This window comes from Tursiops truncatus, chromosome 18 (genome assembly GCF_011762595.2).
Source record: "Tursiops truncatus isolate mTurTru1 chromosome 18, mTurTru1.mat.Y, whole genome shotgun sequence".
NCBI classification, from domain to species: Eukaryota; Metazoa; Chordata; class Mammalia; order Artiodactyla; family Delphinidae; genus Tursiops; species Tursiops truncatus.
Genome location: NC_047051.1, coordinates 15252428 through 15540785, shown reverse-complemented (window position 1 = coordinate 15540785; position 288358 = coordinate 15252428). Strand labels below are relative to the sequence as shown.

Below are 288358 nucleotides of genomic sequence, written 5' to 3'. Positions count from 1 at the left end.
CAGGGATTGAATCCGGGCCCTTGGCAGTGAAAGCGCGGAGTCCGAACCACTAGACTGCCAGGGAATTCCCAACGATTTATTTTAATAAAAATCCCACTATGGTTTTCTTGTATTTAACCAAATAAAAATATTTTTAAATATACAATAAAAGTAGTTTGCCATTTAGAAATGAATATGCTATAACTTTTTATAGTGTAATCATTACATCAGATTTTCATTCACTTTTTCAGAATATTCATATGTTAACATTAAAAGATTTCATTATATTACCAACAATCCTTTGAAGCCAGGCTGACATGGTACAATGGAACCCATATTCTTAACAATACAACTTCTAGATGAAAAATATTTATACTAATATACTCTCAAAACATGTTATATACCATGTATCAAACTAAGCCCCAGTAAAGCTGTTTATTGAAGTATTTTCCTTAGTCAACTCATTCCGATAATATTTAATACACAACTTTCCATTAAAAAGGCAGGAAGTATTTTAAGAGACTATGCTAAACTGTAGAAGGAAAAAGACTAAGAATAGGTGCTCCTGAAAACCAGAAATGCAGGCTTCATTCTTCAGATGATCTAGAAATACAAAAGAAATCCATCTGCCTTCTAAAATTTCAATACAAAAAATAAAAATTTTAAATGTCTAGTAGAAAGTATGATAAATAATACAATTTTGAAATTCTTCTAAACATGGAAGTGTTATTCCTTGATATTTTATAAACTTATATCTATTTTACTCCCTAAAAACATCTCAGGCAGCCACATCTCACTAAGCAGCATCATGGATACAGAAATGAGTCATTTCTAACTAGTGTGTCAGGTAATCACAGACAGCAATGCTTCTATTTTAACACATACAAATTTTATGAGAAAAGTTGCTTCCAAACCTTGAGGGAAACTTATGTAAGTCGGTCTCTTACCATATCTTCAGGAAACAACTTCCCTTTCTGATGTTTAATCTTCTGCATCAGGTCCCCTCCATCACAATACTCCATCACAATATACAGATGTCCTTCAGCTAAAACAAATGTAAGACTCTTTAAGAAAGGCCCAGGGACTTCCCTGGTGGTCCAGTGGTTAAGAATCCTCCTTCCAATGCAGGGGACGGGGGTTTGATCCCTGGTCGGGGAACTAAGATCCCACATGCCGCAGGGCAACTAAGCCTGCGTGCCACAACTAGAGAGAAGCCCACACACCGCGAGGAAGAGCCCACGTGCCGTAATGAAAGATCCTGCATGGCTTAACAAAGATCCCGACAGCCACAACTAAGACCCGACACAGCCAAATAAATTTAAAAAACCAAAAAACAAAGCCTCAGTGGCCATGAATCAAATTCAGAAATGCATGTATTGGGGGAAATTCATATTTACCTTCAAATGATTCCTTAAAGGCAACAATATTGGGGTGTTTCATTTTGGCTAACAGAACAGCCTCCTTCCTAGAATTCTGTGTGTCAGAGAAAAACTAGAAGGAAGTTTAAATAAGCGTAAATGTAATACTTCATAATAAAACTGATAGTAAAATGATATTATAGTAGTTTGTAAGGTATTTCAATGCTAGACACAATTTCATAGCACTGTACTCTGACCAATTGAGTTTATCAAACTCCACGAGAAAACATGTGCAGATTTCTCAACTATGGCTATATGCATGCTTAAGCTGACCTCTTATATCTTTACAAGTATAGAATGTAAACGACTCTTATCATCAGCCTAAGTATAACCTGACTTGGAGAGCCAGTATGCCATCAACAATAGGAGCTCCTTAAAGAAAAACTAGGGCTTTCATGTTTTTACTGTCTGCATCACTTTATCAGCCCACTGGTTCAGATGAAAAATATATATACTCGTGTATTACAGCAGCATGGATGGGCAAAGACCATATGCAAAATAAGTTTCCAAAACTGTTTGTCCCCTAACTTACTCTATGAGGATAAAATCCTGAATGACTTATAATTAAGAAACTGCAACTGATTATGTACTAGCCCAAGGGGGCTCAGACCAGCAGCATCACCACCGGCTGGGAACTTGTTAAAAATGCAAATTCACAGGCTCACCAGGAACTACACAACCAGAAACTCAGGGGTTAAGGCTCAGCAATCTGGTTTAACAAGCTCTCCAGGTGATTCTGATGCCCACTAAACGAGGTCAAGATTGCAGTGGGAAAAAAAATACTCTGAGAATTTTATTAAAATGTATTTTTTTTTTAGTTGATCAAAACATTATTAGGCAGCCTCCATGGTATGGCTTCTTTCACCTGACAACTATGTTACATCGTGACAAATACAGTTTGACCTTGAACAAGGTTAGAGGCATTGACTGCACGGGGTTGAAATTCCAAGTACAACTCATAGCTGGCCCTCCATGTATGGAGGAAGCCCTCCATTTCCTCGGTTCTGCACCCACAGATTCAACCAACTTCAGATCGCACGGCACTGTAGTATTTACTATTGAAAAAATCTACGTGGACCCACAGCAGTCAAACCTGTGTTGTTCAAGGGTCAACTGTACAGATAAATCAGCACTTTCCTCATCTTACAGGGAAATAAAACCTATACGCTAATCCACAGAATAGGTTCCCTGATACCAAAGGTCAGCATTTTAGGTCTCAGCTCTTCACTGTATGTTGATGTTCCTTTTTTCATTAATATGGCACCCGAGTTGCATTTGGGCAGCTTCCCTACACCCTTAAGTATGCAAAATTGGAAATTATTACAAATTATTCACATTGAGATAAACAGCAATCACCACCCAAACCTTGATTATTTTTGATAATTACAATATCCTAAGAACCACCTAAGATATATCAAGACCTTGTAAAGCTAATGAATAAACCCATTAAATCTTTTGCACAAAGGAGCAATTCCATGTTAAATTTCAAGAACTTGTTTTCCTATACAAATTACATGTACACTTTCAACATGAGCTAATTGCTTTAGCAGTGACCTTGGGAAGCCTTATTTCTTTCATGGCAAACATCTGATTACTGCTCTCCTGCTGAACCAAAAGGGCTCTGCCAAAGGAGCCCTCCCCAATCACTCTCAGGACTGTGTAACTGTCCATGCTGGGCACCGCACAGGGGCTCCACTCCCGCAGTCACCACCGGCTCTCCCAACCTAGATTCAAAAACAGAAACAACGGAGAATTACTGCAACGCAGAAACAGAGACACAGACGTAGAGAACAAACATATGGACACCAAGGGGGGAAGGGGGAGGTGGGATGAATTGGGAGATTGGGATTGACATATACTACACTACTATGTATAAAATAAATAACTAATGAGAACATGCTGTATAGCACAGGGAACTCTACTTAGTGCTCTGTGTGACTTAAATGGGAAGAAAATCCAAAAAAAGAGGGGATATATGTATACATATAGTTGATTCACTTTGCTGTACAGCAGAAACTAACACAACACTGCAAAGCAACTATACCCCAATTAAAAAAAAAAAAAAGATTCGCCCACAAAAAAAAAACCTGAGAATTAAATTTACTTTCAAAAGGCAGAATTAATTCAAAGTAGCTCTAATCACCATGATAGGATGACTTATTCCTTTATTCATTCAACAGGTGGACACAGAGCATGCGTGCCAGGTTTTATAATCCTGAACAAATCTCTCAACATTCAGCCCCAGTCATCATGCACACTCCAAAGCAGATGGGACCGCAGGCCTCAACAAATGCAGGGTGGCGAGTCTTACAGGGAGGGTCATGCTGGTCCTCGGCAGAGGTATCCTGGGGAGTTAGGAAGATGATATTTAGGCTGAAGCCTGAAGGATAAATGGAAGATATCTAGGCAAAGAGGAGGGACATGATGGAGGCAGAGGGAATTGCATAGTTAAGAGCAAAAGAGATTGTTTCAGGTCAAGGACTTGAAAGAGGACTGTAAGGCTAGTAAGGCAGACTGGGTCTTGTCTCAAGGTCACTGTAAGCAAAGTTCAGGTTGCTGGATTTTATCCTGGGGTAATTCACAGGCTGTCTCTGAAGGGTTTTAACCAAGAGAGCAAATTTACAGCTTAGAAAAATTGCTCATGCTGGCTGCAGAGCAAGGGACCAGACAGGGGAAAGGGGAGAAGGGACGGAGCAGGACTCCTACCACAGAAAAGGCAGGAAAATGATGACACAATGGAATAGGGGGGTGGCAAGGGGGATGAAGACAACGGGAAGGAACATGTAGAAAGAACTGGCAAGATTTTTGGTTACAGATTTATGGGGGACAAGTAGGGAGAAGGGAACAAGGTAGACTCAGGTTTCTGGTGTATATTGGGCAAATACTGATACCTTTCCCTGAGAAAAAGGAAAGGCATGGCGGTTGTGTGCCTGGTGTTTTTGGTTTGATTTTTCTGGCGGTGACAGTGGGGTGGGTGGGGAAAGGCGTGGGGAAGGGAGACATGTGCTCCTTTGGGGACATGCTGAGTTGGAGGTGCCTGGGAGGAAGAAGACATGTTAAGCAGAGTCCTTGAACTTCAGTCTCCCTTTTATATTTCCTGGATGAAGCAGCTCGCTGGATCTCTTAATACATCAGAAAGAATGAATATAAAGTTCCTAACACTTTACCTGGTACATAGGGGGCCCTGAATAAACGGCAGCTATTATTATTATTAAACCTTAGAAAGGTGATGCTTTTTTTTTCATTACAGAAAAAACACTGGAATGAGTTTGATTTTCACAAAACTTACTTGTACTGTTTTATTTTCATAAAAATCACACCACAAAGATTTATGAGGTCCAGAGAGCATGGCGGGTAAAGCAAAAATTACAAACCAAAACCTACAGTTCTAGCGACCATTTGCACTCCTGTTTACCTAGACTCACCAGGAAACTCTAGAATTTCTCCATGTAACCAAATCAGATGCATGGTCTTCAGAAACAATTCTTTTCAAGGACAGTAAGGTCTTCCTGGATATGACGTGAAAGAAAAAAGTTCTTTGACGCTATTTTAACTGACCCCTGGCATGACACGATTTGACAAGAAGACCTAGTTTTCCCATATTTTTATTCTTTTTTACTTCGGGTATTTATTCTGTGAGCGGACAGTAAGTGATAAGCAAGAACAACCACTGACTTTTCTTAGCTGAAAATCACATTTGGTCCTTTCCGTCCACGTTTTCCCCTGTTACTCATTACACACCTAAGCTCATTAAAAAACCTGTATATGCTCTGAATATGACAAAAGCGTCGCTTCGCAGGCCTATTCCGATCAAAAGCTAATAAAGTGATGTGCAAATATAAATGTAGTATGCAGCTTAGAAAGTGAGCGCGGTGACCGCACCTCGGGGGAGATCCGATCCTCACTCCCGGAAAAGCCGCTCCGCCTCGCATCCCTGCCCGCGTTACCCACGCGACCCCCAGGCCCGGGTCCGCGAGCGCCGGAGCGCTGGTCCCGCTCGCCCCCACCCCGCGTGGGCGCCGCCGGCCCAGTGCCCAGCGCCTACCCGTCCCCGCCCTCGTTCCCGCGGAGGGTGCCTGCCCGGGCGGCCGCCTCACCTGCTTCCCAGAGGTCCTGAGCCGGGCGCGTTTCCGGGGGGCGGGTCGGCGGGTCGTCTCTCGGATTGCCGGCGAAGGCAGCTTCCGGGTCGAGCGGGAGGCGCTAGGGGTAGCCGGGCTTACGAAGTGCGCGTTTTCAAAGTGGTGTTCCACGTCGCTCCAGAACAATGCCAATAATATTGAGGGAAAGTATCCTTCGCGGAACGTAAGTTCTGTCACCAGTTTAAGCTAACAGCCCATGTAGATAAGTTTCATGGGCACAGCACTCAGCTTACCAATTGTGTGAACTTTGACAAGCGTGGAGGGCAGATTAATGGTCCCCCAAAGATGGCCACACCTATCCATTATTATAGATAACATATACAAGTTACGAGGGGCTAAGCACTCTTTTAAGTGAGCTTAGCATGTAAAGTGCATAGAATAGGACTAAAGTGTTAGCTATTAACTCATTTAATCTTCAAAACAACCCTAAAGGTAGGTACAATTATTATCCCTGAGGCACAGAGAGGTTAAGTTCTTTGCCTTAGGTCCCACAGCTAATAAGTGGTAGAAGTAGAATTAGAACCCAGGCAGTTTGGCTCCAGAGTCTGACCCTTAACCACTACGCTGCAATGATGTCAGAGACACTGCAGTGGTAAACAGTCTGAAAAGCTGACCCAATTACAAGGTCTGAAGAGAGCCTATCGGATTTAGCAACAGAAGGTCATGGGTAACCTTGAAGAAAGTATATCAGTGATGTGATGTGGGAGAATCCAGATTGCAGTAGCTGAGGGGAGATGGTCAGAAGAATCAAGGAGTTCAGGATATTTTCAAGACACTTAGCCTTGAAGAGAAGGAGAAAGGGTGATAACCATGGGTAGAGGGAAGCACAAGATTATTTATGAGAGTATTTTATTAATGGGGAAATTGTAGCTATATGTTGAGGGATAATAAACCAGTGGAAGGAAAGAGAGGCTGAAAGTGCTAGCGGGAGGGGGGCCAGGAAGGTCTAGTTGATCCAAGTAATGTGTTTTTATTTTTTATTTTATTTTATTTTTTGGCTGTAGCTTGCAGGATCTTAGTTTCCCGGACCAGGATTTGAACCTGGGCCCTCTGCAGTGAAAGCGCAGAGTCCTAACCACTGGACCGCCAGGGAATTCTCCAGGAAGGTCTAGCTGAGATGAAAGGATGGTGGCTTTTAGAGCCCAGGAAGAGAATTAGCCTTAGACTAGATGAGGAACAGACAGATTTGCTTCTGAGACCAGAAGAGGAAATACAGATGTGGATGGATGTAGATAATATTAAAGAAGGAGAAGGAATCTTGAAAGCCTCAGTTTTCTCTGTGAAATAGAAAATTAAGTCATGTATAGCATATGGAAATCTTGAAGAGAAAGTTTTTTTTTTTAAATCGAGATTTTTATATTATTTATTAGTTCTATACAGTAAAATTCTGAGTAGTGAAGTTTTGATTGTTGTTTTCAGAATACCAGAAGAAGCTTATGTGGGCAAAGGTGATCAAGCAGCTCAGAGGTGATTCTAATGCATAATTGTGTAGTCATCTCTAGGAGTAAGAAATTTGGATTAATCCAAAATTGGGATTATGTAGATAACAGAAGTACACTAGGACAAGGGAGTTAAGGGTGCTGATACAAGGATGATTGACGTGACACACCTCGGTGTCTAGACCGAATATCCCTGTGAAGGAAGTGAAGTCTAGAAGGGCACCATCCATTATGTAGGTACTAGACACGTGTGGCTACTGAGCTCATGAAAACTGGCTGCTGGTGCAAACAGAAATGTGCTGTAAATGTAAAATACATTTCAAATAAAATCAGGGGGTGATGGCTGGCCGAAGAGCCCTCCCCACTTGCTGGGAACAGGGCAAGGATCCTTGCCAGCCCATTTTACTCAGCATTCTACTGGAGATTTTAACAGCTCAATAAGACAATAGAAAGAAATAAAAGGCATAAATATTAGAATGAAAGAAATAATATTGTCATTGTTCACAAATAAGATGATATCTGTGAAAAATCTACAAACCTTAGAGTTAATGAATTTGGCAAGATTACTAGATGAAAGATTAATGCTCAAAATTTAATTGCATTCATTTATCTATTTGAAAAAAGTAAAATACCAAAAACAAGAGTAAAATATCCCATTAATCATTTTGTATATTGATTACCGCTGACTTGATTTTTTATTTTTTTGGCCACGCTGCTCAGCTTGCAGGGTCTTAGTTCCCCAACCAAGGATCAAACCCGCACCCTTGGCAGTGAAAGTGCGGAGTCCTAACCACTGGATCGCCAGGGAATTCTGAACTCATGTTTTTGAATAAAACATTGTGAACTTGAATCATACCACTTTCTTTTAACTTTTTAAAAATACTAGAATATTTTAAGTTACGTATGTAACTTGCAATATATTTCTATTTCTAGTGCTGGCCTAGAGGGTCTCGATGATGAGCTAGAGGTCTGAATGAAGTCAAAGAACCACCATGGAGGGAGCAAGGGAGACAGCTGGTGGGAGAGGAGTTGTGAAGAAAACAGGACCGTAGTCTCAAGATTTCAGAGGTGGCCGCAGTTCTTTGCAAGCCAAAGTCCGTGTTGCCGCCTAGGAATCAGTTGCTGAAGTGCGGGGCACAGTTCATTGGAATGAGAGGTGAGGTCATCAGATGGCATTAACAGGGAGACAGGAGCGGGTAATCTAGTTCAGGGTTTCTCCCCTCAGCCCTGTTGACAGTTTGGGCTGGATAATTCTTTGTTATGGGGGTGAGGGTGTGGCTGCTTGCCTTGTGCTTTGTAGGTTGTTTAGCGGTTATCTCTGGCCTCTGCCCACCAGATGCCAGCAGTACCCCCTGACCTCGGTTGTAACAAACTGTCTCCAGATATTGAAAATGTCCCAGGATGGGAGGTGGGAGTGGAGTGGCGAGAAATGGCACAAAATAGCCCCTGATTGAGAAACACCAATCTAGTTGGATGCTCTGAACCTCAAAAGAAGGTGGAAAAGTAATGGTCTTTTTTTTTTCTTCCAGTTTTATTGAGATATAATTGACATACAGCACAGTTTAAGGTGTACAGCATCATGATTTGACTTACATACCTTATGAAGTAATGACCACAATAAGTTTAGTGATTGTCCATCATCTCATACAGATGCAAAATAAAAGAAAAAATGTTTTTTCCTCGTGATGAGCTTTCATATAAACATACAGCACTGTTTATACATTCTATTTATCATGTTGTATGTTACATCCCTAGTACTTATTTATCTTATAACTGGAAGTTTGTACTTTTTGACCACCTCCATCCAATTCCCCCTCCCGCCCCGCCCCTCTGGTAACCGCAAATCTGATCTTTTTCTATAGGTTGGTTGGTTTGTTCGTTGAAGTACAATTGACCTACAACACTATGTTAATTCCTGGTGCACAACATACTAATTTGATACTTCTATACATTTCAAAATGATCACCACCGTAAGTCTAGGAAAAGTAATGGGCTTTAGTAATAACATAGTAGGCATTTGCAGACAGCACCTCTAGCTTTGCAGAGTATGGTGTACAATGAACAAGTAAGAGCTGATTAGAGTCTAGTTTCCATCCTGATAAGCCATGTAGATACAACAGATATTTTCAAAATATTAAACAGATATGATGCCCAATGACCTTTGAATCTCAAAGTTAATTTTCCTGAGTTCCTAATGAGATAATAGCTTCAAACTCCAGGCCCTATTGATACAGAAAAAAAGATTGTCTTAATTTTATAAATAAGAGACAGAGTCTCTTCATCCTTTTTTTTTTAAAATATATTTATTTATTTTATTTTTGGCTGCGTTGGGTCTTCATTGCTGCACACGGGCTTTCTCTAGTTGCGGCGAGCGGGGGCTACTCTGCTGCAGTGTGCGGGCTTCTCATTGCGGTGGCTTCTCTTGTTGTGGAGCACAGGCTCTAGGCGCGTGGGCTTTAGTAGTTGTGGCATGCAGGCTCAGTAGTTGTGGCGCACGGGCTTAGTTGCTCCGCAGCATGTGGGATTTTCCCGGGCCAGGGCTTGAACCCTTGTCCCCTGCTTTAGCAAGTGGATTCTTAACCACTGCACCACCAGGGAAGCCCTACTCAGTGTTTTTGAGGTTCATCTATGTTGCTATGTTTATCAGTAGTTTGTTCCATTTTCTTAACGTCTGTTTTCTTTTGCTTAATTTCCATTGAGTGGATATAGCATACGATGTTTTCTCATTCACCAGTTGATGGGCTTTTGTGTTGTTTCCAGTTTTGGGCTCATATAAGACTATTACGAACATCTTAGGGTACAATCTTTGCCTGGGCATGTTTTCATTTCTCCTTGATACTTAGGGATGGAATTGCTGGGTCTCACCCTTACATTTTATATTTTTAACAATTAAATGCCTACTAGATGGTGAGAGTAAACATGAATTTCTGTATCCTGCACCCAAACATGACGAGTTTGTTAGCAAGGTAATTAGCTTCAGTTCTATTTTTTTTTTTCTCCTTGACACCTCTCCTGTTGATTGGAGTATTTTCATTTTATATGATGTTTTGTAATCTACAATTATGTGTATTTCACTGTTTTTATTGACTTGGTGTGCTTAATGATTCTTTAAATCTTAGATTTACTTTTTATTTCACTGGAATAAAACCCCTAGGGATACTTTCAGACAAGATCATGAGCGGTAAACTGAATCTTTGCATGTTTGAAAATGCCCTCAAACTTGAATTATAGCTTGGGCATAGAATTCTAGCTTCAGAGTACATTTTCTCAGAATTTTGAAGATCTCAGGTGTGGTAACGGGTCTGGCTTCTGAACGTCTCACACTTATTCCCACGGAGGTGGGACTCGTCCTGCTGCTAAATTCTATGAGCTCTGCCAACCCTTCGGTGTTAAAAAATTTCTTTATAAAAGAAGCCCTCCCTGTCCTAAGGAGAAAATGTATTTCACATTTCCTTCTAATATACTTACTTAAATTTAACCATTTATTCTACCGGAATTAATTTTTGCAAGTGGTATAGAGATTGAAATTTCTTGCTCTCAAAATGGATAGGTAACTGACTCACAGCTTCTTTTCTCTATTTTGAAATGTAAATTTTACTATTTACTAACCTCCCATGTAGTCTTAATTAATGTATTGATCCATGTCAATGAAGAGTTCCTATGACTTAAAAATGACTTGCAGAACCATACATAAAGTATGGTATTTATATCCAACAAAGCAAAAACAAAATCCACACATACACGTGTTTATATGTATTTATATCTGTGTATAAGATATCTGCAAGAAAATAGAAAGGAGCACAGAGAAGAAGGGGCAGAAGCATCTCCAAGAGTCACTTCTGTTTTCTTTGGGGCCCAACAGTCAGTTTTCTCATTTGTGTTATCAAGGGTGGTTGTATTCAAAAACAATTTTATCCCCAAACCACCCTTTTTGTTATTGTTTATCTTAATCTGTGTTGCAAAAGTACATGGGGTGATGAAAATACTCTAAAGTTAGACTGTGGTGATGGTTAAACAACTCTGAATATACTAAAACCCACTGAATTGTACACTATAAAAGGGTGCATTTTACGGTATGTGAATTAGCTCAGTAACACTTTTTTAAAAAAGGAGAAAACGTATATTTAAACAATCTTTAAAATTCAAGTCCTGGGTGGAGTCCGAACCTGGAAGGGCCTGGCCTGGAGTGCCTTGCGCTGCTCTGGAGACTCTCCCTGCCCGGCCGCTCCAAACGCCTCTCCCGCCTTGGCTGCCCCACCTTGTCTGGGGGCCAAAAGCTCCAGCTTGACCTGTTTCACTGCTTGTCTAAAATGCACATACTGGTGGGGACCGGAAAACCACATTCTGGTGAAGATGCTGCCTGCCTGTGGGACGCTAAATAATTTCAGTTCCTGCCGAATTCAAAACTCACTGAGGCCACAACTTCGGATAGTTTAGGGGGGGCGGCTGGGACGAGTCCTGTGTGAGGGATGTAGAGGCTGCCTGGGGTTGCTGGAGCAGTTAAGAGAGTCTTAAAATAAAACCAACATTTTAAAATTTAAAAAAAAGAAAAGAAAAGAAAAGAGAAAACCCCAGGCAGGAGCCCCTGCTTTTCTCTGGGTAGTTACTTCACTGTTCTCTCTGGTGATCTTTGCTCCCCAACCTTCGAACGGTCACCCAATGCCTATTTACATTTTCCAGGTCCAACTACATAGGAAAGACTGACTCTCAGTCCTGATTCCAAACACCTGTGGAAAGGATTCTGACAGTCCAGCTTCAGTCAGGTGCCCATTCTGGCCATTCAACAGGGGGGACAGGCAGATAAAAATGATACAAAATGACCAAAACGGATTATCTCCACTTCACCCTTCAGAAACAGGAGATTCAACTAAGTAGCTTCTCCACAGTCATGTAACTTTTAAGAGAAGGTAGGAGCAGAACTTTTGAATGTAGGTCCGTTGGACTTCAAGGCTCATGCACCGTCCATCACATTCTTGGAGATATTTAGCTTGGAACAAACCTAGGTCAGACATGTGCTAACTGTTCTCAAGCATCTGGAAAGGAGTTACAACTAGTCAATAAGTGTTAGAACTATGATGATTTAGATAGATTTTCCCTCAGTTGAAGAGGAAAAAAAAAAAACAACACTGTATGAAACCTGTCCAAACAGAACAGTTTATCTCAAGCTCTCTTTCACTGAGATATTTCAAGCTATGTTATATGGCCTAATGAAACATATGGTATGGATATTACAAAGCTGAGAGTATATGCCAGCTTGAAGTTTATCTCAAAATGGCATATTTTGCATCATTCATACAAAGGATGAAAAAAAACTAAAGAATTAGTTTTTTAATTTTTAGGTAAGTAGATTGATAATTTTTCAAAAGGAAATACACCATTAAGCACACACTTATTTTAAGTGTTGAAAAACCTAAAGTCCAATCCCACTATAATGTATTTCAAAGGCAAGGTTCAAATTTATTCACCCTGGTTAAATTGCATTTTATATTTGTTGAAAGAAATGTCATTGCAATATCGTTATATAGCTGTTTTCATTTATTGTATACATATTAGGTACACAGCTTAAAAGGAATAAAAATCCTACTCTCTAGAACATAAGACAATAAATAGAACAAAGACTGGCACTATTATACAAATGGAATTAATGAACATAAATAAGAATAAGTATGTGATTTTCAACCACATTCATATTACACAGTTTTAAAACTATCTAACCTTTTACAATGACTAAATCCTTACTTGAAACTGTAGAGTTGGTGAAGGATGTATGCTATTTAAGTATTAGTTCAGAGACTTACAAAACAATTTTACTGGTGGTATTTATGTGTGGGGAGCAGAGACCTACTTACTGTGTATGACTATAATGTTTTAGGAGACATGATGTTTTTATATTACAAGGAAGAAATCAATTTTAAGTATTAGTTATTTTAGAAATACTACCTAAACTAGGATGACATTTATGAAATATTATATATTCCTTCTCTAACTGCCTTCTATTAGTCTATAAACTATAACAAAAGAAGTGATGGAAGTTAAAATTTTTAACATTTTGGATAGTCAAGTTAGAAAAGGAACTAAGGAAAGGAACTCAGATTTAAAGTTCTGAATGCCCACTAGGTTTGGCACATTTTCTTTCTTCCAACAAAGTATCTTCTCTTAGAAATGGAGTATTTAGTTAACTAACCCTCTCGGGGACCTCGGCTACAAGAAAAAAGAGGCCAAGAGACCACAGATGCAGACTCACTGGCATTGCTGGAGAGTGACAGTGAAGAACCAGGGGCAGAGTCCCAGGGACACAGGAGACCACAGCAGTCTGGGCTACTAGAATTGGGTGAGAAAGCAAGCTAAATCTTGTCTTCACAAAATTTACCTGTCTTAGAGGAAAAGTCAGTCTATTGAGATCGACAAGGTAGGATTAGCTTTCCGATGCACAGGAGGCAACACCTGCTATAGAGTGGACATTAGTGGGAGCGCTGACTGCCGTGAATACTTAGGTACTTGGCGACTCTTGACCTAAGGGACATGAAAAGCCACAACAAACCAACCAACCAAACACCCTCGAAATAATACAACCTCCTTTCTGAGCTTCACTTCTCTTCTGTCGTGTCAGTCTCCGAGTACAAGCGGCACAAGGCTGCATTGGGGCGGCACACAAAAGCGTCAGTTTCACTTCCCAACTCTGTTAACTGCTCCAGTGAAGACACACAGGGAAAATGGTCTTTTAACATATCTGGCAATTTTGAAGTCTTCTCTTGAAGACGTCGAGATCGTCTAACTGGTGTGAGAAACTTGAGCTCTTTAAATGCAGAATTTGTTTCGTCAAACTGCATCTTCTTTTTCACACTAAAAAAAACACAAAATTATTCCCAGAGTTAAAAAACACGTTAAATTTTCACTTCACACTTTTATGCTATTTATCATACTATAACTTGTATGTTACAACCATGTCACTGCTTGTCCTACAGAAAGAGGTCCTGCAATAAGTAAGGAACTTATTCATTTCCCTGTTGTTACAACTTGTACACAGTAGATACTTGAATATCTATAGAATTGGCTAATCGCTCAATTCCAAAACCCACTGCTATTAATAATACAGAGATAAAAGTAAAAATGACGTAGAAGTTTTTCTTTTTTAAAATGGCAATATTTAGGGAAAAGCAAAGCAAATACAGTATTTAAAGGGTGAAATGTTCCAATCACATTTTGTTTCAAACCTTTCTATTAACAAATAGTTCTAATCGGAAGCTCTCTTAAACATTTTAAAATACCACATGCATGATCCTAAGCATAAAAACAAATCAGAGAACATTACACTTTAAAAGTTTACCTTTGCAAGTATGGAGTAGTAGACACATTATATTTAATTAAGCAACCCGCCCTAGTTTCTGTATTGGGGGTTTTAACATCACTGGTTGGGTCTTTTGTTTTGTCATCTTGCTCTTTTTCACAACCTTGAAATACCACATTTCTAGGATGCTTATTTTCTATTTCCGGTTTTTCTGACCCCAGATTAACACTTGTATCGTCAGTGGTGGCTTCTTGGATTTGTTCCTTGGTCGCACAAGCCTCCTCAATATTTTCTCCTATAGAAACAGATTTATAGATTAAGCTTCTGGTCAAATTTAAAGAACAAAATCAGAAGACAAAGTTATTTACAGTTGGCCAGATTTTCAAAATAAAAGAACCAAACAGCCATCTCCTAACCATTAGTTTTTCTAAGCAAATACTGCTAACAATTATTTAACAAATATTTACTATCTCCTATGTGTCAGGGATTATAGATACAAATATAAGAAGGAAATCATCCCCATCCTTTAAAAAGTTCACATTCTGTGGAACAGACATGCTTTAAAATAATTATAAAATGAGGAAAACGCTTGAATTGAGGTAAAAACAAAAGGTTATGGGAACCCATAAAAAGAAATAACTGAGTTTGCTTGAGGGACAGGGAGATGGCAAGGGAAGGCTTCACAAATGACATTTAGGCAGGGTCTTGAAAAATGAGTACAAGACGAAGACAATTTCGATATGAAGCTTAAAAGAAAATGATCCATTAAGACAATATTAAAGGGCCAGTGTGCTTAGAACATAGGGTAAGGAGCAAGGTGCAAATGTGGGAAGGAGGTGATGAGTTCAGACAGGTAGGAAGTTTTAGTTAAAAAAATTCACTGGAGGGTTTCCATGGTGGCGCCGTGGTTGAGAGTCCGCCTGCCGATGCGGGGGACACGGGTTCGTGCCCTGGTCTGGGAAGATCCCACATGCCGCGGAGCGGCTGGGCCCGTAAGCCATGGCCGCTGAGCCTGCGTGTCCGGAGCCTGTGCTCTGCAACGGGAGAGGCCACAGCAGTGAGAGGCCCGCGTACCACAAAAAAAAAAAAAAAAAAAAAAAAAAATTCACTGGAGAGACAGATATAATTAGATTTGGTCACCATACAGAACGGTTTAGAATGGCAGGGAATGATTTGTGGGACTTCCCTGGTGGTCCAGCAGTTAAGACTACGTGCTTCCACTGCAGGGGCACGGGTTTGATCCCTAGTCGGGGAACTAAGATCCCATATGCTGTGCAGCACAACCAAAAAAAAAAGGTAATGATCTGTGATGGTAAGAAGACAAAGCTGTTACCACAGTCTGAGCAAGGTGGTAGAGGTGGACAGTGGGAAGGAAGGGCCCAAGTTTAGTGTTATTCCTGAGTCAGCACTTAACAAATTAACACATATGAAGGTCTGAATGAGTGTGGATGTGTGCATTCCTTCTAAAATTTCTTGCTTCAGAGTCTTTAATGACAAAGGAGGATTTTTTCTTTTTTTTTTCTTTTTTGGGAGGAAGAGATGCTGGTATGAGGAAGCAGCGAGGGAAGACAAGGCATTCCAAATAAAACATGTTAGATGTGAAATACTTGTGAGACATCCTGGTAAATCCACTGAGCTGAAAAGACCTCTAGATTTGATTATTAGGAAATTATTAGGTTTTTTCCTTTTTTTAAATTGATAGAGATTTTTACTAAGTGATGATTTTAGTTACATGATAAAGTGAATGTGGTTTAGTGAGGATAAGTTGAAGTAAGGAGAGAGGGAATATCGATTCATTAATTCAACAAATATTTTTGCAGTAGTACTGGGGCTGCAGTGGCGAGGAAGATCAGACCCAGTCCTTGACAACAGAGTTTAGAGCTTGAAAGACAAGACAAAGAAGCAATCAAGTGCATAAAATACTGCACAGAGAAAACCAGCGAGCACAAAACAGGGCATTTCATCTAGGTGGGTTGAGAGGAAAGGTGGACATCAGGGAAGGCTACCTCAAGGAAGTGACAGGTGAACTGTGGTACGAATTAGGTTAAAAGTAGAAGACTGGCTTGGAGAGACCCAGAGGCAAGACAGAGAGTACAGCTCCTTCTAGGAAATAAAAAAAAAAGTAAAGAAAGCAATCAGGGATGTGTAGGAGAGGGAGTGACAAGAGAGGCTGGGATCAGGAATCTAAGCAGATACGTGATGGGGCATTTTGGTTGCAGTCTTGAGAACAGATTGGAGCCAGAGTAGAGAAGCAGGAACCTAAGTAAGGAAACCATTGTTGTAGTCCACGTAAGAGCTGTCAGTGATCGTGACTATAGTAATGAGAGTAAGGATGGAGAGAAGTGGATGGATTTTAAGAGATGCCTAGGAAGTTAAACTGAATTTGATTGGCTAGGAAACAGGGGTGGGAAAGTGGGAAAAGAGGGAAGGAGTGAAATATAACCCCAAGATTTCTGGCTTGGAGAACTCGACAGTGTCGGTCACTGAGATAGGGAACCAAACTAAGGAAAAGGTTTGGGGAAAAGTGATGTAGTCAAGTTTGGATTTCTGGGATTAAGGGATCTGAGAGATACCAAAGTGGTGCTTCTCTCTCTTATTATTTGTCTTATACTTCCCAAAGATGTTTTCTTGCTGTTTACAAATAATTTTAATTTGTAAAATGGATTTTATACCTAGAATTTATAATTATATATTTCGAAAGCCAAGAGTTTATCGATAGCACTTCTTTTTGCATCTAAAGATAAATATTCTACCAGCTGGAAAGATTCCACTAACTAGTATGATTCTATTAAGGAAAAAAAAGGTAGAATAACTGAACCAGGTTTAAATACTGGTTTTCTCTTTTTAAATATCTTTAGAGCCAGTGAGAATTATGAGGAAGAAGGTTCTATAAAATTCTTATTTCTACTTTGCTGTCTTTAGCACAAAGACACAGGATTAGGTTATACTTTAAAAAAAATTTTTTTTAATTGAGGTATAAATGACATACAACATTATATTAGTTTCAAGTGTACAACATGATTTGATATTTGTATGTATCATGAAATGATGACCAGAACATATTGTGAAATGAAACCATCTCTCCCCATACATAGTTACACACATTTTTTTTCTTGTGATGAGGACTTTTAAGATCTACTCTCTCAGCAACTTTCAAATATGCAATACAGTGTTATTATCTACAGTCACCATGCTGTACTTTGTATGCCCAGGACTTATTTATTTTATAACTGGTAATTTGTATCTTTTGACGCCCTTTACCCATTTCAATGGGTTAGGCTATTCTTAAACCTTTCTGCTCCTTTGGTTTGTGGTATACTAGTCTTTCCTGGTTTTTCCTCCTGTCTCCCTGACCATTCCCTCTTAAGCTCCTTTATTAAATATAGCCAGTAAGATCAGAGCATATACATCTGTATGTTCCACTGGGGCATAATAACAGCAAACATAAACAGAAATATTCTCTGTTGAACCAAAACGTCTTAAAGATCATCTAGTCAAACTGCCTCATTTTTAAGACAGGAAATTAAGGCCTAGAAAGGTAAGGTAACTTTCACAGACACATGATAACAAATTTGGGTTTCAAACCAGACCTCCTAATTAAAAATTATTTATACTACATAAAGCCAAAGAATTTCAGAGGTATGTCAACAGAAGTATGAGGAAAGAAACAACTTAAATATTTAAAAAGTTTAAAAAGATAAAAGAAAAATAATTCAGCAAAGAAATTTAATCAAATCACAATTCACTTGAAGAAAACAAAAGAAACTAACTTACCAAATTTAACTTTTTCTTGACTCTTCATTGTAAGAATGTCAACAATTGCATGTCGCATCTCTTCAATAGGCTTAATTTTTTTTTAATGAAGAAAGCAGACCCATATAAGTTTTATATTCTCAGACATTAACTAAGGTTGTCCAAGTTGAAAGTATTAAAACCAGTGATTAAATTTCATATTTTATAACAAAGCAATGATTCTTGGACCATTTTTCTCAGAACACTTATTTTGCCACTCCAATTAAAAATATGACTGTCTTTTCCAATAAAAATGAACTTAAGGGACAGAATTTCATCAGTTTAAAAAATTTCCCCATAATTTTTCTTCAGCCTATGGTAAATATTACTGCTTACCTGATAGGGACAAAATGAATGAACAAATAGCAAATTAAGACTATTAATATCTATCAAAGAGCTGATTATATTAAGTTTCTCTAAATTTATATTAGTTTATTCCTTTTCCCCTACATCCAAGTCCATGGTTATATTTTTGTTTCACGTGCTATTAAATGCATTTCTGAAGAGTTCAAGGTTGATCAGCCTAACATTTCATTTATTCAAAAATTCAACAGTTTGGGGCTTCCCTGGTGGTGCAGTGGTTGAGAGTCCGCCTGCTGATGCAAGGGACACAGGTTCGTGCCCCAGTCCGGGAAGATCCCACATGCCGCGGAGCGGCTGGGCCCGTGAGCCATGGCCACCGAGCCTGCGCGTCCAAAGCCTATGCTCCGCAACGGGAGAGGCCACAACAGTGAGAGGCCCGCGTACCGCCAAAAAAAAAAAAAAAAAATTCAACAGTTTAGTAAAGCATCCATTATATGTCACATATTATAAGTACTTACTATGTTCCTTTGAACCACGATGCCTGCTAATGCAATATATTCAAAATATTATATGAAAGAGAAGCTCAGGCTCATATTCTTAATTCTAGAACTTAGTCCTGAACTACTCACCCATCTGGCTTTTAATTTTCTTGGCTAATTTTGATCCCTGTTTTCCAATTTCTGCTCTGGTCTCACATCTTTCTCTTTACACTACTGCTTTCTCTGTGAACACCTGGCTCTAGTTTTGCATCCTAGCTATACTGTCACAAGCTGCTGTAAGTAACGTCCCTTCTGGTTCAATGTAGTAGGGACCTAACATTCTCTTCCAGGTGAGATTCGGTGAAATACAATTACCCTTCAGCAAAGTGTTTTACACATAATAGCCATAGAGAGAATATCTGCTGAATATTTGATTTTTGATTCAGATGAAAGATCAAATAGCATTTGCTGGTTTTGCTGATACTAAAGGATATAGACCTTTCTTAAGAAAAGGCTAAAAAAGTTTTTAAAAAAACTCTCTTTGTAAACAATTTCCAAGAATGCGTTTCTGAGAAACTTGGTCAGAAGGAAATACATTTTAGGAATATCTGACCGTAAAGACAACAAAACCAATCAAATGTCAATCAAATGTCATTGATTCACAAATCAAACCAATCAAAATGTCAAACCAATCAAATCAAAAAAACCTCAAGATACCATTTTTTTCTATACCCAGGGTTTTTCTGGTAGCAGCACACAAGGAAGAGGTGACAGGTATAATATCAAACCACTATGGTGGTAATAATGTCAGAGATATTAGTTTATTGCCATTTTCTGGACCAAACATATGGCATATAAATGTGAGTCCATAAAGATATACTCCTAAAGTGAAAGAATTCTCTCACAAAGCCATCAGAACTTACTAACATTTTAAAAGTTAATTTAATTCCATTTGCTTTCTAGTCAATAAATACATTTTAATATTGAAAATTCAGTTTCCCAGTAGATTTCTCAACTAGAGAATGTGCAAAACGACATGCTGTGCTAAAATATTTCTCACAGCACGTTTCATGAAATACACATTTCAGCTTATATCCATTTTCTAAGGTCTGATTATCCCTAGTACATGAGCAAGTTTTAGAAGGTTGAGAAACAGCCTTTATAATATGCAATCCTTGTGGCCTTTAAACGTTCATCACTGCCACATATATAACCACAATCTTATCAAGTTATGCGGTGATGTGTTCCAAAATAATTCTGAATTATTTACACTGTAATAATAAAGACCAGTAAGTTTTAATCTCACCTGAGCTCCTGCCAGAATGGCCTTCTCATAGATTGCGATAACATTTTCAATAGGACTCGTAAGTGGTTCAACACGTGCAAGGCATATCCAATATTTAACAAGTTTTTTGGCATCTGGAATATTTTTAATCAGGTCATTTAGTGTAACCAATACTTCTTCTTTTGGACATCCCTAAAATAGCAAGAAATAAAGTGAGTGATGTCATTTAGCCTACAAACTATGAACAATTAAGTAAACTTACTGTAATCAAGGTCAGTGATGATAAAGAGGTAAAAGGTTGGTAGAAAATTATTCATAAAATATTCACCATTATACTCCTTACTCCAGACTTGTTCTGAATGGCTAGCAAGAAGCATATCAGTCAAAAGTCAGAGAGAGAAGAAAAAAGAAATACTAGTTGAGAAAAATATTAGTAAAAAAATGACTAAAACTCTACTTGATCTTGATGTTTATCCTCTTTATATTATGAGATTCTATTTGTTAATACTTTATTTAGAATTTTTGCATCTACTAAATGCTTATGAGAATAGCTTGCAAGTTTCTTCTTCAATTATCTTTGTCAAAAAGTTTTGATAGTAAGATTAAAATGAATCTGTAATGGTTTACGTAATTAAGAGCTATATATAGTTAAGTAGCAGGGCAGAAAAATTCCATAGTATCAATAAAAACCCCAGCAGAGCAGAAATAAGAGAATCAGTTTCCCTGACTATAATTTCCACTGGTTGTCAGAACCACAAAAAGTTGAAAGATGCTCATGAAGACTAGAGAAAAGTTTGAAATCACACTCTATATGTTCAGTCTTGCTATGGATCTTAGATACTAGTGAGTGACGGGGAGATCAGCTCGATGCTTTGTGACCACCTAGAGGGGTGGGATAGAGAGGGTGGGAGGGAGGCTCAAGAAGGAGGGGATATGGGGATATGTGTGTGCGTATAGCTGATTCACTTTGTTGTACGGCAGAAACTAACACACCATTGTGAAGCAATTATACTCCAATAAAGATGTATAAAGAAAATTCACAACTATAAGTGACAGTTAAACAATATATTAAGATGATTCTTATACATATTAAAATATACGTGTGTGTGTGTGTATATATATATATTTTTTTTTTTTTCGGTACGCGGGCCTCTCACTGTTGTGGCCTCTCCCGTTGCGGAGCACAGGCTCCGGACACACAGGCTCAGCGGCCATGGCTCACGGGCCCAGCCGCTCCGCGGCATGTGGGATCTTCCTGGACCGGGGCACCAACTCATGTCCCCTACATCGGCAGGCGGACTCTCAACCACTGCGCCACCAGGGAAGCCCTACACGTATATATTTTTTTAAAAATTAGGAGAAGTCAGGAAATAAAATAAAAACACTCTGAAGTTGATTACCATACACATAGGAATTCTGGTCCAAATCGTAAAATTCTACAGTTCAAGGCCATGATGATATTGGTTTAGATTAATGGGATTTTGCTTGCAACTATTTTAGTTAAATTTAATCTGTGATAATAATTTGTGTTGCTAGTCTTTGATAAAGTATGGGAATAAGTTGAAAAAAAATTGTAAATATATTGAATGAATGTAAAAACAAAAGTATCAGAGTGAATATCCACCCCCCAGCCCACTCTATGGTAACATCTTAGAGGAATACAATATTTACAACTCAACTGAAAAAAATCTAAGTATCCATTTGATATATTTATATGAACTCAGTGAGAATGTAGTCCATTTAAGGCTAAAGAGAAACCATCTCACAATTAACAGTAAGTCTCCATAACACTGCTGACACATTAATTGGTCAAAAAAGAGTGACAGTATAATTTAATGAGATAATGTTGATGAAGGTTAATTTGCAAACTATAAACTACTACACAAATAAAGAAAAAGACTCTACCTCATTAATCAGGTTTAGGCATTCAGAAAATGTCTTGTTTACTTTTTCAGTAAACACTCGCTGTTCGTCTTCTTCTGCCATGGTAGTCCAGAAGGATCCAACTGGCTTTTCATTTTGTGCTTCGGGCTCAGGCTGGGTAACCACTGAGCTCGGAGGCCTTTTCATTACTCTTCCTTTGCCAGCTTTCCACTCACTCAGACGAGCCCTACAGTTAGAAGCAGCATATAAACATTACTGTGATACTGATAACAGATTTCTGTCAAATACAGTGAAAGTTAAAAAAATATTTCAGGTCTTTAAGTAATTCTACACTGGTGGCATATACATAGTTCACCAGCTTGAAGAAAAAGAAATACAGAACCTATCAATGTTAATGATATGCTCACAAAGACCCCAGGAATGCATTTTTAAATGGAGAGGTTATAAAATATTTCTCAATTTTATTAAGTATTTTAACTTAGATTACATAAAACAACCTAATTAAACACACTCAAGCACAATAACTTAGGACATACTGTTCCACGATATAAATTTGCTTAAATTGATCTGCACATGACTGAAGAGAATCCATGTACAAAAAGCTCTAATACATTCAAGGAAATGATAAGCCAAATTCACAAATGGTACCCTACTAAAAATGAAGCTAACAAAACCACATCTACTTACTTTCTCTCCTCCGCAGTTTCTCTGGGCTGAGTCCATCTACTATCAATAGCTGCTTTCACCATGGTATGTCTGCGCTGGTCAATGCTTTTTGACTTTTCTATCAGTTTAGTATTAGAAGACGAAGCAGGCCTGGCTACCATTTCAGATGTCATGCTTCTTGATAGTGTCTTATTTCTTTTTATGTCCTGAGAAGAACTGGTTTTGATAATAGATGAAACCGTATTTAACTGTAATAATTCTTTCTCTCGAGGCCCTTTCCTAACTGTAACACTGGCAGACGTCCTACTGATGTCTTGTTTCATGGTGTTCTGGTTATTACTGTGGTGACTTCTAATAGAAGGTCGCACAAGTTGACTGCTCTGAGATGTAGTGCTCACAAATTTAGTGGCAGTCGTCATATGTGAGGCTCTATCACTTTTCACTGTTACACTGCTGGCGTGTACAGGCTGAGACTTTGTGGCTTTCGAGACAGTAGCTGAAAGTTTCTTCGTTGCTGCAGAACTCTCATCTTTGACTTGTAGAGGTTTTCTAAAGGAATTAATCTTAGACTGAACAATTTGGCCACGATAAGATCCAAGCACAGGTTTCTTGGGCATGTTCGCATCTTGCTTTGGTTTTTCTGTAGTCATTTGTTTCTTTTTACTGTTGTTTTTAAGGTGAAATGCTTGGCTTAACGTCATATGTTGACTTTGGGGGTCATCTTTAATTGGTAACAATGGCAGAGTTTGATTATTATCCTCAAAATTAGGTGTATCAACTGCTGTAGTTGAATTGGTTAATTCATTACAAGGTTTTAAAGGAATACAGTTTTTTTCCATTGTTATACTATTCTTGATCCCAGTAGGTCTACCGACATTCTCTTTATCAGTCTAGAAGAGTTAAAGACAAATTAGTTAAAGACAAATCTTTCAGAAAGAGTTTAGGAAAAAACCTTCTTTAGGAATGAGGGGAAAGGGAACATTTAGGAGGGCTATTCCATATCTTACCATTTTTGCCTTAAGTTCCAGAACTTTTGTCTCTTCTTGGATCTGGCCTTCAGATATCCTCACTCTCTGGTCTCTATCACTTAAAAAAAAAAAAAAAAAGTCCATACCAAGGAAGTTTCCTTTTCTGGGGGAGGTATGGGAGGATATAACAATTATCTGACTTTGCTGTTTTAAACTGAGGCAAGAACTGAGCTTTGTCCTAAGCAAAACTCTTCTTTATTATAGGGTGATTTAATAGTGTAAACAAGACGGCTGAGGAATTTAAAAGTATTTTCTTACAAGCCTTAATACCCTCCCCCCACAATCTCATTCTAAACCATTCTCTAGTCATTCAAACAAGTCTTCAAAAATCTTTATTAAGCAACATTTTCTTTGGTTAGTTTTAAGTACTTAGTACCAGACTTACATTGAAAAAAAATTTTTATAAATAGTTCTCCCAAAAGAAATTCAAAAATTTCCACACACACTCACAACTTAATTTATTAATCATGTGGATTTTAGTTTCTAAATAGCATTGCATTTAGAATATGTGTATATACAAAGCAAAAGCTTCTTCAAGAATTAAACTTAAACTCCCTTTTTATAGATATAGGCTAGTACAGGCTACAGTATATAGGTTAGTACAGGCTGTGAGAATCTCTTAGCAAGTGATTTTGTATTCCAACGAAGGGAAAAAAAAGGGTCAGTTGGATATGCCTTGGATTCTAAGGCAGATTTCAAGTTCAGAGACGTAAAAATGTGAACAAAATGTACATTTTAGAGTCAGCAAAATTTGATTTCTGTATAGTTGAGTTTAGAATGTTCTTTTCTTCCCATTGTGTATAAGAGTACTCTAAACCCCACGACCCAGTTGGATTCCTTATTTAAATAAGTAGTTGAGAGTCACTGTCTTATGTGAATTAATGTTCTCTTTGCTTTCTCTCTAGTAATCTCATTCCACCCCAAGGTTTTAAAGAAATACCATCTACACACCGACAACTCCCAAGTTTATATCTGTAGTCCCATTCTCACCCCTGAACTTCAGACACATCGCTATTTGGCATCTCCACTTAGATGTCTTATTGCTGCCTCAGACTTAACATAGTCAGAACAGAACTCCCCATTCTCCCACTCCTCCCTCAGGCTTCCCATCTCAATATATGGTATCGCTATCCACTCAGTTATTCAAATCAAAAGTCTAGGATCATCTTTTGTCTTAAACAAAAAATTGGGATTTGTGAAAGAAAATGTTTATTCTAAAGAAAAGCAACTAATTAATGTAGAGTAAAAAAATTAAAAAATAATTTTTATTTGGAAACAATGCCAAACTTATATAAAGTTGCAAAATTATAAATAATTCAAACTCTTTATCCAGATTTGCCTATTGTTAACATTTTATCCCATTTGCATTATCATTTGCACTCTTTCTGAACATGTCTATGTGTGGAGTATACACAACTTTTTATCTGAACCTTTCAAGTTAAGTTACATACATGATGCCTCTTTACCCTTAAATACTTAAATGTTTATTTCCTAAAAATAGGAATTTTCTTACATAACCACAGAACAGTTATCAAATTCATAAATTTACCTTAACCATTTTAATCTATTGTTCATAGTTGAAAACGGACCTGATAATGTCCTTTATAGCATTTCCCTTTCCACTATTAAATACAGTATAAGGGTCAGGTATTGAATTTAGTTGTCATATCTCTTTAGCCTCCTTTACCCTGGAAAATTAAGGATCATCTTCAACTCTATTTTTTCTTTTACATCCCATATCTAATCCATCACCAAGTCCTGCCAGCTCTATCTCCTAAACATAGCAGAATCTGAGTATTTTCCACCCTGGAGAAGGGTATGAAGCATTCATCAAAACAAAATATATCAATAAGTAGAGTACCTAATATAAAGAAATACAAATTAAAATACTGGATTAAATAAAATGTATTAAAATTCATTTCATCTTTAAAAACAAAACTTTAAAAATGGGGCTACTAGAAAATTTTAAATTACATGTGTGGCTCACATTACATCTTTACTGGATAGCTCTGATATAATTTGACAGATGTGAAGTGAAAAAAATTTGACTCACCTGGATAATATCTGATTTTCCTGTTTGTATGCAAAAAAAATTTTTCTTTTTAACAGATGCTCCTTGAGTTTTTGTCTTCTTTGCTCTAAATAACAAATGAGCTACAGGTCAACATCAGCTGCAATAACAACATCAAATAAAATACTGACTAAACGAAGATTTAACTTCGAAAAATGTTCTGCTTGAGATTACATCTTATGTATAACAGAAAATTTCCCAGTTCAGTACTGCCTTTGAGAAATAATCACATTTTGAAATGACTGTTACTATAACTGGTCCCCATAACTACTCTGTACAAGAATCACATTCTCTACTGTCTGAAAGTGAAAAGTCTGGAGAACATCATTTTCAACAGCTCCTGAAAGCCAAGTTTTAAGAAGCTAAATGGTAGAGACACCAGACTCCAAGTTCTAATTTACCAGAATTGGGTGCGAATTTCTTTCCTGTTTTCCCACGTGTAGGACAAGAAATATCTATTATTTCTGAAGACGCAGCTAACCCTAGATTTCTATAAAGTCGAAGGCGACATGTGTTAAATCTGAAGCATCAGTTGAACACTTCCGTCCCTCCAGAAATTAACTCCCGACTCAGGAGGCGGGAGCGCCCTGCGCAGGCGCAGTCAGCTTCCAGCACTGACGCGGCCTCGCTTCCGCGGGCCCGGGTCCCCAACGCGGGTCCCTGCCGGAGCCCCGCACACTCCCCCGACCCCACCCCACCCCACCCCCCGGCTAAACGGATCCTCTCATCGAAGCCCGTCGCCGCCGCCAGTGGGTCGCGACCGCACGCGACGCGTTCAACCCGCACACTAACACCACGGAGCGGGTACCACTCCGATTGTCCATTTCACAAACCCTGTCCAGACTTCTCGCACAACTGAACTGGGCGGAAACTGGTCTGCGAACCCAAGGCCCTGATGGCCGTGCCCGAGCCATCCCCCCGCGGCCGCGGCGGCCGCTCCCGGCACCGCGGCCCTCACCTCTGAACGCGGACTGGGCCCTCTGACTCGGGGGCAGCTGCAGGTCCTGGGGCACGGCTGGGGTGCTCATCGCAGCTCCGGGCAGGGGGACGCGTCTCGAGCTCGACCGCCACAGTCTCCGTCAAGCCGGAGCGGCCGCACACTGCCCCACTACTCCTTGGGCTCGGCCTTAGACTGCGCGACCGCCGCCTCCGCCCATTAGTGCCCGGCGTGAATTGAATGGGCCAATGGGCGAAGAGGGGCGGGGGGGCCTGCTCTGTGTCTGCAGGGGCGGGGCTTGAGACCGCCTAGTTCAGTTAGGACCTCTCGGGACTGAATCCGTAGGTTTTCAAACATCAACAGCGCTCTTGTCTTGGACTTGGCAACTTGGGAGGAGTCGGAGCGAAGTCCCTGTAGCAGATAGCTCTCGTCTTTAGACGCTCACAGTGCATTGAGGAAGGCAGAGGAGAAAAGTGCTGTTTGGAGTGTTCAGTGAGGAGGAGGATTATAAGCACCCACTACTGTACCTAGAGCATGTGTATTTCCTTTTCACAAATATTACTTCATTGCGGCATCACAGCTCTGAAGTGGGACGTTATCATCTCCTGTTTCACAGATAAGGTGACAGGCTCAGAAGTTATTTGTCCACGTTTGCACAGATTGAAAAGAGGAACTGAAATTAGGGTCTACTTCCCTCTGTACTACCCAATTACCAGATGAGAAAAAGAGAGGAAGAGAAAGGGCTAAAATGGGGATAGACCTTTCTTTTATAATCCTGTGAAGGTAAATTCAGCATCTGTTGTATTCATTTTGTGTGTTTGTACGTTTAAGTGGGCTGCCATAATCTTTCAGTCCTCATCTAAAAATATTACCTTCATAAAACCTGCACAAACACCCAATGGATAAGACAGAATGAAATAACAGAGCTAGATGGTTTTGTGGGTGGTGCAGGGGAAGAGAGGGAGAGTTCTGGGCTGTGCCTTTCTGCTTTTAAGCACAGGGGTCATACCATTTCTCGGTCTTGCTTGATCACTGAAGCTAGGTTTAGCTGGACTGTTTCAGCCAGGTTTTAAACATGGAGGCAGAGATGATAAGCTGCAACTTCTATCTTCCCTGCCCATGTGTGAGGGCCTCCACAGATGGCTCTCAACTGTGGTCAGTGTTTCCCATCCTTCCCTGCTTTTTCCGTCAGCATTTTATGCTAGCATCTTGCTAAATTAGTTTGGGAAGTTAATTTGGGATATTCTGTAGTTTTCTTTTCTTGATAAAACGTCTCATTTTTAGTGTAACTTTGCCTACACTTAAGGCTAACTCTGGGAGGACCAACAGCCAAACAGCACCCATCACCATCCCTAAGACATCACTGCTGTTTAGATACTACTGTGAATATTATTATTTACTAAAGTTTCATCAGACAGGTTGGGTAACCAGGGATTCCCATTAAGTAACGGAGAACAGTTTAACAAAATAGAACAGGTAAAAAGTGACTCAAGCGACTTCCCTGGTGGTGCAATAGTTAAGAATCCTCCTGCCAGTGCTGGGGACACAGGTTCAATCCCTGGTCCGGGAAGATCCCACATGCCATGGAGCAACTAAGCCCATGTGCCACAACTACTGAGCCCTCGTGCCACAGCTACTGAAGGCCATGCACCTAGAGACCGTGGTCTGCAACAAGAGAAGCCACCACAATGAGAAGCCCGCGCACGGCAACTGAAGAATAGCCCCTGCTCGCTGCAACTAGAGAAAGCCCGTGAGCAGAAACAAAGACCCAAATGCAGCCCAAAATAAATAAATAAATAAATAAATTACAGAACAGATAAATCCATAGAGACATAACACAGTTTGTGGGCTGCCAGGGACTAGGGTTAGAGGGGAATGGGGAGAGACCACTTAACAGGTAGGGGGCTTTACTTTGGAATGATGGAAATGTTTTGGAACTAAGTGGAGGTGATGCTTGTACAGCACTGTGAATGTATTAATGCCACTGACTGAACTGTTCACTTAATTTTACGATATGTGAATTTCAGTATCTTTAAAAGTGGGAGTGGGGCTTCCCTGGTGGCGCAGTGGTTGAGAGTCCGCCTGCTGATGCAGGGGACGCGGGTTCGTGCCCCGGTCCGGGAAGATCCCACATGCCGCGGAGCGGCTGGGCCCGTGAGCCATGGCCGCTGAGCCTGCGTGTCCGGAGCCTGTGCTCCTTAACGGGAGAGGCCACAACAGTGAGAGGCCCGTGTACCTCAAAAAAAAAAAAAAAGTGGGAGTGGTTAAAAAAAAGAAAGCGACTAAAATGAAACTGTGGAAGATCTCAGTAGGCTGAGATGGTGAGGTTTTCCAACTTGGTAATTCTGCTCTAATCTCCAGACTCACCCATTCCAAGACGGGTATCGTTTAAAGACACTTTAAAAATATCATTGTCCCACAATTGTTGGAGAGAAGGCAGATCGTTTTCTAAAAGATCCAAAGAGAAGACTTCCTTCCATTACAGGTCTCTGCCAACCACAGCCGACCACGGAACTGCAGCCACCTGGGGTATTGACGATCAGCTTCAGTTGTTCGTCCTGTGGTCATGTGAAACAGGGAGAGCGCCTGTGAGAGGAAAGTGTGGGATCGTCCAAGGAATAGAAGGAAGATAAGGACAGAGTGATGACACAAAGTCCAGGGAGGAGGGAGCCTCAAGAAAGAGGGAATGGTCCAGGGTTGACCACTGAAGAGGTTTAGTAGGATTGGGACTGGAAGGAAATGTTGGGTTCAGAAGCTAGGAAGTTCTGGCAAAACATTCTGTGCAAAAGTACAAAACGTGGAAAGAAATAAATCCTAAATAAATGGAGAGATATAATATGCTTATGGATCAGAAGATCCTGTATTATGAGGTACATTCTCTCCAAGTTGATCTGTTCATTCCCTTCTCAGTCAGAATCCTAGAAGATATTTCTATAGAAATTGACAATTGGATTCTAAAATTCAGATGGAAATGCATAGGATCTGGAGAGGCAAACAATTTTGAAACAAAAAGTTGGAGGACTTACACTACCTGATTTCAAGATATATTATAAAGCCACAGTAGTCAAGACAGTGTACTGCTGGTGTAAGGAAAGACAAAAAAAAAAAAAAATCACTGGAATACAATAGAGATTCCAGAAATATATTCAATCCTCTGTGGTCAATTGATTTTCTACAAAGTTTCTAAGACAACCTGATGGATGAGAGGAATGATCTTTCCAGCAAATTGTGCTGGGACGTCTGGATATCCACATACAAAATATTAACCGTGACCGACCCTTACCTCACCTCTTGAACAAAAAAACCCTCACAAAACAAACCAAAGTAAACCTCAAAATAGAACTAGACCTAAACGAAAGAACCCAAACTATAAAACTTCTAGAAGAAAACACAGGAGAAAATCTTAGCGATTTCTTAAACAGGAGACAACATGAACTAAAAAAGAAACAATACACTGGATTTCATTAAAGAACTTTTTGCTCTTCAAAAGACTCTTTAGAAAACTACAAAGTAAGCTACAGAGTCAAAGAAAATATTTGCAAAACATTTGCGTAAAGGACTTTTATCTAGAATACTAAGAACTCTGACAAAATTATTTAAATGTGCCAGAAAATTGCACTTCACAAAGAAGATATAGGAACTGAAGACAAGCACATGGAAAGATGCCTAACATCACTGGTCATCAGGAAGATGCAGGGACTTCCCTGCTAGTCCAGTGGTTAAGACTCAACCCTTCTAACGCAGCGGGTGCTAAGATCCCACGTGCCAGGCTGCACGGCCAAAAAATTAAAAAAAAAAAAAAAAGGATGCAATTAAAATCACAATGAGGGAGTTCCCTGGTGGCCTAGTGGTTAGGATTCCGGGCTTTCAACTGCTGTGGTCTGGGTTCAATCTCTGCTCATAATGAAATACCACTCACTATGCAGCCACTAAAATGATGAATTACCAAGGTTTGGCGAGGAACCAGAACTCTCCTACACTACTGGTACTAATACAAAAAGGGTATAGCTACTGAAGAAGACAGTTGGGCAGTTTCTCATAAAGTTTGACATGCATTTACCATATGATCCAGCAATTACTGTCCTTGGGTATTTGCCCAAGAGAAAGGAAAACAAATGTACACGAATGTTTATAGCAGTTTCGTTCATAATAGACCTAAGCAGAAAATAACTCAAATCTCCATCAATGGATGAATGGTTAAACCAGTTGTGACTTAGCCATATAATCGACTGCTACTTGGCAATCAAAGGGAACGAAATACTGATAAACACAGCAACATGGATAAAATGGAAAAACTCGATTTTTTTCCCTCCTAAGCGGGGAAAAACACAGTCCTTCTCTACTGCGTTTCTTTCCAGTGTGTATCCTTTACTTCTACACGAAACATTTCATTCCTGACATTTCTGCTCACCAAATATTTGGAGATTCCCTCCCACCGCCAATAAGCACTTCCCTGTGACACCAGCTGGGTGTCCTATAAGTTAACTCAATTCTTAACACTACAGAGTTAGTGTCAGCTCCTACAGGTTAAAGGCCCGGTCCCACAAGACCGCCCCCAACCCCTACACTTCAGATGCCAGTCACAAGCCCAGGTTATCACCTGTGCTTCTGATGGACCGACTAGAGATTGCAGGTTCCGGTGACCCCCCTCCTTGGGTTCAATTAATTTACTAGGGTGGCTCACAGAACTTAGAGAAACACTAACTTACATTTACCAGTTTATTAAAAGATGTGATAAAGGATACCGATGAACAGCCATAGGGTGATGAAGATGAAGTGAAGAAGTGATCCACAGGGTGGAGTATGCGAGGGAACCAAGCACAGGGGCTTCTGTCCTCGTGGAGTTGAGGTACGTCACCCTCCTGGTGTGGATGTGCTCACCAGCCTGGAAGCTCTCCAAATCTCCTATTAGTGGGATTTTGTGGAGGCTTCTTCACGGAGTCATGAGCAATTATTAACACTTTTTCTAGCCCCTCTCCCTTCTCTAGAGAACTGGGGGTGTTATGGACCCAGGCCCTTGGACTCTTTAATCAATAGAAATTAACGAGGCCAGATGAGAAATTCAGGTGAGCTTTCATTGGGACTGTGCTGCAGCATGAGGGAGAGAAAACAAGAAACAGATACACTTGTTCGCTCCCCAAAGGGGCGCGTGCTGGTTCCTTAAATAGAGTGAGGGTAGGGGTGGATCAGTGTGGTGGGCACGAGGCATAGCTTAGGTGGTCTGCCCACCCCCTTCGTGTGCTGTGTGCAAGGATCACGCCCAGTACCCTGCTTTTGCTCTCGGCACCTCGGAAATGGCGGCTGGTTTGTGGCCTTTTTGTATCTTATTGTTCACAATTGCCCCAACTGGGGCATGCATGCCGTTATTTTAGTTTCTTTATATTCTGTTGCTGGAAGAGACATTTGTCCAGGTGCAGGTGGAAGTTCAAGCCCACTGGTAAAGGGTACCAGGTCCCAGCCTATCTTAGGGGTGGGGATGGGGGCTGAAAATTCCAAGCTTCTAATCATGACTTGGTTGTTCCGGTGACCAGCCCCCACCCAGGAGCCCTCCAGGAGCCCACCCAGAGTTGCCTCATTAGAGCATGAGATACTCCTAGTACTCTCATCACTAAGGAATTTACAAGCATTTCAGGAGTTCTGTGCCAGGAACTGGGGGCAGAGGCCAATATATATTTTCTATCTCACAGTGGATGCATCTCAAAAACATGGCATTACATTTAAGAAGCCAGATACAAAGGACCACAGACCTTATGATTTCATTCACATGAAATTCTAGAAAAGGCAAAACAATAGTGATAGAAAGCAGATCAGTGGTTCTTAGAGGACACAAAGTGGGGGCGGGGGGGGGGAAGGTTGAATACAAAGGGCCCAGGGAGGGCTTCCTGGTGGTGCAGTGGTTGAAAGTCCACCTGCTGATGCAGGGGACACGGGTTCGTGCCCTGGTCCGGGAAGATCCCACATGCCGCGGAGCGGCTGGGCCCGTGAGCCATGGCCGCTGAGCCTGCGTGTCCGGAGCCTGTGCTCCGCAACAGGAGAGGCCACAACAGTGAGAGGCCCGCGTACCGCAAAAAACCCCCAAAAAACTGGTAAATTATTTTATTTTATTTATCTTTTATACAGCAGGTTCTTATTAGTTACCTGTTTTATACATATTAGTGTATATATGTCAATCCCAATCTCCCAATTCATCCCACCACCACCACACCACACCCGGTTCTTCCCTTGGTGTTCACATGTTTGTCCTCTACATCTGTGTCTCTATTTCTTCTTTGCAAACCGGTTCATCTGTACCATTTTTCTAGATTCCATATATGCATTAATATACGATATTTATTTTTCTCTTTCTGACTTACTTCACTCTGTATAACAGTCTGTAGATCCATCCATGTCTCTACAAATGACCCAATTTCATTCCTTTTTATGGCTGAGTAATATTCCATTGTATATATGTACCACATCTTCTTTATCCATTTGTCTGTCAATGGGCATTTATGCTGCTTCCATGACCTGGCTATTGTAAACAGTGCTGTGATGAACATTGGGGTGCATGTGTCTTTTTGAATTATGGTTTTCTCTGGGTATATGCCCAGTAGTGGAATTGCTGGGTCATATGGTAATTCTATGTTTAGCTTTTTAAGGAACCTCCATACTGTTTTCCATAGTGGTTGTATCAATTTACTTTCCCACCAACAGTGCAAGAGGGTTCCCTTTTCTCCACACCCTCTCCAGCATTTGTTTGTAGATTTTCTGATGGTGCCCATTCTAACTGGTGTGAGGTGATACCTCATTGTAGTTTTGATTTGCATTTCTCTAATGATTAGTGATGTTGACCAGCTTTTCATGTACTTATTGGCCATCTGTATGTCTTCTTTGGAGAAATGTCTATTGAGGTCTTCTGCCCATTTTTGGATTGGGTTGTTTGTTTTTTTAATATTGAGCTGCATGAGCTGTTTATATATTTTGGAGATTAATCCTTTGTCTGTTGATTCATTTGCAAATATTTTCTCCCATTCTGAGGGTTGTCTTTTCGTCTTGTTTATAGTTTCCTTTGCTGTGCAAAAGCTTTTAAGTTTCATCAGGTCCCATTTGTTTATTTTTGTTTTTATATCCATCACTCTAGGAGGTGGATCAAAAAAGATCTTGCTGTGATTTATGTCAGAGTGTTCTTTCTATGTTTTCCTCTAAGAGTTTTATGGTGTCTGGTCTTACATTTAGGTCTTTAATCCATTTTGATTTTATTTTTGTGTATGGTATTAGGGAGTGTTCTAATTTCATTCTTTTACATGTAGCTGTCCAGTTTTCCCAGCACCACTTATTGAAGAGACTACCTTTTCTCCATTGTATATCCTTGCCTTTGTCATAGATTAGATGACCATAGGTGAGTGGGTTTATCTCTGGGCTTTCTATCCTGTTCCATTGATCTATATTTCTGTTTTTGTGCCAGTACCATATTGTGTTGATTACTGTAGCTTTGTAGTATAGTCTGAAGTCAGGGAGTTTGATTCCTCCAGCTCCATTTTTTGCCCTCAGGACTGCTTTGGGTATTCGGGGTCTTTCGTGTCTCCATACAAAATTTAAGATTTTTTGTTCTAGCTTTGTAAAAAATGCCACTGGTAATTTGATAGGGATTGCATTGAATCTGTAGATTGCTTTGGGTAGTACAGTCATTTTTACAGTATTGATTCTTCCAATCCAAGAACATGGTATATCTCTCCATCTGTTTGTGTCATCTTTGATTTCTTTCATCAGTGTCTTATAGTTTTCTGAGTACAGGTCTTTTACCTCCTTAGTAAAAACTGGTAAGTTTTATTGCACATAAATTATACCTAAATAAATAAAAGAACCCCAAAGAGAGAAAGGGAAGAAGGAAGGAAATTGTGCTCAACTGTGTTTTTGGACAAGATTCTCAATGTGTCAAGTATTTGCCTATTCCTAAGTTGTTGTTTTTTTGTTTTGTTTTGTTTTGTTTTTTAATTAGGGATAGATGTTGCATTGCATCAAATGTCTTTTACTATTTCTTTGATGATCATTTAATTTTCTTCTGTGATCTATCAGTGGGTTAAATTTTGATAATAGACTTCCTAATATTGAATTGTATTTGTCCTCCTTGGATAAACTGCACTTAGATTGTGTTTTTCTGGCTTCACAAAAGGAATTTGGAAACTTTGCTTTTTATGTGCTCTGGAAAACTTAAGTGCTAAAATAATTATTTGTTCTGTCAAGATGTAAAAGAATTCACCTGTGAAACTGTTTGATCCAGAAGTGTTTTCTGCTTTTGTTTTTTTGAGACTCTTTGATAACTTTCTCAATTTTGGGTTTTAACAATCCTTTTATGGGGTTAATTTGAATGTTCAGAGTCTCCAAACACCCTCTGCAATCAAGTTTTCATATTCATTTGCACAGGGCTTTGCAAAACATCTTTTATGAGAGTCACAGACATTCAATCTGAGTTTGTATCAATTCCAGGGTCCCCAGTAAGTGACCATGCAGCCAGTGATTGCACACAGCCTGGGAAGGAATCCATGAATTTCAGAGGCAGTCCTTTCCCATCTTGGAATTTCCAAGTAGGATAAAGCATTTTACTGTATTGAGTCAAAATGTTATCTTCCTGAAACTCAGATCATAGAATTTATCACTGGGAAGGGCATCAAGAAATGATCTGGGCTAGATAAGGTTTATATACTAAGATGCTCTACATCACTTTTTTTTTTTTAATGACAGAAGTTTATTTTTATAAATAAAAAACCAAAGGAGCTCCAGGTTGCTAAGCTTGATTGAAAGGTCTTAGTTTTTGCCAATTGGAGAAGCAGGCACGAACCTGAGAAAAGGAGAAAAAAATCTTAGCATTTGTCTAACTCTAGGGTTATGTTGCCTTAACTGTATTCAGAGTGAAGGAAATTACAAGAAAATCATTGTTATTGTTCTCAATCCCCAAACTCCCCAGATAAAACTTATATCAGAGGGTATTTTGTTTAATTAGTCTCACTTCATAGTTACCAAGATGAGCAATTTCTAATGTTCACTTTTTCTTCTTTCAGAAAACCAGAAGGTTACAGGGGAAAAGTCTATTGCCATTTCAGTATAGAGGATCTTTTAGATTCGGTTTATCACAGATGGTTTTCTCTGAAAGAGCTACAGAAGATAAAGGAATTTTAAAGTAAGATGCAGGGATTGTGGCACATCAGGGCCTTGATATCCCCAGGCTGCAGTCATTGATGCAGGATGCTCTGTGGCCAGTGTCTGAGCAACTGTTTGAAGATGTTCATTATCCTGCAAGCTTTGAAAGTATCTTTTCAACATTGAGTCTGGGGTGTGCTACTCGTTTTTGACCCACTCAGATACAACAACCATACTATTATTACTTATTTTTTCGCCTTTTAAGAAACGCACATTACTCCTGTTCTATTAAGGCCCAATGAAAAGCATTTTCTTCAACTAGTAGCTCCGATGTCAACAAAAACAAAGAGCAGGCAAGGCACTGCATCCTTCTTTCTTTCTTTCTTTCTTTTTTTATGTGGCTGTGGGATCTTCGTTCCCTTACCAGGGATTGAACCCATGCGCCCTGCAGTGGAAGTGTGAAGTCCTAACCACTGGACCGCCAGGGAATTCCCTGTTTTGATTTTTATTTAACATTTAAAACAATTGAAGTACAATTGACATATAACATTATATTAGTTTCAGATGTACAATATAATGATTTGATATTTGTGTATATTGCAAAATGATCACCACAAGAAGTCTAGTGAATATCAGTCACCATACACAGTTACAAATTTTTTTTCATGGGATGAGAACTTTTAAGATTTACTCTCTTAGCAGCTTTCAAATATGAAATATAATATTATTAATTATAGTCACCATGCTGTCCCCATGACATTTATTTTATAATTGGAAGTTTGTATTTTTTGACCCCCTTCACCCATTTTGCACACCCTCAACCCCCCACCTCTGGCAACCACCAGTCTGTCGTCTCTATGTTTTGGGGGAGTTCCATATGTAAATGAGATCATACAGTGTTTGTCTTTCTCTGACTTATTTCGCTTATGTAATCCCTTCAAGGTCCATCCACATTGTTGCAAATGGCAAGATTTCATTCTTTTTACAGCTGTATAATATTCCACTGTATGTGTGTATTATATGCCACATTTTCTTTACCTATTCATCTATTGATGGACACGGAGGTTGTTTCCATCTTGGCTGTTGTAAACAATGCTGCGACAAACATGGGGGTGCAGGTATCTTTTTGAATTAGTGTCTTCACTTTTTCCAGATAAATACCTGGAACAAAATTGTTGGATCATATAATAGTTCTACCTTTAATTTTTTGAAGACTCTCCATACTGTTTTCCATAGTGGTGGCAGCAATTTACATTCCTGCCAATAGTGCACAAGAGTTCCCTTTTCTCCATGTCCTTGCCAACACTTGTTATTTGTTGTCTTTTTGATAGTAGCCATTCTGACAAGTGTGAGATGGTATCTCACTATGGTTTTGATTTGCATTGCTCTGATGATTAGTGATGGTGAGGCTCTTTTGTTGTTTTTAATTGAAGTATAGTTGATTTACAATGTTGTATTAGTTTCTGGTGTACAGCAAAGTGGTTCAGTTATACAGATACATGGATATATATATATATATATATTTCACATTCTTTTCCATTATAGGTTATTATAAGATATTAAATAAAGTTCCCTGTGCTATACAGTACGACCTTATTGGTTGTTTTTTTTTTAATAAATTTATTTATTTATTTTTGGCTGCACTGGGTCTTCGTTGCTGCGTGGGCTTTCTCTAGTTGCGGCGAGCAAGGGCTACTCTTTGTTGCGGTGCGTGGGCTTCTCATTGCAGTGGCTTCTCTTGTTGCGGAGCATAGGCTCTAGGAATGCAGGCTTCAGTAATTGCAGCACACAGGCTCAGTAGTTGTGGCTCACGGGCTCTAGAGCGCAGGCTCAGTAGCTGTGGTGCATGGGCTTAGTTGCTCTGCGGCATGTGGGATCTTGCCAGACCAGGGCTCGAACCCATGTCCCTGCATTGGCAGGCAGATTCTTAACCACTGTGCAACCAGGGAAGCCCTGTTTTATATATATATACACATATAAAACGGTTTGAATCTGTTAATCCCAAACTCCTGATTTATCCCCTCACACCCGGCCCCCGCTTTCCCCTTTGGTAACCTTAAGTTTGTTTTCTATGCCTTAAGTTTGTTTCTGTGTTGTAAATAAGTTCCTTTGTATCATATTTTAGATTCCACATATAAGTGATATCATATGGTATTTGTCTTTCTCTTTCTGACTTACTTCACTTACTATGATAATCTCTAGGTCCATCCATGTTGCTGCAAATGGCATTATTTCATTCTTTTTTATGGCTGAGTAATATTCCATTGTATATATGTACCATGTCTTCTTTATCCATTTCTCTGTCGATGGACATTTAGGTTGCTTCCATGTCCTGGCTATTGTAAACAGTGCTGCAATGAACATTGGGGTGCATGTATCTTTTCGAATTAGAGTTTTCTAGGGATATATGCCCAGGAGTGGGATTGCTAGATTATGTGGTAGCTCTATTTTCAGTGTTTTAAGGAACCTCCATACTGTTTTCCATAGTGGCTGCACCAATTTACATTCCCACCAACTGTGTAGGAGGGTTCCCTTTTCTCCACACTCTCTCCAACATTTATTATTTGTAGACTTTTTAATGATGGCCATTCTGACTGGTGTGAAATGATACCTCATTGTAGTTTTTTATTTTATTATTTTTTAAAATTAAATTTATTTATTTATTTTTGGCTGCACTGGGTCTTCGTTGCTGCACGCGGGCTTTCTCTATTTGTGGCGAGCAGGGGCTACTCTTCACTGCGGTGCGCAGGCTTCTCATTGCAATGGCTTCTCTTGTTGTGGAGCACAGACTCTAGGCATGCAGGCTTCAGTAGTTGTGGCTTGTGGGTTCAGTAGTTGTGGCTTGCGGGCTCTACAGCGCAGGCTCAGTAGTTGTGGCGCACAGGCTTAGTTGCTCCGCTGCATGTGGGATCTTCTCAGACCAGGGCTCGAACCCGTGTCCCCTGCATTGGCAGGCGGCTTCTTAACCACTGTGCCACCAGGGAAGTCCCTTAAATGAAAATGATTTTAATGTGAAAAACAGAAGGATACAAAATAGTACTTACATACTGATTGAAGCTGTGTGAAAACAATTCAGGTCATGAATATTCATCTGGAAAAAAAAGTTATCATTTACAGCCTTTAATGAACATGGCAGCATGCTGGGCACTGACAAGAAAACGGCACAAATACGCAGATATAAAGCACAATAAGAAAGTCCAAGCTGCGGTTTGGGCTCCCTCAAAGTCCGTTGTAAACTCTGTGTTTGTTTCTGAGCTGGACAAAGGATGGGGTGGATGTCCCCACCGGGCCCTTGGCGGAAGGAACGCCAGGGGGCGCGCCAAGCACGTCACCACGTACCCCGGCGACCCCGGGGTAGCGCGCGTTCCCCAGAGCGCCCGGGCAGGACCGCTACCTCCCTGCCGGCCTCCACCCCGCCCACCGCCAGGGGGCGCAGCAGGCTGCCCGGCACTCGGCTCGCCGCCGGGAGCGCCAGCGCGGGCGAGCGGCGGAGGCCGGCCTGGGGGCGGCCATGGACCGCTTCGTGTGGACCAGCGGCCTCCTGGAGATCAACGAGACCCTGGTGATCCAGCAGCGAGGAGTGCGCATCTACGACGGCGAGGAGAAGGTAGGGCGGCGGCCGGCCTGGCCTTGCTCCCGGACCCGGACTCGCGGGCCCGGCCTCGCCGCTCGGCGCCGCCCCCGCAGTCCACGCCGGCCCAGCGCCCGGCTCCGGCCCGACTTGGGAACGGCTCCGGGCGGGCGCGCCGGGCGGAGGCCCCTTTCCCACCCGGGGTGAGACCCCTTCGGGAGGCACGGCGGGCGCGGGCCGGGAACCCTGATTCCTCGCCCCGATCGCGGCGGGCGGGCGACGGGCAGGCCGGTTCCGCCTTTGTCCGGAGGCCGCCGGGTCCTGCGCTCCGAACCGGGCGTGACTTCGGGCGCTGGGACCTGGGGGAGCCCGAGGGACTAGGCGGTCCCGGCCGGAGCGGGAGGGGGGGTGGCTTTAAAAGGATTTCCGAAAAGAGGAGTTAGCCTCTCCTGGGACTCCTTGGCTGTAGGCTCTGTGTTTTGTTTGTTTTTTCTTTAGGAGTGACAGTAGAAAGGCGGTTTGATTGTTTTGTCGAGTGGTGGAGTAGGCCATGCCCGGTAATCCAAGCGTAAACCTTAGGAGGTGTGTTTGCAAATTGAAAGGAGAAATATTGCCAGTATTTCACAGAAATATTAACGTTCACTGGAGACTTCCGTCAGACTACAAACTATCATCCTGTTCTGGATGAAATGTATAAACTGGAATTAAAAAAAATTAAAAAACCCATTTACTCACTAGCATTTGTGGTTTCCAGAAGTTTTCACTTGCTACTTCTCCTTCCTTGGAGTTTCCTTAGAGAAACTTCCTCCTGTACTTTCGCAAACGTTGCTGGACCCAGAGCTCTTTCTGTCTGTGCTTTACAGAAGCTTGAGGCTTCCTTCCTTCTAGGGGGTGGAGGGCAGGGGTTAGTTACACAGCCATCGGAGGTACCGGGGGCCCAGGGGCTCTCCCTACTGGAGGGCATTTTTCCATATTTCCATTATTGAGTAAAGATCTTTTTTTCTTAAATAATTTGCTTGGCCTTAACTCTGTTTACTGCTTCAGTACTTTTATTAACTTGATCTCAAATTGGGTTTGCATGTTTTGGTTGGAGTGACAAGCTCAATGTTTTTGTTTTTGTAAACCGAGGTTACACCTTTGGAACTGGGGAGAATGGGAAGCTTAATCAACCTGCCCCCCCTCGGGGGCTTGGAGCTTGGCAGCACCCTCAGGTCCGAATATGGGTATTGACAGATGGGTCTTCAAAGTCTCCTCCAAAGCCACTCCCTGCTGGCCGTCTAGCTTTTGCCGATCCCCACACTCTGTTGTTCTATGGAATTGCAATATGCAAATTAGGGACATGTTGGCTGCACAAAACATAACTGTGGTATTTTTTTTTTTTAATAAATTTATTTATTTATTTTTGGCTGCATTGGGTCCTCGTTGCTGCGCACGGGCTTTCTCTAGTTGTGGTGAGCGGGGGCTACTCTTCGTTGCGTTGCGCAGGCTTCTCATTGCAGTGGCTTCTCTTGTTGTGGAGCACGACTCTAGGCATGTCAGGATCAGTAGTTGTGGCACGTGGGCCCAGTAGTTGTGGCTGGCGGGCTCTAGAATGCAGGCTCAGTAGTTGTGGCGCACCGGCTTAGCTGCTCCGTGGCATGTGGGATCTTCCCAGACCAGGGCTCGAACCCGTGTCCCCTGCATTGGCAGGCGGACTCTCAACCACTGCGCCACCAGGGAAGTCCTTATGGTATCTTTAAAACAATAAAAAGATCAAACGATTAGCACCCATATATGAAAAACCATTGCTGAACCAGCAAATTCTAGTTTTTCTTTTATTTATTTTTGCTTCTTATTTTAGCAGATATATAGGTATCAGAGGATTGAGAAAAAAGTCATGGGAAATACTTAGTCGAGACCCTTTGATCTCATCAAGAATTCTTTCTTTTATAACTTTATTTATTGAAGTATAGTTGATTTACAGTGTTGTGTTAGTATCAGGTGTACTGAAAAGTGGTTCAGTTGTACAGATGTATCTATTCTTTTTCAGATTCTTTTCCATTATAGGTTATTACAAGATACTGAATATAGTTCCCTGTGCTATACAGTAGGTCCTTGTTGTTAGTCAAGAATTCTTAACTGTTCTGCAAGCTGGGGGTGGTGCGGGAGGGCTATGGGTGTCTTGAAACCTAAGCGAAGCTCTAAGGCCTGCTCACCACTGTGGTCCCTGGGCTGGATCTACTCAGTCACTTGCTGAGCTGTCCCTAGTGTGGCTGAGGGCCAGACTGATTCCTGGGGGAAGTCTTGCATCCTGGCTTTCTCCCTCTGCTGGAAGGCGTCCAGACCTCGCGTGGTCTGAGGACTCCAGGAAACTGCACTCATCAACCTCCGGATCTGAGCAGGTGCCCTTTCAGAATCTCTCACTAGCTCCCGTGGTCTCAGTGCTGCAGTGCAGACTGCACAGCCTTCTCAGCTTTGCACCCAACATGTTCCCCAGTAGGTGCAGGGCTAAGACCAGTGGACTCTCCCTACTCGTCCTTTGTATCTTCTGGCTCACTGTGGGTGTGAAATACATTAAAACAAAGAAACACACAAAACCTTGAATAAGCAGCGCACCTGCTACGTGCCAGGAGCTTTACATAATTTAATCCTCTCAATGGGCATGTGAGGTGAGTATTTTACTGAATGAGAAAAGAACTCTCAGAGGCAACAGTGACTTGCCCTAAGATCCACTGAGTTAGTTCAGAAGAGCTGGGAGTTAAATCTCTATTGATCAGACTCCCAAAGACTGTGCTTTGTTCACACTGCTGGAGCGCTTCAAAAATACAGCAGTCGGGGCTTCCCTGGTGGCGCAGTGGTTGAGAGTCCACCTGCTGATGCAGGGGACACGGGTTCGTGCCCCGGTCCGGGAAGATCCCACGTGCCGTGGAGTGGCTGGGCCCGTGAGCCATGGCCGCTGAGCCTGCGCGTCCGGAGCCTGTGCTCCAAAATGGGAGAGGGCACAGCAGTGAGAGGCCCACGTACTGCAAACAAACAAACAAACAAAAAAAACAGCAGTCACCAGTGCCAGACCCTTTCCGTAGTGTAATATGTATGTTCTACGTATGTTTATGGAACATCCTCTGAAGATGAGTACACTGAGACCCTCAGTACGTGGTTGAGAAAACTGTGACCTGTCCAAGGTCACACAGTTAGTAATGGGTGGAGCCAGACCATTGCTCTTTCCACTGCTCAGGTGCCTCTTACTTGTTTATACAGGCAAAGTTTTCATGGGCCCCTTATGACCGGATAATATGTTGTTTTCCTAAGCAGTGTGGACAGGTCATTTGTTTCAATTCACAGAAGCGTCTGTAGCCTCAGCTAATTTAAAAAGTAATGTAAGAAGGTTAGTGGTGTGTAAAGTGGCAAGTTGCCAGCTTATACTAGAAGATTTAGAAAATGTGTATTTTCTTTCAGCTTTTAGGAATTTACCCTTGGGAAATAATCAGAGATGCATAAAAATATAATGAACGAGGATGTGCATCTCAGCAGTATTATATATATATTATTTATTATTATGTAGTATAGGGAAAAATTGGAAGCAATCTGAATGTCCACCATAGGAATTGGTTAATTAAATATGACATGCCCTAATCAGCATGAGGCGTGGCTAACCATAGGCTGCTAAGTGAGAAAAAGCAAGTTATAAAACTATAAATATCTTGGTCTCATTTTATTTTAAGATTATATCCACACACCCTGGCTGGTCTGATTACAAATGATTTCATTTTCTGTTTTAGACTTTAAAAAAATGTTTTCCAGATTTTCAACAGCATATTACTTTTATAACAGAGAAATGTGAACTCAAAACAAAACAGTAAGAGCTTATTCAGCGAATGCCTAAGTTATTTTAACTATTGACTCTTAAGTAGTTGAAATTATTCTAGCTCTGAGTGGTAGAAGCAAAGCAGCCTAAACTTGTCTGTCCCGTTGAGCTCATAATCCCTTGGAATCCCTGAAGGGAACAATTACACAGTGTCTTCACTGGGAGCAGCAATGCTTTACGTGTGCACATTGTTCATCAACATGGTGATGGAACGTCCTCTGGCTTCAGCTTTAAACTCACATCCTTATGCTTGGATTTCGGTCAGATAATCAGTTTCGGTCAGATAACGTGCAGTTTCCTAATCAGTTTCCTAATATTATGTAGTTATGCTGTGTAATGTATCAGGTACTCTCAAGTTGATAAAAGCATTTGCTTCTGGAAAAGTGAAATCTTACTCATTGGCAAAAAAGAGATTTTTTTTTTTGTGGTACGCGGGCCTCTCACCGTTGTGGCTTCTCCCGCCGCAGAGCACAGGCTCCGGACGCGCAGGCTCAGCGGCCATGGCTCACGCGCCCAGCCGCTTCGCGGCATGTGGGATCTTCCCGGACCAGGGCACGAACCCGAGTCCCCTGCATCGGCAGGTGGACTCTCAACCACTGCGCCACCAGGGAAGCCCAAAATAGAGATTTTTTAAATGCTTAAACTCAATTATTTGGTTTTGCGTATGCAACATTAACCAAAACATTTGTAGCCAGGCCGCATTAAATGCCAGGAATGTGAATGTGTTACTTCAGATGCAGAGGAAAGTGTGGAACTCCGAAGTCTTTTCTCTGAGGTGCTGAAGTACTTGGTGGAAATCTCTTACAGAGTGTCTTCGACCAGATGGTTCAGCAGTTTTCTTCCCATTAAAGCTTATTAACCATATTATTTAAACTTACTAATATTAAGATATTAGTAATACAGTCAGACGTTTCTCTTAGAAAATAATATTTTAAAACTCATGTTAAAAAGTATTGGTTATGTTATTATAAAGGACTTTTTTGACAGAGTGTTTCTGCTTATGTTCAATTTAACAAAAAATAATTTATATACATTTCAGAGTTGCATGGAGTTATATATGCCTGTAACAGATTTCTTTATCTTTTTTTATTAGACAAGTAATAAAGTTGTTATATATGGGTAAACCAAAAGAAGAAACTTGAAATAATCAGTAATCCTTTACCCGTAAACAATTACCTTTGGCACATCCTGTGTGTGTGATTGTGCAGGTACGTGTGTGTGTGTGTGTGTAACCGTGCTGTGTACACTGCTTTTTTCTATATTAATATTATGAGTATCTTGTAATATATTGTCAAGTGCATACATAATTGCGTTTATGAATATTTTTACTTAAGAATGATACATAATAATGTTCTAATTGGTTATTCACTTGCTACCCATTTTTAACCACATTATTTTATTTTTTAAAATGTAAAATTTTTTTAAAAATTTATTTATTTAAGTTATTTATTTTGGGCTGTGTTGGGTCTTTGTTGCTGCACACAGGCTTTCTCTAGTTGCAGAGATCGGGGGCTACTCTTCGTTGCAGTGCGTGGGCTTCTCATTGTGGTGGCTTCTCTTGTGGAGCACGGGTTCTAGGCACACCGGCTCAGTAGTTGTGGCCCACGGGCTCTAGAGCGCAGGCTCAGTAGTTGTGGCATATGGGCTCAGTAGTTGTGGTGCACGGGCTTGGTTGCTCCGCAGCATGTGGGATCTTCCCGGACCAGGGCTCAAACCCATGTCCCCTGCATTGGCAGGCGGATTCTTAACCACTGCGCCACCAGGGAAGCCCTAACCACATTATTTTAAACTCAGAAGGATTATTATTTGTAATAACCTGGACCCTCACTAAGATGCTTTCCTTTGAGTTTCTGTTTTATATTATAACTTTTGAAATAACTAGTTACTCCTCAAAAGGATAGAAGCATGTCCTGCCTTATGGCAAATTCGACTTTCTAGTAACTAAAGTGAATAGAAACTTCCAATATATTTCTTGATTTTGACAAATGAAGGGGTTTGACTTGTCAGTCTTTTGGGTTCCAACTCTAAAATTTGCTTATCTATATAACTTCCAGTGCATAATAACAAATTATGAGGATTAAAGGTTTGGTCCTAAAGACCTAGCTGGCATTTTTGTGATTGTATTATAGTTAAAAAACATTTTTACATTTATAATTTGCCTAAGTGACACAATCCCCTGATAAAAATTCAAAAACCACGAAAAGTTAAGTCTTCCTCCCATCCTAGTCTCTCTGTCACCCACTTCCCCCTCAGAAGTCACCAGTGCTTCATTCTGGAGTCATACGCATGTGTCATACGCAGGTGTTTGCGTAAAATATATTGTTTTTTCCTTTTTAAAGTATAAACTTGTAATATACTATGCATACAGAGTTCTGAAACTTGCTTTTTTCACTTAATCTATGTGGGGAATTTACCATATTTCATTAAGTCTAAGTGCACATTTTCTACCCCCCCACGCCCCTGGAAGCAGGATGAATCTTCAATTCATGGCATCTTAGATGTTATCAAATACATAAAGAGTCTCCTGATTCTTTTTAATGACTGAGTTGTCATTCCTTGTGTGGATGTACATTTCCCTGTTGATGGACATTTAAATTGTTTCCTATCTTTCGCTTTTAAAAAACAACAATGAATAACCTAGTAGCATATCGTTGTCCACATGTGTGAATTTGTCTTTGGGATAAATTCCTAGAAGGGCATTGATTGGATCAAAGGATTTGTGTGTTTATATTTTTGATAGATGATAATACATTGCCCTCCATAGCACTTGTCCCTCCAGTGATGTGTGCAAATGCTTATTTGTCCAACACGTCACCAGCACAATGTTATCAAACTTTTGGGCCCTTGCCAATCTCATGGATAAAAGGGGTATCTTGATGTTGTCTTAATTTGCCTCTTTGTTATCATCAGTGACGTTGGGCATCAATTAATGTGTTTAAGAGTCATTTGTAGTTCCTTTCCTGTGAACTTTCTGTTAACAGTCTTTGCCCATTTATCTAATGGATTATAGGCTATTTCCTTATTGATTTGTAAGAGTACTTTATATATTAAGGAGACATATACATTTGTCTCTGATGTGAGTTACAATTATTTTTCCCAGTCTGCCATCTTTGCCCTTGGTGGTTTTTGCCATGAAGAATTTGTGTGCATGCGTGTGTGTGTGTGGAGGGGAATCGATCAATCTTTTCCTCTAATGCTAATGGGTTTAATGTTTTTCTTAGAAAGACTTTCTCCACTCTGAAGTGATTTAAAATTTTTTCTTGTAATTTTTTTCTAGTTCTTTCATACATTTTTAACTCAAATATTTGATCTATCCAGAATTTATTTTGGTACAATGTGTTAAGTATAATCTTACTTTGTTCCCGCCTGCCCCCAATGGGCAACCCAGGTGTCCCAGTGCCATTGATTGAGTCTCCATCCACACCTATTTTGCATCTGTTTGTGTTTTTTTCTGGATGTTCTTATTATTTAAAAATAATTTAAAAATTTGTATGAGGGCTTCCCTGGTGGCGCAGTGGTTGAGATTCTGCCTGCTGATGCAGGGGACACGGGTTCGTGCCCCGGTCCGGGAAGATCCCACATGCTGCGGAGCGGCTGGGCCCGTGAGCCATGGCTGCTGAGCCTGCTCGTCCGGATCCTGTGCTCTGCAGCAGGAGGGGCCACAATAGTGAGGCCCATGTACCACAAAAAAAAAAAAAAAAAATTTATGAGTGTTATACAGAAATTCAATCTGATGGTAAAAATTCACTCAATAGTGAGGTGTATAGTTTTGAAAAAGGGCCCTTTGCTTCTTTTTCACCCATTCCCTCACACTTTTTCTGAGATAACCATCGTTAACAGATCATTGAGTATCCCATTTAGACCTTTTTCTACTACTTATATGTGTATATGTGTATATATACACACATCTCTTTATCTATTTATAGATCTATTCACATGTAGTTTGAGGGATATGGAGTTTATATCTATCTGATTACATTATATGCAATATGCTGTCAATTGCTTTCTTCCCTACTAACCCTATGTCTTCGAGTTCCGTGATAGTTCATGTAGCTCTACCCCACTATTCCTTTTAACCCCTGCATGGATTTCATAGTATGAATGTATCACACTTGATTTAACCACTTCCCTATTGTTACATAGCTAGGTTGTTTGCAATTTTTTCCTAATTTTTATTTATTTATTTATGGCTGTGTTGGGTCTTCGTTTCTGTGCGAGGGCTTTCTCTAGTTGCAGCAAGCGGGGGCCACTCTTCATTGCGGTGCTCGGGCCTCTCACTATCGCGGCCTCTCTTGCTGCGGAGCACAGGATCCAGACGCACAGGCTCAGTAGTTGTGGCTCACGGGCTTCGTTGTTCCGCGGCATGTGGGATCTTCCCAGACCAGGGCTCGAACCCGTGTCCCCCTGCATTGACAGACAGATTCTCAACCACTGCACCACCAGGGAGGCCCAATTTTTTCCTAATTTTAGCAAGGCTTATGAAGTGTGTAGCATTGCTTCTCTTTAACTTGTGATAAATCTAATTCTAAAATGTTTATTTATGTGATTGACTTACTATCGTGCAATTCATGGGGAAGAAAATCTGGACCACATTGAGTGACAGGTTATTAATATTTTGTGATGATCTTGTTTTTCTAGATAAAATTTGATGCTGGGACCCTCCTTCTTAGTACGCACCGTCTAATTTGGAGAGATCAGAAAAATCATGTAAGATCAAGTTTTTTGCTTCTATTCTAGGTTTTATGTCACTGATTTTTTTTCTTTCTTTCTGGCAAAACTATAAATACATGTGATAAATTTTTGTTTGCAGATGTCAGAAGAGTGTGTTCCATATGGTCTCTCTGAATGGGGCACAGATAGAGGAATTAGGGTCTGGTCCCTCATTCAACCCTAGCACAGTCTGCAGCTACTGTACAGAGAATCCTGGCAGCTCCTGGTTTTTAAGCACTAATCAGATTCTCCCTCACACTCAAGTGTCCCCATCAGTCAGGGGTCCTGAAAACAACCCGTTTGGAGGTCTGCTGAGAAGTGCAGGCTTCTACCTAGATACTGAGATGAACTGCCTCTCAGTCACTCAGCAAAGGAGAAACCCCACCCCGTTTTTGCATTTCTAGGAAGAGAGGACTCAGTGATATGTATAGACCTGATATCTTTATTCCAAAGAGCGTTACCTTGAATGTGTGTGTGTGTTTGTGTGTATTTGTGTGTAAATCTCTGTGTTGCCAGTAAAAGAAGCAATCTTTTCTATGTTATTTTTTAAATTGCTGGCTGCCTACCCCATGAAATTTTAATTCCACAGGTAAACTATATACTGTACTGTGGCTCTTTGCATGTCACTAACCGCTGCAAACTCTGACTCTTTTTGCCCCCGAAGAACCAATTTTTCCCCCTCAGTGGTGATATTGGCCTGGTTGGTGACGAATGCCTTAGAACTGGTAATGTTGCCTAATTCTTTTTAAAGAAATAGAGATTCAAGAAAGAAATCTTTTCTGGAGGGGTAGGCGTCCTTAAACCATATGTTTATAAATTAAGTTAATCTTAGTATAAGTTTTTTGATTATCATGTAAAGGAGCTAATATCAAAGCCCTTAGACCTATTATTAATAATAATTAATAATAAAGGGAAGCCACGTTAGTATTTTCTGTTAAAAATTAATTGTGGGTGGGTGAGTGAAATATAGAAAATTATAAAGAGGAAAAATCAGCTCTATAACACACTCTTTAAAGTCGTTTTGATTTACCTGCTTTATTTTCTGTTTTCCATATAAGAATATATTATATGTAAACAATTTTCATATAAATACTACTGTTTAAAAGATATAGCTCCTGTAAAAACAAAGGTAGTGACAGGTGCTTTTAAACCTCTTATGTTCTTCCATGCCGCAAAATGCTACCACAGTATTGTCTTCATTCAGTTTTTCCTTAAGTTTATTTAAGGAATAAAATAACATTATTATTTTCTATTGTTATAATTACTAAGGACCTTAAAGGTATGTGGCACCCCATTAAATCTATAAAACAAGGATTTCTGACGAGTCTTACAGATCGTGTTTTCTTTTGATTCCCTCCCAGGAATGCTGCATGGCCATTCCTCTTTCCCAAATCGTGTTCATTGAAGAACAGGCAGCTGGAATTGGGAAAAGGTAAGGTCTGTATATTACAGTCTTTATGCACAAAATCGTTTCCAGTCAAGCTGTCCTTGTTAACTTGGTTGAGTCATTGCTCAGTCAGTCATGGCCGTGACTGTGTGTGTGCAAGTGAATCAGATGATTGTGTTTGTTGGTCAGAGCTCCCCTAAGAAGGTATCGTCCTGGGGGAGGAAGGAAGTAGGTGAGGGAGATTAAGAAGCACAAACTTCCAGTTACAAAGTAAATGCGTCATGAGTATGAAAGGCACAGTGTGGGGAATATGGTTAGTTACTAAGTAATAGCTTTGTATGGTGACATAGCATACCTAGACTTATCATGGGATCATTTTGAAATGTATAGAAATATAGAATTACTGTGTTGTGTAACAGAAACTAACAGTATTGGAGGTCAGTTATACTTCAAAAAGAAACAACCAAAGTCATGGAAAAAGAGATGGGGTTTGTGGTTGCCAGAGGTGGGGTGTGGGGGGCAGGGAAAATTGGAGGAAGGTGGTCAAAAGGCACAAACGTTCAGTAATAAGTTAAATAAGCAATAGGGATATGATGTATTGAAGACAACATGATAAATGTAATTAACACCGCTGTACGTTATCTATGATAGTTATCAAGAGAGTAAATCCTAAGAGTTCCCATCACAAGGAAGAAAAATTTTTTTTCTATTTCTTTAATTTTGTATTGGATGTTCACTAAATTTACTCTGGTAATCATTTCATGATGTGTGTAAGTCAAATCATTATGCTCTACACTTTAAACTCATACAGTGCCATATGTCAATTATATCTCAAAACTGGGGAAAAATATGTTTTAAAAAAAAGAAGGTAGGGCTTTCCTGGTGGCGCAGTGGTTGAGAGTCCGCCTGCCGATGCAGGGGACGCGGGTTCGTGCCCCGGTCCAGGAAGATCCCACATGCCGCGGAGCGGCTGGGCCCGTGAGCCATGGCCGCTGAGCCTGCGCGTCCAGAGCCTGTGCTCCGCAATGGGAGAAAAAAAAAAAAAATGAAGGTATTATCCTACTTTAAACTCATTGATAAATGGAAGTCATTCTTTTTTTTTTTTTTAACATCTTTATTGGGGTATAATTGCTTTACAATGGTGTGTTAGTTTCTGCTTTATAACAAAGTGAATCAGTTATACATATACATATGTTCCCATACCTCTTCCCTCTTGAGTCTCCCTCCCTCCCACCCTCCCTATCCCACCCCTCCAGGTGGTCACAAAGCACTGAGGCGATATCCCTGTGCCATGCGGCTGCTTCCCACTAGCTATCTACCTTACGTTTGTTAGTGTATATAGGAAGTCATTCTTAAAGCAACAATCAAGTACTAAAGTTGCTGTAATATCCTCAGGTCATAATAAATAAGTGTGGGCGGGCTGTCACTGTATATATTTCCACAGACATTTGCTTTTTTTTGCGGGGGGGCATGCCGTGCGGCTTGTGGGAACTTAGTCCCCCAACCAGGGATTGAACCCAGGCCCTCAGTAGTGGAAGCACAGAGTCCTAACCACTGGACCACCAGGGAAGTCCCCAGTCATTTGCTTTTCTGTGTCTGTGTATGTATCATTCAGTACCTGAAATCATAAATGACCCATCTGAGAAAAATACTTGACTTGCCTCCTATTTGTAGTTGACCATAAAGTTTCTCAACTTCGACTTTTTCAGATATCAGTGTTGAACAGAGTATCACAAGAGTTATTGTCCAAACAGGGACATTTCTTTGAGTAATAAGGGACACTGCTTATAATTAGATCAGGCAAGCATAAAACTGGACTGTCCCAGGTAGACCAGGAGATGTGCTCACCTTGGTTTAAAGCCACAGGTTAAAACGTTTCTGTTTATTCAAGTATATAAAACATTTTCGCTTTATACTTTACACGCATGTGATTGAGGGCAACTTATGAACAAATATTGCTGATAAGGAATTTGTTTCCATGTGGGCTTATCTTCAGCTTTAATGTAGTTAGATCCTTCAGTAGAAGTGAAACAAATGTTAAACTTCCCTGGAAATGCAGTGCATCCTTAATTATAATGTTGTAGCTAGCATAAAAGATGGCTTATTTGACATAAAAGAAACTAACCAATATTTTGAAGAGATTAACAAGGCATAGATTTTTAGAGTAGGCTATTTCTCCGATTTATATTTTCCACCTTGTCACTTTTCTCCATCTTATTGAGTTTTTTCTCTTTTTTTGGTATGATCGACAATACAATATTATATCAGTTTCAGGTGTACAACATAGTGATACCTAGTATTCGTATATACTGCTTTATATATTGCTTTCCTTATTAAGTTCTACAAACTTGGGCTTCCCTGGTGGCACAGTGGTTAAGAATCTGCCTGCCAATGCAGGGGACATGGGTTTGAGCCCTGGTCTGGGAAGATCCCACATACCATGGAGCAACTAAGCCCGTGTGCCACAACTACTGAAGTCCGCGCGCCTAGACCCTGTGCTCTGCAACAAGAGAAGCCACCGCAATGAGAAGCCCAGGCACCGCAACGAAGAGTAGCCCCCGCTCGCCACAACTAGAGAAAGCCCGTGCGCAGCAATGAAGACCCAATGCAACCAAAAATAATAATAATAATTAATTTTTAAAAATCATATTAAAAAATGACCATTTAAATTAAAAAAAAAAGTTCTACAAACTTTAAGGTGTTCCAGATCATTTGACTTTTTCTCTGCTGTGTTCCAAGGAAAACTAAACTCTATAACAAAAATAGTTAAATATTTACCTTCACATTAGTGTCTATTTTTAAACATCTCCAGTGAGGAGGAATTCGATAATATGCCAGATTGACTTTTCTCAAATATTCTCTTTAGCTCCCAGCTACTCCTCTCAAATAATTACCATATCTCATTGAGTCAAAAATGTATGTGCATTTTCACCTTTTAACATCTCTGTACCCAAGATGCTTCTTTGAATTGGTGGATCTTAAACTTGGTGAAATGTGGTAATTGAATCACCCAAGAAGTGAATATATGAAAAAATTAGCATGGATCTTTTTATTCTGACTTTGGGATGTTTACACTTAATTTTGTATCATCTTTTAGCTTTTCATTGGGTTTCCTTTGACAAATTCTGATAGTTAGGGCTCAGGTTTTTTAGTTTTAAAGAGTGTATGATGCTTTTGCTTAGTCACCTGATCCTTATTGTCATAGGTTTATTGTTTACCTGACAGTTCATTTCACACAGTCCCGTGCTTCTGCTTACACAGTTTTATTTGCTTACCTCACTTAAAGATGTTCATCACAAAGGAACCAATGAAGAGTCCGTAAAAAAAAAAAAAAAAAAGAGTCCGTACAAGCCTGGCTCCAGTTCACTAACCAAAGCATTTGTTACATCAAGGAGGCCCCAGATGTGGTGTTTCAATTTTAGGGTGATATTTAGGCAACTATATGGGCCTAAACAAAGTAATATTGAGTGATAGGTGTATCTATAATGTGGTCATAAAGAAAAAGCTCTAAGCTAGGTATGCAAGATACTTTGAGTTTTTAGTTTTGCTAATATTTATAGAAGATTCTTTATTGAGCTGGTTGGGAAAAAAAGACTTATAAAACTCAGCAAATATAATAGTATTTTGATGGCATAGAAGATACTAGTAGTCATAAAGATCATGGTAGTTTGTGATCCTGGAACAACAACATTTTGAGAATTGTTTTTACTGTGGGATATCTCTCTAGATCATGCTGCTGACTGAGCGGCGTTTTCCAAAAATGACACTGTAGAATGTTGGTTTTGGATGGAGTTTTAGTAAAATGTCAGCTGGCCAGTTTTACACAGATAAGTTTTCACATTTTGTTTTCAAATGAGTAAGGTTGTATGCTTTGGCAGAAATTATAGGCCCCCTGGTAGCCTTTGGGGATGACTCTGTAGATGGAAAACCTAATCATAAACCAATATCATAAACCACCCCAAATTCTACAAATTTATTTTAAACTTACTTCCTAAAACCACATTTTTATTTAGTCTTTGGCGCTAGTAATTTGAATTTTTTGGTTCACAGCTTACAGATTTTAAGTAGAGATATTTTTGAAAGGTTCATTAATACTGAATTGATACAGACCTTAAAAGGATTCCTTTCAGGATGTTGTTTGTTTCTACACGAATTTTAAGTGATCTGAAATATATTAAAAGTTATGAAAATAGAATTAGTGATTTTTAAAAAACAATTAAATACATTACATTTGCTCTTTCTTTAGTGCCAAAATAGTGGTTCATCTTCACCCAGCTCCTCCTAACAAAGAACCTGGCCCATTCCAGAGTAGTAAGAACTCCTACATCAAGCTGTCCTTCAAAGAACATGGCCAGATTGAGGTAAGTTTCTTTATGAATACAGTCAGACTAGAAATGTGTACTCATATGTATTTTTGTTGTTGTTTGTTAACAGGATGGCAGGCAATATTGTTCAGCATACCAGTTTTCACCATATTTTTACAATAAAATTTTTATGATATCTTAAGCCTTATCAGTGGAGAATACAAAGTTTAGGTTTCAGTGGGAACGGGAGGCAGGAGGATGTAGTCACAGGAAAGAGTGGAGGCTGGAAACAGGCTAAGTCACCACGCTAGGTAGGCTACTAGTTAAGTGTTCAATGTTATCGTTTGGATAAAAGGACAGAGTATAATGCAGTGACATGTTTAACTGCCTCAGCATCTGAAAGTTCACCAGCCTTACATCAGGCAGTCTATCTTTATTAACTCCATACAAATCTAATCGCTTAAGTTCTTATTCCATAGTATCATGGTTTATATGTTCTGATTAATAAGTTGCTATGTAAGTATTCTTTAGACATTTATAAGTGTGTGTTTATCTCCCCATCGAGATCATAAATTATGTTCTTTTTCTCTGTAGCACCTGACCCAGTGTTCCTTGCACAGCAGGCACTGAGCAAATTTAAGTGACTAACTGAAGTCATTCTCACTGTAGCTGAAAAATAGAGCTGATTTTTTTTTTTATGAGCGTAGGCATGTTTTGGCCCTAATATCTGGCCTCACATTTTAACTAGACAAATTATTCTCAGCTTCCTTCATGGATAACGGTTGTGTATTTTTCTTGGCACTGTGTCTGTTTCGCTACAGATTGAAAACAATCCACACATGCAGGATTGTTTAAAGTAAGTCTACTTACTTCATTGTCACTCATCTCTTTGTTGAGAATAGTTCACTTTATGTAGAAGGTCAGTTCCTTCTTTTTTTTCCCCCTTTGTGCTTTCTGAAGTTGACCCAAGGAAAGAACTTCCTTTGATTTCCTTTGATGTCTCTGAGAATTCTAGGCTTGTTGCAAATGACCAAACAGACTTCCAACTAAAGAAATGTTAAGTAATGATTTGTACTAGGATGTCACAGGCTGACTGACTCACTTAAAGTGTATGCGTGTGCATAACAGTTTTACAGGCGTTTATCAGAGGAAATGACACAGAGAAGATGGGAGAATATGCCAGTTTCCCAGTCGTTGCAAGCAAATAGAGGATCCCAGGTATTTTTTCAGCTGTTTCCTAATCCAGTATTTTCAGCTCTGTACTTGCATCTTCGTTAAGGGAAAAGAGTTCTATGATTATAGAACTTGCCAGAAACAAAATAATGATATTCTGATTAAAAACTGATTTTCAGAGAACTTAATTTAGTGCTCTATAGATGGTAGACACTTAGTAATAATACATGACTACTTACCAGGGTAATTTCAGGGTGGCAGAAGTTAGATTCCCCTTCTGCATTCTGTTCTTTATAATTAGTGTGGCATCTGAGAGAACAGACAGTACCACTGGGTGACATTTTCCAAGCCAGTCTAATTAACCACCAACGTGGACAGACACTCAAATGTATAAAAGTAGCTTGTATAATAACTGTCAAGTACCAGAATTTTACCTATAATTTTTTGCACTTTTGAGACCATATTGAATATCTGATACCTATATAATAGCTTGCCAAAGAACAAAAATGAAATTTAATTTATATCTAAAATACAGAGTAAAATATACCATCTCTTGTTATGTTCAGTTTTTCTGTATAATGATTTGAAGGTCATTATGTATGGCAATAAACGGACAAATATTTTGAAAGGAAACTGAATGTAACTGTGTGCTGTTTTCTTGGGTTCTTTGTGGGTCCTCTCCCACCACTGAAAACACAATATAGTGGGTTACAAAAGATTGTGTCCTTCCTATTTTGGACGTTTTATTTTCTACTTTTGTTTTTCAGCCAGGAAGAATAAGGGCTGTAGGAATTGTAGGTATTGAAAGGAAACTGGAAGAAAAAAGAAAAGAAACTGACAAAAACATTTCTGAGGTAATTCTTACACAAGTTCCGGTCAGCTGTCTTTTCCAGCCATCTTTCTTATTCTTTTGGATACAGCTGTGAGTAACTCCATTCTGTGTATTGGAATATATTTAGTTTGCCTGGAGCCACACAGTCTCTTATTCCATTTAAGGAGTCTACTTCAGGTTGGCATAATTTAGCCCAAATGTGTTTTAAAAATCTTCTCCAGAAAGGAATTAAAAAGAAATGCAAATTTGTTTTCTGTGAGGTTAGAAAACGTCATGAATTATTGTGTATAAATTTTAAAGTCTAGATGGGATTGACTGGAGGGTCCTCCTAATGAATTCAAGGTCCTATGTATAATTATTTTGGATGTTTGGTTAACTTAGTTGAGGGGAAAAGGCTGTTCTGTGGCCCTTGACTCTGGCCGGACACTACACAGTTTTATGCTGATGACCACTTGGGGACCAGGCACAGGGGTAGTAAGAATGGCTCAAATCAGCTTATCACTTCTCCTAGGAGAGCACCCCTGAGCTTGTACTTTACAGTGTTTCTGAAACCTCATCCTATATGAGGAAATTCAAATGAAGGGGAAAGAACTCTAGTTAAGGGGCTTCCCTGGTGGTGCAGTGGTGAGAGTCCACCTGCCAATGCTGGGGACATGGGTTCGAGCCCTAGTCTGGGAAGATCCCACATGCCATGGAGCAACTGGGCCCGTGAGCCACAACTACTGAGCCTGTGCATCTGGAGCCTGTGCTCCGCAACGGGAGAGGCCGCAACAGTGAGAGGCCCGCGCACCGCGATGAAGAGTGGCCCCCGCTCGCTGCAACTAGAGAAAGCCCGCGCACAGCAGCGAAGACCCAACACAGCCAAATAAATAAATAAATAAATAAAATTAATAAAAAAAGTAGAAAAGAACTCTAGTTAAGAAAATGAATTATACATTAGATTTTGGCAGTTAGTTAATACATCTAAACATATCAGTTTTCCCATGTTTATATGGAAATGGTCTTGGATTTTTATGAAATGATTTTATGAACTAAAGTAATTTTTTAGTTCTTATAATAGTTTGTAAGTAAAATTCCATTGATTAGTGCTGCTCATAGAATTTCCAAGATTTATCTCAATCAAATAAGTCTAAACTGCAAATAGGTACTGAATACCTGTATTAGTCAAGGTTCTCCAGAGAAACAGAACAAATAGGGGATGTATTCTTCTGGATACAGCTGTGGGTATCTTTTGGATATCTATATGTGGATATCGATACATAGGTATAGATATGCTGATATCTTCATCTCTCTCTATATAGATACAGGTATCTGTGTATCTATATTGTCCTATATACACACAATGAGATTTATTATAAAGAAGTGCCTCGTGTGATTGTGGGAAGCTGCCAGCTGGTGACCCAGGAAAGCTGGTGATAGAATTGCTAACCGGAGTGTGAAGGCCTAAGAACCAGGAGCCCTGGTGGTGTTAAGTCCCGGTCCAAGGGTGGGGTAAGACTGATGTCTTAGCTCGTCAGTCAGGCAGAGAACTTTCTGTTCCATTAGGCTCTCCAGAGGGCAATTCAGGAGGGCGATCTGAATGTAACCGTTCAGCTCATCCTGCAGATTCGGATGCTAACCTCATGTGGAAACAGCCTCACACACCCACTCAGAATAACGCTTAAGCAGACACCTGGGCACCCCCCGATCTAGTCAGGTTGACACATAAAGTTAACCATCATAATAGCCATATCTGGGCCCACTAACTGAATATGGATTCTTGTTGAGGGGCCAAGGGCATTTGACCTATTAAGTGCTGTGGTCTAGGTTTTGCTGAGGGCATGTTTATGGTAAAGTTGTGTGTGTTCCTTGGTCATCTGTATTTCCTGCACATTAGCAGCTGGATCCAGAGGCTTGTTCAGACTTGTGTTTGAGCCCTTTGTTGAGACTAGAGGTGACACTGCGTTCCTTCATCACGTCTCTTTTTATCATGTTAGCGGCTGTCAATGTTCAGTGCATAGATCTTTGGGTCACTGGTGGTTGCAAATGGTGGTACTCTGTGATTTATTTTTCACTTATTTGTTGGGACACTTTTTAAAGAGATGCTTCCATTCATTACTGTTTGGCTACTCAGTGATACGGCTCCTATAAGGAATGCAGAACATGTGCCGTTTCCTTTATTATCAGGATGATAAATTGGTTCCTCATCATCCTCCCGAGGTGACTAATTAGGTTTTTTCACGTATTATTATGAATTCATACATTTTAACATATTTGATGATTTCAGTCAGTTGCAATTATTATCCTAGTTAAAGCTCAAATTGTCCCATCTTTGGCCAGTGGGAGCCTCTTCAGGTTGGCTCCTGAGTGTTTTTTTTTTCTTTTTTTTTGCGGTACGCGGGCCTCTCACCGTTGCGGCCTCTCCCGTTGCGGAGCACAGGCTCCGGACGCGCAGGCTTAGCGGCCATGGCTCACGGGCCCAGCCGCTCCGCGGCATGTGGGATCCTCCCGGACCGGGGCACAAACCCGTGTCCCCTGCATCGGCAGGCAGATTCCCAACCACTGCACCACCAGGGAAGCCCTCCTGAGTGGTTTTGATGTGACCTGGTGGACTCTGAGAGCTTCCTTACTGCCTGGTGTTATCAGAAGTTCCAGGACCATCTTGTATATTTCCTGCTCCGGATCTGGAATCAACCATTATCTGAGAAGCTCTGGTTTCTTTTAGTGGGAAATGGTATTCCATGACCACAATCTGCCTGCTAGGAATTTTCATCCCTCTTGGGTTGATCTTTATTTCTAGGACTTTTCAGTGGAAAGAGCTAGGATTTTTTTTTTTTTTTTCTAATAAAGGTGCCTCATGAGGTCACACTGTTGCTTCCTATTCAAATTCGGGACTACACTAGCGAATAATGACTAAAACAGTTAAAAAGGATTTTTTTGTATATGTTCTCCCCTTTCTTCCCACGTGTAGAACATAGGTGTGCTGTATCTACACTATCTGAGCGTTCAGCCACCATGTACCCTCTTCCCCTCTAGCTGTCATTTAGTCTCATTTGTACAAGTAACTGTGTGTAATACCACCAGTCTTTACGTTCACCTCCCTCTATTCATTTTGGCTGGAGCTCATCCTCTCGTAGATGTTTCAGAAAGTGCTCATGGGAACAATATTCCCTGAGCTCTGGCATCTTGGTATTCCTTACACAGGAAGGTCAGTTTGGCTGGATTTGTAATCCCTGGCTCACATTTTCTTTCCTGAGTGCCTTCCACATGTGACTTTCAGTTTTTTGTCTGGCATGAAGTGTTGCTGCCAGAGTGATGACAACCTAATTTTCTCCCTTCTCTAAAGTCACTTGCTGTTTTTCCTAGATACCCAAAGGATTTTGTTTTTTTTTAAATAAAGCTTTGTATAATAATTTTTCTAGACTGTCTATGTGTTAGTCATTCTGGATTGTTATTCTCAGGTACGCAGTATGCTTTCAGTATTTGGTTTCAGACATGTTTTCTTTTACTTTCAGGGAAGTTTTTCTCTAAATTTCAATAATTGCTTAGATTTTTTTTTTCTTCTGAGACTCCTATTAGCTGTATGTTGCAGCTTTACGGCCTGTCTTCACTCTTTGTGACTTTCTTTCAAACCCTTTTTATCTTTTCCTTCGTTTCTTTTTTATTTTAGAAAAATTTCCTTCTTCATCTGTTGTTTCTCTTAAGATATTATCTGTTGTGTTTATTCCTCTTGTGTTTGTCTAGTATAGTCTTTCTTTCAGAAATGATTGAAAAAATTCTTTCCTGAGTCCTGTCACCTCATTTCTGATTTATATTGCCCTTTCACAGATTCTCTCATTAACACCTATTAGCTCATTTTGAAATAAAAGGTAAACTTTTGATGTGATCTATGAACATGTCCTTCTGGCGTGCTTTCATTACCTATAATGTTATTCTGCTCTTGATATTCTTTTTTCTTATAATAACTTTGTGTGGGATTTGACCTTGATACTTGCTCTTGCTAATTTTCGTGTGAAATTGGTTCTCTTGAAGTTCCAGAGGAAGGCCTAGCTCAGGGCGGCTCTTCGCATTCCACAAGCTCACTCTTCTGCTGTGCGCATGCAGCGTGGAAAAGGGAGGTGGCTTGCTGTCTGTGATTTCCTGACCCCGTCCCCATCCCCTGTTTTCAGCTGGACCTTGTCCCCTTCCTCTGTTATCTCTACCTTGCTCAGTTGCTGATTCCTGTCTCAGTAGTTTCTCCCCAGCGTTGGCTCCTGTCCTGGAAGGGAAGCCAGGAGGTTCACTTTCAAGGGCTGTTTACAGGCCCTTCCTGAGGACCCCTTGTACCCACTTCCTATTGAAGTGGGCAAAGCCCTACCCGTTTTAGTTACTGTCCTCAAGTTGGCCCGTCTGCCTTCGAGGGACTCCTGTGGGCTCTTTCAGGGGCTCTTCTTCTCAGACCTATCAGTTGCCCTGTTGCCTCCCTTTTCTTTTTCCTGCCTCAGTGCTGATATCATGCAGGTCTTGTGGCTCTTGCTGGTTTGTCCCCACTTGCTTGTACCTTGGGGTTTTTGTGGATATCTTATCACTTAGTATTTTAGTATATGCTGCCTGTGGGGTTTTGGTCTTGAGATCTAGTTGCCCCATTTTTATGTCGGGATTTGGAGAGATTCAAAACCTATGCTGCCATAGCCACCACCTTCCCAGAATCCTCTATTCCCATAGAATTCCAGCATCTTAGCCTTAGAGGGGTTCTAACTATCCAGAAGAGGAATCATCTCAGGGCTTGTGACTAGATACGGAACCAGGGTTATGAGAACTCAGGTTTTCTGATTTGCAGATGAGTGTGGTCTGCTACATCACGGCCGCTCACTGCCACCCAGAAGGTGCTCTCACTGCCCTCCTTCAGTGACTTTTGTAGTCATCCTTCTGTGTGACACTTCTGGAGATGGCATGGAGCAGTGAGCTAATTTTGCATTATTAGTGTTTCTTTTTCTGAGAATGTTGCCACACTAACTTGGTGTTCAAAATAACGTTTTTCATAATTTATGAAATGTTATTCTGTTTCAGTGTAATTTTCATGGAGTTGCATAGGTCAAAGGAGCGTACACAAGCATTGGGCTCTCGTGCAGGTCACTGATTTATTCAGCAGATGGTCCTTGCTCTCTGTGTGAGCCCTGCATCAGATGTTTTGGGTTTGTTGTAGTGCGCCAGACAGACAGGCAAGTAGGCGCGCTCTACTGTGAGAAATGCCATGTTAGGAGAAAATCGTGGCTGCAACAGGAACACAAAGCATGGCCCCTGACTTCTAATGGGGTCAGGGAGGGCTTGTGAGCAGAAGTAACGGAAGTCAGGGCCTGAAAGTTGAGCAGGCACTAGCAGATGACCAGCAGGGATAAGAGGATCCAGGTAGAGGGAATGGAATATGCAAAGTACAGAATGAAGAATATTGAAACAGAAAATTCAAGAATGTATTAACAGTTACCGAAGCTAATCACCAAAGTAATGACTGAAAGTCAGTAAGAAAAAAATGCTATAAATTGGCTTAGGAGAGTATCCCATGGTTTTAAAGCAGATGCCGTTTTCTTTCAAACGTGGAGTGGAAATTTGACTATGAATGAGGTAGAGGGATAGAAGGTTCTATAAACTGGCAGATAAAATAATAGGATGGGCACATGCGTCTGTTTTGCATTTGTACATATATTGCTTTAATTTTTTTTGTGGGTAGTTTTTTGTTTGTTTGTTTTTTGTTTGTTTGTTTTTGCGGTACGCGGGCCTCTCACTGTTGTGGCCTCTCCCGTTGTGGAGCACAGGCTCCGGACGCGCAGGCTCAGCGGCCATGGCTCACGGGCCCAGCCGCTCTGCGGCATGTGGGATCTTCCCGGACCGGGGCACGAACCCATGTCCCCTGCATCGGCAGGCGGACTCTCAACCACTGCGCCACCAGGGAAGCCCTGTGGGTAGTTTCTCCCCCATTTTTTGGATAGTTGGCTAATACCAAATTTTAGAATAATAGAAGTAGAAGTGAGGAAGCTTTTGTTTGTGTTTTATAATTACTTAAAATGTTTTATAGGTACTTCTCCCAAGGTACTAAAATACTTGTATTTATTGTCTGTGAACTATAAGCAGTGAGGGCTAATTTATGTATTCTGTGTAGACTATTATTTTTAGCAAACTTCTTCTATGAAAATATAATATAGTAAATAAAGTGATTTGCCATATAAAAATTTAAAAGTGTTGCCTTACTAGTTTTCTTTACACGTAGGTAGAAGAAATCTAGTAACAGTTTGTACATGCAAAGTAAAAATCTAAGCATGTAAAGTGTCTGCGTTTTAGTTTTGAAAACGAGGTTGGTGTGTGATTTGCCCTCCATTTTAATGTTAGAATTGCCTTAGTTTCAGAGCTGGTGCCCAGAGTTTCCCACAAAAGGCTTCCTGCATCTGCTGGCTGTTGCTGATAAGAATCCAGTGTTTAAGCCTTTTGTTTATCTAAGGAAATTCCTGTTAGGTGTGTTCCCCTTTGTTTTCGGTAGTAGCCCAGTGAGTCGGCCATAAGAATTGTACACAACACTCTATTCTTTTAGCAAAATCCTTTTGCAGATGGGGGATACTTTCCTGTATGGAATTAAGATGGGCAGCAGCCCGTCAGAACCTGTTAACCGCTGTTCTGTATGGATTGAAAGAGTTTTCAATTAATGATAAGCTGCTTAATTGGTTTTTAAAAATAACATCTGTGGATATCAGGTGATATTCTGCACTGGAAGTATATTTTTGGTAATTTGAAATACATGAATTATAAATATGTCTAAGTTTGAAGAGGCCTTTGAAGTGGATATTCATTGTAGTAAATTGAACAACTGATGGGTTTTATTTAGATATGTTTTGGTGGTATGTTTTTCTTTCGTGATAGCCACTCTAGTCAAGGCTACGAGTTTAATCTGTGTAATATTCAGAGGCTGAGGTTTATGGTTTCAGTTAAATCACACCTGCTATTAAAGCCAAAAGGGTTGGGCCCAAAGAAGTATTCCTGCAGCTGCATGTTACCATTTTCATCCAGGAAAGCTTTACAACACCTTTGATTCTTGAGCTCCTGTCTAGAAATGGTTTTGGGAAAAACCAGTGACAAATTTTCTTACTTGTGTCAAAGAACAGTAAATAATATCTTCTGAACTATTACTTATGTCATCTTTTGGTTGTTTAATCAATAACTGTTTCCTCTTTGAAAATTTGAAAAATTGTTTTTTGCAGTTTGTTTTGGAAATTTGATGGTTTATTCCTAGAATAAGGTAGATTTAGCACTTGTATAAATATTCGTATAAATAAATTGATATTTGTAAGAAAATTTCATACATTTTTATCATAGGGGAGAAGACAGAGTGCTTCATTGCTTTAAAACATCTAAATTCTTTAGACAGATTCCAATAAAAGCTCATTTCTCATTTTAGGCCTTCGAAGACCTCAGCAAGCTGATGGTCAAGGTATATGTCATTTACATCTATTAAATTCATACCAATTATGAGACACTTTTGAAAATACATTTTGTTAGCAGACACTTTGGGGACATTATTTCTTTTCAGTCTTTTACTGTTCTCTTGACAGGCTAAGGAAATGGTGGAGTTATCAAAATCCATTGCTAATAAGATTAAAGACAAGCAAGGTGACATCACAGAAGATGAGGTAAATAGATTGCTTTTTTAAGGCATTAGAAACTAGATTACACAAATAATGCATGGACGTTTTGGTGGTTTACCAGCTTGCTTTCTTAATGTAGTGTTTGATTTCTTTTAGGACTTGAAGATATATGAAAGTACTAAAGAAAAAATCAACCATAAAAACTTTGTTAGTTCTAGCAGGATTAAAGGATATTTCAGTACCTTTTCCTGGAGTGTAGAAAACAGAGGTATTGAAATGTGTAAGAAGTGATTGTTTTAGACATATCCATAATTTTGATATGTTTTATTTAAATTTGTGTACAGTCTGGTCACAGCCATTTTCCTTTCGAAGTTTTTGGTTGTATCACTTGGTTGGCATTAAACAGAGCATAGTTGTCATCTAAGTCTCCTCTGCCACCAAAATTGGGGGGAAAATGGAGTATAAGATACTAAGACAGGAGAAGGAAGAATAATAATTAGATTTATGCAGGGAAGTACTAGAAATCCACTCTTACATAGTTCACAGCATAGAAACACAGTAGAAGAGATGGGTAGATATAGAAACAATGGAGTAGAACTGAATGTCTGATGGAAGGATTTTATACGTTGGGTGGGGAGACTTATTCTGCATAGTCTTTTTGTGCATTTTCTCCTCTCATTATAGACCATCAGGTTTAAATCCTATTTGCTGAGCATGGGAATAGCTAACCCGGTTACCAGGGAGACCTACGGCTCGGGTACACAGTACCACATGCAGCTGGCCAAACAGCTGGCTGGAATATTGCAGGCACCTTTGGAGGTAAAAACGAAACCTAAACGGTCTCTTTAAATTGTGTTCAATTATTTCTGTGCCATCAGAAATCTTAAGAGCATAACTCCGTTCACGATATGGTTACTATTCAACCAACATGTTATTTTTCCTTTTGGTAATATTAAACTAGTTCATTGATTCTTTGTCAGTAATTTTCTAAATTGTTTTTAATTTCCATTTCAGATATCTAAATCTATTTGATGTAATTATTTCTTATCTCTTGTTTTCAAAAGGAAATATATAATCTGTATATATTTTCATATATTGTGTACTATTAATAATTTCCTAATACAGTTTCATCTTCTAGTCATTATTCAGGCAATCAAAGCTTTATTAAAACATTTGTATTAAGAAATATTTCAAACATATGACAAAATAGAATAGTGTAATGAATCCCTATGTGCCCATCATCCAGCTTCTTCTGTAAGCCAGCCTCCACTTAAAATTGTTTTAAAGGAAATCCCAGACATCACGTCACTTTATCTGTAAACATTTCAGTATGTGATTATAGTGATAAAGACACCTTTAAATGTAATTATAATCCCCTTTCACATGTAAAAGTTAAAAAATAATTTTTTAATATTATCAGATACCTAGCTAGTGTTCACATTTTCTCTTATAGTTGATTTGTTCAAACCAGGATACATTGCAAATGTTTGATTTCTCTCTCAAGTGTTTTTGTTTTTTTAAATCCTATGGGTTTTCCCTTCTCCCATATAATAAATCTCCCATACAGTAAATTTTCATTTACTGAAGAAACTAGTAGTTTGTCTTATAGAGTGTCTCAGAGTATGGATTTTGCTAATTTGTAAGTCACCATGCCTCCCTGTCCTATGTAGTCCCTGTAAACTGGTAGTTATATCTAGAAGTTCTTTCTTTTTTTTTTTTTCTGACAAGAATATCTTATAGAGGGTGTTGAGCATTTCCATCAGGAGGTACATAATATCTGACTGTCTTTTTTTTGTGATGTTAACAGCCACTGACAATCATTATCTAGATTTGTTACTTCATTAGGGGTTGATAATAATGGTGATATTATTATTTAATTCTATAATTTATTCAGTTATTAGCTGGAATAACTTAAAGCATTTAAATACACTTTTTGAAGGGACTTCCCTGGTGGCGCAGTGGTTAAGAATTCACCTACTAATGCAGGGGACACAGGTTGGAGCCCTGGTCTGGGAAGATCCCACATGCCGCAGAGCGGCTGGGCCCGTGAGCCTATGGCCGCTGAGCCTGCGCGTCCGGAGCCTGTGCTCCGCAACGGGAGAGGCCACAACAGTGAGAGGCCCGCGTTACGCAAAAAAAAAAAAAAAAAAGATAAATAAATAACTTTATAAAAATAAATAAATACACTGAAACATGGTGTACAACCCCTTTTCATTTAAGTAAATGTTAAAATGTTAAAAGTAATAATGACAGTAAAGTCCAAATATGGAATTTGAAGTGCCTCGTGGTATCTGAATTGGTTCCCTGTGTGTAAATATAGTTTTCAAAAGCTTCTTAAGAGATTTTATGATTTCTGATTTCACTCTGATTATGATTTCTGTTAAGAAATGCTAACTGGTCCTAATTATAATGCTTTTTATTTTATATTTTAACAGGAACGAGGGGGAATAATGTCACTCACAGAGGTGTACTGTTTAGTAAACCGAGCTCGAGGAATGGAAGTAAGAATAGAATATTTAGATATTCTTTTAGCTAAATATAGACTTGATACAATACAAATTCCCCTACAGTGAATACAATTTGAGGAAGGGTTGTGAATATCAAAACTATTTTGAGAAGCAGTGTGGCGCAGTGAAAAGAATACTGCCCTGGGATCTAGGAGATAAATTCTGTTCCTGGTTTTGCTGAATGCCCTTGAGTAGCTTCCTTAACCTCTCTGGAGCTCAGGGGTTTTTTTACCTTTAAAATAGGGTTTGCGGCTTCCCTGGTGGCACAGTGGTTGGGGGTCCGCCTGCCGATGCGGGGGGCGTGGGTTCATGCCCCGGTCCGGGAGGATCCCGCGTGCCGCGGAGCGGCTGGACCCGTGGGCCGTGGCCACTGGGATTGCGCGTCCGGAGCCTGTGCTCCGCGGTGGGAGGGGCTGCAGTGGTCAGGGACCCGCGTACAGCAAAAAAAAAAATAAAATAAAATAGGGTTTGGACCGAATGATACCTTAAAGCTCTGAGAGTCTGTGTTTGTATTGTGATGAACAAGATTGTGCCTGATGCCCTTTCTCTGTGATAGTTAACTGTTTTGAGTGAACCTGGTTGGACTCAGGTTGCCTGTAGGTAATACAGAAAGAAAGCCGCCCTGCCTCTTTGGCTCAGAATCAGCAGTGGCTATACTTCAGCTCTCACTGCCTGTTCAACACCCAGCTAGCTGTCTTTGGCCTCCAAGGGTCTGTCTGTGCACTCTCTGTGCCCTTGAAGTAGAACACAGTTTTGTGGTGTCAGCAGTCACCTCCACGCAGACAACTCACACACATCTCTCCAGCGCTCACCCCGGTCTCACGGGTTAAGCCTCTGTTCTGCATTTTTATTTTAACAGTCATCATAACCGCCACCAGAGGATACTTACCATCACTCTGCACGTGTTATCCATTTATCCTCCCAGTAACTCAGTGAGGTAGCTACGTTTACTGTCCCCATTTAGGGGATGATTAGGGGATGAGGACATTAAGGCTTAGAAAGATTAAGTAACTTGACCACAGCTGCACTTGGAGACAGTGTTTTAAACAGGGACTGGGACCCAGGCTGGGCTGGCTCCAGAACCATTCTGTGTGACTGACACCTGTGCTGGTCACCACCACGCAGGACCGATTCTTCAAGCCCACGTGGTCTGGAAGGGTAGCCTCTACCTAGTTACATGTGATGACTGTGAACTTGAAATGTAGTTAGTCCAAATTGAGATGTGCTGTAAGCATAAATTACACACGGGATTTAGAAGACTTCGTGCAGAATAAAGAAGTGTTAATCAGCTCATTAATGATTTTTTATATCAATTATATGGTGAACTTTTGCATCTATTAGGTTGAATAAAATATATGTATTAAAATGAATTTCGCCTGTTTATTTTCTTTTAATGTGGCTACTAGAAGATTTTAAATTACGTACATGACTTGTATTATATTTCTATGGATAGTACTGCTTTAATGAAAAGAAGTCTTTTGCTTCTTTGTTAATCCTATTTGCCTTGTAGTGACTAAGCCACCTAAAATCCTTGATACATGATAATTTTACAATATCCTCTTCTGTTTTAGTGGTTGTTATAATTATATAGCATCACTCTATTAATTTGCAGTGTAAACTGGTAAACTGGATTTTTTTTCCCCACCAGTTGCTCTCACCAGAAGATTTAGTGAATGCATGCAAGATGCTGGAAGAGCTGAAATTACCTCTCAGGTAAAAGAACCTCTGCAGGAAGTTTGCCAACTATAGGCACGATTCCACCCTGAGTAGACAGGACAGCCCTGCAGGTCTGCCATCCTGCATGGTGAACCAGTATATATATTGCCCCTCTTGAAGTTTATATCACACATGGGCAGAATTCACCTGGCACCACGGACACCTCTGTCAACCCGGCTTCCATCCTTATCAGGGCTGTGCGGGGCCTCAGGGGCTGGTAGTCGGCCTCTTGCCGCTGGGGCAGGAGGTGAGAACGTGGGCTCCTCCCATGCGGTCACAGTGACCAGTCCCTCTGCCCTTAACAAAAAGTAGACAGGCATAGTTTATTTAGCATGTAGATTATAGTTCAGAACTTCATTAACTGTTTGTTCATGAGCTTTTTAATTAGGCCTTAGTTACCCGTGGTCATTGTATTTCAAATGTTCTTTTGTGTTAAAATTGCCCTCAGTCCTGGCATAAATGAAAGTAAAAAATATTTGCACTTCCTCAGGGGCCCGAGATCCCAGATATTCACGGCTTTGTCCTCCCGTCTGTGATTTTTAGGCTACGTGTGTTTGACAGCGGCGTCATGGTAATTGAACTTCAGTCCCACAAGGAGGAGGAAACAGTGGCCTCAGCCTTGGAGACGGTATGGGGACCCGGTTTCCTCCCTCCGTTGTTAGACCTTGCCACAGAAGACCCCAATGCTTAGCAACTTGAGAAACAGGATTTCCTTTTAAATTCAACTTTTACTGACAAGTAATATTCACAGACCCAATTGAAAATGGTTTCTCATTAACTACGAATAACTGTTCATCACATTTATACTTTGAAAGCGCCTTGAAACTTGCCAACACTCATAACATCTTGTGAGTAAGGGGAGTTAGAATGAGTGAGGTGCTTGCTCTCTTTCTGTTTGAAACTCAGTCTTGAAAATATGTTTTGAACTTTGTAAATCAGTGTTACCCATGATTGAAGTTTTTCTTTCAGTATTACCCACATAATAAGCTGCATTACCCTACAAATTGTTTTGTGAAAGAATTGCTTCAAAATATACGGAAAGCAAGTGTAGTTTAGATGGGTTTTACTGGGCAAACTGCTATTACTCGTTAGGATCCTTGAAATATTATCGCCTCATAGCTTCTGTGGTGAGCCTGTATAATTTGAATAACTCGCAGTTATTATACTTCTTATTTTAAACTCGATGAAAGTCCCAAGGCTATAGATACTTCTATCACATATTTAAAACTAATCCTATGTATAACGGTCCTTCAGTGGCGCATGTACTATGCACTCAGTTAGAATTTGTTATATGTTCCTTTTCAGACTGTGGAATAGTTCTTTTTAGGCATTAGTATAGTGCCTTTATTATATTATATAGGGTTTCATGATGTTTTAGCCTTCACCGTGTTTGTTCTGGGTTCTTCAACTTTTGTAGACTTAAGCATTAGTGAAGAAGATTTAGTTCTAGAGTGAACAGTCTTTGGAGTTTAGTAGAAAATTCAGTAAATTATTTCCCAAGTATACTGGTAGATAGTACCCCCAGGTTAGTACCTAGGTGGCCTAAATGATCACATTTTTTCCTGCTGTGTGTTTCTGTTAGGTTTCAGAAAAGGGATCTTTAACATCAGAAGAGTTTGCTAAGCTTGTGGGAATGTCTGTCCTCCTGGCTAAAGAAAGGTAAGCAAGGGCTTTGCTCGTCACTTACAACTATCATTGTGTTTCTGAATGGGTGGATGATGGTGTTTTTATCCCTTGACTCCTAGGTTGCTTCTTGCCGAGAAGATGGGCCATCTTTGCCGAGATGACTCAGTGGAAGGCTTGCGGTTTTACCCAAATTTATTTATGACACAGAGCTAAGAGTTTTGTATTTGAAATAACTTGTTACCGGGATACTTGCATCATGTAGAGGTTGTATGACATTGAGCTAAGGGTAAACCCTGATAAACCGAGAATTTACTGGAACTTCACAGTGTAATATAAAACCCTTTTAATTTCTCCCTAAATATTATGATCCAGGAAGTTTCTTTAGGATAAATATAGGAAAATATAGAAAGATGAATGCCAATATGAATTTGAAATCATGCTACAGTTGTATAGAAACCCTTTGAGTTTAACTTGAAATATGGTGGATTTTAACTTGATCTTCAAATCTGACCATTTTTGAAAGAAGAGAATTTAGTTCATGGGGGAAGAAAGAGAGAAGTTGCATGTTTGGACAGGTTAGATCATTATTTTGGTGTGACTGAAATTCACCTGAATTATAAATGAAGTTTTTCTCTGCATTTAGTGTGCACATTTTGGGGGTTTTTCATGAAACAGTTTATACCTACAGTGTAGTTTAAGAACCTGATGACATTGGAGCAGAATATCCAACTGCAGGATATCATCTGAGGCTCTTCCTAAGGGCTTTTAGAAGCAGCCATAGGCATGTCTTCAGCAGACCAAATAAAGCACCTTAAAAAAAAGAGAGAATTTTATTTGACTTACGTCTACATAGTCTGACGAGTTTCTTTTCTTTTTTTTTAAGTGATGATTTCATGGCTGGCATTTAAAGAATGCAACTATGTCATTTTGTTTCAAAAATGCTGTAGATTTTGAAAGTGAATGAACGAGCTGTATAGACATGCCTAGAGATATGGTTACAGATTTGGAAAGTAGACGGTTCAGGATTTCCCTAGGATTGTTGTGTGGGTAGAGGGACTGGCAGGACCTTTAACTCACTTTACAGGAACCTTGGTGCTCTTGTACCTCAAAGCCAAGGATGGAAAATACAGAGTGGGAACATAATATGTCTCCTTTTCCTTCCCTAAAGAAGGAGTTTCAGTGCTGAATTTTTAAAATCTTTCTATCATATTCTAGCAATATTTTTTTCCTTTACCCCACACATTCTAAGTTGTGTGGAGAAACTGTCTCACTAAAAAGTATTACTGAGATAACAAAAACAGGCTAATATATTGAATCTAGATTGCTTGAGTTTTCCAGTGGACTGCCTGACTTTGTTACTGCTACGTAGCGTACGGTATGTTGGCATTACCTCAAACTCAGGGACCCCAAAGGGACAGAAGGAGAACCCCTTTCTAAGACTGAATTGGCAGTGGAAGGTAGTGATGGGTTTTGGCCAAGCATCTAGAAGGGATAGTATCTGTACTGAGAGAACCTTTAAGACCGGGAGGTGGGGATACCCAAGCTCAGACCCTGGGACCCCTGAGATGTCCTCGCTGAGAGAGGTGGAAGGCCAGTGCTGGGGCCTCTGCAAATGCCCTTTGGGGAAGGTCCAGGGATCCTCAGCTGCGAACCCAGGGAATCCCTGCCAGTGCAGCCAGAGTCAGTCCCTGATCCCTGTCACTGCTCTGCATCCTCCAGTGTCACGGGAATGTTGTGGCCGACGCATCCCGCCTTAGTCTTTGTTTTCCGAACGTGTCACTGATTCCACGTTGTGATGACAGATCCCTTAATTCCCCCATCGCTCAGCCTCAGGTTTCTTTGGGGGGAAATTCAGTGTCTGGCTACCTAAGCCTTTCGGGCCATTGTTACGGTTGTTTGTATATCACTCCTCTCTCTGGGATGCACTCACTCTCACACTGCCCTGGCAAACTTGTATGCATACACACACACACACACACACACACACACACACACACACACACGATATCTCATACACGCGATATCTCATCTGCCTAAGGCTTTTTAAAACTACACAGATGAATAATCTGTTTCACTAGTTGGAATGAGTTGCAACTAAGATTGTTTGAGCTACTGGGTCTGGCTCTAATGGTCTGAATTCATTACAGCAAACTCCTATAATTCAGAATATTTATTTACACTAGTGTGACAACACATGAACAAAAATGGAGCAGTCTGAATTGTATAAAGTGAACTAAAGAGGAAGAAAAGTGACATGGATATATTTTGCAAATGTCACATTAGTTAAAAAACAGGTATGAACGATTTTATTGTTTTAAAGTGGGCATTCTTCAGTTTCCAGACCTCTATATGTATATTTTTATCCTTTTTTTTTTCTGTGTTTTTGCCAAATAAGGTGTCATTTTGGTCCTTTGTTGGTAGGGGTTATGTTTAAATACAACCAATCAGGCCCTAAGTGCAAAAAAGTTCTGTCTTGGTGCTTATCACTATTATAATATTATTTTTGCTTTTCTAACTTTGCTCTTAGGAGCATAAATCTGTTTGTAGCTTTATGGTAATAGAATATTTCTAGCCACATACTGTCAAAAATTTTTTTACACTGTACAAGTGAAGAATGTTTTCAGGGTTAAATGATTGGTATTAATATATACCAGTCATTTTGCAATTATCGCAAAATTTAAAAACGAGTTTTTCTAAACTTGGTGTTCTTTTTAAATACTCTTTGGAAAATATATGAAAATGATAACCCTTTAGTCAGAATAAGCCCATGTGTTAAGATTTTTTCTTTTAGATTTTATAATCAAGAGTTCATTATAAACATTTATGACCTCAAGCTCCTACTAGTTTAGTTGTTTTAAAAGAATGGGAAATGGCTCACAAACATTTTATTTTTAATTCTTGATGTGAATTCCACTGTCGACTGACTGTGTGTATCTGTGTGCGTGTACTGTCTCTTCTTCCCTGTTACCAGACTAAGCCGACCAGCATTTATCATGTCATCATTCTCATGCTCAAATACTTAAAATGGTTCTCCTTTGCCCGAGAGTCTCAGAGTTTCCACTGTGGTACGACAGAGTCACAGCTCAGAAGGTGGGTGGGTTTTAAGGGCTGTGCTGTGGATGGAATCGAGCATGCTCAAAATGATCCTTGAAAATCTATATAATCTTACAATTCGAATGCCTGGAGGGTGATACATGGGTATGAATATTTATGAATATAGTAAGTAAAATATATAACAAAAACTACATATCAACAGTAGACTTTTGTAGTACCAATAATTAAAACTATTTAAATGTTTCTTTTTTTCACTTTGCTGATAGGTATGGTTGCATTTATGTAAACGTATTGCTAATCCCATCCCTTATGATAGATCGTAAGTGTAAGCTCCACAGGGGCAGAGATTTTTATCTGTTTTGTTCATGGATGTGTCCTCAGAGCCTAGAGCGAGGCCTGGCACACGGTAAGCATTCAATAAATGTCTACCGAATGAATGACCTCCAACGTGTATGCCTATTTATCATTTGGCTTCACTTTACCCTGCTTTATCTCCCATTCAATTCAATACAAAGAAACGTTTTTGAATACCTGTCGACTTTGTGTGAGGAACAGGGCCACTGGGGGATACAGAAGTGAATAAGATGTGGCCCCTGCCTTTAAGAGGATGGCCTTGTTGGGAAATAGACACATAGCAACCTTAGTTGATGATGAGACGAAGTGTGTGCCGTGGAGGGGGCACAGGTACCATGCTTGGAGGACGGAGGAAGAGGTCTTCAGTTCTGACGGAGGAGGGTCTGGGAAGGCCTCATGGGAGAGGAGAAGCTGGTGCACTAGTTTCACAAGAACCCAGAGATGGTCAGGGGCAGGCATTGGGTCAGAGAGCAACAGGAGGTCTGTCCCTTCCTGCACCTGGGGCACATTGTCCTTGTCCAGACTTCCCTTTGTTATTTCCTCCCATCCACCCACCCCCACCCCCAATAATCAAAACCAAACTTTGCTCAATCCCACCTGTTCTGGAAAAATCTGTTTCCAGTACACAACTCTGCTATTCCTAAACTCCATTAAGAGTTATTGTCTCTCCCATATACTTGACTGTCTTTTGCCATGTTCTCTAATTGTTATCTTAATGCCGTAAGAAAACAAGAGAAATTGGGTTTCTTTAAGTTCAAGGAATATCATATAACACTTCTTTGGACTTCCCACTGGCCTAGGTCAGTGATTGTACATGGTAGATTCCTAGTTAAGCATTAACTAAATCGAGTGGTTTTTGAATTATAATGTGTCATGAGTTGAGTCTGAAACCTAAGTCTGTATCCTTTACCCTCTTCCCTAAAGGCTTTCTTATCCAGACTTGTCCGGGCTCAGCCTGTCTGAGATACACTGTCTTAACTCAGATTCCATGCATGGGCCATATCCATGATGTGGGAAGCACTCCAGAAAAGTCAGGTTAACACACATGTAAGATCTTGTTATCACAGTGTGAAAACTGAGTCATTCGTGTTCCTCCCTGTGTTCCGATAATCACGAGTCAGTTAAAGCTTGTCTCTCAGAGTATTATCTAGGGGGAAAAACATTTCCCCATTTATTTAAAGGGTGTATTGATATAGTGAATACATTTTACACAATTTGCAAAAGATCCTTAGACCAGTCGCTCACTCAGAAAAAGAACTCAAGATATCTTGTCAGCCAGCTTGTTTTAGTTCAATACAGCCAAGACAGTACCACTGTTCTTTTGAAAGCTTTTTTCTTCACATCTATGTTGCCTTCTTTTATTTTATTTAAAAATATTTTTTAAACATCTTTATTGGAGTATAATTGCGTTACATTGTTGTGTTAGTTACTGCTGTATAACAAAGTGAATCAGCTATACATATACATATATCCCCATATCCCCCTCCCTCTTGCGTCTCCCTCCCACCCCTCTAGGTGGACACAAAGCACAGAGCTGATCTCTCTGTGCTATGCAGCTGCTTCCCACTAGCCATCTATTTTACATTTGGTCGCGTGTATATATGTCAGTGCCACTCTCTCACTTCATCTCCGCTTACGCTTCCCCCTCCCCATGTCCTCAAGTCCATTCTCTACATCTGCGTCTTTATTCCTGTCCTGCCCTTAGGTTCTTCAGAACCACTTTTATTTATTATTTTTTTTAAAGAAGATGTTGGGGGTAGGAGTTTATTAATTAATTTATTTTTACTGTGTTGGGTCTTCGTTTCTGTGTGAGGGCTTTCTCTAGTTGTGGAAAGCGGGGGGCACTCTTCATCGCGGTGCGCGGGCCTCTCACTATCGCGGCCTCTCTTGTTGCGGAGCACAGGCTCCAGACGCACAGGCTCAGTAGTTGTGGCTCACGGGCCTAGTTGCTCCGTGGTATGTGGGATCTTCCCAGACCAGGGCTCGAACCCGTGTCCCCTGCATTAGCAGGCAAACTCTCAACCACTGCGCCACCAGGGAAGCCCCACTTTTATTTTTTTTTAGATTCTATATATATGTGTTAGCATACGGTATTTGTTTTTCTCTTTCTGACTTCACTCTGTGTGACAGACTCTAGGTCCATCCACCTCACTACAACTCAATTTCGTTTCTTTTTATGGCCGAGTAATATTCCATTGTATATATGTGCCACATCTTCTTTATCCATTCATCTGTCGATGGACACTTAGGTTGCTTCCATGTCCGGGCTATTGTAAATAGTGCTGCAATGATTATTGTGGTACATGACTCTTTTTGAGTTATGGTTTTCTCAGGGTGTATGCCCAGTAGTGGGATTGCTGGGTCGTATGGTAGTTCTATTTGTAGGTTTTTAAGGGACCTCCATACTGTTCTCCATAGTGGCTGTACCAATTCACATTCCCACCAACAGTGCAAGAGTGTTTTGCCTTCTTTTAGAAAGGATTAAACTACCTTAACTGTCCAGTAAACAGTAATACAGTTTGGCAAGTATTCTAATTAAAGCAATAATGACCAAGCATCTCAATAAAGCTCTTATTTAAAAAATGACCAAGCACATTGATCTGTGCATTTGCACCTGGATTTAGGCACTTGCACTTGGGTTTCTAGGAAGAGTGTGTGCCTGAAAGATCAACGCTGAGCAAGTTGCTTTCTATATGTTTCACTCAGTCACCACAAAACTTCAATATAACTATTATTAGATGCCTTTGACAGTGGAGGAAAGGAGGGATTAAGTAATTGCCCAAGGTTACAGAGGCAGGGCTGGACTTAATCTCAGCTGTGTCTAACTCCCACTCTTAAAATGAGCTTTTGCTTTCAAAACCAAAAATGGCAGGGCCTCTAATTCAAAAAGAATTCTAACTTGAGTAATAGATGTTGGACTAGATAATTCTGACCGTGAAATTGGATGATGACCTTTGCCAACTAAAAATTGTCACTTGCCACCTGTCTCTACAACGATTAGGTCACTAGCCCCGGCAGTCACTGACCTTCAACATACCCTGAAAGGAGTTCAGGGTGGAGATCAGGAACGAGGCACTCTGTGCCCTGGAAAAAACTGGCAGAACAGGCATCAGATAGTTAGATATTTTCAGGAGAAGATTTTATGAGCCCAGTTGCTTGCATCTTATATCCAGAAAAGCACTAAAATCATTAACAGAGACATCTGTGGCTGGTGACGAGCAGCATCCTTCCTGTGACTAGCAGCAGGCCTCTGCCAAAATGTGTGCTCGGTTGCAGCATCCCCCCTTCACACAAATCACACATACACTGACCTCCCATCCCCCCTTCACACAAATCACACATACACTGACCTCCCACCAGAGCACTTCTTCAGGGCTATCTGAGAGGTGTATCCTGGGCTTTAGTCCTCATTTTGCTCCAAATAAAACTTAACTCACAACTCTAACGTTGTGTACTCTTTTCAGTCCACACCTTAAAGCCTTTTTTGAAACTTTGGCTGGATTTAATTAGTACTGCTAGCATTATTTGACAAGATGGGTACTTTGCAAATTTGGTACCTCTGGTAAACTCTGATAGCTCTGATAATTGAATACTTGTGCTACTTTTAAAAGATTAATAGATTCAAGGACCTGCAAACGATCTACTTCTAAGAGTTAAAAACTGAGGTGAAATTTACAAGCAGTGAAATACACAGATCTTAAGTTGGATGTTTTGACAAATGCGTAATAAATCCATGTGATTCACACCCCAACCGATAGAATGTATCTATCGTCTTCCAAAGTTTCCTGGGGCCTCTTTCCAATCACCTGCTCCTCAGGGGCCACCAAATCTGTGCTACGATTTCTGTTCCCACACATTGGTATGTTAATGGTAAACTGTATTGCACTTTGCAGCCTATTCAAAAACAAGCACGGCTGCTAAGGTGGAACTCTATTCTCTCGTATTCTTTTAAAAACACAACTTTAACACTTCTGGATTAGAGTTTTAAAACTATGTTACATTAAATAACCACTTCTGGCTCCTGAGAAAGAAAAACGAAGATGCACTTTACCTGAACTGTTCTCTTTTGAACCTCTTCAGTGACATTCGGGAAACAAAGTTTACAGCCCACCTGTTATACCACTTCCATGCCTGACTTGTGGTCCCCCAGAAGACAATGACACGGGGGCGGAGGGGGGAGAAGTGATGGATCGGAAATGCCGGGAGAATGCCGGGTCGCCCTTAAACCCGGCTCCCGCCTGCGGGCGGTGGGTGTGCGCGGCTGGCACCCGCGTCCCCTCCCCGCGGGCCCTCCCCGGCCGCGCGTTTCCTGCCGGGTTTCCCGTCCAGTAGCGGGCCAGCCGGGCGCGGGCAGGGAAGGATGCGCTGCCCAGAGCGGGCGGGGCGGCCCTCGCAGGCTCCCGGAGCACCCCCCACCCCCGCCCGCCGGGTGCCGCCCTCCTCGCGCCGTCGGGGGCGGACCCGGGCGGGGCTGCGGGAGCGGCGCGCGGGGGCCGGGGGCGCAGTCCCGGGACGCGGGATGCTCGGTACGCTGCCTCATCGCGGCCCAGGCCACTCGCCTACCTCGCCACCTCGCCCGCCGGTCCCAGAGGTAAGAAGAGCGTTCCGGAAGCAACCCGGCGGGAGCTCCCGCCGCGGGGTCCCCGGCGGCTCCCGGGACCCTTCCGCCCCACCCTCCCCGCCGCCGGAAAGCACTGGTGGACGGGACCGTTCTCTCCACGCACCCGGTCCCCTTCCCTCGCTCCTTGGTGCTCAGCCCCCAGGGACACGCGTTAAAAAGTGTCGTCTCCGCATCTCTGAGTCCCGACTTCAACCTGAACTCGGCGCTCTCCTGGCGCAGGTGTGGCCGAGTGTCTGAGGCTGACCGTAGATTGATGGGTGTTGAGTCCGAATAGTTGGAACCCTTGAAGAACAGCTTCTGGGAGACTCTGCGTTTCAGAACAGGTTTGCTTCTTTCCATAAAGAAATCCTTACTGGGATGCAAGCAGTATGAGATATGTGCCTTGCAAAACGGTCCTCATTTTAAGAGATGTTGTGCTGGGGGACACCGGCAGCCTTAGATTTCCAAGCGTAAACTTGACTCGCAGGCCTGGCGAAAGCTGAGTAGATGTGGGGAGTGCACAGCTGAGTAGATGTGGGGAAGCAGCATCCAGCCCGTGGGACCAGGCGTATATTCGCCGATTGGCCCGAATATATAAATACAGCCCGTTTACACGAGCCGTTTTGGAATTAGCGATTTCCTCCTAATAAATACTACTATTAGATATACACTCGAGCATGTGCATGTTTGTCAGAACGGACAAGATCACTTTGCTTCTTTTTGTTTTTCCTTTTATTCTTTCATAAATCATTGGTCCCATGGTGTTTAGCATAATTCAGTTTCTTTTTCTGTAGCTCTGAAGACACTATAGGGGATACAGAAGCGTGTATCTTAGCTGATTTCAGCAAAAACATGGGATCTGAGCTTAGCGTGGTGCCCTTAGCCACTGAGAATATTCACAACTTCCTCCTACCCTCTAGCTGATACATTTAGAATTTGTCTATAAACGTTTATGGGTGTGAATGCTATATGGAAGTTTTAAAAAATGTGTATAAAGTATACCTAAGTTCCTATTTTCTCAAAATGATTCTCAAGCTAAACATTGTAAGTAGCCAGTTGTGGTATTGGGAACACATGTTGGAAGAAAATAAGCAAGGTTTAAAAAAAATTAAAGAAGCATGCTGTTTTCTTTAAAACAACAACAGAAACGTAGTGATTTTTTACCCGGCATTCCATTCCATTCTGGGATGCTCTGTTAACATCTTCAAATTAGTGGTTGAGCTAGTGAAAAAAAAATCAGCATTAATTTTCAAAAGCTTGAGAGCATTAAAAAAAAAATCCATATTATGTAAACCATACTATGGCTTATAAAATAAAGCAGCCTGTTTTCAGGTAGCCTGGATTATCTTGTAATTCCATTTCCATCCAGCTCTAAATATAGATTATGACACTATTCTGTTTTACTAGTCTTTTTCATAAGAAAGAAAATGTGTTATAAACACAAAATCAGTTGTGATTAAGAACTTCTTTAAAAAATGGTTGTCATGGGGAAGCAAGCAATTTGGGAGAAGCCAGTACAACTTTTGGGGGCCAGGGATAGCTTGTTTCTCCTTACTTCAATTACTGAGTAGCAGTGACTAAAAGGAAGCATTTTAATTGCCCTAAGTGCCCACACTTGCCTGGGGGATACGATGATGCTCACCTGCTGTCTTTGGTCAGGTTTCCCAATTCATATTCAAGGAAACGATTGGGTCAAATCCATGCCTAATTCCAACAAAACTGAATTTTCTTTTTTTTTTTTGTTGGGGAGGGTGGGAGCCTTAATCATCTGCATGATTACACTTCCTATCTCTGCTTCTCTTTGAGGAAGTACAGCATTTCCTTTGCTCAACCAACTCCTACAGAAAGAAAGCTAATAGAGACACACCAATTTCCTTTCCATTGAATTTTTGATTATTTCAGTCAGTCCTCTTAATTCCCTTAATTTCTGTCTTATCCGAAGGGATGTGACGTACGTATATTTGGAATATAATGTACTTATTAAAAACAGATTAACTGCATAATGGAGGGGAATGTAAACATTAAGAAAATATATATTTGTTTTATGTTTAGTACCCCATAGTTTCCTAGACTCAAGTTTCCTAAGACTCAAGTATGAAAAATACTGGCTCTTAAATGCCCTGCATCTTATTCTGTTGTCTAATAGTCTGTTTATATCAAAATAAGTGCCTCTTCCCACAAATCATTCTGAACCACAGGCCATCAAGGCCTTCCCTGCCCTCCTAGGTGGTCTGGGAAGATTGCTCATGAAATCAGCCATCTCCTGATGGCATGCCAGCCAGCAGCAACAAGTACTGGAAGGGTGACAAAGATGATAGCTGTTACTTGTTTTCTCTTTAGAGTGCCCTGACCAAGGGAAGTCTGGACCACCTGGAGTTCACATTTAATTGCAATAATCTGGGTATATATTTTTTTAAAGGTTTGATAGTTTTGATATAGCTCCTAGGCATTCAGAAATGAAGCAATCCAGAGAACACACCAACTGTGCAAGAAGGACAGTGTTCATAAACCCATTTGTGGAAGCAAGGCAGGTCTACACAGCACGATGCAAAACGAAAGTTTGGCAAAATTTTAGTCAGTCGATTAACTGGCGTATTAACTATGCCAAGCACATAAATATGTGAAGATATAATATTATCCAGGTTGGCAAGGAGCTTTGATGAAATTAAGCAGAGAACAACCAACTCTCCACTTAAGGATGTGCTAGAAAGGTAAGAGATGCAGTGTTTTGCAGATAGTCTTGGTGTTGGGCAGACCTGAAAGTTCTTAGCAGGTGAGCTATAATGGAAGGAAAGGACATGTAAATTACAGATCATTTCCCTGGGGGAACAGTAACGGCTTTGCTGTTTTCTTTTCAGTATTAACTAGGCAGTTTGACTTCTTAGAATGGTTTTGTCATTTCAGGATTACTATTTTATGAATCAAACTGAACAGAGCCAACGTCTTTTTGAAGTTCTAATTGCAGGTGTTTTTGAAGAAAAATTCACCATTTGGATGTGAGGAAGGACATGAGGAGACCAAAGACCTGGGATTTTGCTGATCAGAATGAAACAAATGTTGAAAGACTTTTCAAATCTATTGTTGGTGGTGCTCTGTGACTACGGTGAGTGTTGCGTGTACTTATGCTGTGGGTACCAATGAAGAAACATAAATGGAGGGTTTGTAAATGCATGGATGTCGATGCCCCTACATGAAGGAGGTAGGGCAGGGACTACACTGCAGTGCCTTTTAAACTGTGATTCTTGCAACCCTGGGTTCTCTTAAGGTTCTGCGTTATTATTTCAAATTTCACTTTAAATACACTCATTTCACAAATTGGAGACAAGCATGTTGCCCTCAGTTCTCTTTGATTGATTTCCTAGTATTTCAGTATTATATGTTTAAACTTCACTCACACACACAGGAAGTGATGTTTTATATATTGGGGTTCTACATGAGATTTCACTTGACAAGAGAGTTTGCTGCTGGAATACCTTTGGAACAAATCTGAATTTCAATCCTTGCCAGTTGTGTGCCTTTGTCTAGTTTCTGAATCTCTTTTTGTACCAGCAGCAATATTGAGAGGGTTGTTATGATGATAAGATAAACTCAAGAATGTGAAATACCTGAATGTCTGAGCACATAGTAGATGCTTAACGTTAGTTTTCTTCATTCATCTTGATTCAACTAAAAATTCATTTCTCAGAGAGTTTTATGCAGCTACTGAACCAGTAGATTCAACCATATAATACCCACCAGTTTTCTTTTGATGATTTCCAAGTATTTCAGACATCTAAGCAGTTGGTGGTATGAGAGTGGAAACTGTTTTCAGATTGATGAAGAAATTATTATTCAAGAGACAGAGAATCCTGGCTCATGTAATATCGGTTGGATGGACCAGAGTGTGTACTGTTACTTTTGTCCAGTGAGTCTCCTCCCTCAGTCTTTTATTTTTTAAAAGTTTATTTAAACAAGAAGACACTTGACTTGCAGAAAACCAATCTGGGATCATTTCTTTTAAAGTCCTTTATCCCTACTTAAAAATAGGTTGCTCTATATGTAACAGCCTCATTCAAAAAATTATAAAAGCTTGCTTTGTTTCATAATGATAAAGACATCAAAAATTTCCATTTAAAGAGTCTGCAAGGACATTTGTTATTGTTGAGAGCAGGTTATCTTACTGCAATATAAAAATAAAAGTTGATTGAGCATAAAATAGAGCATACAAGTTGAGTACAAAGGCTACTACTGGAAAAGGAGGTATTTTCATAGACCTGGATTTTTTTTTTCTTCTCCATTTGACTTTGATCAAAATATACCATTACCAGTTAGTGTTTTTGCTTTTTTAAAGCAACATGCTTATATTGAGACACCAGTTCCTTTAAATACAATAAAGGAATTTGGGGAGAGAGGAAATGAAAGAATGGAGAAAACTGTACTGTAGTAGTCAGGATGTGGTACAACCAAATTGTAGTTTTCTAAATGAGAGTGTATTCTTGCCTGTAAAAGCAAGAGTTTGAGAGTAAAGCAGCAAGTTCCCTCTTCAGTACACACCTCCTTTCTGCTGCTGTTGGAACCCATCCGTTGCGTCTGTTTCCTCGGTTTCCAAAGGGCCATGTGTGTCTCTTTCATCGACAGGCTGCCCGTCAAATCAGAATCTGATCTGCCTCATCGTTGTCCCTGTCACTGACAATTCATTAGTTAACTAAGTGCGGTGTGCCTCTCTTAAAATGCATCACAGAACCATTCTGCCCCATCAGATTCAAATGAATATGAGCTTTGTTCTCGGTCCTTTGTTCTCAGCAGTCCTTCCTGGGCTGCTGTGAGTACTGGAAGCTCTTCAGCCACCTGTTCACAAAAAAGTATCAGGTCCACTCTGAACTAGCACACAAGCTGCACCGAAAGCAGCCGCCTTTGGATGAGTTGTCTCCATCCAAAAGGGAGTGTCCCTCAATTTCTGTACTGACTAAAATGGAAAAAAAAAAAAAAAAACAACTTTATCCTATTAAGGTTTTCAAGCAAGTGCTGATTAAGCATTCAGGTCTATCCAAGTTTTATATATTTTATTTCACCTCATGTTAAATAAGAAATGGGTGAAGTGCTGAGCTAATTAAAACAAACCTTTATGTGCCAGTATTTTCATGTGCTGATTCTAATAATCATTTTTTATATCTTTGAATAGTCTATTTTTAAAAATCTTTATTGGAGTATAGTTGATTTACAACGTTGTATTGGTTTCTGCTGTCCATCAAAGTGAATCATCGAATAATCACTGACTGAGTATATTTAAAGACTACCAGCCCAGACAGCATATTGTCCTTTGGACATATATGATATGTACACATTATTATTATTATTATATTAATATAATATTATGTTATATTATCATGTATATATAAGAAGACTCATAAATTCATACTTACACATGTTGTTTTTCAAACCAAAGGGCACTGCAGTTCCTTAAATCTAGAATGTTTCTTACCCTAGTCACAGGCCAGCTGATTGTTGCATTGCCAAACTCTGTCTCCTTTGATATGTATTTGGATAGGGTTCAAAATAGAAACAGGGATTCTTGTGTGTCTGTGCTCTTCCCACTCTTTACTTCAGCTGCTCTGATGGGTCTCTTTTTAAAAAAAGATAGAATTGATCCTAACAGAGTGACACTTGTGGGCCAGTAGTCATCTGTCCTATCTAGGCCAATAGCAGTTACTGTAATGTCAGTAAAATTGCTAAGGACAAGCTTAGCTATTCCATAAATGTTCACTCTATCCCTTGAATAACCCATGCAGGATAGAATGTCAACATTTCTTATTCATCTAAAAATTTCTGCCTTATACAAAGGAAAGGCACTGTTTCCTTTACTGGTGAAAATGCTCAAGCACTTGTCTTGAATGTCAGAAAACAGTAACTTAGAAGTTCAGTTGATCGTTGGACAACACAGGGTTTAAGTTAAGGTTAAAGGCTCTGATCTTCTGCACAGGTATAATCTATAGTCGGCCCTGTGTATCTGCTGTTCCTCTATATCTGCTGTGTGTATCTGCGGATTCAACCAACCACAGATCGTCTAGTAGTGTAGTACTTACTACTGAAAAAATTTGTGTGTGTGTAAGTGAGCCTGTGCAGTTGAAGCCCATGTTGTTCAAGGGTCAACTGTATATTTAGGGTCTCCCATTTTAAGTAATCTAGAGCAGTGCGTGTTGTATCATTTAAATCAGGCTTTCTCTCATTTCACTGTAAATCCATTTTCCCCAAATACCTAAACACTTCAATATGCCTAAAATGAGAAGAGTCAAGTGTTGGATTTTTATGAGACTGGTCAGTTGTTACTCTTGCTTATTAGGTTTTCATCACTGATGTATTACCTTATTGACTGTTGTGAATTCAGAGTATTTACCACTAATTCATTATTTTCAACAAAACCATGAAAAATGGAGATGAAGGAACAGAGCCACTTTAGAATGGAGGCAGCTCAGGACCCAGCTCCCAGAGTCAGCACTCAGCAGCATTTTGCATCATCCTCGGCTCAGTTCAAACTTCTCTCGTGTCTGAAATGCTGTTTCCATCGATGTCACCAATAGTGCTGCTCAGATATTCCCTTTAAAAACCTACTCTGACCATTTCCTTTCAGTTCTTGGAGAAGCTGAATATCTCCTTCTGGGGGAACCGGGCCATGTAGCACTAAGCAACAGGACAGTGTCTGTGGATTTCCAGTATTTGGATGGCGCCAATGGGACGCTGAGGAATGTCTCTGTCCTGCTGTTGGAGGCCAACACCAATCAGACTGTTACCACCAAATACCTCCTGACCAACCAGTCCCAGGGGACCCTCGAGTTTGAGTGCTTCTACTTCAAGGAGGCCGGCGACTACCGGTTCACGATGACTCCGGAAGCCACAGACAGCAGCCCTCCGGTCCCCTGGTGGGAGAGGAGCGCCTTTCTGAAGGTGGAATGGCCTGTCTTTCATGTTGACCTGAACAGGACATCCAAGGCAGCTGAAGGCACCTTCCAGGTGGGCCTTTTTACCAGTCAGCCGCTGTGCCTGTTCCCCGTGGACAAGCCCGGCATCTTGGTGGATGTCACCTTCACCAACAGCCTTCCGGAGGCAAGGATGAGTCAGGGCCAGCCGCTGGAGATAAGGGCTAGCAAGAGGGCAGAACTCGCTCAAGGCCAGTGGGTTGAGTTTGGCTGTGCACCTGTGGGGCCGGAAGCCTATGTCACCGTGGTGCTGAAGCTGCTCGGCGGGGACTCGGTCATTACGTCCACAGGCCCCATTGACCTGGCCCAGAAGTTTGGATATGCACTGGTGATGAAGCCAGAGCTCACCTGTGAGTCCGGGGTGGAGGTGAGGGTGCTGCCCCCGCCATGCATCTTTGTCCAAGGGGTGATCGCTGTCTTCAGGGAGGCCCCCAGACGCCCTGGGGAAAGGACCATCCGGTTGGCTGAAAACAGTCTGACCTTGGGAGAAAGGAGAACAGTATTCAACTGCACTTTGTTTGACGTGGGGAGGCATAAATACTGCTTTGACTTTGGCGTCTCAAGCAGAAGCCAGTTTTCTGCAAAGGAGAAGGAGTGCATGCTAATTCAGAGAAATATAGGTTGGTATTGAGATTTTAAAGCACATTTTTTTAAATCAAATTGGCGCCTTCATGCAATCAAATTATTATTTTGAATTTAGGTGAACTTGATTTTCTATGAACGGTACCATCATTTTTATGGTTCACTCCCCATAATGTCCCAAATGGCATTAGCATCCTTATCTGAAAAATGAAGAGTACTGGTTAGCATACCGAGCGCACTCCTAACTAACTGCTCCAGGTCTTAGTTTCCCCATCAGTAAAGTGGGGATGATAAGAGTATCTACCTCAGAGAGTTGTAAGAATTGAGTGAAATTAATGTATACAGTTCTTAGCACAGTGCCTCAGGTAAGAAACAGTGATAAACGTCAGCTATTATTACATTGTATTTTATTTGTTTGTTAATTTAATTTTTATTTTATATTGGAGTATAGTTGATTTACAATACTGTGTTAGTTTCAGGTATACAGCAAAATGAGTCAGTTAGACATATATATATATATATATATATCTCCATTCTTTTTTCAGATTCTTTTCACGTATAGGTTATTACAGAATATTGAGTAGAGTTCCCTGTGCTATACAGTAGGTCCTTGTTGATTATCTATTTTATATATAGTAGTAGGTATATGTTAATACCAAACTCCTAATTTATTCTTCTCCCACCCCGACCTTTCCCCTTTGGTAACCTTAAGTTGGTTTTCGAAGTCTGTGAATCTGTTTCTGTTTTGTAAATAAGTTCATTTGTATTATTTTTTAGATTCCACATATAAAATGATATCATATGATATTTGTCTTTCTCTGCCTGACTTACTTCACTTAGTGTGATCATCTCTAGGTCCATCCATGTTGCTGCGAATGGCATTATTTCATTCTTTTTTGTGGCTGGGTAATATTCCATTGTATATATGTACCACATCTTCTTTATCCATTCCTCTGTCGATGGACGTTTAGGTTGCTTCCATGTCTTGGCTACTGTAAATAGTGCTGTCATGAACATTGGGGTGCATGTATCTTTTCGAATTATGGTTTTCTCTGGATATATGCCCAGGAATGGGATTGCTGGATCATATAGTAGCTCTGTTTTTAGTTTTTTAAGAAGCTTCCATACTGTTCTCCATAGTGGTTGTACCAATTTACATTCCCACCAACAGTGCAAGAGGGGTCCCTTTTCTCCACACCCTCTCAGCATTTATTGTTTGTAGACTTTTTGATGATGGCCATTCTGACTGGTGTGAGGTGATAACTCATTGTAGTTTTGATTTGCTGTTCTCTAATAACTAGTGATGTTGAGCATCTTTTCATGTGCTTTTTGGCCATCTGTATGTCTTCTTTGGAAAATTTCTATTTAGATCTTCTGCCCAGTTTTTATTGATTTGTTTGTGTGTTTTGATATTGAGCTGTATGAGCTGTTTGTACAGTTTGGAGTTGGTCGCTTTGTTTGCAAATATTTTCTCCCATTCTGTGGGTTGTTTATTCGTTTTGTTTATGGTTTCCTTTGCTGTGCGAAAGCTTTTAAGTTTAATTCGGTCCCTTTTGTTTATTTTTGTTTTTATTTTCATTACTCTAGGAGGTGGATCCAAAAGGATATCGCTACGATTTATGTCAAAGAGTGTTCTACCTATGCTTTCCTCTAAGAATTTTATAGTATTCAGCCTTACATTTAAGTCTTTAATCCATTTTGAGTTTATTTTTGTGTATGGTGTTAGAGAATGTTCTAATTTCATTCTTTTGCATGTATTTAAAAATTCTGTTATTACATCATATGGCAAGTCCATGGCAGGTATGATCAGAATTCAAAGCTAAATCCCAAATTGTACTTAGTAGCTTTTCACTTCCTCTAGAACGTCCTCAAGCATGTCTCTTTTCTCTTACCTCCTTCATTTTAAGAACGAAGCCTCTTTAGTGAGAGTTCAAAGCAAGATTTCTAAAAACTTCTTTTTTTTTTTTTTTTGAGGTACGCGGGCCTCCCACTGCTGTGGCCTCTCCCGCTGCGGAGCACAGGCTCCGGACGCGCAGGCGCAGCGGCCATGGCTCACGGGCCCAGCCGCTCCGCGGCATGTGGGATCCTCCCGGACCGGGGCACGAACCCGTGTCCCCTGCATCGGCAGGCGGACTCCCAACCACTGCGCCACCAGGGAAGACCCTAAAAACTTCTTTAAATTTTGAATTCTCTGCATAACGCCCTCCCTAATCACAAAGAAGTGGGGTTATTACAATTCCATCCATGCCCCAGGCTCCTCTTTGCGTTTCTTTCCCTTTTCCTGGGTGCGAGCCTGGCCCTGGCAAGAGGTTAATCTGGCAGGGATTGTCCAGATCGTTTACACGTGCTCTTATTTCCGTCCCCGCTAATCCTGTGCTCCCTGACGGCCCCAGCCTCTGAGCAGCCTCAGTGCCCCACGTGTTTCTTGCTCCAAATTCACTCACTCCTCCTTAGAAGTCCCTTTCCTTTGACTCTCTCCCCACCCACTGGCCACTTCCCTGCTTGCACTTACCTCTGCCTCCAGCCTAGATTCCGTGGCCCATCCCCTTAATCACTCTCCGACCAATACCCTAAACACCTCTGCCCCCTGTCCTTCTGATTGCACCCAGCCACCCCCCGGCTCTGCGTGAATCCAGCCATCTGCCGGCCGCCCTCGGCACCCGGGCAGGCCGGGCCTCCACCCTTCCCTGGGCCCACCGTGCTGCCCACCATGCTACTCACTGTGCTCCTACCCTGCACAGCAGCTCTTGCGGCCCTCTTCTGCTCTCCTCCGACCTCACCCGCGCCCCTGCCTAACTCTCTGAGCTGACTTGCTCCTGCCACACAGAGCAGCGGGAAGCCATCAGGTGCGAGCTCCCTCACCCTCCCACCAAAATATCCGTAAGCCTGCAGGCAGCCATCCCACAATCTCCGCCTCCTTTGCTGTCCCCAGGGAAGCAGTGTCATTCCTCCAGTACAAGGTCAACCCTCCCCTCCACTGGGGGTCCCAGCCCCTCTGCTCTATCAGGAACCTTCTGTTAATCATTATTCCCCTATCTCCTCCGCCTCTAACTGTCCCTTCTTTTCTGGTTCATTCCCATCAACTTCGAAATGTACTTAATTGTCTCATCTAAACACGAAACAAAGTCACCCCTCATCGCCTGGTTCTCCCCCAGAGCACAACCTGTTTCTCTCGTCTTCCTTTTATAGCCCCGGTTCTTGAAAAACCCACCTGTACTTTGGGGTTTATTTCCTCACCCCCATTCACTTTTCAACCCACTCCAAACCCGTACCCCTCCCCTGCAAATGCTCTCACTAAAGCAGCCAGCGAATGACTTCCAGGTCCCAAACTCTGGGGATGCTTTCCAGTCCGTATCTTCGTTGACCTTGATTCTGTGACATTACACTTGCCTTGTTTACCTCCTACCTCCCTGGCTGTTCCTTCCAGGTCTCCTTTGCCGGCTGGTTCCATGACCCCATCGCATCCCTTAAGGCTTGGACTTCTGCATCCTATACTAGAACCTCAGCATTTTTCACTCTTCACACACTCGCTAGGTGATTACTGTCCTGATGCTGGTGACTCCATGCTGGTATCTCTCCCCCACATCCAAGTGCTGAATAGCTGTCACCCCCCAGATGTCTCCCAGGCACCTCAAAAGCAGCATACCTGGAACTGGACTCATCATCTCACCCCCTAAACCTGCTCCTCAGTACAGGACTCTACCTCGTCTCATTGTTCAAACCCCAGACCCAGGAGGCTTCCTCTTCTTCACTTCCTATGAATAAATCACTAGGTCCTATGGATTTTGTCTCTTTAAAAAGTCTGTGTCTCAATCTCTGCACGTTTCTCCATTTCCACTGATACCGCATGGTTCCCTCCCTCCGTCCATTTCATTCTCTCAAGGCAAGCCAGAGAGGGACTGTTGAAAATTCAGGTCAGCTGAGGCTATTCCCTTGCTGAAAACTTATCAGTCACCTCACTTGACATGTCACTCTTATGAGGATGGGCATCCACAGATGGGCTGGAGACTGGGCAACCCTCCTCCCACCTTCACTTGGTTAACATTAACCCGTCCCCCAAGTCTCCTGGATGACTCTTCCTCAACCCCAGACTAGGTAAACTCCCCACTGTACGCTGGCCCAGCATCCTTAGTTCCTCTTTCATGGCATTTATCACTTCTGTCATTGCTTGTTCAGGGTCTTTCTCCCCACGTTTCTTCCCTCCCCCACCATGCCCCCAGATTGGAGAAGCTCATTTGGCGACAGAAGCTGACTTGGGCTGCCAGGAAGCTATTTATGATCCTTATTTGGCCCGCTTTGTACACCTGCCACATTAATAGATACTCAGTACATGTTTATTAAAGTGAAAATTGCACTCTGATGTCTCAGCTAGGTATCAGTAGAAAAACAATTATGTTAAACTAATCATTCAAGATATGCTTGCCATTTCAAAAAGAATTTATTGCTTAGAGGGAAAAAAAATTCTAATTGACTGAATTTAGTGGAAACAAACCAAGGGGAGTAAAGGAATTCGGGCCACGTGATGAAAGACCTTGGGAGCAGGAGGTCTTTGTGTTGGTTCTCCCTGGGAAGGGGCAGAACAGGGAGTGATGCTCTGTGTCTAGGCTGAGGGTGCTCAGGGCTCCCTGTGGGGCTGCAGCAACTAGACATGACCAGGCAGTAGGGCTGGAAGCAGTACCTCGAGGGGCTAAGCATTCCTGGAGACCCCAGATTCTCTGTGTGGCCGCCCAACAGGGACTCTGGTTAATCAGTGAAATTGATGCCAGTGGTGGGAAACTCAGTGCCTTTGTGTTTTTAGTATAAAAGTTTATAACTAAATCGAGTTCTTTTCATTTTCCATTAAAATTGACAGCTCTGACCAGTAAAGACTGGTTTTTTTTTGCCAAATGGCATCATTCAGGAACCCCATTGAACCTACCATGAGGTGTGACCCACCGACTCACAATGAATTTCTCATTAGTTCCTTTTGGAAGGGGAATAAAGGGTTTGATATGTTTGTCTCTTTTTCCAAATATGTCTTAGGACCTTAAAACTGTAAATACTGATTTACAGCAAAAAGATGTCAAACATGATTATTTGTGACCTTCATTTATCCTACTTAGTATGAATGTCCATGTGTTTGTCTGCAGAAGCGTTAATGTGTGTGATTATGGGATGCTGCTAGGGGAGTGTTAGTAATATCTGGCACAGGTGCTGTAATAACATGCAAAAGTCTAAATTGAGAAATTCTAAATTCTGAACTCATCTGCCCCAAGGTTGTCAGATAAGGGATAATGGACCCTGCATCTCAATGCAAAATATGTATTTAGGGCAAAGTTGAGAATTAATGATAGAGGGTATAAATTCATAGTCACATAATTTTTTTTACTTAGTTTTTTTGACAAGTAAAAATTGTATATATTTAACACACAGTTTTCTTGATAATTTAAATTTGTTGGCCATCTTCTTGTTTCTCTGATTAGATGGTCTTGGTTTTCCTTCACAAGGTGACTGAACAAGAGCTTTTTACCAAGAAGAGGAGTACCGTCATCCTGTCATTTGCTTCTTATTTGCAGGTGCTTAATTATTGTATCATCTTTAATTCTTTGCCAGAATCTTTTTTTTTTTTTTTTTTTTTTTTTTTTGCGGTATGCGGGCCTCTCACTGCTGTGGCCTCTCCCATTGCGGAGCACAGGCTCCGGACGCGCAGGCTCAGCGGCCATGGCTCACGGGCCCAGCCACTCCGCGGCATGTGGGATCTTCCCAGACCGGGGCACGAACCCATGTCCCCTGCATCTGCAGGCGGACTCTCAACCACTGCGCCACCAGGGAAGCCCTGCCAGAATCTTTATAAGTCATTTGTCCACCTAATTCACCTAAAACTAGAGAATATAATTTAATATAAACAGGCCCTTATACTGTATGTGAATTTCTGACATAATAACATTTGTATAGTGATTACTTTGCACCAAGAACTGCTCTCAGTGCTTTATGAATATTAACCCATTTAATCCTTATAATAACCCTATGAGTTAGGCTTATTGTATTGTCAGTTTGAGAGGTGAAGAAATGAGGCACAGAAAAAGGGTAAGTAATTTTTCCAAGGTTGGTGGCTTACCCACTACTGGTGGTTAGACTGGCTTGAGCATTTGCTATTCCCACTCTTCCATGCTGGCTCCCATATAATCATCTATCAATCTAGATATTAAACAATATGAAACTTTTAGATCAAAAAGCTCCAGTATTTTCCTCCTCATCTCATGGGTTCACCTTGTGCTTCCCACCCCTCCTGAAAGACATGTAACCCACTTTGGAGCCCGCTGGCCCAGGCATAAGCATGGTTGGTCTAATATGAATGAGCCTGTGCGGGGCACAGAAAACCTGGACTGCTTATCCAGGTGCCTTTGTTCCCACTGTGGCTTTTGGCTACTTACTCATGTCTATAGAATTTTCTTTCTTTTTTTGTATATTTTATAATAACTTTATTTTTTTAATAGAATTTTCTTCTAAGGACGTTTTGTTTAGTTACTTTAGTCTCTTGAGTGAAATATCTTGCAGGTGTGAATATTTCATACTCTGTATTCCTTCAAATATTCTTGGGAGTGGAAACAAATCTCCCTTTTCTTGTTGCAGACACATTTTGCTCATTCAGAATTAATATCCTCTAGAGTGGCCTGAAAGGCATTTATCCTGGTCAAACAGGTTTGTTAACGCAGTGGGAGGGCATGTATGGACATCTAAACAGGACAAAACAAAACAGCCTTTCATTCATGAAGTAAGGCTACTGTTTAGAATAATGTCATCTTATTCTTCATTTGTAACATGTGAACTATAGCTGGCCAATGAGTTCCTGTTTTGCCAAGTATTTTCCTCCGTGTTATTAACAGAAATCTTCAGGGAACAAATAGAGGTATTTAAGGCATTTTAAAAATTTTGGCTGATTAAGTCTGTTTATTGCTTTATTTGAGTGATTTCCCTTGTTTTCTGTTTGATTAATTTGGTTTAGCAGTAAAAGAACCTAAAACTTAGTTTAAATGTTTATTTTTTAAATTGTTGATGATCCTGCCAGCCATAATTTTACTTTCAAAGGAAAAAAACACATTTCAAAGTGAGATTTTTGACATTAAGATTCATGCTTTCATCAAAACTTTGATTTTTTTTGTTTCCTGGTGCCCACTAATGGAATTTTTGTTTTTAGTTTGACAAATGACTTTATGTATTTAAATAATGTCTACGTAAAGTAAAAGAAGAGTTAAGAAAGAATAAAAAAAGGATTCTCAGCTTCTGTAATTCGACCTCTTGTGGTCTTAAATATGAGCACAAGAGAAGGATAAACTACGTATTGACTTTTCAATTTAGATTTCACAGTGGTGGAATTACCAGTAGATTTTTCAAAAACGAAATCACAATACTTTAGCTCAGAGAGACTTACTATGAGATTCCCACAGCTTTGCAAGCACGGGGAGCTCAGTGTCTGAACAGCTCTGAAGCTCGAGGACAAAGCTGCCTTGTTGTTCTGCCATTTGAGGAGCCACAGAGTGATCTGGGAGGCACAGAACCAACATTGTGTTCAGCTGGACCTCTGGGTGGAACATAATTACCACACCTCAGCTGATGTTGGTCCAGGACACTGGTTTGTAATGCTCCCACCCTTGTGACAATCCGAGACTTTTAATTGCTCTAAAGAAGTCATGTGCCATGACTCATTCCAAAGATTGCACCACTTGGCTCACCTGAGAATGTAACTGCCCTGCACGTTTTCCGTATGTTTTTGTAGTGCTTTGTATACCCTTGACTGCATTGTGAGTTTTTGTCCATAACGATGAAGAGAGACTTTTAGGCAGAGGATATCTTGTGCCTGGTGTGGGCATGACCTGATAGGTCTTGGGATTGGATGGGTGCTCACAGAGAAGGGACTTAGGGTAATTATTTGTAGGGAATTATTCAATTATTCTCTCTGGCAATGATTACTTATATGCTTGGAAGAGATGTTTGCATTTGTCAATCAATAATGACTGTTCTGGGAATGTTTCGTAGTATGTATTTTGAAGCTCTGGTGTTAGTCGCATATCCCTATTTATGGTTGTTAAGGCTGCTGGCTGAATTGACCCTTTGGTCATTATGTAACATCCCTCTTTATCTCTGGTAATACTCCTTGTTCTGCAGTCTGCTTTGTCTGATATTAACAGTACAATTCCAATTCGTTTCTCCCATTCTTTGAATGATTGTTATACATTTTACTTTATATATGTTATAAACACATAATACATTGCTACTGTTTTGGTTTTTTTTTTGCGGTATGCGGGCCTCTCACTGCTGTGGCCTCCCCTGCTGCGGAGCACAGGCTCCGGACGCGCAGGCCCCGGACGCACGGGCCCAGTGTCCATGGCCCACAGGCCCAGCCGCTCCACGGCATGCAGGATCCTCCCGGACTGGGGCACGAACCCACGTCCCCTGCATTGGCAGGCGGACCCCCAACCACTGCGCCACCAGGGAAGCCCCATTGCTACTGTTTTGCTTTAGATCATCAATTATATTTTAGAGCATTTAAAAATAAGAAGAAGTAAATTTTATCTTTACCTCTATAAATGCTAATTCTAGCACACTTCATTCCTTTATATTGATGCAGGTTTGCCTGGTATCACATTCCTTCTGCTTGAAGAATTTTCTTGGAACATTTTTTATAGTGAAGGTCTGTTGGTAGAATTAATTAATTCTATTAATTTTCATTCATCTGAAAAAGTCTTTACTTTTCCTTCATTTTTGAAAGATACTTTCACTGGATATGGAATTTGGGGTTGGTGATTTTTTTCTCCAGTACTCTAGAGATGTCAGTCCATTATCTCTGGCTTGCATGATGAGAAGTGTGCTATAATTCAGATTTTTATTCTTCTGTATGTGATGTAATTCCACCTTGCCCCCTCTCTCCCTCCACAGCCTTCAAAGTTTTCTATTTGTTTTTAGTTTTTAGCAGTTTGTAGTGTGTTTAACTTTTTTGTTTGTTTGCTTTTTTGTGTTTATACTGCGTCATGTTTTCTGAGTATCTTGGATGTAGTTTGGTGTCTTTCATTAATTTTGGAGAATTCTTGGACATTAGTCTCTTTTTCTTCTGGGATTCTAGTCATATGTATGACAGACTATTTGATATTGTCCCACAACTCTTGGGTATTCTGTTCTGTTTTATTCACTCTTCTTTTTTTCTCTCTCTCTCTTTGTGTCTCAGTTTGAGTGATTTCTGTCGATCTATATTCAGTTTCACTGTTTCTTTCCTCAGCTATGTTGAGTCTGTTGATGAGCCCCTAGAAAGCATTCTTCATCTCTGTTGCCATGCTGTTAATTTCTAGCATTCCGATGAACTCTTTTTAGTTTACAGTTCTCTGATGAAACTTTCTATCTGTTCATGCATCTTATTCACATTTTCCACGAAAACGTTAACATATTAATCATAGTTAATATCTCTCTCTGATAATTCCAATATCTGGGTCACATCTGAGTCTAGTTATCTTAATTACTTGGATATTTTATTGTTTTTTTCTTGTTTCTTTGTATGTCTCATAATTTTTGGTTGAAAGTTGGACATTTTCTTAGAACAGTAGACACTGATAAATAGCATTTATGCCTGGAAATTGGCATACCCTATTTATGCTAGGACTTCAGTGTGGAGATTGGGTCAATATAATAAGGAATTGAGCTGTGTTTGAGTTTTTGCTGTTGCTATGGCTATCCTCAGTGCACGATCGAGTTCAAAATTTTCTACTGTTGCTTTGTGTTTAGGGTAGGAATTGGGTTGCCAGAGGGTTTTCTCCATACCTCTGTTGCACCCTCAACTTTAGGCTTGAGCCTGCACGTCAGAAAGGCTTTTCCTTGTCACTCTTGCCTCTCCCCCAGCAGTGGACTCTTGTTATTTGATACTTGGTAATTGCTAGCCTGGAGCAGGGTGGGTGTTAGGTGATGGGAGTGGAAGAACATCTTCTTGTTCTGGTTCAGCCTTAGTCTTAGGCAAGTGCTCTGCCTCTGAGTCTCAAGGATGGGGCTTTGTAATGACCCTGCCCCTTGCCGGTGGTAGAAGCTGTCTATAAGTGTGGGCCCAGGGTCTTTCCTCCCCCTCTCTAGGGGTGAAAGATTTTCTTCTTTTTCCATTCCTGGGCAGCACTAGGTTTCAGCTGCTGCTCTTACAGTGACAGGGTTTTCTGTCCTGTCCGCAGTGGTTGGGCTTTTGTTGATGGAGCAGATGGGGAGGAGGGTCTGGGTGAGGTTTGTGTCTTTTCCACGAAGCTTCTCCTCCCCTCCTTGGCCTCCACCATGAGGGAGGCTCTCCCTGGTCTTCTGCCTGCCCTCGGTCCTCCTTGTGAAGATCTGGAGAAGAAGATGTGGAGAAGAGCCTGCAAGTGGGTACAAATTCCCAGTTGGGTAGTGCGACTCCCAGGGGTTCTGTATTCTCATGCTAGCCCACACCAGGCTTCTGGCGGTTCATTATATTTTTAGATGATTTCTCTCCAGCTTGTATGAGGCCTGGCATCTGCCCCAGCAAGCAGTGTTTGCATCCTGGCTTTCCTTGGAGGAGTCTGTCTTTCCTTCGAATTCAGGCCATTTGGTTGTCCTGTGACCTTAGCTCTCTGAAGAGTTCTAGGAAGGTTGATATTTTGTAGGTTATACAGCTTTCCTTGGTTGTAGGGGGAGCAGCAACATTCCAGCTTTCCTCTTCTGTGGGAATGTGCTTCTTTACTGACTTTTCAAAGCCTGAGATTTGAGTTTTGCTGCTTCGTTTGGGTGCCGTTAAATTCTGATTCTCAAGTGAGCTAGCATTAAAAGCCTGGCCGATGTCCTTGCAGAAACTTGGGGACTGTGGCAGCCGTGGAGCCAGTGTAGTGCCACGTGTGGGGACGGTGTCAGAGAGCGTCGCCGCCTGTGCCTGCCCTCCTCCCCCTCCCGACCTGGCTGCCCTGGAATGTCCTCGGAGAGCTCCCCATGTTCCCTGGAGGACTGTACGGGTAGGTATCCGTCCTCCTTCGCAAGCCTCTTCCCAGAGGGACTGTCGAACCCAGCCCTGCCTGACAGTCGCCAGTCTGAGTTCAGGAGTGGCCTCGACGCTCTGTCGCTGCTGCTGCTGGCTGTACAGACTCTGTGCCCTTCAGTGTGTCTGCGACTGGGGGTGTCTTGCCAGGGAGATGACAGGAGACTTAACACCGTCGAAGATGCGGAAATGACAAGGACATGGGTGTAAATGAAAGATTCAGACGTACGGAATCATGTTTAGAAATACAAAACATGGGAGGGATGATGATTTCTTCCCGATATTTGTTGTTTTTGTTTCTCCCTCCTTTACTTCCCCCCCCGCCCCCAGAAATTGTGGGAAAACATTAAAAAAAGAGTTTTTCACCTCCTCATCTCCGAGAAACCCCAGGGAACCAAAATGGGGCAAGGCACCCTATCTTATCCCCTGAAGGGCTCTGTGTTTATTCCTTCCCCCCCCGCCCCCGCCCAGGAGGAGAAGGTGGGGAAGTTCATCTTGCCATCACTTGGGGGCTGGCCCCTCCTTCATCCTCTGAGCATCTTGAAATGACCCCCACTAGTAGGTGCTCAGTGAGTATTTGATGTGGGTGGTCTATGGTGTGGTGCTCAGGTCACTCAGTTGGGTTTGCTGCAGCTTACGGAGCTGAATCCCATTCATTTGCCACAGGTTACAGTAAAAAAAAGAATCCTTGCTGTTCCCACACACCATCGCCCCTTCTGAGACACAGCCAGCTCCCCATTTAGCCTTTGCTGTGGTCCTGGCCCTTAGGTGAAGTCCTTCTTTCCAGTCCCGACTCCTTCCACTCTCCAATTCCACGTTGAAGACCATCCCTGGTTCCTTGTCCCTTTGGGATCTGGAGAAGTGTTTTTCTGTGTTTGGTCTCAGAGCACCTTGTAGCCAAGACCACTGGCACCTGGCAACACCTTGACCAGCATCCCCACCTGTGACCTAACAAAATTCTTGCTGTCTCCTCTTTCCAGCCAGTGCTGTAGGCCTTGTTCTCTTTATTCCAGCATCCTGAGGACATTCTCTCTCTGTGATTTTCCTATTACAACCTCAGACCCAGGCTCTTCTCCCAGCCCCCAGCCTACTGTCTTCTTTCATCAGCCCTGAGCCCCACCCTGAATCTTCTTTCTCCAGTTATATCTCACACTGTCTTCTGAGGCTCTCTTCTCTGTCTGTCCCTTTCTTTACAAGTCCCCTTACTCTCCACAGCTCCTTCCTTGTGCATAACTTCTTCCTCTCGGTTCTGGGATGGCGTGTTGTATTAAGATATTTCATCTAGAGTTCTGTAATACTCAAATGAATTAAAAATCAACTGCCCCTGGCTTTTACTGCACTTTTAGAAGGGACAACAGTATCAACCATTTATTACATTATCTCACTCAAAGCTCACAATAACTCTACAAGGCAAGGATTCTTTTTTTTTTTTTTTTTTTTTTTTGCGGTACGCGGGCCTCTCACTGTTGTGGCCTCTCCCGTTGCGGAGCACAGGCTCCAGACGCGCAGGCTCAGCGGCCATGGATCACGGGCCCAGCCGCTCCGCGGCATGTGGGATCTTCCCGGACCGGGGCACAAACCTATGTCCCCTGCATCAGCAGGCGGACTCTCAAACCACTGCGCCACCAGGGAAGCCCATGGCAAGGATTCTTATGCTGGGCTCCGATCTTGACAGCTTGCTGCTGCCCGGCATTTTTTCTAAGTGCCTTGCACGTATGAAGTCAGTACATCGTTATCTACACATACAGGTGAGGACTTTGCAGCAGAGAGAGAGGGTGAGTCACCTGCCCAAGACCATAAAGCTAGAAAGCAGGGAACTAGATCTGACCTCATGCTAAGCCACCTATCGTGAATACTTTGCCTCTACGTACAGGCCAGTCTAGCTTTCTACAACCATCCTGGAATTAGCAACCAGATTTTGAGGCTGTGTGGTATTATTTCACATTCTGGCATCTTAATCTCTTTAATCCTGGGTGGGAACTGGAAATGTGTACATTATGAATTAGCAGAGAGGGTAAGTGCTACAGGCACCCCTACTTCTACTATAAGTGGTCCTCAGAAAAAAATAAATGCTTGTGTGGATAAAAATGATCATTTCTTCCAACTGTTCTCTTTTTCCAGTTCAGCCTGTTTTCCACTCCTTGGAAATGTAAAGATCTGTTTGCAGGCTGCCTAGCGTCAGGAAGTCTCCTTCACTTCAAGGAAAAGAGGGAAGACAAGATGAGGCAGAGATGGGTGAGGTCAGCAGCTTTGGGGCTTTTCTCCAGCTGCGGTTTTGAAGGGTTCCAGAGAGTCAAGTGTAACAGCTGAGAGGTCCACGTGTACATTTGCAATGCTGCTACCCACTGACGGAGCAGCCACTGCAGACGAAGACATGATCAGTCAGGGAACGAGTCTTTCATCATTCAACTATTTTCACTTGGTTGAGAGTCTAGAGTTTTGCTTGGCTTTGAAAGGATGTTTTTATGCCAAGGTCTGAGTGCAGTAATCCTACGTTCATTTGGTCTATCTTGTTCACCACGAAGATGGGAGGATCCAGTTGCCATTGCGCCCACGTTCCATCTGATGGGGTGTTGGTCATTTTGCTATCACCTTTTCAATAATGAATCTATTCATGAATATAACATTAATTGAGTACCAACTCTATGCCGGTTATTGACTGGGGTTGGGAGTATAGAGATAAGCCATGTCTCTGGAAGGGGCTTATGATACAGCAGCTCAGCAGACACCCAAGCAGGCGTAGCATACAGTGCAGTAGAAAGGTATCCACAGCTTGCTATGGAAGCTTGTGACAGTCCATGCTGGGAACACCTCTGTTCCTGGAGGAGGTGATATTTGAGCTGAAGATTGAGAGCTGAATAGGCATCACCTGGTGAACTAGGCGAGAAAGGGAATTTTAGCAAATGGAGCAATGGATGAAAGCTTGGAAGACGATGGCGTATTATGAAACCCAGGGAACCTGGCAAGAGTTTGATGTGGCAGCAGGATAGAGTGTCAGGAGGGAGTGAGGGAAGTGAGGCTGGACAGGGGACTTCCCTGGCGGTCCAGTGGTTAGGACTTTGCACTCTCACTGCCGAGGGCCTGGGTTCAATCCCTGGTCGGGGAACTAAGATCCCACAAGCCGCACAGCGTGGCCAAAAGAAAAAAAAAAAGGCACAAAATGAGACTGAACAGGTAGGCGGGGGCCAGATCCCGAGGGCCCTTGAAGACTGGACCTGTGTTGTGGAGGGATCTCTTGCCTGTCGCGTGGAGTACAAATCAGAAGGGCCGGGAGTGGCAGCAGTGAGGGCTGTTGAGAGGTTTTCAGTGACCCAGGGGGAGAAGGGAGCACTGGCAGTGGGGATGCAGAGGAGAGAAGGATTCAGCGACTCTGGATGTGGCGAGTGTGGAGAGGGGAGTGTCGCGGGTGGGACCTAGGATTTTAGCACCGGCAGCTGCAGGACAGAGCGCCATTCCCGTGAGATCAGATGTATCAGAGGAGGTGCAGGTTCCGCGGGAAGATGATGAGTCCTGGACGTGTGGAGGTGGAAGTGTCGGTGGGACGTCGATGGAGAGAGCAGAGCTAGTGGAACCAGAATGGGATCTAGCTCTCCTGGCTCCAAAGTGCATGTTCTTCTCTCCGAATTAGAGAATTGTTGAAACCAAGAAGAGAAACAATCACAGGAAGGGCCGGACAGTAGCCGATGCTGCAAAGCTCAAGGAATAGCAGGACGGAACTCCTTTGCATTTGGCTCCTCGATAGGAGCTGCTTCACTGGAAGCCTGGGGGCAGGGTGCAGGAGCCAGAGGTGACGAGGAGTCAGCACATGTGGACCCTTCTTTCTGTACGTTCCGCTGGGAAGACAAGGAGCGAGATATGGCTGTGGCATTAGTGAGAGGGTTCTAGAAAGATCTTTGTAAAATGCAAAGAGCTTGAACATGTTTCTGTGGAGCTGCACGGAGGAGAAGCTGGAGATAATAGGTACAGAGGGATGATCCCCCTGGAGAAGGGTGGCCTAGAGAGCACCTGGTGGACTCGTCTTTATGGGAAGGCACTTCTCCTACTAATTCCCTAGAGAAAGAGGGAAGTGGAGATGTGGCTGCTGCTGAGTTTATGGGGGAGGAGAGGATGGCAGAAGAAGCTGGGGTGTACTTGCTTGATAGCTTCTAACGTTTGTGATCTAGCAGACGGCTGAGGAAGAGGATTAGTGGTAAAACTTTGAAGCACTGTTGTAGGGGACGGAAGAGAGAGTTGCTTAGGAACCCGCGGAAGGATTTGTGGGCAGTCAAGTTTGGGCGCCATCAGTATGCAAAGGTTCTGGCCTGCATGGGTGCATTATTTTCTCCACCAGGGCTCAGGGGCCTGGGTGCAGCAGCAGATAATCCACGTGTCTGGATTTTTCTAGGAACAGACTTTTGCTTCTGAGCAGGGAAAGGGATACAGCTCAGTGTTAGAGGTCAGAGAGTTGAGATGATTGGCAGTAGAAGGATTGAAGTGATGGATCCTGGGTGTAGGGAGAGAAGTGAGGGCAGAAGGTGGCTGGCGGATGGAGAGAAAATGGAGGGGTTGGAGAATCAGATGTTGCGGCGAGGTTGAGTAACCGTTGTATGAACAATGAGTGAGCGAGAGGGGAGGATACAGCCGGAAGGTGGGCTGTGAAGCTTTAAGGTTTCAGAACAGGAGCAGCTGCAGACAATGGGAAGGTATGGCAGCTTGGAAGGACAATGAATGGTCCCAGCTGTGGGATGGTGAGGAAGACTGGACCCAGGTGCTAGTAACTGACGGCTGCCCTGAGGTGGGGAGATGACAGAGTTGAGGGGTAGAGGGTAGAGGGTGGTCTGGGTGGATGGCGTGGGCGTCAGAAGATTAGAACTTCTACACGGAGGTAAAAAGTTGGCTGAGATGGCAGCCAGGAATGAGGAGGCTGCGGAACATGCCCCGCTTCTGGTTCTGCTTCTGATAAAGCTTCACCCAAGAGTGAGCCGGGGAGGCTGTGCCCTGAGGGATGGCCTGTCCTCAGTCAGGCAAGGAGACACACAGTGTTTTGTGGAAAGTTTCTGCATCGTGAGGAGTTTGGTTCTAGGTGTCCTATAGGGTGCGGTGGAAAGGGGAAAGGGGAGCAGTGGGAGGATGGAGATGCGGCACAGAACTGGTGAGGATAAGACTATGGGAGGAAGAGATAGAGGACATGTGACTGGAAGGGCTTGAATGGCGAACAGTGACCAAGGAGGAAAGAGAGGTGAGGCCTGGTTGCGTTGGGTGGTCTCGGGTTCCCGGGTACTACAGGCTGAGGCCCCAGGTGGCGTCTGAGTCTTGGTGAAACATTTTGATGACTGTGAGACACACCAGTTTGAGAGAGCAGGGAAGAAGGAAAATCAATGCCACATAGAAGGTAGGAAGGGGAGTGAACAGCTGAGAAAACAAGAGTGAGAGAGCAGAGGCTTCAACACTTAGGAAAGGCAGTTCCTGGACACTGGGAGGGAAAAGTGAGCTGTAGTATATTGCTGGAAGACTTCTTTTCACCTATTAATTTCTCTTGAGATGTGCAAATTGAGCTACAACCTGCCTAAACTGTTTTGCATCCCAAGTGTTACACTTGGCAGAAATTTTCAGAGGTGCATCTCAAAGGTACATTTAATTATAGATATCCCACGTTTACCTTAAGTGAAAAACCTTGATTTTTACCTTGAAACGTTCCTCATGAGGCTTCTTTGTAGAAAACTGGGGACAAGTGTCCGCAAGAGCCGGTGAGCCACCTTGACTGTGGCTCATCTGCTCACCTCGCTTCTACCAGTGTCTGTTTTTCAGCTTGGCTTAAAAGCCTGCCTGCAGAAATATATGTAAGACCAGAAATCCCAGTCCTTGTTTATTTTCCTTCCTTCTTTAATTGCTACATAATTAGAGCGAGCCACTCAGAGACCTTAGACCCAGGCAGAGAAAACGATACTAGAGAATGCATTCGTTCTTCCTTTTTTTTTTTTTTTTTTTTTGTAGCTTTCCAGCCATCCAGTCCGTCTCCTTTCCAGCCCCAGACTCCCGTGAAGTCCAACAACATCGTGACGGTCACTGGGATATCCCTGTGCTTGTTCATCATCGTGGCCACTGTGCTCATCACGCTGTGGCGGAAGCTGGGCCGCGCCCCCAAGTGCAGCACCCCAGTCCACCACAACTCCCTGCACGCGCCCGGCTGCCGGAAGAACTCAGACGAGGAGAACATCTGCGAGCTGAGCGAGCCCCGCGGCAGCTTCTCAGATGCTGGCGACGGGCCGGCGGGGAGCCCCGCGGGCCAGGGCATCCCTCTGACGTACCGGCGGAGCGTGCCGGCGCCCCCCGATGACGAGACCTCGGGCAGCGAGAGCTTCCAGTCCAACGCCCAGAAGATCATCCCACCCCTGTTCAGCTACCGCCTGGCCCAGCAGCAGTTGAAGGAGATGAAGAAGAAAGGCCTGACGGAGACCACCAAGGTGTACCACGTGTCCCAGAGCCCCCTGACGGACACCGCCATCGACGCCGCCGTCACCGCACCCCCGGGAGGCTCCGAGAGCCCCGAAGAAGCCGCGGCCGGCAAGTTCCGCCTCAAATCCCCGTTCCTGGAGCAGCCGCCCGCGGTCGGCGCCGGGGACAGGCCCCCCTCCCGGCTGGACCACCCGCTCTCGCCGGCCAGCTGCGCCGTCAGCCCCAGCCAGAGCCTCCTCCGCAAGTCGCAGATGAGGAGCCACCCCCGGGGGTCCCATTTCCGGAGGACGGCAAGTTTCCACGAGGCCAGGCAGGCCCGACCGTTCCGGGAGCGGAGCCTGTCCACCCTGACCCCCCGGCAAGCCCCCGCCTACAGCTCCAGGAGCCGGACGTGGGACCAGGCGGGAGAGCGAGTCCGGCCCCCGAGTCGAGGCACTGCCCTGTTTCCGGAGAAACGGGACCACTGTCCAGGGGCAGGTGGAAGCAGTGGCCCGTTAAGCCCTTTCCCTAAACCCCACACCCTGGGGCAGCCCACGAGGAAACCAGACCTGGGGGATCGCCAGGCAGGGTTCGTGGCGGGAGGTGAGAGAACGGAGCCTCACCGGGCTCGGAGGGGACCGTCCCCCAGTCACAGGAATGTCTCAAGGAAGCGGCCTTCCTCCCCGGCCCCCAGAGATAGCTACCAGAGGGTCAGTCCTCTGAGCCCTTCTCAGTGTCGGAAAGACAAGTGTCAGAGCTTCCCCGCCCACCCGGAGTTCGCCTACTACGACAACACATCCTTCGGCCTCACTGAGGCGGAGCAGGGGATGCTGGACCTCCCGGGATATTTTGGGTCAAACGAAGAGGATGAAACCACGAGTACGCTGAGTGTGGAGAAGCTGGTCATCTAGACCGAGATCAGCCTGAGACTTCACACAACAGGGGCCCTTTGCCCACCTCAGGGTATCAGCTGCTCGCATTGTTTTGTGGACTGTTTTGTGTAACTATTTGTACAGCAGGACAGGATGTGGGGAGGTGGTAACTGACACCGGTGTCCGCATGTGTTTTAATTCATAAGGAAGAAGTTATTTATCCCTAGCTTTTCCCTTCGTTATCCTGTTTCTATTGGCTTATTACTGCTAACTCTGATAATAAAAATTTAAACGAGTGAAATAGGGCTTGGTCTCTCATGTGAATATGAAAACTGACAAGATGCAACTTGCCAGGTTCCAACTTGGAACAAACCTGAGAGTTTCAACAGGAAGAAGGGCTGGAACAAAGTAAGCTCGCCAATACAACCTGGAACTGTAATTTATTAAGTTTTAAATCCTTCAGAATTTGACTCCTGCGCGGGCAGTATTGAACAGGTTTTATATTTGCTTGATTAAGTCAATTATGGCTATTCCTAGGTTACCTAGAATTGGTGATACCACAAGATATTCCAGAAGAACTTTCAGGCCAGAGTTGGGGGATATCTTACTGTTTTTTACGCAAGAAAGAGTGCTGGGGACTCGACACAGACTTTATGTGAGTTAGTTCTGCTTTGGAGAAAGAATATAAGAAGCTGATCGTTCAGGTAGTGAGTCCAATGAAGACCTGTCCATCATTGTTCTGAGCAAAAAGTAAACATTTTGGAAAGGAAGGTGTTGTCTCCCAGGAGAGCATCAGCTGGAACCCGGGCAGTGGGTGCCGCCTGGCATCAGGATGCTGACTATGTGCTCCTGGACCAAGCTGCAGCCAGGACCCCAGGAGTGTCATTCTGAAACTGGTGTGTGTATTTTTTTTTTTTTTTTAATAGAGGACGTTTACTATTTCTTTGCTGGTCAAACAGAACACAGATGGGGAATACACAGGGGAGGGGTGCCTTGTAAAGGGATGTATGTGGCAGTTTCTTGGGAAATAGTCCAAGGAGTCTTCTCAGCAACGGGACTTGGGCTGGTGTGTCATAAGCATCCAACACACCCAGTCCTTGGCCTTAAGTTGGGTTCCCCCCCATAGGCGGTCTGTGGAGAGTCTCACTTTTTTCCCAGCTCCTTTGCTGGAATCCACACTCCCAGTGTGATGGGGAGCTTGGTCCTAGAGAGGGGTCTGGAGAGCCCTCAGGAAACAGCCCAGGGTTGGTAAGAGGGCTCCTGTGCCCACTGCCCAAGGGGACGAGAACCCTGCGGGGTGCTAAAGGCTGCCCACCTCTCCTCTGCCCTCTTTCCTTCCCCCAGGCTGGGCAAGAGAAGAGGAGGGATGAGTAGGGTCCCCAGCCTCTACTGAGTCCCAGGGGGCCTCAGGGTGGGGTGGAGGAAGGGTGGAGAGTGAGGGTCTTGGCCATCAACAGACACTATAAACTTTGGTTTAAAACAATACCTTAAGTGGAGGCAGGGCTTCCAGCCTGGGGCCGGAAGTATCATAATATCATGTTATTTAGAAAGTATGTGAATTAATCTCAAGTATATGGAAAACAGGTAGGCTGGATTATGATTTTACAGCTTAAGCTTTTGTAATTGGAAGAAAGAGGGAAGTAGAGAAAAGAAGTCTTTTGAAAGTATTTATTTATTGGCTGCGCCGGGTCTTCGTTGCCACAGGCAGGACCTTTAGTTGTGGCATGCGAACTCTTAGTTGTGGCATGTGGGATCTAGTTCCCTGACCAGGGATCGAACCTGGGCCCCCTGCATTGGGAGGGTGGAGTCTTAGCCACTGGACCACCAGGGAAGTCCTGAGAAAAGAAGTCTTTTAGAAATTTAGAATCACTTAATGTTTTCTGATTCAATCTGCCTACCACATTTTACAGATAAAGAATTCGAGGCTTGGGAAGGAAACTAACTCCTGCCGGGTTGGACGGACATGGACTCATATTTTAATTCTAACTGCCATACTGTTTGCACTCTGCCCTCACAGCCTTTTTGAGTCTTCTCCCAACAGCAGAAACTTCCTGAGAAAGCTGGCCCTTTTTGCAGTGAGAGGGCATAGAGAGATGCCTTTACTAGCTTTTCCCAAAGGAAGGAAGCTTTCTGCCACCTGATGTGAGAACTGGTCTTGCAGCTTGCTTTATTTGGAAGTGAGGGCTACACAAAAGAACCTAGAGGTCAGGTTCCGTCATTGGAAGTCTGTCATCAGGTATCATGTGGGCACTCTGCAATCTGGTATACTTCCTTTCAGACCTTGAACTTGACACCTTATCTGCATACACTTGAGTAGCTGCACTTTCTTTTTGTTCACCATGACCTCTCTTAGCTGCCACACCCACCCTGCCTTTTAGACTGTGTTTTCTTTCTTCCTTCTAGAATTTATCAGGATGTCAGCCTGCTGGCGAGGTTTCAGGGACCATTGGAGAGAGTGGAATTAGATGGGGAAAAAAATCACAAATAAAATAATGCAGATACTGTACTTTAAAATTTTTCTTTTATATTTGTTGCATTACCACTTCATTTGTTCCATTATTATTGAAAACTAACATGTATTTCCTTTTGGAAATGCTTTAATAATAGCTATCTACCTTTCAGGAACTGGAGGAATTGATTATTCAAAGGTTTCTGACAACTGATGGAAAGAAGAGGAAATCAGATGTTTTAATCTCCCTTTTCTTTATTTGTCCTACTAGAAAGCTGTGTTCTCGTTCCAAGTTCACAGGCTTGTGTGCCAACCTTTGACAGAAGGTATGCGTGCTTGGTCCAGACCTCACAATGAATTTCCAAAAAATTGTTTTTATCAGACTGAGACAAAAACAGCTATGGGGAAGGTGAAAATTAGAGAAAAACAGTATGAACAGAAAGATCTTCTGTTAAATTACGTTCTTCCCCTGTATATCATGCATTTAACTTAATATCACGGTGAATTAATACCAGCATATAATATGTTCACCATCTGCCTAGCCCGGTTTTCTGTGGGTCAATCTCTGCATTTCAAAGTTAAGCGAATTTGGCCTCTGTCTCTGAGAAAAAGGAAAGTGGGTGCTTCGGCATTGTCTTTGGTGGTTAAGTGGTTAACTTCCTTAGAAATAATCTCCTATTCCTCACGAGCATGTCCCTAGGTCCTAGCCCCAGTGGCTGCCATTACGTAGGCGCTCGATAAAGATTTGTTGACTAAATGACCGGCTATTCAAAAACCCTCAAACTATATTTGTGGTTGAACCAGAACAATTCTGTGTAACACTTTAAATCTTAAACCATTGAGAATGAGATGTGTTCCTGCGAGATACTGTGGGGTTTTTAATTTCTAGAAGTATCCAAAAATGAAGAAATCCTTATCTTTTGGGGATAATACCCTCCCTGGCTAAAGATGAAGGTATCTCTAGAGCCTTTCGCAGTGTCTGTACACAGTAGTTAACAAATACTGCATGTATATGAGAGAGTGGCTTCCATGTGGGTTGGGTACCCTGTCTTCCTAGCAAGTCTTCTATTCACCCCCCTGCCCGGAGTCTACCCCACCTCGTTGGGTCAGTTGCTCTCCAGGTGTGACTTCTAAAGCGGATTTATTTCATAGAGCCGAGAGCCGAGAGCCGTCGGTGTGCCACGCCCTTGCCACAATTGCACAAATGATGACTAGCCCTTCCTACCAGTGTTCTCTCCTCAAGCTCTGTTCCACTCCAACCTGACCCACAAAATATAAAACTGCTGTTTTACAACTTTGATGAGTTCTCACTTGATTCTAGATATGTAACTTGTAAAATGGTATTGCACAGTTTATTCTGGGCAGTTTCTGAGTCATTTTTATACACAGAGGACAGCATATTGTAAGTGCGTCGTATTATGTAAGGGCTTGTTTCTCCAGGTCATACCAGCTGAGTCATGGTTTGGAAAATAAGAAGTATTTGGCATAGTCAAAAGCATATAAGTTTAATCCTGGCCCTTCCCGTTCTAGCTGTGTGATCTTAGGCAAGTCACTTAATCACATGAGCCTCTGTTTTTCAAGTGTAAAATGGGCATAATCATCCCTATCCTTGCTACTGAAGGTTCAAGGTGGGGACTTGAGTAAGAGAGAACAAGAGACTAAGCAATTTCAATGGATTTCTGGAAGACTAAGCACATGGAAGAACACTGAGTGGGAGAAGCTATAGCCCAGGATGTGCTTGGAGGGTCTTGCAGAAGACAGGGGAGCCTCCCTCTGTGCTAGAAACTTGCTGAGGCTGGGGACTCGGAAGAGTTATCGGAATGACTAGAAGATGGAAGATAGTGAAGATCTCTATACAAAATGGTCATCCTCCGTCCCTGTTCCTCAACTCTGGTGCCAGGAACCCCCAGCAACTAGATGTTCAATCACAGAGAAAACCAAAACCAACCAACCGATGACCAGAGGGGACTTTTATAAAGAGAGTGAAGGATCTTTCTGAGAAAACTTGGGCAGCTGCAGCTGTTGGTACCGTGGCACAAAGTCATCTACATTCCGGCATTTGAGAGGCCTCAGCACAACGATCAGATCTCTGACTATTCACCCTAAATTGAAGCCTGCCAATCAGCAAGTTCCACATACGTGCTAAGAGTCCGAGTCAGCCTTTCTCCTATCTCATTCTTAAGAAGAGCCTGACAACTGGAGTCACCAAACATTTGAGAAAAACCTACAGTATGACAAAGAAAGGTAAACAGAGAAGAAGCGACTGCAGAAGAAACATAATTCAGGGAATATAAGAAGAGCCAAATAAAAATCCTACAAAATGAGTTACTTATCACTAGAGAGATGTGAAATGATATTACTGTTAAACAAGAACATGGTGCTACAAAAAGGAAGAGTCAGAAAATGGGAAGGAACTCTTGGAAATGATATTCAACAGATAGATCAATAGATGAGTGAAACAAGTTTGGCAAGTGTTAACAGTTGTTGAAGTCTGGTGGTGGATATGTAAGTGTTCCTGTACTATTCTTCCAACTTTTCTGAATACTGGAAATTTTCATTAATAAATTTTTGAAAAAACAAAATAAAAAAGATAACAGTTTGACATAAAATTCACTGAAGAAGTGAATCCTGCTTTTGACACTTAGTAGCTGCATGACAGCAGTGATGCCAAGAGACGGTTCTTGGGGAGGGAATGGGCACTGGGGGAGACTTGATTCTATGCAGATCCTCCATGGAGCTACCACCTGTGCCACCCAGAAGCAGAAGGGCAGCATGCTTTAGCGCAAACCTCCTAAACACTACATTTTGTCTCCGAAGGCCCCCCCACCAAAAGCTATGTGACCCGGGTGAACTACTTAATTTATCCATGGACCTAGTTTCGAGTAGATCTGAAGGATGAAGAGGAAAGAGGAGTTTAGGATGACTTCCAGAATTCTGGCTGGAGTGACACCTCAGGAAGAGGAGGCGTAGGCATTCCTGGGGGGTTGGGAGGTACTTCAGGCCAAAGGACTCAAAGAATGACCTTCTCTGTAGAAGCAGTGTGGAGGCTCAGAGTCATCTAATTTTAACAACATGGGATTTCTGCTTGTATCCCAAGCTGATGGAGAGGAACGAAGCAATTATGTCTGTTCTTTCAAATGTTCTATAATGAGCATATATTGCTCTATTTGTAAATAGAGATTATTGTTAAAGCCTTCCTATGGTGTAAAGCTCAGAAACAGCAAAAACTGCTACAGGAGGTTGTATATTATGAGCTATATTTTTAATTGAGCATTTATATGGTTGTGTGCTAAAATTAAGCTTTTAAGTGCATGCATTTGAACCGATAAACTCAGTTTATGTCAGTTGATGTTTAACAGCAAGATGCAGCTTGATGTGTTTTGCCAGCAGTTGAGGGAGAAACTGACAACAGCTATAACCACAGGATGGGACATCCAACCCCGGCAGCGAAGGTGGCATCCGGAGTAGAGGTGAGTAGTGAAGGACCATTCTCGCAGCTGGAGTGCTGCTGAAACAATAGACAGGGCAGCTGGGGGTGGGAGCCATTCAGGATCCCCAAGGAAGGAAAAAGTCTAGGGTGCGGGAGGTTGGAGGTCCGGTACTAACACCAGGAACGAATCCTACTAATAACAGTACAAGATGGCTCACCGATTACATTTCTGGGTATTAGTAATCGATTATCCCTGACCTTCACCATAACCTTGTATGATTGTTAGGTTTGGTTTGGTTTTGTCAGAGTTAAAAAAAAAAAAAAAAAAAAAGGCAAATAGTACAGGAGGATTTACAAAAAGAAGCAATGGTTCCTTGCTCTTTATTCCCCGGCCTCAGTCCCACTTTGCAAGGCAACCACTGTTAGCTTCCCAGCTTTAACTCTGCTGCTGATGCCCTCCAACTGTGTAAATACGGTGGATGTGCTGTTTTATGACATTACTTATTGACTCTTGCAATGACAGATATTCATTTTACTTAATATCACCCCCGCACACACAGTAGTTACATCACTATTTTTATCTTACTCACTTTTGCAGGTTTAATTTCCTTCAACTTTTGTTTTTAGTTCTCCCAAACACAGACAGCATCTCTTGGCTTTCCATTTTGTGAGAGGAGGGTATTTGAGCTCCTACGTCTCCTGGACTCCCCACCTCTGCTTCCACCTCCAGACTTTTCATCAAGCTGTACTCAGATTTCCATGGCTGAGAACATTTACATTCCATTCTGTAACCACAGTTAAGTCTTCTACAGCTTGTCCCTAGGTGAGAGTCTGTTAGAGTCTAATAGACAGCATTAACGCAAACTTTCCTTCACAGCAGAGACAAGAAGTGTGTTTCCTTCTCTGTAGTCAGTGTCACAACCCCGTTGCTGCTCAATTGCTCAGAATCGTGGTTAGTTGGATTTTTTTCCTTTTCCTAGCGTTTTCTTCTTTTTTAAATTTTTTTAAAAAACATTAATTTAATTTATTTTTTGGCTGCATTGGGTCTTTGTTGCTCTGTGCTGACTTTCTCTAGTTGTGGCGAGCGGGGGCTACTCTGCGTTGGGGTGTGCTTGCTTCTCACTGCCGTGGCTTCTCTTTGTTGCGGAGCACGGGCTCTAGGCACGCGGGCTTCAGTAATTGTGGCTCACGGGCTCAGTAGTTGTGGCTCACGGGCTCTAGAGCTCAGGCTCAGCAGCTGCGGCACACGGGCTTAGTAGCTCCGCGGCATGTGGGATCTTCCCGGACCGGGGATCGAACCTGCATCCCCTGCATTGGCAGGCGGATTCTTAACCACTGCACCACCAGAGAAGTCCCTTAGGCATCTTCTCATATGCTTGTCCTTCCAGTGTTTCTTTATGCCAACATTATTTATTACACATATTTTTATTTCCCTCATTCCTTACACAAAATATAAAGGTTTTAGTATCTTAACGCGCTTAACTTTAAATGTGTGTCTCTCTACTTTTAAAATCTGCAAATAAAGCTCATAATAACCAACTACATATAAACTTAAGAAATTGCTGATTCTAAATGTTAAATGTTGGATACATATTTTTAAATAAAATAAATAAAGTCATGAGACTTTATTCCCACTTTCCCTCCCTGCCAACCATAAATATATAGCCACCTGAGAGAATTTACAAGCCTGTACTCTCACAGTACTTCACTCATAAACCAGTTTTGCATTAATCTCATTGCTCTGTAGTTATTCATATGCTTTTTTTAAAGATTTTTTTTCTTTGACGTGGACTTTTTTTTAAAGTCTTTATTGAATTTGTTACAATATTGCTTCTGTTTTATGTTTTGGTTTTTTGCCGATAAGGCATGTGGGATCTTAGCTCCCTGACCAGGGATCGAACCAGCACCCCCTGCATTGGAAGACAAAGTCTTAACCACTGGACCACCAGGGAAGTCCCATTTATCATATGCTTTTGTTCCCAATAGTGTGTGAGAGCTGGGAGCAGGGATCGTATATACTATTCTTCCGTGTCTCAAGCAGCACTTGTAGGGGAAGGTTCATTGTCTCTGGAATCTTGGCTCTGCCATCCCCCAGCTTGTGTGGTACATCACTGCTGTGGACTTCAGTTTTCTCATCCATAAAGGAAGGAGAATCTCTTCTTGCTGGACTGTTGATGATATTGAGTGAGTTGATGTGAGTGAAGGGCCCAGTGTGTGGTCCAGCTATCATCCGAGCTTTCAGTGTCCCTTGGCCACCATTTGACTTGTCCCTAGATTCAACTTCCATTTCCATTTCTGACATCAGCTCTTTTGATAGATTTTACATATTTATTTCTTTATTTTCTTGTCCCAACCAGTCAAAACCCATCATGATATCCCTGTGCTCTCTCTATTGAAAGTAGGTGTTCTTGCTTTTTAATTCACAGCAAAAATGGCATGAATGGAGGGAGATGGGAACACCCGGTTTCACAACTCCAGGGCACAACGCTCCCACAGTCTTCTGAACCATGTCTTCTGGAGTTGTGCAGCCTCGCAGCCCTACTTCCTGGCCTCCAATCTATAAAACTATCTGTTTTCAAACCCTTCTTAGTCTACTTTTTCCCTGTCCCTTCTACCTGTGCTAAGGACCACATCCCTTCGCTGATTGCGTCAGGCTCTGTGGAGGAGTTATTTCTCCATTTCCTTCTCTTTCATCAGCTCTTTTCTCTTCTTCTCCTCCCCCCACACCCCATTCACTCTTCAGTTCATTGCAGTCTGGCTTTTACCTCCACTAAACTGAAACTGACTCCGGTAAAAATCACTCTAATTTCAAGGCCTTTGCCCTTGCTCACCGAAACTTTTTAATCACGCTATTTTACATTGCATCCCAGCAACTCTGCTGTGAAAACCAATTTATAAGCTTTACCGTTCTAAAATCGCCTTTGTATTTTATGTTTTTATAGGGCAATTACAATTCTGTTTATCCATTTTGTAGCTACTAGAGTCACAGGTGGTCATTTTAGACCGCAGACTCCAGAAGGGCAAAAAGCCCTGTAACCCTCAGCGTGTGGTTGAACAGAGTATCCGGTGCTTCGTATATGCTGACTGAGGTGATCTAAGCGGACTTCAGAACAACTTTCAAGCAAGCTCAGAAATGGCAGATTAGAAGCAGATTTGCTGTGATTTTACTTATAAATAACAAGAAGTTTTGCTCCTGGTAAACGGAAGGTGCCGGTTCCTCTAAAGGAATAAGAAAGAAAACTGATGACATGACTTCCTAAATCTAAATCCTTTGAGTAAAATCAGGAAATAGGAAAACCCGTTTAGATGCCTGTGTGATGTGTGGTTATGCTCAGAGTAGGCTGTCTACAAATGCCTGTTGGATGAGTCCAGCTACCCTGCTGGATACAACTTTAATGAGCTCCCAGGAGCAGCTAGCCACATCCCTTAATAATGTCTTGCGGCTGACAGCTGCAAGACCTGCATGGTGGTAGCATCCTTGTTAGACAATGGAAGAGGAGAAAGGCCAATCCTGAGTAAACATTGAGGAATTTAGTACGAGAAGTTTAGCAAAGAACTGTATAAAACTGCAAATAAGACTAAGTATCAGTTAATGCAAACTTCATATTGTTAGGTATACCAATTAAAAAAGCAAAAACAAGAGCTGTCTGCTTGCCTAAGGGTTGCCTTTAGCCAACAGGTGAGTTTTGGACAAAATGTTTTTGGGGGTTTTTTTAGGTGTTTATTTTTTTATTTCTTTTTTTTTTTCCTTTATTGGAGTATAATTGCTTTACAATGCTGTGTTAGTTTCTGCTGTATCACAAAGTGAATCAGCTATATGTATACATATATCCCCATATCCCCTCCCTCTTGCGTCTCCCTCCCACCCTCCCTATCCCACCCCTCTAGGTGGTCACAAAGCACAGAGCTGATCTCCCTGTGCTATGCAGCTGTTTCCCACTAGCTAAATATTTTACATTTGGTAGTGTATATATGTCCATGCCACTCTCTCACTTCGTCCCAGCTAACCCTTTGGACAAAATGTTTGAATTAGAATCTTTTGTTCATGATGCCGATACAAGCCAGTTTTCCACCGTTGCTAACACTCCCAATTCATCTTACTTCACTCATTTACATAATGCATGAGACTCCTGACGGCAGGCACCCCAGGCTCACAGGAAGCAGAAACCAGAGAGAGACATTTAGGGGTCAAACTGGCCTAAAATTAGAATTTAGTCTTCAAAATTGGTTTAGCCAAGCTTTCAGAACTTACGGGCATTGTTTCTTTACCTAATTTCTCTTAAGAGCTTTGTGGAGTGCTACCACTTGTGGAAACACTTTGAAAAGAAGGGCTTGTTACAAGTAATTTCCCAGAGGATCTTACAGATACGCATTTTTTCCAATAATCAAGAAGCACTTATTGTGTGCGTTCCACGTAGCAGCCTCGATGCATAGATGTATGACGTCTCGTTGAATTTGCATGGCCATGGGAGGCTCAGAGAGTAAAGCCTTGCTCAAGGGTACCCAGCCGTCACCTGGCCAGGAACAGTCCCCTGAACCCAATACCATGTCCTTTCCATGGGCCCCAAAGGCAATACATGATTTCCTATCATTTTGGGGTGCTGAAAAGAATAGTAATTTTATAATCTAGAAACGATCGGCCTGAAGGTAGATCGGGTGCAAGATTAGAATAAAATAAAAATCTCTAATGTTTTTGGGTGCCTACTGTGTGCTGGCATTATTTTAAGTGCTCACATGTATGAATTCAATTAATGCATCAACTCTATAAGGCATTATCCCATTTCACAGAGGAAGAAAGTGAGGTACAAAGAAGATAAATAACTTGTTTGCCCAAGAGTACAAGCAGTCAGTGAACTGCTAAGCCAGCAGTCCAACTCCAGGGTTCATATATATACATACATGAAACCATGTTGTAGCTATTTCTCTTTTATTTAAGGGGCAGGGGTGAGGGTGGTGAGAGACAGCAAATTAAGCACTAGTCTGTATTCAAAATCCAATGAAACATTTCTGATATAAAAATGATTTGTCTCTATTGATACGTTGATTGACATTCAGCGTTTTATTACTATGGCATCCTGTGATATAAATGTACACTTTCTTTGGTGAGTTCTAGAACTATAACATATCGTTGGAAGCTAATTACATGGATACATCTAAACAATTTTCTTGTTTTCCTAATTGTTTATTGTTATTAGGAAAATAAGGGGGAAAAAATGTGGGATGAGTAGCTCTCAGCAGTGGAAGAGCTACAGCTCTCCTCCCACGAAGTCACCATCTGCTTCTGTCTGCCCATTGCTGAGTCCAGATGTTCCTAACCTAGCACAATTCCTACAGTGAAGGTTTTCCAACTGAAACTTCTTTGTTCAAGAAAATCAAGGCAGAGCAATATTTTATGGAGGTTGGACTTTGGCTGTTTTGAGCCACATGTTATTAAAACACAATTCTCCTGATGCATTTGTGCTGTGTTCCCAATCAGTAATGTGATCCCTCATTCATTATATTGAACTTTGGTTTTTGCATGACAAAAAAATTTAAATTTCAAGTCTGAGTTATTACAGGAAAGATTTCTTCTAAAATATGAGAGGTAGCAGGAACTTGCTATGGGTTCCTTGCTCACAGCTGTAAAAAATAACGTTGTGACCAAGATGTTTGCTCGAACTAACTTTTTAAAAACCAATTGATTCTGACGATTCATAAGGTGATATTCATGAATAATGATTGTTTGAAAATTATATGAATCAAAAGCGGAAAGTCCTTAGTAATTTTAACTTAATTTCCATATATTTAAAATCTGGTTTAAGACTAAAGGAAGCTTTTGAAGAAGAAAAAAGATGTCCCAGATCCCTAACACCATTTTTCATTTTGGAGTGTTCCTATCCAGCCTATAACATCAGTGAGTGATTAGTGGATAAACTACAGGATATATTTATTGTGCTAGGATGACCCATCCAAAGTTCTATCACTAAGTTTAAGTTTTATGACCCATCCCATAAGACACAACTTAAGTGAAAGAGGAAGATTTTTATCCCATTTAAAAACAATTTTAAAGTAAAAATTTACTTTCATGGAATTGGGTTGTTTTCTAGCATTCGAGAGGGTGTGGTGACTATAAAAACAGCTGCTTGTTGACTGTAAGTAGAAGTTATACGGGCTTTGGCAAATCAGAAAGTCTGAGAGTATTAAAAAAGCGAAGCTGGTAAAAACTAGCAGCAGCAGGATGAGGGAATGTTGATTGAGTTTGGGGTGGGCTAGAAGCCCTCCTGAGGCAGTATCTCTGGCAGTGATGGGCCAGTGGCAGGAGATGAGAACAGAGGCCAGGAAGGAGGGACTAGGCCAAGTTGGAATGATCTAGGCCTTGAAATCAACATGTGGAATTACATTTCTACAAAGAAGTAGCTGCAAGCCCTTATACTATTTATGCTTAGAGTTCCAGGATTTTAAAGAAATAATTGGCCAATGTTTTTACCAGAAGTCGGGACCACTGTTTGTATATCTAAATATTAGAGCTAAATGGGTGTGATGTGGCCATTTAAGGGTGAAGTGCAAAGAGGCTAGTCTGCTTGGCATTTGCTGCAGGAACCACTGTGTGTAATCTAACGCAGCTAATATTTGTTGGGAACTTGCTACGTGTGAGGCACTGGTGAAGGCACTTACCTGTATTAAATAATTTTATCTTTACACCAACTTTGTGAGCTACATGTCTCCAGACAAGGACCCTGAGACCCAAGGAGGTTTAAGAACTTGCCCAGAGTCACACTGAGAAAATGTGGCGTCAAGATCGTACTCTGGCCATTTTCTCCAGAGCTCTCACTATTAACCAGTGTTAGATCTGCCTCTCTTTTTATTTTTTGAATGTTATTTTTTTTATACAGCATGTTCTTATTAGTTATCTATTTTATACATATTAGTGCATATATGTCAATCTCAATCTCTCAATTCATCTCACCACCACCCGCTCCCCCTCCACCACTTTCCCCCCCTTGGTGTCCATGTGTTTGTTCTCTACATCTGTGTCTCTCTTTCTGCCTTGCAAACTGGTTCATCTGTACCATTTTTCTAGGTTCCACATATATGCGTTAATATACGATATTTGCTTTTCTCTTTGTGACTTACTTCACTCTGTATGACAGTCTCTAGGTCCACGCACGTCTCTACAAATGACCCAATTTCGTTCCTTTTTATGGCTGAGTAATATTCCATTGTAAGCATGTACCACATCTTCTTTATCCATTTGTCTGTCGATGGGCGTTTAGGTTGCTTCCATGACCTGGCTATTATAAATAATGCTGCAGTGAACATTGGGATGTATGTGTCTTTTTGAATTATGGTTTCTCTACATATATGCCCAGTAGGGGGATTGCTGGGTCATATGGTAATTCTATTTTTAGTTTTTTAAGGAACCTCCATACTGTTCTCCATAGTGGCTCTATCAATTTACATTCCCACCAACAGTGCAAGAGGGTTCCTTTTTCTCCACACCCTCTCCAGCATTTGTTGTTTGTAGATTTTCTGATGATGCCCATTCTAACCAGTGTGAGGTGATACCTCATTGTAGTTTTGATTTGCATTTCTCTAATGATTAGTGATGTTGAGCATCCTTTCATGTGTTTGTTGGCAATCTGTATGTCTTCTTTGGAGAAATGTCTGTTTAGATCTTCTGCCCATTTTTGGATTGGGGTGTTTGCTTTTTTGATATTGAGCTGCATGAGCTGCTTGTATATTTTGGCGATTAATCCTTCGTCAGTTGCTTTGTTTGCAAATATTTTCTCCCATTCTGAGGGTTATCTTTTCGTCTTGTTTATAGTTTCCTTTGCTGTGCAAAAGCTTTTAAGTTTCATTAGGTCCCATTTGTTTATTTTTGTTTTTATTTCCATTACTCGAGGAGGTGGATCAAAAAAGACCTTGCTGTGATTCATGTCAAAGAGTGTTCTTCCTATGTTTTTCTCTAAGTGTTATATAGTGTCCAGTCTTATATTTAGGTCTTTAATCCATTTTGAGTTTATTTTTGTGTATGGTGTTAGGAAGTGTTCTAATTTCATTCTTTTACATGTAGCCGTCCAGTTTTTCCAGCACCACTTATTGAAAAGGCTGTCTTTTCTCCATTGTATATTCTTGCCTCCTTTGTCATAGATTAGTTGACCATCTATGTGTGTGGGTTTGTCTCTGGGCTTTCTATCCTGTTCCACTGATCTGTATTTCTGTTTTTCTGCCAGTACCATATTGTCTTGTTTACTGTAGCTTTGTAGCATAGTCTGAAGTCAGGGAGTTTGATTCCTCCAGCTCCGTTTTTTCCCCTCAAGATTGCTTTGGCTATTCGGGGTCTTTAGTGTCTCCATACAAATATTAAGATTTTTTTTTGTTCTAGTTCTCTAAAAAAAAATGCCACTGGTAATTTGATAGGGATTGCATTGAATCTGTAGATTGCTTTGGATAGTATAGTCATTTTGACAGTATTGATTCTTGCCATCCAAGAACATGGTATATCTCTCCATCTGTTTGTGTCATCTTTGATTTCTTTCATCAGTGTCTTATAGTTTTCTGAGTACAGGTATTTTACCTCCTTAGGTAGGTTTATTCCTAGGTATTTTATTCTTTTTGTTGCAATGGTGAATGGGATTGTTTCCTTAATTTCTCTTTCTGATCTTTCGTTGTTAGTGTACAGGATTGCAAGAGATTTCTGTGCATTGATTTTGTATCCTGATACTTTACCAAATTCATTGATTAGCTCTTGTAGTTTCCTGGTGGCATCTTTAGGATTATCTATGTATAGTATCACGTCATCTGCAAACAGTGACAGTTTTACTTCTTCTTTTCCAATTTGTATTCCTTTTATTTATCTTTCTTCTCTGATTGCCATGGCTAGGACTTCCAAAACTATGTTGAATAATAGTGGTGAGAGTGGACATCCTTGTCTTGTTCCTGATATTAGTGGAAATGCTTTCAGTTTTTCACCATTGAGAATGATGTTTGCTGTGGGCTTGTCATATATGGCCTTTATTATGTTGAGATAGGTTCCCTCTGTGCCAAATCTCTGGAGAGTTTTTATCATAAATGGGTGTTGAATTTTGTTGGAAGCTTTTTCTGCATCTACTGAGATGATCATATGGTTTTTATTCTTCAATTTGTTAGTATGGTGTATCACATTGATTGATTTGCGTATATTGAAGAATCCTTGCATCCCTGGGATAAATCCCACTTGATCATGGTGTATGATCCTTTTAATGTGTTGTTGGATTCTGTTTGCTAGTATTTTGTTGAGGATTTTTGCATCTGTGTTCATCAGTGATATTGGTGTGTAATTTTCTTTTTGTAGTATCTTTGTCTGGTTTTTTTTTTTTTTTTTTTTTTTTGCGGTACGCGGGCCTCTCACTGTTGTGGCCTCTCCCCTTGCGGAGCACAGGCTCCAGACGCAGGCTCAGCGACCATGGCTCACGGGTGCAGCCGCTCCGCAGCATGTGGGATCTTCCCGGACTGGGGCACGAACCCGTGTCCCCTGCATCGGCAGGCAGACTCTCAACCACTGCGCCACCAAGGAAGCCCCTTTGTCTGGTTTTGGTATCAGGGTGATGGTGGCCTCGTAGAATTAGTTTCGGAGTGTTCCTTCCTCTGCAATTTTTTGGAGGAGTTTGAGAAGGATGGGTGTTAGGTCTCTTCTAAATGTTTGATAGAATTCACCTGTGAAGCTGTCCGGTCCTTGGCTTTTTTTGTTGGAAGATTTTTAATCACAGTTTCAATTTCATTGCTTGTGATTGGTCTGTTCATATTTTCTATTTCTTCCTGGTTCAGTCTTGGAAGGTTGTATCTTTCTAAGAATTTTCCATTTCTTCCAGGTTGTTCATTTTATTGGCGTAGAGTCGCTTGTAGTAGTCTCTTAGGATGCTTTGTGTTTCTGTGGTGTCCGTTGTAACTTCTCCTTTTTCATTTCTAATTTTATTGATTTGAGTCCTCTCTCTCTTTTTCTTGATGAGTCTGGCTAAAAGTTCATCAATTTTGTTTATCTTCTTAAAGAACCAGCTTTTAATTGTATTGATCTTTGCTATTGTTTTCTTTGTTTCTATTTCATTTATTTCTGCTCTGATCTTTATGATTTCTTTCCTTCTACTAACTTCAGGTTTTGTTTTTTCTTTTTTTCTCTAGTTCCTTTAGGTGTAAGGTTAGATTCTTTATTTGAGATTTTTCTTATTTCTTGAGGTAGGATTGTATTGCTATAAACTTCCCTCTTAGAACTGCGTTTGCTGCATCCCATAGGTTTGGATTGTCGTGTTTTTGTTGTCATTTGTCTCTAGGTATTTTTTGATTTCCTCTTTGAGTTCTTCAGTGATCTCTTGGTTATTTAGTAACATATTGTTTAGACTCCATGTGTTTGTGTTTTTTTTGTTGTTTTCCCTGTAATTTATTTCTAATCTCATAGTGTTGTGGTCGGAAAAGATGCTTGATAGGATTTCAGTTTACTTAAATTTACTGAGGCTTGATTTGTGACCCAAGCTGTGATCTATCCTGGAGAATGTTCCATGTGCTCTTGAGAATAAAGTGTAATCTGCTGTTTTTGGATGGAATGTCCTATAAATGTCAATTAAATCTATCTGGTCTATTGTGTCATTGAAAGCTTGTGTTTCCTTATTAATTTTCTGTCTGGATGATCTGTCCATTGGTGTGAGGTGATAAAGTCCCCCACTATTATTGTGTTACTGTCGATTTCCTCTTTTATAACTGTTAGCAGTTGCCTTATGTATTTAGGTGCTCCTATGTTGGGTGCATATATATTTATAATTGTTATATCTTCTTCTTAGATTGATCCCTTGATCATCATGTAGTGTCCTTCTTTGTCTCTTGTAACATTCTTTAAAGTCTATTTTATCTGATGTGAGTATTGCTACTCTAGCTTTCTTCTGATTTCCTTTTGCATGGAATATCTACTTCCATCCCCTCACTTTCAGTCTGTATGTGTCCCTGGGTCTAAAGTTGATCTCTTGTAGACAGCATATATATGGATCTTCTTTTTGTATCCATTCAGCGAGACTGTGTCTTTTGGTTGGAGCATTTAATCCATTCACACTTAAGGTAATTATTGATGTATGTTCCTATCACCATTTTCTTAATTGTTTTGGATTTGTTTTTGTAGGTCCTTTTCTTCTCTTGTTTTTCCCACCTAGAGAAGTTCCTTTAGCATTTGTTGTAGAGCTGGTTTGGTGGTGCTGAATTCTCTTAGCTTTTGCTTATCTGTAAAGCTTTTGATTTCTCCATCAAATCTGAATGAGATCCTTGCTGGGCAGAGTAATCTTGGTTGTAGGTTTTTTCCTTTCATCACTTTAAATATATCGTGCCACTCCCTTCTGGCTTGTAGAGTTTCTGCTGAGAAATCAGCTGTTAACCTTATGGGAGTTCCCTTATATGTTATTTGTCATTTTTCCCTTGTTGCTTTTAATAACTTTTCTTTGTCCTTAATTTTTGTCAATTTAATTACTATGTGTCTCAGCGTCTTTCTCCTTGGGTTTATGCTGCCTGGGACTCTCTGCGCTTCCTGGACTTGGGTGGCTATTTCCTTTTCCATGTTAGGGAAGTTTTCGACTATAATCTCTTCAAATATTTTTTCGGGTCCTTTCTCTCTCTCTTCTCCTTCTGGGACCCCTATAATGCTAATCTTGGTGCATTTAATGTTGTCCCAGAGGTCTCTTAGACTGTCTTCGTTTCTTTTCATTCTCTTTTCTTTATTCTGTTCTGCGACAGTGAGTTCCACCATTCTGTCTTCCAGGTCACTTATCTGTTCTTCTGCTTCAGTTATTCTGCTATTGATTCCTTCTAGTATATTTTTCATTTCAGTTATTGTGTTGTTCATCTCTGTTTGTTTGTTCTTTAATTCTTCTAGATCTTTGTTAAACATTTCTTGCATCTTCTCAATCTTTGCCTCCATTCTTTTTCCAAGGTCCTGGATCATATTCACTAACACTATTCTGAATTCTTTTTCTGGAAGGTTGCCTATCTCCACTTCATTTAGTTGTTTTTCTGGGGTTTTATCTTGTTACTTCATCTGGTACATAGTCCTCTGCCTTTTCATTTTGTCTGTCTTTCTGTGAATGTGGTTTTCATTCCACAGGCTGTAGGATTGTAGTTCTTCTTGCTTCTGCTGTCTGCCCTCTGGTGGATGAGGCTATCTAAGAGGCTTGTGCAAACTTCCTTATGGGAGGGACTGGTGGTGAGTAGAGCTGGGAGTTGCTCTGGTGCTTAGAGCTCAGTAAAACTTTACTCTGCTTGTCTGCTGATGGGTGGGGCTGAGTTCCCTCCCTGTTGACTATTTGGCCTGAGGCGATCCAGCACTGGAGGCCACAGGCTCTTTGGTGGGGCTAATGGTGGGCTCCAGGAGGGCTCATGCCAAGGAGTACTTCCCAGAACTTCTGCTGCCAGTGTCCTTATCCCCATGGTGAGCCACAGCCACCCCCCACCTCTGCAGGAGACCCTCCAACACTAGCAGGTAGGTCTGGTTCAGTCTCCTATGGGGTCACTGCTCCTTCCCCCTGGGTCCCAATGTGCACACTACTTTGTGTGTGCCCTCCAAGAGTCGAGTCTCTGTTTCCCACAGTCCTGTTGAAGTCCTGCAGTCAAATCCTGCTAGTCTTCAAAGACTGATTCTGTCGAGGTTCCTCCGACCGTTGCCAGACCCCCAGGTTGGGAAACCTTATGTTGGGCTCAGAACCTTCACTCCAGTAGGTGGACTTCTGTGGTATAAGTGTTCTCCGGTTTGTGAGTCACCCACCCAGCAGTTGTGGGATTTGATTTTATTGTGATTGCACCCCACGTACGGTCTCATTGCAGCTTCTCCTTTGTCTTTGGATGTGGGGCATCTTTTTTGGTGAGTTCCAGTGTCTTCCTGTCGATGTTTGTTCAGCAGTTAGTTGTGATTCTGGTGCTTTCGCGAGGGGGAGTAAGCGCACGTCCTTCTACTCTGCCATCTTGAACCAATCTCCTCCTTTATCTGCCTCTCTGATGCATGGCTTCTGGAGTGGTATCTAAAGGAAGCTTACCCCCAGAAGAGCTCACAACAAACTTATTCACTGTATTCCCTACTAACAGATTCACGACTAACATTAGTGCGGTGCGTGGCCTGGTTCATTCATCGAGATGCCCTCTTCAGCCTGCCTTTGTGTGGGGTACAGTCTGACTCCCACCTGCTCAGCCCTCAGGCTATGTCTACTGGCTCCCTGGGATGTTCCAACCAGCAGTGCAGCAGTGTGAACATTAGCTTATCCTTTGGATTTGTTTTCTAGTTCTTTCTGGTCCTCTTACTATTTTTATCTCAGTCTAGCTTTTAAAAATATGCTTTTTTCTGTTGTAGTGTATTTAGATTTTTCAGTAGCAGCATTTTTAGATATTCTGTACTGGGAAAAGTGACTCTGAATGTTTACTCCTCAATGTTGCCATCAATTATCTGAAATGCTCTTCTCTAATATTACTGTGAAACAGCTTGGATTCATGAAGACATAAATACATCACCCAACAGCAAAAGGGATTCAGGCTAGTAAGGAATGGTGGGCGTTACTGCTTTGCAGAGGCATACATTAACTAGCGCAATGCTTCTTAAAGTGTCTGGGAATCATAATCTTCTGGGGAACTAGTTTAAAATGCAAATCCTAATTCCTAGCCTCCTTGAGATTGAGATACAGTAGATCCAGGGTGGAACCCAGGAATCCCCATTTGAAACAAGCACCCCCAAATGCTTCTGATACAAGTGGACAGCTGATCCACTTTTGAAAAACATGAAACTAGCAGAAGGTTGGGGAAAGCATATTAATATGGAGAGAGAACTATAGAAATTACATCCATGGACTTTGGGAGATGCTTGCTCTTTGGGAGGTAAGAGCACGGACTTTGTTACCAGACCAACCGATCTGAATCTTGTTCCATACTAATTATCCATCCAACCTTGAGGAGGAGTTGAAAACTCCTATGTGTACCTTGGTTTCCTTACATTAGGTGAAGCTAATAATACCTTTCACATAAGGTTGGTGTAAGGATTGAAATCACACCAAATGATAATAAAGTAATACAACAAGGCATATACACTTAAGGACAAGCAGAATGGGAAGGAGACAACAGTAAACAAGAAATGTTTTCAGAGTTTGGAGGCAAAAAAATGGATGGAAGCAGAGCAGACAGTTGAATGGTACTCATCAGTTGACACTAGTGTGACCCTATTGGTTATTTATAGGCAGTGTCCATTCAGTGCTCATGCTCTCCTAGTGGTTAAGTATTTTCATGGTCACCCCTGGATGGAGGAATAGTGGTTGACTTGATAAGCTGAAAGTTGAACCTAAGTGCCTGAGGAGGGTGATGCCAATAGGAAGAAACCGATTTGCTCCAGAGAACACTGGAAAAGCTTAGGATTTGGCAGTACCAAACACCATGCAGAGCAGGGGTGAAGAATAAGGGGTAAAAACGGAGACAGGCTAAAAAAATGTGTTGGGGCAGATTAGACTCAAAATTAGACTTCTTAACTACAGATCTGAAGTTAATAAGACAATGAAACAACTATTGAAAACGTAGAGGAAAAAGTTTTTCAATGAGGTATTCGATATCAAATTAAATATCAATCAAGTCATTTTCAGACATAAAAGGTCTAAAAAGTTTTATTTCCTATGATTTCTATCTCAAGAAGTTACTGGATAATGTGCTTTATGAAATGGGCAAGTAAACCAGGATAAAGGAAGACACATAAGGGCAGGAAATGAAGACTCCAATATCGAAGAGATACAGAAGGAATTCCCAATAGATGCAGAAAGGAAGTGCCAGGACAGCTGTGCATAAGGCCTTGATTGGAGCAGGGCAATAGACAGCTCTGGGAAAAAGTCCCCTCAGCCCCGAAAAATGGAATTGATAGATCATCTGATACATTTGACCATGACAAAAGTAAGAGAGGTTTTACAATGATTTTGAGAGTAACAATTGGAAATAACAATTTACAATTGTAAATACTTACAATTGTAAGTAACAATTGGAAATAACAATTGTAAATACATTGAAAACTTAAACAAGGCAATTAATAACTCCAGGAAAAACAAAATTTGCACAAAAAACCCCATCATGATCATAGGCCTCTTTGGCTCAGTAGTAAACAAAATTGTCGTATACCTTACTGAGAGCATGGGGGAAAGAACTGAAGGAAGTGAGGCTGAATTCTCGTTGTCCATAATAGGAAGTTAGTAAAATGCTGTCTGAAATAGAGAAATCAAGAAATAGTAGCATAAGGATTTTATTTATAATTTTGGATGTAAATATTAGAAGAAATTTAAATGAACTGAGGTAGTTTCCTCTGGGGAACAGGATGGCACTAGAGAAGGGTGAAGCGGGATTCTGTTCTTCATTAGAAGTCTTGTAGTACTATTTGCATTTTTTAAAAAAATAAATTTATTTATTTATTGGCTGCGTTGGGTCTTCGCTGCTGTTCGCAGGCTCTGTCTAGTTGCGGCGAGTAGGGGGCTACTCTTCATTGCGGTGCATGGGCTTCTCATCGTGGTGGCTTCTCTTGTTGCAGAGCATGGGCTCTAGGCGCGTGGGCTTCAGTAGTTGTGGCACACGGGCTCAGTAGTTGTGGCTTGCGGGCTCTAGAGTGCAGACTCGGTAGTTGTGGTTCGCAGGCTTAGTTGCTATGAGCCATGTGGGATCTTCCCGGACCAGTGCTCAAACCCGTGTCCCCTGCATTGGCAGGCGGATTCTTAACCACTGTGCCACCAGGGAAGCCCATACTATTTGCTTTTTAAAATTTATGTACAAGTATGACTTTAACGACAGTGATTAATTTAAAATATAAATGCTCTTCATATATAGATATACATATACAGTGCTTGTCACTGGTAAATACTCATTAGTTGGTAATTATTTTTATTGTTTGTGGTGAACTGTAGGTGGGAACTAGGGCACCCTCAGAGGCTTCTCCAGAATTTCTCTAGGAGAGATTCAGAGACAGCAATCAGATTGACAGGTGGGGGTAGTGGGTTGAATTATGGTTCCAAAAATATATGCCCCAGTCCTAGCCCACATATCTGTGAATGTGACCTTACATGGAAGTAGGGTCCTTGCAGATGTATAATAATTAAATTAAGGATCTCAAGATGAAATCATTCTGAATTTAAGGTGCACCCTAAATCCAATGATGAATGGCCTTATCAGGAACAAAAAAAAGGAGAAGAACAGAGAGATACAGAAGAGAAGGCCATGTGAAGATGGAGGCAGAGACTGGAGTGATGTGTCTACAAACCAAGAAACACTAAGAATTGCCAGCAGCCACCAGCTAGGTGAGATGCAGACTCTCCCCCAGAGACTCCAGAAGGAACCCACCATCACCAGCATCTTGATTTTAGACTGCTGGCTTCCAGAACTGTGAGAGAATAAATTTCTGTTGTTTTAAGACACTCAGTTTGTGGGAACTTATTACAGCAGCCCTAGAAAACTAACTCAGTGGGGTTAGCAGACAGGTCTGGAACTTCATTTGTAGAGCACGCATCTTATTCTTTAGATTGTATATTCTGGGGGAATTTGATGGGGTCAGCGTAGGAGATTATGGGGGTGACTAAAGCCTCCTTATACTATCCTTTGGCACTGCCACTGGTAGATCCCGGTTGGATGAGTCAATGAAATAAATGTGTTTTATTATTTTTTCCAGCTTTATTGAAATATAATTGACATATAACACTGTATAAGTTTAAGATGTACAAGTGTTGATTTGAAATGCTTATTGCAAAATGATTACCACCATGGAATTAGCTAACACCTGCATCACATCACATAATGATCATTTCTTTTTTGTGGTGAGAACATTTGCAATCTACTTTATGAGCAACTGTCAAGTATATAATAGAGTATTATTAACTATAATCACCATGCTGTACCTTAGATCCCCAGAACTTATTCAACCTGTAACTGGTATTTTGTGCCCTTTTACCAACACCTCCTTTCCCCCCACCCCCCTTCAGCCCCCCTGGTCATCACCATTCTAGTCTGTTTCTATGAGTTCAGGTTTTTTTAGATTCCACATATAAGTGATATCATATACTATCTGTCTTTCTCTGCCTGACCTATTTCACTGTAAAAAAATTTGTATTTTAAAATGATTTCAGATGCATACGTTCGTGTTACGAAATGTATTTTGGGGACAGCAGCATTTCTATACTACTATGTGGTAAAGGGCTTGAATGTTTCCCTATTTCATCAAAGAGGCAGATGTGAAACCAAGAGAAGAAATAGGTCTCCTCTGAGCCCATCCTTTTAGAAACCTTAATGAGACTTGGCTACAATAGGTATCATTCATTGACATTCCACTTCTCCGTTTTAGGACTGGCTTCCTAATCCTTGAAATTAAATGAGTAATCTCTTTTTCTGTCCTATTCTTTGCTTTTTTAATTTACCTTTTCTCCTTAGTCTCATTTCTTTTAGCTGTCCTGGCCATACCTTTAATGACTCACAGAAAATTAGCCCACACCAAAAAAATGGTAAACTTAAGATTTCAAAAATAGTGCTTGGAAATTTTCTTGAAATTTTGCTCTATTTTTTTTAACATAGAAATTCATTTGATAGATGCTGTGAGCTCAAATTCTGTTTCCAAATCTCTCAAATAAGCCCATGTTTCTCCATCTCTAGCCCGACTAAGGCCATGCCCATCTCTCCAAAACCTTGCTCAGGAGATGTGTCTGCTTCTTCCTTTATATACTTCCATCTCCTCCCCTGAAACAATGGACAGTATAAATTGGCCTCCTAAAATCATTAGTTGGATGCACTTATCTTAAGATAAAACCTACCTTTTTTTTTTTTTTGTCTGAGCAGCTTGTGGGGTCTTAGTTCCCCGGACCCTCGACAGTGAAAGCACAGAGTCCTAACCACTGGACCACCAGGGAATTCCCAAATCTAGCATTCTTAATGCAGCCTACTAAACCCTGCATAATCTGACCCCTGCCATCTTCACAGCTTCGTCTTCTACTATTGAGTTGGCCAAAAGGTTCGTTCGATTTTTTTCCCGTAAGATGGCTCTAGTAGTGCTTAGTTGTCTTTAAATTCATTCGAAACAATTTTGTTACATTGTATCGTGACAGCTGTCATATCAGCAACATGCATTAAAAAAACCATCAAAATTGGTGAACTTTTGTGGAGCCATTTTAATGTTGAAGATGGAAGGAAGACAACATTTTTGGCATATTATGCTTTATTATTCCAAGAAAGGTAAAAATGCAACTGAAACACAAAAAAAGTTTTGTGCTGTGTATGGAGAAGGTGCTGTGACGGAGCGAACGGGTCAGAAGTGGTTTGCGAAGTTTTGTGCCGGAGATTTCTTGCTGGATGATGTTCCACGGGCAGGTAGACCAGTTGAAGTTGACGGTGATCAAATCGAGACATTAATGGAGAGCAATCAATGTTATACCACGCCGGAGATAGCCGACATGCTCAAAATACCCAAATCAAGCGCTGAAAATCGTTTGCATCAGCTTGGTTATGTTCATCGCTTTGATGTTTGGGCTCCCCATTAGTTAACCAAAAAAACCTTTATGACCGTGTTTCCGCATGCGATTCTCTACTTAAACATAATGAAAACATTCCGTTTTTAAAACAAAGTGTGGGGCTTCCCTGGTGGCGCAGTGGTTGAGAATCTGCCTGCTAATGCAGGGGACACGGGTTCAAGCCCTGGTCTGGGAGGATCCCATATGCCGCGGAGCAACTGGGCCCGTGAGCCACAACTACTGAGCCGGCGCGTCTGGAGCCTGTGCTCCGCAGCAAGAGAGGCCGCGACAGTGAGAGGCCTGCGCACCGCGATGAAGGGTGGCCCCCGCTTGCCACAACTAGAGAAAGCCCTAGCACAGAAACGAAGACCCAACAGAGCAAAAATTAATTAATTAATTAAAAAACTCCTACCCCCAACATCCAAAAAAAACCCAAAAAACAAATTGTGACGGGCGATGAAAAGTGGATACTGTACAATAATGTGGAACGGAGGAGATCGTGGGGCAAGTGAAATGAACCACCACGAGCCACACCAAAGGCCGGTCTTCATCCAAAGAAGGTGATGCTGTGTATATGGTGGGATTGGAAGGGAGTCCTCTATTACGAACTCCTTCCGGAAAACCAAATGATTAATTCCAACAAGTACTGCTCCCGATTAGACGACCTGGAAGCCGCACTCAACGAAAAGCGCCTGGAATTAGTCAACAGAAAACACATAATCTTCCATCAGGATAACGCAAGACTACATATTTCTTTGATGAGCAGGCAAAAACTGTTACAGCTTGGCTGGGAAGTTCAGATTCCTCCACTGTATTCACCAGACATTGCGCCTTTGGATTTCCATTTATTTCAGTCTTTACAAAATTCTCTTAATGGAGAAAATTTCAATTCCCAGAAGACTGTAAAAGGCACCTGGAACAGTTCTTTGGTCAAGAAGATAAAAAGTTTTGGGAAGATGAATTATGAAGTTGCCCGAAAAATGGCAGAAGGTAGTGGAATAAAACAGTGAATACGTTGTTCATTTAAGTTCTTGGTAAAAATGAAAAACGTATCTTTTATTTTTACTTAAAAACCAAAGGAACTTTTTGGTCCACCCAATACTCTTCCCTTCAAACATTATGCTCCAGCCACATGGCTTTCACTTCGCTCCCTAATACATCAACTATTTTCCTCCTAAGGCCTTTGCATGTGCTGTTCCTTTTACTTAGTATGCTCTTTTCTCCAATCTTTTCTTTCTTCTGTAACTATAGCTACATTTCACTTGCTTTGTTTATAGATTAACTCTAGAAATTAAAAACCAATCAATAACATTTAAGAAATGATTATGTATATGTAAGTCATTATAAAAACAAGTAGTAAGACTGGGCCTATTAAAAAAAAATTCCACTCAGGTATTTACCCAAGAGAAATAAAAACATATGTCCACAAATGACTTATACTTAAATACTTTTAGGGCTCTATTTATAATAGCACCAAGCTGGAAACAAACCAAATTCTGTCAACAGAAGAATGGACAAACAGATGGAGTTATATTTGTGTAATAGACTACTACTCAACAATAAAAAAGAATAAGCCACTAGTGCATGCAACAACTTGAGCCTCCAAAACATTTTATTAAACAAAAGAAGCCAGACACAGAAGAAGATATATTGTATGATTCCATTTATGAAAAGTTCAAGGGCAGGTAAATAAATACTGTAGCAACAGAAATGAGAACAACCACTGTCTTTGGGGGGCTGTGGTGGGGCAGGGCGAGGCACTGGCTTGAAAGAGAGCAAAAGAACTTCTGGGGTGATGGGACTGCTCTGTACCTTGCTTTGAGTAATGGGGTTACACAGGTATACACACTTGTCAAGACACACTATACACTGAAGCTATGTGCATTTTATTGTGTATGAAATACACTGTCATTAAAGAACAATGCAATCTTATATTTTTGTAATCTAGCTGCTCAAAGAGACTTTTCAATAATCAAGTCCAATGCTTCATTTTATTTTCTTTCTAGCTTCTTTCACCTCTTCTGAATCACACTCAAATGTCATGTATGTTAATAACGTGAGAGGTTATCAGGCGTCCCTCCAGATCCATAGACTTATTTTACCCGTGGCATTATGATTCCAGACATCTCATCCCCACACCTGCATCAGATCAGAAGTAGCTGAAAAGGACACTGGAAGGCACACTGGTAATAGTGACACCCTGACAATGAAGGAGAAAAAGAAAAACTAGAAGTATGACCTAAGATGGGACTTCCCTTATAGTTCAGTGGCTAAGACTCCATGCTTCCACTGCAGGAGCTGTGGGTTTGATCCCTGGTCAGGGAACTAAGATCCCACATGCCAGCGTGGCACGGTCAAAAAAAAAAAAAAAAAAAAAAAATGACCTAAGACTCCAAAAAGAGTGTGAACCTGGAATAAATGAAACGAAATCAGACTATGGTATACATTTCCTTAGCTGTAGGGCATCACATTTTATAATAGGGTTCATCCGGAAACGTTAACTCATATGCAGTATATTCTATTTTAAAAGCAAAGAAGGGTAAATACACGAACATTTCATAGAGAACAGTTTAAATCATATTTTTGTTTTGGCACACGAAGGGATAAATTTTAGGATAGCCAGATAAATCCAGTCAGGAATGAAAGCCACTCCCTGCTAGAACAAGGACTGGTGGCAAAGGAGCCACCTTTGGGCAGATGGCTACTGTTAAACCACTTGGTGGAGCCCCAGGCAACCGAGAGGGTCATGTAATCCCAATAAGCTCTGATTTGACACCATTACCACCAACATGGAATTTCCTGAACGCTGTAAGGAGGCTGAGAAATGCTGCAAGATGTGCTTTGTCTGGGCCACATGGTTGTGAAAACTCCATAGGCGAAGACCCATGAAAGTGTCGTGCTAGCTCTTCTGAACGTAAATCATTCTAAATGGGCTCGTAGAGCGCTTTCTGAGGAATTTCCACTCTACAGAGATTTGATTGCAGAAAATTTCCGGTTAATTTAAAACAAAACTCAATTTCCTATAACACTTAGAAAGTGTACCAAGCTGGGCACTTGTACCAGGGCAAGTGTACCAAGTATTAAAAACACTGGGTTTGGGGCTTCCCTGGTGGCGCAGTGGTTGAGAGTCCGCCTGCCAATGCAGGGGCCACGGGTTCGTGCCCCGGTCCGGGAAGATCCCACATGCCGTGGAGCGGCTGGGCCCGTGAGCCATGGCCGCTGAACCTGCGCGTCTGGAGCCTGTGCCCCACGGCGGGAGAGGCCACAGCAGTGAGAGGCCCGCGTACCGCAAAAAAAAAAAAAAAAAAAAAACAAAACACTGGGTTTTTGTTCGATTGAGGGAGGCCCTTGATGAGTAGTAGAACTGTGAAATTTCAGGGGAAAAAAAAAGGTAGATAAATAAAGAAGATGGACATTTCTGATCGTCAGTGACTAAACAAAACCTTGCTGAACTTGAAAAGTATAAAGAAAGAGGGAATACCTCCTAGCTTGAGGTGTTGTATCCTAGAGTTCAGATTCATGCTTGAATTGGTTGCCATGTATCCTCAGGGATGAAGGGCCCACGGGAGAATGAGAAAAGTGAGGGGAATGCTGCTGGAAGGAGAGAACATGGAATGTCCTAGTGGTCAAGAGGAATGTGTGTGTGGGTGTGTGGGAGGATATCAGGGGAAAAGAACACTGCAAAGCTGATTTGTTTTGTAACTGCCAAAGCATTCCTGGGACATTCTTCCTAGATGCTGGGATTAGAGAGGTGGGAACTTTCAACAATATGTTTCTCCAAGTACAAGCATTACAAAAATTTTTTTGGCAGATGTATTTTTAAATTCTAAAAAGAAAATGGTGACATTAAGGCAACTTTGAAACAAAATGACTTCTCATAATTCCACTACTCTTTAACAGTTAATAGTCTATGTCTGTGTTTTCTTCTAGACTAAAACTCTCTTTCTTTAGCAATACTTTTGGGCGAGTAAGTTTCCTCTTGGCATGATCTCTATTGAAGCAGCTTCTGACCCCTAACAAGCTGGGAACAATCCTCCAGTCCTGTATCATTCTGCTTTAAATTGGAAACTTGAACTGCAGAGGTGAATTACCTGCAATTATCATTTCATGACTGTTTTTAAGATTCCCCCTTTCAACATCTGCTGCACGCGGTCTGCGGAAGTAAAGGAAATCAAGCACTGTGGGTAAGAAAGCAATTCTATAGCTCTCTAGAATGGGTTTAGGGAACATCCATCCTAACTCTCTGTTTAGTAAGAAAAATGAGGCCCAGAAAGGCCACAGAACTAATAAATGTTGTAGCTGAGATTGGACTCAAGCTCTTAAAAAAACAAAACATTTAAATTTTAAATAATTTTAGATTTATAGAAAAAAATTTAAAGTAGCACACAGAGAGTTCAAGTCTACCCTCATCCAGCTCCCCCTAATGTTAACAATTACACAACCATAGTTCAGTTATCAAAACCAGAAAATTAATATGGATACAATACTATTAATTAAACTACACACCTTATTTGAAGTTCATCAATTTTCCCTTTAGTATCTTTTTGCCTGTCATTCTGGGATCCAGTCCAGAATCTCACATTGCATTTAATCATTATGTCTCCTTAGTTTCTTCCAGTCTGGGAGAGTTACTCAATCTTTGTCTTCCGTGACCTTGAAACTCTTGAAGCGCACTGGCCAGGTATTTTGCAGAATGTCTCTCAATTGGGGTTTGTGTGGTGCTCCCCCACGATTAGATTGTGGTTGTATATTTTTGGCAAGAATAACACAGAGGGGAAGTATCCTTCTCAGTGCATTATAAGAGAAAATATACAATGTTGGTATGTCCTATTACTGGTGATATTATCCTTGATCACTTGGTTAAGGTGGTATCTGTCCGGTTGCTCCACTGTCAACTTACCACTTTTCCCTTTGTAACTGATGAATATCTTAGCAGATATTCATTGAGACTGTACTAATATCCTAATTTTCCTCAAACTCTCCATCAATGGATCTTGCCTGCAGCAATTATCATTGTGATGTTTACCTAGTAGTGATTTTGTCATAGATAGATGGATAGACATAGATATAGATATGTAGGGACTCATGGATATTTATTTAATCCTATGGACAATAACCCCATATTATCATCATTTGCTTTGTCGCTCAAATTGTTCCAGCTTTGGCCATTGGGGACTCCTTGAGGTTGACTCCGATATCCTTTTGTCAGGCCTCGTCATTGTGGGCATTCTGTATTTTCTGACACAAGACTTTCCAGGCTCGATTAGATTCTCCCTACCCCAGCCCTAGAATCAACCACTTCTGCGAGGAACCCTCTGAACCAAGACCTTTTGATATAAACCTCTCATGCCCCTTCCACCAGCTCATGTTATATCTTAAACACTTTTGACTTGAACCTTTTGTACACTTTTCTCAGAAATATACTCTACGGGTAGGTGAAGTTTGTATTGGTTGGGTTTGGTCCAGTCATTCAGCATCGCTTTGTGGTTACTCCCGATGCTTCTCTGTCCACTTTAATTGTCCCATAGGGATGATCCAGGCATGAGGTGGCAGGAGGGTGAGAAGACAGAGAAGTGGATTGGAGTGTAGATAAGGGGATAATGCAGATAGAGATGGAGATAAGGAGAGGGAGCCTGGGAGACTCAAATACACACATCTAAATTCTTCCTGCTTCACGACTACACAAATAAAACAGACACACCCACACACACACACAAATTTCAAAAAAAGGAAGTTAGAAATTTTGAAGTTTTTTTTTTTTTTTGAAGTTTTAATTTAAGTTTTCTAGCACTTGATCCACTCTGCCTGTGGGGGAGGTGCTCTGTGACTTTGGCTTCTCTTCCTTCTCTCTCTTTCTCTCTCACGTTGCCTCTAGCAGCTGTCCAGGCTGATTTATAGGGTCATAGCAAGTCAGCTTCCGGCTGAGTCTCACACGCTCATTGAGTATGTGTTATTACACTCCCTGTGTTAGGGGATGGATAAAGTTACCCATATGGATGTTAACCGAAAACAGAGCTAAGTTTGCAGTGGAAATTAAGAGGCACGCTGGAAACAGAAACTTGAAAATTCTACGTTTCTAATCATTTGCATGAAATAATAGGACTTAAAAAACAACTTAGAAAGCTATTCCAAATAGATGAATACGTATCATGTTGTAAATACCTGCAGTAAATCCCATGTTCCATTCCAAGATTCAAGAACACTGAAGGGTAGCGGCTGCGGTTTCTTGGGGTTTGGTATGAGTGTGGGATTGTTTTTCTGCTATCTGAACAGTTATTCTATTTTTTTAATTTGTAACTTTCTACAAACGACACTACACTTTTTTTCTACATACTTGTCCCTGGGTGTGCGTGTGTGAAGGAGAGAGAGATTGAAAGAGAAGGAGAAGGAGAGAGAGGGGGAAGAAGAGGGAGAGCGAGAGACATGACACACTAGTTTCTTACTGTTACAGGAAATTTAATACATGTCAGCACAAATCTGAGACTGACTCATTTGGCAGGAAGAACAAATTCACACACCACAGTAAACAGAGAATGAGGTGAGATCTCAAGAATAGGAGAAGGGTGGGGAGGCACTCTACAATTTAAGATATGAATAGGGGTGCTTTATTAAAATTATTTTCAGTTTCTGATAGTCACGTTGAATTTTTATCCTGACCTCCACAGGACTTGTCTTAAATGATTTAGGAAATTTCATCCTTCCCTCTGATCGCTCAATCATTTCACCATCGAGTCCAACATATCCTACCTCTTGTGCATCTTGTGGGCCACACCATCTCCTTTCTGTCCCCACGTGTGCTCACTTGGTTCGGGCCTTCACCGAGTTTTGTCTAGACTATTGCTCAAGTTTTCTTTCCATCTTTGAATGTCTCTGAATTATTCACCCCTTAAAACTCATTCCAGGCGTCTCTTCCTACCCCATCAGGGCTAGCTATTTCTTTCTTGATGCCACCACTGAACCTTGTGTTAACTCATTCTATCATTCTGCTCCAAATGTATTGTAACTGCGACTGTATATACTCATTTCCCTACTAGACCAAGGCTGTGGGCTCCTTGAGGAATGGGATTGTGTCTGCGTTCCCAATGGGGTTTATTTCTATATCCCCGATGCCTGGCAGTGTTGGGCACACTCGGTGCTTGATAAATGCTTGGTCAGTGAATGAAAAAAATAAACAAATGACCAGGTGAATAAATGAAGGAGTCCACTCAGTTCACCAATGAACTATTTTTAACTAGTAAACCCCTCACCGTCAACCCCAAGCAAATGTTTCTCCCTGGAGCTCACAACTCATAACAAATCATATGATGGAAGATTATATCCTTTAAGGCAATAGTTTCTCCTCTACAGCTAGCGGTCTTCTCAAGATAAGTTATTCTTACTTTTTTGAAGGCATTTGTAATTATTATGCCTCATACCGCCATCTAGTGAAGCAAACTGGTAATACAGCAATTAAGCTATCTATGCATGAATGTGAGAAACACACTTGTGAAAAATCATTTATAGAAAATGATCCTTCCTTCTCCAGGTTCAAAAACCTTCAACTGTGTCTACTTTGTACTTTCTAGAGTTCAGCAACTTTTTTCTTGCCAAAATAACTTATTTCTAGATATCTGAATGGTGTCATGCCACTGGAAAATAATGTGGATATATGGAAAACATTTACAGCTAGCCTGTGTTTCACGGCCTTTAAATCAAAGAGCCACTGATATTTATTAACACAGAATGTTATTTTAGATATGTTATAGAATAAAATTTTTGTAAGCTATGCAAACAATCCCAGCAATTTAATTTAATTAATATTTCTCGAGTGGTTTTTAGTGATCAAAATGTGCTTCAAAGTAAGTATCATTTCACTATGATACCCATCTTTGTAAGGCTTAAAAATAAATACTATAACAAAATAGTGTATTGTTTAAATATCTGTCTTTTTTTTTCCCTAACATCTTTATTGGAGTATAATTGCTTTACAATGTTGTGTTAGTTTCTGCTGTTGTCTGTCTTTTATCTATCTATCTAGCCTGTAAAGAAAAGCAAGGGGGTCATGAACATAAAAACCTTCAGAAGAATGGTCACCTCAACGGAGAGACAAGGGGAATGAATAAGAGGAGAACCCCCAGTAGCTTCCACAGGATTAGAAAGGTTTTTGTTCTATGTGAGGTCATGGATTTTTATTTTATTTCTTGCTTCATAATTTAGGTGCACATATCTTTGATCCAGTAACCCCACTTTTGAGAATTCTTCTTATAGAAACAAAGCACCAGTATACAAGTATATGCAGTTAAAAAAGGGAGAAGAAAGAAAGAAAAAGTAAAATAAAGAAATGAATACAGTTACCACATAAGCTTCATGTGTACTCTACTTTTGGACTCATGTAAGTGTGATGCATATTCGTTTTTCATAAAAGCAAAATTTGATCATAAATATGATAAGAATTATCATATGATATGCTTCAATAAAAACTATTTTTTAAAACTTAAAAAGACCTTTCAGTGATATTTTAATAAACATATAGTTTGTTATAAATAGATACATATGCATAATTATAATAAGGTTATTATGCTAATAAAAGAACATTGACAAAGTGGAGAAAGTCTGATAGCATAAAAAAGAAGTAAATGGGGCTTCCCTGGTGGCGCAGTGGTTGAGAGTCCGCCTGCCAATGCAGGGGACACGGGTTCGTGCCCCGATCCGGGAAGATCCCACATGCCGCGCTGGGTGGCTGGGCCCATGAGCCGTGGCCGCTGAGCCTGCGCGTCCGGAGCCTGTGCTCCATAACGGGAGAGGCCGCAGCAGTGAGAGGCCTGTGTACCGCAAAAAAAAAAAAAAAAAAGAAGTAAATGAATTACAGTGCTTTCATATGGGGATTTAAGAGCATTTAAGAACATGTTTTCTAGTATTTTCTTCAGCCTAAAACTTTAGTATGTTTTGGTAGCTGTTCCCCGAACAATATTTTATCTTATTTATTTTATTTTTAAGGTTTCTATATATCTTTATTTTTATTGAGGTATAGTTGGTGTACAATATTATAGGAGTTTCAGGTGTACAACACAGTGATTCAATTTTTAAAGGTTATACTCCATTGATAATTATTATAAAATATGGGTTATATTCCCTGTGTTGTATAATATATCCTTGTAGCTTATTCATTTTATACATAGTAGTATGTACCTCTCATTGCCCCTCCCCACTTCTTTCTCCCCACTGGTAACCCCTAGTTTGTTCTCTATATCTGTGAGTCTATTTCTTTTGAGTTATGTTCACCAGTTTGTTTTATGTTTTAGATTCCACATATAAGTGATATCACATAGTATTTGTCTTTCTCTGTCTGACTTGTTTCACTAAGCATAATATTCTCCAAGTCCATCCATGTTGCTGCAAATTCCATTATTTTCTTTTATGGCTGAGTAGTATTGCATTGTATATATGTGCCACATCTTCTCTCTCCATTCATCTGTTGATGGACACTTAGGATGATTCCATATCTTGGCTATTATAAATAATGCTCCTATGAACATTGGGATGCATGTATCTTTTTGAGTTAGTGGTGGTTGTTTTTTTTTTTTTTTTTTGTCTTCTTTGGATATACACCCATAAGTGGAATTTCTGGATCATACTGTAGTTCTATTTTTGAATGTGGTGTAAATTCAAATTTCAGCATGAGAGTACAGCTGATTACAAAACACTGGGGAAGGTTATCAAAATTAAAATTATTAATGTTTTTAAATCCAGTGCCAGCAGAGACAGACTGATTTGCTTGTTGGTTCACTCTGCCCCACCTATAGATTTTTCCAAGTTTATCTTTTCAACCAAATATATAGCCAGTTTGAGTGCCTGGATTTATGTGTAGGTCTCATTGAGCTGCCCACTTTGTCAGGTTCAAATCCTGTTACTTGGTTAACCAAGAAAACTCTATATTCCCAGGAATATGTCAGACCTTTTCAAAGTCCTCTCTTGACATCTTATTTCACAGCTTTCTTTTTTTTTCTTCAAAGTATTATGGTTAGCCTATTGTTTTCCCCAACTCCTATCTACCACTTCAGTCAGCCACAATGTTGACCAACAAAACTCTAGATTTTTGGTTTTGGCAAACTTCCAGGGCATCCCTTGTTTCTGTGTTGGTTTATCACTTTAGTTTCAGTGTTAAAGTGTGTGTGAGTGTGTGTGTGTGTGTGATGATTTAGTACTTCCCTTACTTTCTTGTGAATTTAGCAATGTATTTAAAAGTACATTTGGAAGTAGTATCAGTAAAACTGGCAGAGACCTCCAAAAACTCTTCCCTTCATAAAAGCAAAAGAACGCTGGCAAAAATGGTCAGAAGCAACTTTTTCAGAACTCTGGAAACTAACCAAAGTCTTACAGCAATCTGCAGAGCATTTATTCAAGAACATAGGCTGAATTTTGATGAGAACGGTGAGCTTTGGGGTCCTCTAACTTGCCCTATTCCTAGTCACACCCTCCTCAGCTCCATAGGAGCCTTGAAAACCAACATCCTGCAATCCTGGTGTTGACCTAAAATAGACTGCCAGCTATTTCTCCAGCAAAAATGGGTTTATATGGGGTCAGCAGAAATGTGCAATTCAGGGTCTGCAACCATGGCGAGCCATTTGCAAGTTCCCACACAGCAAGGGAAAGAGAACTTTTTGTAGAGTAGAAATGGAAGCTGGGAGGACTGTAGTGAAAAAAAAAAAAAAAATCCATGCTTTTCACTGGTTGAGTCCTTGCCAGGAAAGGAGAGGAGGTCTTTCTTCTTCTTTTTGGGCCTGAGAGCGCCCCCTTCTGGTCTCATGACTATTTAATTGAGGTTTCTGTTTATTAATTCTTTACCTTTTCCCCTTTTGATCAAGCTCTTTCTCTGAAATCATCACTGATCAAGAGTCAGGTTTTCCAGTTTCAGTGGCTTTTTATCCCTCAGTGCCAGGAAGGACCTTTCCTGGGGGTAGTGTCTCATGTGGGAGAGAAAGTGTACAGATTGGAAACCTACTGAGGTTACACTGGGATAACAAGGCGGGATGGGAGAGAGCAACTCTCAGCACTTTTTTCTTTAATTTATTTTTTTATTGATAGATTTTTTTATTGTATCATGTTTTTTACATCTTTATTGGAGTTTAATTGCTTTACAATGTTGTATTTGTTTCTGCTGTATAACAAAGTGAATCAGCTATACGTATACATACATCCCCATATCCCCTCCCTCTTGCGTCTCCCTCCTACCCTCCCTCAAGCACTTGTAATCTAAAGTTTATATGTTATCCGGATCATAGACATTGGAGAGCCTCTGAAGCATTACATCATCATCAAAGGTTTGGTGACAAACTTCCAACAGCCCTGGTTTGGATATCTTTACTTCCAGGTCACCAGATGACGTGCAGGTCCAGTTGGGGCTTGGTGTTTTCTTTAGGTGTGTCATGTGAATCTAAGAGTCTATTCCCTAGAGTCTGGTGGCACAAGGATTGGTTAATAGAACCTGATGGGGGCCTTTTCAGAGAGGTTAAATGGAGTCTTTCTGGAAGTATCTTTTCCAGTTGAAGAACTCTCCAGTTTATAAGTTGTGATGCTCGAGGGCTTCATCTCCCAAGAGTGCACTGTGAAAAGATGGCTCTACCAAACATGGTTATTTTTTTTAATAGAAGCAATTAGACCTTTGTAGTATTGGTGCATCTCTCCTTTTGTCAGTTGTGGGTCAAAAGAGGCAAAAGCCAGTGCATTGGGCATCCTGTGACTATTTCAAAGGGTGAGAGTTTATGAGTTCCAGTAGGGGTGAATCTAAGATTGACAAGATATTTGGAGGGCCTCTCCAAGACTCAAGTTTTGCCAATTGAGTCTTAATAACGTCATTAGTGCTTTTGACTAAACCAGAGGATTGAGGGCGGCAAGTGCAGAGAAAGTGTTGTAAACCTGGCCAAATAGCACAGAGTTGTTGAAGTATCTGACAAGTAAAATGGGTCCCTCGATCACTTTTTGAAGTTTGAGGAGTTCCGCAGATAGGAATAACATTTTCCAGAAGGACTTTAGCCACAGAAGAGGCAGTAGCATGTCTGCAAGGGAAGGCTTCAGTCCAGTGTGAAAACATGCAGACCGTGACTAAAACATATTTATATGCATGAGACAGAGGAAGTTGTATGGAATCCGTTTGCCAGACCCCACAGCATCCGTTAGGCAGTTTCAAATGCCCAGGAGCAGTACAAACAGGCTTCTGTGAGTTATATTTAGGACAAGTGGGACAAGTGATGTAGGCATTTTTGTGGTCTTGTTAATGTTTCCCCGCCAATATTGATTCACGAAGGCTATCATTTTGTCAGTAGACCAATGGTTTAAAGCATGAACTGTGGTGAGGTGTGGGAATTTTAGAGTCTCTCGCAGGACTGGGTTGTTATTTGGTCCAAACCAGAACTTTCTCTTTTTATCAAACAACAGTTGTTGAATTTCCAGTCTTGTTTTTCCTTTTCTGAGGCCAATTTTTGGGCTTCTCTAGCCAGGTTTTCTAAGTTATCATTTGTGGAAATAGCCCTTTTGATCATGACAGAGGTTTGACTGCTGTTGGTTCCTTTAAGGACAGCATGCCTTGCAGTAATGTCAGTAAGATGACTTCCTTTAGCTTCCAGAAAATCAAGTTTAGAACGCCCTGGAATCTTAATGATAGCTAAAGCAAGCAAGTAAAATTATTGCACCCAATAATTCCTAAACATAGGGGGCTTTTATTTGCATTGGAATTAAGGAAGTCACATTGCTTACACAACATTCCAAAATCATGAGCTGTTCTGAAAGCATATTTACTATCAGTATAAGTACTGGCAATTTTGCTCTTGGCTAAAGTGCAGGCCTGTATAAGAGCATATAGTTCAGCCTGTTGGGTCAAAGTAGCCATAGGTAAGTATGCTGCCTCAACAATATCAAAAGGAGTGGCACTAGCATACTCAGCACAATGTTTGCCATTGTCACCGTTTAAATAAGAACCATCAGTGAGCCATGAGAAGTCAGTGTTACCCAAAGGAATTGCCAGCAGATCATCACGAGCAGTCAGGAGGGACTTTGTCGGGGACAGAGGGGAGAACGGCAGCAGGGTTAAGGTTATTGCCATGTAAAAGTGTCATGTGAGGAGAGTTAATGAAAGGACTTCATAGGAAGTGAGCGACTGGCTGAGAAATGTTGAGTATGATGAGAATTCAGGAGGGCTTTTACTGCAGGAGGTGCAAAAGTGGTTAAAGGGGATCCCACAATGATATTCTCAGTGGTCTTAACCAAAAAGGCAGTGGCTGTAAGGCAAGAGGGGGTATCCCAGTGTCACAGGGTCAAGTTGCTGGCTATAATAGTCAATGGTGGGCCCTGTGTTTTTGAGGGAGTACCCCAAAGGCATTACATTACTTTTCTTATACGAAAAAGGAAAAAGGGAATCTGAAAATTGGGATGCCCAAGGGCAGATGGGTTCATCAAACTCTCCTATAAGGCCTTAAAGGCTATGTTTATGGTTTTTCCCATAAAATTGGGTCAGTGTTGTTATTATTTAGTAAAACATACTAAAGAGGTTAGGCTATAAGAAGGAAATTCGGAATCTAATTTTAGCAATAACCAACTAGCTTTGGTGCTTTTAGTTTGGGGTTTTAGGAAACTTAGGACATCATGAAATCTATCTGAATCTGGGTGTAGCCCTTGTTCTGATAGTAGATGCCCTAAATATCTAAAGTGGGTTTGGGCAAACTGTAATTTTTCCTTGCTGACCTTATGTCCCTTTAAGGCTGAAAGCTTTAGCAGGTGGCTGCTGTCTTCCTGCGAAGGGGCTTGAGAAGGAGAGCGGAGAAGCAGAGCATCCACATATTGCAACAAAGTGGAACCTCTCGGGAATTTTTTATCATCAAGATCAGCCTTCGGGATTTGTAAGAAGTAACTAGAACTCTCAGTAAACTCTGAAATATTACTGTGCAGGTGAATTTTTTTTCTTCCCAAGTGAGGGGGAAAAGGTATTGGCTAGTTTCATCAACTGGAATACTAAAGAAGGCACTGCATAAATCAGTTTCAGTAAAGAATGTGCTTCCTGTAGGAATGGATGTTAGCAATATATGAGGGTTCAGAACAACAGGGTGGGGGCTTCCCTGGTGGCGCAGTGTTTGAGAATCTGCCTGCTAATACAGGGGACACAGGTTCTGAGCCCTGGTCTGGGAGGATCCCACATGCCGCGGAGCAACTAAGCCCGTGCGCCACAACTGCTGAGCCTGCGCGTCTGGAGCCTGTGCTCCGCAACAAGAGAGGCCGCGATAGTGAGAGGCCTGCGCACCGCGATGAAGCGTGGCCCCCGCTTGCCACAACTAGAGAAGGCCCACACACAGAAATGAAGACACAACACAGCAAAAACAAACAAATTAATTAATAAACTCCTACCCCCAACATCTTAAAAAAAAAATGTTTAAAAAAAGAACAACAGGGTGTTTAGGGCTAACAATGTTTTTTCTTGTTCAGAAGTCCTAGACAAACCCCCACCCTGGCCCTTAGGTTTTCTCACAGGGGCAATAGGAGTAATACAGGGATTAGTAAAAGGGACAATGAGACCTTGAGCCTGTAATCTTCTATTATGGGCTTTATGCCTTGAAGGGCTTCTTTACTTATACGCTCTTGATTAATTCTGGGAAGAGGTTTTGAGAGATCTGTCTGAATCTTGATGGGAGGTGCACTGTGAATTTTGCCAATATCAGTGGAGATTTTGCCTGTAAGGAGGGTAGTAGCTGATTCAATAGGGAAAAATGATTAGTGTTTCCAGGATCAGCTGTAGACAGAGCAAACAAAAGATGTCACAGGGTCATTTAATTCATCTGATTGGCTGCTTTGATGCCTACTGTTAAATTCTAGAATTCCCCCCCCCCCCCACCCCCGAATTCTCTCCTGGTGGTCCTGTGGTTAAGACTCAGGCTTTCCCTGTCGTGGACCTGGGTTTGATCCTTGGTTTGGGAACTCAGATCCCACCAGCCACAGTGTGGCCAAAAAAGAAAAAAAAAAAAAAAAAAAAGAATTATTCCCCCCTTCTGAGAGAAGGAAATTCTGGCATGATACTTCTTGAAGGAGTCACAGCCTTACAAAGGCATAGGGGTGAAGGAACTAAGGAGAAAAGGGTGTGTGTCTCTCAAAGGGCCTAAACAGAAGGAAATAGGTTCAGAGACAGAAGCATCTTGAGGTTCATTGGAGGTCCCTACTGTTTGAACTGTTCTAGTACTCCAAGGCAGGGGCTGCTTTATAGTAGTGGGGTTGATAACCAAGAGTGAATCTGATGTCAGTTAGGACTGGAGGAGATTCAGCCCCCCTCTGGAGAAATGTTTCTCCAAGCCAGTTAGAGAGGTGATTGAGAAAAGCCCCTGTAGCTCCTGAGCCCCTCACTGAGGCTGCTTAGAGGGCTGCAGGTGCTTGACGAGCTTGAATTTCCAGGTCTCTTTTCCAAGGTCTCTGCAATAATAACAGAAACCAGGAGGGTTTTGCGTTTCAATGGCTGGAGTTGAAGATTAAGAATTTTGGTGGTCTTCCTTTTAGGTGACTCATCTAGCATGCAGGAGAGCTGGTTTGCCAGATTAATTAAATTTGGAGTGGACACAGTTTCCCATTTCATCCTGGTCCATTTTACTAGAAGGAAAAGGTCCCGGTTTAGCCTGTAAATAAATAGAGTTAAAAGCTACCTGAGTGGAATCAACATCTGAAGGAAGATCAGAATTTTCATTTAAAATCATCTGAAATTGACCGTAATAGTCATGAACAGGCGCCTCAGATTTTTGTGTGCAAGGCTCAATTGTGTTCCAATCAACAGGCTTTGGAAAAGGCCTAGAAATTGCCCTAGGAAGCCACCTAGCGATTGTTGAGCCTGATCATATAAATTAGCGGCTGGTTTTGAAACTGAAAGTAAGCATCAGTTAGATCCATTACACCTGTAATGATCAAGCTCCCTTTAATTGTTTCTACAAAAACGTGCAGGTCCTCGAGTAGCCTGAACAATAAGAGGTTGGCCTGAGTTGTTTTTCAGGAGCTTGGAGTCAGCTGTGTCCAGTTTGAGCTCCAGCTGGTTAAGACTGGTTAAGACCACCGACCCTCCAACTGAGCATGCTCGGTGACCTTTTGACATCAGAAGGCAGGAAAACTCCATCCTCAGAGCATGCTAATACCACTATTTTCTGAGCATGCGTACTGGGAAGAAGCCGGTAGCTTAGGTGTATCTACGCAGAAAGAAGATCACCTCACCTTTTTCTTATTTCCAATTAGCTTTCCCCATGCTCCCCACGCCTTAGTTTTAGCCCATAAATACCCCTAGCTCCGGGGCCTTTGAGGAGGTGGTTTTCAGACTTGGTTCTCTCGTCTTCCTGCTTGGCTGCCTCGTGAATAAACCTCTTCGCTGCTGCTGCAAACTTCGGCGTCTCAGCATTTGGTTTGCTGCGTGTTGGGCGAACAAACCTGGTTCGGTAACGCTTTTCCAGTTGTATTTTTATGTACGTTTCAGGACTTTGCCATATTAGCAGTCTTTATTCCGTGTTGGGGCTGGCCTTTGCTGACCAGCATATGGGCTAGCTGATACAAGTCAGAGAAAGCAGGCTGATAAGTTGAGTATCAATATTAAATTCCTCAGCAAATCTGTGAGGCTCTTCGGTTACTTTGGGAAAAATCTGTGACTATGGCTCAAAGTTCAGCTTTAGCTCAGAGAATAGAAGAAATTAAGGGTTTAGTTTCTGAATCCTCAGTAGGCTTAATTTTTTTTTTTTTGCGGTACGCGGGTCTCTCACTGCTGCGGCCTCTCCTGTTGCGGAGCACAGGCTCCGGACGCGCAGGCTCAGCGGGCATGGCTCACGGGCCCAGCCGTTCCGCGGCATGTGGGATCTTCCCGGACCGGGGCACGAACCCGTGTCCCCTGCATCGGCAGGCAGACTCTCAACCACTGTGCCACCAGGGAAGCCCAAAGTGGGTGTATTTTAATTTACAACTAATACTTGATTGTTTCTTCTCAATCCTATGAATTGATACCTTGAGTAAAATGATTTTGTTTCCTCCTCATTCCTGTATCAACCTTGCTTATTTTACTTAAAGTTAATATTAGCCAGAAAATATTCAGCCCTCGGTCATTCTCTCCAGCCTATAGGGGAAGCCAAAAGCTCCATGTAACCTTTAGAATCAAAATATGTAACAAGCACCCCTTCCATTGATGCAAAAGAAAAAGTAACAGGGGAGATAGTCCGCCCTGGGATGATTATCCTGGGCTCTTTGATCTTCATACCCCACCCCTGTCCTTAAGGAGAACAGCCTCTGGTTTTTTGTTTTTTAATTATTTTTTTTTACATCTTTATTGGAGTATAATTGCTTTACAATGGTGTGTTAGTTTCTGCTTCATAACAAAGTGAATCAGATACACATATGTTCCCATATCTCTTCCCTCTTGCATCTCCCTCCCTCCCAGCCTCCCTATCCCACCCCTCTAGGTGGTCACAAAGCAGCGAGCTGATCTCCCTGTGCTATGCGGCTGCTTCCCGCTAGCTAACTATTTTACGTTTGGTAGTATATATATGTTCGTGCCACTCTCTCACTTTGTCACAGCTTACCCTTCCCACCCCCCCCCCATATCAGCGTCTGTTTTTAAGTCCTTGCACCCTGGAACCGAGTTCATTGTATTCCCCACTCTGGTACATCTCAGGACCACCTGGAATCTGTTGTTTAGTGTTGCTATGGACACGGAGTTGTTCTAGTGTTGGCTTGTTAGCGGCACCAGGTAAAGACCTGGGGGGAGGCCTCTGGCCAAGGACGTCCCGTCCCATCCCATCCCATGCCGTTTATGTTGTCCCATCCCATCCTCTGCCGTTTATGTCGCCCATGTTGCCCTTTCACCCTCAGAGTGAGAAGAGTATACCGTTTTAGAGGGACAGCTGGAGGGTGTGGGGAGGAGGAAGGAGGGGGAGAAGGGACAGGAAGGGGGTCTTCGGACCCCGTAGACAGGAAGGTTTGCCTTGTGCTCAGCTGTGGGGAGCCCTAATTAACGCTCCTCTCCCCTCCCCCTGATGCTGCAGAGCCCTGTCACCATCAGCGCATGGGGACGTGGGACATGGAGGGGGAGGGGGCACTAGGCCGATGTAGGACCAACTAGCGGTAACTTTGTGGCTGGCCAGGACCTGGGCCGAGATTTCACTTTACGGACTTGATTTGGGGAAATTAAGAAAGAATGGAAAAGAAAGAAGGAAAAGGTATTATCCTGAAAGGCAGCGGGAGAGAAAACGGCTGTCAGGATCTTGAGGAAAGTTTGCTCCCGCTTAGGAAAGGCTGTACCCCAGTCACAAATTGCGCCCCACTGCCCCGCAGCCCCTTCCGAGAGGCAGCGCCTCTGCCTTTGCTAAAGCAGCCTTGCCTGCAGATAAGTGGGTCCAGGGCTTGCAGGGAGGGGGCCCAAGAGCCCGGCTGTGCCGTGGCCGCCCTGGCTCTCGGGCCCACCTCGCCCCTGGAACACAGGCGGTACCTCCGAGCTTTGGGCTTCCTACTCCCACTGTGCGTGAGCTGGTATGCCTCGAAGGTGTGGGATTCACGGGTGGCTGGGCCCCAAGCCCAAAACTCAGAATCAACATTTATGCCCAAATTGGTCTGTTTTTGAAAAAAAAAAATCGTTTTCTATTTCTTTTCAAATTTCTCTCCTTGCCCGGAATTTAGGGGCTGGTGGCACATTTCTGCCTGTCTCACGTGGACGTACTATTACTGCTTGTTAACTTGGCAATCTGCTTGGCGCTGTGTTACTCTCCAGTGACTTCCAGTTTTCATCCATGAAATCTGCTCTATGAGATGCTGAGGGTCACATCTCTGAGCTTTCCCGATTCTTTCATTTATTCTGCAGAGAATACTTCAGGATGGAAATATCATAAGTCACTAGGATGATGTAAAATTGGTTTGCCATGGGTTTTGTTTCACTTCCTGGGTCCTGTCTAGCAAGTGGGTAATCTTTAAAGAGTCCTGTGCTTGAGCTGAACTTAAATTGTATTGAACACACAAAAAATGTTTTTCTCTGTTTCTTGAGCTAAAATGCATGTTTCACAGGATTGATAAAATTGCACAGACTTTGGAAATGCTGGTCCATGTGTGACTTTCTAACTGGGGGGACATCATATGTGTTTTAAACGTATCGAATATATAATGCATACATGCTTTTCCTTTTCTTAGATTAATTGTAGATTAAATTCAACAACAAAACAAACTATGCAGAGATTAAAGAAGAATTTATATGCCCGGTTCATGCATCAAAAAAATAAGTGATAAGATTCAAATTTACTGAATTTTAAGCATAATTCTCAGCCTTGGATAACAGAATGGGGGGAATACACGTGTACCTTCTTAACCTCCTGTGGTTAAGGCTCGGGCTTTCCCTGTCGTGGACCTGGGTTTGATCCCTGGTCTGGGAACTCAGATCCCACCAGCCACAGTGTGGCCAAAAAAGAAAAAAAAAAAAAAAGAATTATTCCCCCCTTCTGAGAGAAGGAAATTCTGGCATGATACTTCTTGAAGGAGTCACAGCCTTACAAAGGCATAGGGGTGAAGGAACTAAGGAGAAAAGGGTGTGTGTCTCTCAAAGGGCCTAAACAGAAGGAAATAGGTTCAGAGACAGAAGCATCTTGAGGTTCATTGGAGGTCCCTACTGTTTGAACTGTTCTAGTACTCCAAGGCAGGGGCTGCTTTATAGTAGTGGGGTTGATAACCAAGAGTGAATCTGATGTCAGTTAGGACTGGAGGAGATTCAGCCCCCCTCTGGAGAAATGTTTCTCCAAGCCAGTTAGAGAGGTGATTGAGAAAAGCCCCTGTAGCTCCTGAGCCCCTCACTGAGGCTGCTTAGAGGGCTGCAGGTGCTTGATGAGCTTGAATTTCCAGGTCTCTTTTCCAAGGTCTCTGCAATAATAACAGAAACCAGGAGGGTTTTGCGTTTCAATGGCTGGAGTTGAAGATTAAGAATTTTGGTGGTCTTCCTTTTAGGTGACTCATCTAGCATGCAGGAGAGCTGGTTTGCCAGATTAATTAAATTTGGAGTGGACATAGTTTCCCATTTCATCCTGGTCCATTTTACTAGAAGGAAAAGGTCCCGGTTTAGCCTGTAAATAAATAGAGTTAAAAGCTACCTGAGTGGAATCAACATCTGAAGGAAGATCAGAATTTTCATTTAAAATCATCTGAAATTGACCGTAATAGTCATGAACAGGCGCCTCAGATTTTTGTGTGCAAGGCTCAATTGTGTTCCAATCAACAGGCTTTGGAAAAGGCCTAGAAATTGCCCTAGGAAGCCACCTAGCGATTGTTGAGCCTGATCATATAAATTAGCGGCTGGTTTTGAAACTGAAAGTAAGCATCAGTTAGATCCATTACACCTGTAATGATCAAGCTCCCTTTAATTGTTTCTACAAAAACGTGCAGGTCCTCGAGTAGCCTGAACAATAAGAGGTTGGCCTGAGTTGTTTTTCAGGAGCTTGGAGTCAGCTGTGTCCAGTTTGAGCTCCAGCTGGTTAAGACTGGTTAAGACCACCGACCCTCCAACTGAGCATGCTCGGTGACCTTTTGACATCAGAAGGCAGGAAAACTCCATCCTCAGAGCATGCTAATACCACTATTTTCTGAGCATGCGTACTGGGAAGAAGCCGGTAGCTTAGGTGTATCTACGCAGAAAGAAGATCACCTCACCTTTTTCTTATTTCCAATTAGCTTTCCCCATGCTCCCCACGCCTTAGTTTTAGCCCATAAATACCCCTAGCTCCCGGGCCTTTGAGGAGGTGGTTTTCAGACTTGTTCTCTCGTCTTCCTGCTTGGCTGCCTCGTGAATAAACCTCTTCGCTGCTGCTGCAAACTTCGGCGTCTCCGCATTTGGCTTGCTGCGTGTTGGGCGAACAAACCTGGTTCGGTAACGCTTTTCCAGTTGTATTTTTAGGTACCTTTCAGGACTTTCCCAATTAGCAGTCTTTATTCAGTGTTGGGGCTGGCCTTTGCTGACCAGCATATGGGCTAGCTGATACAAGTCAGAGAAAGCAGGCTGATAAGTTGAGTATCGATATTAAATTCCTCAGTAAATCTGTGAAGCTCTTCGGTTACTTTGGGAAAAATCTGTGACTATGGCTCAAAGTTCAGCTTGAGCTCAGAGAATAGAAGAAATTAAGGGTTTAGTCTCTGGATCCTCAGTAGGCTTAACTTAATTTTTTTTTTGCGGTACGCGGGTCTCTCACTGTTGTGATGTCTCCCGTTGCGGAGCACAGGCTCCGGAGGAGCAGGCTCAGCGGCCATGGCTCACGGGCCCAGCCGCTCCGCGGCATGTGGAATCTTCCCGGACCGGGGCACGAACCCGTGTCCCCTGCATTGGCAGGCAGACTCTCAACCACTGTGCCACCAGGGAAGCTCAAAATGGGTGTATTTTAATTTACAACTAATACTTGATTGTTTCTTCTCAATCCTATGAATTGATACCTTGAGTAAAATGATTTTGTTTCCTCCTCATTCCTGTATCAACCTTGCTTATTTTACTTAAAGTTAATATTAGCCAGAAAATATTCAGCCCTCGGTCATTCTCTCCAGCCTATAGGGGAAACCAAAAGCTCCATGTAACCTTTTTTAGAATCAAAATATGTAACAAGCACCCCCTCCATTAGATGCAAAAGAAAAAGTAACAGGGGAGATAGTCCGCCCTGGGATGATTATCCTGGGCTCTTTGATCTTCATACCCCACCCCTGTCCTTAAGGAGAACAGCGTCTGGTTTTTTGTTTTTTAATTATTTTTTTTACATCTTTATTGGAGTATAATTGCTTTACAATGGTGTGTTAGTTTCTGCTTCATAACAAAGTGAATCAGATATACATATATTCCCATATCTCTTCGCTCTTGCATCTCCCTCCCTCCCAGCCTCCCTATCCCACCCCTCTAGGTGGTCACAAAGCACCGAGCTGATCTCCCTGTGCTATGCGGCTGCTTCCCGCTAGCTAACTATTTTACGTTTGGTAGTGTATATATGTCCGTGCCACTCTCTCTTTGTCACAGCTTACCTTTCCCCCCCCATATCAGCGTCTGTTTTTAAGTCCTTGCACCCTGGAACCAAGTTCATTGTATTCCCCACTCTGGTACATCTTGGGACCACCTGGAATCTGTTGTTTAGTGTTGCTATGGACACGGAGTTCTTCTAGTGTTGGCTTGTTAGCGGCACCAGGTAAAGACCTGGGGGGAGGCCTCTGGCCAAGGACGTCCTGTCCCATCCCATCCTCTGCCGTTTATGTCGCTCATGTTGCCCTTTCACCCTCAGAGTGAGAAGAGTATACCGTTTTAGAGGGACAGCTGGAGGGTGTGGGGAGGAGGAAGGAGGGGGAGAAGGGACAGGAAGGGGGTCTTCGGACCCCGTAGACAGGAAGGTTTGCCTTGTGCTCAGCTGTGGGGAGCCCTAATTAACGCTCCTCTCCCCTCCCCCTGATGCTGCAGAGCCCTGTCACCATCAGCGCATGGGGACGTGGGACATGGAGGGGGAGGGGGCACTAGGCCGATGTAGGACCAACTAGCGGTAACTTTGTGGCTGGCCAGGACCTGGGCCGAGATTTCACTTTACGGACTTGATTTGGGGAAATTAAGAAAGAATGGAAAAGAAAGAAGGAAAAGGCATTATCCTGAAAGGCAGCGGGAGAGAAAACGGCTGTCAGGATCTTGAGGAAAGTTTGCTCCCGCTTAGGAAAGGCTGTACCCCAGTCACAAATTGCGCCCCACTGCCCCGCAGCCCCTTCCGAGAGGCAGCGCCTCTGCCTTTGCTAAAGCAGCCTTGCCTGCAGATAAGTGGGTCCAGGGCTTGCAGGGAGGGGGCCCAAGAGCCCGGCTGTGCCGTGGCCGCCCTGGCTCTCGGGCCCACCTCGCCCCTGGAACACAGGCGGTACCTCCGAGCTTTGGGCTTCCTACTCCCACTGTGCATGAGCAGGTATGCCTCGAAGGTGTGGGATTCACGGGTGGCTGGGCCCCAAGCCCAGAATCAACATTTATGCCCAAATTGGTCTGTTTTCGGAAAAGAAAAAAAAAATTGTTTTCTATTTCTTTTCAAATTTCTCTCCTTGCCCGGAATTTAGGGTCTGGTGGCACATTTCTGCCTGTCTCAGGTGGGTGTAGTATTACTGCTTGTTAACCTGGCAATCTGCTTGGCGCTGTGTTACTCTCCAGTGACTTCCGGTTTTCATCCATGAAATCTGCTCTATGAGATGCTGAGGGTCACATCTCTGAGCTTTCCCGATTCTTTCATTTATTCTGCAGAGAATACTTCAGGATGGAAATATCATAAGTCACTAGGATGATGTAAAATTGGTTTGCCATGGGTTTTGTTTCACTTCCTGGGTCCTGTCTAGCAAGTGGGTAATCTTTAAAGAGTCCTGTGCTTGAGCTAAACTTAAATTGTATTGAACACACAAAAAATGTTTTTCTCTGTTTCTTGAGCTAAAATGCATGTTTCACAGGATTGATAAAATTGCACAGACTTTGGAAATACTGATCCATGTGTGACTTTCTAACTGGGGGGGACGTCATATGTGTTTTAAACGTATCGAATATATAATGCATGCATGCTTTTCCTTTTCTTAGATTAATTGTAGATTAAATTCAACAACAAAACAAACCATGCAGAGATTAAAGAATTCTTTATATGCCTGGTTCATGCATCAAAAAAATAAGTGATAACATTCAGATTTACTGAATTTTAAGCATAATTCTCAGCCTTGGTTAACAGAATGGGGAATACACGTGTACCTTTTGTAATAAATGTAAGGTGTATGCAAATGAATTAGCAAACTCAAAATTTAAAGACCTTGTTTTATGCCTGTAATTTCCTTAAATACTACATGTTAGGCAGTATGTCAGTAATAGTATGCATGTGAGAGTCATGGTCCCTTTAAACTTGTCCTTTAGCAGTGTCTGGTTGCCCTAATGGAGGATGTTCTGTCCATGGTTGGTGACCATTTTCCAGGGATGGCCACTACAAGGGCTTCAGTTGTCACATCTCCGTCAACACCTGAAATGTTGCTAATTACCACAGTGAAGGTCACAAATTCATTTTTATTAGTGAGATTACGGGTTTACAAATCGGCATGATATTAGAAATACAAAAATATTCAAGATCTGTGAACTGGTGAAAATAAATAATAGTAACTATCTCAAGGAATGTAATGACCAATTGAAGTAGTATTTGTGAAGCATCAGCACAATGCCTGGCCCTTAGTAAAGACCATTTAAATGTTTGTAAGGTGAAAGAACACTTTGTGATATTTCTTTTATTTTGGAAAATTTATCCTTATTTTTTTCAGCTTTTTCTTTTCCATTTTTTTCTCATTTATTCTGATGTCTATAATCCAGTTTTTTTATTGGAGTATAATTGCTTTACAGTGGTGTTAGTTTCTGCTTCATAACAAAGTGAATCAGTAATACATGTACATATGTTCCCATATCTCTTCCCTCTTGCAAATCCAGATGTTAGATATGATTTTATGCTCCATATCAGTTGGCTTTTCTTTTGTATGTTCTCCTTCTATATTCTTTTTTTTTTTAATAAATTTATTTTTGACTGTGTTGGGTCTTCGTTGCTGCACGCGGGCTTTCTCTAGTTGTGGCGACCAGAGGCTACTCTTTGTTGCGGTGTGTGGGCTTCTCATTGCGGTGGCTTCTCTTGTTGCAGAGCAGAGGCTCTAGGCATGCGGGCTTCAGTAGTTGTGGCACGTGGGCTCAGTAGTTGTGACTCGTGGGCTCTAGAGTGCAGGCTCAGTAGTTGTGGCACACAGGCTTAGTTGCTCTGCAGCATGAGGGATCTTCCTGGACCAGGGCTCGACCCGTGTCCCCTGCATTGGCAGGCGGATTCTTAACCACTGCGCCACCATGGAAGCCCTCTCTCTTCTTTTCTACTGTTTTCTGGGAGAGTTTCTCAATCTCATCTTCCAACTCTAATTTACTTTTCACATGTACCCAAACTACTCTTTATCCCATGAATGGATTCTTTATTTCAACAATTATACTTTTAAACTTAAGATTTCCTCTTGGGTTTTTTCCTTATGGTTTCTTATTTTCATTTCATGTTACTAACATCTTCTCAGGTATCATTAAGTGTGCTTCTCATGTGTATTTAAAAATCTTACTACAGTAATCAAGACAGTATGGTACTGACACAAAAACAGAAATATAGATCAATGGAACAGGATAGAAAGCCCAGAGATAAACCCACGCGCATATGGTCACCTAATCTATGACAAAGGAGGCTAGAATATACAATGGAGAAAAGACAGCCTCTTCAACAAGTGGTGCTGGGAAAACTGGACAGCTACATGTAAAAGAATGAAATTAGAACACTCCCTAACACCAGACACAAAAAAACCCTCAAAATGGATTAAAGACCTAAATGTAAGGCCAGGCACTATAAAACTCTTAGAGGAAAACATAGGAAGAACACACTTTGACATAAATCACAGCAAGATCCTTTTTGACCCACATCCTAAAGTAATGAGCATAAAAACAAAAATAAACAAATGGGACCTAATGAAACTTAAAAGCTTTTGCACAGCAAAGAAAACCATAAACGACAAAAAGACAACCCTCAGGATGGGAGAAAATACTTGCAAATGAAGCAAACAACAAAGGATTAATCTCCAAAATATACAAGCGACTCATGCAGCTCAATATCAAAAACAAACAACCCCATCCCAAAATGGGCAGAAGATCTAAACAGACATTTCTCTAAAGAAGACATACAGATGTTTTGTTCATCTGTTTGTTTGTTCTTTAATTCTTCTAGATCTTTGTTAAACATTTCTTGCATCTTCTCGATCTTTGCCTCCATTCTTTTTCCGAGGTCCTGGATCATCTTCACTATCACTATTCTGAATTCTTTTTCTGGAAGGTTGCCTATCTCCACTTCATTTAGTTGTTTTTCTGGGGTTTCATCTTGTTACTTCATCTGGTACATAGCCCTCTGCCTTTTCATCTTGTCTTTCTGTGAATGTGGTTTTTGTTCCACAGGCTGCAGGATTGTAGTTCTTCTTGCTTCTGCTGTCTGCCTTCCAGTGGGTGAGGCTATCTAAGAGACTTGTGCAGGCTTCCTAATGGGAGGGACTGGTGGTGGGTGGAGCGCAGTAAAACTTTGCTTGTCTGCTGATGGGTGGGGCTGAGTTCCCTCCCTGTTGGTTGTTTGGCCTGAGGCGATCCAGCACTGGAGGCCACAGGCTCTTTGGTGGGGCTAATGGTGGGCTCCAGGAGGGCTCATGCTAAGGAGTGATTCCCAGCACTTCTGCTGCCAGTGTCCTTGTCCCCACAGTAAACCACAGCCACCCCCCACGTCTGCAGGAGACCCTCCAACACTAGTAGGTAGGTCTGGTTCAGTCTCCCCAGGGGTTACTGCTCCTTCCCCTGGGTCCCGACGTGCACACTACTTTGTGTGTGCCCTCCAAGAGTGGAGTCCTGTTGAAGTCCTGTTGAAGGCCTGCAATCAAATCCCACTAGCCTTCAAAGTCTGATTCTCTAGGAATTCCTCCTCCCGTTGCTGGACCCCCAGATTGGGAAGCCTGACGTGGGGCTCAGAACCTTCACTCCAGCGGGTGGACTTCTGTGGTGTAAGTGTTCTCCAGTTTGTGAGTCACCCATAACCCAGCAGTTATGGGATTTGATTTTATTGTGATTGCGCCCCTCCTACCGTCTCATTGTGGCTTCTCCTTTGTCTTTGGATGTGGGGCATCTTTTTTGGTGAGTTCCAGTGTCTTCCTGTTAGTTGTGATTCTGGTGTTCTCACAAGAGGGCGTCATTTTGTTTACTTTTGATTCAGTGATTCGTTAGGAATTAACATTTCTATAAAGAAGACATACAGATGGCGAAGAGGCACATGAAAAGCTGCTCAACATCACTAATTATTAGAGAAATGCAAATCAAAACCACAGCGAGGTATCACACTGGTCAGAATGGCCATCTTCAAAAAATCTACAAACGATAAATGCTGGAGAGGGTGTGGAGAAAAGGGAACCCTCTTGCACTGTTGGTGGGAATGTAAATTGATAGAGCTGCTATGGAGAACAGTATGGAGATTCCTTAAAAAACTAAAAATAGAACTACCATATGACCTAGCAATTCCACTACTGGGCATACACCCAGAGAAAACCATAATTCAAAAAGACACATGTGCCCCCAATGTTCATTGCAGCACTCTTTATAATAGCCAGGATATGGAAGCAACCTAAATGTCCATCAGCAGAGGAATGGATAAAGAAGGTGTGGAACATATATGCAGTGGAATATTACTCAGCCATGAAAAGGAACGAAATTGGGTCATTTGTAGAGGCATAGATGGACCTAGAGACTGTCATACAGATTGAAGTAAGTCAGAAGGAGAAAAACAAATATTGTATATTAATGCATACATGTGGAATCTGAAAAAATTGGTGTAGATAATCTTATTACAAAGCAGAAGTAGAGACACAGATGTAGAGAACAAATGTATGGATACCAAGGGGGAAAGCGGGGGTGGGATGAATTGGGAGATTTAATTGACATAGATACACTATTGATACTATCTGTAAAGAAAACTAACAAGAACCTACTGTATAGCCCTGGGGACTCTACTCAGTGCTCTGTGGTGACCTAAATGAGAAGGAAATCCAAAAAAGAGGGGCTGTATGTATACATATAGCTGATTCACTTTGCTGTACAGTAGAAACTAACAATATTGTGAAGCAACTATACTCCAATAAAATTTTTTTTTAATTAGAAAAAATATGTTAGTCGTGTTGCAATGGTTCTGCTTCAGATGGTATATGATCAGTTTGTTGTATTTTTCAGGAGTCATACTCCTCAGGTATCTATTTTGACTTGTGAGTTCACATTCCTTGTGGCCATTGGCCCCTCTGTCTGGTAAATTGTATTAGGAAAGAGCTGAAGTTTGGGGACCGTCTCAGCATAATTATTAATAGTGCATTTTTTTTTTTTTTTTTCGGTACGCGGGCCTCTCACTGTTGTGGCCTCTCCCGTTGCGGAGCACAGGGTCCGGACGCGCAGGCTCAGCGGCCATGGCTCACGGCCCCAGCCGCTCCGCGGCACGTGCGATCTTCCCGGACCAGGGCACGAACCCGTGTCCCCTGCATCGGCAGGAGCACTCTCAACCACTGCACCACCGGGGAAGCCCAATAGCGCATTCTTGTCACTTTCAAAAGTATCCTGGCTTGGATGATATAATGTCACTCTTGTTGAAAGCTAAGATCCAGGGTGTGTTTTCCTCAGTAAGTTTAACATGAGTGGAGGTGATGAGCCTGGGCACAGAGTCTCAGGAACCATGAAGCACTGTGACCAGGCAAATCCTCTGATCAGGGTATGTCGCCTTTCAGCTCCTGGGCAAGGCAGCATTGGGGGAGGCAGTCACCCTAGGTTGTCACCTGGGGCTTTGGAGATGGGGCGTGGATGAGTGAAGGCCCAAGGATTGCTCTTCAGCCCTTTCCTGTTTTCATCAGCTAACCTAATCCTACTCTAACTTTATCCTAGCTACATCTGGGTAGTTGCTACTGGGTTCTACTGAAGAGGCACTTACTGTCTCCAAGCCACTCAAGGGAAAGGCAGGAACTGAACTTAAAATTTCCCCTCCTACTGAGTCCCTCCAGGCTGCCCTGGGCAGCCCTTCTCCTCAGTCTCTCCACCAGTTAAGGGTCGACTCTTTAGAGTCGTCCAGTTTTGTGTTATTTCTTGGAATCCCTACTTCCATTCGTCTTTTATAGTTTTGGGAGGAAGGCTATTTCTCATCTTGGATAGGAACCCAAGATTTCCCAGGGAATTACTCTAAGAATCTTGAAGTGTTTTTGAAATTTAACGTATATATCAGTTTATATTGTTTTCCTATACTGATTTTTTGAGGCATAACATTTGATGAAGAAGGTAGGCTGCCTAAAAACCAATAATAGTTGTGAAATGGTGAACATTCAGCATGATCTTATGAGGTGGACGGATGCAAAGTGCATTTTTATGTGTCTTATTTTACAGCTGAGGAAATTGAGTTGTAGAGAGATTAAATTATCCAAGCCAGTGATTTGGGGGTGGGAAGTCTTGGTTTTGGATAATATAACCAAATATCTTTTTGAAATAAATTCAGAGAAAAATAACAAGGAATCATTCTAAACATGCTCTACTTCTAGTTCAGAAAAAAAGTTTAAAATATTATATAGGCCATCCTTGATCTACCTACCTGTTTCCTCTCTACTGAATGATGACCAGTGACTAGTCCTTGGTGTTGGAATATTCATTGTTCTGGCATTTTCTTTTTTTTTCCCTGCAACCCTTCATCCACCTCCTCGTCCCTATACTCTCGGCTCTTTCGTTTCCCAAATTGATTCCAGAGTGTGTGCATGGTTGGCAAAATGGGGAAGGAGAAAGGAGGTTTAATAATGAATGCTACATCTCCTTTGCTTCTTTCCCTCGCTCTCCAGTGGATTCACAAACACACACACAGCCCAGAGGCTGTCTCAGAGAGTCCAGTGCTGTACTCAAACTGTTTAGTTTTTTTCCATATTCATGATTTTACTTTTCATGTCTTGAAATTCTATTGGGAAAAAGAAACTAATTGCCTTCCAAACCGTCTGACGTATTTTTTGTATGATTTTTACTCTTTGGCAGAGTTAATGGATGCCTCTTTAGGCTCCTCTGACGACGTTGAAAAGGGGTGAGTTGACTGATGTGGGTGGTGAAAGGTATTGGGAGCGCTGACCGCAAAGGGAGGTCTCTTTCCATAAGAGACTGGAAGCTTCTATAGGTAACTTCCTTTTGCGGTCTAGATAGAAAAAAGAAGAGGTCGTAAGTGGGAGAATCCTTACTCATAGTCTCTTTGTGACCTTTAGTAACCAGTAGCCAGAACTCTTAGGAAACTGTCAGAATGTCTGTGTGTCTCTGCTAGCATGGGCCAGGAAAGGAGGAAGGATGGGGCAGAAAAGAGCAGCCCTGCTCCATCTCAGCTCTGGCCCTCATCCTCCAGAGCTCTGCTACCATCTAAAGCTGGTGTCCCAACTGTAAACCCACCATCATATTGGAGAGAGCCCCTGCCTCGGGCTTGTTGTTCTTTGAACCAAACTGAGGAACAGCAAAGGAGTACACAGTACAAGAAAAGTAGGGCTGCAGGGGAGGGAAGGATAATCAGGAAGTTAGAAGGGGCTGGAAGTTTGTAGATCTACAGGCTGAAGTTGAATTTTGAAGTAAATGCAACCTCAGTGCAGTTACACATGAGAGTTAGGTTTAGAAATCAAGAATTGTACTTTTCTGGGTTTGTCAGTCTTCTTGGACAGGCGTAAGGTCTTCATTACAACTAATAAAGCCCTATTTCTTGGGAAAATTGAAATACTGATTGCCAAATAAGTAACTTCCATGTAGATTTTTAGGGTTCAACCAGTTTAAAAATTGAAGACTGCTTGTAACTAATTAACTCTATGAAGTCATTTGGAGTTTGATCGTGTGTTTTTAATTCCTTAGAAATGACCCATGTGAAGTGACATCAGGAATCTGTGACGGAGCCACCTGTGAAAGGTGAGGTGTATATTGAGGGGTGGGGGGCAGGGGAAGTGTAGTGGAGAAATTTAGTCTCGGGATTATCCATGGCACTGCAGAATTTTCTGGACAATGATCTAAAATTCTTTCTAAAAACATAGGAATTGCAGTGAGTTGTTATGTTTACTATATTTTTTAGATTCAAGGAATCCTTATTGTTCAGATAAACTCTTTATATCACTCTTCCGTACAGAATGTCACTAATAAATTTCTGCATACTAGTGAAGTAAAATAGAACAATTCTTGAGGGTCGATGGTGGTAATAAAGAAGTTAACTTTGTTAATTCATATGATAAGTCAGTGTGAAGTTTGAAAGGAGGGAACTGTTGATGGATCTCTTATCATTGGGAAGATAGGGTTTATACTGACGCATGAAGAAAAGGGAAAACTATGGAAAGTAAAGATATAGTGGCACTGAACAGCACCTTCAATCAACTGGACCTAATTGACATTTATAGAAGCGCTCATTTAACAAGAGCGGAATATATATTCTTCTCAAGCTCACATGAAACATTCACCAGTATAGATCACATTCTGGGACATAAAACATACCTTAGCAAATTTAAAAGAGTAGGAATCATACAAAATTTGCTGTCAGACCACAATAGAGTTAAACTAGAAGTCAGTAACAGAAAGATAGCTCGGAAGTCCCCAAATACTTGAAGGGTAAACGGTGTACTTCTCAATAACACATGGGTCAAAGTAGAAGTCTCAAGAGAAATTTTAAAGCCTTTTGAACTAAATGAAAATGGAAATACAAACTATCAAAATTTGTAGGATGCAGCAGAAGTAGTGCTTAGAGGGAAATTTACAGCCTTGAATGCATATATTAAAGAAATATCTAAAATCAATAAGCTTCCAGCTTAGAAAATGAAAGGGAAAGAAGACCAATATAAACCTTAAAAAAGCAGAAGAAAAGAGATAATAAAAGAGCAGAAATCAATGAAATTGAAGGCAAGGAAACAATAGAGAAAATCAACAAAGCCAAAAGCTTGTTCTTTGAAAAGATCAATAAAATTGATATCTCTTTGGCCAGGCTAACAGGAACAAGAGTCAGAAGACACAAATTGCTAATGTCAGAAATGAAATGGGGGTTATCATGACTGATCATGTGGACATTGAAGGGATAATAAAGGAATATTATGAACGACTCCAAGCCCACAAAGTTGATAGCTTACATGAAATGGAGTAATGCTTTAAAAGCTACTACCCGAACTCCTACAAGGAGGAATAGATCATCTGAATAGACCTGTATCTGTTAAAGAAGTGGAATCAATAATTAAACCTTCCAAAACAGACACTAGGCCTAGGTGGTTTCACTGGCCAATGGTCAACGTTCCACCAAACATTTAAGGAAGAAATGATGTCAATTTTCTAAACTGTTCCAGAGAATAAAAGCAGAGAGACCACTTCCTAACTCATTCTCTGAAGTCAGCATTACCATAAACCAGACAAAAATGTTACAAAAAAGTAAAAGCACAGAACATAGAAGCAAACATTCTAAACAAAATACTGGCCAATTGAATCCTACACTGTATGTAAAAAATTATATACCCAGACCAAGTGGGATTTATCTCAGATAGGCAAGGCCAGTTCAATATTTGAAAATTGGTCAGTGTAATCCATCACATCAACAGGCTAAAGAAGAAAAATTGATTGATGCAGAAAAAGCATTTGGCAAAATCTAACACTCATTCATGATTTAAAAAAAAAAACAAACTTGGCAAATAGAAATAGAGGGCAATGTTCTCAACTTGATGAAGAACAGCCATAAATCCCCTACAGCTAGCATCATACTTGATGGTGAGAAACTCGAAGCTTTTCTGTGAAGACCAGGTACAAGGCAAGGATGTCCCCCCAATATCACTCCTTTTCAACATCATACTGTAAATCCTAAGAGGGGATTATAGTAATGAGCAATGAGAAGGCAATAAAAGTATGCAGATTGCAATGGAAACAGTTAAATGTCTTTGTTCACCTATGACATGATTGTCTATGAAGAAAATCCAACAGACTCAATTAAAAAAAACTGGGCTTATTAAGCTTCTGTCCTGTAACCTTGTATAACTGCTTAATATACAAAAGCTGATAACTTTCCCATACGCCAATAAAGAACAGGAGGAATTTGAAATTAGAAGGACAACACCATTTAAATTAGGACCCCCAGAATAGATTTATACCTACGAATTTATCCAACAAAATGTACAAGATCTATATGAGGAAAACTAAAAAATTCTTATGAGTGAAATTAATGAACTAAATAAATGGCAGAGACTTTGCGTTCATGTGTAGGAAGCCTCAATGTCGTAAAGCTGTTGATTCTTTCAAATTGTAGATTCAATGCAATCTGATTCAGAATCCCAGAAAGTTATTTTGGGGATATTGGCAAACTGATTCTAAAGTTTATATGGGAAGGCAAAAGACCCAGAATAGCCAACACTATTGAGGAAGAGTAAAGTCAGAGGACTGACAATACCCAACTTAAGTCTTAGTGTAAAGCTACAGTAATCAAGACATGTGGTGATGGTTAAAGAATAAACAGATCAAAGGAATAGAGTAGCGAACCCAGAAACTGGCCCACACAAATATATAGACAACTGGTCTTTGATGAAGGAGCAAAGGTACGACAGTGGAGAAAGGATAGTTTTTCAACAAATCATGCTGGAACAACTGGACATCCACATGCAAAAAATAATCTAGACACAGATCTTACATGCTTCACAAAAATTATATCACAGACCTAAACATAAAATGCAAATCTCTAAAACTCCTAGAAGGTAACACAGGAGAAAAGCTGGATGACCTTTAGTTTAGTAATGACTTTTAGATACAACACCAAAATCAAGATTACGAAAGAAAAGTGATAACTTGAACTTCATTTGAATTAAAAACTTCCTGCTTTGTGAAAGACCTTGTTAAGAGAATGAGAAGACAAGTCAGCCACAGACTAGTAGAAATTATTTGCAAAAGACACATCTGATAAAGGACGGCTATCCAAATTAAACAAAGAACTCTTAAAACTCATCAGAAAATGAATTGTCCAATTTAAAAAAAATGGGCAAAAGATTTGAACAGACACCTCACCAAAGAAAATACACAGGTGGCAAATAAGCATATGAGAAGCTGCTCAACATCACATGTCACTCAGGAATTGCAAATTAAAACAAATTTCGTTGCATGCCTCTTAAAATGGTCAAAATCTGGGACACTGACCACACCAAATGACGGTGAGGGTGTGGACAGCAGGAAACTTCACTCACTGCTGGTGGCAGTGCAAAATGGTGTAGCCACTTTGGAAGGCAGTTTGGCAGTGTCTTATAAAGCAAAATGTAGTCTTGCCATGATTCAGAAATTATGCTCCAAATGCTTTGGAAACTTGTCTACACAAGCACCTGCACACAACTATTTTAGCAGCTTTACTGATAATTGCCCAAAACTGGAAGCAACCAAGATGTCATAGATGAATAGAAAAACAAACTCTGATAGCTATATATAACGGAAAATTATTCCACAATTAAAAGAAATGAACTATCAAGCCATACAAAGAAACAGGAACCTTAAATGCGTAAGTGCTAAGTGAAAGGAATCAGTCTGAAAAGGCTACATACTATGTGATTCCAGCTATATGACACCTGTGGCAAAGGTAAAACTAGAGAGTAAAAATATTAGGAGTCGGGATTGGGGGGGCAGAGGGATGAATAGGCAGAGCACAGGAGATGTTTAGGGCAGGGCAACAATTCAGTATGATGCTGTAATGGTGGCTACATGGCATTATGCATTTGGCAAAATCAGTAGACCTGTACAACGCAAAGGGTGAACACCAGTTTCAGCTATGGACATTAGTTAACAATAACGGATCGATGTTGGTTCATCAGTTGTAACCGATGTACCAGACGAATGCGAGATATTAATAATAGGAGAAACTGTTAGGGAGAAGGAGGTATATGGAACTCTCTATTTCCTGCTTAATTTTTCTATAAACCTAAACTTGTTCTAAAAAATAAACGATTTAAAAAAATTTACAACCACAAAGGAATATCACCTCATGCCTGTGAGAATGGCATTGTTGGGCTTCCTGGTGGGACAGTGGTTAAGAATCTGCCTGCCAATGCAGGGGACACAGGTTCAAGCCCTGGTCCAGGAAGATCCCACATGCTGTGGAGCAACTAAGGCCATGCGCCACAACTACTGAGCCTATGCTCTAGAGCCTGTGAGCCACAACTACTGAGCCCATGTGCCACAAGTACTGAAGCCCACATGCCTAGAGCCTGTGCTCAACAAGAGAAGCCACTGCAATAAGAAGCCCACGCACTGCAACGAAGAGTAGACCCCGTTCGCTGCAACTAGAGAAAACCGGTGTGCAGCAACAAAGACCCAATGCAGCCAAAAAAATAAATATAAATAAAATAAATTTAAAAAATATGTATGTATAGAATGGCATTGTCAGAAAGATAAAAAATAACAAGTGTTGACAAGGATGTGGAGAAAAGGGAAGGCTTGTGCACTGTTGGTAGGAATGTAAATTGTTACAGCCACTATGAAAAACACTATGGAAATTTCTCAAAAAATTAGAATTTTCATATGATCCAGCAATTCCATTTCTGGGTATTTGAAGAAAATGAAAACACTAACTTGAAAAGACATTTGCACCCCCGTGTTCATTGCATTATCTACAGTAGCCAAGACATGGCAACAACGTGTCTGTTGACCAATGAATGGATAAAGAAGTTGTGGTATATATGTATACAATGGAATATATTCAGCCATAAAAAAATGAATGAAATCTTGCTATTTGCAACAGCATGGGTAGAACTTGTGGACATTTACGCTAAGTGAAATAAGGTAGAGAAAGATAAATATCATATGAGCTCACTTGTATGTGGAATCTTAAAAGAAAAAAAAGGTCATAAATAAAAGATTGGTGGTTTCCAGAAATGGGGGGTGAGGGCTGCGGAGGGGGTGGGTGAAATGGGTGAGGGAAGTCAAAAGGTACAAACTTCCAGTTATAAAATAAGTCACCCTGGGGATGTAATGTACAGCATGGTGACTACAGTGAATAATACTAATAATACTGTATGAGGGATGGTACCTGCAAACTACACTTGAATTTGAAATAATTGCAAACACAAAAACCAGTTACACCTTGGGATTAGGTTCAGAAGTAAAGAAATGTTTTTAAATCTTGATCCAGTGAGGATTCTTTTACAGGCCTAGGAATTTCATTGCCACCATGTAAAGCCACATTTCTAGGGTAAAATGAAATACTTATTTCCAAATAACCAAATTGCGCATGAATTTGTAATTTTCAATTCATAATTGAAAATTTGTTTCTCTCTCTACAACTTAGCTAATTTGAATGAAAAAAGTAAGTCTATGAAATCACATGATGTTTCTGTACATTTTAATCCTTAAGCTGTGAGCCCAATGAATTGATATCTGTAACCAGTGAGGAAGCCGTCACTAAAAGGTGAGATTATATACAGATAGATAGATATGTAAAGATGCACACACAGAGATATTTAATACTAAGTTTCTTGTATGCTTTTTCTAAAATGGTGGCATGTTCTGTATGTAACATTCTTTTTTTGATCTAGTTGGATAAAAGAGAAACAGATCAGAAGAGGGAGACTTACTCCCATCTGAGTGACTAGTAGCCAAAACTCTTAGAAACCTGTCAGATTGCCTGTGTGAGACTGCTAGAATGGGTTGTATTAGTTTGCTAGGGCTGCTGTAACAAAATATCACAAATCGAGTGGTTTAAACAACAAAAATTTGTCTCAATCCTCAAGGCTAGAAGTTGGTATCAGGATGTTGGCAGGGTTGGTTTCTTCTGAGAGCTGTGAGGAAGAATCTCTTCCATGCCTCCCTCCTAGCTTCTGGTGGCTGCTGTCAATCGCTCCAATCTCTGCTTTCATCTTCACATGGCATTCTTTCCTTTTGTATAAGGACATCAGTCCTATTGGATTAGGAACCCACCCTAACCAGTAGGACCACATCTTGACTAATTACTTCTGCAACAATGCTACTTTCCATAAGGTCACATTCTGAGTTAAAGGGGATAAGACTTCACCATATGAATTTTAGTGGGATAGTATTCAGCCTACAATGTGGGACAAATGAGGAGAGATTCATATTTGGAAACAAGGGGAAGGCTAGCAGTGGCCTGGCAAGAGATGAGCCCTCAACAGAAGAGAATGGAGCTAACAGACCCTAGATCTGTCCCACACCCTCCAGAGCTCTGCCACTACGTAAGGGTCCTCAGACCCAAACCCGTGATGGCAGTGGAAGTGGCTGGAGCCATCACTGCCTCAGGCCTGCAGTTGTTGACCCTGTGTGAGGGATCAACATTATGTAGTGTCCTTCCTTGTCTCTTGTAACATTCTTTATTTTAAAGTCTATTTTATCTGAGTATTGCTACTCCAGCTTTCTTTTGATTCCCATTTGCATGGAATATCTTTTTCCATCCCCTCACTTTCAGTCTGAATGTGTCCCTAGGTCTGAAGTGGGTCTCTTGTAGACAGCGTATATATGGGTCTTGTTTTTGTATCCATTCAGCGAGACTGTGTCTTTTGGTTGGAGCATTTAATCCATTCACGTTTAAGGTAATTATCGATATGTATGTTCCTATGACCATTTTCTTCATTGTTTTGGATTTGTTTTTGTAGGTCCTTTTCTTCTCTTGTGTTTCCCACTTAGAGAAGTTCCTTTAGCATTTGTTGTAGAGCTGGTTTGTTGGTGCTGAATTCTCTTAGCTTTTGCTTGTCTGTAAAGCTTCAGATTTCTCCGTCGAATCTGAATGAGATCCTTGCTGGGTAGAGCAATCTTGGTTGTAGGTTCTTCCCTTTCATCACTTTAAGTATAGCCTGCCACTCCCTTCTGGCTTGTAGAGTTTCTGCTGAGAAAACAGCTGTTAACCTTATGGGAGTTCCCTTGTATGTTATTTGTCATTTTTCCCTTGCTGCTTTCAATAAATTTTCTTTGTCTTTAATTTTTGCCAATTTGATTACTACGTGTCTCGGCGTGTTTCTCCTTGGGCTTATCCTGTATGGGACTCTCTGTGCTTCCTGGACTTGGGTGGCTATTTCCTTTCCCATGTTAGGGAAGTTTTCGACTCTGATCTCTTCAAATATTTTCTCTGGTCCTTTCTCTGTCTCTTCTCCTTCTGGGACCCCATATAATGTGAATGTTGTTGCGTTTAATGTTGTCCCAGATGTCTCTTAGGCTGTCTTCATTTTTTGTTATTCTTTTTTCTTTATTCTGTTCTGCAGCAGTGAATTCCACCATTCTGTCTTCCAGGTCACTTATCCGTTCTTCTGCCTCAGTTACTCTGCTATTGATTCCTTCTAGTGTATTTTTCATTTCAGTTATTGTGTTGTTCATCTCTGTTTGTTTGTTCTTTAATTCTTCTAGGTCTTTGTTAAACATTTCTTGCATCTTCTCGATCTTTGCCTCCATTGTTTTTCCGAGGTCCTGGATCATCTTCACTATCACTATTTTGAATTCTTTTTCTGGAAGGTTGCCCATCTCCACTTCATTTAGTTGTTTTTCTGGGTTTCATCTTGTTACTTAATCTGGTACACAGCCCTCTGCCTTTTCATCTTGTCTGTCTTTCTGTCAATGTGGTTTTGTTCCACAGGCTGCAGGATTATAGTTCTTCTTGCTTCTGCTGTCTGCCCTCTGGTGGATGAGGCTATCTAAGAGGCTTGTGCAAGTTTCCTGATGGGAGGGACTGGTGGTGGGTAGAGCTGGCTTTTGCTTTGGTGGGCAGAGCTCAGTAAAACTTAAATCCACTTGTCTGCTGATGGGTGGGGCTTGGTTCCCTCCCTGTTGGTTGTTTGGCCTCAGGCAACCCAACACTGGAGCCTACCAGGGCTCTTTGATGGGGCTAATGGCAGACTCTGGGAGGGCTCACGCCAAGGAGAGCTTCCCAGCACTTCTGCTGCCAGTGTCCTTGTCCCCTCGGTGAGCCACAGCCACCCCCCACCTCTGCAGGAGACCCTCCAACACTAGCAGGTAGGTCTGGTTCAGTCTCCTATGGGATCACTGCTCCTTCTCCTGGGTCCCGATGTGCCCACTACCTTGTGTGTGCCCTCCAAGAGTGGAGTCTCTGTTTCCCCCAGTCCTGTCGACGTCCCGCAATCAAATCCCGCTAGCCTTCAAAGTCTGATTCTCTAGGAATTCCTCCTCCCGTTGCCGGACCCCCAGACTGGAAAGCCTGACGTGGGGCTCAGAACCTTCACTCCAGCGGGTGGACTTCTGTGGTGTAAGTGTTCTCCAGTTTGTGAGTCGCCCACCCAGCAGTTATGGGATTTGATTTTATTGTGATTGCGCCCCTCCTGCTGTCTCACTGTGGCTTCTCCTTTGTCGTTGGATGTGGGGCATCTTTTCTGGTGAGTTCCAGTGTCTTCCTGTGGATGGCTGTTCAGCAGTTAGTTGTGATTCTGGTGTTCTTGCAAGAGGGAGTGAGAGCACGTCCTTCTACTCCACCATCTTGAACCAACCTTGAGTGATTAACTTTTTGGTGGGTCAAAAATATTCCTTACAATGTATATAGAATCATTTCTAGGAAAAATGAGATATCAAGTTCCAGATAACTGATTTACATGTGAATTTCCTAAGAGCCAACCAGTTTATAAGCTTAAGTGTAATTGTAGCAGGGAATTCTCTGGCGGTCCAGTGGTTAGGACAGCACACTCTCACTGCTGAGGGCCCAGGTTCAATCCCTGTTTGGGGAATTAAGATCCCACAGGATGCACAGTGCAGCCAAAAAAAAGAGTAATTATAGCTAATTTGAACTAAAAATGTAGAAGTCTAGAAGTCATGTGGTATCTTACTATGTCTGTTTTTAATACCATAGCACAAAAACATACCGTAGCACTACCCTGAGTGAATTGGCAGGAGGATTCTTCATGGCAAACTAAGATATGATAAATAAATACCTGTATAATGTGTACACACATACAAACATTCAGAACATAACATATTCAGAGACATTGAGATTTGGGATGTTCACCCTTAGGAGCACCCATGGGAATATAGAGTTCCCTCGATACTGTTCCTCACATCCGCTCGTGGTAAGATTCTATGTGGAATAGTCTTTGTCTTTTGAATTGAGGTAGAAAAAGAGGCACAAGACATAGAGGGAATCTTCTTACTCCCAGTCTTGGCTCTCAGTTACTAGCAGCCAAACTCTCGGGAAACTGTCAGATTGCCTGTGTATGAGACTCTCCTGGAGTGGGTGTGGGGAAGGTGAAAGCCGTCTGGAGCAAGGAGAATAATAATAAATTGTATCAGCTACCATGTGAGGCCGATACCCCAAATCCAGACCCATGTTCACATCAGATGGAGCCCCTGACTCAGGCCTGTGGTTACTTGACCCTATGTCGGGGGCAGGAAAGACGAGCACGCCTCCTGTGGAGCACAGACGTGGTCAGGAAGTTAGATTGGTCAAGAAGGTTGGGTACCTACAACCTCAAGTTGAATTTGAAATAAATGCCACCCCAAAAGGTTGTTACACATTGGATCAGGTTCAGTTGTAAAGAACTGTACTTCAATCTTGAGTCATTACCTTTTTGACAAGTGTAAGATATTCATTACAAATACATAAAGCCTCATTTCTGGGGAAAATGACCTACCAGGTTTCAAGCAATCGATTTACATGTCAGTTTTTAAAGGGTCATCTAGTTTATAAGTGAAAGCATTAATTTAAACTAATTTGAACCAGAAAGTTTAACGGAGAAAATTATAGGGTGTCTGACTCTGTGCCTTTTTAATCCTTTAGCACTGCTTTGAGTGAATTGACAACAGGAAGACCTGATGGACCCACCACTAATACGTGAGATAGAAATAAAGATAGGCGTCAACAAAATATATATATGTGTATATAAATGCAGAGAGAGAGAGCATGCGAGAATGAGGGAAACAGAGGAAAGGGGAGAGAGGTTGATTATATTTGGGAGGTTTATTTTTAGGAGTATTCATGACGTAACAGCATGTCTTTGACGTTGTTTCTAAATCTTTTTACTGTAGCCTATGTAGGTATGTTTCTTTCTTTTTTTTGTATCTAGTTGGATAAAACAGAAACAGGTCATAAGAGGGATGCTTCTTACTCATCTGTTTATCACTCTTAGATGCAGCCGAAACCCCTAGGGAAACTATCCAAATGCTTGTGTATGAGGCTCTACTAAAATGGGCCAAGAAAGGAGAGAAACTTATTTTGCAAGGAGAAAGTTGTACTCCTGAAGGGGTTCAGGAGTCAAGAAATGTCTATAAACTTGATTCATGACTTTTCCCCCCCCAGGACTTAAGATTTTCATTACAAATGTATAAAGCCTCACTTACAGGGGAAAATGAAATATCAGGTTTTAAATAACTGATTAGAATGTTATTTTTAGGACAACTAGGTTATAAATTGTAGAGCACTTGTAGCTAATGTGCACTTAAAAATAAGTCTAGGGAGATGTGAAGTCTTACCATGTGCATTTATAATCCTTTAGCTATGACCAGAGCGAGGTGGAAAAAGTAATTTGTGTTGAACCCTCCGATGAAAGATGAGATATAATTATAGATAGATAGTGTAAGGGGGGATATTGAGATTTGTGAAATTTATTCTGGGGACCATCTATGGCAATACAGAGTTTCTTCGACGCTTTATCTAAGGGTTTTGTTTGTTTTGCCAGCCTCAATATGTCGCTTTCTTTCTTTTTTGGATCTATTTGGGGGGAAAAAAAGAACAGGTCATAAAAGGGAGTGTTCTTACCCCTAGTCCGTCTGTTACCCTTAGTTAGGAGCAGCCACTATCTGATACTTTCCTTTAGGAAAGTATCAGATTGCCCATGCATGGGCCGAAAGAGGACAGAATCATAATAGGAGTTAGGAGAAGGTCTCAGTGGATAGAGAGCAGAGGGGAACCCTCAGCAGAAAAAAAATGGATCTGATAGATCCTGGATGTGTCCCTCACCTTCCAGAACTCTGCCACCGTGTGAGGCTGGTGCCCCAAACCCAAACCCACCATCACATTGGAGGGAGCCCCTGCCTTGTCTTGACCCTGTCTGAAGGGCAGGAAAGACATCTGTGATTTGTGAAGGGTTACTAGGTGGTGTAGGGACTTGAGAAGGCAGAAAGTTATAGGACAAGTGAGATGAGTACCTACAAACTCAAGCTGAATTTGAAGTAAATTTAATCACAAAATGGTGTTTACACTTGGGGGTTAGGTTTGGGAGTAAAGAAATGTACATAAATTTGATTTATTACAGGGAAGACATATGGGAACATATGTTTACGTATGACTGATTCACTTTGTTATAAAGCAGAAACTAACACACCATTGTAAAGCAATTATACCCCAATAAAGATGTTAAAAAAAAATTTGATTTATTAAGTTTTCCCACAGGACTAAGATTTTTATTACCTACATATAAAGTTCATTTCTACAGAAAAATTAAATACCAGGTTTTAAATAACTGATTAGAATGTTATTTTTAGGGCAACTAAATTATAAATTGCAGAGTAATTATAGCTAAATTGCATTTAAAAATAAATCTATAAGACACATGGAGTCTTACTATGTACATTTTAATCCTTTAGCCCTGACTCATGTGAATTGAGAGGCAGAGATAAAAGGTGAGATATAAATATAGAGAGAGGGGAAGAGGGGGGATCTTGAGATTTGTGAAACCCAATTAGTTATGGAGTCCTTGTCTCAGGCAGTGATTTGAAACCTATTCAAGGAGAAGACGATATCCATGGTATGTGAAAAGTAGGTGGTGCAGGGACCCAGGTTCCAAATAACTAATTGACATAATTTTTTTAGAGTTCAACCAGTTTATAAGTTCTAGAGCAAGTGTATCCAATTTCAGCCAAAAAAAGAAGTCATTTCGTGCTATGTACATTTTTAATCCTTCACAGTGACCCAAATAAATTGACATTAAAGGTCTTTGACTACTTTGATATATCTTACCTTTTAGTTATGGTGCCTTCCAAGGCTGCTGATATAATTTACTTGCATCAGTGCTATCTATATATTATTAATCTCTATCTTTATAGAAAGAGTGAGACAGAAGCAGAGACAGAGACATAGGGAGAAACAGAGAGGGAAAGACTTGCAAAATTCAGTCTTAGAAGTATCCATGGAATACAGAGTTTTCTAGACAGTGATTCTAAATTTCTTTCTGTAAGATTGGGTCATCCAGTGAGCTAAGTCATGGTTCCTTTAGATTTAAGGAATTCTTTTTCTTCAAATAAGTTTTTCATATCACTGTTCCATGTAGCAAATCTCTAATGATATATTTTTGCATTTGTTGGCGGTTAAAGTATGACGGAACCGCTGTCCAAGATCGATGATGGTGAAGACATTGACCTTCTCAATTCACATTAGTAAGTCAGTTTGAAGTTCGGAGGGAGGGAGCTGTTGATGGATTTATCTTTTAGAAGATGGGGCTCATGTTGAGGTGAAAAAAAAAGGAGCTATGGAAAAGATAGCAAAATGTTTGGGAGGGAGGGTATAAAATGATTCCATTTGAATTTGTATACAGTACCATACTTGAAAAAATATTTCCACATATTCACAAGTGTTCTAGTTTGAAAATATCCTTAGTAGAGACTAATTTTATTACAAAGTTTCTTTCTAAACAGAGGATTGCAGAATGCTACCTGCTCTTCACTTGTGTTCCTTTCTCATTTTTCTTGGGTATGTTCTGATTCCTAGTTTTGTTGATTTTGTCTATGAGCAAATGGGACTGAGAGCAAAAGCAAACATGTTTTGCTGATTAAAGACCTCTTAATGTCCGTTGGGATTTTATTAATTTTGACTTGTTTCTGAGTAATCTCACGAGAGTACTTCCTGTTGCACTGATCTGAAGGCATTTTTACCAGTACTCAATGACAGGGACACGATACCTTCTTAAAATCACACACGTCTGACTCTCTCTCCCCCAAACTACTATGTATAAAATAAGCATCAAGGATATATTGTACAGCACAGGGAAATATAGCCATTATTCTGTAATAACTTTAAATAGAATATAATCTATAAAATTATTGAATCACTATGTTGTACACCCGAAACTAATATAATATTGTAAATCAATTGTACTTCAAAAAAAAAGCCCATATGTCTGGACTGCAGAATTATTCATGCAATTTTTCTCCTGCTACTCTCTTGGCCAGTTACTGGCCAGTAACCATTTACCAGTAAATGGCCAGTAACCATTTACCAACTTGAATTAATGTTGGGGAGTGAGTATTGCTAAAGAGGCAATGAATTGGTTACTGTTGTAATCTGTTGGTGTCTAGACAAAAACAACATGAAAAATAAAGGGGCGACTAATGAATACAAGTAGTTCTTCAAATTACCCACGAATTTCCATTTTCTGTTTTTTCATCATGGGCCATCAGTGAAGAGTTCACTCTGCTACTTAATTAAATGATATGTCTGCATATTAACTATATATTTTCTGCAATGAGGCTGCCCAGGGCGGGGGCAACATTTGAATAGACTGAGGAAGGCAAGCATTTCCTTCTTCTTACAAACAAAAAGTGTTAGTTTAGTTTTTTAAATGACAAATGCTTATGGTATAGATTTGGGTGGCATTTGCAATAGTCCCTGTGAGAGACACTGGTGTTTCAGACTGGGGGATGGTATTAGATTTGGAGTAAGACCTGGAATCAGTGCTTGGCTTTGCATCTAATATGCACTGGACACTTGGCAAAACACTAAACTACTTTAAATTTTAGGTCTTTTATCTGTAAACTGGTAATAATGCTATCTACAATATCTATCTGCTGGGTGCTAGGTGTAGTATAATAAAAACCTAAAAATAAATGTGGAGTAATATGTACACACATATTATTCAGTGTGATTTTAAAACTCTAAAGCACCATAAATAATTTTTATACTAAAAACCAAAAGTAAAGCAATAAAATTTCACTATTAGGAAAATCAGAAAATACAAACAAGCCATAAATCCTCCCATTAATAGGCATTCCTAATGTTTAATAGATGCCCTTCAAGGTTCTTTAGGCTTTTTGTTTATGGATATGGTATAATACATTGTTTTAAAAATAACCTTATTACTTAGTGACATATCATGACTATACTTGCATGCATTTATATTTGCATTTACAACATTATATATTTTTTAATTTCAGATTTTTTATTGTTGCCTGAAGTTCTGCCTGTATTTGATTTTATTGATTTTTAAATTTGCAACATTCCTTTTGACAGCTGTATAATATTTCATGGTATAGATGTTTAAATTGTCATTCATTTAAATTGTCAGCTATTTCTGGACAATTTAAGCTGTGACTTCTTACAAAAAATGATGAATAACTTTGAGACCAAACCTCTGTATATTTTATTTCTTTATAATAAAAATTCTCGGAGGTGGAAATTCTGTGTCAAAAGGAACGTTTGTGAGGCTATTGATTTTGATACTTTCCACACCAAGATGCAGTGTACATTTCTTCCCCCTTCACGCTAGCCATTGCTCATCTTTTCAATGTTAGTAAATATGTTTGTTCTAATGCACATTTGACATTGTTTTTGTTTATACTTTTTTCATAGAACTTGTATTTCATTGTTTGCAAACTACCTTTGCCCGTTTAAAATCGGGGTGTTTATCACTGCCATTGGATAGAAAAGTTAAATATATCCTTTTTATATCATAGGGCAAGTATTTTTTCCCAGGTTGCCTAGCTTTTCACTATATAGAAGTTTATAATCCTCATACAGTTGAATACATCTGTCCTTTGCTTTATGATTGATGCCTTTAGTGTCAGAAAGTCTTTCTCTACCTAAGATTTTAATATATTCACCAAAATTCATCTATGCTTTGAATTTATTTTCTATATTTAAATAAAACATCTGCCCAGGATTTATTTTGTATTAAGGTATAAAATGTAGGAGTCTACTTTTCTCCCAGGTGACTACTTAGTTTCCCCAGCATCAAAGTTGCATCCCCCTCCATTGTCCTTACCCTGATTTAATGATCCTTATTGCATTTATCACCTTATAACTTACTACCTTATTTACTTATTTATTACATTTATGGTCTGCACGAGACAGAATTTAAACATCATGATGGAAGAAAATTTTGTCCATTTTTTTAACTGCCGTATCTCCAGTGCCTCAGACAGTGCCATGGCACATAGTAGGCACTCAGTGAGTTTGGTTGAATGAATGAACCCATTATTGAAAACATTTATATCTTGTTCAAAGATTTTAAAATCCATCTCTATTATGTTATGAATCTTTATACACTGGGTCTTTCCAGAATCTATTTAATCATTTTTCTAGCCTTCTGATTTCAGCATGCTTTTCACACATTATGATATAATTTATAGTGAACTAAAACATTTTTTAAAAACATAAGTTCCATCCTTTTCCTCGTCCCCTTTTGTTTTTGTAGTCTCAAATTACCTGTTTTTGTTGAGTGAGTTTGTTACCAAACTGTAGATAGCTATAGTTATTTTTCTGCTTTCTTTTTTTCTCTCCCTTTAACCTTTATACTATAATAAAGTATTTAAAAACCTATCTTGGTAAAGAGTGGCAATTTTCTGGTTCTATTTATCACCTTGCTCAAAGTTTTGTGTATTTTTGTCATTTTGTTTCTGATAGAAGAGTTCGTTTCAACATCTCTTGTAAGGCAGGTCTAGTGTTGATGAACTCCAGCTTCTCTTTGTCTGGGAAACCATTTATTTCTCCTTCATATCTGAATGATACCTGTGTTATATAGAGTATTCTTGGGTGACAGTTTTTTTCTTTCAGTATTTTGAGAATGTCATTTCACTCCCTCTTGGCCTGTAGGGTTTCTGCTGAGAAATCTGCTGATAGCCTAATAGTGGGGGTTCCCTGGTAGGTTACCATCCTTTTTGCCCTGGCTGATTTTAAAATTCTTTGTCATTCACTTTTAACAATTTTAATATTATGTGTCTTGGAGAAGGTCTTTTTGCATTGAGGTAATTAGGTGTTCTCTTAGCTTAATGGACTTGTAACTCCAGTTCCTTCTCCAAGTTTGGGATGTTCTCAGCTATTGTTTCTTTAAGTAAACTCTCTGCTCCCTTTTCCCTCTCTTCTCCTCCTGGGATATGCACTATCCTAATGTTGTCCTTCCTGAAAGAGTAAGATAACTCTCTCAGGATTTCTTCCTTTTAAAAATCTTTTTTCTCTTTCCTTGTCTACTTGTATCATTTGTAGATTGCTATATTCCAGCTTGCTAATTCTCTCTTCCATATTGTCTGCTCTGTTTCCAGTGCTTCTAATGTGTGTTCTTCATCTCATTTATTGAGTTCTTCAGCTCCAGAGTTTCTTTTTGGTTCCTTTTTATTTATTTAAATTATTTTTTATTGACATATAGTTGATTTACAATGTTGTGTTAATTTCTGTTGTACAGCAAAGTGAATCAGTTATACCTATACATATATATCCACTCTATTGAGTAGAGTTCCCTGTACTACACAGTAGGTTCTTATTAGTTATCTATTTTATATATAGTAGTGTGTATATGTCAATCCCAATCTCCCAATTGTTTCTTTTTAGAGTTTCAGTCTCTTTGGTAAAATATTCTTTCTGTTCATTCATTTTTTATTCCTGAGCTCATTAAACTACCTCTCTGAGTTTTCTTATATCTCATTAAGTTCATGGGCTGTGCCACTGCAGGTGGGGGAGTGGCAGTGAGGTTGTGGTCACCTCGGCGGCTGGAGGGACAGGATCCCAGGCCCCACTGTTGGTCAGTTACATGTAGCCATGGGTGCTGGTGTGGTCTGGAGCCTGTAGTCATGTGTGCTGCTTCCCCTGCTGCTACTGTGTTCTCTGACACTGTGGGCACAGCTGCTGTGGTCAGAGGGCCAGGATTGCAGGCACTGATTCCACTGTTCCCTCGTTCCATCTCTTCTAAGTGTTCCAATTCACCCGCCTTTAGATGTACAGATGTGTGGAGTCCTCTGGAAAACTGTTGTGTTGGACAGTGGCACCTTTGTTGAGTTGTGGGTTTTATTGGTTGTAGATTGAAGGGCAGAGACAAAGGTAGTTTTTCACTCTGTCATGTTTCTGACATCACTGTGAATGTATCATATTTTCTTATCCATTCACCCATTGATGGGCATTTGGATTATTTCCAGTTTTGGCCTGTTATGAGTAATGTGGCTATGAACATTTATGTACAAGTTTTTTGTGTGGACACAGCTTTCATTTATCTTGGGTTAGTGCCAAGGAATAGGATTGCTGATACTTATGGTAAAGTGTATGTTTAATTGTATAAGAAATAGTTTCCAAAATGGCAGTACCATTTCACATCTCTTCTTATCTTTAGGTTTTCATTTTCTTCCGTCAAGTTTCGTAGTTTTCAGCATACAGATCCTGCACATATTTTGTTACTTTATAATAAAAGTATTTCATGGGTTTTGGTGCTAATATAAATCGTTCAGTTGCTTAAATTTCTACTTTTCAATCATTCATTGCTAGTATATAGAAATATAGTTGAATTTTGTATATTGACCTTTTATATAATAACTGTTAAACTCACTTATTAGTTCTGTTAGCTTTTTTGTAGATTCCTTGGGATTTTCTAGGTAGGCAAGCATCTCATCTACAAATAGTGAGAGTTTTATTTCTTCCTTTTCAATCTATAGGCCTTTTACTTCCATTTCTTGCTTTATTACATTGACTCCAGTATAATTCTGAGTGGAAGAAATGTGAACTGACATCCTAGATTCCTAATCATTGGAAGAAAACATTCAGTCTCACCATTAAGATTGATATCAGCCATAGTTTTTTTGTTTGTTTGTTTTGGGGGGGCATAAATGCCCCTTGTCAGGTTAAGGAAGTTCCCTTTTTTCCTAGTTCACTGAAAGTTTTTACCATAAATGGATGTTAAATTTTGTTTAAAAATTTTTTTACCTCTATTGAGATTATCATATGTTTTATTTTCCTTAGTTTGTTGACATGGCGAATTACATTATTTTTAGAATGTTGAACCATCCTTGAATTCCTGGAACAAACACCAAGTGGTCATGAATTTAAAATATATATATACTGCTGGATTCAATTTATTAATGTTTTGTTAAGGATTTTTGTATCTATATTTATGAGGGATATTGGTAATTTTCTTGTCAGGTAATGTCTTTACTGGTTTTGGTATCAGGGTAATGCTAATCTCCTAAAATGAGTTTGGAAGCAGTCCCTATTCTTCTGTTTTATGGAAGAGTTTGTTTAGATTTGTATCTTTCTTAAAGAATTAAGTAGAATTCTCCTGTGAAGTCACTTGGGCTTGGACTTTTTTGTTGTTGTTGGAAAGTTTTAAACTACAAGTTCAATTTCTCTACTAGATATATTACCTTTTAAGCTATTCAGGTTATCTATTTTTTCTTGAGCACATTTTAGTAGTTTGTGTCTTTCAAACAATATCTCCATTTAATCTAAGTTGTCATATGTGGCACCTTTAAAATTTCTGTAGTGATAAAATGCAATTAAATATCTTGTATAGTACTCTTCCACTTCACTGGTTTTATTAAATCGTGGTCAGAAAATGTCTGAATAATTTTTATATTTTAGAATACCATTAAAGTTTTTTTATCTTGTAGGATAAATTTCTTTTAAAATTTCATAGAAATGCTTTAAATATGTTTTATCTACACAATAGAAAAATATATATATAGTTTTTAAATAAATATATATATAGTTTAAAATGGATAGTGTTTGACCAGGGACACTCAGATCTTATCCTTGCTACCAACACCCACTCCAAAGGGAAGTATATCCCTGAGGACCAAGCTGGGCAAAGGACACTCCTAGGTACTTTGGAGGTTCCTCTCTAAGTCCCAGTAAAGAATCCTAACGAGCTAACTTAGGTTGGACTCAGATCTAAAGCCTGACTCTGCTCTCTTCAACCTGAGTTTAATCTAGGAATATAGCCTTGTCTGTTGTGGATAGTTTGGTGGTGGTGGTGGGGGGGGACCCAGAGCCCTGGAGTGAGAGCAGGAAAACCAAAGAATCATCCCAGTGCCTTTAATGCTTTGAGTATGACCACGTGCCTCCCTCCACCATCTGTGCAGAGAAATAAGTGTCCAATGGGAAAGATAGGACCTGCCCCCAATGCAGATCCTACCCCTGTTCAGCATGGTCTTAATAGTATCTTAGAGAGTCTACCTTCTATCAGTATAAAATAAGTCTTGGTCATAGTTAATATTTTTGCTTTGGATTCAACTTTGATATTAATATTACAACTTTTAATGTTTTGAGATTTAACATTTGCATCTGATATCTTTGTCCATCTCTTTATTTTCAAACTATCATTTTAATTTAGTTTTTGTCCTTGTATATAGCATATAGTGCCTTTAGTTTTTAAACCTATCTAAAAGTATTTGTCAGTATTTGATATGAGAGTAATGTGTTTGTATTTATTATCATTTCAGGTATGTTTGGTTTTATTTGCTATCATTTTACTTTGTTTTCTGTATTAAACACTTCTTATTTTTCTTTAAATTTTTTTAACATTATGCTATTAGTCGATTTGTTTTTATTCAAGTTTTAATAATATGAAAGTTATAAACCTATTTTTAGAAAACATAATTGTACCTTCGTTTCTCCATCAATATCCAGTTTAAAACTGGACTTGTACCTGGGAAGATAGAAATGCAACATGCTTTTACTTCTGTCTTCTGAGAAACCTAAATTAATGTGGGAAAACCCTGCAAATTTAAATCCATACTTTCATCGAGAATTTTGTTATTTATCTTTGCTTTTAGAATCATTTGTTTACATTTCCATGTGCTACATTAACAATGATTATTTGGACTTAGTTCTGAATTTTTATGACTTTATTTCTTGACACCTTTTCTCTATAAGGCATCTTCCTTATTCTTGCCTCCTTCATTTTTATTCCTTGCTCAGTTGGCTCAAGCACTTCTCTGAGTAGTCATTTTTAGGAAAGTTACATGGTTGCACTGGGTGTTGGGGAGTGTATGTCTGTTGCTCCCAAATATGAATACTTTTTCTAAATGTATAATTACCGAGTTACAGTCCTTTCCCAGCAAACTCCACACACATTGTTTGAAGCTGCATTTATATAGCACACTCTTTTTTTAAAAAAAATTCAATTCCTTATTTACTGGGGGTAGTTTTGGGAGGCACTGAAAGTGATAGTAGAGCCTAAAGCCACCCCAAGCCATCCTTCTGTGCCCCAATGATTCTGTCGGGCATGGTTCTGTAAATTCACTTTGTCAAGTAAGTTCTGATTTGTTGTAACATTTCTTTGCTACCCAGAGATCTGATAGTCTGTCTGGGATCAGAAAGGGCTTGTATTAAGAGAATGGCAACCTCAGGGGAGGTTCACCTCTTTTGGCCAATCAGTTCCCCATCCACATCAACCTTTGCTCGCTAAGCCTGGGCAGAGGTAGCGGGTGCAGATGGAGAAGGGAGAAATTAGAGGGGGTGGGAGATCTTATAGCTCAGCTTAGCCCAACAGTGGGATCGTTCCATTTGGCAGTGCCCCAGTTCTATTCGGCATATATCCTCCCTCTTCTCCAGTCTTGGGCACAGTCTGTGAGCATTGCTTTGGGATTAAATCCCACTTGGGGTGGAATTTGGGTCACGTGTTGGAGGCTTCAGCAGGGCAAGAAATTGCTCCTCAATGACTACCTTGTCTCCAGCCATAGGGCAAAATGAGGCACAACTGCTGGCGCTATAAAACCGTCTCCTCCTCCTCCTAACAGAAGGAGCCCAGCCTCCAGTGTGTTTCCCCTTTGAAATGTATCTTACTAACATTCCTCACCTCCAAAGTGCACTTCCCACCCCAGCTGTGAGTCTCATTAATGTTTAACTGTCTTATTCATGGGGTGACTTGTTTCAAGAAATGAATATTACAAGACAAGAGCTTCCCTGAAGTCCCTTATTCTATTGCTGTAGAACAGGTCTGGCCATAGTTTGATGACTTGCCCAGGATCCCACAGCTCACTCGTGGGAGAGCTGGAACACACATCTCTTCTACCATTCCCTTCTGTCTCCATGCTCTGTTGCTTTAGTTGATGACCCCAAGCTTAATCTTGCCATTAAGTTGGGATTAGAGCTTTACAGTGAAGGGAAAGTTTAGTGGTTTTTTTTCACATATATTCTACATAGGAAAGAAAAAAAGAATCAGGTGAAATTTTTTTTTTTTTTTTTTGCGGTACGCGGGCCTCTCACTGCTGTGGCCTCTCCCGTTGCGGAGCACAGGCTCCAGACGCGCAGGCTCAGCGGCCATGGCCCATGGGCCCAGCCGCTCCGCGGCATGTGGGATCCTCCCGGACCGGGGCACGAACCCATGTCCCCTGCATCGGCAGGCAGACTCTCAAGCACTGCGCCACCAGGGAAGCCCCAGGTGAAATTTTTAGTTATTAGTAAAAAGCATTTTGTTAGGCAACTTCTGGAGACTTTAAAAATTATAAAGGCCTTTGTTGGTTAAATTCATACTATATGTTAGGAAAAATCTGATACACTTGAAAGCTCTGAAATTTTATTTTTACTTCTTATTGCAGCAGCAAGATTAAGAGAATTGTGTACTTGATTGTATCATCCTTCACTTTCAGGTATGTGAGACTCCAGAAAAGGAGGTAATTAAGTATGTATTACATTTAATATCAATATTTTTTAATGGCAAAGGATCTGGGAGGGAAAAAAAAAGCATTTCCACTGTCAGTATGTCGCTAAATAACCTTTGTGCCCCATTTAATGCAATCTAATTTATCTTGAAATTTTAATTGAAGCTAAACATTAAGAATTGCAAAGAAATGGCATGTACGGAGTCTAGTATCAACATATTAACATGTTTTTTTCTACCTGTAAAAGTAAAAATAATGAAACATGCATTTCAAAATTCTATAGTTATAAGGAAAGTGTTTTAGTAAATATTAATAAATACTAGGTGTTTATTCACCTAGAATTACTCCTTAATTCTGGAAACATTTTACTTAGATCTTTCTTTTCTACATGATAGTAAGATTTCATACTATGTTACAGATTCACACAATGTACTTGCTTCCTTTAAAATTGATATTTTAATTTGCATTGCAATTGTGAAAAAGTGCTTTAAGATTAATTTACCTTCATAGAGTATACAAATAGTATAATCAACTTATAGAGAATGTGTTTAGCATATACAGGAAAAAGGCTTAGGAGTTACTTTAGAGTTCAATTATGTATGTATTTATTGAATTGAATTCCTTCTTACATGCCCAGAACTGTGCCAGAACCATCCATTGACATGTAATCTTCTATTTGTTGATAAACTCACTGATAAGAAGCCTTACTGGTCAAAGTAGTCTTTTAAGGGCTTATGTTAGTCATGCTTTCACTTGGTTTTTATTACTAAATTCCTTAAAAATATCAAGATTAATGAGGTTTAATTTATTAAGGGAAATGGGTAGAAGACCCTTCTAAAATTCTTAAATTTTAAGAAGGGTCTACAATTGGAAACGTAATTTTAATGTAGTTTGCCTCTTCTGTCTTGGAGTGTTGGTCTGATGTGTCTTAATATAAAAGGGCATGATATCATGAAGTGGTTTAGTGGGAAATTTATTTCTCTAACAACTGCTTCTATTGGGTGAAAGCAGAGTCATTTATGTTGAGGTTCTAAGGGCAGTTTTCCCTACCACTGAACAGTTTAACCCCAAATAATGACATTTTGATATCAGATCATTGGGCTGAAGTTAGTCTACCTATAGGTGTGAAAACCACTTTATCCTTATTTGGTTTATTTGTTTGTTTGTTGTAGAATATTTGGAATTTTGCTGACCTTTGTGGATGTGTCCCTCATCATTACAGACATAGTTGTCTCTGACAGCACGATGTATATTCCTGTGGAATATCGTTCAGTTTCTTTAGCTATTGCTTTATTTTTTTTCATGGATGTTTTCCTTCGAGTATTTATAGAAGGGTAAGTTTGATTAATTTTTTAAAAGCACATAGAGCTATTTTGTACTGCTATGAGAAGCATCCCAAGGAATTACCAGGTCAACCCAACTAAATGTGCCCCTCTTTATCAAAATAATTCTCCTTGAAGGCATACTCCACAAGAGAAACAACAATCCAAATCCCAATTGCTATCAGACTGAGCTTTAATATTACTATTGCAACTGGCACTCTAGCCTCCAAACCATGTATTCTAGATAGTTCCTTCAACAGGTAAAGCTTAAAGGGTTTGCAAAATGGGGCCAGGCAGCTAATATGTCTACATGCATGTTATTAAGAGGAATATGTATGTGAAGTATAAATATTGATATTTTTATTGATTCAATGTAAATAAAAGCTGACAGTATATTAAGTACTAGATAATAGATCATGAGCAAACCCTACCTCAGTTAAAATAAAAATTTGTGGTACTTCCCTGGTGGTCCAGTGGTTAGGACTCCATGCTTCCACTGCAGGGGGCATGGGTTCGATCCCTGGTCGGGGAACTAAGATCCTGCAAGCTGCACGGCCAAAAAATTTTTTAAAAATGAGAAATTTAAAAATAAATGAACAAAAACTTGTGTTAAGCTCTATGGGAGAGCGAGTCAGGGACTAAACTCCCCAGCCTCACTTCATCAGAGCATTTTGGAACATGCTTGTCTCCTTTCTGGCTGAATCTCTGTCCTCGTGCCTCTGAGCTGAGGACAGTTGCCCACTCCCAGGTTACTCAGAGCCTAAAGGGGCTATCCCAGGATTAGAAGATGATTTCCCTGGAGCCCCAGTGCCAATGGCTGAAGGAGCTAGTGTTGAGGAGGTGCCAGGGCTGAAAGTTCAGCTTTGCACAGAGGAGGCCACACCAGCTCACTGGAATTCCACTGTGGGTGCAAAGCCAGGTGATGAGTTTGCAGGCCAAAGTAGTGGACCCATCTTCCTCTCACAAGCTCCTTTCATGCACATCTTACAGCCCGTTTCTCTAGGGCTGTGACATGTTCAGCTTCCATTGTGCGATAGCATTGCTCACCATCCCATCTCTCTCCCACCTGTGTGAAGGCAATGCTTGTCTCTTGTTCAATGGTTTGGTTATATCTCTTACTATACTATGGTTATACTTGCCATATTGATGTTCTTGTCCTATATAAGTATAAAATGAGTATGAATATTTTTTTCCTTAATCTAGTCTAGTAAATGCACTTTAAATCATTCATCAAGGGCTTCCCTGGTGGCGCAGTGGTTGAGAATCTGCCTGCTAATGCAGGGGACACGGGTTCATGCCCTGGTCTGGGAAGATCCCACACGCTGCGGAGCAACTAGCCCCATGAGCCACAACTACTGAGCCTGCGCATCTGGAGCCTGTGCTCTGCAACAAGAGAGGCCACGACAGTGAGCGGCCCGCGCACTGCAATGAAGAGTGGCCCCCGCTCGCCGCAACTGGAGAAAGCCCTCGCACAGAAACGAAGACCCAACACAGCCAAAAATAAATAAATAATAAATCATTCATCAAAGCTGAATTCCTTTTTTTAAAAAATATTTATTTTGGCTGCGCTGGTTCTTAGTTGCAGCATGCGGACTCTTAGTTGCGGCATGCACGTGGGATCTAGTTCCCTGACCAGGGATCTAACCCGGGCTCCCTGCATCGGGAGCGCAGTCTTACCCACTGGACCACCAGGGAAATCCCAAACCAGAAATCTTAAGGGGGATGAGTCAAATAATTTGTGCTTTTAAAATATCCCTACCTCTTCTTTGGGGAAGCATAAACTTATATATATATATTTTTTGTTACAGGATACGACGGTATTTTTCTGATATATTTAACTCCTTAGATGCTGCCATTATTGTGGTGACTCTACTGGTCAATATTGCTTGTATTTTCTATGACTTTAAGGTTCTTAAAGATTTCCCCAAGTAAGAAACATATGCTTCCCTTCTCTTAAAGTTTTTCTTTCTTAAAAAATATTTTCTGTGGCTTTCATTTTGTGTAATCTTTTTAACTCTGAATGTGCTAATTCTGTGCTAAATGAGCTGCTTGAAAATGAAACGTTGAGATAAATTTCCACATATCTGGAAACTAAAGGATGGTGGTGTTTAGGGACCAGTGAAGGGTGTCCACACTGAGTACCTTTAGTTGAATGAAGAAGATGATGCCCCCAAAGAAGAAACTGGGGACTTGCCTCTTGTCCTAACTTGAACTTCTCTACGTTTTTAAATTCCCACTTGCGCTTCAACCACAAATTTCTTACACGTGAAATTCCTGGGTTTTTCCTATAACCAAGAGAGTACTGGTTTGAGTTAATGAAAAATGTGCCTCCAATGATGATTCTCTAAAAAGGAACAAATGGAAGAGAAAAACGAGGTGACATGGGTAGAAACACAGAGGTACAATTTTTGCAGTATAGTTAACATGATGAAAGCTGAGGCAAGGTTAGAACCATTAGGGATCAAACAAAAATGTGTATGAGAGACCGATGGCTTTTTTCTTTCTCCTCCTCTTTCTACTGTGGCAGTGAGAAGAAAAAGAGCAAAAGTGTTCTAGGATGTAGCTGTTGGGTGGCTCACTAGGCCTATTCCTTAGTCAGATAGCTTGCCACTTCCTGCACTCCAGCTTCTCAGGACTTTCCCTCAGGTCCCAACAAAACTTGATGTGACAAGCTTTCGGAGTTTTTGAAAATAACCAAAACCAGTATGGTCTTCAGACAGGCAATCAGCATCACCGAAGAGCTTGTCAGAAATACAAGAAGAAAAACACCTCAGGGCCCACTCTAGACCTACTGAATCAGTATGCACACTCAAGCTAGAGAAGCGCTAGCCCAAACCATCAGTTCTTTGCCAGCGTGTTTCTTCCTGATGGTAGGAGACACACTTGGGAAGTAACTCATCTGCTACCTGCCTGATGTGTGTTCACAGCTCTAGTGAACCCCTGTTACTCATGGGAGTAACAGAGGGGAATAAGAATTCTGTTTTGATGGGAAAAAGATTGAAAAATGCTTGTCTTAAACCACAGAAGTTAAACCCACAAATTCTGAGAGTCTACCATATGACTTCTTCTTTAAATCAGAGTTTCTTAACACCAGCACTACTGATGTTTTGGACAGATACATTTTTAGTAAGGGAGCTGTCCTGTGCATCGGTACTGAACAGCATCCCTGGCCTCTACCCACTAGATGCAAGTAGCAGCCCCTCGCAGGCAGTTGTGACAACGAAACATGTCTCTGGACATTGCCAAATATGCCCGGGGTGGGCGGGAGGCTTGGGCCAGGGGGTCGTGTGCAAAATTGCCCCTGGTTAAGAGCCACTGCTCTAACCTTAGTCCATACTGACAAAATCCTCTGTTTCTAAAGCAAAAATGAATCTTTTATTGTTAGATCGACAATTATTTTACGACCTCTACGACTTATCACTCTGATAAGAGTTTTTCATCTGGCTCATCAAAAAAGACATCTTGAAATGCTGACCAGGAGGATGGTAAGTGGGCAAAATATGTTTATGATTCAGAAAAAATGTTTGTGCTTCAGGAAATACTGGCAAGGGTTGTAGCTATCTATATATTGTTCTTTTTTTATGTTGAGTTATGTTTTACAAATGAATGATTGTTTTAAACCCTCAGGTTTCAGGAAACAAACGGCGATACAAGAAGGATGGATTTGAGTTAGACCTCACTTACATTACTGGTTTGTGAAGTTTTCATATATTAACATCACATTTTTCTTGTGTGTGAGTAATTATATGCTAATTTTGTTCTTTCCCTGTCTGAGGCATGTTTTTTCAAAGCATTTTTTATCCACGAAGACATATGCCCCTATGATAGTGGGACATATTTGGAGTTTAACCCTGAAAATGGAAAAATCTTAATTTTCATCTCAATTCAGGGCTACTTGCTTATAGTATAGGAAGTTGAATGGATTTTCAGCTGACTCCATCTGTTTGGTTTAGAATTTATTGAATTCTAGTAGTTATCCTCGGTCCCAAGGATTTCGGAGAGGCCTGTTCTCTTCCTAGAACGCTGAAGTCCTTGCTTTGTAGGTCTGGGTTTCTGAGTCAGGGGAACACTGGAAAGCATCCTAGGAGTTCCCAACATTGCTGGAGCCCAGATCTCTCATTTTTCTTTGGTGTTTAAAAAAGAAATCAATTCCCACCACAGGGGGCCCTCCAGACAAAAGTCAACACAAATCTGTTGCATAAGGTTGGAACCAGTTGAGACTTGGGAAGACTGAATGTAACGGTCAAAATAGTGGATACTTTAATATCCAGTATTGGATATTAAAGTTGATTATCCTGAGGGTTAGTTAGCTTTTTTCCTGTCATTCTCAATCCTGACAGTTCTTTTCTATGAAAGCAGTCTGATTATATGTAAGTCGAGTTCTCATATATTGTTTCACATCTATAACATTTGTTAATAGTGACTGTTTTGACTTCCAGAGCGTATCATTGCCATGTCATTCCCATCTTCTGGAAAGCAGTCTTTCTATAGGAATCCCATTAAGGTAAGAGTTTTTATCTAACAAATGCTCACATTTCTCAGTAAGCATAGACTGTGGAATTGTGAGATAATGTGGGCCCAGAGATGACAGTGTTCTCCTAAAAATTTACTCTTTCAGGTAAAAAATTATCATGGATTGCTATCAATTAGCTTTCGCTCTGTGATGAATCACCCGCAAACTTAAATGACTTATAACAGCAAACATTTACTTTGCTCGTGATAATGTGGTTTGTGAATTTGAGTTGCGCTTAACTGATCAGGGACACGCTTAACTAATTTCAGCAGAGCTAACTCATGCATCTGTGGGCAGCAGCTGGGCATCTGAGGGTGGGCTAGTCTAAAATGGCATTGCTGGCTGGCTCCAAGTGATGTCTCATTCTGTAACAGGCTGGCTCAGGCTTGTTCACATAAGGCAGTGGCAAGGACCTCACTAGCATCAAGCAAAAGAATGCAGAGGCCCTGGCTCTCAACTAGTATAATGTGGCCTCTACCTTATCCTATTGGACAAGCAAACTACAAACCCGGTTCAGATTCAAGCAGACGACAGATGCCGTCTCTGGAAGGCAGGAATTGTGGTGAATCGTGGCTGTTTTTCATGATCTGTCATAGGGAAGAAGATTGAGAATTCTTTAACTAAAATGTGTATTCTTAGATTGAGATCCTAAATTACAGCGGATACATACTGCTTTAGGTCCCGTAGATTAAATAAAGTTCAAACATCAAGTGATACTTACTATGAAATGCCAGTTAAAAGTTGTTTAAGAAGTTTGTTTAAGAAGTTTAAGAAGTTTAAGAAGTTTGCATATGTGTGTGGTGTGTGTATACATTAGTGCAATTTACAGTATTTGTTCTATCTCAATAAAACTGTAATTATGTATGTATATATGTATATATATAACTGTTATATATAATTATACTTTGAGGCATGTAAATTGTGCTAATCTCATGTATATCTTGATAAAATTATATATAGGTATATATACAGCCAACACTCCTATCAAAATATAGAACATTTCTTGCTCTTTTTCAGTCAATACCCCAACACGCTGGAGGTAATTACTATTCTCACTTGTGTCACAACAGATTAGTTCTACTTCTTGAATTTCACATAAATGGAATCATAGACTACATCTTCTGTGACCAGCTTTCTTTGCTTAAAATGAATTCTGTGGGATTTATCCAATATTGTTGGGTGTACAGTAGTTCTTTCTAAATAGTATAAAATAATATTTATTGCTTCTAGAATACTGATTGAAAGCTCAAGCATTCAGTTTACTTACAGAAATTATACAATTATACATTGCTTCACAAAGGCAGCAAACACATTACACTCTAAAAAGTCTATTTTACAGAAAATTAAAAATTCTAAATATCAAAAGGTACATCTGAAGAACAAGTATAAATTTGGCAGCCAGTAATTTTGACAGGAAGTTGTACGGCTTGCATGACTTTAATCTGTGAATATGACCTTCAGTCATTTAGCTCAAGTTCATCATTAATTTAGTTTTCCAGTGTAATTGTGTTTCATACCATTGACATTTGCATACTCTAGAATATGTTAGAAAGAAATGTGTAGTATTCACAAATGTTCAGAAAAGCAAGCAAAAGTTCTGTGAATCTGCCCAGTTCTTCTGAGACGGTCTCACATCAACTTCATAAGCATATTCAATCCTACAAAATAGTAAGCTAATGTTTTAACACAATTTCCAAGATAAAGCACATTTTCTCACAAATAGTGAAGTCTTTTTCTCAAGCACCACAAAAGTATACAAAAGAATTTTAGTTTGAACAGATCTCTCAGAATGTGTTTAACCTGATATTTCAACAGACTTAAAGTTTCCATGGTTTCACAAGGACCAGATTTTTAATTACTTAGAGGAGAAAGGAATGGCCTTGAAAGATGTGGACTCGATCATTACCAATAGAAAAAGTATCCAATGCATATCTTATAGAGACAGAAAAATAGAACATTTCCCCTCTCAGAATAATGTGTATATAATTATATGTAATATATTATATATACTATACTATATAGCATATATAAGATAATGTATGGTTGTACATGTAATTATATAATATATAATACATTTCCCTCTTAAAATAGTGTATATTTAAATAAAATGTATATTAAGTATATATTAAATATATATTAATATATAATATATAAAATTAGTATATAGTAAATGTAATATATATCATGTTATATATAATTATATGTTATATATTACTGCATATAAATTTTATATAGTATAAGTATTCTATTTATACATATATATTACATATATATCTTATCTCTTATAGAAACAGAAAAATATAACATTTCCCCCTTAGAATAATACATGTATACTTATATATAATATATATTATACAGAATAATATATAATTACATGTATAAATTATATATTATATGTATATGTCTTATATAACATGTAAATATTATTCCATTTATAAATATATAATATAAACTTACCTCTTATAGAAACAGAAAAATATAACATTTCCCCTTTATAATAATATATTATATTTATATATAGTATATTATGTTATTATATATAATTATATAATATATAAATTATATAACTATTACATATATAATTATATAACAATAATATATAAGTATGCATATATTATGAATATATTAACATCATAAATATAAAATACTATAAGTATATAGATATGTAACTTATATAAATTTATAATTTATATATTATATAATTTATATTTTGTATGAATGATATATAAATTAAAATTTATATATCATTTATGCAATATATAATTCTGTTATATATATTATTTGTATATACTGTTATATGTTATATTTATTTTATATATGTATTACATATGTTATATAACATATATAACATTATAAAATATGTTACACATAAATATACATATATTATTCTAAGGGAGCAAATTTTTAATTTTTCTGTTTCTGTAAAAGATGAACATATATGTAATTTATAAATATAAATAATACAACTACCATGAAACCCTTTAATTCATATGGTAAATGTTGAAACTATGACCAAAATATGAAAACTACCAGAGCTGTTAGAAAAAGACTAGAAACCTTTTCACATATGTTTAATCTAAGCATGATACTCTCCAAAAAAAAAAAAAAAATTGTAATTATTACCTTCCAGTTTGAAAACTTTAATTCTAAATTAAAAAAAAAATCTATACACAAGCCACTGATTTAACCAGATCCTCCCCCGCCCCCCCCCAAAAAAGTGTTTAGTAAGCAGGACCCGGAAGAGCTGATACTCACAGTTCTACAAGAACAACTCTTTCAGGGTTTATCCCATGAAGTACTTTATTTTACAACCTTCTACTTGTGCAAAACTAAAGGTCCATTTGATTACACAGAAATTTCATACAGTGTAAGACTAGAATTGAGTGTGAAATACTGCATGTAACTATTTCTAAATAGTCTCGTTCTGTTGGTTCATCAGTGACTTCTGTGGCTTTATAGTCATTTTCTGTGGAAGATTCTGAGAGAATCTCTCCAGTTCTACTGGAATTGGAGCCTCCTAATTCTTCTGTTTCATGGCAGTTGGAATCCTACTTGCAGGGCCTCTGTTTTCACTGTCTTCGGAATGTAAATCTATCTCATCCTGAGACAGATGAGATTCCTCTATTTGATTACTTTCCACAGAATTCTCTTCATTTATAGTTAAGGCATCATCAGATTCTTTCTCTTGAATTTTTTTTTCTGGAATCATTTCTGTTGTTAAAGACACTTGTCCTCTTCATCCTCTTCTCTTCGTCTTTATTCTTAGATGAAACTGGTTCTTCTGTTTCTTCTGTCATAACTGAAGAAGTGTGACTAGAAGTTGTTTGGTCATCTCTGACTTCACCTTCTTTGTCAAACTTGAGTTTTTTAACCTCATGTCCCTCAGCTCCCAGACCATATTCATTTGGATGTTTATTTTCTATACGGCTGACTGAGGAACTCCTGATCCAGATGTCAGAGTCATTGTGAATTTTGTCCTCGTCATGCTGTAAGTTTGTAAAGACTCTTTGCTCACTGTGCGCTGAAGCAAACCATTCCTTCCTTCCTCCCTCCCTCCCTCCCTCCCTCCTTCCCTTCCTTCCTTCCTGTTCTCTCCCTTCCTCCCTCCCCACCCCATTCTCTCTCTCTCTTTGTTTTTGTATAAGTTACAGGAGTACAGCATTAAAATTCAACATCTGTATACACTACAAAGTGATCACCAGCACAAGTCTAGCTGCCGTCTGTCACCATACAGTTGACCCTCTACCTATTTCAGCCACACCCCAAACCCCTTCCCCTCTGGTAACCAGTAATCTGTTCTCTGTATCTATGTTTGGTTTTGTTCACTTTTGTTTGTTCATTTGTTTTATTTTTTTAGATTTCACATATGAGTGAAATTGTACGGTGTTTGTCTTTCTCTTCCTGACAATTTCATTTAGCAAATACTTTCAAGGTCCATCCATGTTGTTGCAAATGGCAGGACTTCATTCTTTTATGGTTGAGTTGTATTCATTGTGTGTGTGTGTGTGTGTGCATGCACACGCACGCGTGTTTATCACATCTTTATTCATTCATCAGTGGACATTTGGGTTGTTTCCATTCCATTAATAATGCTGCAGTGAATATGGGGGTGCAGATATCTTTTGGAATTATAGTGGTTTTTTTGTGTTCTTTGGCTAAATACCCAGAAGTGGAATAGCTGGGATCATATGGCATTTCTAGTCTTAATTTGGGGGGTAATCTCCGTGCTGTTTTCCATAGTGGCTGCTCCAATTTACAGTCCCACCAACAGTGTTTGAGGGTTCCCTTTTCTCCACATCCTCTCCAACATTTGTTATTTCTTACCTTTTTGATAATAGCCATTCTAATAAGCGTGAAGTGATATCTTATTGTGGTTTTGATGTGCATTTTTCCCTAATGATTAGTGATGCTGAACATCTCTTCTTGTGCCCATTGGCCATCTGTATATCTTCTTTGGAAAGTTGTCTATCCGGGTCCTCTACCCATTTTTTAATTGGGTTGTTTTTTTGTTTTTAAGTTGTATAGTTCATATATTTTGGGTATTAACCCCTTATTGGATATATAAATTGCAAATATTTTTGCCCATTCACTAGGTTGCCTTTTCGTTTTGATCATGGTTTTCACCACCGTGCAGAAGCTTTTCGGTTTGACGTAGTCCCATTTGTTTACATTGGCTTTTGTTTCCCTTGCCTTTGGAGTCAGATCCACAAAAATATCGCTGAGAGCAATGTCAGTGAAATTACCAGCTATGTTTTCTTCTAGGAGTTTTATGTTTTCACATCTTACATTCAAGTCTTTAATCCTTTTTGAGTTAATTTTTGTGTATGGAGTGACATAGTGGTATAGGTGCATTCTTTTGCATGTGGCTGTCCAGTTTTCCCAACACCATATATCAAAGAGACTATCCTTTCTGTATGTTCTTTGCTCCTTTATCATAAATTAATTATCCATATATGTGTGGGTTTTTTTCTGGGCCCTCAATTCTGTTCCATTGATCTATGTGTTTGTTTTTGTGCCAGTACCCTACTGTTCTGATGACTTCAGCTTTGTATCAATAGTATAGTTTAAAATCAGGGAGCGTGATAACTCCAGCTTTGTTCTTCTTTCTGAAGATGGGCTATTCAGGATCTTTTGTGGTTCCATACAAATTTTAGAACAAATTACAGTTTTCTTAAAGCTTGTTAACCACCTACTAACTTCCTTCTCTGGTAGCTTTAAACAATGTGTATTTACAGTAGAGGCTAATCAGAGTAGTCATCACAACTTTTGTGGGCTATTTGAAAACCATCAGTGGGTTAGATATGACTTGGAATGTATGTACCTTTTTATTCCCTGAATCTCCCATAAAAGGTGCTAAGTGACGGACCAGTGAATAGAAGGGTGATAATCATTTGAGGTTAGTCCTAGGAAAAGCCTTATGTTGGTGCCATGTGGAATATGCAAGGTACGTGTCCGTCTTTTTTAGGAAGTTGTACGGTTCCTGGATACCAAGCATCAAAACCACTACCGAGTCTACAATCTATGCAGTATGTACATGACTTGATATTTTGCTATTATAGATAGAAAACAGGTCACTCACTGCATGTAAGAAGGTGATTCAGTTTTTACATTTCATTTAATCATAGGTATTTGGTGGTGGTGGGAAGTGAGTTTTTAAAAGTCTCCATCTTGTGCTGGCTCTATTTGGTAGGAAAAGAAAGTGCAACAGCACACAGTGCCCCGTGAGGTAGGCAGGAGACTGGGGGCAGAGCTATTTTAGGAGACTCAAGTCTAGTGGTAGTAGGTTTTGGAAAATATTTGTTTTTTCCTGCCAGCTTGTGTTTTGAAGACAATTCAACAAATGCATGCTCTAACCCACTAGGAATGAGGAGTGAGGAGACCAGGGCCCTGCATGGGAAGAAACCCCCAAACCCTATAGCAAACAAATTATAGCCCAGCTGACCCTCTTCCTGTATATTAAATGGACATTTTCAGGAGGCAAGTATTTTGGTTGGCCACATTGGCTTCTGCTCTGTGTAACCTTCTGATAATGTAGTGAGTAGCCTGCTAGAAAAGTACAAGTAAGTCCTATTAAACCAAAATAATTTGGGCTTATGTTACTCAAGATGGACAAAACACTACTCTACTTTTATTTTTATTATTTTTTTTTTTGCGGTACACAGGCCTCTCACTGTTGTGGCCTCTCCCGTTTCGGAGCCCAGGCTCCGGACATGCAGGCTCAGCGGCCATGGCTCACGGGCCCAGCCACTCCGCGGCATGTGGGATCCTTCCGGACCGGGGCACGAACCCGTGTCCCCTGCATCGGCAGGCAGACTCTCAACCACTGCGCCACGAGGGAAGCCCCTACTTTTATTTTTGAGACCCTTACGTTTCTTTTAGAGCAGCAGGAGCCAGACAGAAAGCTCCTTTTAAAGGTAGAGGAGGAATTTCAAATAGAAAAGTATAACTTATTTATACCTTGACCATTTACTGTGTTTATTAGGGTTAGAGAGATGACCCGTGCATCATTTATTTCAGGTGAAAGAGCTTATGATGCTAAGTACTTCCATGATAGGGTCCGTCGATACATGATTGACGATCACAATGTCCCCTCTTTGAGGTAAGTTTGATGCCAAGCTGGCTGTCATAAGGGGGCTAAATACAAAGGGCTTGATTTTTTTGGGAAGTATTTTCATTCAACTAAAAATCTTTCACTTGGAATCAGTGAGATGGTGGCGTTCTCCAAGGAAGTAAAAGAGTGGCTGGCTCAAGATGAGGAAAACATCACAGTGATTCACTGTAAGGGGGGCAAAGGTAAAAAACATTTTTCTTTTTCTTTCTCTTCTTCTAAAGAAATTTGAAAAATATATTAAAGTACACCAACAAGATACGTTCTGCTATTAACCGGTATTAATCATTGTTAACATTTTTTACTATTAGCTTCAAGACTAAAGGAAGGGGAAGGAAAGAGGGAGGAAGCGGGGAGGAAAGGAAGAAAGAGTAAAGAAGAGAAGAAAGCAGGAATAGAAGAACTGAGGAAGGTTAAGTGTGTTTTCCCTTGTTTATCGACTATTTGGGTTTCTTCATTTTTGATTTGCCAAAATATCTGTCAAAATACAAACACTGTTTAACTTTAGAAACCATCAGAGCACTTTTCATTTTATTTAAGGTTGTTCTTAAACTTTGTGAGGACCTTTTAAAGTTAAGAGTGTCGACAGCAATGCCATTTCAAAGACCAAAAATTATACTGGAATTTTTATAGTGTAATGATACATAGAAGTTGATTTTGGTGGGGGGAAAATGGGGGTGGGGGGAAAGCCAGTTGTGAATTCAACCAATTGAACTTGAGTCAGACTTTCTCTCATTCAGATTTAGGCTTTTAATAATCATCTAGGCATATTTCACAATTTTTGACAAATAAGGCATTATGGTTTCGTTGGGCTGTGAAACAGTTATTTATATTAAATTCCAGGAAGACACACTTTAAAACTGCCTTGTGTAATTGAGTAGAATAAAGTTTTAGTCTTATTTGAAAAGTAGTTTCAAGCTCATGAGTTAGTAGGCAAGTTCTATCTTTAGTTCCACAGGTCGAAATATTCTGTATGTACGGCAATTTACAATATTGTGCCTAAATGAAGAATACAGAGGTTGAACCACATGGAATTGCCTTTCTTTGGGCCATCTTTTACTTTAAAAAAAGGCCATTTAATATGGCTCAACCAAAATACTATAATCTAAGAGTTGGCTTTAGTCTTCTTTTAATCAGGTTAATTCCCTGCTTAAAGGAAAACCTTCATTCAAATTTAATTATTTTTCCTGAGGGCAGACTTACATTATTCTGTGTTCATGTGTGTTTCATTGCTTTTCCTTTAGGATTGTTTGGAAGGCTCGTATTCAGTTGGTCTGTACCAGAGCAGCTCCTTTTTTCAAGTTTTCATTCATCTTGGTTTTGCTTCTTTTCGTTGGTTGATGCCTGCACATTACCAGTAATATCATGATAGCCCAAATATTTTGTTATTGATTTATAGGACTTCTTTAAATAATCTGGGTGCTAATTTTTTGTTAGCAGTTTGTATTGCAAATATCTTCTTCCACTGTGTTATCTTTTAAATTTGATTATGATTTATTTTTTCATATAGAGGTTTTTAATTTTTAATGTGTGAAGTTTATCAATCTTTTGTGTGTGCGTGGTTCGTGCATTTTGGTCACGTTTAAGAAATCCACCCATATGCTGAGGTGGTGAAGATATTCTCCTTATAAAATAGTAAAGTTTCGCTTTTTACATTTAGGTCTTTAATTGGAATTTGGGGAGGGAGATTTTTTTTCCATATGGATAGACAATTGTCCTAAAACCATCTATTACATGCTCATGTAGTCCCCATCAACTTGTAGTCCCTTCTCAGTCATATACCAAGTTTCCATATGTATTTGGGACTGTCTGTGAATTTTCTGTACCACACTATTATAATTTTTATATATTTCTGGTTGCATTGCATTGTGGTCAGAGAACATATGCATTTTTTTTAGTTCTTTGAGATGTATTTAGACTTGCTTTATCGCCCAGAATTTGGTCAATTTTATCAAATGTTTTCTGTGCACTTGAAAATAAAGTGTGTTATGCATTGTCCTGAACAGTGTTCTATATGTGCCCCTTAGGTTGTTTGTTAATTGTTTTATTCAAATCTTCTATATCCTTACTGATATTTTATTTTGGTTTGCTTGAATTCTTTGCAGCATAATTCCTTCCTCCCACCACCACCATTTGCTTGGAAGTCATATACTCTTTTTATATTCCTTAGTAATTTCTCTAAAGATTTCAACTGACATCCCTTATTTAGCTATCAGTTTTTGCTTCTTTCTTAGTGTTGACCTTGTATCTTCCTGAACCCTTTCATTAGTTTTAGGGGTTAGCCTATAGATTTACTTGGACTTTTCTAGTCTGCAAATAATGAGAGTTTGTTTCTTCTGTTTCTATCCCTATACATTTTGTTTTTCTTATCTTACAATACTGGCTAAGCCATGTAGTAAATAGAAGCAGTGAATAGTGGATAGTTTGTTTAGTTCCTGGCTTTAAGAGGAATGTTATCATCATTTCATCATTAATATGATATACCTGGTAGGTATTTTGGTAGATTTCCTTTCACCATAGTTAAAAACTTAAAACCTTTGTCCAAGAGCAAAAGTTTAGTGAATGAATATATGTTTATGTTTTAAGTTAAAATACTGAAGACAAGTGTAAATCATTTTAATGATTCCTTGCATACCTGACTTGACTGGATGAGAGGGCATCTACTTTGTGGTTGTGCTTATCCATAGCCACTGGGACATGAATCTGCAAGGTTTTTTTCGAATGGGAATATATGAGGGGCTGTAAAGACTCAGAGGTGTCCTCCAGAATTGAAATGTGAACCATCCATGCTAGAGAGCTAGACTGTCAATGGTCAGTAGCCTCCTTTAGCAAGAAGCTTTTCCTTATCAGAGCACAGGGTGGTACAAAGTCCTCTTTGGAAGTACTTGGCTTAGAATATTGTTTTTCAAACTATGGGTTGCAAAATAAATTTAGTGGTCCATTTTTTTAAAAGGATAGAATAGAAAATAGGGTGCATCTTAAGGTAAAAGGATAAGTTTGGAATTACGTAAAATAAAGTTCAGCATATACTGGCTAAGACAAAACTACAGATCATTGTAGAAAGAATAGATGCAATGTACTTTTTAACTCACATTTTATGTGGCAGGGCAAAAATATAAATTAGAAAAAAACATGAGACTTTGAGGATAAAATGACATGAAATCAAGGATTTGCTTTAATGTGCTGGTGGGGGGGCTGGGGTGCGTGTAGAGAGGGGGAGGGAAAGAAGGATGAGGGAAGAAAAGAAACAAGTATAACAATTAATATGATAATTATCGAATCTGGGGAACAGGTATATGGGGGCTCATTATTCTGTTCTTTCTACTTTAATATATGTCTTATAACACACAAAAAACTCTAAAATGGAAGGAATAATAGATATGGCAAATGCTAGGTGGTGTTTTGGGTTCTGTCCACGTTTTATCTTTTATAGTTTCTTTTATTTACATTAGTAGGAGAACAGGGTGTGTAATTAGCTCTTAATTGGTAGGTATCGCTTTAGCTTTAGAGTCCTGGAGCAGAGCTCATTGCCTCTGCCTGTTACTGCAGTCTCCAGGGGTCATGAGTCAAGAACAACATACACGTGCACATCATTAGCACAGAATTAGCACAGAACTCCAGGTAGAACCTCAGAGCAAGCAGTGTAAGGGCTTTGTCTATCTCTGAATTGAAATATTTTGAACCAGCACTTTCAGAGTGGAAGAAAATCAATCCAAAATGAACTCTAAATACTTCTGAGAGTAGTTTTATACCAAGTGCTGCCATGGGCAAGGGTTCATGAACTAACTTCTTTTCTAGGAAGAACTGGAACTATGATCTGTGCCTACCTTCTTGCCAGTGAAATATTTGCAACCGCAGAGGTATGGAAGATGCTCCTACCAACGCTGTCTTAGGCTGATTGAATTTGCTAGCTCTGAAGCCTCGCTGGTGGGATGTTAACATGATCCCTGAGTCATGGTAATTAATGGAGTTGTAATTGGAGAGGTGATTATTAGAAAGCCTGGTTTGGATACTTTCTCATTTAACTGGCACTAGTTAGTAACTGACCTCAGGGCCTCTTCCTTTGGGACGGGATGAGGGTGAGGTCAATGAGACGCTCACCTTGGACACAAAATTTAAGGGAATGCCAGAAATCTCAGTAATTAAGATAAATAATATTCCAGTGCAGCATTCAAAAAATCTAAGTTAATGCCAAAACAGCCATCGTGGATACAATAGGAATATTTTAAATAAAGACAGGACACAACAGAGTCCAGATTAATGTGAAATGAGTAAGGTCAAGTTGTGAAAGTGCAAGAAAACCTCAGCGATACAGAAGCTTGACTTGCCTCCCTGAGACCCATAATCCCACCAGCTCCAGGCCTTCCTCCTTTCTCACGAGAATAAGAAGAAGATGGGTTAGGGAAGTTTTCTAAAGGACCTTGAACATCCTTGCAAGTGCTAGGTAGGTAAAAGGCATCGTTTTCCAACTCAGAACAAAGTCTCTCCTGGATGTTGTATCTTTGCACAGTCAACATCTGTGGGGCCTGTGCCCTCTGGAAATTTCTGAGAAGACAGGATGGGCTGTTGCTATATCTTAAAGCAGGGTACCCACTCTTTTTCTGCCATGATCTTGCTAAAACGTCACCTCTTACAGGGCATGCTCCCAGCAGCTCTGCTTCTCGCTCAGCCTGCAGCCCAGATAAGAGAAGCTGGGGGTTCTGATCTGGGCCCAGCACCCTGATTCCACCGTCGTCTTTATTTCAAATTTGAGACACACAGGTCAGGAAAATGGATGCTGTAGGACAGTGTTTTTCACACTATGGATCACAGTTTATCAGTGAGTTGTGAAATCAACTTATTGCGTTGTCACTCGCATTTTTTAAATAAAATGGAATCAATTAGAATAGGAAATATCAAAAGGTAAGTATTGTTTGTGAAACTTTTGTTTCAGTTCTGTGTGAGAGAGTGCGTGTGTGTGTGTGTGTGTGTGTGTGTATGTGTGTGTGTGTATCTCCCAGGTTTATGAATGTGGATTGTAGCTTTAAAAATAAAAAGTTTGAGGGACTTCTCTGGAGGTCCAGTGGTTAGGACTCCACGCTTTCACTGCCGAGGGTTGAGTGCCTGGTCAGGGAACTAAGATCCCATAAGCCGTGTGGCGTGGCCAAAGTAAGTAAATATATAAATATAAAGTTTGAAAGCTGTTGGTCTGGAGCCCTGGACAGAGCCAGAGGCCGGTGCTCAGGCCTTTGCTGTCTCTGACGGGCTGCACGCATCTCCATGGCAGGTCACTTGGTTTTCTTTGGGTCCTAATCTTCTCCATTTGTAAAATGGAAAGATAGGAAGAAGGACCAGATTCTCTCTAAAGTCTTCCAGCTCTATAATTGTCTTTATGAGTCTTTGAATGGGAGTAGGCCTTGCTGTAGCTTTGTTAATTCTGTTATTTCGGGTATAGCCTCTGCCCAGAGACCGCTGACTTAAGGAAATCATGTGCCCTTAGAAACTTCAGAATGCCTTATACAGGAAAGGGACGTGCAGATGACCCATGATTGGACTGTCCCCTTTTTTATAGGACAGCCTTTATTATTTTGGAGAACGACGAACAGATAAATCCACCAGCAGTAAATTTCAGGGAATAGAAACTCCTTCTCAGGTAAGTGCTCTTTCTTTAAAAGGGGTCACTCTGGGGAATTAGGTTAAGATTGGCATCTATTACCTGGTTTCATTTTAGACTCTCTTCCTTGGGTGATTCCTTAGGTCACCTTCTCCTTGGGTGGTCTTCTCCTTGGGTGCCCCGTGACAGGCCTTGATCCCTTCCAGAGGCCAGGAGCCCTGCCTCAGGTGTTGCTTGGCTTTGCACCTTTGCTCTGAGTTCTCCCCAGAGCGCCCTGCCTTCCATTTTAACTGGTTATTGTTTGCAGAGTTCAGGAGTTGATTCCCTTCCCAAGGTAGGAAAGTCCAATTCCTAAGGTTTCAGACCCCCTGAAGATTATCTGAAGTCACTAGCCTCTTATTTCCATGTAAAGAGGAACTGAGTCTTTCACAAACCCCTATTAGGCCAATTCAGCCCTTGTAGAACATTGTGTGTGTGTGTGTGTGTGTGCACGCATGGGCACACACATGTGCACATGTGTAAGGGAGAGACAGACAGTGACAGAAAAAGAGACAGAGTCGGTGGGAGGGGGGCTGCACTTCAAAGGAGAAAGGAAAGGGAAAAGTAACATTTTTCAAAAACCTATTTTATACTAGACACTATTATACTTCTACATATATTGTCTCATTTAATACTCAGACAACCCATGTTATTACCTTATTTTTTTCCTTTTTAAAACATTTTATCCTGGACTTTCTCATAAAAAGTCAAGACAGTCATACAATAAATCCCCTTATATTCATCACACTGCTTCAGCAATCATTTCATCATGTGGCCAACCGTTCATTCCCTCCCCACTCTACACACACACACACACGCTTCATTTTCACACTAAACTTGGATTATTTTGAAGGAAATCCCAGACATCAGATCATCTTATCCCCTAAACCTTTTAATGTGACATCTAACATAAAGACTCTAAAAAAAAAAACCTTTAAAACCATTGACATACCTAACAATGTTATACCTTAATAGTATCAAATGTCTAGTCCTCGTTTAAATTTCCATAATTATCTTAAAATCTTTTTAAAACTTAGTTTCAGTCAGGATCCAAACAAGGGCACACATTTCATTTGGTTGCTATGTCTCCTTAAGTCTCTTTTAGTTTATAGGTTTCCCACCTCTCTTTTTTTTTTCCTTGTAAATTGTTTATTGCAGAAACCAGGACGTTTATCCCATAGAGTTTGCAACATTCTAGACTTTGTTGAATCCTGCTAAGGGTTTTGCATTCATTATCTAATATTCTCAATAACTCAATGAGTGGGCACCATTATGATTCCATTTTATAGACTGGGAAATCGAGGTTCAAAGAAACTAACTTTTTGAACTAAGAACTCAAATCCAGATCTTTCAGACTCCAAAGCCCGTTATTTCCCATCCTGTGCACAGCTTCTCATTTGGATTGCCTTTTCTATACGGCCCCTCAAACCCAAGTGAGAGATGGTTGGGAATTCTTAAGTAAATGTGGATGTGGCCGTGAAGGAGAGTTTTCTTTGAGTGAAGTGATGAAAGCTGATACCCTTGGCCTAGTTAGCAGAACACTGTAACTGCTGGCTCTAGACATTTCATTTGGGATCAAAGAACTCAGCTTTATCCATTCATACTTTTCTGCCAAACTCAAGCAACACAAGGAAAAAAAAAAAAAGATAGCCATAGGCTGTAAGTAATACATCAACTTATTGAAGCCCAGCTCGAATCATGCCATTTCACGCTCAAAATCCATAATGGCTTCTGACTGCCAATGGCAACACATATATTTTAACCTGGCACTCCCAATCTAGATTTGAGTTTTCCAACCGCTTCTTCCACTATGTGCATCACACGCTCTAACGCGTTTGGATTGTTCGCCGTTTCCCAGCCTGTTTATACTTTACACCCACGTGCTCACGAGGGCCCCTTGTCCTGGAGTCCCCTTGCCCTCCCAGCCTGAAGTAGTCTCCTGCTTTTTCAGGAGTTCTTATAGCCCTTTGTGTTCCTTTTAGGGACTAAGTTGCTTTACATTATTTTCCAGCCATTCGAAGTCGTGTCTTCTCTACCCTCTTTGCACGCCCATGTCTTGCCCATCTTTCCACCCTGGCAGCCCAAAGTGCCTCGTATAGTATCTCCTTTGTCTGTAGTGAGTGCTTACTAAATAGATGTTGGTTTTATTAACTTCTGCTACATGCGCCTGTTGTTCTGGGCTGTAGGGGAAAGAAGAGTGAGAGCAAACGCAGCTACAGGGCCATGGTAGGTTACAAGCCTTTAGTGGAAGGTCAAGAATCTGGTGGCAGGAGCCAATGGGACGTTAGAGGTAGCTCCTTCAGGCACATCTTCCCTTCCCCATTTCCTCTGCAGTCACGTGCAGTGTCTCTAACTTACTCCAGGACTGGCACACCCTAGGCTGCAGCTGAGTCTCTTCTGATTCACTGGGCTAGCAGTGCAGGGGCCCGGCCTCCAGGGCTGTGTTGGCGAGGCCCCAGGACAGAGTTCCCTGTGTGTGCGGCAGTAATTCTCAGACACCATCCTCTCCTGATCCTGCAGTGTGGCCATTCCATGCACTACATACATTTCATCCACCCCTGAGTTAAGAGCTTGACTGGTCCTTTCCAATGCAGAGGATGGTGGTTAATTTTCTTAACACTTCCCAACGGATGGGGAAGAGTCTATGAACTTTTCAGTCCGGTTGATTCTGTACCAGAACTCTTAACTTCTGGAAGAAAGGAGAGCCCTTGTGAACGGCTTGCCACAGGAGATGGACTAGGCTAAGAGAATGCCCAGGCTTCCTTGCAAAAATGGAATTGGGGAAACGGGAAGCGGAGAGATGCTCACTGGCTGGGACTGGAGAAGAATGTGAATATGCTGCTGGCCTATGGAGCTCTCCCGCTGAGCTGTTACATCTTCCCTTCTCTCATGCGAGGAGGCTACTGCTCCCCAAAGCACAAACCTTCCTTTAACTCAGCCACAATGAAGCTTCTACCCCAGGCCGACCTCTCCCACATTTGCAGTTGATGGCATCTTGCTGTCATGTTGTCCTAGCTGTTTTGTTGGTTCTGGTCTGTTGCACTCTCAGTCCCAGCAGCCTCTAAGCAACACCTGGCTCCTTTCTTGTTCCTTGCCTGTTGCTCTTCATTCAGTATTTTTTTTCTAAGGTAGATACTTAATCATGAGGCAACAAATGCCTAGTTCCATAATGGCACCCGATCAATGTTTCCTTCATCAATTATTTTCCTTAAAAAAATCAGGACTTTTTAACCTCCACTTAAATCGAGACTTCTGTTGTTTTGCAGAATAGATTTGTTGGATATTTTGCAATGGTGAAAAATACCTACAATTTGACTCTTCCTCCAGTGAAAAAGCTCACGATGGAAAAAATCATTATTTATTCAATTCAAGGTAAGTGCTTTATGTCTAATTGGAGAATTGGCTGGAGGGCCAATGTTCTTACTATTCGGGAGGGTTTTCTCATGGTTACATACAGAGACAATCCCAACGCATAGCTGTCTTTTTGTGTAGCCTCAGGTATAAACCCCTCCCCCTGGAATTGCCCATCAGCCCAGCGCTGCTGTGGCCACGTTACCACTGCTTAGGTGTCCTCTCCTTTCCTTTCCCATCACCAATTTGGGGGGCTCCATCCCCCCCTTCCCTTTCTCCTGTTCTCATTGCTGCTCTGGCCTCAGCCCAGGGTGTCCTTTTCAGAGTAGAACCTCTGAGAGTAAAGGGAGGGAAGGTCCCATGAGACCTGGAGACCACTTCTTCCTCATGCCCATCTCTGGTTCAGGGTTGTCTTGGGAGATGCACCCCTGTATCATTTTCTTTCCTAATCCTCTCAGAAACCTTTTTTTTATTCTTATCTCCTGATCTCTCCCTTTCCCAGCCCTCTTCCCCCATAGCCCCCTCTCCCCCAGCAACTCCATCAGGATGTCTTAAATACCCGAACAGCAAATGAATGTTGTTGCCACAAATTCTTTTTGCAAATAACTGCTGAGCACTGCTTTGGGCCAGGCCCCCTGCTTGTGTTTCTTTGCCCTTCAGGAGCCCCTGAGTGTAAGCAGAGGAGAGGAAGGTACACAGATAAAGAGCTGACCACAGTGTTGGACAGCTTCCTAGGAGGACAGCACTTAGGTCTTCCGAACCTACAGGAACACAAAAAAGGGTTGGGAGAAACCTGGTCTCTGGGCGGGGGGCTCTCTCAGCCCCCTAGCTGTTACCAGTTCTTACCAAGAGTAAAAATCCTTATAAACTTGAAAAGAGCTGATGATGCCTGCTTCAGGAGTGTAAGGAGAAAGAGGGGACCTGCTGTCGCCCCGAGAGGCAGTGATATTGGCCAGATCGTCCACCTCTGGGACTTGAAAGACAAGGAAGGAGGGGAGAGGAATGGGCCTCAAGGCCATGTCTCTATTTCTCTGTCACCCGCCTAGCTTCCCTGTACAGCTCACCCTCAGGGAGGTGGAAACAGGGACCCCTCAGTGTGGAGGCGCAGCAGGAGGTGATGCTTCTGATTCCCTAAAGCAACAGCAGCTTGTGGAGCGCGAGGCGCGGTGCTGAGTGCCGGGCCTCTCCTGGGCCCGGCTGCGGGGCGAGGGCGCTGGTGTCCACCCACACAGCCTATTGCTTTTAGTCCTCTGAAGAGTCACACAAAATAAGATCTAGACGTGTATTTTTTAACGCTTCGTCCAATTATTCAGAAATAAGAGAACCCTTTAGAATATATGTAAAAACTGCATAGTCAAAAAAAAATTTCAATTGTTAGTTAAAATATAAAATGCTTTTTTCAAATTATTTACGTATTTCTCCCCTCTCCACACGCCCGCATCGCCGCCACTGCTTGGCAGGGGTGAGGAATTGAGAGTTACCACGAGCAGATTGCATGGGTTTCTGGCTTCCGGAAACAAACTTCGGCCCAGCAGCATGGTTTCTGTGGGAAATTTTGGTCTAGATTTCCAAACAAGCGTTGTGCGGGCAGACCCTGGAAACACAGCCTGTTCCAGCAGGAGGCTGCCTGTCTGTATAAAGGAGCAACCGTGCGAAGGCTTCGTGGGCTGCAGAGTGCTCTATGAGGTCCATTCTGTGATGTGTGTGTGTCACGTATGAGGGACAGGGCTGGAGTGGAGCCTCGCTCCAAACAGCATCTGCCTTCAGACGTCCCCAAGGTAGAGCCAGGCTTGTCCGGCAGCTGGTGGGTGGGAGGGGATAGCAGTGCCTTGCTCCCCATTGTTTCCTGCATAAAGTGTACTGTGAGAGGCAACCCAGGTGGCTGTTGGAGCAGTGTCTTCCTCTAGGAAACTGAAACTCAGCTCTAAAGCCAAGTTGGTGGCGTGAGAGCCTGTTTTGTACCTGAGTGTATCCTCTCCCTCAGGGTCCTCTTGGTTAACGGTGGGAATCCAGGCATCCCTCGTTTTATTGCTCTTTGCTTTATTGCGCTTCACAGACGTTGCACTTGTTCAGAAAATGAAAGGTTTGTGACATTTCTGAGTTGTCAGATGATGGTGAGCAGTTTTTTTTTTTTTTAGCAATGTGGCAATCAAGTTCTTTTATTTAATGGTTTGTGTTAGAATTTTATGTATTTATTTGGCTGCGTTGGGTCTTTGTTGCTGCTCGCCGTATTCCTCTAGTTGTTACTCTTCGTTGCGGTGCACGGGCTACTCATTGCGGTGGCTTCTCTTGTTGCGGAGCACGGGCTCTAGGTGCGCGGGCTCAGTAGTTGTGGCTCATGGGCTTAGTTGCTCTGCGGCATGTGGGATCTTCCTGGGCCAGGGTCGAACCCGTGTCCCCTGCATTGGCAGGCAGATTCTTAACCACTGCGCCACCAGGGAAGTCCCGATCAAGTATGTTTTAATGAAGGTACGTACATAGTTTTCTTAGACATAATGCTATTGCACACTAAATAGACGACAGTATAGTGTAAACATAACTTTTTGTGTGCACTGGGAAAGCAAAAACGTTCGTGTGACTCGCTTTGTTGCGATATTCGCTGTATTGCAGTGGTCTGGAACCGAACCCACAGTATCTCCGAGGTAACCCTGTAACAGTATCTATACAAACCTCTGTGAGTATTAAACTATTCCAAACAGGCAAAAAGGCATTTAGTCTGATGGAGTTTTGATGCGTTTTCTCTAACGTGAACAGTGAGAATAGGAATAGTTTCTCAAACTTCTAAGCTTAAAAATGGTTTTAATAAGTTCTAGCATTTCATATACTGTCCCAGTCTGATATCATATCCTAAGACTGTGACTTCTCTCTTCATAGTTTGAATTTTACTTAACCTCTGTGGAGATATTGTTCAGTTAAAACTGTAAAGTGCAGATCTAGAGAACAGAGGAACTAACGCAGATTTCTAAGTACTGCAGGTGAAAACTGGTGGAGAGTTTAATGGGTTTGGTTTCCTCATCTCAGGCTAACATAAAATAGAGGATTTTAAAAGTCTAATTTGAGATCCCTCATAAAGGCTTCCAGACAGAAAGTTGTGCCCTTTGCAGCTGTTCTTACGGTGTGGGCCTCGGCTGGCAGAGCCCACTTAAGAAGGCCTGCCTGGTATGCCAAAATTCTTGCTGCACCCACGTAAATAAGCAGGCCAAACCCAATGACAGCAGCCTTCTTTTGGAATAAGAATTATCCCCTTTGAGGGAGATCAAGGTGATGAAGTAGGAGGATGCTGAGCTTACCTCCCCCCATGAACACATCAAAAATACAACTACCTGTGGAGCTACCTGGAGGCTGGCAGAAAGGCCCTTCTACGGCTACAGCTGTAAAGAAAAATCCACACGGAGTCTGGTAGGAAGGGAGGAGAAGTGATCTGGTCGAGACCTGCACCCTTGGTGGGGGACCCAGACGTGGAGGGGGCTGTCATGGGCTTGGGGAGCCTCCCTGGGGAGCAAGGGGTTTGAGCCACACGTTTGGCACTCCAGCCCTGGGGTCTGACACCAGGAGGATGAGTGCCCTTAGCTGCTTCGAAAGCCAGTGGGGCTCATGGGAGGCTGTAAGACACTGAGCCCTCACTCAGAGAGTGCGTGCTTGCTTATACCCCCATCCTGGCAGACGCAGCAGCCTGAAAACTCTGACCGGGGAGAAAGCAGCCTTGGCCAGTGCTCAGTCGCTGCCCACATTTAGGAGGAGTGAAACTACTCCAGGGCAGGGACTGACACTGCCAGCAGGAAAGAAACCAGCTCAGCAGTGAGGCACCAACCCCTCCGGCCCTGACCCAGCCTCTAACCAAGGGTGCACAGTGGGGAAAATGTACAACCAGCACAGAAGTGCAGCCCCAAACCCTTGAGCCCCCGCTGCACCCCAAACCCAGGTGGAGACTGCCGTCTCTCTCACACACAGGGTCGCACCCGGCTCCGGCTCCAGCCCCTCCATCTCCAGCCCCGCTTCCCACCAAGGTGGTGGACCCCAGGGGCCCACGGGACCTGTGCTCACTTCTCCCACCAAAGCCACTGAGCATACGCAGGCTGCACAGTCCTGCACAAGGGCACGCCTTCAAGACTGGGCTAGGTAACTGATTCACTTCATTTCATAGAGACAGAGAAAGGTAAACAAAATGAGAAGACAGAGGAGTATGTTTCAAATGAAAGAACAGCAACAACAACAAAAAGCCCTAAAGAATCATCTTCCTGTGAGATTACGATCACAACAGACTGTCAGGAAAAAGTGTGATAGATTCTGAAATGGGCAGTGTCTTCTCTAGGCCCACCTCCAGGGTTACCTTCACCTTTCATGGTCTTTAAGCTATTTTACAACTCTAAGGTGTAGAAAACTGATAATAATGCAAATAACTTTTGTACATAAAAATGCAAATTAGTTGTGTCTAGCAGAATGCAACTGATTATTGACCTGTTTCGTATTTATTTGTAAATTCATTTCATCATTCCTTATCTGCCCGTAAATGTGCAGTACTTTGAAACAACTGTAGCATTTTACTGGTTCCTTAGTAATAAGTTAAAATTTTTGATGTGTTAAAAAATGCATGTACAGGACAGGGCTATGGCATGCAACAATTTCTGTAAAACAGAAGGAGAATACATTTGTTTGTGTGTATATACACACATAAAACCTCTGGGAGAATCTATATTCATATTTGATTACACATGCATGAAAAACTAGAAACTAGTAATAGGGATTAGCTGGGGCTGGAGAACTAAACAGGTGGGAGATAGGGAAAATGGAGACTTTTCACTTCATGCCTTTTATACCTTTTATTTTTAAATCATGCAAATATACTTAAATTATTTAAAAATTTTTAAATTGTGTGGGAATTAATTTAAGCTCATAAAGCAATTCCCTTTTCCTGTCATGTGATAAGTGTTCGACTTGGTTTAGCTCTACGTTTCACTGACTTCTGTTGACATCCGTAGAAAGAAGTTCTGCAGGTGGATGGGACAGAGGGAACTGAGGCAAAGAAACCATGATTCCTCATGACAAATTAATTGTGTTAGTGAGAACAAAATTAAATGAACACAAAACAAACTTAATATAACAATTAAGAATGATGGATATATGACTTTATTAGAATATTTGTTTTAGTTCTGTACCTTTAGTTCTGTGCATATTTAAGTGAAACATGCAGGGTGGAAAGGAAAGCCGGAAAAATTAATTGGAGGCTTGAGAAACCAGCCCTTTCATGAAATGCTGAAGTAAGTGGGTCAATTAAATTGAAAAAAAAAAAGGGAGAAGAAACCATTTGTCTGTAAATATATGCTGAACATAGCAGGAACGTTTGGATACAGCTCTCCTATATTTTCCATAAACTGGATTTAAACTAGGGCAAGAGGAAGTTAGACTATTTATTATTAAGAAACATCACAATTAGAAGTCTGAAGAAAGCAACACATCAACAAGAAAGGTTGCACGTCCCCTTCCCTAATTTTTTTTTTCTATGAAGGTGAAGCGATGGGATTCCAAATCTTAGAAGCTGAACAATGTCTTTTTTTTTTTTCTCCAGCCTTATAAATTCTGCTTTAGGGGACAGAACTGAACTTTTGAAGCCTTGTCTTTCAAAGACAAAATCCATACAAGAGCCAAATGATTCAATATTGACACATTGTTAGCTGGGATAATTTTTTCTCTTTTTAATCTGTATTGTTAATTGGTGAGACATTTTGATCTTTGCTCTAACCAGCCTAACTTTTTAATTTCATTCAGGTGTTGGAAAAGGCAATGGAAATGACCTAAAAGTACAGATAATAATGCAACGAAAGCCTGTCTTTTTCTGTTCTGCTTCCAAAAACTGTGGGGTAAGAGAAAGCATGGAAACTGAAAATTCTAGTGTTTGTTTTACATCTCAATGTCAAATCAGCATGTTGCCCTCCCCAAACCATCACTCACCACAGGGAGGGGCCGTGTTGCTTTCTGGTTACCATCCAACTTGGTGTCCCTGGGTTTGGATTTGAGTCAAGAGTTAAATTTACTGTTCAAAATAGTTTTCAGGGGAAATAGTTTTCCAGAATATATTTTCAGTTCAGAGTGGTGCTTTGCCTTTCCCTTTTCCACAAATGCCAAGCATGTTCCCAGAATCTGTCAGAGTTTTAGATTCATGCATCTGGTCACTTTTAGCCATATTCTCTTCTTCTTGGTCATTTTTATTATATGGCACTGATTCTGAAATTTTAATGGGCATGAAAATCACCTAGAGACTGGTAAAGATGCAGATTCCTAAGTTATACCCCCAAAGTGTGATTCAGGAAATCTGGAAAGGGGCCCAGGAATCTCTAGACTTAGCAATGTCTCAAGTGATTCTAACTCAGATATCCTGTGGGACTGCACTGTGAGAAACAATGCAGGGGTGTATGGATTGGGGAGGAATCTCTTTGGGACCAAATAGTCAGTTTTCTTAAAGGCTGAAGAAATGGTTAAGACTACAGACCTTTCCTGGAGCAACAGGAAAGCTTCCTTCATGGGTGTAAGAAATATAAACTTTTAAGATTCTTTCTCAGGCTTTGGTCTCTAGTTCTCCTATTACCTCTCCTCTTCCTTCTTTTTACTCCCCTGACCCCCGGGAGGGGGCACTCCCCCCAAGCCTCATCCCTGGCTTTCTGGCCTTATCTCCACACATACTCTATTCTTGGTTCTACACATCCGTTCCCCTACTTTCAATTATAATATCTTCTTTCATTCACTTGACACGTATTTATGAGCCCCATACACGGGGTAGACGCAGGAGCTGCAACGTGGGCATTCTCTACCCCAGCAATTCAAACACAGTTGTCAATCCAAATTTATCCAATGAACTTTTCATCTGCTTCTGCAAATGACACCAGCATTCTCTTACTCAGACTTTCAGATCTGGTATCATCTCTCTCTTTGCCCGCGGCCCCTAAATCCAGTTAGTCACCAATTCCTGCTGATGAGACGACTGGAATCTCTCTTCACTCGCTCCCTTCCTGTCTGTTCCCATTGCCACTACCCGGTCCAGGACCTCATTTGCTCATGCCTAGACTTCTACAACGGTCTCCTTACCTTTGCTTTCTCCTTATACAGGGCAGTATATAGGGTCCTGCAATACGCATCCTGAAATACTGCTCTCATTGTAAAAAGCTGTAGCTAGAGCAGAAGACACACTGTGCACCCACGGTCAAAGCTAGTTAATATCTTTGGCGCAATATTCTTTTTTTTTTTTTTTTTCTGGCTGTGAGGCATGCAGGATCTTACTTTCCCAACCAGGGATTGAACCCATGCCCCCTGCAGTGGAAGCGTGGAGTCTTAACCACTGGACCGCCAAGGAAGTCCTTCTGGCTCAGTATTCTTATCTGTAAAATAAAGGTTACATCTCAAGGGTTGTGAGGATTGAATTAGATAATATATGTGAAGTTGCTTTGTGAGTCATACATCACTAAATAAATGTTAGATGTGATAATTACCAGGCCAGCTTTATCACCTAGGAAATGCTCCACTATAACTTTCAACAACTTCATTCTTATTTTCCTGGGTCTTGAATTCTCAAGATATAGCCCTATCATACCTGAGCTTATTCGCATTAGTAACATGGCCTGCGGCCTCCATGCCAGGTAGACTGGGTCCCCTCTGGCCCTTGGAACACAACACTCTAATTTCTGCTTCCTGTTTTTGCTGGTCTTTTCCCCCTCCTCCAGCCCTGCCCTCCCAGTCCCCTGTCTGAACTGGATTCTCTTTACAGAGCTCCTCTTTTTTAAAAATTGAAGTATAATTGACATACAATATTATATTAGTTTCAGGTGTACAGCACAGTGATTTGACATTTTATATACATTATGAGATGATCACCGTATAGTTACCATCTGTCACCACCATTTAAAGTTATTACAACATTATTGACTATATTCCCTATTCTGTATATTACATCCCCATGACTTATTTATTTTATAACTGGAAGTTTATGCCTCTTAATCCCCTTCACCTATTTCACCCATCCTCCTATCCCCTGCCAACCACCAGTTTGTTCTCTATCTATGAGTCTGCTTCTGTTTTGTTATGTTCATTTTTTTTTTAGATTCTACATGTAAGTGAAATCATGCAGTATTTTTCTTTGACTTAATTCACTTAGCATAACACCTTCTAAGTCCATCCATGGTGTCACAAATGAAAGATTTCATTCTTGTTATGGATAATATTCATATATACATACATGTGCATATATATATATATATACACACACACACACACACACATATATACCTCACATTTTCTTTATTGATGGACTTAGGTTGCTTCCATATCTTGGCTATTGTAAATAATGCTACAGTGAACATAGGGGTGCATATATCTTTTCGAATTAGTATTGTCGATTTTTTTTTTGGATAAATACCCAGAAGTGGAATTGTCCAATCATGTGGTAGTTCCATTTTTAAGTTTTTGAGGAACCTCCATACTCCTTTCCATAGTGGCTGCACCAATTTACATTCCCACCAACAGTGAAAGAGGGTTTCTTTTTTTCCACACCTTCACCAACGTTATTTTTTGTCCTTTTGATAATAGTCATTCTGACAGGTATGAGGTGATGTTCTGGTTTTGAATTGCATTTCCCTGATGATTAGTAATGATCATTTTTTCATGTGCCCGTTGGCCGTCTATATGTCTCCTTTAGAAAAATGTCTGTTCTAGGTCCTCTGCCCATTTTTCAATTGGATTGTTTCTTTTTTTGATGTTTCCTTTCTAAGTTGTATGAGTTATTTTTATATTCTGGATATTAACCTCTATTGGATACATAATTTACAAGTATCTTCTCCCATTCAATAGATTAGCTTTCCATTTTATTGCAGGATTCCTTCACTGTGCAAAAGCATTTTAGTTTGATGTAGTCCCACTTGTTTATTTTTGCTTTTGTTGTCCTTGCCTGAGGAGACGGATCCATAAAGGTATCACTAAGATCAAAGTCAAAGAGCTGACTGCCTGTGCTTTCTTCTAGAAGTTTTATGGTTTCAGGTCTTACATTCAAATTTTTAATCCATTTTAACTTTATTGTCATATGTGGTGTAAGGTAGTGGTCCAGATTCATTCTTTTGCATGTTAACTGTCCAGTTTTTCCAACACTGCTTATTGAAGAGATCCTTTTCCACTTTGTATATTCTTGTCTTCTCTGTTGTAGATTAATTGACCATAAGTGTGTGGATTTTTTTCTGGCCTCTCTATTCTGTTCCATTGATCTATGTATTTGTTTTTGTTCCAGTAACAACTGTTTTGAATACTATAACTCCGTGATATAGTTTGAAGTCAGAAAAACTGATACCTCTAGTTTTGTTCTTTTAAAGATTACTTTGGCTATTTGGGGTCTTTTGTGGTTCCACACAAATTTTAGGATTCTAGTTCTGTGAAAAATGCTATTGGTATTTTAATAGGGATTACATTGAATTTGTATATTGCTTTGGGTAGTAGCATAGACATTTTAACAATATGAATTCTTCCAATCCATAAGCACAGTATACCTTTCCATTTAATTGTGTCACATTTATGTCTTTCATCAATGTCTTACAGTTTTCAGAGTTCAGGTCTTTCACTTCCTTGGTTAAACGTATTCCTAATTATTTTCCTCTTTTAGATGCAATTTTAAATGGGAGTTTCTTAATTTATATTTCTGATAGTTCATTATTAGTGTATTGAAATGCAACAGATTTCTATACATTAATTTTGTATCCTGCAACTTCACTGAATTCATTTATTTGAAGTTTTTTGGTGGAGTCTTTAGCGTTTCCTATATATAGTACATGCCATCAGCAAATAGTGAGTTTTACTTCTTCCTTTCCAATTTAGATGTGTGTTATTTCTTTTTACTGTCTAATTGCTGGGGCTAGGACTTCTAATACTTGGTTCAATAAAAGCAAGAGTGGGCATCCTTGTCTTGTTCCTGATCTTAAGGAAAAGCTTTCAACTTTTCAACACTGAGTATAATATTAGCTGTGGGTTTGTTACATATGGTCTTTTTTTTTGTTTTTTGCTGTATGCGGGCCTCTCACTGTTGTGGCCTCTCCTGTCACGGAGCACAGGCTCCGGACGCGCAGGCTCAGCGGCCATGGCTCACAGGCCCAGCCGCTCCGCGGCATGTGGGATCTTCCCGGACCGGGGCACGAACCCGTGTCCCCTGCATCGGCAGGCGGACTCTCAACCACTGTGCCACCAGGGAAGCCCCAAGTCTGGAATATTTTGATGAAGGATAGGTATTTACTCTTCTTTAAATGTTTGGTAGAATTCACCTGTGAACCTGTCTGGTCCTGGACTTTACTGGGAGTTTTCTGATTGCTGATTCAATATCATTATTAGAAATCTACCTATTTGGATTTTCTATTTCTTCTTGACTGTTTTGGAAGATTGTGTGTTTCTAGGAGTTTATCTATTTCTCCTAGGTTTTCTAATTTGTTGCTGTAGTTTCATATGATCCTTTGTATTTCTATGGTATCAGTTGTAACTTCTCTTTCATTTCTGATTTTATTTATTTGGGCCCTCTCCCTTTTTTTTCCTTGATGAGTCTGGATAAAGGTTTGTCAGTTTTGTTTATCTTTTCAAAGAACCAGTTCTTAGTTTAATTATCTTTTCTATTTTTAAAAAATCTCTGTTTCTGTTCTGATCTTCATGATTTTTTCCATTCTACTAACTTTGGACTTCATTCTTTTTCTACCTCCTTTAGGGCTAAGGTTAGATTGAGATTTTGTTTCTTGAGTTTGGTCTGTATTGCTATGAACTTGCTTTTTAGAACTCCTTTTGCTGTGTCCCAGAGATTTTGGAATGTTGTGTTTCCATTTTCATTTGTCTTAAGGTATTTTTAAAATTTTCTCTGATTTCTTCAGTGACCCATTGGATTGTTTAGTAGCATGTTGTTTAGTCTCCATGTGTTTGTGTGTGTGTTTTTTTTCTAGTTTTCTTCTTATAGTCAATTTCAAGTTTGATACTGTTGAGGTCAGAAAAGATGCTTGGTATGATTTTAATCTTAACTTTATTTAGACTTGTTTTGTGGCCTAACATGTGATCTATCCTGAAGAGTGTTCCATGTACACTTAAAAAGAATTATATTCTGCTGTTTGGGCGTAGAATGTTTTTTATAATCTATTAAGTTCATTTGGTCTAATGTGTCATTTAAAGCCAGTTTCTTTATTGACTTTCTGCCTGGATGATCTGTTCATTGCTGTAAGTGGGATATTAAAGTCCATATTATTATTGTATTACTGTCAATTTCTCTTTTATGTCTGTTAATATTAGCTTTACCTATTTAGGTATGCCTATGTTGAGTGCATAAATATCTACAAGTGTTATATACTCTTGTTGGATTGAACCCTTTATCATTATGTAATGCTTTTTTTTCCTTGGTCTATTATTGTTAGAGCCTTTTTTTGTTTTGTATACATTTATTTATTTATTTTTGGCTGCATTGGGTCTTCGTTGCTGTGCATGGCTTTTCTCTAGTTGCAGCGAGTGGGGGCTACTCTGTTGCGGTGCACGGGCTTCTCATTGTGGTGGCTTCTCATTGTGGTGGCTTCTCTTGTTGCAGAATACAGGCTCTAGGCACGTGGGCTTCAGTAGTTGTGGCATGTGGGATCAGTAGTTGTCGCTTGTGGTCTCTAGAGCGCAGGCTCAGTAGTTGTGGCACATGGGCTTAGCTGCTCCATGGCATGTGGGATCTTCCCAGACCAGGGCTTGAACCTGTGTCCTCTGCACTGGCAGGCAGATTCTTAACCACTGTGCCACCAGGGAACTCCCACAGCCTTTGTTTTTAAAAATTGGTTTTATTTTTGGGGATTTTTTAAATTGAATTATAGTCGATGGACAATATTATATAAGTTACAGATGTACAACATAGTGATTCACAATTTTTAAAGGTTATACTTCATTCACAGTTATTATAAAATATTGGCTATATTCCCTGTGTTATACAATATATCCTTGTAGCTTATTTATTTTATACATAATTTGTACCTCTTAGTCCCCTACCCCTATCTTGCCCCTCCCCCTTCCATCTTCCCACTGGGAACCACTAGTTTGTTTTATATCTGTGAGTCTGTTTCTTTTGTTATATTCCCTAGTTTGTTTTATTTTTTATATTCCACATATAAAGGATATCATACAGTATTTGTCTTACTCTGACTTATTTCACTTAGCATAATACCCTCAAAGTCCATCCATGTTGTTGCAAGTAGCAAATTGTTCTTTTTTATGGCTAAGTAGTATTCCACTGTGTGGTATATATGTGTGTGTATATATATATATCTTTATCCATTCATCTGTTGATGGACATTTAGGTTGCTTCCATATCTTGGCAATTGTAAATAATGCTGCTATAAACATTGGAGTGCATGTATCTTTTTGAATTAGTGGGTTTTTTTTCTGTATACATACCCAGGAGTGGATTGCTTGGTCACATGATAGTTATATTTTTTGGTTTTTTGAGAAGCCTCCATACTATTTGCCACAGTTACTGCACCAATTTACTTTCCCACCAACAGTGTATGAAGGGTCCCTTTTCTCCACATCCTTGCCAACATTGGTTGTCTTCTTTTTTTAAATCTTTATTGGAGTATAATTGCTTCACAATACTGTGTTAGTTTCTGTTGCATAACAAAGCAAATCAGCCATGTGCATACACGTCCCCATATCCCCTCCCTCTTGAGCCTCCCTCCCACCCTCCCTATCCCACCCCTCTAGGTCATTGCAAAGTACCGAGCAGATCTCCCTGTGCTAATGCTGCTGCTTCCCACCCGCCAACTATTTTACATTCAGTAGTGTATGTACGTCGATGCTACTGTCACTTCGCCCCAGCTTTGCCCTCCCCCCCATATTCTCAAGTCCATTTCCTATGTCTACCTCTTTATTCCTGCCCTGCAACTAGGTTCATCAGTACCATATATATATATTTTTTTCAGATTCCATATATATGTGTTAGCATACAGTATTTGTTTTTCTCTTTCTGACTTACTTTGCTCTGTACGACAGACTCTAGGTCCATCCACCTCAGTACAAATAACTCAATTTTGTTTCTGTTTATGATTAATATTCCATTGTATATATGTGCCACATCTTCTTTATCCATTCATCTGTCAATGGACATTTAGGTTGGTTCCATGTCCTGGCTATTGTAAATAGTGCTGCAATGAACATTGTGGTACATGTCTTTTTTTTTTTTTTTTTTTTTGGCTGTGTTGGGTTTTTGTTGCTGTGCATGGGTTTTCTCTAGTTGCAGTGAGCAGGGGATACTCTTCATTGCAGTGCATGGGCTCTCTTCACAGTGGCTTCTCTTGTTGCAGAGCACGGGCTCTAGGCGCCTGGGCTTCAGGAGTTGTGGCTCGTGGGCTCTGGAGCGCAGGCTCAGTAGTTGTGGCGCATGGGCTTAGTTGCTCCGCGGCGTGTGGGGTCTTCCTGGACCAGGGCTTGAACCCGTGTCCCCTTCACTGGCAGGGGGATTCTTAACCACTGCACCACCAGGGAAGCCCCATGTCTCTTTTTGAATTATGGTTTTCTCAGGGTATATGCCCAGTAGTGGGATTGCTGGGTCATATGGTAGTTCTATTTTTAGTTTTTAGTTTAGTTTTTTAAGGAACCTCCATACTGTTTTCCATAGTGGTTGTATCAATTTACATTCCCACCAACAGTGCATGAGGGTTCCTTTTTCACCACACCCTTTCCAGCATTTACTGTTTCTAGATTTTTTGATAATGGCCATTCTGACTGGCATGAGGTGACCTCATTGTAGTTCTGATTTGCACCTCTCTAATGATTAGTGATGTTGAGCATCTTTTCATGTGCCTTTTGGCCATCTGTATACCTTTCTTGTGAAATGTCTATTTAGGTCTTCTGCCCATTCTTTAACTGGATTTTTGTTGTTGTTGTTATTGAACTCCTTGAGCTGTTTGTATATTTTGGAGATTAATCCTTTGTCCATTGTTTCATTTGCAAATATTTTCTCCCATTCTGAGGGTTGTCTTTTCATCTTGTTTATGGTTTCCTTTGCTGTGCAAAAGCTTTTAAGTTTAATTAAGTCCCATTTGTTTATTTTTGTTTTTATTTGTTACTCTAAGAGGTGGGTCAAAAATGATCTTGCTGTGGTTTATGTCAAAGAGTGTTTTCCTATGTTTTCCTCTAAGAGTTTATAGTGTCTGGTCTTACATTTAAGTCTTTAATCCATTTGGAGTTTATTTTTGTGTATGGTGTTAGGTAGTGTTCTAATTTCATTCTTTTATATGTAGCTGTCCAGTTTTCCCAGCACCACTTATTGAAGAGGCTTGTCTTCTTTTTGATGATAGCCATTCTGACAGGTTTGAGGTGATATCTCATTGTGGTTTTAATTTGCACTTATCTGATGATTAACAATGTTGAGCATCTTTTCATGTGCCTGTTGGCCATCTTCACGTCCTCTCTGGAAAAATCTCTGTTCAGGTCTTCTGCCCATTTAATTGCCTTTTTTTTTTTTAATGTTGAGTTGTAGGAGCTGCTTATATATTTTGGATATTAACCCCTTATCAGTCATATCATTTACAAATATTTTTCCCCATTCAGTAGGTTGTCTCTTCATTTTGTCATTGGTTTCCATTGCTATGCAAAAGCTTATATGCTTAATTAGGTCCCATTTATTTATTTTTGCTTTTGTTTCCTTTGATTTAGGAGACAGATCCAAAGAATTATTGCTATAATTTACATCAAAGAGTGTTCTGCCTATGTTTTCCTCTAGGAGTTTTATAGTATCCAGTCTTACATTTAGGTCTTTAATCCATTTTGAGTTGTTGTACATGGTGTTAGAGAATGTTCTTTTACAAAGTCTATTTTGTATAAGTATTGCTACCCCAAATTTTTGTTTCTATTTGCATGGAATATATTTTCATATCCCTTCACTTTCAGTCTGTGTGTCTTTAGATCAGAAGTGAATCTCTTGTAGGCAGCATATAGATGGGTCTTTTTTTTTTTTAATCCATCAGTCACCCTATGTCTTTTGACTGAAGAATTTACATTTAAAGTGATTATTGATAGGTTGTACTAAATACCATTTTGTTAATTATTTTCTGGTTGTTTTTACAGTTCTATGCTCCTTCTCTTGCTCTCTTCCTTTGGAATTTGATGACTTTAGCATTATGTTTGAATTCCTTTTTCTAATTTTTCTCAATATTAGGTTTTTGGTTTGTGGTTAATTTGAGGTTCGTGTATAGCAGCCTATGTGTATAGCAGTCTATTTTAAGTTGATTACTTAAGTTCAAATCATTCTAAATACACTACATTTTTACTACCCCCACTCCACGTTTTATGTTTTTGATACATTTTACATCTTTTGATTTTGTATACCTACTAATTATTGTAGTTATAGTTGATTTTACAACTTTTGTCTTTAAACCTTATAACCTTTGTAAGTGATTGATCCACTGCCTTTACTATACGTTTGCTTTTACCAGGGAGATTTTTCCTTTTACATGTTTTCTGATTTCTAGTAATGGCCTTTTCTTTTTTTCTTAAAGAAGTCCTTTTAACATTTCTTGTATGACTGGTTCAGTGGTGAACTCCTGTAGATTCTGCTTGTCAGGGAAACTTTATTGCTCCTTCAATTCTGAACAATAACCTTGCCAGATAGAGTATTCTTGGTTACAAGTTTTTCCCTGTCAGTACTTTGAATATATTGTGCCATTCGCTTATGGCCTGTAAAGTTTCTGCTGAAAAGTCAGCTGATAGTCCTATAAGGGTTCCCTTGTACATAACTAGTTGTTTTTCCATTCTTTTGTGCCTAATATGCTCTTGATTCCATCTACTGTATTGTTCCTTTCAGTTATTGTATTCTTCAGCTCTGGTTGGTTCTTTTTTATATCTGTGTTGAAGTTCTCACTGTGTTCATTCTTCTTCCAAGTTTGGTGAGTATCTATCTTTATGGGTATTACTTTGAACACTTTATCAGGTTGATTACTTCTGTCCATTTCGTTGGTTCTTATCCTGCAGTTTTGTCTTGTTCTTTCATTTGGAGCATATTCCTGTCTCCTCATTTGTTTCTGTGTATTAGGTAGATGAGCTACAGCTTCTGGTTTTGAAGAAGTGGCCTTATGTAGAAGGTTTCCTGTGGGGCCCAGAAGAGCAATCCCTGCTAGTCACCAGAGCCAGGGATGTTTTCCATGTGGGCTGCGTGTGCCCCTCCTGTTATACGGTGCCACAGATGCTGCAGTCACACTAGTGGAAGGGGCTGGCCCCCAAGCCAGCTGCCTGTGTGGCCTGGCCACAGCTGCTGCGCACTCACTGGTGGGCAAGGCTGGCCCCAGTGTGGCTGGCTGTGGGGCCCAACCACAATGGTTGCAGGTACAATTGTGAGTGGGGCTGGCTCCCGCCCTGGGAGGAGGGGGACTATACCAGCCAAGGACTCCCACTGGATATGGCAGGAGGGGTGGCAGCTGGGAGGAGCTGCTTTGGGCAGGGCAGGTCTGCAGGGGAATGCTGGGGTTGGGGTGAGTGGTGTTAGCAAGGCAGATGGCAAATGTTTTGAAATGGCGCCTGCCAGTGCTGGGCCAGCCTAGGTAGAAGGAGAATTTTTTAAATGATGCCCGCCAGCACTTTGTTCCCCAGAGGCAGTTTCTTCCCCCCCCTTTGGCACTCACTCTAAAGTTAATGAATGTACTTCACATGTGGCCTGGGCACTTTGCAAAGTACTGCCTCTGTCCTGGGACTCAAAGTAAGTGAATTTGTGCCCTTTAAGAGCAGAGTCTTGGTTTCCTACAGCTCTCCTGGATACAAGCCCTGCTGGTTTTCAAAACCAGATGTTGTTATAGGGGCTCATCTTCCTGGTGCAGGTCCCTAGGGCTGGGGTGCCTGACGTGGGGCTCGAACCCCTCTCTCCTTAGGGAGAACCTCCGTGTTTGTGAGGTCCCCTCCCGTTTGTGGGTAGCCATGTTGGGGGTACGGGTCCTGATGAGACCACATCTCTGCCCTCCTACCTGTCTCAATGTGTTTTTTTCTTTATATCCTTAGTTGTAGGAGAGCTGTTCTGCTGGTCTTCAGGTCATTCTCAGAGAGCTGTTGCACACGTGGCTGTAGTTTTGGGGTGTCGTGGGAGCATCTTCCTACTCCACCATCTTGATCCTGCCTCAGTGCTCCTCTTCATTTATACAAATCCTTCCATGCCCATCTCAGTTTCTACCTCCTCGGTGACACTTTCTCATTCTATGCCTCCTGTTAGCCTCCCTGAAGCACACAACGGCACCCTGAGTCTTCATCATACAGCTTAACACATAGTTCTATGCTATTCTGCTATTGTTATTGATGTGTTTTACTCCCTGAAGCATCAATAGAGTCTTCACTTTCTTTTGTATTTTTCCCAGGGCCTAGCATAGACCTTTCTCACTGTGGGTGTCATTATCATACAAGGGTGTACCCGTAACAAATAATCAGTATAGCTTCAAAGTCGTTCATTCCAGAAACTTGGCCTACCTTTGGTCACTCCATCCAGCGGTCTGCTACAGACAAGGCCTATGATCCCATCAGCAAACACATTTTTGATAAAATGTGAGCAACTAGGCATTGCTTTTTAAATATGCATACTAGCTTTAAAATTGAGCTTCTTATGTATTCCCAACATATGAAAATTAGGTGACACACATTCAACACTATTGTTTACTTGGTTAAAGTCTAACAAAATTGAATACTTTGCTTTTCAAGTGTTCCACCATAACCCTCAACCACGATGGCCTGTTAAAAATGTTAACAACAGTATTGCAACTTTATAGAAATAAATATTAACATTTATACATGTAGTCATTGGGCTATGAGACCAAGAGTACTTGATTAAATAGAAGAAGCCTCAATAAGTGAACATGAACTTCACTGCTGTCTCATTATCAGTTAGGTTTATAATTCTGAATTCCATGTGTTCATCCACAGATAGTTCATGATGCTGAAACAGACAGAGTAATAATTAATCTATCCAACTGTCCACCTCTGTATGATGAGGTGAAAGTGAAATTTCTCTCTTCTTCGGTGAGTAATCAAGAAACAATTTATGCTGCTAATCTTGTCTGGTTTTCTGAATGATTCTGGTTTGGGATTTCCTTTGCTACAATTCCCAACAAGGGAGATGATAGATGTCAACCCCTAGTCAGGGATGGGGAGACAAAACAAGTCAGATTTCTATATCGAATATTTTTTAAAAAAAGAAAATATGTAATTAAATATATTTTTGCTCATTTGTTTTCTAAATTGTATACAATTTACATGTATTAATTTTCAAATAAGAAAAAAATACAAAAACCCGGATGTTAAAAAAAAAGTTATAAACTACATAGCAGTGATCATATTTTGGGTTGGTATCTTTAAAACACATTGTTCCCCATAACTTACAAAATACGTGAAAGTGAGGGAGATTTTGCTTTCCTCTCAATTGAGAATTCATTTAAAATAGCATATTCAATCCAATATTTATGAAAAATAAGAATATCTGCCATTGTCATTACAGTATAATTTATGCTGACCAGTTATCAAATGTATGCCTGATTATTCTGTATATAGCAAATTTCTAAGCCCCAGTAGTTTCATTTTCCTATGAAATCATCAACCAGAACTGCCAACGTGTAACTGTTTGCTCAATTTAAAGCTTATTTCCTGTGCCCGCCTGCATCCCCTGCTTGCTCCCTGTTGGCGGAGAATTTACTAAGTTTGAAATGGTACATGTGTTGAAGCAAGTGGCTGGGATAGCTCCCCTTGAATAACTGAGCCAGTCTGAATTCTCTTAATCAGGGGTCTCTAAGCAGAAGCACTGGTGTAGGGGCGCTAGCCAAGGGGATGTTGGTGATTTCTGGCCTTTGTGGTTGTCAAGGGTCATGAGATGAAAGCACTTTCAGAAATCGTAGGTATTTCTGTCATCATCAATCGTGGTTAATTATCCAATGTAGCTGCTCCTTGTAGGATATTATTGGGGCAGAAACAGACATAGGTCCTTAGTAGATTCTGTTTAGCACTATCCAAACCAGATTAAAAGACCAGTGTCTAAATTTATAAATATCACAGAGAAAATACATTTCCATGAAAATTTTGCTAGAAATGGCGAGAGAAAAGAACAGCAATCTCTCAAAGTCTCTGTCTTGGTGTCTTGAGTATAATGTTGATGGTAAGTGCTGCATATTCAATAGCTACAGTTATTTGATGAACGTACAGATGAATAACGGAATTTTAATCCCTTTGGAAAGATTATTTTTCACAGTAAAATGGATACGAAGAACTAATTTTTCTTTTTTCACCATGTCTTTTTAGGATCTTCCTAAATACTATGACGACTGTCCATTTTTCTTTTGGTTCCATACATCTTTTATACAAAATAACAGGTATGGCTATGGTATAATCCAGTAGAAACAGCTTAGTCTCGAATGTCTATGTGAGAGGAAATGACAAGTCTTTTGCTAATTGCCATAAGCCCAATTTATAGAAACCAAAAAATCCTTGAGTCACCGTTCTTCATTGCCTTCCTTATTGTGATCTGGTTATTTAAAAAATATGGCTATTTTTCTTTAACATCTTTATTGGAGTATAATTGCTTTACAATGTTGTGTTTCTGCTGTATAACAAAGTGAATCAGCTATACATATACATATATCCCCATATCTCCTCCCTCTGCATCTACCTCCCATCATCCCTATCCCACCCCTCTAGGTGGACACAAAGCACTGAGCTGATCTCCCTGTGCTATGAGGCTGCTTCCCACTAGCTATCTGTTTTACATTTGGTAGTTGTATATATGTCCATGCCCCTCTCTCACTTCATCCCAGCTTACCCTTCCCCCTCCCTGTGTCCTCAAGTCCATTCTCTATGTTGTGTCTTTATTCCTGCCCTGTCCCTAGGTTCATCAAAACCATTTTTTTCTTTTTTTTAGATTCCATATATATGTCTTAGCATACAGTATTTGTTTTTCTGACTTACTTCAGTCTGTATGACAGACTCTAGGTCCATCCACCTCACTACAAATAACTCAATTTCATTTCTTTTTATGGCTGAGTAATATTCCATTGTAGATATGTGCCACATCTTCTTTATTCATTCATCTGTTGATGGACACTTAGGTTGGTTCCATGTCCTGGCTATTGTAAATAGAGCTGCAATGAACATTTTGGTACATGACTCTTTCTGAATTATGGTTTTCTCAGGGTATATGCCCAGTAGTGGGATTGCTGGGTCGTATGGTAGTTCTATTTTTAGTTTTTTAAGGAACCTCCATACTGTTCTCCATAGTGGCTGTACCAATTCACATTCCCACCAGCAGTGCAAAAAGGTTCCCTTTTCACCACACCCTCTCCAGCATTTATTGTTTGTAGATTTTTTGATGATGGCCATCCTGACTGGTGTGCGGTGATACCTCATTGTGGTTTTGATTTGCATTTCTCTAATGATTAGTGATGGTGAGCATCCTTTCATGTGTTTGTTGGCGATCTGTATACCTTCTTTGGAGAAGTGTCTGTTTAGGCTTTCTGCCCATTTTTGGATTGGGTTGTTTTTTTTTGATACTGAGCTTCATTTTTCATATTGAGCTTGTATATTTTGGAGATTAATCCTTTGTCAGTTGCTTCATCTGCAAATATTGTCTCCCATTCTGAGGGTTGTCTTTTGGTCTTGATTATGGTTTCCTTAGCTGTGCAAAAGCTTTTAAGTTTCAGGAGGTGGGTCAAAAAGGATCTTGCTGTGATTTATGTCATAGAGTGTTCTGCCTATGTTTTCCTCTAAGAGTTTTATAGTGTCTGGACTTACATTTAGATCTTTAATCCATTTTGAGTTTATTTTTGTGTATGGTGTTAGGGAGTGTTCTAATTTCATTCTTTTACATGTAGCTGTCCAGTTTTCCCAGCACCACTTATTGAAGAGGCTGTCTTTTCTCCATTTTATATTCTTGCCTCCTTTATCAAAGATAAGGTGACCATATGTGCATGGGTTTATCTCTGGGCTTTCTATTCTGTTCCATTGATCTATATTTCTGTGTTTGTGCCAGTACCATACTGTCTTGATTACTGTAGCTTTGTAGTATAGTCTGAAGTCAGGGAGCCTGACTCCTCCAGCTCCGTTTTTCTTTCTCAAGATTGCTTTGGCTATTTGGGGGTCTTTTGTGTTTCCATACAAACTGTGAAATTTTTTGTTCTAGTTTTGTGAAAAATGCCATTGGTAGTTTGATAATTGCATTGAATCTGTAGATTGCTCTGGGTAGTATACTCATTTTCACAATGTTGATCCTTCCAACCCAAGAACATGGTATATATCTCTCCATCTGTTTGTATCCTCTTTAATTTCTTTCATCAGTGTCTTATATTTTTCTGCATACAGGTCTTTTGTCTCCTTAGGTAGGTTTATCCCTAGGTATTTTATTCTTTTTGTTGCAGTGGTGAATGGGAGTGTTTCCTCAATTTCTCTTTCAGATTTTTCATCATTAGTGTATAGGAATCAAGACATTGCTGTGCATTAATTTTGTATCCTGCTACTTTACCAAATTCATTGATTAGCTCTAGTAGTTTTCTGGTAGCATCTTTAGGATTCTCTATGCAGAGTATCATGTCATCTGCAAACAGTGACAGTTTTACTTCTTTTCTGATTTGGATTCCTTTTCTTCTCTGATTGTAAAAATATGGCTATTCTTGAGACCCACTGTTGCATTATCCTCAAGGTCCATGCCATAGGACTGCGTTATAAAACATACCATAAGCAAATCTTGAGTGTGGCAACAAATCCCTCCCATGAAAGTTTAATATGAGTTTGTTCAGTACCTTGAATATGGCAGGTCCTCAGTATGTGTTGATTTACTGATGACTGACCAACACCAAATTCTATGCCACAGGAAGGTGTCATCCAGGGAGGCTTCAGCTAGTTTAAAAGGTGGTTGACACACTTACATCTAGGGCAGAAGTTATAAGACACAGTAAGTATCAGTGAAGACAGCTTTCAAAAAATTAATGGTCTCCCATTTAAAACTGATTTTCTTATAACTAAATCGGATAATCTGTTTTTAAAAAGTAATTGATTTGAAGAGTATTCCAAAGAATCTCTATCATGTCTGAAACTCATTCCTAAATCTAGAAGTTCTCCACATCGTCTATTCTGTGGTGCTGAAAATTTGAGATTGGTATCACCATACCATTCAATACAAAAGGAAAGATAATATTCAAAAAATCATAGAGTTTTGAAGAAGTGGTTATGATTGTATGTGCCATGAACTGACAGTTCCCATAACATACAATCCTAGCCTTTTCTTCAAATGTAGACTGCATCTAATCCCACCTCAAGTCCGCTAAGGTGACAGTAAATAAAAACCTAGCCTAAACACCTACAATGCACACACATTTAGTGGATATTGATAGAGTGAACTTTGGATTTGATGGAACATTTTTGCCAATTTTTTCCCCTGGATGTACAGACAGAAAACTTTGACTTAACATGAGCAAAGTCCCTCAAATAGACATCTAGGTGGAACTTCATTTGGTACTACTTCTCAAAAGTGGTTCTTGCTAAAGGGCACAGTTTTTTCCTTTAAAACACCATGTTCATATTAGAGAAGCAACCTGCTAAATCACTTTTCTCCTCACTTTTATAGTTTCTGAAGATTTAACGTGTGAATTTCCATACTCCTTGGTAAAGCTGTTTTTATTATGAGACTTAATTTACCCAAAATGCCAACTTCATCATTTAAAAGACACTTGTTACTGGGTTTTAATACACATCTAGTCTGATTTATCACATATAGAAATTTAATTTATTAAATATTAATTCCATAAAAGGCAATATTAAAAGGATCAGTGACACGTTGTTACTGAAGGTCATGATATTTTTGTGTCTTAAGAGAGAAAGTGGGAGAGCTGGTCTTTGAAAGCTAATTAGATGCAGAGGAGGGGTCGAGACTGATGGTGGCCAGCAAGGCTTGTTTTTTTTAAAGCAACAAGGCTGTCCTACAGCATGGCTTTTCTGTTAGCCCTACAATAAAATGTAATTTTTTTTCTATTCTAGGCTTTATCTTTCAAGAAGTGAATTGGATAATCCCCACAAACCAAAAGCATGGAAAATTTACCGTCCAGAGTTCGCAGTCGAGGTATATTTTGATGACGTTAAGTTGTAGCTGGTATCTAAGTGTAGTTCCCCTTCTAGGCTAGAATCATGTTCTTCCCAATCCTTGCTACCTATTTGTATCTTTTAAACCTATTTCCTTGCTGATATATTTACATATTATATACATATGTCCCTGAGAACTATTAAATATATACAAAAGAGAATGTCAATGGCAACAGTTTTTTTTGAAAGAACATATGTCACAGTTTTCATTTGTATTGAGATAAATTTGAAACAGTACACGGGAACGTTAGTTATCACTTAGCAACTCAGAAATAAAACTTTCCTATCAAAATAACATTTAAAAATTGTGATTGTCCCCCAATACTGTGGGTTTATTTACCTATGTATTTTTGGACAAGTATTCATTCCCTACTTTGGTTTACATTTGTAATTTCAGATTTGTTAGAAAAGTAATTTCTAATTCCTTCTTCTACTTGATTTACAAACTATTAACGAGCATCAGAATGGCAGCAAAGATCGTTTTAAAACCCATCACCCCTGCTCACAACCAGCTTCACCTAAGCTTGGGGAACTCTGAAGTAAGGTCAAGTTTTCATTATAGACACTGGTTAGTCCTGTGTCCACAGGGAATCATTTTCTCTTTGGTACCAGGTGCTACTTTATTCTAAGTACTTTCACTGCCACTATCTTAAGGCCGTAATTGTCTTTGAAAACAGTTCTATGTTGGCTTTACTATTTGAGTGATTTTCCTTTTATTGGCAAGACTCCCAACAATCCAGCCCAAGTTGAACTGACCAGGAAATGAAAAGTAGCAAATGCTGAGAACCAGTGCCTCTGCTAAAACACGGACTGCTCGTTCCTGAAAAACCTTGCACTTTGCAGAAAGCACATGATAAAAAAATAGGGTCTGTCCCAACTCCCCAAACCCTTCCAACTAAGCAGTGTTGTAACAGTGCACTAACCACTGGCCACTTGGGTTGGCAGCCCCACAAGGTCTGGAGGTTGCCACAGTCAGTATTTTTTAAGGGAAACTAGAGCAACAGTTTATAGAGAAGGGTGGGTGGGTGCCAACCTAGCAGGGATGGGAGGAGAGCCCCGAGCCGCCAGCGTGGTGGCGTGGAAGGCCATGCAGGGGCTTCTCTCCCCCTCAAAATAGCCCCCAAAGAGCGCAGCTGCAAAGGTTATTCTACTCCCCTTAATCTGACTCCCCTTGGGGGAAGAGCTCTTGGAGACACAGCCTTTCAAACTCCTTCCATGTTATCTACATTATTCCCTGTAATTTGGGTTACAGAAATATATTGTGGCAGCCCAGGTTCCTCCTTTAAAATTCCTGCAGCTGTAATCCGTGGAGGGCAGATCAGCGGGCAGGCCTAGGTGAATGGGAAAAAAAAGCGAGGAGTAAGATCTACCTTTAACACTCGCAAAAGCTGGGAAACCCCAGTTTTTCAGAATCTTGCTTTTTGAAATAAAGGAAATGACAGTTGGGGGTTTCTCTTCCGTAGCCCTCCAAAATGGATGGAAATTTCTGGCAATTATGAGCTGTCACACTATTCTGCTTTTGCTCATAAAGAGAACTTGTTCAGGGCCTCCAGCAGGGCTGCTTTCCTAGAACCCCGTGCAAATAATTCGTTAAACAACTTGAGAAACTTAGATCATAATATATCAGAACGATATTGGTTTTCTTGAATAGAATTTACTGACCTGGAAAACTTGATATCCAGAAGTTTATTTTAAAAAATAGAATGGCATCCTGCCAAATCAGTCACATCACATACACAGCCTGGTGGAGGGAGAGTAATTCTAGTGGGCCACGTTTCGCAACTGCAGTGTATACAGAATATGCATTTATATCAGTAGTTATTGTACATCAGGAATCTTGCTGACAAAAAAAACAATGCTCGTTGCAATAAAACCATCACCTTGAAATATCACCATACATAACTCAGACATCCCTGACAGTTGGTTCTTAGCACATAAAGTACTTAAATCATATCGTCAACTATTAGGCAAATTTAATGATAGAACACCAGAATTTCTTTAAACACAGTATTTCAAGTTACTCTCTTTTTGTCCGGAGTACAGATTTGAAATGGTACAAACTGTACCCAAATACTGAACCATGAATTAAGCAAACAGAATGAAACGTTAAAAAAAAACAACTCTCAAGTTTCCATTCATTACTCCCACTCACTCTTACCTGCCTCAGACAGTTTCTGTTGAAGATATTCAGTTAAATCTTTACAGGACAACACGTGAGAAGACCTACTGCCAACAGGGCTTAGACAACAGGGGCCCGGTGGGCTCTGGAGCAGGTCACTTCCTGGGGGAAGCCAGTCCCATTTGCTATTTTTGCTTCAATCCAGGCCTGTTCAGAAGCAGCACCACTCAGTAGCTACTGACCATTTAAGTACAGAGAAAAGTAAGGTAGAAAAATTGCTTTTCAAGAAAAGGCAAACAGAAGACCAGGCATAGCTCTGGAGCCCGTCGGGCACAACACCGGGCATCCCCCCTCCGCTAAACGTCTGCCAGCAGCTGGCCTTCCCGACCCTCTCTGGCTTCTGGCCGGAGTCACCACCGAGGCTGCAGGGAGAACAAAAACTTATGGAAACTGGAGGCCTCACACACAACGCTTCCGTCCTGCCAACAAGGTGGGACATACCAGTGTGGACCATTATTAACACGTCAGCCGCAGGGGCGGATTAAGAGCTCTTTATTAGAGGCCTGGGGGGTCTCGGGGCAGCACAGAATGAGGCGGCTGACTTCACTGGTGACGGCAAGGGCTCACGTAAACCGGACGGCCAGGGAACAGCTGCCCATCCCAAGTCTACGGTTGTCAGGTGAACCAGGGTTTGTTAGTAGTGCATACCTACGGCACAGTTTAATGAAATTACCTTTGCTTCATTGATTTATTAAGTCACACCCCAGAGACCACCATCACTGAAATTCACGACAGCCAGTACCCCATATTAAAGGCTCCAGCGTGGCAAGGAGTGAGGGATCCCGAGACAAACTTCAGCCCTGACACCACTCACGGGGAGTGCAAGCACGACACTCTGGTTCCCTCTGAAAGGAGACCGCTTTGCCCACAGGCACCACTCTGTCCCCAGACGGGGAGCCAGGGCCTCTCTTGGCTTTGGCACTCTGCTCCCTGGAAGGGCTTCCGATTGGCAGAGGCAAGGAGGGCGTGGTCCAAAGTGGATCAGCAGCCCGTAGGTGGTCCGACAACTTCCCTGGAATCCCGCCCAGGCCCGGACACAGAGGCAGCAGCTCAGGGCAGCTGTCAGCCACAGTCTTCACAAAGCACCACAGGCCCCTCCCCTCAGCCCCTGCCTCGAGCTCGAGCCCAGCAGAGAGGAGCTCCCTGGGACAGGAGGAGGGGCTGGCACGGGCGAGGGCCCTGCTGCTTCCCAAAGGCTCTGGGCCACACCCAACAATATGTCCGGGCGTGGAATGGGATCCCACCTGGAAGAAGATGGGTGGCACTGTTTCCACAGAGGAGCACCTTGGGAAAATCCAGGATGCTTACTCTGAAACTCAAATCAAGAACATGGAAGCCACACCACTATGCAGATATATTCTCCTCTTTAGAATCTAGACGGACGCCTTAGTTTTCAAGCACCACAGGAAAACTTTTTAAAAACTTTAACCACTTATTACAGGGTATGTGCTAAGTAGATTTTAAAAGAGACCCACATCTAGCATGGATGAAGCATTTATAACCATCCTCCTGAAACATGGTTACCTCTGGTTTTTTCTAGTGAGATCTGAGATTAAACATGGAACTAAATTGTGCTTCACTCACAACACAACCACCTAAACCGCATGTACACATACAGGTTTACGCAAAAGCCCTTAAGATAGCTCTACTCAGCCTTTCAGATTAGGTACCTCGGGCCAGCAGCCCACCCTGTATGTCCCACCAAGGACAAGAGCAGCAACTTTTCCACTTCACTACAATTATGGGCAGAAATTATATAATAGAAAAGAGAAGCTCTTCTATAAAGTTTAAGGTAGAAGGTAGAAAAATGGAAGACAAAAAAAAATTTCCCACAAAATCAAAAAATTCCACATTGGTCTTGTACTCCTTGAAACCCTGAGAACTGCAGTCCTCAAACAGCTTCACTTGATCAAGGTTTGCCAGAACACTTCAGTATGCTTCAAACTGGCTCATCATCAACTTCCTGCTGTATTCATAGGCCAAAAAGAGTGCCCCGTTGGCAGGGAACGCGCGAATCATGGTAGGTTTCAGTCCAGAATATAAGGCCGTTATTCCTAGAAAACAAAAGGGTGACCAAAGACTGAGCTCCCCCTCCTTGGACATACCGCACGAACCCACACAGCACAGATATTTTTACAGTTACAGATCCAGACAACAGCGCTGAACCCCAGCAGCGATGGAACAGGTTTCCCTGGACTACTGGAACTAGACAGACTAGTAGAAACAAGGGCGAGGGCAGGTCTGCCAGCAGAGCTGGTGAGGCTCCGGGTACAGTCACCGATCCCGTGCCTGTTACCTCCTGGTAAGCGGGTCAGGCAGAGCAGGGGGCCTCCTGTGGGCAGACAGAAGGCAGCCACAGAGCCACGGACGGCAGCAACTTCGCAGCTTCACCTGGGGGGCGAGGACCACGAGGCACTGGGCCAGAACACAGAGCACTGACACTGATGTGGAAGACCTGTTTCTAGTGTTAGCACTGCCCAAGGCAGTTCTGAAGATCCAGGCAGATAAGGGAGGTGTAAGTACTTTGGAAAACTACAAAGTGTAATGCAAATTTAAAAGGGGTTGCTGTTAGTAATACACAAGATGTCTGTGCTCTATTTGGGGTTAAAGCAGTTGCTGCATGCTGTTACTGTGCTCGCTTTCTCTCAAAATCAAGACAGAAAAGTGCACATCCAAGTTTTAAGACGTATAGTGGATGCTGGAAGGACAGGTCTTTACTCACTAGTGGCATAAAATTGGCTTTATACAAACACTAAAAGTCTTTATCTACCTGTATAACTAAAAACTGATAGCAAATCACCTTCAGAAATTGCTTAGTGCCTTTCTCATTGCAGAAGTCTTATCATTAAGGATGTACGTTCTTTTAAATGCCTTACTGATATGCTGTTAGAGCTCATCTCCTGATGATATTGTTTAAAACAAGTGGTGCAGGACTTCCTTGGTGGTCCAGTGGTTAAGACTCCACGCTTCCACTGCAGGGGGAATGGGTTGGATCCCTGGTTGGGGAAGTTTCACATGCCGCAGAGTGCAGCCAAAAAAAAAAAAAAAAAAAAAAGTGGTGCTAACTCTGAAACATGTGTCCTCTTAGACAAAACACATACTTTAAAAATTCCCACCAGGCTATTTAGAAACAAAATCCTGGCCCAAAGGTTAGGAATCAGAGCTTTAAACATTCTTGAGGGGACTTCCCTGGTGGCGCAGTGGTTAAGAATCTGCCTGCCAATGCAGGGGACACGGGTTCAATCCCTGGTCCAGCGAGATCCCACATGCCGTGGAGCAACTAAGCCCGTGCACCACAACTACCGAGCCTGCACTCTAGAGCCCGCAAGCCACAACTACTGAGCCCACAAGCCACAACTACTGAAGCCCATGTGCCTAGAGCCCATGCTCCGCAACGAGAAGCCACCGCAATGAGAAGCCCGCGCACCGCAATGAAACGTAGCCCCCACTTGCCGCAACTAGAGAAAGCCCACGCACAGCAACGAAGACAACACAGCAAAAAATAAAATAAACATTCTTGAGAATAATGAAGCTAAAGAAAGGGGTCTGGAAACAAATCCACAAATGTGAATTACATACACCGTTAGAAAAGCGAGGCGGTGGAAGAGAGCGATGACCCACCTGCTTGACTTCGACAAGACGAGCGGCCGAATGACCACTCCCCATACGTCCCTCCTGTTTCAGCAGTTGGCAGACTCACCTTCATTTTTCACGATGCTTATGAAAGTTCCAATAAATCCTGCCTGCTTTCCAGACATGGAGAGAACTTGAATTCTGGATTTGATACAATCCACTGGGTAAACAGCAAGCCAGAGGCAGATTCCACCAAATCCACCACTTAACATCAAAGGGACAGGGCCTAGAGAAGAAAATGAGCAAACAGTGTTTTGTCTCAAGAACAGCTGATGTGATATTTCCAGAGGTCAGTGTAGTAGTGGCTGCAGGTAGGTGCAAATACAAACACGAAAGCTGCGGAACACAGTTCTCTGGGGCAAGTGTCAAACTGCCTAAGAGCACAGGTTCTGTGTGGTAGCCTGGGGCTGTCCCTCACGACTCCAGGGCAAGGGGCAGCCCTAGTGAGGGTCAGATTTAGGCTGGTCTCTGTGGCCCTCCTGCCCCGTCCTCCAGAGGCCTGGCCCCCCAAGAACCAGCAGGCCCCCAGCAGCATGGCAACGCCCTACCATGAGGAGTGAGAACAGAGGCCACTGAAACACAGGCTGCATCTTCTTCAACTTTCCCTTAATTATTCTAATATATTAATGTCCCACAGCTCTGATTCTTCCTTTGCCATGAAAAAGCAAAGTTATTAAACGTAACAGTTAAGCCTAGGAGCTTGACTATCCCCAGAATAGGTCCAAAACACTGAAGGGAGGTATTTAAGAAACAAGTAACCACTCATGTGAGCCAAACATTGATACAGTTGTGTCAAGCAGTTAATTAGGATAAACTAGAAAGAAGTACACTTCTCACTGCTCTCAAAACACTATCAAGATTTATTACTAAGCTTATTGCAAGATGATTTATAGGTGATTTCCCCAATTGTTGGTGATATCCTACAGGGAAAATAATATCTGTGTTCTCCCCTAAAATGGACCCAGAGCAAATGAACAAATGTTATTCCAGTAAAACCTGGAATTATTATTATTATATATTAAAATAACTGGAATTATTATTTGGTGGGGGGGAACCTTCAAGATGGCAGAGGAGTAAGCCGTGGAGATCACCTTCCTCTCCACAAATACATTAGAAACACATCTACATGTGGAACAACTCCTACAGAACACCTACTGAACGCTGGCAGAAGACCTCAGACCTCCCAAAAGGCAAGAAACTCCCCACATACCTGGGTAGGGCAAAAGAAAAAACAGAGACAAAAGAATAGGGACGGGACCTGCACCTCTGGGAGGGAGCTGTGAAGGAGGAAAGGTTTCCACACACTAGGAGGCCCCTTCGCGGCGGGGCTTGGGGTGGGGGGAGCTTCAGAGCCACAGAGAGGGCGCAGCAACAGGGGTGCAGAGAGCAAAGCGGAGAGATTTCCCGCACAGAGGATCGGTGCCAACCAACACTCACCAGCCCGAGAGGCTTGTCTGCTCACCTGCCGGGGCAGGCGGGGGCTGGGAGCTGAGGCTCGGGCTTCAGAGGTCAGACCCCAGGGAGAGGACTGGGGTTGGCTGCGTGAACACAGCCTGAAGGGGGCTAGTGCGCCACGGCTAGCCAGGAGGGAGTCCTGGAAAAAGTCTAGACCTGCCAGAGATGTGAGAGACCATTGTTCAGGGTGCGCGAGGAGAGGGGATCCCCCTTCCCTGTCTGCCCACAGAAGGCAGAGCACCGCCTAAACGAGCTCCAGAGATAGGCACAAGCTGTGGCTATCAGCTCGAACACCAGAGATGGGCATGAAATGCTAAGGCTGCTGCTGCCGCCACCAAGAAGCCTGTGTGCGGCACAGGTCACTCTCCACACCCACCCCAGGAGCCTGTGCAGCCCGCCACTGCCACGGTCCTGGGATCCAGGGACAACTTCGCCGGGAGAACACACAGCACACCTCAGGCTGTTGCAACGTCACGCTGGCCTCTGCCGCCACAGGCTTGCCCCACATTCCAATTATAACTACCATACTCCTCCCTCCCCCACCAGCACGAGTGAGCCAGAGCCCCCTAACCAGCGCTGCTTTAAACCTGTCCTGTCTGGGCATGAACAGATGCCTGAGGGCGACCTACAGGCAGAGGCGGGGCCAAATCCAAAGCTGAACCCCAGGAGCTGTGCGAAAAAAGAAGAGAAAGGGAAATCTCTCCCAGCAGCCTCAGGAGCAGCAGATTAAATCTCCACAGTCAACTTGAGGTACCTGCATCTGTGGAATACCTGAATAGACAATGAATCATCCCAAGATTGAGGCAGTGGACTTTGAGAGCAACTGTGGACTTGGGGTTTGCTGTCTGACACTGACTTGTTTCTGATTTTTAACTTAGTATAGTTTTTAATGCTTGTTATCATTGGTGGATTTGTTTATTGGTTTGGTTGCTCTCTTTTTATTACTTTTAAATTTTATTTTAACTATTTTATTTTATTATTTTTCGTTCTTTTTTTCCTCTCTTTTCTTCTGAGCCATGTGACTGACAGGGTCGTGGTGCTCTGGCCGGGCATCAGACCTGAGCCTTTGAGGTGGGAGAGCCAAGTTCAGGACATTGGACTACCAGAGACCCCCCAGGCCCACATAATATCAATCAGCAAGAGCTCTCCCAGAGATCTCCATCTCAATGCTAGACCTAGCTCCACTCAACGACCAGCAAGCTACAGTGCTGGACACCCTATGCCAAACAACTAGCAAGACAGAAACACAAACCCACCCATTAGCAGAGAGGCTGCCTAAAATCATAAGTTCACAGACACCACAAAACACACCATTGGACATGGCCCTGCCCACCAGAAAGACAAGATCCAGCCCCACCCATCAGAACACAGGCACCAATCCCCTCCATCACGAAGCCTACACAAGCCACCGAACCAACCTTAGCCACTGGGGGCAGACACCAAAACCAAAGGGAACTACGAACTTACAGCCTGCAAAAAGGACACCCCAAACACAGTAAGTTAAATGAAATGAGAAGACAGAGAAATATGCAGCAGATGAAGGAGCAAAGTAAAAACCCACCAGACCAAACAAATGAAGAGGACACAGGCAGTCTACCTGAAAAAGAATTCAGAGTAATGGTAGTAAAGATGGTCCAAAATCTTGGAAACAGAATGGAGAAAATACAAGAAACGCTTAACAAGGACCTAGAAGAACTAAAGAGCAAACAAACGATGATGAACAACACAATAAATGAAAAGAAAAATTCTCTAGAAGGAATCGATAGCAGAAATAATTGGGGCAGAACAACAGAAAAGTGACCTGGAAGATAAAATAGTGGAAATAACTACTGCAGAGCAGAATAAAGAAAAAAGAATGAAAAGCATTGAGGACAGTCTCAGAGACCACTGGGACATTAAACTCCCGAACATTCGAATATAGGGGTCCCAGAAGAAGAGAAAAAGAAAGTGTCTGAGAAAATATTTGAAGAAATTATAGTTGAAAACTTCCATAACATGGGAAAGGAGATAGTCAATCAAGTCCAGGAAGCACAGAGTGTCCCATACAGGATAAATCCAAGGAGAAATACTCCTAGACACATATTATTCAAACTATCAAAAATTAAATACAAAGAAAAAATATTGAAAGCAGCACGGGAAAAGCAACAAGTAACATACAAGGGAATCCCCATAAGGTTAACAGCTGATCTTTTAGCAGAAACTCTGCAAGCCAGAAGGGAGTGGCAGGACATATTTAAAGTGATGAAAGGGAAAAACTTACAACCAAGATTACTCTACCCAGCAAGGATCTCATTTAGATTTGACGGAGAAATTAAAACCTTTAAAGACAAGCAAAAGGGCTTCCCTGGTGGCGCAGTGCTTGGGAGTCCACCTGCCGATGCAGGGGACGCGGGTTCATGCCCTGGTCCAGGAGGATCCCGTGTGCCGTGTAGTGGCTGGGACTGTGGGCCATGGCCGCTGAGCCTGCACGTCCGAAGCCTCTGCTCCGCGACGGGAGAGGCCATGGCAGTGAGAGGCCTGCGTACCACAAAAAAAAAAAAAAAAAAAGACAAGCAAAAGAATTTAGCACCACCAAACCAGCTCTACAACAAATGCTAAAGAAATTTCTCTAGGCAGGAAACACAAGAGAAGGAAAAAACCTACAAAAACAAACCCAAAACAATTAAGAAAATGGTAATAAGAACATACATATCAATAATTACCTTAAATGTAAATGGATTAAATGCTCCAACCAAAAGACATAGACTGGCTGAATAGATACAAAAACAAGACCCATATATAGCTGTCTACAAGAGAGCCACTTCAGACCTAGGGACACATACAGACTGAAAGTGAGGGGTTGGAAAAAGATATTCCACGCAAATGGAAATCAAAAGAAGGCTGGAGTAGCAATTCTCATATCAGACAAAAATAGCCTTTTTTTTTTTTTTTTGCGGTACACGGGCCTCTCACTGCTGTGGCCTCTCCTTCGCGGAGCACAGGCTCCGGACGTGCAGGCCCAGCGGCCATGGCTCACGAGCCCAGCCGCTCCACGGCATGTGGGATCCTCCCAGACCGGGGCATGAACCCACGTCCCCTGCATCAGCAGGCGGACTCTCAACCACTGCGCCACCAGGGAAGCCCCAAAATAGACTTTAAAATAAAGACTATTACAAGAGAGAAAGAACAACACTACATAATGATCAAGGGATCAATCCAAGAAGATATAACAATTGTAAAATATTTATGCACCCAACATAGGAGCACCTCAATACATAAGGCAAATGCTAACAGCCATTAAAGGGGAAATCGACAGTAACACAATCATAGTAGGGGACTTAAACACCCCACTTTCACCAATGGACAGATCATCCAAAAGGAAAAAAATAAGAAAACACAAGCCTTAAATGACACATTAATAAACAAGATGGATTTAATTGATATTTATAAGACATTCCATCCAAAAACAACAGAATACACTTTCTTCTCAACTGCTCATGGAACATTCTCCAGGATAGATCATATCTTGGGTCACAAATCAAGCCTTGGTAAATTTAAGAAAATTGAAATCATATCAAGTATCTTTTCCGACCACAGTGCTATGAGACTAGATATCAATTACAGGAAAAAAACTGTAAAAAATAAAAACACATGGAGGATAAACAATACGCTACTAAATAACCAAGAGATCACTGGAGAAGTCAAAGAGGAAATCAAAATATACCTAGAAACAGATGACAATGAAAACACAATGACACAAAACCTATGGGATGCAGCAAAGGCAGTTCTAAGAGGGAAGTTTATAGCAATACAATCCTACCTCAGGAAACAAGAAACATCTCAAACAAACAACCTAACCTTACACCTAAAGCAATGAGAGAAAGAGGAACAAAAAAACCCCCAAAGTTAGCAGAAGGAAAGAAATCATAAAGATCAGATCAGAAATAAATGAAAAAGAAATGAAGGAAATGATAGCAAAGATCAATAAAACTAAAAGCTGGTTCTTTGAGAAGATAAACCACTACCCAGACTCATCAAGAAAAAAAGGGAGAAGACTCAAATCAATAGAATTAGAAATGAAAAAGGAGAGGTAACAACTGACACTGCAGAAATAAAAAAGATCATGAGAGATTACTACAAGCAACTCTATGCCAATAAAATGGACAACATGGAAGAAATGGACAAATTCTTAGAAATGCACAACCTGCCAAGACTGAATCAGGAAGAAATAGAAAATATGAACAGACCAATCACAAGCACTGAAATTGAAACTGTGATTAAAATCTTCCAACAAACAAAAGCCCAGGACCAGATGGCTTCACAGGCGAATTCTATCAAACATTTAGAGAAGAGCTAACACCTATCCTTCTCAAACTCTTCCAAAATATAGCAGAGGGAGGAACACTCCCAAACTCCTTCTACGAGGCCACCATCACCTTGATACCAAAACCAGACAAGGATGTCACAAAGAAAGAAAACTACAGGCCAATATCACTGATGAACATAGATGCAAAAATCCTCAACAAAATACTAGCAAACAGAATCCAACAGCACATTAAAAGGATCACACACCATGATCAAGTGGGGTTTATCCCAGGAATGCGAGGATTCTTCAGTATACGCAAATCAATCAATGTGATAAACCATATTAACAAATTGAAGGAGAAAAACCATATGATCATCTCAATAGATGCAGAGAAAGCTTTTGACAAAATTCAGCACCCATTTATGATAAAAACCCTGCAGAAAGTAGGCATAGAGGGAACTTTCCTCAACCTAATAAAGGCCATATATGACAAGCCCACAGCAAACATCATCCTCAATGGTGAAAAACTGAAAGCATTTCCACTAAGATCAGGAACAAGACAAGGTTGCCCACTCTCACCACTCTTATTCAACATAGTTTTGGAAGTTTTAGCCACAGCAATCAGAAGAAAAGGAAATAAAAGGAATCCAAATCGGAAAAGAAGAAGTAAAGCTATCACTGTTTGCAAATGACATGATACTATACATAGAGAATCCTAAAGATGCTACCAGAAAACTACTAGAGCTAATCAATGAATTTGGTAAAGTAGCAGGATACAAAATTAAGGCACAGAAATCTCTGGCATTCCTATATACTAATGATGAAAAATCTGAAAGTGAAATCAAGAAAACACTCCCATTTACCATTGCAACAAAAAGAATAAAATATCTAGGAATATACCTACCTAAGGAGACAAAAGACCTGTATGCAGAAAATTATAAGACACTGATGAAAGAAATTAAAGATGATACAAATAGATGGAGAGATATACCATGTTCTTGGATTGGAAGAATCAACATTGTGAAAATGACTCTACTACCCAAAGCAATCTACAGATTCAATGCAATCCCTATCAAACTACCGCTGGCATTTTTCACAGAACTAGAACAAAAAATTTTGCAATTTGTATGGAAACACAAAAGACCCCGAATAGCCAAAGCAATCTTGAGAACGAAAAAAGGAGCTGGAGGAACCAGGCTCCCTGACTTCAGACTATACTACAAAGCTACAGTTATCAAGACAGTATGGTACTGGCACAAAAACAGAAAGATAGATCAATGGAACAGGATAGAAAGCCCAGAGATAAACCCACGCACATATGGACACCTTATCTTTGATAAAGGTGGCAGGAATGTACAGTGGAGAAAGGACAGCCTCTTCAATAAGTGGTGCTGGGAAAACTGGACAGGTACATGTAAAAGTATGAGATTAGATCACTCCCTAACACCATACACAAAAATAAGCTCAAAATGGATTAAAGAACTAAATGTAAGGCCAGAAACTATCAAACTCTTAGAAGGAAAACATAGGCAGAACACTCTATGACATAAATCACAGCAAGATCCTTTCTGACCCACCTCCTAGAGTAATGGAAATAAAAACAAACAAATGGGACCTAATGAAACTTCAAAGCTTTTGCACAGCAAAGGAAACCATAAACAAGACCAAAAGACAACCCTCAGAATGGGAGAAAATATTTGCAAATGAAGCAACCGACAAAGGATTAATCTCCAAAATTTACAAGCAGCTCATGCAGCTCAATAACAAAAAAACAAACAACCCAATCCAAAAATGGGCAGAAGACCTAAACAGACATTTCTCCAAAGAAGATATACAGACTGCCAACGAACACATGAAAGAATGCTCAACATCATTAATCATTAGAGAAATGCAAATCAAAACTACAATGAGATATCATCTCACACCAGTCAGAATGGCCATCATCAAAAAATCTAGAAACAATAAATGCTGGAGAGGGTGTGGAGAAAAGGGAACACTCTTGCACTGCTGGTGGGAATGTGAATTGGTTCAGCCACTATGGAGAACAGTATGGAGGTTCCTTAAAAAACTACAAATAGAACTACCATATGACCCAGCAATCCCACTACTGGGCATATACCCTGAGAAAACCAAAATTCAAAAAGAGTCATGTACCAAAATGTTCATTGCAGCTCTATTTACAATAGCCCGGAGATGGAAACAACCTAAGTGCCCATCATCGGATGAATGGATAAAGAAGATGTGGCACATATATACAATGGAATATTACTCAGCCATAAAAAGAAACGAAATTGAGCTATCTGTAATGAGGTGGATAGACCCAGAGTCTGTCATACAGAGTGAAGTAAGTCAGAAAGAAAAAGACAAATACCGTATGCTAACACATATATATGGAATTTAAGGGGGAAAAAAATGTCATGAAGAACCTAGGGGTAAGACAGGAATAAACATGCAGACCTACTGGAGAACAGACTTGAGGATATGGGGAGGGGGAAGGGTGAGCTGTGACAGGGCGAGAGAGAGTCATGGACATATACACACTAACAAACGTAGTAAGGTAGATAGCTAGTGGGAAGCAGCCGCATGGCACAGGGATATTGGCTCGGTGCTTTGTGACAACCTGGAGGGGTGGGATAGGGAGGGTGGGAGGGAGGGAGACGCAAGAGGGGAGACATATGGGAACATATGTATATGTATAACTGATTCACTTTGTTATAAAGCAGAAACTAACACACCATTGTAAAGCAATTATACCCCAATAAAGATGTTAAAAAAAAAAGAAATGAAGGAAATGATAGCAAAGATCAATAAAACTAAAAGCTGGTTCTCTGAGATGATAAACAAAATTGATAAACCATTAGCCAGACTCATCAAGAAAAAAGGGGAGAGGACTCAAATCAATAGAATTAGAAATGAAATAGAAGAAGTAACAACTGACACTGCAGAAATACATAGGATCATGTGACATTACTACAAGCAACTACATGCCAATAAAATGGACAATCTGGAAGAAATGGACAAATTCTTAGAAAAGCACAACCTGCCAAGACTGAATCAGGAAGAAACAGAAAATATAAACAGACCAATCACAAGCACTGAAATTGAAACTGTGATTACAAATCTTCCAACAAACAAAAGCCCAGGACTACATGGCTTCACAGGTGAATTCTATCAAACATTTAGAGAAGAGCTAACAGGGATCCTTCTCAAATTCTTCCAAAATATAGCAGAGGGAGGAAGACTCCCAAACTCCTTCTATGCGGCCACCATCACCCTGATAGCAAAACCAGACAAAGATGTCACAAAGAAAGAAAACTACAGGCCAATATCACTGATGAACATAGATGCAAAAATCCTCAACAAAATACTAGCAAACAGAATCCAACAGCACATTAAAAGGATCACACACCATGATCAAGTGGGATTTATCCCAGGAATGCAAGGATTCTTCAATATATGCAAATCAATCAATGTGATACACCATATTAATAAACTGAAGGATAAAAACCATATGATAATCTCAACAGATGCAGAAAAAGCTTTTGACAAAATTCAATACCCATTTATGATAAAAACTCTCCAGAAAGTAGGCACAGAGGGAACTTACCTCAACATAATAAAGGCCATATATGACAAACCCACAGCCAACATCATTCTCAGTGGTGAAAAAGAGAACCCATTTCCTCTAAGATCAGGAACAAGACAAGGTTGCCCACTCTCACCACTGTTATTCAACACAGTTTTGGAAGTTTTAGTCACAGCAATCAGAGAAGAAAAAGAAAAGGCATCCAAATCGGAAAAGAAGAAGGAAAACTGTCACTGTTTGCAGATGACATGATACTATACATCGAGAATCCTAAAGATGCCACCAGAAAACTACTAGAGCTAATCAATGAATTTGGTAAAGTAGCAGGATACAAAATTAATGCTCAGCAATCTCTTGCATTCCTATACACTAAGGATGAAAAATCTGAAAGAGGAATTAAGGAAACACTCCCATTTACCATTGCAACAAAAAGAACAGAATACCTTGGAATAAAACCTACCTAAGGAAACAAAAGACGGCTATACAGAAAACTATAAGACACTGATGAAAGAAATTAAAGAGGATTCAATCAGATGGAGAGGTACACCATGTTCTTGGGTTGGAAGAATCAACATTGTGAAAATGAGTATACTACCCAAAGCAATCTACAGATTCAATGCAATCCCTATCAACCTACCAATGGCATTTTTCACAGAACTAGAACAAAAAATTTCACAGTTTGTATGGAAACACAGAAGACCCCGAATAGCCAAATCAATCTTGAGAAAGAAAAATGGAGCTGGAGGAATCTGGCTCCCTGACTTCAGACTATACTACAAGGCTACAGTAATTCAGACAGTATGGTACTGACACAAAAAAGAAATATAGATCAATGGAACAGGGTAGAAAGCCCAGAGATAAACTCACACACATATGGTCACCTTATCTTTGATAAAGGAGGCAAGAATATACAATGGAGAAAAGACAGCCTCTTCAATAAGTGGTGCTGGGAAAACTGGACAGCCACATGTAAAAGAATGAAATTAGAACACTCCTTAACACTATACACATAAATAAACTCAAAATGGATTTAAAACCTAAATATAAGGCCAGACACTATAAAACTCTTAGAGGAAAACACAGGCAGAACACTCTATGACATAAATCACAGCAAGATCCTTTTTGACCCACCTCCTAGAGAAATGGAAATAAAAATAAACAAATGGGACCTAATGAAACTAAAAGCTTCTGCACAGCAAAGGAAACCATAAACAAGATGAAAAGACAACCCTCAGAATGGGAGAAAATACTTGCAAATGAAGCAGCTGACAATGGATTAACCTCCAAAATATACAAGCAGCTCTTGCAGCTCAATATCAGAAAAACAAACCCAATCCAAAAATGGGCAGAAGACCTAAAAAGACATTTCTCCAAAGAAGATATACAGATCACCAAGAAGCACATGAAAGGATGCGCAACATCACTAATCATTAGAGAAATGCAAATCAAAACTACAATGAGATATCATCTCACACCAGTCAGAATGGCCATTATCTAAAAATCTACAAACAATAAATGCTGGAGAGGGTGTGGTGAAAAGGGAACCTTTTGCACTGTTGGTGGGAATGTAAACTGATACAACCACTATGGAGAACAGTATGGAGATTCCTTAAAAAACTAAAAATAGAACTACCATACGACCGATCAATCCCACTACTGGCATATACCCAGAGAAAACCATAATTCAAAAAGAGTCATGTACCACAATGTTCACTGCAGCACTATTTACAATAGCCAGGACAGGGAAGCAACCTAAGTGTCCATCGACAGATGAATGGATAAAGAAGATGTGGCACATATATACAATGGAATATTACTCAACCATAAAAAAAAATGAAATTGAGTTATTTGTAGTGAGTTGAATGGACCTAGAGTCTGTCATACAGAGTGAAGTAAGTCAGAAAGAGAAAAACAAATATTGTATGCTAACACATACATATATATGGAATCTAAAAAAAAAAAGCTTCTGAAGAACCTAGGGGCAGGACAGGAATAAAGATGCAGACATAGGGGGACCTTGATGATGGCGGAAGAGTGAGACGCAGAGATCACCTTCCTCCCCACAGATACACCAGAAATACGTCTACACGTGGAACAACTCCTACAGAACACCTACTGAAGGCTGGCAGAAGACCTCAGACCTCCCAAAAGGCAAGAAACTCCCCCACGTACCTGGGTAGGGCAAAAGAAAAAAAAAAAGAAAAAACAGAGACAAAAGAATAGGGACGGCACCTGCACCAGTGGGAGGGAGCTGTGAAGGAGGAAAAGTTTCCACACACTAGGAAGCCCCTTCGCAGGCGGAAACTGCGGGTGGCGGAGGGGGGGAGCTTCGAAGCCGCGGAGGAGAGCGCAGCCACAGGGGTGCGGAGGGCAAAGCGGGGAGATTCCCGCACAGAGGATCGGTGCCGACCGGCACTCACCAGCCCGAGAGGCTTGTCTGCTCACCCGCCGGGGCGGGCGGGCCTGGGAGCTGAGGCACGGCTTCGGTCGGAGCGCAGGGAGAGGACTGGGGTTGGCGGCTTGAACACAGCCTGAAGGGGGTTAGTGCGCCACGTCTAGCCGGGAGGGAGTCCGGGAAAAAGTCTGCACCTGCCGAAGAGGCAAGAGACTTTTTCTTCCCTCTTTGTTTCCTGGTGCGTGAGGAGAGGGGTTTAAGAGTGCTGCTTAAAGGAGCTCCAGAGACGGGCGCGAGCCGCGGCTAAAAGCGCGAACCCCAGAGACGGGCGGGAGACGCTAAGGCTGCTGCTGCCGCCACCAAGGGGCCTATGTGCGAGCACAGGTCACTCTCCACACCCCTCTTCTGCGGAGCCTGTGCAGCCCGCCACTGCCAGGGTCCCGGGATCCAGGGACAACTTCCCCGGGAGAACGTACGGCGGACCTCAGGCTGGTGCAAAGTCACGCCGGACTTTGCCGCCGCAGGCCCGCCCCGCACTCCGTGCCCCTCCCTCCCCGCCGGCCTGAGTGCACCAGAGCCCCCGAATCAGCGGCTCCTTTAACCCCGTCCAGTCTGAGCAAAAAACAGACGCCCTCCAGCGACCTACACGCAGAGGCAGGGCCAAATCCAAAGCTGAGCCCCTGGGAGCTGTGAGAACAAAGAAGAGAAAGGGAAATCTCTCCCAGCAGCCTCAGAAGCAGCGGATTAAAGCTCCACAATCAACTTGATGTACCCTGCATCTGTGGAATACCTGAATAGACAACCAATCATCCCAAATTAAGGAAGTGGACTTTAGGAGCAAGATCTATGATTTTTTTCCCTATTCCTCTTTTTGTGAATGTGTATGTGTATGCTTCTGTGTGAGATCTTGTCTGTATAGTCTTGCTTCCACCATTTGTCCTAGGGTTCTATCCGTCCATGGTTTTTTTTTTTAATTTTTTAATTTTTAAAATTTAAAAAATTTAAATTTTTAATTTAAAAAATTTAAAAAATTTAAATTTTAAAATTTAAAATTAAATTTAATTTAAATTTAAAAATTTAAAAAAATTTAAAATTTAATTTAAAAAATTTTAAAATTTTAAATTTAAATGTAAATTAAATTTAAATTTAATTTAAAAATTTTAAAATTTAATTTAAATTTATTTAAATTTATAAATTTAATTTAAATAAAATTTAAATCTAAAATTTAAATTTTTAAATTAAAAAATTTAAAAAAATTTGAATTTTAAAGTTTTAAATTTTTTTAAAATTTTTTAAAATTTTAAAATTTTTAAAAAAATTTTTTCTTAATAATCAATTTTAATTTTAATAACTTTTTATACTTTACCTTTGTTCTTTCTTTCTTTCCTTCCTTCCCTCCTTTAGACAACGAATCATCCCAAATTGAGGAGGTGGTCTCTGACAGAAAGATTTATGATTTTTCCCCCTTTACCTCTTTTAGTGAGGGTGTATGTGTATGCTTCTGTGTAAGATTTTGTCTGTATAGCTTTGCTTCCAACGTTTGTCCTAAGGTTCTATCCGTCCCTTTTTTTTTCTAAATAAGAATTTTTTAATTCAATAACTTTATTATACTTTTATTTTTACTGTATCTTCTGTCTTTTTTCCTTCTTTCCCTCCCTCCTTCCTTCCTCCCTCCCTCCCTTTCTTTCCTTCTTGCCTTCTTTCCTTCTTTGCTTCTTTCTTTCTTTCTTCCTTCCCTCCTTTCCTTCTTTCTTTCCTCATACTTCTACTAATTCCCTCTACTTTTTCTCCCTTTTATTCTGAGCCGTGTGGATGAAAGGCTCTTGGTGCTCCAGCCAGGAGTCAGGGCTCTACATCTGAGGTAGGAGAGCCAACTTCAGGACACTGGTCCACAAGAGACCTCCCAGCTCCACATAATATCAAACGGCAAAAATCTCCCAGATACCTCCATCTTAACACCAGCACCCAGCTTCACTCAACGACCAGCAAGCCACAGTGCTGGACAACCTATGCCAAACAACTAGCAAAACAGGAACACAACCCCACCCATTAGCAGAGAGGCTGCCTAAAATCATAATAAGGCCACAGACACCCCAAAACACACAACCAGACGTGAACCTGCCCACTAGAGAGACAAGATCCAGCCTCATCCACCAGAACACAGGCACTAGTCCCCTCCACCAGGAAGCCTACACAACCCACTGAACCAACCTTAGCCACTGGAAACAGACATCAAAAACAGCGGGAACTACGAACCTGCAGTCTGCAAAAAGGAGACCCCAAACACAGTAAGATAAGCAAAATGAGAAGACAGAAAAACATACAGCAGATAAAGGAGCAAGATAAAAATGCACCAGAACTAACAAATGAAGAGGAAATAGCCAGTCTACCTGAAAAAGAATTCAGAATAATGATAGATGATCCGAAATCTTGGAAATAGAATGGACAAAATGCAAGAAACAGTTAACAAGGACCTAGAAGAAATAAAGATGAAACAAGCAATGATGAACAACACAATAAATGAAATTAAAAGTACTCTAGATGGGATCAATAGCAGAATAACTGAGGCAGAAGAACGGATAAGGGACCTGGAAGATAAAATAGTGGAAATAACTACTGCAGAGCAGAATAAAGAAAAAAGAATGAAAAGAACTGAGGACAGTCTCAGAGACCTCTGGGACACATTAAACACACCAACATTCGAATTATAGGGGCTCCAGAAGAAGAAGAGAAAAAGAAAGAGACTGAGAAAATATTTGAAGAGATTATAGTTGAAAACTTCCCTAATATGGGAAAGGAAATAGTTAATCAAGTCCAGGAAGCACAGAGAGTCCCATACAGGATAAATACAAGAAGAAATACGCCAAGACACATATTAATCAAACTGTCAAAAATTAAATACAAAGAAAGCATATTAAAAGCAGCAAGGGAAAAACAATAACACATAAGGGAATCCCCATAAGGTTAACAGCTGATCTCTCAGCAGAAACCCTACAAGCCAGAAGGGAGTGGCAGGACATACTGAAAGTGATGAAGGAGAAAAACCTGCAGCCAAGACTACTCTACCCAGCAAGGATCTCATTCAGATTTGATGGAGAAATTAAAACCTTTACAGACAAGCAAAAGCTGAGAGAGTTCAGCACCACCAAACCAGCTTTACAACAAATGCTAAAGGATCTTCTCTAGGCAAGAAACACAAGAGAAGGAAAAGACCTATAATAACGAACCCAAAACAATTTAGAAAATGGGAATAGGAACATACATATCGATAATTACGTTAAATGTAAATGGACTAAATGCTCCCACCAAAAGACACAGATTAGCTGAATGGATACAAAAACAAGACCCTCATATATGCTGTCTACAAGAGACCCACTTCAGACCTAGAGACACATACAGACTGAAAGTAAGGGGATGGAAAAAGATATTCCATGCAAATGGAAACCAAAAGAAAGCTGGAGTAGCAATTCTCATATCAGACAAAATAGACTTTAAAATAAGGACTATTAAAAGAGACAAAGAAGGACACTACATAATGATCAAGGGATTGATCCAAGAAGAAGATATAACAATTGTAAATATTTATGCACCCAACATAGGAGCACCTCAATACATAAGGCAAATACTAACAGCCATAAAAGGGGAAATCGACAGTAACACATTCATAGTAGGGGACTTAAACACCCCACTTTCACTCATGGAGAGATCATCCAAAATGAAAATAAATAAGGAAACACAAGCTTTAAATGATACATTAAACAAGATGCACTTAATTGATATTTACAGGACACTCCATCCAAAAACAACAGAATACATATTTTTCTCACGTGCTCATGGAACATTCTCCAGGATAGATCATATCTTGGGTCACAAATCAAGCCTTGGTAAATTTAAGAAAATTGAAATTGTATCAAGTATCTTTTCTGACCACAACGCCATGAGACTAGATATCAATTACAGGAAAAGATCTGTAAAAAATAAAAACACATGGAGGCTAAACAATACACTACTTAATAATGAAGTGATCACTGAAGAAATCAAAGAGAAAAATCAAAAAATACCTAGAAACAAATGACAATGGAGACACAACGACCCCAAACCTATGGGATGCAGCAAAAGCAGTTCTAAGGGGGAAGTTTATAGCAATACAAGCCCACCTTAAGAAGCAGGAAACATCTCGAATAAACAACCTACCTTGCACCTCAAGCAATTAGAGAAAGAAGAACAAAAAAACCCCAAAGCTAGAAGGAAAGAAATCATAAAAATCAGATCAGAAATAAATGAAAAAGAAATGAAGGAAATGATAGCAAAGATCAATAAAACTAAAAGCTAGTTCTTTGAGAAGATAAACAAAATAGATAAACCACTAGCCAGACTCATCAAGAAAAAAAGGGAGAAGACTCAAATCAATAGAATTAGAAATGAAAAAGGAGAAGTAACAACTGACACTGCAGAAATAAAAAAGATCATGAGAGATTACTACAAGCAACTCTATGCCAATAAAATGGACAATCTGGAAGAAATAGACAAATTCTTAGAAATGCACAACCTGCCAAGACTGAATCAGGAAGAAATAGAAAATATGAACAGACCAATCACAAGCACTGAAATTGAAACTGTGATTAAAATCTTCCAACAAACAAAAGCCCAGGACCAGATGGCTTCACAGGCGAATTCTATCAAACATTTAGAGAAGAGCTAACACCTATCCTTCTCAAACTCTTCCAAAATATAGCAGAGGGAGGAACACTCCCAAACTCCTTCTACGAGGCCACCATCACCTTGATACCAAAACCAGACAAGGATGTCACAAAGAAAGAAAACTACAGGCCAATATCACTGATGAACATAGATGCAAAAATCCTCAACAAAATACTAGCAAACAGAATCCAACAGCACATTAAAAGGATCACACACCATGATCAAGTGGGGTTTATTCCAGGAATGTGAGGATTCTTCAGTATACGCAAATCTATCAATGTGATAAACCATATTAACAAATTGAAGGAGAAAAACCATATGATCATCTCAATAGATGCAGAGAAAGCTTTTGACAAAATTCAACACCCATTTATGATAAAAACCCTGCAGAAAGTAGGCATAGAGGGAACTTTCCTCAACCTAATAAAGGCCATATATGACAAGCCCACAGCAAACATCATCCTCAATGGTGAAAAACTGAAAGCATTTCCACTAAGATCAGGAACAAGACAAGGTTGCCCACTCTCACCACTCTTATTCAACATAGTTTTGGAAGTTTTAGCCACAGCAATCAGAAGAAAAGGAAACAAAAGGAATCCAAATTGGAAAAGAAGAAGTAAAGTTGTCACTGTTTGCAGATGACATGATCCTATACATAGAGAATCCTAAAGATGCTACCAGAAAACTACTACAGCTAATCAATGAATTTGGTAAAGTGGCAGGATACAAAATAAATGCACAGAAATCTCTGGCATTCCTATATACTAATGATGAAAAATCTGAAAGTGAAATCAAGAAAACACTCCCATTTACCATTGCAACAAAAAGAATAAAATATCTAGGAATAAACCTACCTAAGGAGACAAAAGACCTGCAGAAAATTATAAGACCTGCAGAAAATTATAAGACACTGATGAAAGAAATTAAAGATGATACAAATAGATGGAGAGATATACCATGTTCTTGGATTGGAAGAATCAACATTGTGAAAATGACTCTACTACCCAAAGCAATCTATAGATTCAACGCAATCCCTATCAAACTACCGCTGGCATTTTTCACAGAACTAGAACAAAAAATTTTGCAATTTGTATGGAAACACAAAAGACCCTGAATAGCCAAAGCAATCTTGAGAACGAAAAAAGGAGCTGGAGGAACCAGGCTCCCTGACTTCAGACTATACTACAAAGCTACAGTTATCAAGACAGTATGGTACTGGCACAAAAACAGAAAGATAGATCAATGGAACAGGATAGAAAGCCCAGAGATAAACCCACGCACATATGAACACCTTATCTTTGATAAAGGTGGCAGGAATGTACAGTGGAGAAAGGACAGCCTCTTCAATAAGTGGTGCTGGGAAAACTGGACAGGTACATGTAAAAGTATGAGATTAGATCACTCCCTAACACCATACACAAAAATAAGCTCAAAATGGATTAAAGAACTAAATGTAAGGCCAGAAACTATCAAACTCTTAGAAGGAAAACATAGGCAGAACACTCTATGACATAAATCACAGCAAGATCCTTTCTGACCCACCTCCTAGAGTAATGGAAATAAAAACAAAAATAAACAAATGGGACCTAATGAAACTTCAAAGCTTTTGCACAGCAAAGGAAACCATAAACAAGACCAAAAGACAACCCTCAGAATGGGAGAAAATATTTGCAAATGAAGCAACCGACAAAGGATTAATCTCCAAAATTTACAAGCAGCTCATGCAGCTCAATAACAAAAAAAACAAACAACCCAATCCAAAAATGGGCAGAAGACCTAAACAGACATTTCTCCAAAGAAGATATACAGACTGCCAACAAACACATGAAAGAATGTTCAACATCATTAATCATTAGAGAAATGCAAATCAAAACTACAATGAGATATCATCTCACACCAGTCAGAATGGCCATCATCAAAAAATCTAGAAACAATAAATGCTGGAGAGGGTGTGAAGAAAAGGGAACACTCTTGCACTGCTGGTGGGAATGTGAATTGGTTCAGTCACTATGGAGGTTCCTTAAAAAACTACAAATAGAACTACCATATGACCCAGCAATCCCACTACTGGGCATATACCCTGAGAAAACCAAAATTCAAAAAGAGTCATGTACCAAAATGTTCTTTTCAGCTCTATTTACAATAGCCCGGAGATGGAAACAACCTAAGTGCCCATCATCGGATGAATGGATAAAGAAGATGTGGCACATATATACAATGGAATATTACTCAGCCATAAAAAGAAACGAAATTGAGCTATTTGTAATGAGGTGGATAGACCTAGAGTCTGTCATACAGAGTGAAGTAAGTCAGAAAGAAAAAGACAGGTACTGTATGCTAACACATATATATGGAATTTAAGAAAAAAAAAATGTCATGAAGAACCTAGGGGTAAGACAGGAATAGAGACGCAGACCTCCTAGAGAACGGACTTGGGGTTATGGGGAGGGGGAAGGGTGAGCTGTGACAGGGCGGGGGGGAGTCATGGACACGTACACACTAACAAACATAGTAAGGTAGATAGCTACTGGGAAGCAGCCGCATGGCACAGGGATATTGGCTTGGTGCTTTGTGACAGCCTGGAGGGGTGGGATGGGGAGGGTGGGAGGGAGGGAGGCGCAAGAGGGAGGACATATGGGAACATATGTTTATGTATGACTGATTCACTTTGTTATAAAGCAGAAACTAACACACCATTGTAAAGCAATTATACCCCAATAAAGATGTTAAAAAAAAAAAAAGATGCAGATATAGAGAATGGACTTGAGGACACAGGGAAGGGGAAGGATAAGCTGGGACGAAGTGAGAGAGTGGCATGGACATATATACACTACCACATGTAAAATAGATAGCTAGTGGGAAGCAGCCGCATAGCACAGGGAGATCAGCTCAGTGCTTTGTGTCCACCTAGAGGGGTGGGATAGGGAGGGTGGGAGGGCGATGCAAGAGGGAGGAGATATGGGGATATATGTATACGTATAGCTGATTCACTTTGTTATACGGCAGAAACTAACACACCATTGTAAATCAATTATACTCCAATAAAGATGTTAAAAAAAAAAAAAGTTGGGGATGTCCTGCTGCAGCCTCTGCCCTGAGGAAGTTACCAAGGCTGGAGGATGGTGCTCGCTGTTACCTGCTGCACGGTACTCCCCGGCATCCAGAAACTCCCAGTGCCAAGCGGAACCCCCACAAGGGGCGAAGTGCACAGAAGCCACCGAGACTACACCACTGGGAAGCAGACACCGTCGAATCCACCTGCTGTCCCTGCCAACACACTTACCTAGTTCATCTTTTGATCTCCCCGATGCAAAAAACGATCGGCTCAGCTCATAGCCACCGAAGAAGAAGAAGTAGCCCGGTACTTCTCGAAGTAAAGTGCTCGAGAGTCCATGGTAGAAGCCCAAGGGGCCGTCCTTCCTAAGGATACTCTTCACGACAGACCAAACTGTGCTGGGGGGACACACGGGGTGACAGATAAGAACAGCATTCACACCCAACTAGCAGACCTGATGGAGCTCCAACAAGGAAGTAGCTCATTTTATAAACAGAGGAACCAGAATTCCAGCAATAAAAGGTTTTTGTGGGAAGGAAATATCTCCGAGAAAGACAAGTTTACAATTATTTTGTAACAAGTTTTATTACTTGAACTAGTCTGTGTAAAGATATTTTATGACAATGAATGCATACATTTCTAGAAATCGTTGTCAAAGATCTAAAAGAGCCAATACCCATTTTTTCAGTAGTAAGTGAAATTACAATGAGATTGTCCAAACTCAGAGCAAATAAAATGGCACTGTACGTGCCCAGTCCCTTACCTGCCTTGATTCCTATCTCCTCAGCCTTTCTTTTGAGCTTGTGTATTTTGAGGGAATTGGTTCAGGTGTTTAGGGTTTGTTTTGTTTTGCATTCGTCCAGGGAAGTGAGCAACAAGCCTTAAATGTTACTTAAAGGCAAGACAAAAGAAATTCTCAGAGCTGAGCTATAGCTCCTGTAAGGCTCTAGATGCACCCAGTATTTAGTTCTTAGCGAGGTCGGTGTGTAAACATTTTTTACTTGAAGCAGATCAGAGCCTGCGGGAGCCAGAACACGGGCACTTTCCGTGCAGGCTCCTCTTCCTGGTGGTGTAGCGGCGCAGGCCTATCCCTGGGAGGAGAAGCACCACAAACCACCCGTCAGCTTAGCCAGCCCCTCACTCCTCACTTTGTTCTCAGCAGGTGACCTGGCTTGGATCAGGGAAGGATCAGGCCCCCAGGAACAAAGGCCACCTGCTTTTATTGATGATCTTCCTTCCCAGGCATTACCCCCTAGCCAGGCCCTGCCTGCAGTGCCCCCTCCTTCTATCAATACAATGAAGAAGAAACAAAGTCATCCCACTCCACACACTTAGCCTGCTTCCAATCCAGGTCTTAACCCCAAGCTACCAAATCCCAGGCTTGGGCACTGCTATACCTAAAATACAGTTAGCCAATATTTACTTTTGTACAGAGTGTCCGTCTACCTAAGTCCTTTGGATCTAACAATTGCTTTCTTTAAAAATACTTTAAACGACTTTTAAGGGACCCAAGGGCAACTTTCTGGGTGCTGTTCATGATCTGTTTCTTTATCTAGGTACCAGTTTACAAAGGCATGTTCATTTTGTCACTACTTGTGGAACTGCACACCTAGGATTTCCTGTGATTTCTGGGTGTGTTCCTGTTACTGTGTGTACACTGTATCTCAATAAAAAAGCATTAAAGACTTAAAGTTTTGAACTTCTAGGCTATGAATAATTGATTTGAATTGGTTGTAATGAATCTCACAGGTGCAGGAAATAGGGCGCTATTATGAACCCCATCCTCACTGGATGGAAAGTGATGACTCTAAAAATGGTCAGTTTACCTAATGGTTTTTCCCAGGAGATTTACTGGCTTTGAGTTAACTTCAGCAACAACCACGAGCAAACCTTTAGTTTAGATAAATAAGCAAGTTTTGAGATTAACAAGGATAATAAACTGATTTTCAATTCAAATATATAATAAATCAGATTCTATATGATACATACACTCACAGGGTAACTAGAATCTGTTTTTAAGACAGAGTTGGAGAGTGACTGGATCACTGAAGACCTGCTATGCTTACGAGGGTTTGCGTGGATGTTTTCAGAAGCTGACTGGTTTGTAGGTGCACTTGAAGGATTCGGGAGGAGGTAAGGAAGTCACTGCTAGAATCTGGGATGATCAGCCTGAGCGCCCAGGTGCTGGGGAGACTGGGGAGTGAGCAAATACTCAACCCAGAATCCAAACTGGCAGCTAGGAAAAGCCCAGCCCTCGATTCCAAAGCCGCTGCTACGTGCCTCCCAGTATAGTTGGGGGTCATGCCTCATGCACTCCACAGGCCAGAAGGGGTGTACGCCCCTGCTTCTCCACTTTTGGGATATTAAATACTTGCCTACAACGTTCTATGGGGTGGATGGTGATTCCAACCACCACAGACAGTGTGTTCAGAAAATTATCCTCAGAGTGGTGGTGGAGAGGGGTGTTTGGACTAGATAAACTGTTTCTCTGTCACTTAATTTTAGTACAACATAGAATTTAAATTTAAAAAAATTTAAAAATTTAAAAATACGGGATACACCAAGGCAACAAGACCCCACGTTTGTGCCCAAGCAGCACTTACTTCTGGCTTTTGGCTATCTTTCCCGACATCTCCATTTCATACATGGTCTGCAGTCGGCACTTCACAAGCTCAGTGGGGCAGAGGACCAGAGCAGCAAAGGCAGAGGCAAAGGAACCAGCAGCTGCATTCTGCAGATCACTGGAAGGACGCAAGCACAGGAGGCGGTTACCCACCCATTATTCATTCGCTCGGTCTCAGCATGCCGAAACACTGGTGGTAAAGGAGAGCAAGCTTGAGGGGAGAAGAAGACTTCCTCAGTGCCCATGAGGCACCTGCTGCTTCCTCTGAGGAGCCCACGACCCTGTGAGGGTGACAGCAGTACCCCAATTTTCATATGGCGAAAATGACGCTTAGAGATGCCACGAACTGTGCTCAGAGTCACACAGCTGCTAAGCGGCAACGCTAGGTTTCAAACCCAGGTCTGCCTGATTGCAAGCCCGTGTTCCTTTATTAGGCATAGCTCTGTGGGCTGGACGTTTGTGCCCCTCACCCCCAGATTCCTAAGTTGAAGCCATAACCCCCAATGTGATGGTATTTGGAGGAAGGCCCTTGGGAGGTAGTTAGGTTTAGATGAGGTCAGGAGGGTGCAATCCTCTTGATGAGATTGGTGTCCCTGTAAGAAGAGACCGGAGAGCTGGCTGGCGCTCTCTCCACCATGTGAGAACACAGCCAGCTGTCCCTCTGCAAACCAGCAAGAGGACCTTCACCAGACACTGAATCAGCCGGCATCTTGTTCTTGGACTTTCCAGCCTCCAGAGCTATGAGAAACAAAGTTTTGTTGTTTAAACCACCCAGCCTGGGGTATTTTGTTCTAGCAGAGCCAGAACTAACACAGAAGTGACACAGAAAAACCAAACCAAACCAAACCAAACAATGTGGGGGAAAAAATTCCCTATGGTCCCACCACCCCAACACACACACTATTAATACTTCAGTGTGTTTGCCACTGAGCTTTAAATAAAAACAGGTTTCGAGGCCATCCCTGCGTGCCTCTGGATTCAGCCCAGGACAACCACAAGTGTAATGTAACTGCTGCAGATGAAAACCCAGGATACATTTTTAACCAAAATGTTGCTCATTGAAAAAAGATTTCCCAGTTCAGCTGATGACCTCCCAGACCTCAGCTGCAGAGGGCATGAAGTGGGCCAGTGGTGCTACCAGTGTGAGTCAGCAAGCTCGACGGTTGTAGGGCAAAGGGCGAAGCTGGAGATATAAATGGAAAATGAATGCACATAGTACAAAAATGCAAGAATTCACTTCATCTCACATGGGTTCAGTACCACCAGCCTCAGTCACCAGCAGGGGAGTGAAACTGGAAAGAATACGGGGGAAAGTACAAGAAACAAATTGCCAGGAAGACTCCTGAGAGTTCACGGGGGTCAGCAAAGGAGACCCTCTCCAAGCCTTGGGAGGATGTTCTGTCACGATAGCACCGCTGGCACCTACGGGGACGATCTTTAGTTGCACAGAAAGGACTGAGCTGCTCACAGCAACAACTAGCTGTGACACTCGCCTGTTAACTGCCAGCATCCGGCTGTCACTGGACGACCAGAACTCACAGACCTCCAGGAGCCCCCAAAGGTAACCCCCTAGGCAGCCTGCCCAGGTGGCGAGGTCCCCTCACGATTTCTCTTCCATCTGTGAGCAGAGAAGCCTAACAGACCTACCATATTCAACTGTCCTAAAGTTACAAAAAACCACCCCACTCACACCAATGGACAGATCATCCAGACAGAAAATCAATAAGGAAACACAGGCCTTAAATGACATATTAGACCAGATGGACTTAATTGGTATTTGTAGAACATTCCATCAGAAAGCAGCAGAATACACATTCTTCTCAAGTGCACATGGAGCATTCTCCAGGATAGACCACATGCTAGGCCACAAAGCAAGCCTTGGTAAATTTAAGAAAACTGAAATCATATCAAGCATCTTTTCCAACCACAACACTATGAGATTGGAAGTCAATCACAGGAAAAAAAAAAAACTGTAAGAAACACAAACACGTGGAGGCTGAACAGTATTACTAAACAACCAATGGATCACTGAAGAAATCAAAGAGGAACTAAAAAAATACCTAGACACAAATGACAACAGAAACACTACAATCCAAAACCTATGGGATGCAGCAAAAGCACTTCTAAGAGGGAGGTTTATAGCAATACAATCTTACCTCAGGAAACAAAAAGAAAAATCTCAAACAACCTAACCTTACACCTAAGGCAACTAGAGAAAGAAGAACAAAACCCAAAGTTAGTGGAAGGAAAGAAATCATAAAGATCAGAGCAAAGGGCTTCCCTGGTGGCGCAGTGGTTGAGTCTGCCTGCCGATGCAGGGGACACGGGTTCATGCCCCGGTCCGGGAAGATCCCACATGCCGCGGAGCGGCTGGGCCCGTGAGCCATGGCCGCTGAGCTTGCGCGTCCGGAGCCTGTGCTCGGCAAAGGGAGAGGCCACAACAGTGAGAGGCCTGCGTGCAGCAAAAAAAAAAAAAAAAAAAGATCAGAGCAGAAATAAATGAAATAGAGATGAAGGAAACAATAGAAAAGATCAATGAAAGTAAAAGCTGGTTCTTTGAAAAGATAAGCAAAATTCATAAAGCTTTAGCCAGATTCATCAAGAAAAAAAGGGAGAGGGCTCAAATCAATAAAACTAGAAATGAAAAAAGTTATAACCGACACCACAGAAATACAAAGGATCCTAAGAGACTACTACAAGCAACTATATGCCAATAAAATGGACAACCTAGAAGAAACAGACAAATTCTTAGAAAGGTACAACCTTGTAAGACTGAACAAGGAAGAAACAGAAACTATGAACAGACCAATCACAACTAATGAAATTCAAACTGTGATTAAAAAACTCCCAACAAACAAAAGTCCAGGACCAGATGGCTTCACAGGCGAATCCTATCAAACATTTAGAGAAGAGTTAACACCCATTCTTCTGAAACTATTCCAAAAAATTTCAGAGGAAGGAACACTCCCAAACTCATTCTATGAGGCCACCATCACCCTGATACCAAAACCAGACAAAGATATAACAAAAAAGGAAAATTACAGGCCAATATCACTGATGAACACAGATGCAAAAATCCTCAACAAAATACTAGCAAACTGAATCCAACAATACATTAAAAGGGTCATACACCATGATCAAGTGGGATTTATCCCAGGGATGCAAGGATTCTTCAATATCCACAAATCAATCAGTGTGACAGACCACATTAACAAACTGAAAAATAAAAACCATACGATCAACAATAGATTCAGGAAAAGCTTTTGACAAAATTCAACACCCATTTATGATAAAAACTCTCCAGAAAGTGGGCACAGAGGGAACTTAGCTCAACATAGTAAAGGCCATATAGGACAAACCCACAGTTAACATCATTCTTAACGGTGAAAAGCTGAAAAGCATTTCCTCTAAGATGAGGAGTGAGACAAGGATGTCCACTCTGGCCACTTTTATTCAACATAGTTTTGGAAGTCCTAGCCATGGCAATCAAAGAAGAAAAAGAAATAAAAGGAATCGAAATTGGAATAGAAGTAAAGCCATCACTGTCTGCAGATGGCATGATCTAAACATAGAAAATCCTGAACATGCTACCAAGAAACTACTAGAACTCATCAATGAATTCAGTAAAGTTGCAGGATACAAAATTACTACTCAGAAATCTCTTGCATTCCTATGTACTTACTACAAAAGATCAAAAAGAGAAATTAAGGAAACAATCCCATTTACCATCACATCAAAAAGAATAAAATACCTAGGAATAAACCTACCTGAGTAGGCAGAAAACCTGTACTCTGAAAACTATAAGACACTGATGAAAGAAATCAAAGATGACATAAACAGGGGAATTCTGCAGCAGTCCAGTGTTTAGGACTCCATGCTTTCACTGCAGAGGGCCTGGGTTCAATACCTTGTTGGGGAACTAAGATCCCACAAGCCATGTGGCACGGTCACAAAAAAAAAAAAAAAAATACCATGCTCTTGGATTGGAAGAATATTGTCAAAATGACATACTACCCAAGGCAATCTACAGATTCAATGCAGTCCCTATCAAACTACCAATGGCATTTTTCACAGAACTGGAACAAAAAATTTTTTCATCTGTCTGGAAACACAAAAGACCTCAAATAGCCAAAGCAATCCTGAGAAAGAGAAAAGGAGCTGGAGGAATCAGACTCCCTGACTTCAGACTATACTACAAAGCTACAGTAATCATAACAGTATGGTACTGGCACAAAAACAGAAATATAGATCAATGGAACAGGAAAGAAATCCCAGAAATAAACCCACACACCTATGCTCAGTTAATCCATGACAAAGGAGGCAAGAATAAACAATGGAGAAAAGAAAGGCTCTTCAATAAATGGTGCTGGGAAAACTGGACAACTACATGTGAAAGAATGAAATTTGAACATTCTCTAACACCATACACAAAAATAAACTCAAAATGGATTAAAGACCTAAATGTAAGGCCAGATACCATAAAACTCTTAGAGGGGACTTGCGCAGTGGTCCAGTGGTAAAAAATCCACCTTACAATGCAGGGGGCGTGGGTTTGACCCCTGGTCAGGGAACTAAGATCCCACATGCCACGGGGCAGCTAAGCCCACACGCCACAACTACTGAGCTCGTGTGCCTCAACTAGAGCCTGTGTGCCACAAACTACAGAGCCCACATGCTCTGGAGCCTGTGTGCCACAACTAGAGAGAAGTCTGCACACCACAAGGAAGAGCCCTTGCACTGCAACGAGAGATCCCACATGCCGCAACTAAGACCCAATACAGCCAAAAATAAAATAATAAATAAATCTTTAAAAAAATAAAACTCTTAGAGGAAAACATAGGCAGAACACTCTGACATAAATCACAGCGATATCTTTTTGGATCTATTCCTGGAGTAATGAAAATAAAAACAAAAATAAACAGATGGGACCTAATTAAACTTAAAAGCTCTTGCACAGCAAAGGAAACCATAAACAAAACAAAAATACAACCTACAAAATGGGAGAAAATATTTGTAAATGAAGTGACTGACAAGGGTTAATCTCCAAAATATACAAATACTTCATGCAGCTCTATATCAAAAAAACAACAACCCAATAAAAAAAATGGACAGAAGATCTAAATAGACATTTCTCCAAAGAATACATACAGATGGCCAAAAACCACATGAAAAGATGCTTAACATCACTAATTACTAAAGAAATGCAAATCAAAACTACAATGAGGTATCACCTCACACCAGTCATAATGGCCATCACCAAAAAGCTTACAAACAATAAATGCTGGAGAGGGTGTGGAGAAAAGGGAATCCTCCTGCACTGTTGGTGGGAATGTAAATTGATACAGCCACTATGGAGAACAGTATGGAGGTTCCTTAAAAAACTAAAAACAGAACTACCATATGATCCAGCAATTCCACTCCTGGGCATATATCCAGAGAAAACCAAATCAGAAAGATACATGCACCCCAATGTTCACAGCAGCACTATTTACAATAGCCAAGACATGGAAGCAACCTAAACATCCATCAACAGAGGAATGGATAAAGAAGATGTGGTACATATATACAGTGGAATATTACTCAGCCATAAAAAAGAATGAAATAATGCCATTTGCAGCAACACAGAGGGAGCTAGAGATTATCATACTAAGTGAAGTAAGTCAGACAGAGAAAGACAAATATCATATGATATCACTTATATGTGGAATCTTAAAAAAAATGATACAAATGAACTTATTTACAAAACAGAAACAGATTCACAGACTTTGAGAACAAACTTATAGTTTCCAAAGGGGAAACATGGTGGGGGGGGGATAAATCAGGAGTTTGGGATTAACATATATATAAAATAGATAATCAACAAGGATGTACTGAATAGCACAGGGAACTCTACTCAATATTCTTTAATAACCTATATGGGAAAATAATCTGAAAAAGAATGGATATATGTATAACTGAATCACTTAGCTGTACACCTGAAACACAACATTGTAAATCAACTATATTCCAATATAAAATAAAAAAATTTTAAATGTTTTATAAAAAGTGTTTTGAAACCATAAAAAAAGTTACAATGAACTAATAGTTATAGAAACTGAGGTCAAACGTTACTATAGGCAAACCTTGTTTTATCGCACTTCACTTTATTACTTTTTGAAGATACTGCATTTTTTAAATTCCTTTTTCTTTTTTTTTTTAAACACCTTTATTGGAGTACAATTGCTTTACAATGGTGTGTTAGTTTCTGCTTTATAACAAAGTTGAAGGTTTGTGGCAACCCTGAGTTGTCAGAGGATGGTTAGCATTTTTTTTTTTAGCAATAAAGTATTTTTAAATTAAGGTAGGTACATTCTTTTTGGGACATAACACTATTGCACAGACTGCAGTATAGTGTGAACACAGCTTTATATGCACTGGGAAACCAAAAAATTTGCAAGATGGTCTGGAACCGAACCTCAAATATCTGACGTGTGCCTGCACAAAGCCAAGGGCTGCCTACCATCCCGGTCCCGATCTCCTATCCCTGGTGGTCTGGCCTTGGTGCCTTGGTGCCTCAGGTGGATGTGAAGTGGGTGCCCAGGGCTGAGCCGGCCTGTTAACACAGCCGGGCCTCAGAAGAGCTGGCTTGGAGCAGGCCTGCTTTCAGGAGGAAGACACCGCCTGCAGTGTGGCCTTCCTTTCGATTTTAAAGAATGACGCGTCAGACGGTCACTAGGAGAGCCAGCTCCACAACTGTACCGGCACGCGGCTTTTTCTAGGGGTGGGAAGTGCCCGACGCCATCCCCTCTATCCTTCCCCCTTCACTCCTACTTAAATTGTTTGTCAAAACCAAAGCTTAAAGGGTTTGTCTCTTGGCCAGTCTGCAGATCCATACTTGGCCTCCCTCTGGGACTCTCTGTCAACCTGCTGACAGGCCGTAGTCAATCAGGGTCATTGACCAGGGTTTGCCAGTCTCGCTGGAACAAAGGTGGTATCGACAGATACGGACGCCTGTTTCATCCAAGAGGCGGTAACGCCTGAACGAACCCCAAGCATGCTGATACAGGGCAACCCGGGGCCAAGTCAGATCTGCAGTGGACTCTGGCTAATAAATGCTTTCACCTACCAGTGCATGAGATGAGGGACTTGGGCCCCAGGCTGTGCCTATAGTAGAAACGTTTAGAACTGGATCTCAAATGGCAGTCGGCATAGGATGGGATTTTGGAGGAATCAACCGTTTTGTCACCCACTCAACAAACATGTTCCTAAACACTCCTGCTGTGTCAGAGCCCGTCCAGCCAAAGGTGAAAAGAGAGCGCTACTCAGGGAGTGTTCAAACCGAGAATATTTACTGTATCACTGCAGAAATTCGTAACAGGTGATCACAAGCAGTTCCTTTCCCTGCTTCTGTGTAATTATTAATGTTTTCTCTAGACCTGACCCCTACAAAGTACTCCAGAGCCCCGCCTGTGGTCTTGAGGGAAGAATGCCGGATTGGGGGTGCAGAAGACACGGGCTGCAGTCCCGGCTCTGTCACTTATTAACCCAGTGATCTTCAGCACATCAGTATCTGTACCAGAGTTTCCCCATCTATAAAACGGATACCATCACCTGCCTGGATTCTCGCGCAGGACCACGGTGAGGGCTAAGAAAGCACGACGCGCATGTCAGAGCTTCGTAAGCTCTCAGGCAGCATTTGCTCACTGGTAATGAGCAACCACTGTTCTGCAGGATGAAAAAGCTGCAGCCCCCCTCCTGTCCCCCACGTTCAAAAAAGACGTGGGTGCTGGGTTAGGCCGAGTGAAAGAGGAAGCTTTCTTCACTGCAGAACCTGCTCCAGAATCTCCTGTGGTTGCTCCATTTCCCTGTCCTTCTCCAAGGATGCTGACGGAGACCTCAGCTCCAGGTCTCCTCAGCTAGGAAGTCTCTCGCTCCAGTGCAAAGAGCTGCAGTCACTGCAGTGCCCTTCCTGTCTGTCTCTACCACGGGACACCACATTCTCCTGGTTTATCTTCTGCTTATTTCTTTACTTCCTCTTTTTCCTGACCCCTCCCTGCTGGAGGGTCCTAGGATCTGTGCTCAGTCCTATAAACACTGTCTCCCTGGGGGATCTCATCCAGTCCCAAGCCTTTAAAAAACAAGTTCCATCTATCAAGATGGGATGCCTGCTATAAATGGGCACATCTCCAGGCACCCCCAAAGACTTCAGTACAAAAGGAACCTACTTTAGCCACGTGGGACCTGTGTTTGCAATAGGGTCTTGAATTCCCACCAAAACAACAGGCAAGACTGCCCTCTGCAACCACGAAGCTGATAACAATAATTTTAAATGATTTAAAATAAACCAATGGGGACTTTCCTGATGGCACAGTGGTTAAGCATCCACCTGCCAATGCAGGGAACACGGGTTTGAGCCCTGGTCGGGGAAGATCCCACATGCCACGGAGCAACTAAGTCTGTGTGCCACAACTACTGAGTCTGAGCACTAGAGCCCACGAGCCACAACTACTGAGCCCGCATGCTACAACTACTGAAGCCCACACGCCTAGAGCCTGTGCTCTGCAACGAGAAGCCACCACAATGAGAAGCCTGCGCACCGCAACGAAGAGTAGCCCACACTCGCCGCAACTAGAGAAAGCCCGCATGCAGCAACAAAGACCCAATGCAGCCAAAAATAAATAAATAATTTTTTTTAAAAAGAGTGAAAACTTATAAAATAAATCAATGTTCAAAGGAGTAAAGGCTAAACATCCCAGTGGTTTCCGAATTCCTTTTAGTCTCGGTATAATAAATACCCAAGGAATGACCAACTACACACCCAAGTCTGATGTTTGGGGCAGACTCGACCAATGAAACAGTAGGTTCACCTGCATCTTCTCAGATGCTCTGACCCTTCCTAAAATTCCAAGTTCTTCCTCAAACCTATTTGGCTCTTCCAATACCCTGCATTCTGCTGATGACGTGAAACCCAAAGCTCGGGTCACAAGTTGCATCTATGGTTTAAGTTCTGCACTTCTGCCCAGAGAAGTGGCACCAACAGCAGCATTTGAAAAGCATCTTCCCCAAATATCATATGATATCACTTATATTTAGAATTTAATTTTTAAAAATGGCACAAGTGAGCTTATTTACAAAACAGAAACAGACTCACAGATCTCGAAACCAAATTTCAGGTTACCAAAGGGGAAACATGGGGGGAGGGGATAAATTAGGAGATTGGGATGAACATAAACACACTACTCTAAATAAAGCAGATAACCAACAAGGACCTACTGTATAGCACAGGGAACTCTACTCAATATTCTGTAATAACCTCTATGGGAAAAGAATCTGAAAAAGAATGTGTGTATATATATATATATATATATGCATAACTGATTCACTTTGCTGTACACCTGAAACTAACACAACATTGTAAATCAACTATACTCCAATTAAAAAAAGAAAAATAATAAAAAAATAATAATTTTTTAAAGAAAGAAAGAAAAGCATCTTCCTGAAGAATGGAAGGAACGTGAGGGTGGTTGTTTCTATGCGGTGGATTATGGGCAACTCTCCTTTTGCATAACACATGTGCGTTTCCCCAGTTTTCTATGATGGCAATGTATGACTTCTTAATCAAAGGAAGTAGTTATTGTAAAAACGGAAATGTTCTTCTCCATAAGGTCTCACAAAAAGCTTGACTACACAAGTGTTGTTTCTCAAAGAGGTCTCAGTGACCTCAACTCACCTCAGCTTCGCCTGCTTTTCCAATCCAACCACTTTCCGTACCACCTGCTGGCAGAATCCGTAGCACATGAAGAGGACGGAGTTCTCGGCGATGTTGGCAATCAGCGCTGGGCTGGTCCCCTTGTAGAAGCCCCGGAAGCCCACCTGGGAGTAGGTCTTCAGGCAGCAGTCGGTGAGGCCCCTGTACAGGTCGGGGAACGTCTGCATCTTCACCTTCATGGTGTCGAAGGGCTGCCCGGTGAGTACACATGCTGTGCCCCCTACAACCAGGACAGGAATCCTCGTCCAGCACCAGTCTACAGCCACGTGGTAGAGTGCGGCCTCGAGGACCCATGGAGATGAGGGACAGGCAGCCCACCGCAGGGCTTACCTCTGGGTCACTTCATTTTGACCTCCTCCCCCCCGCCAACCCTTCTAGCTCAGTCCAATAAAACTTCTAGGGGTCCTTCATGAGTCTGGCACCCCGCTCCAGCCCTGAAGGAGCTCAACTCGGTAGAGGAGAGGACGTGTGTTTGACAGTCAAAGCCACCGGATGTGAAGGTGTGACGTGTGTTCAGGAGCACTGGTCAGAGGGACCTGGGCTCAAAGCCCGACTCTGCTGTGAAATCCTGGCTAAGCGACGCGACCTCCGAGCCTCGATTCCCTATCAGGTTAACGTGAGCATTAGGATAAGGCTCTAACATACTGGCTGCTACGCCACAAGTGGCTCATTTACAGCGGTTAACTGTGTCTGTGTGTGCGTCCACATAAAAGAAGGGGAAGGGAAGAGTCTGGTGTTAATCACTCTTTTGTCTGACGCCCAGTGGTCCTAATGACTATCAGGGAAATAACAGAGGAATAGGCCACAGATAAAGAAAACAAAGGGTCTAATTAGTCCCTGAAGAGCTAAATGTTTGACCCTATGGGAAAACATCTTATTTGGACTCTACCAATTAATGATTTGTATTCAGACAGGAAATGGATTGAAACTTACCCCTGCTTAGCATAAATCATATATTTATATGCTTTTATACGACAAAAGCATTGAATTGCATTCAATTACTTCGATAAAAATTCTGAATGTAAGGAGAATGAACTATTAAACCCTGTAATATCTCCAGACCCTGAACTGGGTCAGCATTTGGGGAACTGTCTGTCACTGGTGAATGCTTCCACCTCCCCTTGGGCCTGGGACGTCCCGTGCTTGTGTCAGGAAACAGCCACTGGATGAGGTGACTAAAACCTCAGCAAAATTGAAGAGAAGGCTTACATATTTCAGAAATGCAATTTCATAACTTAGACATAATACACAGTTACTCCAATGAAGTTGTGGAAAGTAGAGATGGAGGGAGGGCTGTTAAGAGTAACTCCCGGGCTTCCCTGGTGGCGCAGTGGTTGAGAGTCCGCCTGCCCATGCAGGGCACGTGGGTTCGTGCGCCGATCCGGGAAGATCCCACATGCCGCGGAGCGGCTGGGCCCGTGAGCCATGGCCGCTGAGCCTGCGCGTCTGGAGCCTGTGCTCCGCAACGGGAGAGGCCACAACACTGAGAGGACCGCGTACCGCAAAAAAAAAAAAAAAAGAATAACTCCCAAGGGGCTTCCCTGGTGGCGCAGTGGTTGAGAGTCCGCCTGCCGATGCAGGGGACACGGGTTCATGCCCCGGTCCGGGAGGATCCCACGTGCCGTGGAGCGGCTGGGCCCGTGAGCCATGGCCGCTGAGCCTGCGTGTCCGGAGCCTGTGCTCCGCAACGGGAGAGGCCACAACAGCGAGAGGCCCGCGTACCGCAGGAAAAAAAAAAAAAAAAAAAAAAAATTCCAAAAGAGGTGAATGTCAGAAATTTTAAAGTGGGTTCATAATTTTGACAACCTAGATGCATTTTAATTCTATCACAACAGATCCTACAGTCTATCTTTGATAGAGTGACTGAAGGATATAAAATTCCAAAAGCTGAGCATCCCTCATGGGGTAAAATGCCCTTCTATTGCAGAGACACAGACTGAGCCCAGGCATTCACGGGAGGGTAAGAGGATGCCAAGGGCAAGCAAGTGGGTCCACTGTTGCCAAAGTCAGCATCCTCCGCAGTATGGCATTGGGGGAGCGGGGAGTGGTGAAGGGGTCGGGGATGGTGCACAGGGCCTGGGGGGCTTGATTCCACGGCAGGGTGAGGGGCTGACCCAAAGGCACTCAGCGCGTAAGAGGCCGTGGGGTGGAATCCAGGCAGCCCTTGGTTCCCCTGCTCCTTGTCGTCTCTGACCTGGGAGCGCCCTCGCCTGAACTTATCAGTGTCTGCAGACTTCCTCATGAGCCTACTTTGGCCGATTTCTGGTTCATGGAAAAATACTTCGATCTTCCCTGAACCCATGATTTCTTTTTTACAATTAAGAAGACGACAGGGGACTTCCCTGGTGGCACAGTGATTAAGACTCCACGCTCCCGGGCTTCCCTGGTGGCGCAGTGGTTGAGAGTCCGCCTGCCGATGCACGGGACACAGGTTCGTGCCCCGTTCCGGGAAGATCCCACATGCCGCGGAGCGGCTGGGCCCGTGAGCCATGGCCGCTGAACCTGCGTGTCCGGAGCCTGTGCTCCGCAGCGGGAGAGGCCGCAACAGTGACAGGCCCGCATACCGCAAAAAAAAAAAAAAAAAAAGACTCCACACTCCCAACGCAGGGAGCCCGGGTTCGATCCCTGGTCCGGGAATTAGATCCCACATACACGCTGCAACTAAGAGTTCGCATGCCACAACTAAGGAGCCCGTGAGCCGCAACTAAGACCCGATGCAACCAAATAAATAAATATTAAAAAAAAAAAGACGACAGGATGAGAGAAGGCGGCTCTGACTGCTCTTGATCTGTTGACTCAGGAGGTCCCACCAGATAAAAGGACAATGGGCAACCGGCTCCCCTGGCCTCTTCACTCCAAGGAGCGGTGACCCAATATAAGAATCGGTGAGGGAGGCAAGGGTAAGCCAGGGTCTGCATCTGGGAAGTATGGGCATTCCAGCGCTCCTCCAGCCCTAGAATCATCCAGGAATCTGGAGAACCAAGTAACCACCCAGGCACTTCCAAGTCTGTCACTTGCCTCAGGCTGAAAAAAGGTGACCTTTCTAAAGAGTGGCCTGCGGTGGCAGGTGCTGTCCAGAACTCGATGGTGCCTAGTGGGGCCAGAGTCCGCCCCAGCACTCGCCCCGCCCACCACTCCTCGGCCAATCCTGGGGCCCCTCCTTTCAGGGCTTTAAGACACAGTAAAAAGTCAGCCTGATTTACCAATGACATTTCTAAGGGTATCCTTTCTCTCCCCCAGCAGTTGTAAGGACAGTAACTAGGATTTTCCCTGGAGAGATGGCACAGTGTTATTTTTGCACTCTAAGGCCTCTGAAGGCTGCCAGGCTTGGGGTGGAATCCTGCATATCCCAGCCACATGGCAATGGACGAGCGGCTTCAGCTCTGAGCTGTGATATGTTCCAGCTGTCACCCGGGGACACTCCCACACCATACCCTGACTCATAGCTCTAATACAGCAGGAACTACTCTACCTTCTGCTGTGTTTGCAACACAGTATCACACCTGTATTAAGTGGATTCATTCCAGGGTTAAAGCATGTCGCTTCTGGAGCTACAAAGGCAATGTCTTCACCAGAGCTCACTTGCAGAAGGTATTTGAGGAACAAAGGAGGGGTTTTCTCTGGGATTACCTGCGGCCCCCGCCGTAAGGTCAATGGCAGCTTGGATGGCAGGATTGGATTTCATGTTTGCCCACTCCTCTGCTGGGTTCCGCGGAGGGCAACTCTCACGAGCTTACAATGGGCACCTCATATTCCTAGAAGGAGGCAAGAGTTCACCATCAGTCGGGCCTCCGCAGCCCCCCTTTCTCTAGGCCTGCTGCCTAGCTACTGGACTTGAACTTCAGGGAACCGGGAAACTGTCTCTACGTTGCTCCAAAGGAGGGGGCTCGAGCTGTCAGAGCAGCTTAGTGATCCGCCTCCCCTTCTCCCTGCCCACCACCTCCCCATGAAAAGCACGCAGACCAAAAACCTTGCTCACGTAGCACTGCTACAGCCACAGGTGAGGGCACTTCAACCAACCTTTCTGAAACCCTCAAGAAACGAATGCCAATAAGCAAGCCAACCGCACGTCCCAAGCCCCATCAAACCAGTTTTTCAGAGGCCTAAGTTAAACCATCAGTCCACTGGGTTCTGTTCCAAATTCAGACAGCGGCCTGAGACCCTAAGAGAAGGTCACAAAACAGTAGCCCGGAAAGGAATGGGTTAGGAGCTCGGCCAAGTGACACACGCCTGGGTCTGAATGCTTGCTCTGCCACTGGTATGGTGGCCCTTTGGGCCCCTAAAGCTGGAGGTTCCCATCTATACAAGGTGAAAAATAAAAGTACTATCATTATAATACGAGGGCAATCAAACAGCCACATCGGACAAATACGATGAACTGTGAACACACACCAGGAGGTCTTAGAACAACTACAAAGCACAGCACCAAACATTACTATCATCATAGGCCTTCCAGAACTTCTCAACCATAAACATGCACACGAATCACCTGGGGACCTTGTTAAAAGGCTGATTCTGATGTGATTGGCTTCAAGTGGGACCAGAAATGCTGCCTGCCTTCACCTGCTCCCAGGTGAAGTTGATGATGCCTGGCTATTAACCATACTTTGAGAAGCAACCCCTGGGTCCATTGCGCCCCTAATTTGCTTGATAAGAATCACCTGGGACACTTGTTAAACATTCCAATAACCAGGCTGCTCTCCTGGAAATGTTGATTCAGTAGGTTTGAGCTGGAGCCTAGAAGTTTGGGAAAACCAGGGTCTACTCCTCTACTTTAGACAAAAATCAACCATTGGCAAGGCATGGACTTAATTAATATTGACTAGAAAAGGAGAGGTGTTTCATTCACATAGAATATTAAAATAACCAATACAGAAACCAATTCTGTATGATTTTCAAGCTATGTCACTGACTTAACGCCTGAATAACAAGGAATGCTTTTTATCCATCACACTGAAGACCTGTGTGATCCCAGTCAGGACACCTCTCAGAGGAGGGGGTGGGCAGGCTGGATGACCAATGAATACCAACATCTTCCTAATCAGCAGCAGCGGAGAATAATTTTAGCCACCAAGAAGTTTTTTAACCACTTGAAGCATGTTGTCAATGACTAGACACCAAGAATCTTTACAAAAAATGTTAAAACCAGCAACAGCACAAGAACACTACTTAATAAAGCAACTAAAATTAGACATACAATTAGATGTACAAAACACTGACTTTATGTTACTGATAGACCTGGAGAGGCAGTACCAATTACTAAGGTTGATAAGACGGTGACCATCCAGTATCTAGAGAAGGATATCAGGGTCCTAACCCAATCTCTTCCTTTTCCAGATGGAAAACTGAGTCCAGAGGAAGACAAGGACTTGTCCAAGGTCATACAACAAGTCCGTGGCAGAGACAGGATTCAACTCAAGTCTTGCCTTTTGGGTCTGTTCTATCAAGCAGAGTATTCCCACCTGGCCAAAAAGAGAAAACAAAACACCCAACCCTGCATTTTAGAGGAAAATGGAGACAAGGGGGGAAAGGAGTCACAGACAGGTCACATCCAATGCAGCCCATTCCCTTGAAGGGGGTGGACATTTCTTTCTTAGAAGAGGCACAGCAGATGGTACTGTGTCATCAATGCGAATTCAACCCTTTTAGATTCGACCCTTTTAGGCAAGTCAAACAAACACATCAACTCCTACAAATAACTACTTGTAGAATTATTAGAACAGTTAACAAACAGTCTTAACAGATTAACTCAGAAAGGGCATCTGTTTCAAATTACGCGTAGCTTTGGCTTGAAGGAGGCAATGGGGCGTGGAGGCAGCCAGACTGATCAAGTTGAGTTAATTAAACTGATTCGTGAGCCTTCGTACCAACTGGAAGAGAAAAACGGAATCCTTTCAGCGTCCCTTTACCCTTCCTTCAAACTACACCGGAGTCAAACTCCAAACGAAACAACGCAGACCATGTATCTTTTTCATTCCTTCGGGAAATTAACTTATCGTGTGGGAGAATCCGAGGAGGCCGCATTCCCCACTAGGTAACACGAATTGCTCCGGGAAGATTCCAGCTTCAAGGCCGAAGCTGGCGCCCGCCATCCGAGCGCCCAGAGCTGGTGGGGCCCACGGGCGCTGGGATGCAAACCAGTCTCGCCGCTCAGCAGCTGGCTCGGGAGCTCCTGCTCCGGGGCTCGGGATCCCGATCCGCACAAGGGTCAGCTTAAGGAGACAACTTCCAACTTTGTTGTCTTCCCGGCCCTAAACGTTCGCTGACTCTGCCACAACAACCTGCGAGGGTCTCCCATTCATAAGCGCCTCCGCCCTCCCTGCCCGGCGCGGTGCCGGCATGACACTACGACCGGGCAAATGAGGGCAACCTTTCCCGGGACGTGACCACTGCGCGCAGGAGGCGGCGGGGCCCGAGTCTCCATGGAATCCCAGGCAAAGCGCGGGAAGGCGGCGCCCGCGGGCCCCCGGGCACGTGTGCGGCGCGGCGGGCCCGGGACCCCGGATCTCCACCCCGCCTCCCGGGAGGGTCACGCCGCCCAGGCGCGGAGGCCGGCCGGCCGGCCCGCCCGCTCCCTCTCCCTCTCCCTCCCTCTCCTCCTGGCCGGTTGCCTGCAGCCCGCGAGCGCCCGGCTGAGTTGCGCTCACCGCCGTGCCGACTGGCCACATCCTACTCGCGCTCAGCCGCCAGCTCTCGACTCTGGCTCGGCGGCGGGGGCGGCCGCTTAACACCCACGTGGGCTACCGGCCGGCCCTCCGCCCCGCCTCCCGCGCCAGACTGCCGCCTGCAGGCGCCCCGCGGGCTCAGGAGCGACCCCTGCGGCCGGGAGGGGCTGCGCTGGGGCTGGGGCCGGGGCCGGGGCCGGGGCCGGGGCGCCTCCCGCCTGCCGGGGAAGCGGAAGTCGGCGCGGTGCGGCGGCGCGCTCGGGCCGGGGGGCGCGCCGGGAGCGGGAGGGGCTGGCGGGGCCGGGGGGAGGGCTGGGAGCCGCGGCCTCCACGTCGCTTTCCTGCCGTTCGGTTCCCGGAGGCCCTCGGTGAGCTCGTCTCTAGTTCGACCTCAGGCGGGGCGGGGGCGGGGGCGGGGGGTGTCGGAGTGAGGACGAGGGACTGAAGTCTTCAGGCTGATTAGCTTTGCAGGGACTCGGGGCTCAAGGCTTTAATTTTATGTTATAATTGAGTGCGAAAGTACTGGAAAGGTAGTGATGAAAAATAAATTTGCTTATTGCTGGTAAAAACAAAACCCCAAACATTTCCCAGTCCGCCCTCCGCGAGGACATCCATCTCCACCGATGACATTTCGGAAAGCACACCCACCGATGAAAACTGTAACTCTAAATGTCCTTTTAGTTTCCAGTGAATTATAGGCTAGTTCTATGGTTCTCTGGAATTTTATTAGAAAGCAGGAGTCTGTTGTGCACCGGGAGTAAGGGAATTTTCTCTAGTGCCCCAGGCTAAGACCCGCACAGCTGGAAGTGTCTTGGTCTATTACTGACAGCTGCTCGATGTTAACAGCCGCGGCCTTCGGAGTGCTTTGGTTCAAACCTCATGGATTTATTTTCCTTTTCTACACCGTGTTTTCTTCCTTAAACCGTGCTATCGTTTTCTTTTACAATTTTCTGCCCTGTTTGGATGTGGTGTTAGACTACGGCCAATGTAACTTAAGTGATTTCGGGTGAGGGCCAGTGACAAATATTTGAGGTGACTTGTGTTAGTCCTTAAACACCGGTGCCGAGCTGAATAGACCTTGGGGAAGGAGGGAAAGGGGGAGGTGCTGTGAAGGTTCAGAGCTCCTGATAAACAAGGGCCCTCCTCAACCCAGCCCAAGACCGTCTTCTGCTGCGCTTTAGAACAAAATTTAATTACAGAAGCAAGCCAGGGCGTTTGAGTGACTTGCCCAAAGTGACATGTAACATAACAAGTGGGAAGCAGATCAGGACAGAACCTATGGTATAACGTCCTATAGGACTAGGACTTTCAGTATCACCTGGCTTTTGCAAACCAGAAAGATGAGGCCCAAAGGAGCTAATTAGGACAGGCTTAGATCTCCTATTACAGATTAGAAAGAGCTGGACTTGGAGCCAGGCCACTTGTGTTAAAATCTCTGTGAAATTTAGTGAGTCATTTAACCCTTTTAAACCCCAGCCATCACGTAACAGTATCTTGGCTTCCTCTGCAACCCCCTGCTGTGGGAGCCTTGGGGACAATCCAGCATGGGGGCAGGGGAGGGCACTGCTACTCCAGATCTGGGTCTCCCTGAGCTATCAGCTCCCCCCTGATACTTTCTGGCTTTAGCACCTTCCTCTCCTACCCTCATAAGGGCTGTCCCAAACTCTCATCACTCTCCCCAAGCCTTTTACATTTCTTCTCTCCCTCGCCTCCCCTAAACAACCCTCAGCCTCAGTTCTGTAAACTAAGAAGCAATTAGGAAGCTTCTGTGCAACTCTTTAACCCCTAATCTGCAAAGTTGCCTTTTTGCACAAACTCTTCTCTGCCTGCTGTCCTGCTTGCTGTACCCCACGGCTGGCAATGATGCTGGTGAAGAAACTGAGGCTTAAAGAGGTCAAGTGACTTGCCCGATGTGCTGGTTAATGATACTAAAAGGAGAAATAATTTCACCACTTGAAGCTTTTGGGCCCTGATACCATGTGGGTGTGTTTTAACAAAGTGTTAATTGGAGTGGCAGATAATTCGAAAACAAATTACTAAGGGGGGAGCTGGGACTCAACCAAGTTTGTGTTGTTAACTGCTACACTGTACATTAATACCTCCCAGAAGGCTTCCTCTTAAAAGCAAGAGGGTTGCAGGAACCAGAAGTCCTTTCTCCTGGAATAGGTCTCCCTCCATAATATTTTATAAAATAACCTCAACTGCTTAAAATCCTTCACAGCAGTGGCCCTATCTGCTATCTTTGCTTTAGGAATAGAGAAATATGTAGATGTAGAAAAGCTTAACATCTCACAGGAGCTCAGGGAATGGATTGGCAAACCACCTGGTTGGCATTAAATCATGAAAGTGTCCATGCAAGCTTTGTCCTAAGGGTAATTCCCCAGCAACCCAATGGCCTCTTGAGAACAGAGTTTTAGAGTCATGCATCACTGCTCTCCATAGAGGTTAGTCAACCCAATGGTATTTCAGATCCAGGTTCAAAACAGCAAATAAGTCAATGCACTGACCTCTTTGCTCCAGGCATCTGTTTGCTGAACTTGGGATTGCACAATCCAGGAACATCAGTGGGGCTGGCTCTGGGATGAGAGGGCAGGTATGACGCAGGTCAGAGGTGAGGGGACAGACAGAGTGGTTACATGGAAAAGGGACCTTTTGCTGTTTCAACAGAATTTCACAATGTGCTGGTTAATGATACTAAAAGGAGAAATCATTTCACCACTTGAAGGCTTTGGACCCTGAAACCATGTGGGTGTGTTTTAACAAAGTGTTAATTGGAGTTGCAAATAATTCAAAAATATAAATTATCTCTGATTCAAGGGTACTTTTAGTTAATGAGAAAGAAGAAAAAAATGCTTTGATTACACAATTTCAACTCCCATTGAACATTCCTGGCTGCTGATGTAACTTATTGAAAACTCCCTCAAAATTTTTTGGAATCAGGTAGAGTATGTATTTGAAATAAACATGGGTTTGGATTTCTGTCTTTCAATGTGGAATAAGAGGGTAATTCGTGTCTCATGAAAGAGTTGTTAGGGCCATATTTTAAAGGGGGACAATTTCTTTTGTCTTTTCCTTGTCAGCTTTTTAATGGTACAAGCAAAAATAAGAAAAAGGAAGTCAGCAAATGTGCACGTTTTATGAGCCTTAAGTTTGAATTTGTAAAATATGTGTTAAAAATAAGATAACACAAAGAATTAGGAGAAATGCCCATAAATGGTTAAACCTTAATGGGTTATCAATAAGAGGAAATACTATGCCATAATTTTAAAAATCATATTCTCATATGTTTTAGTACATATTTGGCTGCAAGTAATAGAATGTCCAACTGTCAGTATATTTATTTTGAATATAAAAATATATCTAGAAGTAGGAAGTTCCAGGGTTGATTAAGTTAGCAGCTCAAAAGTATCTGGGCCCCCTTCTCTGTGATTCTCTTCGCTTTTCCTCATGACCACAAAATGGCTGCCACAGCTCTACTGATCACATTCTCACATGCAACATCCAAAGGCAGGAAGCATTCTTCCATACTAACTTTTTATCAGAGAAAAATATTTTCCTAGAAGCCCTCTGTCAAACTTCTCCTTATATTTCATTGGCCCAGAACTGGGTCTCATGCTCCCCCAAACATAAACATTGGGAAGAGAATGAAGTTAACATGATTGGTTTAGAACAGGGGTCAGCAAACTTCTTCTGAAAAGGACCAGCTAGGAAATATTTTAGGTTTTGCAGGGCATACAATCTCTTGCCTCTATTCAACTCTGCTGTTGTAAAGCAGCAGCCACAGACGCTGCCAACAGATAAGTGTGGTTGTGTTCTAATAAAACTTTATGAACACTGAAATTTGAATTTCATATACTTTTTACCTGTCACGAAATATTATTCTTCTTTTAACTTCTTTCAATCATTTAAAACTGTAAAAAACAGAAACAAGCAATAAAAACCATTTTGTATGGTTCGTGACCATAAAGAAGTAAGTGGCAGTCTAGATTTGGCTACCAGGCCATGATTTGTCAACCTCTGGTTCATCCTCTTGGGAATAAGGAGAGACCCACCTTCCCGGAGACATCACCACTGCAGACCTTAAAAAAGTAAAATAAAATAAAGCAGAGTTCTATTAGGCAATCAAGAAGGTCCCCTACCATGTATTTAGGATATGGAAGAATGCTCAGGATATAAATTTTAGAAGGCAGATTACATGTCAATATGGACTGGATGATCCCAACTAATCCTGCCCGTTGAAACCCCCGCTCTTCACCAAGACCTGTATTAGACATGGCTCCTCAAATGCCTTTCCTGGTCCCTGGTCCTCCTAAACAAATTAGATCACTGCTTCCTATCAAACTTTCCTAACAAATTTAGCACCGATCATGTGCTAGGCTCTTTGTCAACCCAAACTGAGTGCTGGAAATACAGAATGAAAGAGACAATGGCTAGCCTTAAAGAGACCTCAGTCCAAGCAGAGGAGGAAGAAACAAATAATTATAATTCAGGGAGAGCGTGCAGCAAGAGGGGTATGGGTAATGTAGCATCTCGGAGAAGGGCATGAATAAAAGATGGAAAAGAGGGTTTCAGGGGAGGCCCCTAGGAGACCCCCGTATCAGGGTGGGTTCTGAAAGAAAAAGTGGCCCTTTTTTAAGAGGATGAAAGTCTGTTGATGTACCACCCAGGGCTCTTAGCTGCAATCAACAGAAGCTATCTCTGGCTGGTGGAGCACAAAAGCAGCTGGTTAAAAGGATGCTGGATGACTCTCACCACTGCTGAGTAGGGAGATGGTACTTCCTGAAGAACTTGAAACAAGTCCTCAAACCCACTGCAGAGCTGGTCATCCGTGGAACCCATGCTGCAGCTCCTTCCGAGCTGTAGATGTTATAGTTTGTACCACTGTCCCATTTGTGCCAGGGCCTCAGCCTTGTAGCTACTGCTCTTCCAAAGCTGGGCACCTTGGTTCCCAGCTCTGCCCAGTAAATCACTGCCACGCCATGTTCACTGCCTTGTGTTTCTCATTCCAAGTTGATGTCTCCTGTAGATACAGCTGATGGTTGGAGTCCGGGTCACGTGCCTGGACCCTGATCTGTAAAGGGAGGTCTGGGAGTGTGGGGTTTCTGGCTTCTGTCTTGGAGAGGAAGGACTCGCTTGTTAGGAAGTTCCCTGAATGTAGGTAGGGTTTTCAGACAAGTTTAAGCAGCCAGAAAACATGACACATGCCCACTCCAGATGGGCCAAGCATTCCTGTCTGGGGAAACGGCACGTCTGAAGGCACAGAGGTATGAAACAGGACAGCACGTTTGGGGAACTATAGCAGTTTGGCTCTGCTGGAGTATAAAGCAGGGAGTGCTGGCAGGTGGGGCTCGGAGGTGGAAGGAGCCACCTGCAGAGTTCTCAGGGCCGCTGTTCTCTAATCTACTCAGTGTCCCCAGCTAAGGCACAGAAGCTGTGATTTACACCTTGCCTGGCCCAGGGCTTTGGCCATGGAGGGTTTTAGTCACCATCTGTTGATATGAATCATTATAATAAATCTGTTGGATTGCATCATTGTTGTAAAATTTACCAGTATGAAAGTTGCCGGTGTATACAGTTCTCTTGTGTGTGTGTGTGCTTGTGTACACATGTGTCTTTCCCCACAACTGGGCCTATCTCCAACGGATACTCTTCTAAAGGCTAATCTGCTTTCAGTATGAGAAGTATTCAATTACTAACTTTCAGAGCCGCGTCCGTATTCTCTGATGATGCCTCCATTTGAATGTAAGATCAAAACCATTTTTAAAAAGTCATAAAATATGGCTTGAGAAATAGAATGAACAAGAATCCATCTCATCGTAAAATAAATGGAAAACATTATCAAACTTGCCGATCGTTTACACTTATACCAAATTAATGAGCCAAAGTAGGCAGTGCAAGCATTTTATATATTTTTCAAACAAAGTAACTGTAAAGGCCATTTCTTTTTGCCTTTATTTTTTTCTATTTCGATTATTAAAATCTGCAAAATCTACTTATTATTGGTTCTATTATCTTCAAAATACAAATATATCAAAAGTATCTGATGAATACATTTTCTCCTGTAGGCTCCCCTTGTCCTTTCTCATCTTCACATCTACAGCAATCAGGTATATGCCTTCAAGTTTTCCGAGGCAACAAGCATTAAATTCAGCTTGAACTATCAAAGAAGTACCGCCATCAGCTCGGGGACTTAATATATAGTATCTTCACGGTCAGATCTGGGGGAACAGTTCCTAGTTTGGTCACTATTAACCAGAGCAGGGCAGGTGACACAAATGATGGCAGAAGAGTTGCCTTGGTACCCATCATGCTCTGCATCAAGCTCACAGTTCTTAAATCTTTCTTCTTCTCTCACGTATTGGGTGGGCCAAAAGTTTCCTTCGTCTTTTTCCGTAAGATGACTCTAGTAGCACTTAGATGTCTTTAACTTCATTCGAAACAATTTTGTTAGATTGTATGTGACAGCTGTCATATCAGTGTGTATTTAAAAAAAAGACATCAAAATCGGTGAATTTTTGTGTAGCCATTTTAATATTGGACATGGAAAGGAAAAAAGCCACATTTTCGGCATATTATGCTTTATTATTTCAAGAAAGGCGAAAACGCAACTGAAACACACAAAAAGATTTGCGTAGTGTACGGAGAAGGTGCTGTGACTGATCGAACGTGTCAAAAGTGGTTTGCGAAGTTTTGTGCTTGGAGATTTGTCGTTGGACGATGCTCCATGGTTGGGTAGACCAATTGCAGTTGATAGCGATCAAATTGAAACAATAATTGAGAACAATCAACGTTATACCACGTGGGAGATAGCTGACATACTCAAAATATACAAATCAAGCGTTGAAAATCATTTGCACCAGCTTGGTTATATGAATCGCTTTGATGTTTGGGTTCCAATAAGTTCGGCGACAAAAACCTTCTTAATCATATTTCTGCATGCGATTCTCTTCTCAAACGTAAGGAAAATGTACCAGTTTTAAAACAAATTGTGACGGGCGATGAAAAGTTGATACTGTACAACAATGTGGAATGGAAGAGATCGTGGGGCAAGCGAAATGAACTACCACCAACCACACCAAAGGCTGGTTTTCATCCAAAGAAGGTGATGCTGTGTACATGGTGGGATTGGAAGGGAGTCCTCTATTATGAGTTTCTTCCAGAAAACCAAACGATTAATTCCAACAAGTACTGCTCCCGATTAGACCTACTGAAAGCACGAAAAGCATCCGGAATTAGTCAACAGAAAACGGCATAATCTTCCATCAGGATAACGCAAGAATGCATGTTTCTTTGATGAGCAGGCAAAACTGTTACAGCTTGGCTGGCTGGGAAGTTCTGATTCATTCTCTGTATTCACCAGACGCTGCACCTTCAGATTTCCATTTATTTCAGCCTTTACAAAATTCTCTTAATGGAAAAAATTTCAACTCCCTGGAAGACTGTAAAAGGCACCTGGAACAGTTCTTTGCTCAAAAAGATAAAAAGTTTTCAGAAGATGGAATTATGAAGTTGCCTGAAGAATGGCAGAAGGTAGTGGAACAAAAGGGTGAATACGTTGTTCAATAAAGTTCTTGGTGAAAATGAAAAATATGTCTTTTATGTAAAAAACCGAAGGCACTTTTTGGCCCACCCAATATTTTGTTCACTGTGGTCAGTGGCAGGTTTGAAGTTTGTCTCTATTCTCTTGTGGAGAATCCCCTTCTATGAGCCAAACAAGACAACCCAAGAAGGAAAGCTGTATATTGTATGCCCAGAAGGTTGTGTATATTGATTACTTATTTATTTATTTTCATATTTTCACTGTTTTTTATTTCTTTATTTTTTTAAAAAATATTTATTTATTTGGCTGTGCCCGGTCTTAGTTGCAGCACACGGGATCTTCTTTGCCTCATGCAGGATCTTTAGTTGTGGTGTGTGGGATCTAGTTCCCTGACCAGGAATCAAACCTGGGCCCCCTGCGTTGGGAGTGCAGAGTCTTAACCACTGACCACCAGGGAAGTCCCTATCTACTCTTTTTTAGATTTCCTTCCAGTTTAGGTCACCAGAGATCACTGAGTAGAGTTCCCTGTGCTAAACAGCAGATTCTCATTAGTTATCTATTTTATACATAGTGGTATATATACGTCAATCCCAATCTCCCAATTCATCCCACCACCCCCCCTTGATCATTTAATACAGGGTTAAAAATTACACGTGTGATTTAACACCAAAAATATGATGGGGTGCTGGGTAGGATTTTTCTTGTCCAAACTGATGCTAAGATTCAGTGCTTAGGGGAAGGGCATTCTAGAGAGAGCCACCACAAGTGGCTAATAACGCCTCCTTGTAGGGTTAACCACGAGGTGTCACACCTGCTGCTTCCTCATCCATCAGCCCGACCCTCCTTGCCCAAGCTCCGCCATCCCAGCCTCCTGTTCCATCACTGGGAGAGGAATTGATTAAGTGTGTGAGGGGAGAGGTTAGTCATGAATCGTAGGCCACCTGGGGGAGAGGGGGCAGGGAGGGTGCAGGGCTTGTGTCGAGACGCCTATTCCTTCCCTTCACAAAATCATTTGGGTCACCAGGACATTGAAAGGAATCCACTTAGCTCTCTCCCAGCTGGCCACTAGTGCACTTACTGTCCAAGCAGAGCTGAGCATGATGAGGGGGTCTTGGAAGAGCTTGTCTTGGGACAGCTGGTGTACAGGGGTCTCATGAACATGAGGACTGGTGTCTATTTCTCACAGAGAGATTCTGAAGGTGGGGAGGCTTGGCCAGCTGGTTCGAAGGAACAGTGGCCTGGGGAAGGGTAGCAGGGTTCTCAGTGGTTCCCATGATTCCCCATGAAGGAGGATAGTACAGGAAGGGGAGACGTAGGGCTGCCCAGGGAGCCAAAGGAGGTGATACCCCACCAGAAGAGGGCATTTGGGGGTGAGCTAACAGCAGCAGAAGGAAGCCTGGCTGCCCTTCTCTGAGGAGGTGCTTCACCGTGGAGAGGGCTGCGGTGACCCTGAACACCATCCCTTAGGAAGCATTGCTTTGCTTCATATACTAACTATGTGTCTAAATAGTTAAATGTAAATACAATCACAAATGAATTAGAATTAAGAGCACAAACAACAAAAAAGGCAAGACTGCCGTTTCTATCCCCTTCCTGCCCCATCCTTGAGGGGCTTGAGAGGAGGGAGAGGAGAAGAGAAATTGGGGTTGAAATTGGATTGGACTGAATTATCGTAACCAAAGGATCCAAAAGTTCTGACATTAACTTGACCACCCTATTTTATTTTTTTAAATTTTTATTTATTTTTGGCTGCGTTGGGTCTTTGTTGCTGCGTGCAGGCTTTCTCTAGTTGCCGCGAGCGGGGGCTACTCTTCGTTGGGGTGTGCGCGCTTCTCATCGTGGTGGCTTCTCTCGTTGTGGAGCACAGGCTCTAGGCATGCAGGCTTCCGTAGTTGTGGCTCACGGGCTCAGTAGTTATGGCTCACGGGCTCTAGAGTGCAGACTCAGTAGTTGTGGCGCGTGGGCTTGGTTGCTCCGCAGCCTGTGGGATCTTCCCAGACCAGGGCTCGAACCCATGTACTCTGCATTGGCAGGCAGGTTCTTAACCACTGTGCCACCAGGGAAGCCCTGACCCCCCTATTTTAAAATGCAACTTAGGCCCTCCTTCCTCTGCTGCACACTTCATTTTCTGTAGCACATCATGTGCTATATATTTCACTTATTTATTATGTTTTATTTACTGTGTTTCTCTTCCTTTCTCACCTCTACCTTCATCCCCAAAATGTAAACTCCTCAAGAGGAGGGATCTTTGTTTCTAACTGATGTTTCCCTAGCATCTAGAATTATACTGTCCATTTTGGTAGCCCCTTGTTACATGTGACTACTTAGTTTAACTTAATTGCAATGAAGTAAAATTTAAAACTCAGTGCTTCAGTTGTACTAGCCACATGGAGGTGCTAAAGAGCCGTCTGTGGCTAGTGGCTACCATATTGGTCAGGACAGATACAGGCTATTTCATCATCACCAAAATTTTATTGAACGTTGCTGACCTAGAACAATAGCTGGCATGTTGTAGAGCTCAATACGTATTTGTAGAACAAATGATTGAATGGCTGAGTTGTTTTAAGACAAGATAGGCCAGTGGTTAAGAGAAGAGTATCTAGAGGCAAATTGCTCTACTATTAGTCGTTGTGTAAACTTGAGTAAATTAAGACAGTGCACCCATCGTTAGGCAATTAGCTATTTATGAACTTTTTTTTTTTTTTTTGTGGTACGCGGGCCTCTCACTGTTGTGGCCTCTCCGGTTGCAGAGCACAGGCTCCGGACGCGCAGGCTCAGCGGCCATGGCTCACGGGCCCAGCCGCTCCGTGGCATGTGGGATCTTCCCGGACCCGGGCATGAACCCGTGTCCCCTGCATCAGCAGGCGGACTCTCAACCACTGCGCCACCAGGGAAGCCCTATTTATGAACGTTTTAAAAGTGCTTTTAGGGAATTCCCTGGCGCTCCAGTGGTTAGGACTTCGTGCTTCCACTGCAGGGGGCACAAGTTCAATCCCTGTGGGAGCTAAGATCCCACCAGCCACGTGGTGCAGCCAAAAAAAAAAAATGTGCTTCTAGAAAATTGATTATTCTTTGCAAACACAGACAGATATAACCACTGAAAGGATACACAAATAAAGGGATACACCCATTCTTTGGAAGGCCCAGTATATTTGAGGCAACCTGGCCTAGAGATTAGCACAGGCTCTGGAGTCAGAGGCCTGAGGGGGAAATCCCAGTATCTCTTCTTCCACTGGGGCGAGAATAAAGAGAATGATTCAGTTCTACCAACTGTTGCGTTAAGTACCACTCCGCCCATGCCTGTGCCTCTCAGCCCCCCATTTTTACACTCCATGTGGTCTCATCAATGAAGAATTCCACGTGCCACATTCTAACCCTCTCTTTATCATAGGATCCTTTCCTCACTGTGTGTAAAATACTAAAGCATGGCATTCAACTAATCCCCAAATAAAAATCCATTATTCAAAGCATTATTCAACACCTCTCTTCCAAGCTTTGTGCTAAGCTCTGGAAATCTGGAGATGAAAAGCAAAGCCTCATCTCCCAAGTAGCTTCTAATGCAGGGAGGGAAGACAGTTTACTGAGAATTATAGAGACATGTCAAAGGTGCTGGGGGGCAACAGAGAAAAGGCACATAACCCAGCCCAGGAAACCAGGAAGGGCATCTGGAGAAAGTGAGAGCTGAGTTTTGAAGTATGAGTAGGAGTTTCAAAGGAGGGAACAAACCATACAATTGCAAGGAGAGAAATGCAGCATGGAAGTCTGGGAGCCTTGAAGCTTCAGTGCAGAGTAGGAGGTGAGGGAAACAGGAGCAGGGCTGCTCAGTAAGGGACCCACGTGCCCAGCTAAGAGTGTTGAGTTTATTCAGAGGGTGGGAGAGGGAGCCATTGAGTAAAGTAGACCTTCTTCATGTGAATGTGGATGTGTGTAGAGGTAGCACACAGAGGAGGTTGAAAGCATGGACTCTGGAATTGGACTGTCCTGTCCTCCCATTTGATGGTGGGCAACTTCTTTAAGCCTGAAATTCCTCATCTTAAAGAGGGGAGAATGGGGCTTCCCTAGTGGCACAGTGGTTAAGAACCTGCCTGCCAATGCAGGGGATACGGGTTCGAGCCCTGGTCCGAGAAGATCCCACGTGCTGCAGAGCAACTAAGCCCGTGTGCCACACTACTGTGTCTGCGTTCTAGAGCCGGTGAGCCACAACTACTGAAGCCTGCGCACCTAGAGCCCGTGCTCCGCAACAAGAGAAGCCACCGCAATGAGAAGCCCACGCACCGCAACCAAGAGTAGCCCCCGCTCTCTGCAACTAGAGGAAGCCCGCGCGCAGCAACAAAGACCCAATGCAGCCTAAATAAATAAATAAAATTTAAAAAAAAACAAAAAACCGGGGAGAATGGCCCTACCTGTGTCATGGAATTTTCTGAAGATGAGATAATACATATAGAGCACTTAGTACAGTGACTGACACATAGTAAGTGGTCCATAAATGCTAACTATTGTTATCAATCACTGGAATAATTGATAATTAGGTATCTTGTTTGCCTCATTTTTACAGTAAATGAATTAATTTTATCACAATGATAAGAATTGAACATGTTGTTTTGTGTACCCTAATAAAAAATAGAAACGTTTGCTTATTCATTCAACAAATAGTGATTGGCCATAAATGGTGTACCAGGCACTGTTCTAGGCTCTGGGGATAAAGCAGTGAACAAGGCTGACCAAGGTCCCTGCTTCCATATCCTAGCCGGGGAGGCTAATGGAAATAAGTAAAAAACAGGATTGACAAGATCTGTAAACTGTACGAGGCAGGGAGCTGGTCTGTTTGTACCCTGATGTATCTCGAGTGCATGAGATAGCGCCCCCTGCAGGCATTCAATGAATGTGGTGAGTGAATGAAAATCATGTCAGGTAGTGATGAGTGCTAGGGCCACGTGATGAAGCCGGCAGGTTGGCTTCACTAGATGTGAAAGTGACTGACAAAGGGACTGGCGAGCTAAGTCAAGGTGTGAAGGAGCCAATCATGGGACACTCTTTGAGAAGGATATTCCAGGCACAAGAGTATTTCATGCCAAAGCTAACAGTCCTGAAGCAAGGCTCTACAGAGAACAGGAAGAGGGCCCAAGTTACTGGGGTGCAGTGAGCAAGGGGTACAGAGAGGTAGGGAAGGAGGTCAGAGCAGTAGGCTAAGGCTGGTCATTTACCACATTTATGCCTATTTGCTTGCCCTGCACAGACCCCACCTGGTAAGATTTTCTCTTCCTTACTTCACAGTGTCTGTGGAATAGATTGCTTCTTAAGTTGGCTGCTCTCACTCTTGTGTAATAGAAATATCTTTTGATTGGCACTTTATCTGCTCAGTGTTTCTGGCTGTGTTGGGTTTATTTTGTGAGATTTGATGTAGTGACAAAGTGAAATCTTGCCCTCTGGGGGAAAAAAATTCCAAGTGCAAGGGGGAGACTTCAAGATTTTAAATTGGTGGGAAAAATGGCCTAAATTAAGTTATTAAGGATCACTTTGCTGGTTGGGTAGAGAAGAAATTGTAGGAGACTGAGAATGAGGGGAAGGGGACCAGGCAGGTGACTAGTGGAGCAATCAAGGCCCAAGACAATGAAGGCCTGGACTTGGGGTCTAGATGGTGGGAAGAGGGATGATGGGACCCCCAGCACAGGCTCTGATCACTGTAGTCTTTTGGTGGAAGTGTGCGCATGTGCGTGCACACGGACACACACACACACACACACGGTATACATGTTTTATGTAACATGAGATTATTCTCACCGCCAGAGGGCACCTGAACGTTACAAATGTCTCCAAGGGTCAGAGCACATTAACTCAGGCAGAGAAGCAGTTTCCCGCAGGGCATCAGTTGAGAGGGCCAGAAAAGCAAAGAGAAAACAATCTCAGCTGAAGCTACAGCCTTTGCTTATTGGAGCTTAAAACGCCTTCTTTTAAAAATTATATTTTCTTGCGATAGCTCGTATAATAAGCCAGTAATTTGGGCTTTCATGTATTACTGTTAGTTAGTTAAATGATACAGCCAGTCCTCCCAGTGGATGGATGGGAGAGAGGGCGTCTGATAGACAGGAGCTGGGAAGGGAAGGCTCGTTTGCAGAGGAGCCTTTGGCCAGGGTGCCAGGCCCAGCTGAGGCCCAAAACAGGGTGGTTCGGAGAAGCCCGAGGGCAGCAGAGAGAAGGGCGCCTGGAGAGGATGAGTATGAAAAGGCGTGGGGATGGGGCGACCGGGGAACTTTCAGACACTTCAGAACAGGGACCGAGGACAGTTTTGCCTGGAAACATCTCTGTCATCTCCAGAGATCACTTGCTAAGCGCTGTTTCACCATAATTCTCTGTCTTCTGCTGGGCAATACACGTTAGCATATGATCCTGGTCTTTGATAAACTTAAAAGTCCAAAGCAATTTTATATATAAATATACTGAGAATGAGTCATTTTACACAGAGAGGGAAAAGGCAAGCATCTAGACGTCTAATTTGAAGGGCACAAAACCACTTCCTTTTCCATCGCATCTTGCATAAACGCTGCCACGGCCTGTCTCAAAGCCCCCTCCGCCCTTACCTTGTCCTTGGCTTTGAGCACTGAAGACCTTGTGAAAAGACTCACGTCATCGGGCAGGCTCCGCCACCTGGGCCCCCCAGGAGCCTGTGCCTGCGTCACTTTGCGCCGCTGCCTTCTGTGTCTTGTCACACCACCTGCTAACCTACCTGTGACCACGCCCAGATCACCAGCCCCTTGAAGCAGGAATGAATTCTTACTCATTTTTGTATTCCAAGGGGACTAAAACCTTATTTTCACATAACAAGTACTACATGTTTATGCTGATCCCATATATCTCTATTTCTTTTATATAGGTACACGCATCTATTCATCTATTTTAGGCTGTGTTTGATACTCTAGTTTGCCCTGGTTTATAAACTAGATTAGCTGGAAATATATGTATATACAGGGAGAAAGATAAAAAATTTCCCACTGTGGAAGGTGTGGAGACAAAACTCCTCTTACTCCACCTCTGAAAAAAGAATACAAATTCTGCATCTAACGCTCTGCCCCACACAGCCATGCCCCACCCAGACCAGAAAACTTCGGGACAGGCTTCACCCCAAGGTGAGCCATCCAGCCTCATTCTCTACCTCTTTCCGTGTCTTTACCTGGTACATTGGTACCTGGTAATTTAACACTTTTGTGAGTGGGGTCACAAGTGTATTGAAATGGTTAGCTAAAACTGCTGGATAAGTGGGTTTATTCTTCAGGCTTACTTCACAAAGAACAAACCTCAGTGCCTCTGGCGACGTGGCTAGTTGGATTTTCAGATATTTCAAATTCTTGGACTCCTTGTTACACGATGTCATCATCTGCTGTGACACACAATTACCCTGCCTCGGATCATCCAGATGTTATTCAGAAATTTGAGAGACATGGAGAACAGACTTGTGGTTTTCAAGAGGGAGGTAGGGATGAGGGAGGGATGCATTGGGAGTCTGGGATTAGCAGATGCAAACTGTATACAGAATGGATAAACAACAAGGTCTTACTGTAGAGCACAGGGAACTATATTCAATATCCTGTGATAAACCGTAATGGAGGAGAATATGAAAAAGAATGTGTATAAACCTATAACTGAATCACTTTGCTGTACAGCAGAAATTAACACAACGTTGTAAATCAACTATACTTCAATACAATAATTTTTTTAGAAAAGAAAATTAAGTGAGGTAACAGATATAAATTGTTTAGTGCTCAACACGGCAGTTAATGTTGTTATTATCATTAATTACTACGCTGCAGATATATATAGCACCTCCCAATTCTGTTGGAAAGGTTTTACTTTTTTGTACTCTTTTACATAGAAGCATTGAAAATTGATTTAAAGTTGATTTTAGGGAAAAAGGATTATTTTGCACGTCAAATAAAGTATACTGATTCTATGAAATGGAAATATTAAATCATAAATCCTGGATATTCAACAACATCTACCTATATATAAAATAGGTAAAGTTCTACTTTATAACACAGGGAGCTATATGCAATATCTTGTAATAAACCATAATGAAAAAAAAACAATGTCTACCAACCCTGAAAATAAAATAGAAAATTGTATAGCTAAAAATAAGTATATTGGTAGCAATGTAAGCTAGTATATAATAGACAACAAAGCAACATATTTATTGGAAAATGAAGTCACATATACAGGCGATGCTAGTGATTGAAAAGCAATTCATAATATAGATTAAATCTGATTGCATATGAAGTATATGCAGACAGAGCAAGTCTAATGTAAGGTAGAATAAGACAAGCAGCAAACATTTTGATGGATGCATGAGCAAGTAGTCACAGTACCTGTAAAACTCATCTGTGCTGTGACATTTGTGTTCCACTCTCCTGGCACTGGGGAGAAGTGGCCTCTCTATTTGTCCTATTGTGGTCCCCTAGCATGAGCAGATTGGCAGCAAATGTCAGATTACCAGGATATTTCTAAATTTTCCTGTATCTTTCTAGGTGTGTTATTCATTTAGATACTTCCCAGATGTATTATTTACTCAGATGTAGGGTGTTTCATAGAATTAGCAGAGTAATTTTTGTTTAAAACTTTTTTTTTTGGCCGTGCTTTGTGGCTTGTGGGATCTTATTTCCCCTACCAGGGATCGAACCCGGGCCCCCTGCAGTGGAAGTGCAGAGTCCACTGGACCACTGGACCACCAGGGAAGTCCCTAGCATAGTAATTAAATAATGTAGGAAATGAATCTGGGGTAGATTAGATAGTATGGGAAGGAAGTTCATGAAGATGAAGTGAAATTGCTTGTACCATTAAGCTAAGCTGCTATTTTAATATCTTTGTTGCTCTTTTGTAACATTGTATAACTTAGCCTGTTTTCAATATTTCTGTATAATTATTAATACTATGCATAACAGTGTTACAGGTTAGTGAACCACCAGTTATTGAATCCCACTTCTAACCCATTAGCTAACAAATTTCAAATGATCATTTATTCATGGAGTGCTTTGGAATTAGAGTAGTATATATCATTTGAGTGGAGTGTGTGTGTGTGTTACATGGCAATAAATGTAACTATCACACTGGACTCTAGGTGGCTATCAGCACAGGCTTCAACCACTGTATGCTGGCAGCTGGCCCAACCCTTTCCCTTTGTATCTGGTGACACCCAAGGGCAGGTCTAATTCTCAGAGCTGGTCCTTCCTGTCTGCCCATCGTGCGGCAGAGAGCCAAGAATGCCTATCTATGTGTCAGGATATGACCCCTCCTAAACTCTCAGGCTCGCCTCACCCAAGGATGTACTATCATCAGAACATTTGAAAAACTGTTCTCAATATCGAATGCTACGTGCACATATTGCTTTATAACACAACTGATGCAATATCAATATTCCTTTTACTTAGATTTCCGCCTTTGAACCGTAGATTCCAGAGGTCTGCCGCACTATGAATTGACTGGAATCAATATTCTCCTGATTTAAAAAAATTCTTTCATTTCATTTTCTTTAGCACCTGCATGTAGAAATATATTACAGTTCTTAAAAACAACAGCAATATATTCTCCCTGGACTCTCTGATAAGGGTTGACTGATGAAAGTTCACTGTTCGGTCCAGAAGTAGTAACTGCTGAAAAAAATTGGCTTTGGTGCTCTCCAGGTGTGCCCATTTGAAATCATAAGACATTCTTATAAAGGACAGTGTTTACTAGCCTTCTCGATAATTTAGCATCAACCAAAATTGTCTTCTGCAGGAGCTTTGGAGTTGGCGAACACATCTGTGTGCTGGGAGGGTGCAAAATTTTATATAAATCGAAATGTGAACTTCTTAAAAGACCATCAAGGTGGTTGGAAATGGAAAAAAAGAACCCCGGCAGAATAGACTGATAAAGTGAATGGGCTTAATTAAAAGTTTGCCAAGATGTGGTGGTAGACCTCCTTCTCCTCTTTCACCTCTACCTCTACTTCCACCTCCTTCTTCTCCTTCTTCTTTCTTCTCTTCTTCCCTCTTCCTATTACTCCTTGTTCCTCTTCTTTTTAAATATTGTTTTCATTATGAAACATAACATGTGACCAGGAGAGTCCATGAAGCGGAAATTATGGTTTAGATAATTACTATAAACACAAATCCATGCAGTCAGCACCAGCTCAAGAAAAAGAACACTACCCGCTCTCCTGCGTGTCCCACCCCACTTATAACCGCTCCAACTCCCCAATTCGTTTCCTTTTTCTTTAGAGTTTTACCACTATGTGTGCATATCTAAACAGTATTATTTGATCTTATCTGTTTTGGACTTTTATGTAAGTGTAATCACACTATAGGAATTTTAGTAGCTTGTTTTTTTTCATTTACTGTAATGATTTATGTTACTGTGTATAATTGCAGTTTACTTATTCTCATTGCTACATAATACTCTATTGTGTATACCACATTTTATTTATCCATTCTACTGTTGGTGGACTTTTGGGTTGTTTCCAGTTTGGGCTATTAAGAACAATGCTGCTAAGAACATTAAAAAAAAAAGAAAAAGATGTGATGGTAGCAAGTCTCTAAAGATGGTCCCAATGCGCCACTCCTCCTGGAATTTGTGGGGTTTTTTAAAGATTTATTTATTAATTTATTTATGGCTGCATCGGGTCTTAGTTGCGGCATGTGCAATCTTCGTTGAGGTGCGTGGGATGTTCGTTGTGGTGTGCGGGCTTCCTCTCTAGTTGTGGTGTGCGGTTTTTCTCTTCTCTAGTTGTGGCGCGTGGGGTCCAGAGCTCGTGGGCTCTGTAGCTTGCGGCACGCAGGCTCTAGGTGAGGTGCACGAGCTCAGTACTTGTGGCCCCGCGGCATGTGGGATCGAACCCAAGTCCCCTACATTGTAAGGCGGATTCTTTACCACTGGACCACCAGGGAAGTCCCTACTCCTGGAATCTGAAGGGAAATGTAGTTCCCTCCCTTAGAATCTGGGCTGGCCCTGTGACTCATTTTTTTACCAATAGAATGTCATAGAAGTGATGTTATGTGACTTCCGGTACTAGGTCATAAAAAGCTGTGCAGCTTTAGCCTGCGTCTGTGGAACCCTCACGGCAAGGCAAGCCAGCTTCCACGTAAGAAATTCAAATACCCTAAGGTGCCATGCTGTGAGGAAGCCCAAGCTAGCCATGTAGAGAGGTGAAGGGAAGGAAAAGGATCTCTTTTCTTCCATTTACCCATTGTAGGTTCATCGTCTGGGTCTCTGTAAATTACACTGACAAAAGAGAGGTTAACAAGAGAAAAACAAATAATAGTTTATTAACACATGCATCATGCATACACGTGGGAGCACTCAGAGTGAGTAACTCAAATGAGTGGTTATAACTCAGGGTTATAGAGCATCTTAACAAAAAAGCAGTACATTTTTAGAGACGGGTGAAACCAAAGCGAAAGACTTTGAGTTTCTAGGGCAGCAGATTGTGAGAAGGCAGATATATGGGGGAACTAACAGAAGTTAGAGGTTAGTGAGTAAAGTGGGTTATGTGGATTCTTTTAGTGTCATCTCTGGGCTGACAAGCGTCTAGGGTTGTTTTCGGTGATTAATTTTTGTTCTTTCTGGTAGAGGAGGGTGGGGACATCTCTACAAATTTATGTCCTGCTTTTGGGCAAACAGAGGGAAGCCAGATAGGTTTTTTTTGTGTTTGCTTCTTCTCAAATGCTTACAGCTCAAAATAATCTTTATACCAAAGGGGCATATTTTGTGCTGGCATATTCTGCTATCTCTCAGAGGCCACGTGGAAAGAGGGAGAGAGAGAGAGAGAGAGTTGCCCAGCCAGCCCATTTCTTCCAGCCATTCCAGCTAAGCCATCAAATATGTGAAAGAAAAAGCCATGTTGGACGTCCAACTAGCTGCTATCTGACTGCAACCACATGAGAGACCCCAAGCAGGAACCACCCAGCTGAGCCCAGTCAACCAGAGAGCCATGAGAGATAATAAATTGTTGTTTTAAGCCATTTAATTAAGTTTTGGGGTTGTCTGTTATGTAGCAATCGATAACTGGGATATAGAATGATTTTGTTTTTTTCATTTTCATGGCAGGCTTATCGAGTCAGTTAGTGTAGAAT

The 288358-nt window shown here is 41.5% G+C and overlaps 6 protein-coding genes, 2 long non-coding RNA genes and 1 pseudogene across 37 annotated transcripts in view; 4 read left to right on the top strand and 5 right to left on the bottom strand.

The window, feature by feature from the left end:
- Positions 1–5596, bottom strand: part of NEK3 (NIMA related kinase 3) — a 26711-nt gene extending 21115 nt beyond the window's left edge. For 4 of the 10 annotated variants that reach the window (XM_073795126.1, XM_073795129.1, XM_073795130.1 and 1 more), the window contains exons 1-4: positions 3541–3742; positions 2952–3121; positions 1377–1470; positions 927–1024 (exon numbers count right to left, since the gene is read on the bottom strand). In XM_073795126.1, the coding sequence (XP_073651227.1) occupies positions 927–1024; positions 1377–1470; positions 2952–3068 (309 nt within the window). In that variant the 5' untranslated portion in view covers positions 3069–3121; positions 3541–3742. Of the gene's footprint in view, positions 1–926; positions 1044–1376; positions 1471–2951; positions 3122–3540; positions 3743–4822; positions 4925–5279; positions 5305–5494 lie in introns of those variants that run through there. The other 6 variants (XR_012327634.1, XR_012327633.1, XM_073795127.1 and 3 more) reach the window with 6 other exon arrangements.
- Positions 5572–10324, top strand: LOC109550200 (uncharacterized). The gene is made up of 3 exons (XR_002176589.3): positions 5572–5699; positions 7909–8131; positions 8505–10324. It is a non-coding gene; the product is annotated as an uncharacterized lncRNA (long non-coding RNA).
- Positions 10325–12487: 2163 nt separating this feature from the next.
- On the bottom strand, positions 12488–26903 carry CKAP2 (cytoskeleton associated protein 2). 2 transcript variants are annotated; one of them, XM_004326192.4, is made up of 9 exons: positions 26730–26899; positions 25754–25838; positions 23680–23758; positions 22694–23562; positions 22028–22232; positions 20144–20314; positions 18038–18107; positions 14303–14558; positions 12488–13818 (listed from the first exon to the last, which is right to left on the bottom strand). In XM_004326192.4, exons 1-9 carry the CDS (start codon positions 26797–26799, stop codon positions 13563–13565), a joined length of 2061 nt encoding a protein of 686 aa, XP_004326240.2. In that variant the 5' UTR covers positions 26800–26899; the 3' UTR covers positions 12488–13562. The 2 variants fall into 2 exon arrangements, with proteins under 2 accessions (XP_004326240.2, XP_073651226.1); XM_073795125.1 differs by lacking the exons at positions 12488–13818; positions 14303–14558 and having other exon boundaries at positions 18037–18755; positions 26730–26903.
- A 12371-nt stretch (positions 26904–39274) lies between these two features.
- Positions 39275–72579, top strand: VPS36 (vacuolar protein sorting 36 homolog). 4 transcript variants are annotated; one of them, XM_019936673.3, is made up of 14 exons: positions 39275–39432; positions 47879–47947; positions 49312–49382; positions 53584–53698; positions 54770–54859; positions 55582–55668; positions 63049–63081; positions 63203–63280; positions 63920–64054; positions 65671–65736; positions 67391–67455; positions 68002–68086; positions 69041–69117; positions 69204–72579. In XM_019936673.3, the coding sequence occupies exons 1-14, from the start codon at positions 39337–39339 to the stop codon at positions 69295–69297; spliced, it is 1161 nt and encodes a 386-aa protein (XP_019792232.1). In that variant the 5' UTR covers positions 39275–39336; the 3' UTR covers positions 69298–72579. The 4 variants fall into 4 exon arrangements, with proteins under 4 accessions (XP_019792232.1, XP_019792235.1, XP_073651211.1 ...); XM_019936676.3 differs by lacking the exon at positions 39275–39432 and adding an exon at positions 39458–39599; XM_073795110.1 differs by lacking the exon at positions 39275–39432 and adding an exon at positions 39927–39978.
- LOC141277032 (uncharacterized) lies at positions 40616–76674 on the bottom strand. The gene is made up of 3 exons (XR_012327631.1): positions 76544–76674; positions 53448–53501; positions 40616–41129 (listed from the first exon to the last, which is right to left on the bottom strand). It is a non-coding gene; the product is annotated as an uncharacterized lncRNA (long non-coding RNA).
- Positions 76675–76931: 257 nt separating this feature from the next.
- Positions 76932–103207, top strand: THSD1 (thrombospondin type 1 domain containing 1). 6 transcript variants are annotated; one of them, XM_033843764.2, is made up of 6 exons: positions 76940–77083; positions 77333–77436; positions 80046–80195; positions 83700–84665; positions 95439–95597; positions 101594–103207. In XM_033843764.2, exons 3-6 carry the CDS (start codon positions 80138–80140, stop codon positions 102943–102945), a joined length of 2535 nt encoding a protein of 844 aa, XP_033699655.1. In that variant the 5' UTR covers positions 76940–77083; positions 77333–77436; positions 80046–80137; the 3' UTR covers positions 102946–103207. The 6 variants fall into 6 exon arrangements, with proteins under 6 accessions (XP_033699657.1, XP_033699655.1, XP_033699656.1 ...); XM_033843766.2 differs by lacking the exon at positions 77333–77436 and having other exon boundaries at positions 76932–77083; XM_033843765.2 differs by lacking the exon at positions 77333–77436 and having other exon boundaries at positions 76942–77083; positions 79997–80195.
- A 53072-nt stretch (positions 103208–156279) lies between these two features.
- TPTE2 (transmembrane phosphoinositide 3-phosphatase and tensin homolog 2) lies at positions 156280–224693 on the top strand. Of its 3 annotated transcripts, XM_073795107.1 has the most exons (23): positions 156280–156915; positions 157716–157769; positions 163204–165803; positions 165966–166311; positions 167572–167625; positions 169377–169412; positions 170103–170165; positions 179301–179351; positions 180536–180697; positions 182494–182613; positions 184071–184170; positions 184313–184376; positions 185125–185189; positions 191164–191224; positions 192216–192297; positions 192403–192491; positions 192618–192718; positions 197858–197938; positions 201205–201310; positions 207056–207147; positions 219209–219304; positions 220574–220644; positions 224297–224693. In XM_073795107.1, exons 7-23 carry the CDS (start codon positions 170104–170106, stop codon positions 224403–224405), a joined length of 1512 nt encoding a protein of 503 aa, XP_073651208.1. In that variant the 5' UTR covers positions 156280–156915; positions 157716–157769; positions 163204–165803; positions 165966–166311; positions 167572–167625; positions 169377–169412; position 170103; the 3' UTR covers positions 224406–224693. The 3 variants fall into 3 exon arrangements, with proteins under 3 accessions (XP_073651208.1, XP_073651210.1, XP_073651209.1); XM_073795109.1 differs by lacking the exon at positions 182494–182613 and having other exon boundaries at positions 156282–156915; positions 163204–166311; positions 224297–224692; XM_073795108.1 differs by lacking the exons at positions 156280–156915; positions 157716–157769; positions 163204–165803; ... (1 more) ...; positions 167572–167625; positions 169377–169412 and having other exon boundaries at positions 170086–170165.
- On the bottom strand, positions 186411–268847 carry SLC25A15 (solute carrier family 25 member 15). 10 transcript variants are annotated; one of them, XR_012327626.1, is made up of 8 exons: positions 268706–268847; positions 265689–265813; positions 262020–262278; positions 252291–252428; positions 249916–250085; positions 230278–230436; positions 223063–223190; positions 186411–186856 (listed from the first exon to the last, which is right to left on the bottom strand). XR_012327626.1 is itself a non-coding variant. In XM_073795111.1 (7 exons), exons 2-7 carry the CDS (start codon positions 265741–265743, stop codon positions 223165–223167), a joined length of 807 nt encoding a protein of 268 aa, XP_073651212.1. In that variant the 5' UTR covers positions 265744–265813; positions 268706–268847; the 3' UTR covers positions 219432–223164. The 10 variants fall into 10 exon arrangements, 4 of the variants coding, with proteins under 4 accessions (XP_073651212.1, XP_019792236.1, XP_019792237.1 ...); XR_012327628.1 differs by lacking the exon at positions 186411–186856 and adding an exon at positions 192014–192474; XR_012327627.1 differs by lacking the exon at positions 186411–186856 and adding an exon at positions 206399–208659.
- On the bottom strand, positions 188061–189241 carry LOC109550176 (serine/threonine-protein phosphatase 4 regulatory subunit 2 pseudogene; annotated as a pseudogene).
- Positions 268848–288358: the final 19511 nt, after the last annotated feature.

Coding starts and splice junctions, on each gene's coding strand:
- TPTE2 (XM_073795107.1), top strand. CDS start 170,104: ATGACGGAACCGCTGTCCAAGATCGATGATGGTGAAGACATTGACCTT. Junction 207,148..219,208: donor CTGCTTCCAAAAACTGTGGG/GTAAGAGAAAGC, acceptor GTTCATCCACAG/ATAGTTCATGATGCTGAAAC. Junction 220,645..224,296: donor TCTTTTATACAAAATAACAG/GTATGGCTATGG, acceptor TTTCTATTCTAG/GCTTTATCTTTCAAGAAGTG.
- VPS36 (XM_019936673.3), top strand. CDS start 39,337: ATGGACCGCTTCGTGTGGACCAGCGGCCTCCTGGAGATCAACGAGACC. Junction 65,737..67,390: donor ACCGAGCTCGAGGAATGGAA/GTAAGAATAGAA, acceptor TTTCCCCACCAG/TTGCTCTCACCAGAAGATTT. Junction 67,456..68,001: donor GAGCTGAAATTACCTCTCAG/GTAAAAGAACCT, acceptor TGTGATTTTTAG/GCTACGTGTGTTTGACAGCG.
- SLC25A15 (XM_019936677.3), bottom strand. CDS start 265,743: ATGAAATCCAATCCTGCCATCCAAGCTGCCATTGACCTTACGGCGGGG. Junction 252,429..262,019: donor GAAAAGCAGGCGAAGCTGAG/GTGAGTTGAGGT, acceptor GCGTCCTTCCAG/TGATCTGCAGAATGCAGCTG. Junction 228,632..230,277: donor AAGCATCGTGAAAAATGAAG/GTGAGTCTGCCA, acceptor TTTGTTTTCTAG/GAATAACGGCCTTATATTCT.
- THSD1 (XM_033843766.2), top strand. CDS start 80,138: ATGAAACAAATGTTGAAAGACTTTTCAAATCTATTGTTGGTGGTGCTC. Junction 84,666..95,438: donor GCTAATTCAGAGAAATATAG/GTTGGTATTGAG, acceptor ATGTCCTTGCAG/AAACTTGGGGACTGTGGCAG. Junction 95,598..101,593: donor TTCCCTGGAGGACTGTACGG/GTAGGTATCCGT, acceptor TTTTTTTTGTAG/CTTTCCAGCCATCCAGTCCG.
- CKAP2 (XM_004326192.4), bottom strand. CDS start 26,799: ATGAGCACCCCAGCCGTGCCCCAGGACCTGCAGCTGCCCCCGAGTCAG. Junction 18,108..20,143: donor CCATTCTGGCAGGAGCTCAG/GTGAGATTAAAA, acceptor AAAAAAATTAAG/CCTATTGAAGAGATGCGACA. Junction 14,559..18,037: donor TCAAGAAAAAGTTAAATTTG/GTAAGTTAGTTT, acceptor CTGTTTCTATAG/GAGAAAATATTGAGGAGGCT.